At 41.2% G+C, this 260295-nt stretch overlaps 26 protein-coding genes and 1 long non-coding RNA gene across 53 annotated transcripts; 13 read left to right on the top strand and 14 right to left on the bottom strand.

The window, feature by feature from the left end:
• Window positions 1-15662: 15662 nt before the first annotated feature.
• On the bottom strand, window positions 15663-28115 carry LOC113144165 (cingulin-like). Of its 6 annotated transcripts, none has more exons than XM_026329962.1 (18): window positions 27723-28115; window positions 26583-26782; window positions 26153-26294; window positions 24752-25624; window positions 23709-24197; window positions 22259-23617; window positions 22049-22153; window positions 21539-21694; window positions 21171-21287; window positions 20666-20788; window positions 20502-20558; window positions 19833-20363; window positions 18790-19026; window positions 17876-18623; window positions 17217-17347; window positions 17084-17137; window positions 16799-16974; window positions 15663-16503 (listed from the first exon to the last, which is right to left on the bottom strand). In XM_026329962.1, exons 2-17 carry the CDS (start codon window positions 26753-26755, stop codon window positions 16837-16839), a joined length of 5433 nt encoding a protein of 1810 aa, XP_026185747.1. In that variant the 5' UTR covers window positions 26756-26782; window positions 27723-28115; the 3' UTR covers window positions 15663-16503; window positions 16799-16836. The 6 variants fall into 6 exon arrangements, with proteins under 6 accessions (XP_026185747.1, XP_026185746.1, XP_026185745.1 ...); XM_026329961.1 differs by having other exon boundaries at window positions 15663-16423; XM_026329960.1 differs by having other exon boundaries at window positions 15663-16974.
• A 77-nt stretch (window positions 28116-28192) lies between these two features.
• On the bottom strand, window positions 28193-48084 carry jakmip1 (janus kinase and microtubule interacting protein 1). Its single transcript, XM_026329966.1, has 23 exons — window positions 47690-48084; window positions 41383-41674; window positions 40701-41033; window positions 39884-40045; window positions 38564-38776; window positions 38023-38136; window positions 37627-37773; window positions 37256-37426; window positions 36543-36602; window positions 35167-35295; window positions 34850-34978; window positions 34511-34594; window positions 33601-33663; window positions 32961-33059; window positions 31938-32039; window positions 31792-31845; window positions 31618-31683; window positions 31405-31473; window positions 31087-31164; window positions 29916-30125; window positions 28700-28765; window positions 28414-28490; window positions 28193-28325 (listed from the first exon to the last, which is right to left on the bottom strand). The coding sequence occupies exons 2-22, from the start codon at window positions 41536-41538 to the stop codon at window positions 28440-28442; spliced, it is 2556 nt and encodes an 851-aa protein (XP_026185751.1). The 5' UTR covers window positions 41539-41674; window positions 47690-48084; the 3' UTR covers window positions 28193-28325; window positions 28414-28439.
• A 4951-nt stretch (window positions 48085-53035) lies between these two features.
• Window positions 53036-61028, top strand: wfs1b (Wolfram syndrome 1b (wolframin)). Of its 2 annotated transcripts, none has more exons than XM_026331077.1 (10): window positions 53036-53183; window positions 54388-54753; window positions 56306-56382; window positions 56561-56705; window positions 56853-57026; window positions 57188-57268; window positions 57467-57627; window positions 57870-58106; window positions 58212-58330; window positions 58569-61028. In XM_026331077.1, exons 2-10 carry the CDS (start codon window positions 54390-54392, stop codon window positions 60109-60111), a joined length of 2901 nt encoding a protein of 966 aa, XP_026186862.1. In that variant the 5' UTR covers window positions 53036-53183; window positions 54388-54389; the 3' UTR covers window positions 60112-61028. The 2 variants fall into 2 exon arrangements, with proteins under 2 accessions (XP_026186862.1, XP_026186861.1); XM_026331076.1 differs by having other exon boundaries at window positions 53036-53189.
• A 437-nt stretch (window positions 61029-61465) lies between these two features.
• Window positions 61466-83685, bottom strand: LOC113144298 (serine/threonine-protein phosphatase 2A 55 kDa regulatory subunit B gamma isoform). 2 transcript variants are annotated; one of them, XM_026330228.1, is made up of 11 exons: window positions 83609-83685; window positions 80932-81089; window positions 80232-80552; window positions 71432-71529; window positions 70941-71106; window positions 70223-70335; window positions 69481-69658; window positions 68577-68741; window positions 66137-66306; window positions 64029-64120; window positions 61466-63355 (listed from the first exon to the last, which is right to left on the bottom strand). In XM_026330228.1, the coding sequence occupies exons 3-11, from the start codon at window positions 80305-80307 to the stop codon at window positions 63061-63063; spliced, it is 1353 nt and encodes a 450-aa protein (XP_026186013.1). In that variant the 5' UTR covers window positions 80308-80552; window positions 80932-81089; window positions 83609-83685; the 3' UTR covers window positions 61466-63060. The 2 variants fall into 2 exon arrangements, with proteins under 2 accessions (XP_026186013.1, XP_026186012.1); XM_026330227.1 differs by lacking the exons at window positions 80232-80552; window positions 80932-81089; window positions 83609-83685 and adding an exon at window positions 77105-77203.
• A 1384-nt stretch (window positions 83686-85069) lies between these two features.
• LOC113144097 (zinc finger protein 236-like) lies at window positions 85070-90056 on the bottom strand. 2 transcript variants are annotated; one of them, XM_026329809.1, is made up of 4 exons: window positions 89091-90056; window positions 88676-88794; window positions 88405-88522; window positions 85070-88253 (listed from the first exon to the last, which is right to left on the bottom strand). In XM_026329809.1, exons 1-4 carry the CDS (start codon window positions 89512-89514, stop codon window positions 87259-87261), a joined length of 1656 nt encoding a protein of 551 aa, XP_026185594.1. In that variant the 5' UTR covers window positions 89515-90056; the 3' UTR covers window positions 85070-87258. The 2 variants fall into 2 exon arrangements, with proteins under 2 accessions (XP_026185594.1, XP_026185595.1); XM_026329810.1 differs by having other exon boundaries at window positions 89100-90056.
• A 218-nt stretch (window positions 90057-90274) lies between these two features.
• Window positions 90275-94224, bottom strand: LOC113144101 (zinc finger protein 189-like). Of its 6 annotated transcripts, none has more exons than XM_026329820.1 (5): window positions 94174-94224; window positions 93210-93515; window positions 92954-93081; window positions 92698-92758; window positions 90275-92037 (listed from the first exon to the last, which is right to left on the bottom strand). In XM_026329820.1, exons 2-5 carry the CDS (start codon window positions 93484-93486, stop codon window positions 91271-91273), a joined length of 1233 nt encoding a protein of 410 aa, XP_026185605.1. In that variant the 5' UTR covers window positions 93487-93515; window positions 94174-94224; the 3' UTR covers window positions 90275-91270. The 6 variants fall into 6 exon arrangements, with proteins under 6 accessions (XP_026185605.1, XP_026185603.1, XP_026185599.1 ...); XM_026329818.1 differs by lacking the exon at window positions 94174-94224 and adding an exon at window positions 93597-94124; XM_026329814.1 differs by lacking the exon at window positions 94174-94224 and adding an exon at window positions 93928-94124 and having other exon boundaries at window positions 93210-93618.
• A 907-nt stretch (window positions 94225-95131) lies between these two features.
• mif (macrophage migration inhibitory factor) lies at window positions 95132-96640 on the bottom strand. Its single transcript, XM_026329828.2, has 3 exons — window positions 96439-96640; window positions 95567-95739; window positions 95132-95410 (listed from the first exon to the last, which is right to left on the bottom strand). The coding sequence occupies exons 1-3, from the start codon at window positions 96544-96546 to the stop codon at window positions 95344-95346; spliced, it is 348 nt and encodes a 115-aa protein (XP_026185613.1). The 5' UTR covers window positions 96547-96640; the 3' UTR covers window positions 95132-95343.
• Window positions 96641-96768: 128 nt separating this feature from the next.
• Window positions 96769-101594, top strand: LOC113144096 (zinc finger protein 250). Of its 2 annotated transcripts, XM_026329808.2 has the most exons (5): window positions 96769-97114; window positions 97563-97895; window positions 99013-99314; window positions 99848-99959; window positions 100095-101576. In XM_026329808.2, exons 2-5 carry the CDS (start codon window positions 97595-97597, stop codon window positions 101132-101134), a joined length of 1755 nt encoding a protein of 584 aa, XP_026185593.1. In that variant the 5' UTR covers window positions 96769-97114; window positions 97563-97594; the 3' UTR covers window positions 101135-101576. The 2 variants fall into 2 exon arrangements, with proteins under 2 accessions (XP_026185593.1, XP_026185592.1); XM_026329807.2 differs by lacking the exons at window positions 96769-97114; window positions 97563-97895 and having other exon boundaries at window positions 98194-99314; window positions 100095-101594.
• Window positions 101595-101707: 113 nt separating this feature from the next.
• LOC113144102 (endonuclease domain-containing 1 protein-like) lies at window positions 101708-104107 on the bottom strand. Its single transcript, XM_026329821.2, has 2 exons — window positions 103646-104107; window positions 101708-103260 (listed from the first exon to the last, which is right to left on the bottom strand). Exons 1-2 carry the CDS (start codon window positions 103952-103954, stop codon window positions 102655-102657), a joined length of 915 nt encoding a protein of 304 aa, XP_026185606.1. The 5' UTR covers window positions 103955-104107; the 3' UTR covers window positions 101708-102654.
• A 2890-nt stretch (window positions 104108-106997) lies between these two features.
• LOC113144098 (zinc-binding protein A33-like) lies at window positions 106998-111896 on the top strand. Its single transcript, XM_026329811.2, has 6 exons — window positions 106998-107655; window positions 108413-108508; window positions 109694-109927; window positions 110114-110136; window positions 110414-110529; window positions 110750-111896. Exons 1-6 carry the CDS (start codon window positions 107137-107139, stop codon window positions 111313-111315), a joined length of 1554 nt encoding a protein of 517 aa, XP_026185596.1. The 5' UTR covers window positions 106998-107136; the 3' UTR covers window positions 111316-111896.
• Window positions 111897-116852: 4956 nt separating this feature from the next.
• cabp2b (calcium binding protein 2b) lies at window positions 116853-125831 on the top strand. 3 transcript variants are annotated; one of them, XM_026329822.1, is made up of 7 exons: window positions 116853-116936; window positions 117170-117439; window positions 124519-124549; window positions 124643-124777; window positions 124986-125095; window positions 125360-125507; window positions 125619-125831. In XM_026329822.1, exons 1-7 carry the CDS (start codon window positions 116853-116855, stop codon window positions 125642-125644), a joined length of 804 nt encoding a protein of 267 aa, XP_026185607.1. In that variant the 3' UTR covers window positions 125645-125831. The 3 variants fall into 3 exon arrangements, with proteins under 3 accessions (XP_026185607.1, XP_026185608.1, XP_026185609.1); XM_026329823.1 differs by lacking the exons at window positions 116853-116936; window positions 117170-117439 and adding an exon at window positions 121440-121872; XM_026329824.1 differs by lacking the exons at window positions 116853-116936; window positions 117170-117439 and adding an exon at window positions 122385-122646.
• Window positions 125832-126741: 910 nt separating this feature from the next.
• crybb1l1 (crystallin, beta B1, like 1) lies at window positions 126742-128158 on the bottom strand. The gene is made up of 6 exons (XM_026329825.1): window positions 128037-128158; window positions 127692-127789; window positions 127482-127600; window positions 127268-127400; window positions 127011-127153; window positions 126742-126913 (listed from the first exon to the last, which is right to left on the bottom strand). The coding sequence occupies exons 2-6, from the start codon at window positions 127782-127784 to the stop codon at window positions 126742-126744; spliced, it is 660 nt and encodes a 219-aa protein (XP_026185610.1). The 5' UTR covers window positions 127785-127789; window positions 128037-128158.
• A 1499-nt stretch (window positions 128159-129657) lies between these two features.
• Window positions 129658-131151, top strand: cryba1l1 (crystallin, beta A1, like 1). Its single transcript, XM_026329827.1, has 5 exons — window positions 129658-129732; window positions 129854-129972; window positions 130277-130418; window positions 130526-130668; window positions 131004-131151. Exons 1-5 carry the CDS (start codon window positions 129658-129660, stop codon window positions 131149-131151), a joined length of 627 nt encoding a protein of 208 aa, XP_026185612.1.
• Window positions 131152-132044: 893 nt separating this feature from the next.
• LOC113144748 (uncharacterized) lies at window positions 132045-137505 on the bottom strand. Its single transcript, XM_026330972.1, has 6 exons — window positions 137113-137505; window positions 135915-136969; window positions 135665-135856; window positions 134341-135414; window positions 134105-134239; window positions 132045-133646 (listed from the first exon to the last, which is right to left on the bottom strand). The coding sequence occupies exons 1-6, from the start codon at window positions 137213-137215 to the stop codon at window positions 132747-132749; spliced, it is 3459 nt and encodes a 1152-aa protein (XP_026186757.1). The 5' UTR covers window positions 137216-137505; the 3' UTR covers window positions 132045-132746.
• A 5530-nt stretch (window positions 137506-143035) lies between these two features.
• On the bottom strand, window positions 143036-158725 carry LOC113144095 (catenin delta-1). Of its 6 annotated transcripts, XM_026329801.1 has the most exons (22): window positions 158586-158725; window positions 153805-153928; window positions 152783-152946; window positions 150615-150683; window positions 150381-150500; window positions 150007-150269; window positions 149513-149794; window positions 149092-149332; window positions 148761-148983; window positions 148441-148633; window positions 148214-148331; window positions 147945-148098; window positions 147706-147723; window positions 147297-147365; window positions 146795-146922; window positions 146460-146610; window positions 146183-146375; window positions 145817-146022; window positions 145630-145671; window positions 145465-145532; window positions 145162-145265; window positions 143036-143980 (listed from the first exon to the last, which is right to left on the bottom strand). In XM_026329801.1, the coding sequence occupies exons 3-21, from the start codon at window positions 152939-152941 to the stop codon at window positions 145206-145208; spliced, it is 2757 nt and encodes a 918-aa protein (XP_026185586.1). In that variant the 5' UTR covers window positions 152942-152946; window positions 153805-153928; window positions 158586-158725; the 3' UTR covers window positions 143036-143980; window positions 145162-145205. The 6 variants fall into 6 exon arrangements, with proteins under 6 accessions (XP_026185586.1, XP_026185589.1, XP_026185587.1 ...); XM_026329804.1 differs by lacking the exon at window positions 145162-145265; XM_026329802.1 differs by lacking the exon at window positions 147706-147723.
• A 1675-nt stretch (window positions 158726-160400) lies between these two features.
• LOC113144099 (transcription factor che-1-like) lies at window positions 160401-164394 on the bottom strand. Of its 2 annotated transcripts, none has more exons than XM_026329812.1 (4): window positions 164004-164394; window positions 162939-163030; window positions 162670-162754; window positions 160401-162072 (listed from the first exon to the last, which is right to left on the bottom strand). In XM_026329812.1, the coding sequence occupies exons 1-4, from the start codon at window positions 164296-164298 to the stop codon at window positions 161243-161245; spliced, it is 1302 nt and encodes a 433-aa protein (XP_026185597.1). In that variant the 5' UTR covers window positions 164299-164394; the 3' UTR covers window positions 160401-161242. The 2 variants fall into 2 exon arrangements, with proteins under 2 accessions (XP_026185597.1, XP_026185598.1); XM_026329813.1 differs by having other exon boundaries at window positions 162685-162754.
• Window positions 164395-165019: 625 nt separating this feature from the next.
• On the bottom strand, window positions 165020-169139 carry smtnl1 (smoothelin-like 1). Its single transcript, XM_026329690.1, has 5 exons — window positions 168807-169139; window positions 167063-167643; window positions 166842-166956; window positions 166585-166736; window positions 165020-166109 (listed from the first exon to the last, which is right to left on the bottom strand). Exons 1-5 carry the CDS (start codon window positions 168885-168887, stop codon window positions 165749-165751), a joined length of 1290 nt encoding a protein of 429 aa, XP_026185475.1. The 5' UTR covers window positions 168888-169139; the 3' UTR covers window positions 165020-165748.
• A 6406-nt stretch (window positions 169140-175545) lies between these two features.
• On the top strand, window positions 175546-183513 carry slc43a3b (solute carrier family 43 member 3b). Its single transcript, XM_026331133.1, has 13 exons — window positions 175546-175702; window positions 176062-176237; window positions 176418-176547; window positions 178511-178557; window positions 178685-178761; window positions 179456-179548; window positions 179651-179790; window positions 180107-180213; window positions 180342-180485; window positions 180744-180851; window positions 181545-181731; window positions 181990-182113; window positions 182201-183513. Exons 2-13 carry the CDS (start codon window positions 176066-176068, stop codon window positions 182288-182290), a joined length of 1419 nt encoding a protein of 472 aa, XP_026186918.1. The 5' UTR covers window positions 175546-175702; window positions 176062-176065; the 3' UTR covers window positions 182291-183513.
• A 3918-nt stretch (window positions 183514-187431) lies between these two features.
• On the top strand, window positions 187432-192372 carry rtn4rl2b (reticulon 4 receptor-like 2b). Its single transcript, XM_026330433.1, has 4 exons — window positions 187432-187575; window positions 188858-189084; window positions 189178-189411; window positions 190005-192372. Exons 1-4 carry the CDS (start codon window positions 187527-187529, stop codon window positions 190875-190877), a joined length of 1383 nt encoding a protein of 460 aa, XP_026186218.1. The 5' UTR covers window positions 187432-187526; the 3' UTR covers window positions 190878-192372.
• A 7009-nt stretch (window positions 192373-199381) lies between these two features.
• selenoh (selenoprotein H) lies at window positions 199382-201970 on the top strand. The gene is made up of 5 exons (XM_026330531.1): window positions 199382-199421; window positions 199710-199836; window positions 200240-200382; window positions 201099-201220; window positions 201724-201970. Exons 1-4 carry the CDS (start codon window positions 199406-199408, stop codon window positions 201203-201205), a joined length of 393 nt encoding a protein of 130 aa, XP_026186316.1. The 5' UTR covers window positions 199382-199405; the 3' UTR covers window positions 201206-201220; window positions 201724-201970.
• Window positions 201971-202359: 389 nt separating this feature from the next.
• clp1 (cleavage factor polyribonucleotide kinase subunit 1) lies at window positions 202360-205959 on the top strand. 3 transcript variants are annotated; one of them, XM_026329862.1, is made up of 6 exons: window positions 202360-202542; window positions 203040-203314; window positions 203509-203616; window positions 203712-203831; window positions 204017-204154; window positions 204306-205959. In XM_026329862.1, exons 2-6 carry the CDS (start codon window positions 203042-203044, stop codon window positions 204990-204992), a joined length of 1326 nt encoding a protein of 441 aa, XP_026185647.1. In that variant the 5' UTR covers window positions 202360-202542; window positions 203040-203041; the 3' UTR covers window positions 204993-205959. The 3 variants fall into 3 exon arrangements, with proteins under 3 accessions (XP_026185647.1, XP_026185645.1, XP_026185646.1); XM_026329860.1 differs by having other exon boundaries at window positions 203036-203314; XM_026329861.1 differs by having other exon boundaries at window positions 203015-203314.
• Window positions 205960-206047: 88 nt separating this feature from the next.
• Window positions 206048-215966, top strand: zdhhc5b (zinc finger DHHC-type palmitoyltransferase 5b). 2 transcript variants are annotated; one of them, XM_026329859.2, is made up of 12 exons: window positions 206048-206154; window positions 207502-208927; window positions 209323-209444; window positions 209661-209818; window positions 210406-210578; window positions 210723-210825; window positions 210924-211015; window positions 211323-211455; window positions 211975-212083; window positions 212258-212364; window positions 213468-214402; window positions 214894-215966. In XM_026329859.2, exons 2-12 carry the CDS (start codon window positions 208779-208781, stop codon window positions 214997-214999), a joined length of 2187 nt encoding a protein of 728 aa, XP_026185644.1. In that variant the 5' UTR covers window positions 206048-206154; window positions 207502-208778; the 3' UTR covers window positions 215000-215966. The 2 variants fall into 2 exon arrangements, with proteins under 2 accessions (XP_026185644.1, XP_026185642.1); XM_026329857.2 differs by having other exon boundaries at window positions 206054-206342.
• A 542-nt stretch (window positions 215967-216508) lies between these two features.
• Window positions 216509-221305, bottom strand: tmx2a (thioredoxin-related transmembrane protein 2a). Its single transcript, XM_026329863.2, has 8 exons — window positions 221051-221305; window positions 220862-220922; window positions 219649-219762; window positions 219402-219478; window positions 218528-218634; window positions 217893-217958; window positions 217634-217763; window positions 216509-217531 (listed from the first exon to the last, which is right to left on the bottom strand). The coding sequence occupies exons 1-8, from the start codon at window positions 221237-221239 to the stop codon at window positions 217367-217369; spliced, it is 909 nt and encodes a 302-aa protein (XP_026185648.1). The 5' UTR covers window positions 221240-221305; the 3' UTR covers window positions 216509-217366.
• Window positions 221306-222021: 716 nt separating this feature from the next.
• On the top strand, window positions 222022-223911 carry pmf1 (polyamine modulated factor 1). Its single transcript, XM_026330277.1, has 5 exons — window positions 222022-222387; window positions 222712-222817; window positions 222949-223049; window positions 223203-223398; window positions 223728-223911. Exons 1-5 carry the CDS (start codon window positions 222161-222163, stop codon window positions 223791-223793), a joined length of 696 nt encoding a protein of 231 aa, XP_026186062.1. The 5' UTR covers window positions 222022-222160; the 3' UTR covers window positions 223794-223911.
• Window positions 223912-223992: 81 nt separating this feature from the next.
• med19a (mediator complex subunit 19a) lies at window positions 223993-227342 on the top strand. The gene is made up of 6 exons (XM_026330276.2): window positions 223993-224360; window positions 224807-224929; window positions 225399-225532; window positions 225731-225827; window positions 225908-226002; window positions 226934-227342. Exons 1-6 carry the CDS (start codon window positions 224141-224143, stop codon window positions 226997-226999), a joined length of 735 nt encoding a protein of 244 aa, XP_026186061.1. The 5' UTR covers window positions 223993-224140; the 3' UTR covers window positions 227000-227342.
• A 113-nt stretch (window positions 227343-227455) lies between these two features.
• On the bottom strand, window positions 227456-245560 carry slc43a1a (solute carrier family 43 member 1a). 2 transcript variants are annotated; one of them, XM_026330274.1, is made up of 15 exons: window positions 245229-245560; window positions 240914-241077; window positions 240464-240656; window positions 239361-239416; window positions 238812-238888; window positions 232955-233047; window positions 232612-232745; window positions 232387-232508; window positions 232068-232214; window positions 231917-231952; window positions 231679-231814; window positions 231426-231555; window positions 231203-231276; window positions 230307-230430; window positions 229558-229752 (listed from the first exon to the last, which is right to left on the bottom strand). In XM_026330274.1, the coding sequence occupies exons 2-15, from the start codon at window positions 241065-241067 to the stop codon at window positions 229558-229560; spliced, it is 1671 nt and encodes a 556-aa protein (XP_026186059.1). In that variant the 5' UTR covers window positions 241068-241077; window positions 245229-245560. The 2 variants fall into 2 exon arrangements, with proteins under 2 accessions (XP_026186060.1, XP_026186059.1); XM_026330275.1 differs by lacking the exon at window positions 245229-245560 and having other exon boundaries at window positions 227456-229752; window positions 240914-241067.
• A 600-nt stretch (window positions 245561-246160) lies between these two features.
• On the top strand, window positions 246161-247934 carry LOC113144858 (uncharacterized). Its single transcript, XR_003297190.1, has 3 exons — window positions 246161-246328; window positions 247524-247577; window positions 247808-247934. It is a non-coding gene; the product is annotated as an uncharacterized LOC113144858 (long non-coding RNA).
• Window positions 247935-260295: the final 12361 nt, after the last annotated feature.

Here is a 260295-nt window from a genome sequence, read left to right as displayed (position 1 = left end):
AGAGAGGGGGGAAAACGGATTGAGAAAATGACGAGAAGGAAGATGAAAAAAGACAGAGACAAATTAGGACGATTCACAAACAGCAGGGGAGGCAAAGTGAAGGGGAGATGGAGAGAGGATGGAGGGGGGGGTGAAAAAGACATAGTACGATGAACAGTGTAAGAGGTGAGGAGAGATAAGGGAGGGCTAGACTGATCCACGCACCCCCTGCTCCCCTTTGCTGTTCAGCAGGCAAACCGTCTGTCTGTGGAGAGTGCATTTGCTGCTTTATCTCTACATACACAAGTCTGACAGGTGGTGTGTGTCTGTGTATGCGTGTAGATACATATGTGTTTGTGTGTGCAATTACTCTGCCAGTGGGTGGGTCACAGACAGAGCCCTGTACATGTAACACCACTACATTTGGAGAAAAGCCATCTCGGTCCATGCGTCAACATGCTGTATCAGACAAGGTTTTTGCCCCTGAATGTGTTGATGAATCCATCAGCTCTACACACATAAACACACACACCATCGACAGCGATACAACCAGAGGAATGATGCCAGTCCACCACACACACGTGTTCCTCTGTCAATCACGCTTAACCCCTGGAGATTGGCAGGCTGCGACAAAAGTATTGACTATAGCCCCTATTGAAATTCCTCACATGGTTTTAGTTAAGAAAACAATTTACAGCTGAGCCATCGCTGTGGCTGAGCTGAGGCCAATGATAAAGCCATTAGGCCACAGCCTTCATTAAAAGCTGGCTGCAGTAGCCTGCACACCCAGGATCAATGTAGAGCAAAAGCAAGAGCAAGAGAAGGTGGACGTGGGATAGACTGAGGTGTAAAGAAAAACAGAAAGAGAAGACAAGTAGAGAGAAGAAGGCAGAGAAAGTGAGAAAAAGGAGCACTGCAGGGCACACACACACAAACACACACACACCCACATCCTCTTCTTTTCTAGCTTTGCAGAAAGAGACAGATCTGACAGCAGTTTCTAATCAAAACACAGACACACACACATTTCAAACACACACATTTCACACATAAAAATGCAGTTAACACAAGCAAGGGTGGCAATATATCAACAGATAGAAACAGGCCTTTAAATACACACTAGAGCAATCACAAACACACACACACACACAAGCACACTGATTACATTCTGAAAGCTGAGCTGAATAGACGAGATGATTTGCTGTTGTGATGATGTTAACTTCACTGGAGGGGTTACGTAAACATCTAACAGTGCAGAGAAAGACTTTGGTTGAGTAAACACTTTGAAAGTCTACTGGATAAACCGAAAATCCCACAGTGGAAAAGCTGAAAAACCAGGCTGTTTTTATCAGTCTAAGCAAAGTTGACAGTTTCTAAATACTGACTTTTTCAAACAGCACTGAATGAAACAGAGTGCAGTCGGTGGAGGAACAGAATAGAACAGACAATCACCTAAACTCACAGCAACGTCCTGTCACACCTTAACACAGGAAACAGTAGTTTGTTTCCTATTTTTTATTTCTAATTAGATTTTCTAAACAGTTCTTGGAGATTCATTATTGAACTATGCTAAAACAGCATAAACTCAAGGCTCTCTAGTTTTTCTGGAGCATCTGACCATATCTTATGTCTTTTTCAGCAGAAGGAGTTTTCTAAGTGATGGACAGGGACTATCTGAAGGGAAGACTGGGGAGACAACGACATCGGCAAAAATTGGAAAACACCGTGAGTTAAGAGAGTAAATGAGCAGGGGAGGCAGATGAACTCAGCAGGTGGTAAAGACTAAAACAAGCTGTGATGTCAGTTGGGAAAGTATCAAAATGATCCATCAGGAGTCGATGGACAGGCAGAAAAATGTCAAGGTCAGCATTCACATTCAAAGTCAGAGACCAACGTTTAACAGAAACAGCATAGCTCAATGCTACTTTAAAAACTTGACACGCTTTTTTAGGAATGCTTTTTTAAAACATTTAATAATAAATGACCTGTGTAGTAATAAAAAAAAGTAATTTGATTTTAGTCTAAATTATTTATTTTTTAATGTAGAAGTCATTTTTATGGAAGTTTCTCTGAAGAAATATATGATTTGAACAGTTTCTTTTAAATTGGTTCCACTCTAGGTAGTCTTGTAGTTTTTTACTGATTTCCATTACAACTGAACAGACTTTTCCATACCCAGGTAAATAAAGGTTATTATTCAGATCTGCTGAAATGTACAGTACTGTGCTAAAGTTTTAGGCACTAAATTACACAGGAGTTGCCTGTAGTATAAATTACATAAATTGTTTATTGTTTTTGTTATTGTTTTTTTTCTTAGCATTTGGAATTAATTACTAACTCATTCTCATCTTAGTTAACACCTAATTACTGAACCTTTGATACATTTTTTTTTATATATATAAGGATCCAAATTTAATGTTAGGGGGAAGTAAAGCTCAAGTTAAGGATGCATTATTGCATATATCCTGATCTGCTATAAATCACCACCATTATGTAACCATTTTCATATTTCAGAAGTCTTTTAGACATCATGCTAATGAACACAAACGGACAAAGTAATTGAGTTTCCATTAACTTCTCAGTGTTTTAAACAAGGAAACTAAAATAGCTTTGTAGATCAGCGGTTGCAGTGCAATAACAGCAACAAGTTCACATTAGGCCGAACGCCAAACTCTTCCAGGACATTAAGCCTGACATCGTCTGTGCTGCTACTCAGGCCTGTCCAGGGTGCTGTGGATCATTCGTAGCGCCAGCCTGCCTCCTTCTCATCATTTATTAACCATTATACAGCAGACCTTTTACTAGATTAAGATGCTGCCTGGATAAATGGATGGAGGATTAGGTAAGAAAACGATGGGGTGAGATTAGGGGGTTGAGAGGTAGAAAGCACTGAAAGCATTTGACAGCAGAGAGAGAAACTGTTGACAGGCTCAGTAAATGTGGCGGGGAGGGAGTAAATAATAAATTGGCTGGTTAGTTGCTGCTCAGCCCGATCAGACAAAGGGTGGGCTGAACTGCTCGTAGTAATGACCACACAGAGGAGAGGAGATGAGGTCAGTGAGAGCAACGCATTGGGAGGACCCTACAGAGGGTGGGAAAGACTGAGCAAGTGAAAGAAATAAGATGGGTGCAATAACTGTAGGAAAGGAGGTGGAGGAGGAAGAGAAAAACACAGGAGACAAATGAGAGTGGGGAATATGGAGGGCAAGATAAATGTTACAGCGTAAAAGAGAGAAGCGAATTAGAGCAGAGAATTGGGAGGACAGAGTCAATGGAGGGGAGATAGGTGGGGCGGGAAGGAAGGATGGAGGGTCTAGATAGGACGAGGGAGTAGAAAATGACAGAAACAAGATGGTAGGACTGGGACAGAACAGATGGAGGAAGGGGGGGCGGAAGAGGGGGAGTAGTCAGAACAGAGAGAGAAATTACAAGGAGAGACTGGTGAAAACTGGACCTGTCCATTTGCTGGAGGGAGGCAGAGGCAGCTGAACAGTCCTGACAGATGTGGGCAAGACGTGTAACACCGCTGAGATCAGCCAATTCCTGCTGCAAAGAGTCAATCACATGTCTGATTCCCTCTAATGAAGTCGAAACTGTTTCAGCTGCTGCTTCACAGAACACAAACAAGAGTCCGAGCTGTGCAACAAAGCCTGACTGCAATCAATGTGCAGCAAGTGAGTAAACACTACCAAAATCATTTTCCCTATAGAATGGGTTTATGCTATGCATGCTTCTATACATCACGTCACTTCAAGGATCTTTTCACCTGAATTAGAACAAACAAACTTAAGACCCCAGTTACTATCTCACTATTTAGATGAGGTTTTGTTAGTCCTGTTCTTGAGATTTCTGCTGCAAAATCAATACAGCAAAGGTGAGTGGAAGCACTGCTGTGCTGTTAGTATGTATCATTGCCATGAGGACCAGAAACAAGATGCCATTCACCTCTGCCATACTAATGTGGAAGCAGTAACCTGAGGCACATACAGATGAGTGACAAATTCAAAGAAAAACTCAAGGGGGAGGGGGGTGATACTTCACTCCTTTGGATGCTTTACTTTTTTTTTTTTTTTTTTAATAAATAAAACCCTGTGTGACATGTCAGTCCCAATACCCCATATGTGTTAATGATTTACATTGTTTTTATTTTAATGAATCCATTCAGTGACTCCATGTGCTCTGCACTGAGGCATCTGCATTTCCTCTTCCTCTAGTTGTTAATTAGGACTTTCACTTTTGATGTGTTTTATAAAAACCTGGATTAATTAAACCAAATATGCTGTGTGCGTGTGTGTGTGTGTGTGTGTGTGTGTGTGTGGCTAAATGAAATAAGAAAATATGTTGTCCTACAATTACTTTGGTGTACTGCTTTAACCTACAAGATGACTGGGGGTGTCTAGCTGAAACAGACTGATCAGTGGTGAAGTGTTATATTTCAAAGATCAGGGGCCTGTGTAGTCGATTCTGAGGTTTCTCCCCATCACAACAGTATTTCTTCTCTCAAGGCCACAGCCTGCTGTTTTCCTGACCCACAGTGAATCTCTCAGAAGTATTTCCTACTGTATGCTGCCTATATACTTTATGTCACCTGTCAAGATGTGAAAAACTCCACTATGCAGCCACCATCTAACTGTCTCCCTCTGGTCAAAACACAGATGACACATTGCTTTTACAACGCAGTCAGCTTGATACCAACATGAAGCTGGTTTTACCCATTCATTTTTCTTTTCAGCATAAATGTTTTACAGACAGCATCCCACTGCCTGTGGGCGCTACTGTACTCAAACCCCTGTCACCTTCCGCTACAATTCCTGTACGTAGACACTCCGCACGTGACACTACAGAGTTTTTGCTTCTTAAAATGTGCAAGAAATGTAACATTTTTTTGCCAACTACAAGTCACTGGAACTTTCCTCATGGTGTGTGAAATGAATATAAACAACCCTGTTCCTCCTTCCTCAGCAGATGAGACTGAAGGAAGTGTTAATTGTATGCAGTTCGGTGATTGATTACAGCATTGGGGGGGGGGGGCATCTTCTCCCCCGAGAGCCTTTTTAATATGAATTATGATGCATTATGATTTACATTAAACATTCACTCCGTCCCCTATGGCACATTAAAAGTGATATGACAGCATTCTGGAGCTAAGCAGCAGCAGCAGTACCCCCACAGGTGTAGTGCACAGGGAAAAGCACATACTCTAATGTCTACATCAAAGTATGTCTGCACAAAAATACACATGCAGACACTTCTGTGGGTGCACACACACACACACACACACACACACTGTTACACTCTCATTTTTTATTCCTCACTGCTCTTCCCTGTTCTCATTTACTCATCCAGGTTACGTTTGCTCTTCCTCTCTTCTCTGAATACAAAAGCGCAGCCAAGTCCCCCTGACTCAAAGCGAATACCTGATGGAAACAAAGGAGCTGCTGAATATTTCATTGAACAGTTGCGAGGAACACCTCAGATCTGTGTCCGTGATGCTAATGAACCTTCAGTTTGAAAATCCCCCTCACAGTCCATCATCATACGTCAACCATCAGAGGAAGAGCTCTGTCATCAGCATGTGCACTTTGAGACGCTGAATATTTCAAGCTTCATTTGAGTCAACTTCACTGCTCTGATCTGCTCTGACCATGTGAAAAATAAGGAAGAGGAATCTGACGCCCTCTGCTGTGCAGTCAGAGAAAAACAAATCTGAAGGACAGATAAGATACAAATTTTAGAAGGGAAGAGGAAGAAATGAGAGCTTAAATTGACCATTTTTTTCAACAGTAAAGTCATTTTTTCCTTCTGTAAGCACATTTTTTTTCTCCCTTTTTGACATGAGCTCTTCCATGTGGGGCGGTAAAAAGAGTAGATTTTTCAGGAAGGAGGAGAAGGATGATTAACATTGCATGTTCCGCCTACTCCCAACAGAAGAACACTTTGAAGACTTAGAGGAGTCAGCACATTTAAAGTTTCTCTTTTTTTTCCTCCAAGAAAGTTAAACTCTTAAGGGGGTTATTTCCGATTACCATCAATCCTTTAAAGACGGATGTAAACCAGTTATGTATATTTGTAAGATTAAGTTTATTTTCTGTGTCTTCCTGAAGATTTTCAGCCAAACAGGTTTTTTTTTTTTTTTGCTGATAGCTGCCATCAGGTGCCATCACCTGTGCCCAGACCACCACAGAGCATACCCGCTGTTCTGTATTCAGGCTGACTGGATTTGGACACCAGTGGGAAACACCAGAAGGCAGCCTGCATGGAAAGGATAAGTGGCATAATGCAGGCTGTTTACAGCCTGGCATGACATGACAGGATGTTTGCAGGGTTTTCAGAGATGCCAGGAAACCAAAGAGAAGTCTAGGGCTAAGGCAGTGCAGGAAGTGACAGACAGTCAGAGCTAAACTAAGAGAAAAACCAAAGTGATGAAAGGGATTTGGTGTAATCAGCCTGGAGTTAAAAGAAGGAGCAGAGCTTGACAGAGGCTTGGAAACTCCAGCCTGAGATATCTGTGAACTCTAACCAAACAAATTCAGAAAATGGATATATTTCAAGATTATTCATTTATACATTCAGCTTTAATGCACAGTTCAGACACACATCAGGCAGGAACTGTGACAGGAAACATCAGATAAATGGCAGAAGCAACCAACAAAACATGAAGCTTCATAATTAGATTTAAGTGTCTCAGACTTCTAACCACAGCAACCATATTGAGATTAAAAAAGGAAATGTATTTTTACATTTTACATGTAAATATGTTACAAACAATTTGGATAAAAAAACAAAAGCTAAAAATTGCCACCAAATGGTGGATTGAAGCTAAAGATTATTAGATCCACCATTTTCACAATCTACACCATATCTGAGATCAAACTATACCAATGCCAACATGTTATTCAGATCATGCATTTTTATTCTTGATCATGAAATTAGTTTTTACATTTTCTAAGCATGCAGTTTGACAGCTCCATGTATCTGCATGTGATTTAGGTTTGAATGGAAAAGAAATCATTAGTGTGGATCCTGCACTGCTGTCAATTTTGGGAGTCATGTTGAGATGTGAAGGACAGATATTCAAGTTAATGCAAAAAGAAATAAAATATATTCTTATCTTAGTCCACTATCTTTCCTTTTTACTGTCCTCACTGGTTCTTCTTTTAGATGCACATTTATACTATGGATTTCAAAGAGGGGAACAGGACCAAATAAAATCAGAATAAAACACAAAACAACAACTGACAACAACCAGAGATTAATTGTTAAAATGGCAGTCAAACTGGTTAGCATGTTTTCCTTCTTGGAACCTGCAGTTTCTCAGTGTCACCAGCAGAGGTCAGTGCTGCTCAGATAGTCTTTCTTCACAAAGCTAAAGCCTTTGAGAATCTCTGCATTTGCATTACGTCTCAGTACGTTGGCCACAGAAACCTCAGGATTTTTACCAGTGGACCCTGCTATAAAGCTGGTGTTGCTACTGAGAAAGTAGCGTGTTATTCCTTCCCCACAGTTTATAGCTTCATAGCTTTTAAATCGTCCTAAAGTGCTGACTGCTGAAGATCATAAGAGCAAGAAAATGACAGCCAGGACTCTTGGCTGCAGAAATCTCTCTAATGTCAGCATTTTACAGAAGAATGATATATTGTGCAGAATAGATGGATGGATCAGTACTTTAAAATTCAAAGTATTTGAACTTACTTGCACAGTCTAATGAAAGATGCTAAAGTTGCATTATGGGAAGTGTAGGAATGAGGGATGTTTTTTTATTCTGTGTCTCACAAATTTTGGGCAATTTTTGGCAATTTCTGCCAAAATCTTTACCTGTTTATTATCTGCTTTTAAAGGATAGTTTCTGGATTTTTAAAAAATTGGTCTTAAAACAATATTGACATGTCCATGTAGCCCATGTGGGAGTAGGTCTAAGTCGGGACTTTTCCCTGTCTGTGGTGGTTGTAGTTGTGATGAGGGCAGGTTCAGGTTTGGTAATTAAGGAGAAAGAGGCCCTGACAGGGGGAAACAGAATCTGACAAGAGAGACCTGAACCGGCTTTTTACTCATGTGTTACAAACAGAGGGAAATATAGACAGTATAAAGAGAAGAGCTGCGTCAAAGGATGACTGTAATCACTGTGGGCTATTCGAAACATTACATCACACATGCATCTCCACATCACTTGGCTTTGCTTGATTAATAAATATTAATTTAAACTTACCCTCAACAGCTGTTTTAGCTCCCTTTGTGACATTTGAGCCGTGATCTACAGAGTTTCTCTCTGTCCTGCTGTGCTAATCATCCTCTGAGAAATCAGCTCCACTGAGCTCCTCTCTCAACAGTGGACGCTATTATCCACAGCTTCTCTTTGTGCCCATTGCTTGTTTCTTTTATAACACCCTGGATAAACACGGACACGAACCACCTTCTTCTTTGTGCGAGTCACAGATGATGCAGGAATAAACGGGAGGAAAAGCTGAAGGACAAACATGCACAAATATAATCAAAAGTGGACTTTAAACTGCAAAAATACTTGGCGGCGTACTTCCAAGTTTACTTCGCAGCACAACTTAAGAACTGAACACCAGCTAACAACAATATATGACGTCCGGTAAGTGCCACTAAATCCACAACTCAACAGGGAACTAACATCATGGGAAATGAATATGTGTCATAAATAGACTAAGATATTCATTGGAATTATATCAGCCCTACAGCTGAAGATTCACTTAAACCAGTCTTTGCCAAAATGAGGATGACTAAGACTATTCTCATGCACAGGAACACCTAAGTATTGTTTTAAGACTAATTTCAAAAATTCTGAACTGATCCTTTAAAGCACAACAGCAGATAAAAGGTAATTAGTTATTCCCACCCTTGGTGTTCATCAATTTAGACAAGCCCAATTAAAACACCAACATTCAAAATTGAAAAACAATGGGTAGTAAACACAATCCACAAAACTACAAAACTGTAATGGCCCTTTAAGGAGTTGGGATTTGTGTGTGTGTATTGTATTTCTTTGCAAAAGATGTTAATGTTCATATTCTCTTTTCACTATGTATGACATTTTCTTAGAAGTAATTTGTTATGCAACCTAACCTTGGCAGCATGACATTGTGTGTGTGTGTGTGTGTGTGTATGAGAGAGAGAGAGAGAGAGAGAGAGAGAGAGCACCCTTCAGGGCAATTTTACCCAATGTGGTTACATGCTTGAGCCATCCACAAACCTGCGTTGCGTGTGTATCTGTGTATGTCTTTGTTCATCAACAGTGTGTGTGGGAGTGACTTCTTTGATGATTCTCATCCCTCCAGACAAAATGTCAATTGGCTCAGAGAGTATTATACTGTAACTGTGCACGTGTGTGTGTGTGTGTGTGTGTGTGTGTATGCCTCCAGGTGGCTACTGTGCTGTTTACAGTTTCTGAAGCATGGCTTTGTGTGTATTTCCCTGTGCTGCTAAATGCATCAGAATAACACTTACTTTTTTAATATTGCTTGTCCACAGGAAGACACAGCACCAGGACACAGATGTGCACACAAACACACCAAACAACTAGTGAAGCACAGTAGGAAAACCCGCATCCTTTCAGCATCATCTGTGTACAGCTCCTCTTCCCTGTTGCCACACAGACACGTTTTATTACTCGCATTCATCACAACCACACGCACGCGTGTGCACACACACACTGCTCTATATCAACTTTATTTCTCTTCTCTATTAGCCGGTTATGCCCTTCATCTCTGTCTCCTTCACTTGTCCCTCTGGAGAACATTCTGAACAGAATGAGGTCAACTTCAGACTGAAGAGAGTAAAGAAAAAAAGAGTTTTACAAGCTGAAGTTTAAAGATGAGGCGTACTACACTTTCACTCCTGCTTCCTCACTCCTGACACTTAAATCTTAATTTGGCCTTCCCTGAAATATATCTGTTCATGAGACACTGAATGCACACACTTACTCTTAATACTTGCAAGTTACAGCATATGAATGAATGTTAAGAACTCTGCTCGCACTTGCAGCAAACCATGATCGAATTCATAAAAATACATTTGAGCCTTTACATACCTTTAATGAGAGTTCCAGTGAGCAGTTTGTGCAGGGTCAAGGCAAACTTGACAAGTCCCTGTTTGCAGCGCTTGGCACACCCTGCCATCCCGATGGTGACCCGGACACAGCAAGATGAGCAGGGCCAGACCAGGATGGGGGCTTCAAAGACAAAATAAGCAGCACCCCCAGTAGCACTCTCGAAATGGCAATCAATACAACTTCGTCAGGGCGATGTGTATGGATCCAACAGAGTGAAAAGATGCGGGGGAGAGTGTGTTCTTTGCACTGTGTCGCCTCTCGTCCCGCTGAGCTGGAGGGAGGAGAAAAAAAAACAGTGATCTCCCTCTGTTTCCCCTGTTTTCCCTCCCCCACTCCTCTTCTGCCTTCTCCATCCTACCTCTGAATGTGTCCAAATTAGTGTCTGCTTAAGAGTGAGATGTGCATGTTGAGAGAGCGGGTGAGAGAAAGAAAAGAGAGAGAGAAAGAAAAGAGACAGAGAGAGGGAGAGAGGGAGAGGGAGAGAGAGAGAGAGAGAGAGAGAGAGAGAGAGAGAGAGAGAGAGAGTTAAAGATATAAACTCTCAGTGTCCAAATAAAACAACCACAGCTTGTTAGAGGTGCCAAGTTTCCCTAAACCTTCCTTTCTATGGGCTGTCAACCTCTGGGGCTGCAGTAATGAAATAATCTCATATCTCATGAACTCTTGGTCTTCTTCTTCTTCTCTTCCCTGCTGCTTATCAAATTCACCCCCTCCCTTTTAAGTGAAAAAGCTCTAATCCACTTTCAGCACCAGTGACATTGGACAGCTCCCTATTGTACAATGCAGTGCAGATGTTCAGTTTCTCTCCGTAGACAAACACACAGACACACACGCACGCACGCACACACACACGCACAGAGTAAGTAATATTTTAACATTGTTGGTCAATGGTGCTAATTATGACTGGTTTATATTCCTTTGGCATGTTTAATATTAAACTGCATTGTATTTTATCCAATGTCAGTTTGTTTGAAATGTAAAATTTAGACCCACAAAGTAACAACAACTGCAGCTCTAAGGCATTTACCTACTTATAGTTACATGTAGGGGAGTGAAACCCACAGAATTTTCTCATTTAGTATCTTGAAGTGCAGTTATAAGGTAGCACAAAATGCATCTAAGCAACCCCCAAACTATACTAAAGTGCATCTCACTACTAAATATTAACATATTTATTATTCATATCAAGGCCCTCAATTTTATTGGCTTTACTAATTTTTAAACCTGATCTCAACTCATCAGTATAGCACCAAAAAGACAGCAGAAATCAATTCATTTGTCCAAACCTGTTATGAATCAGATACTCTTGACCTTTACCATGCCCATGATCCGTCCTGACCAAGCTTTATGTCACACTATCATCTCCATCTGAAAGTGGCACATAACTCAGGAGAGATGGTAACACTAAAAGAGATAAGAAAAGATGGAAATGGAAAGAGGAGCACAAGAGTGAGAAGGAATGAGAACGAGGTTGCAGGGAGATAATCTTATAATGTTCTTCTGGGTTATATTTAGTTCTGAATCGTGTATGGCTACTGGACTGAAGACTAAAATGCAAAGTACAGGGAAAAAACAGCAATAATGGCAAAATTAGAAGGAGGAGAAATGAAGAAATAGATGTAAACGGACACTATGGGGGGAAAGTGAGTGAGGCAAGCAATGAAACAATAAAAATGCAAATGAAAGGCATATAAAACAGAAGAAATACAGAGAAGTGATGGAGGAGAAGATGAGATTGTGCTGGGGAGTTTGCCAAGAGGAGGAGGAGGAGAAGTGTTAGATGGAGGTGGGATAGAAAACTCAAGAGTCCCATGCAGTCTCAGGGTCTGTTATCAAACTTAAAGATTTACCATCGATCAATGGGATCAATACTTTTCTTCAAACTGTGGATGTTCTGGTTCACACTTCATGATGGGAGAAAAAGGTGAAATAAAAAAACAAAAAAAAAACAAAAGAGCAGGTCAAATAGCGATAGAAGAGAGGAGAGGTGGGGAAAATAAAAGCAAGTCAAGCGGCTGAGTGAAGAAAAAGAAGGGGGAGGATTGTTTTCTGTGGCGCCACCACTGTTTTGGCTGTTAAGCATGAAGGAGATTACTGTGTGGGGGAATTTGCATAAACACGTTTCTCTATTACGCCCCCATTGTTCATGATTAATGAGATTACAGTTGCCTTTGCGCACAGCTTCAAGGATGTAATAGCAGCTAATTGCTTGTCTCTTCCCAAATTAGAAGCTGCGTTGTTTGATGTTTGTTCCAATATGGATTTGCTCAAAGTGATGAAGCTCTCATTTCTCTGCCTGGTGGAAGAGAGGGTACCTGATAGGCCCCATGGCTGATAAATGTGGAGAAAATTAAGAGAATTGGGGTGGAGGAGAGAAGAAACAAGAGGAGCTTTATGATGCAAAATAAAGCACTTCAAATTAAACTGAAAAAGGATCAAACTGGCAAAGAAAAATCTGAAAGACAGAGAGAAGAGGCAGTATTATAAACAATTGGGGTGAGAAAATGGACAAAGAAATGAAAAAAATCAAGATAGTATGAAAGGAGAAGATATAGAGAAAATAGGGCATATGAAGAAGCAATAGAAACAATAAAGAAAAGGGTGAAAAAAAAGAACCGAGAGTGACTTGAAGTATGAAGGCAAAAATAAAATTGAGAGGAAAGAGAAGAAGAAGGGATAGAATGAGTGGGGTAAAGACAAAAGTGAGGGTGAGGAGAGAAACAAATGAGAGATGCTGGATGTGGTAATAAGACAAAAAGAGAGGGGATCGCTTTGAATGCTGCAGATCTGTCAGGACTGAATCACAGGCGGCCAGCTGTAAGCGCTGATAGTGCTTTGCCTCTAAATATAACAGGCTCTGAGATGGACTGATATGGCCACAGCGACAGACACAGTGGTGGGGAGAATAAAGGAGGCTTCACAGCATATGAGGACAGTAAGACAGGATGCACAAGGCCAGATCTGTACACATACAGAAAGAATTACTTCTCACCAGTTGGTAATTTTCTTGTGGTGACATTTTTATGTATGAAGGTGTTTGCATAATACAATAATATCTATGCAAGTTCCAGGATCTACTCCACATAAACACGCCTGCAGCAACAACCACACACAGACACACACTCAGCAGGGACAGTATCAGAACCACAACACTGCTGCGTGATAACTCAACCAACAACCTTCCAGCATCATGGCCCATCTGCGCAGACACAGCAGCAGGAGGAATCCACTTTTAGAGCCTAACTGTGGGTGTGAGCAGTAAGCCTTGCCCTGGAGGTCTGGAAGTCGTCTCCAAACCACCACCCCACTTGAGCTCTGGATGCTCGTCATGTGATGGAGTGACAAGGTCTCCTCTGGGTGAAATTAAAACCTCAAGACCCCTTCCATCCTCTGCTTTATGTTTTTTTTTTTTTTTAATTTGCCACTCCTTTTCCTGCAAACCCGCCCTCTAGGCACTCCACTGATAACTGTCACTGTTTTGTATCACTGGACCTACATATGCACAAAAGCACACACACATTTACTACACCCTCAGACACATATGCTGAGCACACACCCACTGAGAGAACGCTCCAGAGGTGTCTTTAAGAGTCACAACAGACTAATCTTGCAGGGGGCTTTGAGCCCAGCTGTCGTTGTTATTGGCACCCCAGTGACAAGTCATGCTTATACACCCTCCTTTATCTGGAGATCCTGTTTTCCCTGCATATTGTCCCTCTCCTGTCTCTAACTCCCATGTCGGCCTACATGGGAAGAGTTAGAGCTGAGCTTGGCATCATTAGCATCAAGCACAGAAAATTAATTAACACAGAGGTCATTAACTCATGTAAACAAGACATTAAGCACACACTACTGTACTGAGGCATGTGCATCATGCATGTTGGCGTGCACTAATAATGAAGGCGAGTCTCCATGGAGAGCATAATGAGAGCGATCCAGCTGAGTTGCTTTAGGTGGATTCAGAGGCGAGATGCAAAAAAAGCAGCTGCACTGCAGTTTCTGTTAAAGCTTTAGTTGGTGTGCTGCAGGACTAATGCAATACATGTAGAACCTGAGTCAGGAACAGGATGGTGACAGGGATAAAAGATCCAGTGCAGCATTAAAAGAGCCAACTAAACCTGTTCAGTTCCTGTAGGTATTATGCACTATGCGTCTGCAGGGCTTGGACACAAAATCTTGAGTTTATTATATTAGTGATGCATTAAAGGATACTTTTTTTATTGGTGGAGTTGGTCTATGTCACATTTGTAAAAGTGCAGTACTTGATTAAATGTATTTTGTAGTAGAGGAGCAAAAGAAGTGGTAAGGTGTATTGAACCTGTTCTTCTTGAGCTCATACACTTACGGTCCGGTGCACAAGCTCTCCCTCCTCCACCCGGTACACTTTGTGCTGAGCCTGAGCAACGACATTCTCCAAGGAGCTCCCAAAGCTGCCGAGCACAGCAGGTGATTATTAAGCTCCTTTAGTTGCTGATGCTTCTTCCTCTTCTTTCACTTGCCTTTTTGGTGTTGTGCCTGGTTCGTATCGAATGGGAGTAAGATGTTTCAGGCTACCTGGGCACATCTTTATATGAACGTCAGCATCATCAAACTCCACTCAGATGTAGTTACAAAAACACACATACACACACAGACACACACCTACACATACATACTCAGTAAACAACTAAAAGAAATTCATTGGACTATGATTTTTCAATCCAAAAATGGCTCACATTGTTTATCTCAGATATAAAGGTAAACATCTTTAGAAAAACACGAGTTGAGCTAAAATTTCATAACTCTGTATTTACACCTCAAGCTTGCTCAGACAAATTTCGGTCACAGTTTTGGGAAAACTATGAATCTCTACAATGCCCTACAGAACGCTGCTTTGTGAAAACACTGTTTTTAATTGTTTTTAAATAAATAATGAGTTTTTAAATGGTTTATGAAGCTTTTGAAACCAACGATGGAACACCAAATATTTTTTTAAAAACTGAAAAATCTTTAAAATATCTAAATAATAAATCTGAATGTTTTGTTTGGACAGCAACACATTATCCAATCTAATCTCAGCATCAATTTTAACATGGACTTGTAACTGTTTTAACCTCTTACATTAATAAAGACAAACACTGTAATCCACCCATCCACTATCTATACCCACTTATTCCTATTTAGGGTCATAGGGATCTGCTGGAGCCTATCCCAGCTCTCTTTGGGTGAAAGGCAGGGGTACACCCTGGACAGGTCACCAGTCCATCACAGGGTCACATAGAGACAAACACTGTAATGATAGGTATTATTATATAAACATTTATTCTCTGTACAGTTGTAAGGAATTAATGAGAAATCAATATTATCAATTAGTGATAGAAAAATACTTTTGCTGCACCATGATCACTCCACATCCATACTGTACATACAATAAGTAGCAAAAAAAACATCATACTGTGGGTTGTGAGCATTGTATAAATCAAAAAACAATATGACAGTGTAAACGTGACATCAATTAGGTATGAAAAAAAGTGAGATGCATGTGTGGTATAATTTTGTATATACCATTGGCATATTTCTATAATAATCTTTACAAAAAATATCAGTGGTTTTCACTTTTTTAGATTAGTGAATGTGTGCAAATTTCAGTGATTTTAAATAAACCTGTAGATCTATGAGGAGAAGGAGAACAGACAGTCTTTGGAGTGAATCTTTTCTCATATTTGGCTTCATGTGTAACAATCAAGTAAGATGACCTTGGGCTATTTTCCACACATTATACAGTATGTGTTTATATTTAAAAAAGGCTTTTCATACAGTATCTGTCCCTTTAGCCAGCTGGTCACGTCACATAGTCCAGAGAGGCAACAGAAGGGATCTTCGGTGAAGCAATATCACACACAGTTTACCACAGTGTAAAAAATCTGCACCAGATGCAACTGTCCCTCCAACGTTTTCTGTCTTGGCAGAACAGTGTTAGGAAATGATGGCGTCACAGGCAGCTTTTGACAATGACTAAGCTTGGCTTTTCAAACACTTGTTTTGAGGAGTTCTTTCAGGTCTTGCTGGACTGGCAGCTACTATGGCCTTTCGCAATGTAGTCCGAATGTCCTACCCGTTCAGGTAGTGAATCCAGTGGGCGGGACTCTGAGACAGGAAGTTCAACCAACAACAATCTGACTGTATTTTGTTTGACATCTTCAGTTAATCATTTTGAGGTTTCATGGCTGCTAACAGGTCACTGTATGTTCATCATTAATAAACTGTGTGAGATGACGTTTTTTTGACTGGTTGACCTGAGCTTCACATGGTAGGAGCATCCCAGAAACGTGATGGCGTCTCAGCTGACGCAGACATTAAGATGGTCTCTCAGAAGGTTGCAGCTATATATGGCTGTGCATCGAAGGGCGGGCACACACACAGAGGGAAAAATAGATTGTCACTGTACGGTCTCAACCTTCACAGGGTTGGATCTATTTTTTTTTTAGTTGAAGGTTGGTGGAACGCACATGAAATCACAGAAAGAAAATACCGCCAGGGAAAATTATATCTAAGCCTTTTTTATAATACCAAACAGATTATGTTATAATGGATGAGAGTGAGACATATTTTCTTGAAATTGGTCTCAAGGCAACGACAGTTTCACACAGATAATACATGAGAAAAGAACATTCAACCAGACAACAAAACAACATTAGAGAAGTGCAGCTGTAGCACAATCTATCTGTCAGTAATAAAAGTGCATACAATTGATAATACTGGACTTACTTGTTGGTCTAAGTGACATTTTGAGGTGTTGCACTTTTTCACAGGCCACTCTGTTGTTCTGTTCTGACTGAAGTCCTGTACCTGGTGTGGACACGGTTTGAACACAGACCATTAGAACCCAGCGTCTGGACACTGATGTGGACTAGGACACTTAGATCGACATTCTCCAGGATACACTGCAGAGTTGGAAACAAAATATGCAGTCAATGATTTGCTGACATAAAGGTGCACAATAACAGGACACAATAACACACAGCTACTAAACACCAGGAGACTGACTGATACCTTGGTGCATGCTGAGCTCATGACAGATTTGTGGAAGTCCCCATCTATAAACACCTAAAATTAAAAATAAAACCTTTTAGAGAAGCAAATCTTTCAAAGTTCACACATCAGTGCACCTACAGCTTCTGCCTACCCTGTATCCGTACACAAACGTGCCGTTACTGCAGCCCAGCTCGTCGAGTGGCGGCCTCTCCCAGCCAATCATCAGGCTGCTCTGCCCCACTGTCTTGATGACTTCAACAGAGCGCACCTCCGCTGGAGCTTCTGCAGGTGATCATACAAAGAAAAAGCTCAAACATCCTCATCTCCTTATCTGCATCTTCAGGCTGTGGATAAATATACTTCCATTTCTTCTCTTTGTTAAATGACATGTTAATGTGTGGATTCACTTGTTACTCTGAAACTTCACAACAGAAAATAAACAAACTTATCAGGACACACTACATGCAGAACTTCATAATGAATCCAAGTGATTCAATAAAAGTTTATAGTCATGTACAGGTGTAGCATACGCAATAAACTGGCATCATCAAACTGCCAAAACTACTTTCTCCAATGCAACAGACAAAAAAAGAGAACGAGCCATGTCTAGACCAGGTATAATCAAATTGCAGCAGTATACAACAAAAAACTAATATTTTACAATGGTAAACTGCAATATTATACAGAGAAGTGTACAAAGTGTGTTCCAAATAGTGTGCAAAGAAAAAAAACAGAGTTTCTTCTTCCAGAACTTTAACACCGATGTGATTTCCATCTGTGTAGACAATCTCAGATATTAAATGTGTGCACTACCTGGTGTGGGTCTTGCTTTGTTGGTCCTTTCTGAAGCAGCAGTGGACTTTTGAGCAAATTTACTGGATCTCTCAGGAGAGCGATGAGCAGACTGAATGCAGGATGCAGCAGATGCAAAGCCATCATATGCAGGGCCAGCACCATCCATTTTAGAAGTCATGTTAAAAATATTAACCTTGGAGGCAGCTGATATGCTAGAGGCAGTTGTGTCTGAGGCAGCGGTTTTTAGATTAGTGTCAGAATACATTAGGATAGGAGAATCAAAGCTAGTGGCCCTTGGAGTTAAAGGAGTAGACACTGTATGTGTAGAATCAGATGCAGTGAGTGTCCTCGCTGGTTTGGGGGATACTGATTTGTTAGTGTCACTGTTTGAGATGGATTTGGCTTTGTTAGGTGCCAGAGTGCCAAAAGCAAAGTTAGAAGAGCTAGCATGAGCAGAAGTTGTAGTTGTAGGCACGTCTGCTTTATGGCAGGTAAATGTGTTAGGGCTGAATGTTATATGAGCAGCTCTAGAGGCAACTGCATTAAAAAGTGTCGCAGACTTATTAGTGGCAACAGGTTTAGCTGTTACTACGGGAGTGTGTTTAGCTTGGCTTGCAGCAGTGGTGACCGGGAGAGAGCTGGCATGCGCATTGTTGAAACTGAAGTTCTGCTTCTTTGTCGGAGAGGCCAGGCTCAGGTCTGCAGAAGCTGAAAGTGACAGACTCTTCCTGGGCGGCTGTCCTCTTCCTCTGCTCACTGGAGACTTGGAATGAAAACAAACTGGTTAATAAAACACAATGTATACTAACACAAAACTGACCTCAATTATATACTTAACTCTGTATTTATACATCCTCAAGCTAGTGAGGCATCTAAGATTAAAATTACCACATAAGGCAGAAAGTGTGTATTACCAAATGATAGTATACCTGATAGCTGCTCATCATTTTCTGCAGTTGCTCATGTAAACCGATGATTTTTTCAGGACTATTCAGCCTCCTGTTTGGACTAACACATGTGTTGCAGGGTGGAGGTGTAGAGGTCAGTGAGGAGTCAGTCGAATTGGTCAGATCTGGCCAGGACTTCCCTTTCATGGCTGTATGATAAAATCCACATTTCTCTGGATCACTTGCTGCTTGGCCTGGTCCACTGGGAGAAGGAGACAGCTGAGTTGGGAGTGAGAAAAGGTAACACTGCATGAATTCATGCATGAAAAATCACAAATTCATGCATTTAATACTTGATGAACTGTCAGGACAATACTGAAATTAATAGTATCTATCACATGCCTTCATGCAAGATTAACACATTAATTATTGCATTGACTAAGGTTTTTCAATCATCATGACTTATGAGTTCCAGTATTAATAATGTTCATGTCTTCCTTATAGTTAATTAAAGAGACTGACTAAAATACTCACCAGCACAACAGTGCAAATGTATTGCAAACAGTTCTAATCAAACCATGTCACATTTTTGAACATGGTATGTAAAAATGTTTCTTTGCTGAGTTTTTTAGCCAGTCCCTTGTTAAGATTAGAATTAACTGTCCCTGAGGCAACTTCAAACTAACACCATTATTACTGCTTAGTGCTAATGTTTTAAATAGGAACTGATTTTTCAGAAACCCTTTTGCTTCTTGCTGCGTAGAAACATTTCTACTGAATCAATTTAGCTTTTTCTATTCATCAGCCATGACGTGTTACTATTTGTCCTTCTTAAACACACAATAGCAAACCATGTATCAATGTGCCTTTGTACTGAGAGTCTACTATAAAGTTGAATTAATCCAGGGCTGGTTGCACAAACTTACATTATCATGCCTGTGTTTCTTATATGTGGGACATACGGTATGTCACAAAATTAATGCAGTAATGGTTTAGTGCATTAATTTTGTTTAATGCAACACCTAAAACTGTACTAAAAAGCAGTTTCATACAAAGCTCTCAAAGTGGTTATAGTGTCATCTCACCTGTGTTTTGTTTGTACTCAAGTCTGCTGTCAGAGGAGGAACAGGTGACAGCGACACCTGGACAGTACTGTGCTCTTGCTCTGGTGAGTCTGGCACAGTTGAGCTGTCATTTTTCTTTAGGGTTTCTCCTGGTATATGTGTTACTTCACTGGTGCAGTCCTGAAGATGTACTGTAGATTCACTGGTAACTAGGAAAGTGTGTTTTTCACCTTTTAAGTCTCTGCATTTCACTCCAGATCCACTTGTGAATCCATTTTGGTGTTGTACAGCAGGGAAGGACTGATCAGGTGTGAAGCCTTTGGTGTAGACATGAAATTTTGAAATAAACCCCCCACTGTAATCCCACATCTTTATGTTGCTCCCTGGTGTGAACGCAGCGGTGTAGTCCTGCAGAGCAACGTCACTGAGAAGCTGCTCGACCTGCTGTGTGAGCGTGGAGTCCACACAACCATGTGTGTGCATGGCCTTCATCATCTGCACCAACAAGCTGTTCCTCTCTTGACACTTTGCCACCAGGCATGACAGCTTAGCCTGTTATTGGACAAAACCCCTGTCAGTCAAAATCAATATCCAACAGAAGTGTTGACATGTGACAATAGTCACCTGTCAGTCTAGAGTGACACTGTAGAGCACACAGTAATGAAGGAAAAGCTGTGTGTGTTTCCTCACTTTTAAAGGAGCAATATCCAGGTCTGTCTGGCTCTTCCTTTTCAGCAGGGCATCATACTACACACCAAATCAAGTCAAAGAGGAAAACTCCATTAGAGAGATAAAACAGAACAATTTATGACCTAAAGCAAAACAGAGCTGACATAGCTGTCTGGTAGCCTCACCTTAGCTCTGATGTCATTGTAGCGTGCCCGAAGTGACATAAGAACAGAGCTCAGCTCATCCTTGTTGCCCTGGGCTTGCTTTAGAGCGATGTACTCAGAGTTCAGCTCCTCCAGAGCCACTGTCTGTGGAGTGTCACAGCCACATGAACACACATGCTATGATGACAACTGCCTTAGGATGTTGCTGTATCAATATTTTCTATATTTTGCGTAAATATGAGTTGTCTGGTCTGCTGTATCTCCATGTGCCAAGCACACTGTAACACTTCCTGTGAGTTAAACATTTGCTACTGTAGTTCACGGGTAAAGCTTGCTGGGTTGCTACTGATTATTAAACTAGTTTTTCAAATAACTTTTAATTGTACATTGCCTATGGGCCTGCTTTTTGTGCCACCCAAGTTCCCACTTCACATCTTCGTTGATCATATTCAATTAAACAGTTGAGATCAAACCTTTTTATTAATTAAAAACAAACCAAAAACTTGCATTCTGACATGATGGTTACCTTAGCTTTGAGCTGTGCTGTGAGAATGTAGTATTGCTCCTCAATCTGAGTCTTAAGTGAGAGTGTGTCAGCCTTCTCTCTGACCAGACCTGTTAGTTTGCTCTGCAGCTCCTTTACCTACAACACACCAAACTACTGGTCAGGGCAAACAAATAAACTATGTCTTTATGTGGCTCCATGTCTGGAGGGAAAGCTGCAAAATAACAATATGGAAAACAACAAGAATCAGACTTAGGGATTAATAAAGTCTTACAAGGCTAATTGATTATACAAATAAATAAGCAGACCCAATGGCATTGAAGTAGCAAATAAAAAGCTATAAAAGTTACATACTGTAAATAATTTGTTAAGTATATCTCATTAAATACCTTGGTATTGAGGCCCTCATTTTCCTTCCTGGTTTCTTCCATCTGATTGGCTACATCTGTCAGTCTCATCACATGTTCAGCTGATTGGGTTGCCTCCCTCTCTGCCTCCTCCCTCCTGACTTCTGACTGACACAAGTCACTGTGCAACTTCTTAATCTGAACATGCACGCAAGCATTAACACGAAGAGATTACATTTTTTTTAAGTTTGTAATGATATGCAATTTCCACATGCAGATAATAAAGTGCATTCTTACACACTGAATACAATACCTAATTTTGCAAATCGGTCACAGAGCTCAGGGAAATTAAAATTTCATTTCAGTAGAGGCTCTACACAGTATTAATTTACTGCAGAGACTCTATTTTGAAAAACAATTACACAGATAAAAAATACAGAAACATTTAAAGGTTTAGTGCATTAATGCCCTTATCTGTATTTACTGGGACTGTGATTCTTTAAGTGAATTTTATCTTTATGTCACGACAAATGTTTAGGAAACGAAGCTCACCTCTACTCGACTCTTGTCCAGTTCCTCTCGTGACCTCGTTATTTGTGCTCCCAAAGCTTCAACCTCCCTCATCAGCTCACTATGCTCCTGTTGTTCAGAAATATTCTGTAAAAGTTCCCAGTAATGATGAGCAATAATACAAAGCCAAAAGAGACACATGGACAAAGCCATAGATCACAGTATGTGCATTAGTTTTTTTACTCTTCAAACCTGTATAGAGTTTCCTTTGTTGTTATGAGTCTGACGTCTCTGTGCAGAACAATCTCCCGTCCCAGTGAGACTCTCCGTTTTGTTTGTCACACCAGCGCCATTCAGAGTCAACAAAAGCTGCTTCTGATTCCTCTCTTCTGTTTGTGTTTGGCTGGGATGAGCAGCTCGGAGGCTGTTGGCTTCTTCTTTTAAACCCTGAATAACAAGCAATAACTGATTCTCCTCCTGTTTTAAAGAACTGATTGAATGTTCAATACTTTCTTTTTCTTCTCTCAAACTGCTAACCGACTTGCTCAGCTTGTCAAGCTGTTCTTGTAAATTATAAGATAAGTGTTCCTGGTCTCGCTGTTCCTTCAGTAACTTTAGGGTACTGGTTAGCTCATCTTTTTCCTGGTTTAAATTGAGCACTGCCTGCCTTAACTGATCGCTCTCCCTCTGTAAACTTTGGAGTGATTGCATGATTTGATCTCTCTCTTCTTTTCCACTTGAGAGAGATTCTGTAAATGCCTCTTTTTCTCTTTCGAGACTAGATAAAGTCTTTGTTAGCTGCTCCTTCTCCTCCTCCAGGCCGCTCATAGACCTAACCAGCTGATCTCTCCCATCTTTCAGTCCACAGACTGTTCTGCTTAGCTCCTCTTTTTCTTGTTTCAGACCAGCCAGAGATTGAGAAATACTGTCTTTCTCCTCCTTCAGCCCCCAAACTGTCCGAGTTAATAGTTGTTTCTCTTCTGTCTGAGTCTGAACTGACAGAGCTACTTCTCTCTGCTGCTCTCTGAGATGCTTTATGTAGCCCGACAGCTCCTCCTCTTCCGTTTTGAGGGTCTGGATTGACTTGGTCAGCTGGTCCACTTGATCTGTCAGTGAGCTAACATGTAAAGTGTTCTGTGGGCTGCTCTGTATTGGATTGTTGTGATTATGCAGGAATAGAGGTGCTGGGGTTGTAGTTTGTTGACTGGAATGTAGCTCTTCCTCTTTTAGCACATGTTCAACCAAACCGTCCACACATTCTTTTACACTGTGCTGCTCTCCACTCTCTTCTAACTTTTGCTGCAGCTCCATGATGGTATTGAGATCATCCTCAGTCTTCCTGGTGAGTTCTGTGATCAAACACCCTTGTTCCTGGTTCTCCTGCTCCAGCCTGTCTCTGTCCTGCTCTACTCTGCAGATGTGATCCCTCCACTGTGTTTCCTCCCTCTTGATCTCCTCCTCTCTGAGCTCAATGTGAGCCAGCAGCTCCTGGATCCGATCTGCCAAGGCCCTGTTCTCCTGATTTAGGGCCTGGACAAGATCTTCCTGGGCGAGGGTGAGAATGGTGTTATGTTGGGTAGAAGAGGGCTGGTGGAGGGATGGTGGGCTAATCTGTGTATACAGAGAGGTAGGATTTGATCAGTGAACCTAAGCTGGTGATATTGAATGTATTTTTTAAAAATGATACACTCCTGTAACTTACCTTTTCTACTGATAATCTTTGCTCTGCCTCTGCTTCTCCTTCTTCCACCTGCTGCTTGAGTTGCAATTTCAGTGGAGCATTTTCCTGAGTTATCACCTGCAGCTGCTCCTGTCCAGGCTGCAGGACGGTTTCCAGGTGGCATCTTTGCTCTTCGAAAGCCTCAAGATCCTCCTGCATTCCCAAGCTCCTGTATGCCTCCCTAAGTGCATCAGATTCCTCACTAGGGCTTTCTTCCAGATTGAAGATCCCTCTGGAGCACCAGACGCCCAATTTAAACTCATCTACTGTCTCTGTAGTCAGGGTAAGTGACTGGAAGCTGGGGTTGGGTTTGGAGCCTCTGGAAGCAAAGAGGTGCATCAGGTCTGATTTGGCAGAAGAGGAGTGACTGTGAGTGTTTATCTGAGTGGTCTCTGCTGTAGCCTGGTGGTGAACAGGTGGAACTGCGGATGAATGTGACTGGTGTATTTCCTTAGTAAAAGTTAGCTCGACCTGCAGAGAGATCACAATTCAGCCGTGGTACGACACAAATAAGTTGAAAAAAGCAAGGTGAAACTAAAATAAATACGGAAGTAATGTACAACACAATACAATACAATACAATCTCATTCTCATGTACTCAAAATTGGAGAAGTGGAGAGGTACTGGCAGACTTACTATTTACATATGTAAACTAACTGGAACAGCATGTAAAAATAAAAAGTAGTTTTTCTCCTGATTGACCTTTACTGAATATACTCGAGTTGTACTTGTGAGATATCCTGCATTCTATTACTGCTCATTCTACCTTAAAACAACTTGAAAAATGCCCGAGTACTCACATCTCCAATTTAAATATGCATGTACAATTTATCAGATGCAATGTCAGGACTGGCTAACTCCAGATAATCCATAACTAAATAATGTACTTTGGAGAGCCTTTTAGAGACGCATGTGATTGTCACGTCTTCCGTGCAAAAGAGATCATGCTCTCAAAGCAACTAAACTAAAGTTTAGAATAATAATAATCCTCATCATCATCATCATCATCATCAGGTTTTACAGACCTCTCCCAGGCTTCCCACTGAGGAGCGTCCCATGGCAGGAGTGTTGGAGGACACAGGACACACAGCAGGAGGGGAGCTAGATGAACTGGTCCCAGGACTCGGGTATGTGGACTCAGGGATTGTAGATGGCTGACCGGGTGTTTGGTTTGCAGCTTCCCTGAGGATCTGCCGCAGTCTATGGTTCGTCTCTCTCAGCTGTTCAACCTCCTCCACCAAGGAGCTTTCAGACACCTTCAGCTGATGCAGCTCTGTCTTCATCTCTTCCACTTGGCAGCTAAGGAAGTGGCTGTTCTCCTGGGCCTCATGGAGCTGCTCCATCAGTCTCCTCTGCTCTGTCATCCCATCCTCCTCTCTCTCTAGCAGCACCCTGAGATCCTGCTGGAGGCTCAGGATAAAACCTTGCAGCCTGGCCTCATTTGAGCTCTGTCTTGTGCCTTCTGTTTCTTTCTCTGTCTTTCCTTCATCACCTTGGCATCCTCCTTCTCTTTCATTTCCCACACTTGGCTGCCATTGCTTCTTCCTCTCCTCCTTTTGCTCCTCTTCTCCTTCACCTTGTCCTCTCATGAAAGTCAGCCTCTCTTGTTCGTCCCAGTGTGTTGTGGTCCCAGCAGTAATTCTGACTGCACTGATCGCTGCCTTGTCAGTGGCTGCACTCACAGTCATGTCAAGTAGCTGCTTTTCCAAAGTGTAGATCCGTTTCTGTAGGCTCTGCTCTCTGTCCCGGGCCAGGCTGAGTTTGTGCTGGAGTTGGGTTTTAAAGTTCTCAAAGTACTGAGACTGGCGACTCATTTCCTCCTCTTTGGACTTTAGCTGCCTCTGACAGCGCTGCAGTCGTTCCCTCCATACCCGCTCCCCTTGCTCCTTCTCCTGAGTCTGGCAAACAAACAAAGAAAAGTGTGAAAGAAGGAAATAGTGAAAGGAAAGAAAGTAGAGAATGCAGTAAAGTTTGCAAAGCTGCAGAGTTATAGTAATCCCAACACTGTTACTCAAACTTGCTTTATATGTTTTGGCTACGCCGTCTCCTGAGCTATATTTATGTCCTCTCAGAATATGGGTTCATTTCTGCTAGTAATGATTCTGTAGCAATAGTGAGTCTTTGCTCTAGATGTCCATCTTCAATTTTACTTTTGAAGACAGTGTAAATGCTTAATAGTAAATATAAAAGTATAAACCTTACCTATTAAATTATCCTGAGCATTTTCAACAATGAACATGTACACGATGATCAATGTTTAGTGCTCTGTTAGTTAACTGAAATGGCATTTTATAATTCTATATTAAAAGTGCTGCAAGATCTCTTTCACAGCAAATTTCCAAATCCTACTTGTTCAAAACTCTGTATTATTTTTCTGGATTGTACATCAATTCCTACTAATACGTTTAGAGATCTCGAATACTCACCATGGTCCTGACCTCCTCTCTGAGCATGTGGAGCCTCTGGTCCAGTTTGTGGGAGTGTTGCATGCTGGGGAGTTGGGAGGCAGAGGCTAGTTGAGAGAGCTGTAGAAGCAGGCTCCTCTCAGACCTTTCTAACTGTCTGATCCTACCATCACACAACACAGACAAGCTCATGTTACATCATCTTATTGACTTCAGACAAATTTGGACATTTCATTTCTTCCTCTGTTAATCTGATCAAAGTCTACGCATGTGAATAGTTTACCTTCCGTGAGAAAGCGTACAAGATTTCCAGAAGAGATGTTAACAGCACTATATTCACCAGTGCAGTCAGAAGCATCTGACATGTGATATCACCTTGGCTAAAAGTGAGTACATAGTAGCAGCTGTGTGTGTGTGTGTGTCACTGGATCCACTGTCTCTAGTCTCTCACCTGCTCCTCACGTAGCTGTCAGACTGGATGGTTGAACCTGCATTCTGCTCCAGGACCTTCACTCTGTTGCACAGATCCCACAAGTCCAGGTCAGATCCCAAAGCGTCTGTTACCGTGGTAATGGAACTGCTTCCGGTACCCGTCTTCTCCGATGAGGTCATGTGATCCGCCATTGGTTATCCTGTGCCCACTGGTTATACCTGTGATGCAAGAGCTGATGGCGTCAGCCTCTTTCAACAGACAAATTTTAAAACACTGCTGTATTTTCTTTACATTCTCTAAACCTCTTGTATTTTTTTTTTACTTACATGTCCATCCCAAACACACAGACATGGATAAAGATATACGTACACAAAAAACAGTCATCAATTATTCAGAATGTCAACAGCTTGGTAGCAAGTTGCCGAACACTGGTATCTCTCAGGTTTCCCTGCCTCCTAATCCTTTCTCCTCCAGCACATTTTACTATATTTTATAAATCCTCCAATTCTGAAAACTAAAGGAAAGTGTTCATTTGTCAACTCTGCAACACTCACATGCTCACACATGCACAAAACCACTTCTTCCAAAAGCTTTTTTGGTGAAGGTGATATGAAAGTTCAACAGTGTTATCGCGCCAAATGCAAGTCCATCTCTACACAATTTATATAAGATTTCCTCTTTATGTTTCCAGTGTTTTTATCCTGAGCTGTGACGCTGTGCTAGGGATTCTAAATGCAAATGTTATTCCAAAAAGACTGTAGAGTTGGAACCCACTTGATTTGTCTGCCGAACACTAAAGCCTCACATTATCCTCAGATGAACTTTGATATTTATTTTTGCACAAAAATAGGACTGTGGGTTTTAGGAAGGGATTTCTTAATTGCCAATAGATACAGCAGGAATGATTACAACAAGCAAAACTTTCCGAGTGTTCATACAGACACCTGATTATTGTTTTAAGCATGAACCTGTTCTCTAAGCTCAGCCTAATAAGTAAGCTAGTGAGCAAGTTTGGCTAATGCATAACCTGGCATAGGCAAAAATGAGCAGAAAGTCCTTAAAGTGCAGATTTTGAGAGCTATTCTTATATGCTGAAAACAGTAAATTCATAAGACAAAAGAAAGAAGTATATTCTGGAAGGTAAACTTGAATAATAACCTGTTCTGCGTGCTCCACTGCAGCACTGAGCTTCCAGTAAGTTCAGCTTCTGCTCTGTGAACTTAGCTGCACTGTTGTTCCCTTAGAAACGCCTCAGACGCTGGACTTTGCCAGATTCCCCCATATCCAGTTGGTACTCAGCTTGATCACCCTGCTCACTCGGCTCTGCACTTTCACTCCTCTTCTCCTCCTCGCAACTCTTCTTTTCCATTGTCCGACTGGGCATTCCTTCAGCTGAGACTGTGGCTCTTCTTCTTTTTAACAGATCCTCTGATTCAGAGTTTTCTCACAGTAAATCTGTCTTTGCTTCTCACAGAGTCGGTAGGGTTTTATGTTCCAGTTCCAAGAACTACCATTCAACCACTAACATATGTTATTTATAAATAAATCTCACTTTAAATTCATATATATATATATATATATATGTATATATATATATAGTTATTAATTACATTTTCAAACATGTTTGCATTCCAGTAAGGGTCTTCTGCAAAAGTGCACATTTATCAAAAAGGCCATAGGGTTTTCGTGAGCTGTCTACAAATGCATAAAAAACAATTAGATTTTGTTTCATCCATCCTTGCCTCCGCAGCACATTGACACCTGAGAAAAAGAAAAACATTACCCCTTTAACATTATTTATATATTATTATGCTAAACACTGATATAATACAATAAATACATTTCGTACCTGATGTGGGTTCATGGTCACTTTCATTAAGGCCAAAGAATAAATGCTAAAGAGAAAAACAAAAAGAGGAACAAAAACTAAAGGAACAGAGGGGTTTGATCAGCAGGTGAAAAAAGGGAGAGGGGGGAAAAAAGGGTGTTAAAGTTTATAAAACAATTCACAGCACCAGTACACAGAAGTACTCTTGCCTATCTTTGCCAGGTCAGGTGATGGCTCACATTTCTTCTTATAGCCATATCAAAAGGCTTTATAATAAAAATAAAATATATAACACTTGAATATGTACCTTTTCCTCTATTTCCTTTATTTGTCTCTTTTGCAAGTCAATCCTGTCCTCCAACTCTCTAATTCTCTGCAAGGTAAGACAGAAGTGGTTAGGTGGTCAAAATGTTATAAAATATAAAAGTCAAAACATCTGGTCACAATCATTCCTTTATATGTGCAAAACTGTTGTTAAACAGTTACTAAAACGCCAAGACGACTATTACTGTATATACTCTTTCCCATCACCCCCCTGTCTCTATGGTAGCTGTAGGAATGAGCTGCCATGGCAACCAACGGAGTAGGGGACTGCATCTTTAAGACTTTTTAAATCTGAGCAGCTTGTTCACTATTCACTATTCACACTATTCTTTCATCCTACTAACACATTATCTTAAAACAGCTCTGCTGTTGCCTACAAAAACAATGAAACATACACATTCATATGCAAACACAATAAGACATATTATGTACACAGATTTATTCATGTGCATCTAAAACTGGCCTTTGGCTAAGGCTAAACTTGTACACTGATCAATTATTAAAATAGCAAAAGAATTACAGCAAACTGGGGAAGTGTTTAAATAAAAGCCCAACTAAATGAATGAGAAACTATTTTTAGTGGATTTTAAAGTGAGAAGATGCAGAATTTCAGAAATTTTAATTCTTAGATAAATCACGTGAGGCCTAATAAATATTAAAGTGGTTCACTTAAATCTTGATTTCTGGCATAAACAGCAGATTAGCTATACAAATACAGTCCTTTATCTTCACCATTAGTAACTTTAAATGTATCTTTGGTTAGTTTGCACTTAATGAGTAGCCGATTAATAATGTGCGGTAATAAGTGTTCTCTGGTTAGAAGTGATAGTTAGTAAGTTAGAGCTTAACTGAAGCTCAGTGAAGCTTGAGGTGCTGTGGTTGTTGATGTAGTCAATGAAAACAAGCCAAGGGTGTAAAATTACTGTGAGGGCTGCAGAGTGGAGGGATAGTCAAGGTGTGGGAGTTATTCAGATCACAGTGATATTTACACACCGACACACACGCAGCCACAAACTCATTCTCTCTCCACTTGTATATATGCACTTACAGGTTGAGCTACAGGTAACACACACAGGGATACTGCATCTTTTTCGTAACACCAGAGGTCTGGTGGGGTCAGACAATTCAGACAGGTACCAGGGGTCAGACTGAGGGTGGGCAGGATTCAGTAACCTGACTGGATTCATTATAAGCCTTACCTGCTGGGCCTGCTGTAGGAGCTCCATGCGCTCCTGTAAGATCTGACTGTCATACTGCCGGCTCTGCCGGAGAATCTGACGCCGCAGCTTGTCCACAGCTAGCCTCAGCTCCTCCCTCTGCCTGTCTGTCAGCGACTCAGCCACCGCCCGGCATGCTGGCTGCTCCTGCTGCAGAGCGCTATACAGCGTGGCCTCCAGCTCCTCGATCCTCTGCACAGCCACCCACATACACACAGAGGTACACAAACACACACAGACATGCACATGCACATGCAGAAACACACAGGCATGCACAAGCACACCCATGGAGGAACTCACACAGACAGACAAACACAACACACACACACATACACACACCACTGTGACCATGGCAGATACGGGGAACACTGTTTCACTTTATATTGGGGCTTATTTAGACTTGACTTTCACATGGTAATGTCATGCTCAGAACACAAACTGTGTTTTTGGTCTCAGTTTCTACGAGGTACGGTAGATTTCACAGCTCCCTGACTCAAGCAAAGTCACCATGTAAAAACCAGGCTTCACCAACACAATATAAAGTGGAACCATAAACATAAATCAACACTAAAAGTGAACAAATTAAAGTGTTACAATTATATCGAGTTTTCACTTCTGTTACTTGGTTATAGCCAAAGTATTTGGTGCTAACGAACTGTAAAATTGTATTAAACTCATTCTGTCTAGAATTTTTCCTCAGCTTCACTAGGTGTCCACTTCAAACAAGTTAGTGTACACAGTACATTCATAAAGGAATAATATCTTTCTATTACTTTAAGAGAAAATAATTAAGTATTTGGCCTTCTAGGAAGATAGAAAAAAAGAATCAGGGCAATAAACAAGAAGCCAAAATACCCCTGATGGTTTACACAATTTAGACTTCATTGATAAAAGATGCAGTATCCCGACACATTGTGACAAAATTTACCTTCACGGAGCATTCATGATGTTTAATGGGCTCTCAAATGTATATGTGTCATGCAGAAATGACAATGTTGCACCCCTGCATTCCTAAATCATAATATCTTGAGAAATAATGCCTGGTAGACAACCTCATCAATGGTGGAATAAATAAAAATTTAGGTGAAGTTTGTCTATTAGGGAGGCAATCTTTAATCTGAACAGGGACTGCTAGCGGCTCCAGGGGCTGTACCATGTAGGCCTGGTCCAAGGCCTGCTTCCTATAGTCCAACTCCTCCTCCAAGAATCCTTTCTGCTTACTGAACAGCTCCTGCAACAAGATGTGACATAGTGTAATATAACTGAAAGGCAGAGTACTCTGAAAACAGTGAGAGCTACATTTTACAGTCTGAATGGGGATTTCGACATGAAGGCAGCAGAAAAAATTAGCAGATGCCAAATTTGTTTTGTTTTCATAACTTTGAAAATCAATGATATCTGCATCTGATACCACTTAAGATAGTTCATATATTTGAAGACTGTGTGCACTAATAGTAAATTCATTTTTCACCTTGTCATTTTCCAGGTCAATCATCTTCTGTGTAAGAGCGGCCTCTGTGTTATTTATTTGCTTCAACCACTGTAGTATGAGGATTGGAACAAAATAGGAAAGATGAGGGATAAGTGCACTTTTAGAAAATGACAGAAATGTAGAGCTAAAGGATTTCAGTGTGCACCCACTGCATGTCAGTAAAAGTAGATATCTAAGAGGCCTTCCACTGACCTTTTCACACAGAGAGATCACCGTCCCTGCCTGGATCACAGCTACCTGCTCCTCATTTCGGAGATTCTACAGAAATTACAGCAGACAGAAAGGGTTATCAAAAATTACAAGAACCTGAGATCAAAAATGTATGTTCCAGTAGGCATTGTATTCTAACATTGTGATGTAACTCACCCCGTTATCCCCCAGGATATCCAGTTTCTTCATCAGCTCAGGAATAATTACATCCTGCACAGACATCAAAATTCTGATGTCACATTGAGTGTGTGTATGAAAGCTCCTTAAAGGAAAAATGTCTGGGTTTGTTATTGTGTTTTTACCTTGACTCCCTCCTGGTGGCAGTATATCTGCAGGGCACTGCTGCTGTTCTCAGGGAATGCTGACATGTGGAGACTGAGAGCAGGAGATCTGCGCTCCCTCTCCTAAAGGGAGAACATTTTGTTACAACTCACATACAGATATCTGAAAGCATCATCTGACATACAGTAATGTAAAAGTTTATCATCGTGTACTAGTGGTGGTGAGCACCGAGACATAAACATGAATGACAGATACTGAATGTAAATGACGTTCACACAAAGTGAGATGGGAGTAAATGGGGGATGTACTTACACGATACGGAAAACATGGGTAAGATCTGCCAAACTAATGGAGGTGGAAACCCATAGGTTTGAACAGAAAAACCAGACCAAACCAACAGGGAGAGTGAAAACGCATGCTGAAACTCAAAACTGTCCACATTTAGATCCGACTGTTAACTGAGTGATCAGAACAGTAAAATCAATGAATATCACATGACTATGAGGAACCATGATGCTATTATTTAAATTCTAAACAGTATTAGTACACAGTAACACATTTCAAACTGCATAAATGTTTTTGGATACTTTCTCCAGAATATAAAAAGCTTAAATAGTAGAGATAAAAGTAATTGAATAATAGAAATTCTCAAATTACAATATGCCATTATGCTCTCTTTAATTGTCCTTTAACCTCATGTGTCACCATACAAAACAAACAAAATGTAGGACGTGCAAGGAAAAATTGGACAAAATGAACAAACATGGGAATGAATGAACTTAAATACATTTTTATTCAATTAAAAATTATATCCATCTTAAACAGAACATTTTTCGTAAAAAAAAAAATATACCAGTTCAATGGAAGGGATTGTTCACACAGCTGCCATGCAAAACAAGGAAACACAGAGGAGGACTCAAGTGTGTATAAGTAAACAGTATGTGTGTCTGTCTGGTGAGTCACTGTATATAGGTCTTGAGTCTGGAGCTGAGATTGCTGTTGTCATTTCCTGGTGACAGTTTTATGTTGGTACACTCTCTTACTTCCAGTTCCAGCACCCTGAATTCCAGCAGCTCATTTTGGTCCCGAGCGTCCTGAACCTCAGCCTGCAGCCGTGATTCCGCCTGCTGCAATGCACATATCTACACACACATGCACGCACATGCGCACGCATACACACATTTGTTACATAAGTATAATGGTGTAGCATCATTTATGAGGCATTATGAATATAATAATGAACTCCCTGTAACAATTAGAATTTTTTATGTTTTATAGCTGGGGCAGACTTGCTCCAACTTTCACTATTTCAAATCCAGAGTAAAACCTTCCGTGTTCATACTATTTCTTACTGAACCTCCAGCACTCAGTTTTCCACCTTGCACTTATATCTTCACTGATTTTGTTACTATTTTTTAAAATTTCATTTAAACTGGCTTCTTACATCTTAAATGGAATTTGAAATGCCATACAAAGCTTATATTTAATGTTGACTACTAAAAGCACAGTGAATTGCTTTTCTGTATGAAATGTATTCTACAAATAAACAAACAGCTGTATTTAAGCAAAGTTAAGTCTAGAATGATGCTACTCTGCCTACTGTGCCATACAATATACTGATACAGTGACTGCATTGCCAATAAAGTTATGCATAAAAAGTGAGTACAGGGTAATAGAATCTACCTTCTCGTGGAGTTCCTGGTTGGCCCTGAGCAAGTACTGCTTCTCCTCTACCCACTTTGAGTCCTGCCATAACAACCAAACACAACATCAGCAGGAAACAACATTGGTAGGAACCAGAGGAAAGAGACCATCCCTGACAACATGGCCTAATGTTAAACAGCTGTCAGAAACACGATCAGCCACCACTAAACCTTCGGGTCACACATGAGGACTGTGTACTGTGTTTCCAAATGTCACATGCAAATGCAACAGACACAGACAGGAACAGAGTGGCGGTAACACAAGTTTATTGATCAGAGAAATAAGGCCGACTCCTGAGATAACAGAGGCAAAGGATCTGAATTCACAGTCATCAAGTGTTCACAGTAACAGGAGGACCAGAATGCAGTTTCAGGTGCAGGACGTCAGCCATAATTAAGAGCAGGATCGAGCCACAGGCAACATGCAGTACACATACACTAACACAAATAAATGAGGAAATTATGAGGTGCCGTTACTATGCATTGTCAGCTTTTCTTTCAATATACTTTGTTTCTTATTATCTACACATGCATTGGTTTGGCTGAGTTCTCAAACCACTTAAGTTAACATAAACTCTGTGTTTTCATATTCAGATGAGAAATTATTGGACCAATATTAATCTATCCATAGCTGAAAGTGGTTTAAGCCTCCTCTTCGAGGCTGACAACAAAGAAAGACCTGACGAGAAACACATCCAACAACAGGAAGGACAGAGGGTAAGGCAGAGCATGCAAGCACAGAGCTGTGCAGGAATGTGATGTCACAGGATTCTGCGGCAGACCTGGTCAGCAAAGCGCCAGACCAGGAGCATAGCAGCCAGACAGACATGCAGGAGGGCCAGTGAGAGCAGGACCAGAGAGTTCCTGTCCCCTTCCCTTGTCTTTGTTACCTGTCCCCTCTCAGCCAGGGCCTTCTCCAGGTCCACAATCTTTGCCTGGCAGCTGCTGAGCTCTGACTGCAGCTGCTCACGTGTCTGTGGGAGGGAGATCAGCCATCAGGGACCAGGATTAATATCAGCCAGACAATAGATGAAAACAGAGTCTGAAAACTTTACCAGGTACTACTGGTAAACAGGTGAACTGTAAACTCCAAGACTCTTAGATATGGACTTTGTCTTAATTCCTATGTTACATGTAGGTGTGGTTTGTTGCAAAGTTGTAAAGACAATAAGGTTGGGAGCTGCTGGAGCAATGATACAGGCCATATAGGGACTAAAAGTGATACAAACCCTGGCTTCCCTCTCAGCATCCAGAGAGCCTCCAGTCTGCTCTTGCAGGAGGGCGTAGGCCCGTTGAAGTGCTTGGTACTCTCTGGTGAGCTGACGGAAACGAAACTCTGACTCCTCACGGGAAACACTCTGTGATTAATGGAAGGCACACAAACCTTTAATTTATTTGTAAACCCATTTCATATTCAGTCAATTATTTCTAACAATGTGCGCTGACTGTCCTGTCAGTCATTTCACTATTCATCCAGTGCATAAATATTGGTGTTGAAGCAATATATGGTGTATCTTCTGTCACTACAGATAAGTGAATTTCTTACCTCTTCCAAATCCTCCTCTGGAGTTGCAGGTGTGCGGTCAGTGAGGTCAGTGTTATAAGAGGTGAGGGAGGAGGTCTCGGAGTCTATTGACTCCTCATCAAATCCAAAATACGTCTCCACAACATGCCTCTGCAGACAGCAGAAGCGGTAGAGACTGTTACACAGTGGTAAATCACACCCACACCCAAAATACGTCTGATGTCGCTGATTCTAAAGAAAGCCAGCTTGCATTTTTGGAACACAGTGGAACTTATATAACACCTGACTCATGGTAGAATACTTCAATTTGAATGCAACATCCCCCTAAATGCTACATGTGTGGTTACCTTTTCAAAATAGATTGTTCTTTCCATTTACCAACATTTTGTCTAAAACTTGTCAAAACTAGTCACTGTTGTTAATATCAGTTTGAGCAAATCAGATTATATCAGATCAAGTCTGTACATGTTTCTGTACTTTCATGACATTAACTTGTCCAAACCCCCACTGAGTCCTTACCATCATGTTTATAAGTCATCTCCTGGCAACCCGAGAAGTAGAGGCAGACCAGGGCACACAGGCAAATGAAGGAAGACAAGTAGAGGATAAGAAGGATGTATTCTGTCATTTTGCTACGACACCAAAAACACCCACACTAAACTAGGAAGAATCTTTCTACTCCGACTTCTGACTACATCAGCTGATCTATACAAAAGCACAACTGCTTTCTGTTGCACTCCCACACAAAATGGAAAAGGAGCCAACAAAGGTGTCTGGTAACAATCAATCTACTCCAACAGAAAAAGCAAAAGGTCTTGTCTTCTAGATTATATAATCTGTTTCTGCAATAAATCCTAAAAAAGAGACAAATTTCCAGGTGCAATCCCAGAAGTTACAGCTTTTGTGCCCAACGCTGTGTCGACCTCGCCAAGGTGACAAACTGGCTCCAGCAGGAGAACGGCGGAAAAAAATTGCATGTCTTGCATGTACAGGCTCCTCCTTCTCCTCCTAGCAACAATATAGACTCTAAAAGGTCCCCTGATGTAATAACCCAAAGATGCACACTCAAACGTGCATGTGTGTGGATGCGTACGCGTGCACACACATGCGCATTACATCAATTATTTTTTTCCAAACACAATCACGCCACCAAATTAGATAGCATCACCCCCTTCCACTATTTAATCACATAGAGATAAGCAAAGACACGTACGGCTGAGCACAAATTCAGCTTGGTTCATGCAGTGCGCTTAGCGTGATGCTCCCAGCTGTGAGGGATACTGTCATTATGGTCTCCTGAGCCCAATTAAACCCAAACACAGTACTTAAGGATCAGTCAACCACAGATAAGATAGTAGCTTGCTCTCACGCTGAGTTTTTTTTAAAAGGAATCTTACTTTTGACACTTTGAGAGGTTTCCTCCTGTTCTTTCTGCTCATCACCAATCGATCACGTTCCTAAAGACAAACACATCAGATTCACATCTCAAAACCTATTTCTAGTAATGACAACACAAAAAATGACAACACAAGAAAATGAAAATCAAGCTGTGCTGTTTACCTAGACAAAGTGGTAATAGTGGATTGCAAACAATACAATCATAGGAATAAAGCATGTAGGATGAAGCTACACATAAAAAGGGACTAACAGACTGTGATGAGCTGTGAAGGTATAACAAAGTGTGGGAGGGTAAAAACAGGCGAAGCTGAATAAACAAGATGTCACATTTTCTTAAGTCAATAATACATTCCACCATACACAACTAAGGCTCCTGCAAATATGCAGCTTATTCCTCTAATGCAGAAATACGGATGGAAATCTTATTATCACTGTAGATGTAATTTATAAAATACTGACATACTGCATATATTATATTGTGATGTAATACGTATTCTGGAAAATCTACTGAACATTCATCAAACTGTAAAATGTCTGTAGGAAAGAACTTTATATTGTCTAAACAACATGTAACATTATGTAATGTCAAGAAAAAATGTGAGGTATCATTTAAGAATCATGTCTAAAGGAAACAGTAAAAAATTAGAAGTTATTGATTTCATGACCAAATACAAAATGCATCTAACCCTGGTGGTCTGAGCAAAATCCTGACCTGCGTGAGCTCATCAATGATCCCACGCTGTTCAGCAACTTGCAGCTTGAGGAACTCCACTTCTTGCTCCTCGTGGGCGTGGCTTAGATCTGTCAGGGAGCTTGGCCGCTTCAGCTGTGGTTGAATGGATTGTTGCTGTGAGGGTGGCCGAGAGGTGGAGGCCTTTTCCTTCTGAGGGAGGCAGCGAGAGAGGAAAAACTAAGGTTGCAGAGAGAATTATTTCATGCTTTTCCTCTAATCACCAGTAGAGGTCCCGCATCCTTTTTGATGAAAGTGACAGCAAAGTAAGGTAACACAATCACTCTTCCTTTACCAGTATTTGAACTTTGAGAAGAGGCAGAAAACAGAGAGCAGAAGTAAATGCCTCTTACCATCTCGGCATTCTCTCGGCTCAGGTTCTTGAGTTTCTCCTCCATGCGCTGTAGAGTTTGCAAGAGGTCATCATTCTTCTTGGACAGCCGCTTGTTCTTCTCAAACATGGGCTTCATTTGGCTCTCTGCTTCTCGCACCCGCTTCAACTAGACAGAGGAAGGAAACAGAGAGGGACAAAAGTAACCTTAAGTCATGGCTCGCCATTTCAGCATGAAAGGCAACATCAAGGATGGAGAGGTAGAAAATAAAATGTTTTAATACACAACTCATTGGCATGTTTCATAGGCACTTATGTTAATGTTTTTTTTATGTGTATATATAGATACAATATTTGTGTGAGTATTTGCATGCCTATAATCACTGCATGTATGTACTTCTGCACGTGTGTTCCTCACTAGTTCATTCCTCTCATCAGCCAGCAGAGCATTTCTGTCCTCAAGTTTCCTGATGACTGAGTGGAGCTCCGCAATCTTCAGCTGGAACCTCCTCATGTCACGTTCCTCTACCTCCTGTTGAGCAGGGGGGACAGGAGAGGAGGAGGCAGACAAAAACTAAAAAAGGGAGAACATGCATGCAGGCAGGTAACAGAGGTGGATGGGAAAGAGGAGTTGACTGAATGAAAGATGAGATGACATTTCACATTGCTATTGTGTATACCTTGCAGTAATACACAAGATTTACCAGCAATGTATGTGCTGTATGTAAAAATATTTGACTGAATGTACTGATATGCAATACTGTTGTACCCATCCAATGTGACGTTTTCCTTGTAAAGAGGAAAAATCCTGCCAACCTTCAAAAATCGTAACAAGAAACAATCTTGGTTTGGATTCGCTTAATGAAAATGATCACATTCAACCATGTGTTAAAACATGTAACACAAAATCCAGCGATGTGGTTTAGGTTTTTTTTTATTCGTTTTGTGCCTGTGTATACCTGGTTGTTAAGCAGATCTGTGTTGTCCCCCAGCCCAGGCATAGCTTCTCTCTTTGGGCTGCCATGATTGTGTCTCTCAGCCTCTCGTACCTGGCCCAGCTGTTCATCCAAGGCTTCCTTTTGCAGCTGAAGCTTCTGGGCATAGCCGGCCTGCACCCCAAGCTCTCTCTCCAGGGCGCACACCACTCGGTCCTTTGCCTTTAACTCATCCATCTATAAGAATGATGGAAAGATGATGACTGAGTAAGACAATTATACAATATCCCAGTTACAACGCACCATAGTACTGAAATTATTTACAACAAATTATAATATTCAGTACAGGCATTCCTGAGATGTTTCATTTCTTCTGTTGGTATAATACAGTTCTCAACCTCGGGTACACCACTGATCACACCTTTAGTCTAACAAGTCACATGTGCTAATGCCAAAAAGAGAATAACACAGTGTTTTAGCTTCCAGCTCTATTTAATTCATGAACCCTCGTTCTTTCTCTGGATTCTCACAACATCTGACAAATAAAGTCAACTTCTACTTCCTTTGCTAATTTATTTTACTCCCTGGTATTTCTTGCAGCTACGCTTTATTCTCTCAACACTACCTAAAAATATTGTCTTCTTGCTCAAACATTCCTTTCCAAACAATAAATCTGTTGATCTATTATTGTAGCTTTGTTGTATGTATTAGGGTTAATGAGTAACGGTAGCAGGTATAAAAACTTTATTTTGTAGATAAGCACCACATGGTGATTTATGCTAAGGTAGTGCAGCAATTACCCTCTAACCTTCATGTCATATCAGGGTGATAAACACTGAGCTGGAAGTGAATTTGAGCAGAATGACAACAGACTCTGAAAAACAGTGGGGGATAATTCAACATGGTCAGAATAGACAAGGATTGTAAAAATAACTGCTGCTAAGGAGTCACTGAGGAATAGCAACATATGCTTAAGCTCTGTCTCTGTCGTTTCATTTTATATAATATGGACGCATGTTTTATAGTTTAACTAAGGAAAGTTTGTTTTGATGGACACTGTGTCATTGTCTCAATCAAATCTGATCAAAAGACAAATACGTGGCCCCAATGAAGCAGATTAGTTCATTTGTCAGTATTAAAGACTTATAAATAATAACTTAAGAGTGTGACTGTAGTCAAATGTTTAAAGTTTGAGAAATATCAGATGAGTAAATAAAAGACATCTCGGACCAATTGTGTCACCATTAAGAGTGTTTTTAGGCAATATTATTATTATAATATTAGTCTTTATCTTCCAATCTTATAAGATTTATTTAGTGTCTTCCCAGCAGCATGTGCTCTCACCAGTCTGCGAATGTCTTTCTCACAGTCCCGTTTGATACGGTGCACCTCATCCTGGTGCTGCTGGTAGGCTGTGCGGAGATCTGCTGCTTTCGCTTTATCGGCTTGCAGAGCATTGGCCAGTGCCTCCTCAGCCTGCTTCCTGGCTGTCTTCTGTTCCTGGATCTAAATGACCACATACACACATGACAACATTATTAAACACAAAACCAAAGCAACGAAGGCAGCAACACTCACACATTTCTACACGCATCATCCTCTCCTCATCCATCCTTTCCCATTAAACAGCTGTAATAACAGATGCCCTGTTTGCCTGAAAAGGCTACAGTGAAACAATAGCTTGGCAAGAGTCTTTTCCACCCTGCTTCCTGTTTTTCAGCAGCAAATTTACAAAGGTTTACATAGTCCCACACCAACACTCAATGCAGACACACAAACACACAGAGTGCATACACATGTGTGCTCACATAATGGTTTCAGGATGCCAACTTTCCATAAAACAACAATGTTTTTCTAACAATTACATACAGCGCTCTCAGAATATATTCAAGTCCTCAGTATTTGTCCTATTTTGTGAAGTAACAGTCTAAATACAAAGAAACAGCAAGAAAGCCACCACAATGCCAATATAGAAATGCTTTAGAAACGGTGTCCAATAGCTGTGCTGCACTCACAAGAAGTAAAGGTTTAAGGAATCTTTGGCTTAGCTCAACTTTATGAAAAACAGAGCATAACATATTCGGCATAAAAGCAATATTTGGTTTAACCCACAGGATGTAACATCAAGACATTACTGTCAACCATTTACATTACTACAAACCTCCTGCTGTAGCTTTAGCCTTTCCCCATCAAAAGCTCTCCTGGCCTCCTCCCGTGCCTCTCCAAGAAGGGCATTTTTGAGTTTGTCAGCTGCTCCATCTCTCAGTGCATTTACAAGCCCCTGCAGCCTCTGCACCTCAACATCACGGATCTTGATGGCCCGGGCCAGTTCGACTTCATGCTGCCGTGCCAGAGCCTCACGGGCAGCCGCTATCTCACGTAACTTTTCTTCATGGAGTTTGGCTCGCAGGTCAGTGAGCGCAACAGCATGTTTGTGCTGCTCAAGTTCCCGAGCCTGTCGCTGCTCCTGGAGTCGCTCACGGAGCTTACATACCTGGGAACGCAAGAGATTATGCCATTACAGTTGGACAAGTCATAATCATGCATACTACAATACAATCACCGTTATTACAGCACCTGTTATAAATATTAATTCTTTAGAAATGTGCATGCACTGAATATTAGGTGTAACTACAGATAATTTTGCAGATGTTGATGTTTGATGTAGATGTGTGTAAATGTAAACCTGCATCAATAAGTAAGTTTCTAAATTATTCTTTAAAACTAAGCACAATCTTAGTCTTATGCTTCAATTAACCTCTTTACGGTCATTGTCAACAGTTTGGTTTTTTTTGGTTTTTTTTTAAAACAAGCTCTCCATCTCTTCTTATCTTTCCCCTTACCTTGCTCCTTTCCTGCTGCATCTCAACTTGGATGTCCATGAGTTTGCCCCTCAGCTCCTCGTTGGTAGCTTGCACCGAGTCAGCCATCACCTCTGATTTCTCTGGCTTCCTTCCCTTCTTAAGGGGTGGTGCCACCGGAGGTGTGGTTGATGACATAGCACTCTGGTGCACACCTGACACACCTGAGTGCCAGGTGTGGCAAAACGGAGGAGAGAGTCAGTTGCTACTGCTCCTCCCTGAAAGGTCCTGCATCATCATGTCGTTGTCAAGTCTACATCATTGCTAGAGGAGGCTGAGACAAACATAAGGGGAAAGAAAAGATGGCAAAACTGTGAGTCAGTATTAAAACCTGGGCTACACAAAACTGTTTTGCAAAACACTCTTTTGAAACAAGCCACATAGTGCACTCCAGCCTGGAAAACAGACTATTTTGTGGCTAAAAATTATACTCCCCGCTGTCACCCTTTTCTTTATAACATAAATACACAGGCCATTTATCATCATCCTATTCTGGTCCCTAGGGTGTACTTTCAAGCTGCACAGTGCATGAAAATGTATCTGGCCACCACAGTTATGGTCCCTGGACTGTAACATCTCACTGAACCCTTCTGTCTTTGTGGAAAACAACAAATTCCTCCTTAGGTTTGATAAGTCCACCTTTTCAGAGATCCCATATTCTGTTCATGTCCTGGAAATATAAAGACAAAAAGCAGAGTCTGATTATTGTAGTTCATTTAAACCTTATCTCTTAACTGCAAATTCCCTGAAAACGAAGCCCCTGCACTAATGGAGTTTAAGAGAAGCCTCCTTGGAAAAAGTGAGCTAGAAATCTTGGCTTCACTTTTTGCTCTTCTTTGATCAGTCTCTTCTACCACCTCATTTTTGTCTTTACACCTTCTGAACATGAATTAAATTTCTGTTTCAAATAGACTGATCTGATTGATTTTGTCTTGACTCCATGGTCCAAGTGGCTGTAGACGGCAGGCATCTCGTCTGCCATGTGATCCCTGCACTTTATCCATCAATGTAGTTGAAGATTTTTCTCTCTCATGTTTCCCTTTCCATGCAGACAGAAAGTAGCTGCTCACACTTTTCCTGGTTATAAGAGTCCATGTAAAAACAATATCATTGATATGCAATGATATGAACTGAGCTAAGGAGCGACATCCAATTAAACCACACAAACCACAGCAAATACAAGAGGATTAAAATTAATGATTATTTTAATCTCTACTCCTCCTCCTTTTACTCAGGCAGGCTGCAGTTGTGTTAGTAGGTGCATCTTTTGGCATGTTGTATTGTAGATGTGTCAGAATGACACACATTCACTGATCTGAAAGTGGACTCTTCTAATCTCTTCCAAATTGTAACCCAGTAACCTCCCAGTCTATCTGCTGACTATTAAATAAATAATGCAACGATCAGGGAGCTGAAGCATTAAGACCACGGGCGCTTCCATCTTCTTCTACACACATTACCAAACAGTCATACAACATACACAGATGGCAGCGATAGTTACCAAGGCAACCCAGTTGCTCTCAAAAACTCTATTCCTCTCATAGCAAAGGATGATGGGAAGGAGGAGTCTCATGGCCAATGTGAAACACACAAAGCTATGGTTCACAAAAACACACAGTCAACTGCATAGTATAGAGGCTCCATGTTTGAAAAACACGTACATGCGCACATGATTTTGTTATCAGGCCTCCATCTCTGAGCTGAGGTTGACTGAGAGACAGAAATGCCATGATGCTTTAGGGCAAAGGCGCTTTCTTCCACATGGATTTTTACAGAGCATGCACAGTCAAATGCAGTGGGGAAGCGAGAGAAAAGGGAAGAGAGAAAGAATGAAGCATTTAAGAGAAAGGCAGAGAAGACATTCTCTAACATCCCTAACCCCCACTGGGATGGTGATGTTACTGAGCAGAGACACTCAGTGAGCTCTCACTCGTTCACAGAGGCAGAAACAGAGAGAGGGAGACAGATCATTCACACACTGACACAAGCAAACATTATCTTAAAGAGTCCTAAGCAGAACAAATAGGAACAGATACAGATGACACCCATTATTAACAAACATGCATTCATTTACAGTTAGTCAACAAAAGGAGGATGAGTACTGAATTTTGCTTATACTATTTACAGTAACACCAATGTTTTCTGTATACTCTTTTGAGCATGTTGATACATGCCTATACCATTATCAGAGACCAGGTGTAACCAAACATAAATGGCTGAGAGGCATGATGGATGGGTTCACTGGTTTTTCTTCATAGGGGAAGGAGGCGTGGATGCTCATCCTGCCAACATCTGGATGTAAAATAGTGATCTGGTGCTCATCATATTTACACATTTGCCTTCACATATTTTCAGTTAAATGTATAATAATATACATTTCACATGCAAAAAGACCCAAATTTTGCCTGAGATGAATGTGGATAGAGGAGGAAACATAATATACCATCAACTATGATCAATTCCCACAAAGACGACTGAAGCCCTATGTTCCCAAACTAATAGTCAAACGGTACTTCTGAAAGTTTATGGTTCATGGAAGGCCAGGAATGTTAAATGGGCACCGAGAACCTAACAAGCACCTTTAATGTTCAGGTAAAGCAGAACAAAAAGCAAACAAAAGCCAGCACAGGTCACAGACCTTAAATTACATCATCCACTCCAAGGGTAAACAGTGAGTCTAGCTTACAGTATATTCTGCTGGATAGTCTCAAAGGGCAAACAACTCTTTCAGCAGCCTAATTTTCACCATACCATTTTAACCATTTACTACAATACTATCCCATATTCCTATCAATCATTTCACTGTTCAAGAGATATATAAGCTGACAGAAGAAACAAGTGATGGGGAAATTCTGCAGCTACCAACAAGGTATGTACATTTAAACTAAATGTTTCTTGAGAAATAAACCCGGGACTTTGGGGTGCACTGAAAAAGTCAGGGTTGCCAATGTGCCACTGGCTGATGTTGTAATCTTAATCCTTTCAAAACAGGCTGAACAAAGTGTCACAAACATGTAGTTTCTGCCTCAGGAAATCCCTCATTCTTTACTCTGAGTGAAAGGATGGGCCTGTATAGGGTTACAACAGAACACTGGTTAGTGGCTGTTCCTGATTTTACATTTTAGTGGACATGATGAAATGTAGAGTGTGAAAAGTATATTTATTACTTTAAAAATCACTATTTTTGTCATCAAAATCAGCCATGAACTGTAAAACAGGTGCCTGAAGTGACATATTTTTACAGTAGGAGACTGCTTTGATCAGTTGAAACAAGACGCTTTTACAGAAAAATATCCACCTACCAGGTGGCAATAAAACCTATTTTCTATTACAATGTCAAGCACTTTTGGAGGCAATGTTCCTAAAACCTTCTTATTATTTGTTATGTCATTTTACAACATAATTTAGTGACCTGCCAATAGAACTGGTTTTTTCCATTTTTTTTCTAAAAGGCCAAGGATGCCGTTATTAGGCTATTGTCATTACTGATCAGCCTTATCTACAGATTGTTGTCTCTTTGTAAAACACGCACATAATGATTTCTCAGTAACCTTTTTATTCAAGAATCTAAAACACAAAGAAAGTCAGAGATATGTTCCTTACTGTAAAACGGGGGATTAATGTGTTGTCATAAATGTATTTTATTCTTGTCGATTGCTCCTTCAACTAACCATTCCAGTTCTAGCTGCTTGTATCGTCTTATGAAAACCAACTTACTTGTGACACACTTCAGTCGTTTTCTCTGCGACTATCTGATATGTCATACCTCCAAGTCTGTTAATTCAATCATCCATTTAAGTGGTGGTGAAATAAGGATTAGCATTAGTGCAACAACACTGAAAAACCAAGTCCACAGAGAAATATGTCATTGTTTTAATTGGCTGTGTTGCGGAGGCATATCTCCATCATTGTAAGCACACACAGACTTCACAAAAATCATAATGCATATTACAATTGTCACTAACTGACTACAAAAATTTTCATTGTAAAAAAAAAAACTATTTAGAAAACATTGGATTTTACATTTACTATAGTAATTTTTTACCTTTTATGTTTGCATGGATATTATATAAAAATATACAGTAATACTCTCAAATATGAATATTTCTTTAGCGGATTTACTACTGTAGGGATAAATAAAATACACAGTATTGGGTAGACAAACGTCTGCAATGAACACAAGCTTTTAACACACTTACAGATGGACCTCTTCAAGGCTAGACAGACCACACATGTAGCCTACAGTGTGTCAAACATTAACTCGTCTTATGTGAGACATGCAGGCCCAATAAATACATAAAAGACATGCAAATAAGAGCTCAAATATAGACTGCTTACTTCCCTGTCCAAGTAATGAAACAACAGGGTGTGGACACAAAGATATAATACTCCTGTTTATACTGCCCATTTGTTGCTTTATAGGATTAGATATGACCACACGCAAACAAAACGTCCCACTGTAGACAGTCAGAACAGGTTTTGGCCACACTCCAAACATCCCTGCACACGCACGCGCACACACACACACACTCAGCAGCCTCTAGATAGACTGGAGACACTGCACAGATCCCACTGAGAGGCTGTGTAACCCAGCCAAATGCAAAAGTGAAGTGTATGACCTAAAAACTACTATGACAGCAGAATGCCTACAGGTTACTGACCCCAATGACTAGTCAACCCAAACAAACAAACAAGTCTCTCTTTCACTTTGTGTCACACACACACCGTCAGTTCTGCAAATGACTAGTTGTATTGCTTAGGCTAACGGGCAACACCTAGTTTAGATACTCTAGTCATTCATTGCTGAAAGCACTTTGTGCCTTTAGTCTGTGCATGTACATCTATGCAAACACATGAATTTGGACTGATAGGTGCATCTAGGTGTGTTACCAGTCATAGACTCTGCTTAGATAACAATGTCATAGCACATCAGTCTGGTTGCTGATTATCCTTTGGCTTACACATAAAGATTAATACACAGTACAATACAGACCTTTATTATGTTTCACCACCCTGCATTCAAAATATAAGACAAACCACCTTCATAAATCATCACAGAAGGGCCATAAGGTAGTGAAGCAGAGCAACAGGGATACACTTGTGGGTGTAGCCCACACGGATTATCCTCATACCAGTCAGTCAGGCAGGGGTATGACAGGATTATGAAGGAAGAATAAGTCTGATAAATTCAGGCAAAGGAGGAGGAGGAAACTGGGGTGAGGAGGAAAACAGAGTGGCACGAAGTTTGAATGTCAGCATTAGTAAATGTTACACCAAAGAGAGCAGGCTCAGCTAAGGTAAGAAAAGGCCAAACTTTAAATTAATATTAGCTGACCCAGTGACCATGTATTTTTATCACATTTATAGTTTTGCTCCACTATGAGAACTCTCCAACACACACAGTGAGAACCAAAGCATGCATCAGTTTTTTTGCAGCATGCCATGAGCAGGCTGATCAAACACAAGTGAGTGTGTAACAGATGTTGGCTGTCCACCGGGGCAGATTTACGAGCCTCCGGAGCTGCCTGCTACAGCAGCACAGCTCTTATGACAGAGTCCCCCGCAAGCGAGCACAGCGGACGGGTTAGGGTGCACGCATGGCAGAGGTCTGCTTCGGTAAAAAGGATATGTGCTCTAGATCGGATGGCTTAATGCGATGTGGCCAGCTCTCTAATGAGCTGTCAAATGGCAGATTAAAGGGTAGAGTGCTGCCGGGGGCTGCTGCGCGCTATCACACTGGTGACAGCCTGCCTGTCCGGCTTGCCAACCACACCCCACGGCGACATCCAGAGGCTGCTGCAGCATCCTCCGGACGCAGAGGTCCGGATGCCCTTGCACTCAGGTTGCTGAACAGTCTAATGTCTTAAAGTTTCTGCATGAACCACTGTCATGTCACATTTCCACTACTCTGCAGACTAACGTGGTGGTGGCCCATATTCCACCAGTGGCCTGGTTTACCCTGTAGGACGGAAAGGAGACCTCGGTCGCGTAACGTCTCAGATAAAGGAGGAAGACACTAAAATATCGGAATATTTATCACTCCTGTTGGGTTTAACACTGTCACCAGGTTTCATACTTCCTCTGCGGTTAGAATGCAGTCGTCACAAAGATGCAGTCTGCAGCCTAAACACAAAAATTCACACAGCTCTGTGGGTCGATATGAGGCTTAATGACACTCACTAGAACCAAAAGTCGAAAACCCAGATGCGTTGAGACCACGTCGGCCGTGTGCGTGCGTTACTGCACCGCAGCCAGAAGTTGTCTATCCCGTCAGACCGAATAAACTCACCTGAAATGGAGGTCCGGTGCTGACAAGCTGCCTGGGGTTGAAGCGCCGCTGCCTTAAGTCGCTTCACATCCAGGAAGAGAGGCTGTGCGTCGGTGTGGAGGGCTGGGTAACTCACCGCCCCATGCAAACGGCGACCAGGCGCAACTTCAGTCCTCCCACAGTCTCCAGCAATTAGCCACCACAAGTTGGATTTCCACTAACGCTGAGCTCCGTAGCTGCAGACCCGGCTCAGTCCCTCCAGGCTTCTCCTCCTCGCCGCGCGCCGCACGTTGACATTTTCCTCCACGCCCACACATACACATACGCACGCACGCGCACGCACGCGAGAGAATGCACGAGCAACGTCATTCCTTCTCTTACATTTTATACACACGAGAGAGAGAAAAAAAATAATTAAATAAATAAATAGAAATGGTTTCGACGTGGGAAAAAAAATCCGTGCGGGCGTCGCCGGTAGCGTGATAGAAGCGCGACACCTGACTGCGTGTTCAAGAATGACACCGCGCGCGTTAAATGCGTGGACACGCTGACGGTGCGGGAGAAACGTGCGTCGTCAGTGCGTAAGGTGGCACAGACAGAAACGGCAACATAAGAAGACCCCTCGGTTCCTCTTATGTGTTTTTAAATGTATTTCTATTAGTGTTTGATACTGTTACAGCAAGATCACTGTGAAGTGGGTTCAACTCAAGAAAAAGAAAAAGGAAAAGACTGAACCAAAACATTCCTGTTTGTTAATTAAGATTCCTATAAATATTAACAAAATATTGTGAAGATTCTTGTCATAAATGATATCTTTCTGAGACTAAAGATGTAACATCTTGTTTTTTGCCTAATAAAGTCATTTTTTTATTATTTCTACAAACATTAGTTTGGAAATAATGAGTTTAATTTGTTTTTAAAATGGTATTAGTGTAACTTTACACTATACAGACAGAGAGAGAGATAGAAAGGGACTTATGAACATGTATTAGTTGCATTAACATTATTAAGTCAACAAATAATGTCTTTTATTTATTTGTCTTACAGCCCATGTTATTAGCATTCCAGTAGCTTGTATTGTATTGTAATCTTGTTTTTGTTTACCTGATAATGATGAGGATGATAATTACTGTTACATATTTACACAAGAGCCACTGTACGTCTTAGCCAGACATCATTGTAAAAATTGGTCGCGCTTTATTAGTGATGGTGATGCTTCAATTACACGTACTGCAGCAGGGCATCTAAATTCACTATTTCTATTTGGGGGCGATGTGACTTGTCAAATCATAAAAGTAGGTGAAATCATTTGACAACATAAAAGTGGTGTGAGACCAGCATGACCCAGATTCCAGAGGATGCATTACTTACGCACAGCTGCATGTCTCTGCCTCTCCACGCTGCCATTCACAAGCTGCACCACACGCATCATCACTGATTTCTCTCGATGTAACGTATGCCCTGCATAGCTGCAGGGCAGCGTAGGCCTGAGGACCTGGAAGAAGAGAACAGCGTCAGGATTGAGCTTCGGGTCGGCTCTATCATATCGTCACCGACATCCCATTAGGCACTTTTCAGATTAAAGGTTGTACTATTTATATGCATGGCACATTTTTGAGTGAGATAAAGCAGACAAGCCTAGGACGTGGGTTTGGAGTATTAAGCTGCAGTCCCATTCATGTTCCTGCTGAGGCCAGCAAACAGACACCCAGATGGAGTCATAAAGTGAAAAAACATTGTGGTTGCAGGCAGAGGGCGATGAGGGGAGGGAGGCATGTGTGTCCTGTTTTATTTTGCCAAAGAATCGACTCAGAGAGCAAATGTGTGTCAGAGAGCAATAATGAGTGTTTCTGTTAATTGTTTTGCCTGAGGTACTTTTACTGTTTTGGGCCATGTGGAATTTTGTGAGTCTGCTTTTGTGCAGTGCTCCCTTTTTACAGAGCAACAAGAGAACAGGAGATTTCCCAGACACAGAATAAAGGAAACTTTATCCAGTTGACGTCACAATAAACTTGTGATTACAGGATTTGTGATATCTTATGGTGATATCTCAAATTGTCATAAGATTCAGGTGATAATACTGGTGTTATCTTAAAGCGATGGTAGGCATCCTAAGTGTGTGTTTTGTTTCCAGAAAAAAATGTACTGACCAGGGTCAATGATCAAGTTATATAAGAATATTTTTTTCAGATTTCTAACACTGAGTTCAATCATTATAACAGTAGATCTAGTCAGTCAGCCTATTTCCATATCTTTGGCCAAGTTATGAGAAATACAGTAATGTGAGAAGTAACTGTTTTTATTAACTTAACCTAATCATATTAGGTTTTCGGCATATCCAAGAGAACGATCCATAATAAGCTTAGCATATTCATGACGGCTGACAGATTAAATTCATCGTAGCTTTTAGAGATGGCCTTTGGAATTCAGCAGGGACCAGAGAATCAAATGAGGCATTTATCTACCTAAACTGCCGCATACACAAGATCTTGTGGAAATACACACACACACACACACACACAAAAGGACATGTAAATCAAACATGAGACATGCAATTTCTGAAGCCAGCCACCAAACCAACCTATTTTCCACAACATAAACCCGAAAAGTCCCTTGCCTAGAGTGCTCATGGTGACGTATCATTTTCATATGAAGGTAATTAGGGTTCCCAGGCATGACTCACCCCTGTTATTCACTTAAAAAATCTGAGTCTGATGTTCCATGTCCATCCACAAAACATTCATTCATAAAAAACAGCCTTGTAAAGTAGACACATTGTCTGTGATTTTAAAAGCTTTTCAAGCACAGAACCACAGATATTCCTCTGTTTTAAACTTTATTGGTGAGATACAAGGTGTTTAATGGAAATGCTGGTGTTAAATGCTCCATTAGACAATCCGATACTTTGCTCTACAAATGCACTATTACAGCCCCACACCCAGATTCATAATACAACTTGTTTATTGTAGCCACAGCACAAGGAGTATGACTCAACCAGGAGCATTATATAGCTGTATTCCCATTAGTTCCAGTGGCTGAAAGTACAAATAAAAAATGCACCATGTAATTTTTAAATTGCTCTTCTGGCTTGATTTAACATTTAAATTTTATTTCTATTGCCTGTTAAAAATTGTGAACTACAGTCCATTGTAAAAATGTTCTCCATACCTGCTTTATGATGTTTTCAGGATACTGAACTGAAGACATTTTTGTTGTTTTGTTTTTTGTCTTAATATCTTATTGAAACAAAAAAAAATCTAAACAAATTTAAGCTCAGTCCTAAATGGCTGTGAATAAAGGCTAGTCTATATACCATTGTTCCTATTGTCCCTGTTTTATAACTTCATTTTTCCTACTTCCCTTCTTTCCACTCAGCCCTTAAAATAGCATCAGATCAATACAAAAAGGACTGGCAGCTGAAGAAGGGACATAACCCACAGGAAGGAGCTGAGTTTTCCCCTCTTGGAAAGTGTGTAGGAGGTGCCAATGGTTTCAAAACAACAGCAATTCATAATAAACTGATTTATTAAAAAATGCTTCATGCTTCAAGATGATTAGTCATTGGCATAGTTGGATTACCTGCCTATGTCAGAAATTAAGGAATTTCCTCAACGTGTAGTTGATCATACAACATGTTGCTTGTCTTTATATAAGGATCATAAAATAAACAAGTGTGATACTGACCATAGGATCAGCTGGCTACTTTCCAGCAGAGAGAAACATCAAAGGGCTGAATAGCTACTGGGCCATGTTTGTGATGAAAATACTCATCTTCACTGCAGTTAATGTCCGATCTCACATAACTCTTCAGGTTGCTATGGTTACTGACCATACCTCCTCTCCTCCTCCTCAGGTCTGTCTTTTTGTGAGAGTCATTGACAATGCTGGGGGAAACTGTGGGTGGGATCCTGTACTGCATACAGGACCCTGTTACCTACAAACACAGAGAGGAAATGAAAAGGGGGTTGAGTGTGTTTTTGGCTAATAGCCTCCATGTGTTGTGTCATACAACAGTTTTTAATCACTGCCACTGAGGGAGGGGGCTGGCCAGATATAAGATTAGAAAAGACGACAGAGAGCGTCCACCACTTGAATCTTGAGTCATTACGTCCTCGATACAGAGAGAAAACAAACAGACCGAAGTGAAAACATCAGCTTGTTTCTAATTTTAATCACCTAAGTAATGACCATGTGGCAAAAACCTGAAAGTGTGGCCTGTGACTGTCTCAGACAGGGGCAGTGTAGCCTTAACAAATCTGGAAGATTTACATAATCTAAAGATTTGGACTCGTAGCAAGCTCATTATTACAAATATCTTTCTTGAGCTGCTTTGGCCAATTTAGATGAGAACTGCGTCTGTGAGTGCATGTGCGTCTAAGCCCATTTAAAAGACAGATTGCTTAATATAGATTGAAGGTGTGCATGTGAAAGACCAAAACCAGTATGAGGGGCCTGCTTATCCTCTCAACTGGATTGCACTAATCTACTAATCGGGAGCCATTTACATAACTGCTTCAATGCAGCTGCAGTTAAGCAATTACTGCCCCCATTTCCTTCTTTGCCAACAGTGTGGTATCTGGTCTCACTGCCAGACTTGACTTCACTCTTTCCACTTCTGTTTTCAAGTCCTTTTATTGCCGGCCCTCCTTCCCTTTGTATCGGGGTCCCACTCTTTTGATCTTTAATGTGTTCCTGGTCTATTCGGCCCAGTGCTCCTGACGGCAGGTTGCTCTGTATGACAGCAAAAAGCTACTCTTCTAAACACTGTTACCAACCAGTTTGAATTTAATCAACGTTTCAAAGAATAAACTTATGCAAATTGTTGCACCACAACCACAGATTTAGAGGCAGTCTATCAGTTTTTAGCCTTTTGTTTTTCAGAATGAATAACTCCAGCAGCATTTGCCTTTGCCTAATTTCTATTATACATTTATTTGGAAAAACACAAGAATAAGCCTGTCCTTGGGAGAAACCCATATGTCATAACACTGCCATCCTCTGGTAGAAAAACAATATTACGTTATTGAGAAAAAAAATCGAAAAATGTCTTCATAAAACAAAGACGGAGTTTAAAAGAAGTCTGGGACTTAATTATTAGTGCTTGTTTGAGACAGAAGCTTAGATAAAATGCTGTTTTGCTTTATGTTATGTTTTAGTTCATATCAACAGTTTTCTCACCGACGTGTCTCTACCATGAAGTCTCTCTTCGATCGACTGTTCTTGTCTGGGAGAAACTAGTCAAACATCCCTCGGTCACAGCCAATCAAATCCCTTTTAGAAAGGCGGGTGTCGGCTTTGACCAATCACAACGCGCAGATTCCAAAGTGGGCGTGACCATGTGGCGGAACAGCTGACAGACGTGGTGTGCTGGAGTCTGATCACAGAGAGAGCGGCGGACTGGCAGAGTTGTTGGAAACGACAGAGAAGAATGACTTGGGATTGTGTTTAGAGGACACGAAGATATTTCTCGAGGCCTTTTCACTCGGAGGACTTCAAATAAACTAGAGTTTTCATGGTAAAGGTGAGCGGATGTTTTGTAAACATGCAGGTTAGCAATAGCAAAACCACCGGCGTTATATTTGTGTTATCTTCCACATCTGTTGTTGTCCCCTTACATAAAGGCTGTGTTACGTTTTATATTAAATCAGGAAATAAAGATCTGGATTCGGATTATAAATCAGGGTCACTTAAATCAGGGTCATCGGAATCCGGTTTACGCTGACCAAAAGGGGGGGGTTCCCTAAACTGCAACAGGAGTCATCCCTTTCCCACTCAGAACATTTCAAGGATGTTACCAAAGTAGCTTCCAGGGCTCAGTTGATATTGTTTAAAATAGACTGCTGATCACATGATGGGTTTGCTGCCACTAAAAAAAACAAAACAACAGCTTGTACTCAAGTGAACCAAACAACACCTCAAAACACAACCTGGATCTGATGCAGAACCTAAAAAAAAAAGCAACTGGATTGTTCAATCAGACGTGTGGCTTGGAGTCTGAAAGGTAATACTGTCCAGCCAAACACTGCTCCAGCCTGTTTTTAATGATTTATTTGGTTTCGGTTGTATTAGGGTTTGTTGAAAAAGGAGACCTGCTGGTGGGACATGGTTGATAGCCACACGCGTGTGTTAGTGCTGAAGGAAAAACTGTGAAATAAACAGTGCAAAGGTTTTATTTCAGCAGCCTGTAAGTTTTGGCGAGGCCTCAGAAGAGGGTTCAGGGTCTAGTTAGTGGACTGCAGTTGTAGTAATAGCTATGTGAATGGAGTTTTATAAATTGAAAGAGAAAGTGTATTTATATAACACAAACACTCCCGGCACACACACATACGCACTCACCTCTGACTCACTAGGGATGCACCGATTCCACTCTCTAGTTAGATACTTAGAATGACACAATTTGACACAAAAATTAAAAAAAGTTTACACTGACAAAAGTAAAACTGACTGGAAGCTCCATTCAACTGGGTTTTGAATGGAGGGCAGCTCGGAGACTCACATAGTGGACTAGATGAGGTTGTTTTACTTCACACATAAATGTTATATATATTATATATATTCTTATTCAATGTGTAATCCTTTAATCTCTATCTTGAACACATGTTCTGTTCCCCTTTGCTGCTATTAACATGCTATTACTGTATATTGTAGAAATTTGATCAGATCTGCTCTAGTGATTGAGTTTCCTTTTCAACTGATTTGTTGTCTGATGCACTTTTCAGCCATGGATCCATCACTGACTGGCAGGTCATCTACGCCCACTCCCAGCGCTACGTCTCCCACCGCACTGAGGGCCGGCTCCTCCTTGTCTAACTCATCTGCTACCACAACCACACCAACCTCAGACCGACCTAAAATCACCATACCAACACCTCCAACCACCCCTCGGACTTCTCCCGGCCTTTCTTCTTCCCGCTCCTCCTCCCTTTCCACACCTCCTTCCTCACCTCTCCGCCAGCCCATCAGGAGCCTCTCTCAGGTGGGCAGATCTCAGCTCAATGCAGCCTCTACAGAGACTCCCTTGACTAGATCGTCAGCTGCTGGATCTGCTGCCACATCTTCCCAGCCTCCTCTCACCCCTGACACAGGTGAGAGTGCAATTCCGATCATTGATCTCATACAATTTTAACCCTAAAGCAAATTTTTGTTACACTTCTTCACTTCTCTCTACTTCATCTGTCAGTGCAGCCATCACTCTGAGCTTACTGCGTGTACTACTGTGCCTCCATGACAACCACAACATGTAAAGCAGCCTCTCCCATTTTGCTGACTGGTGAAGAAAAGCCTGTCTTCTCACAGGCCATTTCCACTCTGCTTAGTTTCCATTAACCACATCCAACTTTTAAAAGTTCACACAGCAGATCTCATAGCAGCACTGCAAATAACAAGGTTTAATCTGTTGCGTAGCTTTGCAGAGTATTATTGGCAAATATGAAATGGAACACCACAGTCATTTTAATTTGTTCTATTTTTTCATTAGGCCTAACCCCAATAAAACACCCGCGCTGTACCATGTGCCTAGTTGTCTTGGATTTAACAGTTCATAATGTAGCGAATGAAAATATCACCAGATCACTGTTTTAAATCAGGGGAACCTGCAGCCACAGTAGATCTTGCTAAATAAACAGTTGTTTTAGGGTTCAGGCAGAGGGTTAGAGTATGAGCAGCTTTCCAGGCACTACTTTGGGCGTCTGGTGGAAGTTCCTGGGTTTCATCACATCTCTTTTGGCTTCATCTGACAGACAGACACAGACCAACACCCCCCCCCTTTCCCAGTATCACTTTCAGCCCGTGGGCGTTTTGAATCTTGAGAAGTGTTTCTACATTTGCTGCCAGCCGCTACTTTTCCTGTTGTACATGGTGGGAAAGATTCACTAATTCGATTTAAACACAGCAATAGTGACTTTTCAGTGTGAGAGCTCTGGCTCTGCTGGGGAACTGGAGCTTGAGAGTAGCAGAAGTCATCATCTGAAAGAAGATGATAATATAGTTATAGCGCTAAGCTTCAGAGGGACGGTGTATCGGGACAGGAGGTGTATTTGGAAGGATCTGAGTCATGCTCACACTCCGGGATCACTCATGACACATTGAACTGAATCGTTTTCAGACGCCTGTATATCTGGACTATGTTTACAAAAACCAAGGATTGTTTTTTATACTGTATAATCAGAAAACATAATCTACTGTGTATTTTAAATCACTTCTCAATATTAAGGCTGTTAGAAAGAAAAATAAGACTCAGGCTTTGATATTTCCGAGAAGTACAAATAATATACGTCTTGAGAGTTGGTTGATTTTAATTCTAAATGTCTTGGTCAGCAGTTTCAGGTTAAATTAAATCAGGTTAATTTAAATGCTTTTGTTTTTGCGATAGAGTGTTTTCTAGAGCACCCTGAGAGAGCTGGGTCAGAACACATATTCTCCAGACAAAGGACGGTTATAAAACTTCTACTTGTGCATAATCCCCATTCACAGTAGGAATGCTTCCACTGTTTTTTTTTTTTTTTTGCAATCACCACCACCAATAGTCACAAAAATTTCACAAGGGAGATTTTGTGAATCGCCGTTTTGCCAAGCTCATTTTAAAGACCTATGAAGTCCTGTACAATGTGACGTCACTGATTTTTCTGTTTCCTTCAGAGGAGCCAGAGGAAGAGGTCAGTTTTGAAGATCTGGAAGAGAGAGCAAAGTCCGGAGATGCTAAAGCACAGACCAAGGTCAGTTTCAACATACTGTAAATGCTATTGTCTTTAGTGGCCATATGGTGGACGCAGAACAAATCAGCCAACTAATGATGAACGGTTTTCTGGAGTGACATACTGATGCGAAGGACAGGTCACCAAGTCGTAGTAATGCTTGATTTGCAAGTCTAACAATCTGTGTGTGGGTGTCCAGATGGGGCGTTACTTCCTCGCACTGGCGAGGGAAAGGGATGAAGAGCTGAACAACTGCACAGCAGTCACTTGGCTGATTCAGGCTGCTAAACAGGGCCGCAAGGACGCCGTCAAACTGCTGCAGCAGTGCCTAGCCTCCAGGAAAGGTACCAGAATATCCCACTGCTTTCCCCAGTCTACATTCATTAGTAGAAGACCATTGGTTTGATGACAGGAAATAATATAGTACCCTTCAACTCATGCTGGGAATCATTTGTTATCACTTCGTTTGTTTTTTTGTTGGTTTTTTATAGGTATCACATTGGAGAACTTTGGGGAGGTGAAGAAGTTGTGTACAGAGACACGCTTTGAGAGAGGAGTCAGGAAAGCAGCTCTGCTCATGTACTGGAAGTTGAACCCGGACAGGAAGAAGTCAGTCGCTGTTTCTGAGATGCTAGAGAATGTTGAACACGTCCACACAGAGCCAGGTATCTGAGAGGATATACTTTAATTTGATATAATGACATCATCCACCTCATTTTATTATTGACTGTAGTTCAGTGTATTCATAGGATTTTAATCAAAGAAACACAGGTGTGTTGCATATTAAGGGGATTTTTTTTTAAAACCATGTTTCCTCCATATGCAGGGAAACCAGTGTCCCCAGGTCCACTTAACAGCTCTGCCAAGAAACAGAGGAGAGTCCTGGAGACTATGGTCACCAGTGAGGGTATGTGTGGTCTTTTACCTACTGTTAACACACATCATAAAAAAAAGTGGTTACTAATAATGATTGTTTGTGTGCAGTTGGTCATTTATTCATGCCTCAGATGTTCCAAGGGGAAAAAAATACAGCATCTTTATTAACTGAAATTGATGAATAGGTTCAGTAACATTAAGGAAAGATGCCTTCTGTACGTCTGTGTAGCCACTTCCCATGTGGGTCTCGACGACTTTGTTGAGATGACTAAGAAGTACGCTCAGGGCATTGCACCGTCGCCTGTCATGGCTGCAGCGGGAGGTGACGACGACGACTACGATGATAACGTGGTGGTGAAGAATCCAGACGAACTGCCCCTGCACCAAAAGGTGGGATGCTCTGAGACATGGTGGTTCGTCTGCTGCCATCATTCTAACCTCTTCATGTTTACTTTCACTGTGTCTGCTGAAAGGTCTAGTGGTGTTTGTCCATTGGATTTAGTTTTTCTACATGGGTTAATATTCATAGCATCCTGTTAGTATTTTTATTGTATTGATGGCATGCTACATCGTGCATGGTTTAGAACTGGCTATGATGCTGTTGACCCCTGACCTCCATGTGGTTCCCCCAGCTGCTGAAGTTCCCTCTGTACGCCCTGCTCGAGATCAAAGAGCATCTCATCGACTGGGCATCGCGGGCCGGCATGCAGTGGCTCAGCGCCCTGATCCCCACCCACCACGTTAATGCACTTATTTTCTTCTTCATCATCTCCAACCTCACCATCGAGTTCTTCATCTTCGTCATCCCACTGCTGGTTTTCTACCTCTCATTCTTCTCCATGGTCATCTGCACATTGCGAGTTTTTCAGGTTAGTGACCAATCATGTAGTTTTACCAGAATACTAGGATTTGGACTATAGATAGAGGATATTTATTTACTTATTTACTTACTGACTTATTTATTTATTTGACAGAATTCCAAAGCGTGGGAAAATTTCCGGGCTCTCACAGACCTGCTGGCTCACTTTGAACCTGGTCTTGATCTCGAGCAGGCTGAGACCAACTTTGGATGGACGCACTTGGAGCCTTATCTGTAAGTTTGTCTCTGTTTACTTTATGTAAACATACATAACATAAATCCTCTGCTCAGTTTACAAGGTTTAATTGTTTACTGGGTTTTGTTTGCAAAGGAGAAGTTTGATTATTATTTTGCTTTTACTGCTTCGACTACAACATTACCACTGTCATGTACATAAAATCTTTGATTAGTTTGGGCAACTAAACGTGCTCCTGTATCAAACTAAATACATCCTGTCTCTTTGCTTTCTCAGGTACTTCCTGCTCTCAGTGGTCTTTGTAGTTTTCTCCTTCCCTGTTGCGGATAAATCTTGGATTCCATGCTCAGAGCTGGCTGCCATCGCTTTCTTCTTCACCGTCACTGCCTTCCTCAGCCTTCATGCCTCTGCTCAGCTCTTTGCTCGTAAAGCCCTCCTCACAGAGGTCCTCTCGGGAGTGTGCTCGCTTACTCACTTCCTGCCGGAGTCGTTCTGGTTCCTCAGGGTCTTTGGGATGACCTTCATCACTGTGCCTCTTGGGGACATAGTTGCATTAAACCTGGGGATGCCGTGTCTGCTATATGGACACCTTTTTTATCTGCTCTTCCATATGGCTCAGCTGAGAGGCTTCAAAGGCACCTATCTGTGCCTGGTACCATACCTAGTTTGTTTCACCTGGTGTGAGCTCTGCCTGGTGTTCCTCAATAACGCTACTGCAATCGGACTCATCCGCACCTGTGTGGGCTACTTCCTCTTCTTGTTCGCTCTCCCTATACTCTCGTTGGGTCTGGCTGCAATGCTCATCATCCAATTACTGCAGTGGTTCCTTGCCCTGGAGTTGACCAAGATGGTGGTCACAGTGACAGTTTGTTTTGTGCCAGTGGTGTTGAGGCTTTGGACCCGCTTCAGCCTCAACCCCATTGCAGTTTTTAGATCTTTGTCACGGAGCAGCATTGTCAAGCTCATCCTGGTGTGGCTCAGTGCAGTGGTGCTATTCTGCTGGATGTATGTCTACAGGTCTGAAGGTATGAAGGTGTATAACTCCACCCTGACATGGCCTGAATACAGCAACCTCTGCGGTCCACTGGCCTGGAAAGAGTCCAACATGGCTCAAACTCAGATTCTCTGTTCTCATCTCGAAGGACATCGTGTCACCTGGACCGGGCGCTTCAAATACGTCCGTGTAACCGACATCGAGAATGGGCCACAGTCAGTTATCAACCTGTTGCCTGTATTTGTAGGGAACTGGATGCGGTGTCTGTATGGTGAACCTTATCCTTTGTGTGAGGAGGTGAACAACTCCACAGCTGAACCCCAGCCTCTGCCTGCCCCGGCTCCGCCTCCAGAAAACCCCCTCTGCAAACTGAAAAAACTGGCCAAGCACGAGTGTCACATCAAACGCTTTGATCGATACAAGTTCGAAGTCACAATGGGCATGCCACTGGAAAGGAAGACCAAGAACGGGACGATCATAGAGGACGAAGACGCGACTAAAGACATCGTCCTGCGGGCCAGCAATGAGTTCAAGTCTGTGCTTTTACACTTAAACACAGGAAGCCTGGTGGAGTTCAGTACCATACTGGAGGGACGTTTAGGCTCCAAATGGCCCGTGTTTGAACTGAAAGCCATTCACTGCGTGTCGTGTGGCGATGCCAGCGTTCCCAGCCGCAGGCAATACAAAATCGAGCACGACTGGAGGCGCACGGCTCAGAATGCCCTACAGTTTGGCTTTGACTTCTTCTTTAACCCCTTCCTGACCGCTCAGCTAGAGCAGCACACAGAGACTGAAACACAGACTGTGACACAGGAGGGAGGGTAGCAGACACATGACAAAAATATTTTTAGGAGAGATGCTTAATTGTAGGAGAGATGTTTAATTGATGCTGTGTGTAATAATACTTCATTTGAAGAAAATTAATAATTGTATGCCTGCGTTGCAATACTGATGACTACGTAGGAGAAAGGAGTGTGGCCTGAACTCAATCTGCATCAAGTGTGTGTTTGCATTCTTTACAGCCTTAAAGCCAAAATATATGAGAATATTTGTAATGAGATTAATTGTACCAAGGGGAGAAAGACTAAATAAGATTTTTAAAGTAGTAATTTACTGCGTAACACTAAAATAAGAATAGATGATTTGATCAAACCTCCTCAGCTGTGGTCAGTTGTGTGTTGTGGTCAATGAAGTCATTTTGATTTTGTTTGTTTGCTATACAAACACTAAGCCAGTTTAATGTAAGACATTCAGTATCATGGCACATAGTGTATAAAGTCATTAGCAATGATATTTTCAGTGATGGAACTGTGCTCTCAGAAAGAAAAAAGTTTTGTTTTTTTTGGTTTATTACACAAAAGGCATTTGAGTCTGATGATAACCGTTGTTTGTTGTCAAGCTTTAATCATGTAAAATTACACAGTACTGTACATGTTGAGTATTTAACTTCAAAGCAGTTGATATTGGAGATTATTTTCAGGTGCCTTAGAAGATGGTCTCTATAAAATAGTGATTTCATTTCTCTAGACTTTGACCTTTTAAATTGCTCACCTGCAGTTATGCTTGTATTTATTTGTGTCTTACTTTCTCTCCTCCCCTGGCTGAGTTCATTTACCTCCCTTGTTTGTTTCCATCTCTGCTGTGCAGGGTATTGATAAACTGAACATTTGCAGTCGTGAGTGATGTGTTTTAAAATTGGATGGCACTTTTCTGTACTGTAATGAATAAACATGATAAAAACATTTGCTTGTTGCTGTTTTTATTTATTATGTACCATGTATTTTAAACACAGTTTTTTTTTTTAGCTTCTAAACAGGGACAGGAATTTTAGCAAGTATTGCATTGCAGTATTAGAACCTGCAGTATTATAACCTAGGATCATCTTATCTTCATATGTAGTAAGTTGGTAATGACACTAGGTGGCACATAAGACCACATTACTTTGTTGATTTCGCAGCCTGTAATTATGACCCCTTATAGACCCATGTAAATTCAAGCTATAAAGCGCACACATTAACATGATGACAGTATTATCAGCTATATAATTACACCGCAATAAAAACCACAGCTGTACGCTCATTGGATGCAATTTTGCTGAAATCTTTATTCAAAAAAAAAAAAACATATTAACATTATTTATAAGTGTCCATTTGACAGTTTTGTCATCAAAATATATTAACACAAAAATACGTGAACATACATTAGTTTGGTCAGGATGTGGAGTAAAACATGTTTCCAAAAAAGGATAACTAAAAGAATAAACTAAAAAAAACTTCTGCACATCACCAAAGTAATCAGTGAGGAAAGCTGAAGAGATTAAAGAACCATGTCTCTGCTGTAGCTTTGGAGGCAATCATCAGATATAGATGATCAAGTCTGCAGATTTTTTATGGATGTAAAAAAAACCTCATACATGACAAAAACAGAGTTGGTATATACAGACACCATTTAGGCCCTTTGATTTTTTTTCTTTTTCTTTGAGAGTACAACAATAACCAGAAACATTCTCCATTCTTCTTGGTTCTCAGTTTCAGTCGAGTAGAAACTGATTCTTGGACGGCTTCATTCAAAATGTACATGTAGGCGTATGAACCGAACACTGGTAAACATGCTTCAGTGTCCGAAGACACAAATAAAGGTAGGAGAGCTCGGTCATCTATGTTTACTCGTGCTGCACGGGGCCCCCGGGGCCCCTGAAGCCTTTGTACAGCAGGGTCTAAATGTTTAAGAAGGCAGCCAAGTCAGTCAGTGAGTCAATTTATAAACACCTAGGCTAAATCTGTTTGACATGCAGCATTTTTTGCTTGATTGTTGAAATCATTTACTTTATTTTTTATTTTTTTAACTTAACGAGTTGTTTTTAATGGCAAAATAGCACACGACATAGCCCCAGACCAGAAGCAGAATCCACAGAGTTTCAGCACAGAACACATTAATGACTGAAACACACTGTGCGGAACAGATATGAGTGTGTGTGCTCATATTAAGCCATGGTGTAATCATCTATTAACTTCTGCTTCTATCTGCAGGACTGTGAATGTTTTAACTCACTGAACTCGCAGGTGTCTGGGTGCACTTGGGTTAAGGGGAGGGTCCCGAGTTCATCCTTGCATATCAAACGGAACGTTTTAAATTCTCCTTCTCATCCTAATTACCATCATTAACATTATTTAACAAGTTACAAAAACAGATGTGGGTTATCAGATCTGAAATTAAACAACCAGTTACATAAATGCCCCATTTTTCATCAGTGCTGCTGGTAGACAACCATGAAGGGTTTTTGTTACACAAAACAGTGGGCAAGGGATAAGAATAGGCTTTGCTCGAGCACACAAATAGAGAAAGAAGGGAAGAGGACAAGAGGAGGAGGTGCAGAAAGCAAAAGAGCTTGAAGGAAAAAAAGACAAGTGTAAATGCCTCTCCAGTCTAGGGGGATTTATTCCCCTCAGAAGCTGAACTGTAGCAATCGACCATCCATCATCCACAATCCAGAGGTGAACAATCAAGAAATCCACAATTTGGACAAACTGGAAATCCATAATCCATTGCGTAATCCAGCCTGTTCCCTTTCTAGCCCTTTCTAGGTCCTTTCAGTTCTGGGAAGCTGGGGAGGAGGTGAAGGAGTGTGTCAGAGCAGACTTAGATATGTGTATATTGTCTGATCATCTATGTGTGGATATTTGTGTGTGTGTGTGTGTGTGTAAATGCGTACATTCTGGTATAACTGCGTGTTCGGGTGTAAACTCCTTTGTATTTGCCACTGACATCCATTCATTAATGCATCTCAGAGTTGAGTTTGTCCTGGAAAATGTACAGGTTGTTAGTGGCAGCGATGGCAATGATGTTCTCAGTCGGGTGCCAGGCTGTGTGCAGGATCTTCTTGGTGAAGTCCAGGCTGTCCACACTGATGTCATCCTTCCGCCGCTTTCCTCCAGCAGCACAGACCCTGCGGGGCTTCAGGACGGCTCGGGGCTTGCTGCTCTCTCTGGATGCCTCCAGAGTCACGTCCCGTTTGGTGTTACGGTCAAACATACGGAAGAAGTTGTTGTAGGCTCCAGTCATGATCACGCTGGACAGAGGAGGAGAAGAACCTAGCTTGTATAATTCTTACTTTCAATTTGTTCTTTTCTAAATACTCAATTGAGAGTCACTGGCTCCTAACCAAGCTTTTTCACCCACAAGCTTTCTACATTTATAGTTAATTCAGCTAAATGACAAAAATGGATTTGTCTAAAGGCCCTGTGATGAACTGGTGATATGTCCAGGGTGTACCTCTGCTTTTCATCCAAAGGGAGCTTGGATAGGCTCCAGAAGATCCCTGTAACCCCGGTTAGAAATAAGCAGGTATAGATGATGGATGGATGGATGGATGGATGGATGGATGGATGGATGGATTTTTCTAAAACATGAGAGTATCTAAGAATCTAAGTATCTAAGAGAGTATTTAAGTGTTGAGACACACTTTTCATTTACCTGTACTTTTTAATTTTATGCTACTTTATACCTCTATATTTAGCTCAGTACCCTATATTCATTTAACAACTAAACTTAGCATTACTCTATAACATAGGATACAGAAGAACAACCTCTCGGGATCATTAATATCTCTCACTCAGGTGAACGGACCTTCACTTAACCTCAACATTAAAAATACATGTTGTTTTTACATGTTGTCACTTTGTGATGTTTAGTTTTCATTTAGCAATTACAGAAACACACACACATCCAGACACATCCGGTACCTGTCTGAGCCATTCCAGGCACACTCAAACTTGTCAAAGATGCAGTCGTTTTCATAAAGGGAACACAACTTGCTCCGGAGGTAATCGTGAACCTGGAGAAATAAAGACAAAGACACACACACACACACACACACTGATATGATTAAAAATTACTCTAGCACACAGCAAGACCCATTTGCTCCCAGAGTGATCAGAAAAAAGATGACACAAACACACAAAGTTCTGTACAGACAAATGCATTAAAAGTGCGCAAGTTGTACCACAAACTTCCCTAAAGGCAACACAACACAACAACAGCCCTCAGCAATACAAGGGCCTGGAGTACATTTTAATCTAAACTCCTTTTCCATATCCAATAAATCCATTAGCATCCAGCTCTCTATTATCAGACCCACCAAGGGCATGATAACAGATACACACATGAACACACACACACATGCATATTCACTGCCTAATAAATCTCTTCCCCAGTGATTTCAGTCGACCTGCCTGTGTCAGCAATGTGATGCAAGAGCCTGAAATGTACACCTTCCTCCAGCCGCCACACACAGCATTAAGCCTCCTGTTTTCTTTTTCTGCATAAAGTCAGCAGTCAACAGTCGCCTTGCAATCAATAACGGTCAAGCTGAGGTCGGCTCATGGTTGTATATCAAACCTGGTGACGTTTTTGTTTTTCCCTGAGGGTCTTTCTGCTTGGTTTGAAATGATACAGTGTCAGCTGGAGGTGAATGTACAGTCTTTTTTTGTTTTTTCTATCTGCATGATTTGTGATTTAGAGAACAGTGTCTGATCCCTCATGGATTTGTGCATATTTTTCCTGATTCGTGAGGACAAAGAGTGAAATTCATCAAAATAAGAGCAATTTAGCCCTGAAACCCTTTTTCTTCTCTCCGTTTCTGTCAATTTACTCCATTCGACCTCTGCCATCACTCTCTCATCCTCACATTTACAAATTCTCCCCTCATTCTTCTCCTCTCATCACACCATCCCAACATCACCTCCCAAACCCTCACACCCCCCCCCCCCCCCTCCACCCTCTCCGTGCTGCATTGCAGATCTAGGTGTTGGGCGCTGGGTAAGGTATCCCTTCTTCCCGCCTCACTTTACGAGTGGAGGTTCAGCAGCTTATAAATAGCTCCAGTGCGTTTTAGCCTCCCACTCCTTGCTGCCTCATAGGCTTTCACACGTCAGGCAAATACACACAATCAAACACACACACGTTCACCCACACGGCCCCATTAGGGATTCATAAACACACTAAAAAAAATTAGCTTAATGCATAAACAGAACCTGGGGTGACTTATTGTAAACACTTAAAGCTGACACTTTTGGAGGCAAACTGAGTGTAGATGTGTGAACAACAGCATATGAAAATAGAAACATTTCTATCAGTTTAGTACTGTACAGTTTTCACAGTATGTTAGGCCCACTTCATCTCTACTCCATATACATGATATCATTTATTATATAGATCACAAACGGTAACAGGAACATCCATTGGACAAAGTTAAAAGCTAAAGGCCACAGCAAGGGCCTGATAAGAAGAAGTGCATTCTTTGGCACATAATCAATCCAATTAACTTTAAAAGGTTTTGGAAAAATCTAATCATCAGTAAGTACTGATGCAACCTTCTTCTTATGATTAATTTCTGTGCCAAATTATGGACATGTTCCAGGATGACAATGCCTTCTTTCAGTAAAGGCACAATTAGTCACCGAGCAGCAGTTTAGACTATACAACTGTTATTTCAGTCACAAACACCTACGTCAGGGAAGTGAGCATGGGAGTATCAGGCAATATATGACGAAACAAGACTAAAACTCCAATGTCAGCATTCTGTCCAAACACGATGCTCTATAGTTGTGGTGTTATCAGATTACTGTCACACAGTGACTAGAAATCCCAGTTGAATTAGGTCGTAGAAAACGCACATCTGCGAGAGTGGACGCAAAAGAAAATATGTGGATGCTTCTTCAACCACTGATTAGTTCACTTTGCTCAGACTACATGTGCTAGAAGGAAACCCATGGTAGTAGCAGAGTTTGAGAGAAAATATTCATGATGGTGTTTCTTGGATCATATTTTTCATTCATGGTCACCCACCCACCTGGTATGTCTCCAGGGGCTTGCTCTCCATGTTGAGGTCCCAGACTTTGGCAGTCAGATAGTCTCTGGTGAGCAGGTAGCGACCACTGTGGCTGAACTTGACATCTGACACTGAGGAGATTATCTCAGAGAAAAAGGAGCGGGCGCTGGGGTCTTCGGGCTCCTCAAACACTGGAGTGGGTGGGAGCAAAACAGGTAGCACAGTTTAGTATATGGGCCACATGACATGCATGATCCAAAGAAATTCAAAAACATATGAGAAAGAAAGTAATTGAGATCTATCAGTCTGGAAAAGGTTATAAAGCCATTTCTAAAGCTTTGGGACTGCGGCGAACCACAGTGAGAACCATTATCTACATATGGTGAAAACAGTAGAGAACCTTCCCAGGAGTGGCCGGCCAACCAAAATTACCCCAAGAGTGCAGCGACGACTCATCCAAGAGGTCACAAAAGACCCCACAACAACATCCAAAGAACTGCAGGGCTCACCTGCCTCAGTTAAGGTCACTGTTCATGACTCCACCATAAGAAAGAGACTGGGCAAAAATAGTTTGCATGGCAGAGTTCCAAGACAAAAACTGTTGCTGAGCAAAAAGAACATAAAGGCTCGTCTCAGTTTTGCCAGAAAACATCTTGATGATCCCCAAGACTTTTGGGAAAATACTCTGTGGACTGACGAGACAAAAGTTGAACTTTTTGGAAGGTGTGTGTCCCATTACGTCTGGTGTGAAAGTAATGCTGCATTTCAGAAAAAGAACATCATACCAACAGTAAAATATGGTGGTGGTAGTGTGATGGTCTGGGGCTGTTTTGCTTCTTTAGGACCTGGAAGACTGGCTGTGAGAAATGGAACCATGAATTCTGCTGTCTACCAAAAAATCCTGAAGGAGAATGTCTGGCCATCTGTTCGAGACCTCAAGCTGAAACAAATTTGGGTTCTGCAGCAGGACAATGATCCAAAACACACCAGCAAGTCCACCTCTGAATGGCTGAAGAAAAACAAAATGAAGACTTTGGAGTAGCCTAGACAAAGTCTAGACCTGAATCCGATTGAGATGCTGTGGCATGATCTTAAAAAGGCAGTTCATGGTCAAAAACCTTCCAATGCGGCTGAATTACAACAATTCTGCAAAGATGAGTGGGCCAAAATTCCTCCACAGTGCTGTAACAGACTCATTGCAAGTTATTGCAAATGCTTGATTGCAGTTGTTGTTGCTAAGGGTGGTCCAACCAGTTATTAGGTTCAGGGGGCAAACACTGTTTCACACAGTTTTGGATTTTGTTTTCCCTTAATAATAAAAACCTTCATTTAACTGCATGATGTGAAGAAATCAGTAAGGGGCCAACATTTTTTCACACTACTGTATATCAATGAAACAATGGACCTGCAGCTGTTTTTTTGTGCTTAAAAACTGTAAGAAAATCAAACTTTTGATTTACCTTAACATTCCTGAGACATTTTGAAGTTTTTGGTTCATACACTACAAATTGAATACACAGTAAATAATGTCAAATCACGGAATACACTGCCAAAGAAGACAGTGCCTTCTCTTAGCTGCAAAATCACACATAAATATAGCAAACACTAACTAACAATAGCTAACAATTATCTTAAGCCAGGTATACTAAGTCACTGCAAGTTAATGTGAGTAGCTCATTAGCTAGGTTCCGTAAGACTAACAGTGGTGCTTCGTGCTAAATGCTAACATCAGGTTGGTAACATGCTTAGAATGGCAATGCTTTCATGCTGATGTTAAGCAGGTAGAGCCTTTACCATTCTATTTTACGGTGCTGGGTTGTTAACATAAAGCAAAGATGATACAGACAGGAATGTTATTGTTTTGCACCTATTTGGCCGTAAACCAAACAATTTTGAATTTAGAGGGGGCTTGAATGTGTGCAGCAAATTTCATGGAATTCCATACAAATTTTGAGATTTTTCATTCAGAACCAGGAATTTAAATCCTTTGGTGGCTGCAGTGGAAAAGTCAGAGGATCACCAAAGGTTTTATGGGTGCCATTGTGAACATTAAATATCTGTACAAGATTTAGCAGAAGCAAGCAGAACCACACCCAAAATCCTACAGGGCTCATCATCGGGGAACCATTAACACACAAAATTTCATTGCAGTCCATTCTACGAAATTTCAGCCTGAATGAAAATGGTGCACAGGCTGACTGACAGACATATTACTGGCAATAAAGAAAGCATGTCAATAAACCTGAAACTTGTGACTGAGAGGTAAGACAATCTAAAACACTAAGAACATAGTTTAAAAAATGTTACACAGCACAGTTAAGTTTGTAGCTCATATGCCAAAACATGCGAAACTACTACTATAAGACATTTTAAGACCTCTGAAGGACCCTCCTGGAGAAAGGCTATAGTTAAAAAGTAGCTGTCATGTATGTCTCCATTCCAGCTCAGCAGCTTTACTCACATTTGGAGTGTTTGTCACACAGCGCTGCTTCTCTCATGTCACAGAGGCGTAGGGTGCCTTTACTGCTGCTATAGACAAATAGGTTACAGTGGTGGGGGTGAAATTCAGCTGCTGTGATCACCTCTGTCAGGTCCTCCATGTTGGCGGGTTTGATGTCCACAATGTCTGAGAGAAAGAATAGCTTAGCAAAACAACAGAGTCAATTTCCCAGCCCCTGCAGTTTGTTTCAGCCTGAACCCTGCTCCCATACTGCATGTACAGATTCATTTCAGTCACTAACTGGCACACTATAAAGCCCATTGGACCCACACAGCCCCAAAATCCAAATACAAACTAAAAATGTAAGTGCATGTAAATGTATACTTATACATACACAGAACTAGCACAATGTAAATAATTTACAGCAGAAATAAAGTAAACCAATATAAATACATCCTGGGGGACTGTTTACAGAGAAGTAATTCCATGTTCAGATCAACTATAATATTATAAATCCTGTGTGCATTTGGGATGTGATTGTACTCTGTGCTACTGCACTGGATTAGAACTCAGAAAAGGGCTGAAATATTTATGCAGTCTTTGAATTATTCATTAAGCTACATTTTCACTCCTCAAGAATAATATTCCCCTCCCCCACACTGTCTCTTTGTGCATTTCTATATACAACAAAGTGGGACCTGTGTGGGAGTTTGTTATGTGTGCATGTGTGGGCAGGGATTGATTATTGAGCATGTATAAGATTTTATGTGTTGGTTCATGTGTTCATTGTGTATGGCCTTGTGCTTTAATAAACCCATTCTTGCTGTCATATCTGTTTGTGTGTTACATGTGTGTTACACTCATGCCTATATAATTTCGATCTTCTCCTCAGCATGGATGCAAACTCTATCCCACAAAAAGATACTGAAGCTGCGGTCAGTGATGTCTAGATGCCAGAGGTTGATCCTCAGGTCATCAGCTGACATGTAGGTCTCATAGTCAGAGTTGACGGAGATGGAGTTGACGTGGTATGTGTGGGCATTGGCAAACACTCGCCGGGGGCTCACCTCCACCATCAGGTCCATTGGTTTCAACACCGGCACCTTGGACAGAAGGAAAGAGAGAGAGCAGCTTAACAACCTACATAACTAATTATGAGAAGAAAAATGGTTGTGATACACAAAGCGGATTAAGTAGTAGTATGATGAGTTAATAATTAATGCATTACTTCCTTTGACAATAATAGATAATTGCTAGAAGCCAAATGTGCTTGCATGATAGCATGATCAAGAGCCATTCACTGTATAGTTTAAAGGTCTTTTCACTGCATTTTCCTATCTTTAAATTTGCATTAACATTTGTATGTGAATTGTTTGCATGTTAACATTTATATGGTAATCTTAAAACTAACCCTACAAATACAAACACTAAATCCATTTCTGGCGCTGTGTTGTTGTTCTCTATAGCTCAAAATAGAGGATTTCTCTACTCCCACACACTCCCACTTACACACATGTACCTTTGTGCCACTGACCCATTTTTGCACATGCAAACACATCTGTGCCCACTGACCTAGATATATTGCACATCCTACTGCATTTATGAATGTTTTAGTGTGTGGATTTACATGTAGACATACGGACAGAGAGAAAAACATAAATAATTACCTGCAGGGAGGTGACGGTACAGATGTCCTTGATGCGACCCTCCTCATCCTTCAGGTTGTATCCCTCCGGCCGTTTGTCTCTTTCACTCACCTTCCACAACTTAATGGTCTTATCTGGTAAACAGATAGGGCCATCAAATGATCAGCCAAGAACAGAAATAATTTGGAAGTGTGATAAATGAATAAAAAGGCTATGTTTCTTTGTGACTGAGTTTATCTTGAGATGTGACTAAAAGTATGGAATACATATAAAACCTTACCAAAGGAACTATTTTAGGATTATAGCATAAAGACTGAGTGAACCTGCGCACATGAATGTATCAGAAATTACAAAATAGATAAGATAACCCACCACAATTCAAACCATTTACTGAGAAACATTTACATTTCTTATACCTTCAATAGTAAATTATGCAACACTTAAATAAATCTATAGGAAGGCTCTCAGGGAAAATCTATAGATTATCCAATATAGCCATATAGACATAATGTAAACTGATGAAACTCAGTCCTAATGCACTACTGAAATATGATGCAACACAAGCAACTCTCCACTCTTTAGTCAAGGAAATGTTTATTTTTGGCCTAAGGAATGGCAAAGAAAGGGCTTAAAATAATGCATTTAAATGTTTCCATTTTCCACAAAAATATCAACCAAGCACAACACTACTTCCACAACTTCTGGGTTCGTCTGAGACGTGTGGGTGGGAGACACTCACCATTGGTGGAGAGGAGGAAGTGTGCAGCATTCTGCTGAGGCAGCCATCGGATCTTATTGATCTTCTCCTCGATCTCCAGACTCTTAAGGTAGTCAAACTCTGGCTCATGGCTCTGGAAGGTGCTGTAGACATTGTACTCTCCCTGAGAGAATGGCTCAGTTTTGCTCTGGAAATAAAATTGTGAAAAATGGTATGTGAAAATGTGGAGAGAAAAATGTGCACTTGTTCAGGTGTACATTCACAGTGCAATGTACCACCTCAGGCCAGATTCAGTCACCTTATCATGTGAAGAAACAGCATGGCACAGACTTTGCACAACTATAACAATACACTGACACAACAGGAGCATCGGCTATTTATCAATCAAACCAGAGTGTAGCTGGAAGGGAACTGTGTGTTCATTGCTGTTCTCACAGCTAAAATGAAAAATAGTTTATCTGTGTGTATGTGTGTATGAGTGTAAGTGTGTGTAAGTGTGTGTGTATGCTTACTTCAGGTTCCCTCTGAAAGATGACCACTCGGCCCCCCTTGTCTCCTGTGGCCAGGAGCTCTCCAGTGTGGTTGAACTCAACAGTGGAGATGATATCAGCTGGGTGAGGGCATAAGGGCAGGAATGGAGGTATAGAGAGAGGGAGAGAGAAAGAAATGGTGCATGAGAGGAAAGAATGGCAGGGAAAGAGAGGGAGAGAACCTGTTAGCTAATTGACCACAAATCATCATTCATCTATATAACCTGTTTACTTGACTTTAAATTATTAAGCCAAGTCGATAGTCAATGCATTAACATGAAAGTGGAATAAAATATTCAAATTAATATTTGGAATAAAACAATATTTGATTACTAATTGTGTGTAGTTAATTAATTACCAATTATGTGTAAAGTTCCAGAGAAAATTTTCATTACACAGTACATTTTAGCCTGTCAAAACAGAGAAAATATAGAGAGACAGTCACAGATAATTATGCAGCTGTTTCTCACTAGACACAGGTGTTATCTGTGTTACATAATGACACATACACAATGACGCGTAACGCTTGGGTTGCGTCATTTCATCTTTCATTGAGTGTATATAGAAATCATTTATAAACACAACACATAAGTGATTAATTATCATTCAAACATTGTTTCAGTACATTAATTTGCATATTTGTAGCAACGTTCCCAATACTAGTCCTGAAACACCAACACAGTCTGACTCAGTGTCATCTAAACAATATGAGGAGTAAGCACTTAACATTTACTGACTCAGTGCTTTCAGATTTCCTTCCTGCATCACACAATCCACAGACTCTGAAATAAAAGATACTCAACTGTGGCAAATAATGAAGGGCATGCATGATTTAAATTGAAGTTTATTTGGAGACAGAACTGCTTGGCCTGAAAAATAATCACCTTCACAGTAACCACTGGTTGAATGAAAAAGAGATGGGAAGAGAGACTGTAGCTAACCTTGAATGAGACCATATAAAATGAACTCATCTAACAAGTCAATTTAAAACTAGGTGTAATAGGTAGTATAATGCTGTGATTCTGAACAGATAAATAAAAAAATAATAATAAACATCATGTATATATTTTGACCTTGTTTGTCATTTGATTTGTACATTCACGTCTCTCAGCTCAAATTGTTTGCAGCAGGAAAATAAGTCCAGTCTGGTTACTGACAGCAGTGACGTTAATGTTGTCGTGAAGTTTCAAATCTGTGGCTGGAATATTCTCTGCACAATTTTCACACATGTAAATACAAAGGCTGCGTTAAGAACAGACAGTTGCTGATTATGCTGATCATGGCAATGAATTCAGTGCCGACTGAGTCATGTTCACACATCATAATCAACAATCACAACAAATGCAAATGTTTTCAAGTCTCTTTATCAAATGTTCATTCATACATTGACTGTTACAGGACACCCACCAAAATACACTGTCCAGTTTTCTGATCAGTTGTTAAGTTGCTGGTGTATCCATCAGGTGTGTCAGAAAGTTAGAAAGGAATCATTTTTGACTTCCTGCATTCTTGCAGAAATATTTTTGTTAACTGCACTCACAAACAAAACCAGGCTAGCTGATCCATCGATCCATCCATTCTTGTGACATCAGTTCACCATCATCTTATCCAAGTCTTGGCATGGGATTAAATATGCGTATTTCCCAAAACACTGACCTGTTTTTTCATAACTCCTATTCTGTTCTCTGACTTCACACTTCATAGTTTAACATATACAACTGGTTTTACGTCTATGCCACAGCAGAAATTTCCTTAAAATAATAATACAAAACACATCAGTTTCACTTAACATCTGATATGTCTTCCAGTCTGCCAAATTTCCTGCAGAAAATTTTGTCAAATGAAACATAGAAACCTGGCAGCATAGTTTTCTGATTTAAAACCACTGATTGTTCTCCAAAAGCACAAAGCCCATTGTTATTTTCGAATAATGTCCAATGTAATCAAAAAGTAGCTACACAATCCACATGCATACAAAACAATACAGTTGTAAGTGTTGAAGCCTCCAGAGCAGCCCTGCTTGAAAAAGGTTACTTTACAACAAAAGCTCAAATCTGTTTTTCATTACCAAAATATCAGGAAAGATAATGCAAAATTTTAAATTTTGACTCATTCCAGATCATGTGTCCAACCAAAAGGCATCCACTGAGCTCAGTTTTGAAAATAAAACACAAAATACTATACTATGAAATAATAAAAACTGGGTGTGGAGAGGGTATTTATTGAGAGTTCCAAAGCTGTAGCCTTGCCTATTTTGTGGTGGCCTTGAGAGAGAGAGAGAGAGAGAGAGAGAGAGAGAGAGAGAGAGATTTTATGATGAGGGGAGGCTGCCCTTCAACCTATACACCAACACAACCTTATTCACCCTGCTCCTGACACACTTCATGCATTGCTGGTTGCCTCTATTTTTCTATCATCTTCCCACTAGTCTTTGCAGTTTCTTGATCTCTGAGTCACTGCAGTAGCTTCATTTTTCCTGAGTTTCAATTTTTTCTTCTGTTACAGGTTTTCTCTCTCTGTCATGCCCTCTGCCCCCACACTTTCGCTAATCTCTTGATCCCCAATTTCTATCTTTTGCCCCATTTTACTTTTTTGTGATAGTCTATCCTCAGTCAGCTCTCTTTCTCCCTCTTCTCCTTCCCCCACAGCACTCCACTGCTGACTCTATGTTAGCATGAATCTAGTGGTGGTGATGCCGGTGGTGAAAGAATAGGAAGCATGGAAAGAGAGGTGAAGGGAAGAGGCGCTGGGGCGGAGGCGATGGAACGGTACTCCGGTGAGCTCGGGTTGCCATGGTAACAGGCTGAGCCAACCAGTAGCTTTGGCACTTGTAATGGTTTGCTGTATATGGCCGTCTGGTAAAGGAAGTGGGATTTATCAATCCAACCCTTGCAGGACGAAGGAGTGCAGTAAAATAATGATGCATCGGGTATTTTTTTCCACTAATAAACGCAGCTAAATTAATACCAGGACATACATCAGATACTACACTTGAAATTAACATATGTAGATAATTAATGCCTGAACACACATAATGGCACTCTTAAGCACACAGATCCATACAAATGCAGTTAAATTCACAGACACATATACACATGCCAGGGACTTTTGAATGTACATAATGATGCCAACATATGGGCCTGAGCAAGCATGTTTACCACTGTGTTTCACTCAAGTCCCACAGAAAAGCTAAGCTAAGCAAACCCACTGAAGTGGCACACAATATAGCAGAATAAACTATGAAGCACACACCCTCATCCTGCCTGTTTTTCAACTTCATCTCTCTGTATGTCTCTCTCTTTCCTTCTCTCACACACAGCTCACACCCATCTGTCTCTCTCACTCTTTTAGAAGAACACTAGAAAAAAATAAATGACTAAAAATGCGAACAACTGCAAATACAAGGATCATCGTGAGTACTGATATTCTCCTTCAAGAGACACTCCTGGCTACTGTTCTGTAATATGTGTATGTTGTGAAGCTGCAAGTCAGTGTCTTACAGTGTGTGTGTATTTGCGACAGTATATCAAGCTGGCTGATTCTCTCTCCCACAGACAGTCCATTAGCATCAGCAGTCCTGTCTGACTCATCGCCACACTGCAGGAGCTGGGGAAACACACAATGACTCTGCACGTACCCACAAATACAGTGCATATCAACACAAAACAACACACAAACATGAATGAACCCAGTGACTTAGATAAGCATAAAAAACATGCACAACTGATGTACACCAAACACCCAAATGCACTGTGAGGTGTTCATAAGGATACTCGCTCTGTTTTTGTAGGTAAAGATTAACTGATTCAATAATTTACAATTTAATTGTTTAAAGAATTTGTTCAGAAAAATTGCCAAATTTCTGCTGGTTCCAGCTTCCAGCTTTATCTTATGAGACAGAGGACTTTGTTTGACTTTGATCAAAACAAGTCAGTTAAAGGCCTCAGCTGGGGCTTTATGTAATTGTGAGAAGCATTTTCCACTATAGTAAAAAGCAAAAATAAATCAATTTTACAAAAAAGAAAAAGCAAATTAATTTATTACAAAAATAATCCTTAGTTCCAACCTGTGTGAGGAGAGGAGAGGAGAGGAGAGGAGAGGAGAGGAGAGGAGAGGAGAGGAGAGGAGATGAGATGAATGGGACAGATGACAGTAGTGGCATAGGTAGAGGGGGGGGGGATTTCCTGATTATTATTTTTTGGTTAAGGCTACTGTAGAGACAGAGAGGGGAACAGGCATCCTGCAGTCCTAATTATAGATCTCTTAGGTCTGGGTAAACATGGACTATTAAAGCCAAGCCAAAAACACGCACTCCTTACAAGCCACCACCCAGCAGGAGATGTGTGTGTGTGCGTATGTGTACTGCAGCTCAAGCGCCCCTCATTTCCTGTGTACGTGTGCACAAGTGTGTGTACTCAATTACCCTATAGAGAAATAAATGGGTTGGAGGGAGAGCAGGGAGGGAAGGAGATGAGGGGAGAGACTGCCGGAGGGAAATGTTAAATTGATCCCTGTCCTGCAGTTTCGAAGTTATCTGGAAAAAACTGTGTGCCTGTGTTTCTGTACAAAGCACATATGTGTGAAGAGGAATGATTTAAGCCCCGCACAGCAGGGAGTCTACCATTTCTCCAAACACACATCAGCACAATAGATCAGAGCTGGTGTGAGCCTAATGGTTATGGACATAAACAATCAGAATCACAAACCAAACCAGCTTCATCATGTGTGAAATACACCTGTAAACCTGCTTTACCAATCTGCAAAATCATCTCCTGAATGCATGATTTCCAAAATCTATCAGTGTACAATTTTTTATATCAATTTCTTTGAGACTGTAACATAAAAAAGATTAAGAGTTTAAGTGGCTTACAACCACTAACCCATCTAACCCCGGCATTATTAAAAAACAGAGATTATATGTCGTCCCTTGTAATTACTGAAATGTAATCCTTTATATTAAAAGAGCTTTTGACTGTTTTTTCAGTGTCTTTCTTACCTCTGTGTCAGTGTGTTTACAGCTGAAATGATTTGACTCGCTGATCAACAAAAAATTAATGGTTCTGGTAATCAATTCTGAATTATTTTTTTTGTTGTTGTGTTATTTTACCAAAACAAATCTGTGGAAACACATTTGGCTCCTCAGTGGTAAACTGTTTTTATTTCAATAGCAAACTAAATAACTTTGGGTTTAGGACTGTGTGCCATACAAAACTAACTCTCTCACTATTTTCTGAGATTTCATAGACTACATCATTACTCAGGAAAATTGAAAAATATCTGTGAATTAATTATTGAAAAAATATTAGCTATATTAAATAGAAGTAGTTTGAAGCAGATGGGATGTCATCTGGTCAAACTATTTTAAAATCACACACACGCACGCAATCCACACTGAAGCGGGCAAACAGACAAAAATAAAGAGGTAGGTACAAAAATAGAGACACACAAAAAAGGTGAGGCAGACAAAGACAAAGTGATGGTTAAGATATTTATAACACTCAGGCCCATGTGACTCAACTACTCAAAAAGAAACATTTAATAACACACTCACTCCATATGAACACACATAGATCCTCATATCTCACACTGGGGTCATAAGGCACAACTGTGCAACATAGATATGACCTTCAGGATAGAAGAGGATAGAGCACACACCTTCAGTGTAAGAGGCAAACGGCTCAGGCTCCAGAGAAAGAGTAGTGATGTCGGAGCACAGGACCTGGATGGGGCTCAACATCCTGGGGGAGGACTCCAGGGTGGAGAGGGGTGGACAGGATGGGCGGAGCTCTTCAGGCTATAGCCAGGAGCAGCCCTGCAAGAGGAGCAAGGATGGAGGCAAGGGAAGGGAGGAAGGAGGGCAACAGGGAGGAAGAAGGTAAGGAGGGAGGAAAGGAAGGATGACCAGGCAGGGAGGGGTAGGGACTGAGTTACTACATCACCACATTTGGCCATGAGTACTCATCAAAGAAAACTGACTGATGATATATTCATGATCATTTTGTATCTATATAACATGAACATGCTGGGGTTAGCAGGAAGGCTAGCAAGACATTAAGGATGAACCAAGACAGACCACTAATGGGACAAAGTCTTTGTATTGATAGGCCTCTTTTATAAAATTCAGTTTTCTGGTGCTCTTTCGAATTTCCCCACAGGTGGCAATGACCATAAGACCAGGCTTAGAGGTGCTGTTAAAAGCTCACTTATATACATACAGATCAGTATTAGAGCTGAACCAACAATTATTTTCATTATTGATTTGAGATATAATGAAAACTGCAGTTACCAAACAGCCCAAACACCTAAAAATATCCAATTCAAAATCACAGAAATGTAAATGTTAAAAAACAAAAGCAAATATTTTTTTTATTTTTCTTTCTACAGTTGTATATACAATTTGCATATGTGGATGTGTAGATTTGCAATGAACAATATTTTTTAAACTCTGTTAGTATAGTTTTGTATCCAGATACATGTTACTGTCAAAAATCTCAAAAATGTCCAAATGTACAAATTTATTTATTCATCCCTCAATCCAAAAAAAAAACTACTCCAGCTGGAGGTGCAGCTGTAGCAATGGGAGCTTTTGCAAATGGCAAAGGAAGTGAAACGAGGGAAGTAAGAGATGGAGGGAAGAAGGGGAAGGTAGGGACCGTAAGGTAGAGGGAGGTTAAGCATCCCTCCCCCTGAGGGAGTTAAAGGGCAGGGGAATCCCCACAGGAGGGTCTACAAACACACTATGTCTGCGCAAAACATGTGCAGACACACACTCATACATATACACAGACCTGAACAAACAAAAAGACACAGTATGGACTCAGAGACACAGACATGAATATGAATGTGAACACAGGCAAAAAAAAGGAAGAAATATGGAGGCACACAGTAGAAAACAAAATACACCCAAGCATAAAATCACATGCACCACCTCCGTCTCTACCACCCTCAGTCTTTCCTTTAAAACACATACAGAGGCACATTGTGTTTGAGCAGCCTTTACAGCACTGTTGGATAATTGTTTGGCAGATGCAGCACTTCGGCACTGGGCAATGCTGAAAGTTGCATTAGAGGACTGATGGGGGAAAAGGGAGGGAAGGAGTGGGAGTGAGGTGGATGAAAATGGGGAGTAGGATGGGGGATGGGGGTGAACATGGAAGAAAGGTGAAGGGGGTTGGAATGGACGTAGAAGAAGAGGCAGGTAATGAATCATTTTGTTTATTTGTGACAGAAAATTACCTCTGTTGGTCCTGAAAGGAATTTTTAGAAACTAGTTCATTTGTATTTCTTCTTTAGGTATCTATTTTCAGGCTGCCTATGTGTTACACAGCTCTTCAGACCGGTAATGTTCAATGATGTGTCCACCTTGGTGTGTGCTCATCACCGATTCACCCTGAATAATGTCTGTGTCTGCGTGAGATGTGTGGAATAATTAATACTTCCATTATTGGTGGGTGGAGATGACCTGTCAATCATATTGGCCAAGCATGAAAAGCAGCATGTTTATCATCACTGACTGTTGCTATGGCAATATTGGATGTCTGGTGATGGATGTTAAGACTGATTTTCTGCCAGTCACTTTTTAAAATCCTTTTTCTAAAACGGACAAAGACGCATTTTGCCAATGAAGATTCTGAATAAAATGACAGTCGCATACAGACAAACAAACAAAAGAAAAAACAGATAATCCTCAATCTTCTCAGCAATAAAGTATGTTAAATGCACACAAAAGCATTTACACAATCAACAGGCAGAACCACAGGTCTCCACAGCATGTGCCTCTGTGTAAGAAGAATGAGATTACAGTGCAGATACAGAAAGCATAATTCTCCTTTCCGTAGTAATATTAGGATCACAAATGAGTAAGAACGTTCATGACCCTAAGCTGATAAGCCACTGTTCTGCAAGTGTGAGAAACAGACTGGGGACAAACAGGCAGGCAACACTGACATGAAAGCAGATGAAATTAGTGGTGTAAGTAAGATTACTGCTGGTTATCTAACTTTATACTCCATCTTTTTTTCTGAAACAAGCCAAAGGAATTCCGTGGTTTGCACAGTTGGTGTGCTACTGGACATTTTAATATTCACCTGCCTACGTTCTGGTATAATACATATTCAATTTGACACCTGCACCTGTTACATTCAGATAGAGAGTAACAATGACTACATGTGGGTGACTGTCATGGTGTGACAGATGACGTGCTGTGCAATGTCTACAAAAGAATGTGGTAGAAATTTCTGGGTGCTTTTCTGGATATTTCTTTTGCTACAGAAAAAAGTTTTTTCTCATGATTAGTCTCTGACATACAGACACAAACAGGACCATACACACACATAGTCAAACACAAGCCATGTCAATTCTTACTCCAGTGTAACACAATAACTGTTTTTCAGGAGGTAAGTGCCGTATAAATGCAAAACAAACAAAAAACAGAAATGAAAGATGCAAGATACAAAGAGAGCAGAAAATACTATGAGAAAAGCTGCCAGCACAGGACTGGAAAACTTGCTTACGATGTTCTAATATTGTATAGCAAACAACATCTTGCTCTCTAGTTCTTGTTGCACTGTCTGCAACTCTGTCTGAATACTGATCAACGCAGAGCTTATAGAAGATCAGAAGACCATATTGAGGTTGTTTTGGCTGGCAAACATACACACACTTGTCACACAAACATACATATTCCAAAAGACCAACACATAAATACACACTCATATGGGAGCACACAAATACATACTCTGTAACATACAGACACAAGCAGCTTCCTCTGTCATCTTCTTACCTTCAGTCACATAGTTGTGGTCGGGGAGGAAGCCGTGGTGGTTGAGCGTCAGTGTGGCGTCAGTGTCTTCGCCCATCAGCAGGGCTGGGGGGAGCGCCCGTTTTGGTGGGGCAGCGTGGTGGTGGCAGATTGGTGGCGGAGGGGGTGGTGGGGATGCCGGCCAGCACAGTGCCCATACTGCTGCCCGCCGACGCCTTCTCAGCACAGGGGTGCAGAGCCAGGCATCGTATCCTTAAATGAAGATGGTAGTAAGGGAGTGGGCTCGTCCCAGAGGAGGGGTGGGTGAGTGTAGGGTCCCACAAAACTGATCCAGATGAAAACCTGCAGGAGGGGGATTATTTAAAAACAGTTCAAAAACTACCTGGGATACGCTTGATTTATATGTCACACGAGCACATATCACTTGTGAAGCAAGAAATGTCGACCCTGCAGTTGCTAAGTACAGGTGGGGCCAGACCAATCTTGCTCCCTCACAAAAACACACAACATACACAACCCTATGCTCTCAGAAATAGATAAAGTTCCTATTAGTTAATGGACACTTCAAGAGAAATAAGATGAGAGATGAAAAGGAGGAGAGTGGGGGGAGGGGAAAGAGGGATGAGCAGAGCCCTGGGTCGGTGTATCTGCAGTGCTGCTGCTTCTGCAGTGAACTCACACGCATAGATGCACATATACAGCTGGATAAACACACACTCACCTATGCACTCGACAGCTTGTGGGTCATGTACTGGTCAGTTGATCCTCCATGAAAAACGTCTCCTTCCTCCTCAGCCGGTAACTGTCTCGCTGGTTTCTCGGCTGTTCCAGTATGAGGCGGAAAATCCTACTGGCCTACGTTCTGCTGCAGTCTGCGTTCTGGCGTATGTATGAAAGGCAGAGTGAGAGGTAGAGAGAGGGGGAGGGAGAGTGAGAGAGAGGATCTGTCCTGCTGCGCTGATACATGTGTGTGATGCATCAGAGCACGTACCACCCACTCCACAGCGTAGCCAATCATAACAGAGCTGAGATCTGGGTGATCACTGACTGCAGGTGATTAAATATGATAAAGAAATAGGGAGGAATGAGGGAATGGGTGGTGGAGCGGAAGTGAGTGAGTGTCTTATAAAGATGTGATTAATGGGAGAGAAAGCAGAGAGAGCAGGAGGAGGACTGTTTGACATAGTATGAACCACAACATAGTGACTGTTAGAGGATTCACCTGGAGACGTATTCCAATTAGCACAGATGACTAACACACAAGTTGAACAGATTTTAATATACAGCAGATTCTCTTTTAATGCAATTCTGTATAGAGGGTAGGGCTGTGTGCTAATTGTAATGTATTGTTTATCCAGTATCTTAGTATAGGATCTTATCAAGTTACAGTTCTACAAATTTCTGTTCACTTTCTTAGCAGGGAGTAATATCAATTTCATTGTCTTTATGCTGAATATGAAGTCACCACCCAGTCAGTTAGTATAGCATAAAGATTAAAAACAGAGAGAGACAGTAAGCTTTCCAGTTTTAGTGCTAAGCTAGATACCTCTCAGCTTCATATTTAATGATATTAGATATCATTAATCTTCTCATATAATGTAAAATATTAGTTTTCCATTAGTGGTTCTGTAAAAGCTCTAATTAAAAATGAATGAAATTATTTAGGTCATTTGTTTTTTTTAGATTTCATTATTTGTTACTGTCAAATTGCACATTCCATTGCTTTGAAGCCAATGTATTATTTTCTCTGATGATTTTGTTGACTTGATAGTCAAGATTTAAAATAATAATGAAAAAAGGTTATCACAATTTCATAGTGCCAAAGTTAACTTGCAGGACTGATCGACTAGTGTTAAATTGATGTACCTAAAAAAATCACCAAATAGGATATATCATAATCAGAAAATATATTTACAGACAAACATTTCAAGAAACCACATATCTCAGGACCAGATTGACCACTGACTGACAAAGAAACACTCCAGTTCACACACCAACATGCACGTAGGCTTCAGTCAGTGTGGCAGAAAAGAGTAAGGGGCTGCCAGTGACAGTTGGTACCATCACTGGTGCTGGCAGTCTGCCACCAGGCTTTAAACTCCCCCACAGCAGGGAACAGGAAGAGCTGTTTATCTGACTTACTCCAAAACTGCCAGCATAACCCTCCCCCAGCTACTACTTACCAGTGATGGGCAGTACTCCACACATCATTGCCATATCTGCCCTTCTAACTGCCCCCTGCCAGTGTGACATCCACCACAAAGCTCTTCAAAGCCCACCCACTGTTTCCCATACATGCTGTCCTACCTGCACGCATCCACCTATTTACTCTAACCATATGCCACCAAATCTCTTATGGATTCATTCATATTTTGACTAAATCTTGTCCCTGGTGCTCACTGGAGTTGTAGTTCTTCAATTAACATCTAGACTGCCAATGTAGAATATATGAATTTCTCCTAACAGCGACACAAATGATATCCCTGCTACCTTCCCTACATTAAACTGTTGCGTATATTAGCTATATGTGTTTCTGGCTATTATGGAGCAAAAACAAAACGTTGAAAATCCTCCCAAAAAAAGTTACATTTAACATCGTTATTGCTAACTTATTAGCACATGCTTGCATAAAGCTACGCTGTGTGAATTAATTACGACTACTAACTTCTAGGTCAACTTATCGTTACCTGTGGCGTTAAGTCCAATATTCAATGACCTTTCAGTTCTGAATGAAAAACCCACGAGTAGAGAAATATATAGTTTGCTCGCTAAATGTTAAATTTCCTCTGCCAGCTAACGTAGCAGCGTTAGCATTAACTGCTGTGTTACCTGTGCATTAAAAGGTTGGCAACGCAAGACTGAACCAAACTGTGAATGTGGGCGCTCAAAAACAAATATACAAACAAATAAAAGCTAGAAGTTTAAAAGTAATTATATTTACATCATCAGCTAGCACAATAAGTATTTGGTATAACACCTGTCTTTGGTATAAATTGAAAGAAACACACTGAACTGTAGAAAATTTTCATTGTCATTGTAAATAACTAAAAAGCTCCTCTGTTTTTGTACCAATGAGATAAGCCAACATGGTGCAACTGCCAGGTTACTCAAGTAGCTTTCTATATATCTTTATGCTCTTTATTTTATTATACTTCATCCACCCCACTAATTTCAAAGAGAAAATTATATCTCTTACCTCACTATCAACTCCATGTGATATGTTTATTTCAATCAATCAAACCCTACATCACAAAAATAGAATCTATAGCCATTCAATAGTTTTAGCAGAAAAACAAGCACACACATAAATTATCATCCAGACTCCTTAACTGTCTACCACTCTACCAATATATAAGCCTCATAATCATCTTTTGAAAAAATCACAATACAGTCATCACCTCTTCATATGGCAAGTCCGGGTACAGTAAATCCAGTTCAATCCACCACACCTGACCCCAGACCTGGGTCTGTCTCCTTTCAGCCATGAAGCCTTGGCCTTGGACCACTCTGGTTACTGTGGTGACAGCGGAGCATGACCACCCACCATGGTGGGGATACAAGTGGGGAATCCTCATCTGGACTTTTACATGTAACCTGAAAAGATAGGATACCTCGATAGGATAGATTAGATAGGATAGATGGATAGGTAGATAGATAGAAATGTTAAAATTTCTTTTGCCAGGCTTTTGGAAAATCTTGGTGCCTCAGTTTTTGATACAGATAAATATACTCTTGCTTCTGTAGAGGAGCACAGTTCAGGGCTTCAAGCAGTCAACGTGATAGTGATCGGCATCATTCATCAGTAACGCTGATGTGTCCAATCAGACACAGCCATGCTTGTGAGTGTCTGTCTCTGTTGACCTGGTGCTTCTCTCCCTTCCCACCCCCACTCCACCATGCAGACACAAGGTTGCTTAGCAACCCAAGAGCAGCCTATTGAGAACACACACACACTTATTCTTGCAGACACTCACACACACACATTTGGGAAATTCAGGAACTCTGAAAGAAAAAGGTAGTGTACTCCCACTCCATCTCTCCATCATGCTCTGTGACCCCGAAAATATGAAGAGAAACAGTGGACTTCTGCCAGGAGATTCAACCCAGTAACTATGGCCTAGTGACTGCAATTCCCAGACTATTGCAAAAAAGCTGTTGCTCCACCTAACTACTGGTATCGCACTCTGTACATCCAAAATAAATGTGAAACAATACCATCAGAGGCCTTGACAAAAAGTCCTTGTTAGCATATCTACATTCAAATCATTCAATATTTTGTGGTTGTGGCTGATTACCAATAGCCAATACCAATATAATATTTTAAGCCTGGCAGCCATGAAATCAGCATTTTCCAGACAAAGAGAGTTAAAAGATGAAAGTTAAAAGCTCTGCAGCTTATTCCAAGTCTAACAATATTAGCACATTAAGTGAGTGCTTAAATACAGTCAGCAGACGATGGATCAACTCACTGCCTTGAGCGAGAGACAGCACTGTAATCCCCTAAAGGGGGGTTTCACAACAGTAATGGCTACCCACATGAAACCTCAGCCCCTGGGGAGTGGTGTGACTGTGTAGATTATGAACACCCTTGCGGCAATGCTAAAAATGCTAAACCCCTCAGAGTCACAACACACACACACACACACACACACACACACACACACACACACACACACACACAGAGAGAGAAAAAAGCCAGTAAATGTACACAAGTAAACATAAGCAAATATGATGACACACATAAAGATTATATATATATACGCACATATATGGTAATACATGTTTTTTTTTTTTTAATCTGTACATGTTAGGGGTGGAGGGTGCAGTAACTTGTGTCAGGGGGATAATTTTACTGGAGGATTAGGGGATGGTGGTGGAATTATTTTTTGGGCCAAGGGCAAGGATGTGACAGAAGGTTGAGAGTGTTTTTTTTTCTGGCAAATTAAAGCAGCAGCCTGAGGGGCAGGAGAAATAAACTGAAGCATAGTGACATAAAAGGTAAAGACCACATTACAGCCTGATCCCTGCTGGAAAACAAGAATGATATTATTGCCAGGTGATAAACACTGACTAGGGCATGGTTATGTGAGAGGAATATAGTTATTATTATATGTTGACAGTGAAAGCCAATTGAAAAGCTGAATTTATACCAAACAAACTCATTAGAAGACTGTGGAGTCATTAGTCTTAGGTCAAATTATTTTATCTGATTTTACCTAGTGCCAAAGGGAAAAGTGTGAGTAAAACACGTGTTTAAGAGGTTTATTGATAAAATACGCATCTATAGATTACCTTTACGCAATGTTTTTTTTTTTCACAATTCATAGTACTCATTGTGTAGTCAGTCCAGACAACTATTCATTTGTTGCCTTCCCCCCAGGGGCAAAGCTGCTTAGAGCAGAAAGGAGATTATACATAACCACATATACAAACAGCAAACACTGCAAAGCCTATGTGACCCTTCACATGAAAAAAAACACACACACACCTATTTTGAGGCCCAAATCTGCATACAGATTTGGGTTTCTATCTGACTCAAGGCTTTCAAACGCACATAAATACAGTACTTACACAGTACACGCACCTAAAATGTCTGTAAGAGCCTGCAGCTTTACTCAGTGGGGATCCAATCCTCGCACATTAACAGTATTTCAGGCACACACACTTTGCCCTTTTCAAACCTATAAATCCATAATGATAAAACTCCACAAACAAGGCATACAACTCAGCAGTCAAGACCATGCCTCAAAGTGAGAATGCAGGACAGCGTGTCTCATCAACCCCCACACAACCCAAATGCTCAAGGCATTATAGTAGGTAGGGCTTTTTGTATGTTGGGGATTAGAATCCACTTTCTTTGATGCTAATATGAGGGTTCATGAGTCTAAATTAATTGCAGTGGGTATTTTCTAATGGTACAGGATCAATGTGGAGGACCAGTGAAGGGGATGATGACCCAACATGCATAAGGACAGGTGAATATTATTTTATGAGAGACTTGAAAACAATGCAAACCAAGAAAGAAGGACTGCTGTAAAAAACATCACAGCAGTGTTACAGGTGATTGTGACGACAGGGATGCAACCACCTATAACACAAACACACACATATGATTTTGCCTTATAAGCACATGCTTGTAAGGCATAAGAGGCGGCATGATGATACATGTGCATGCATCAGGGAAAACGGGTTCGGGAAAGCATTTTGGGCAAGAGGTAAAACATGCTGAGACAAACATTTTCATCAAAAATCTATTTGTAATGCTGCTCAAAGCCATTAGCATAAGCCCTTTGTATGTTGACATTGCCCCCTAGTGTCTGTGAAATAATGGTACAACAGTGTCAGATTGCACTGTACACTGCTGAGAACCAATAGTTTGAACTTGAACATATTATTTAATTTCACATTGCCAAAACAGGATGTAATTGAAAGAGAACAGTTCTTTAACAACACAGTTATGTACTTGTTTATATTTTAAAGCAGTCAAAAGTTTGAGGAGACAGGCAGTACAATGTTGAAGGAAGAGATGTGCTACCCTACCTCTGCATGCCACGTGTCTAAATCTAATACTAACTAGACGTTCTTTAGTGATTTTATGAAAAACAATATTTTGTGGTTTCTTGTTTCATCTAAATGTACTTTGTATATTCAGTGACTTTCTAACAGGGTAACTTTCTAATACTATGGCCATTGCTGAAAGATAAAAAGATTTTTTACAATAGCCAATATTTCTTACTTATGGATGAGTATTTACAATGGGGTGAAATACAAAGTGCTCTCTTTTAGTGTGCCCAAAGTTAATATGCTAAATTAAAATTTACTTTTAACCATGTACATTAATTACATATAAACATTTCTGGTAAATAATTTTCCAGTTTCACTGTGTTTACATTGAAATAATAAAATAAAACCTTACTTTCAAATTGTTTTAAGTGTTCTGTAATAAGGTTACGGGGGACACAATATGCTATCCTGGCTCATGATCCTAGGGTTTATTTTGTTAACAAGATTAAAGTGCAGAAAATTTTTCAAGTAAACAAGTGTCCTTTCAAATAGCATTAGTGCCTATGTCAGGCTCCTGCTGATCATCCACATAGTATGGATCTCCTTGATGGACTCGGTGATTGTGCACCCTCAAGTTCCCCCTGTGAGCAAATCTTTTCCCACACTCTGTACAAGCAAAGGGCCTCTTCCCCATGTGAACATCCCGTTGATGTGCTCTTAAGTTCCCACTTCGAGCAAAACGTTTACCACATTGAGCACAACCAAAAGGTCGCTCCCCTGTATGTGTGCGAGTGTGCACCGTAAGCTCAGAGGGAGTGAGGAAGCTTTTGTCACAAAACTGACAGGGATGCAGTCTGACTCCTGTGTGCCGTAAAAGATGTCTACGCTGGTGGGAGGGGTAGGTAAAACACTTGGTACAGTATGGGCAGGTGTAAGGTCGTCCATTTCCTCCACCAGGAGCTTGAGGGTGGCTGAGAGAGTTTGTGTGACGTAGCGTGAGCGACTGCGAATTGGACTGTGTTCGGAGAGGGTCTCTGTTGGCAAACGTTGTGACCCGCCGTGTGTGATTGATGGAGCCTCTTCCACCCCTGTCGTCTCTCGGTCTCCAGGCTGATTCACCAGAGGGAGCTTGGGGTTGATCCTGCCGAGCGATCCTCTGCCCCACACCCTGAGCCTGCCTAGAGTTCTGATCAGAGTTCTCGTTCTCAGGCTCCTGGTCTAGGAAAGGGAAACAACTATCATCATCATCATTGCTGGTCTCATCAGAGGCAAAAGTAGGTCGAAAACAGGATGTGTCTGTGCCAGTGCTGCTGCTAGCTGGGCCAGAGCAGCTGGTGCCATCTGCCTGTAGGTTTTCCAGACTGGACACCGCACCTCGGGTGCTATCCAACCCCGGTAACCACTCTCCAGGTTGAGCTAGGCTTGGGTCAGGCCTTGGGGAGCAACGTCCACTCTGGGAAATGGAGAGAAAAGGGGTGGAGGTTTGATCCTGTGGAGGTCTGTGGTCTGCAGCACGACTATCCTGATCCCAATGAGATACTGCAGAGAAATTAAGAGGAAAAGAACAACTGATGCATTTTCATCTATCCAAGATGGGTAACTTGCACTCTAAAGTTTCATATGCTTATCTTGGTCTAGCATTGAAAAGGTAAATAGTCAATAGCAGGAAAATAATCTAATGACTTCTTACATTTGACCTTGGCTTGTGTGGTAGACAAAGCATCTATTTGCCTCTGGTCAGCAGTAACACCAAGGCTTCCTTCTGTGGCTTGGACTGCGACAGAGCCCGTAGATCGTGATCCTGCACGCTTTAGAGAAAAAATTAAACAAGTCTCTTAAATGCAGAGAAGGAAAAGCAAAGCATGGTCTAAATGTCAAGTTGTGCCAGCTGTTCAGAAGCCATAAAGCCTTAATCAAGTTACTGGACTTTGCAGTCATGGAGAAGTGAGACAGGGCCTGACCTCATGTTTCACTGAAGATCCATCCTGTCCTGTGACCTCCTCTTTCAGCCCACTGACACTTTGACTGATTCCTTCTACTGGGTCTGTATGAGAAGACACATCCTTTCCCAAATTCAGTCCTGTGCAAGATAAGTGTATATGGTCAGTGTATCAGTGTAGCCTCTGGTGCTAGTATAGTGATGAACATATTCTTAAATACGGCATAATAATGGACGAAAAGGTTATTCTTATTAAATGTGCAAGGGATGAGCAGGTATAGACAGACATATAACCGGATGAAGGTGAGATACACCATATCACATCCTAAACCACAGACCACACTGCATGTGCACTTTTAACTTTTTTGCTCTGTCCCAAAACCATTGTGGCCGCAGTGAATCGTCAATAAACGGAAGTCCTATCTAGAATATGTCACCTGTAATACCTGATCCCGTTAGGGTCTGCTGCCTCAGACTACCCTCTCTGTCTCCTGGTGACACCTCTCCTTCCTCGCTCCCTCCACTCTTCGCCTTCTGCCTCCTCTCGACTTTCTCCAGCTTGCAGCGGAGGATGGAGATCTCCTCCGTCTTCTGCGTCAGCTCCGCCTGCTGTTCACACAGGCTGCTTTCAAAGATCTTGGCGATTTCGCACACAGCGGCTGCCAGCAGCGAGTCCATGACGGTGGCCAATTGAGCGTGAAAAGTACTCCTCACAGACTCCATAGTCCTTTGTTTCGGTGCTGATTTTTCAACGTGAACGACCGACTGACACCGCAGTCTTGTTCTGTGGTTGGTCTCCAGCTGAGGGACGATGTAGCTACCGCTGAACTCTCCTCTGCCCTGGCATCTATGAACTGCCATGGGATGTTGCCATGCTAAGTATCTGCGCCAGTTAAAGAAAACATCTATGGCAGCAATCTGCTTTATAACCTAACCTCCTTGTGGTTGAATATCTCCTGACAGTCAATCTGTGCGGCGTTTATGTCGATCTGATTCAAGCTACGGTGACAGAGCAACCTTTATCTTCTAAACTGATGCTACTGATTTTACAGCTCTGACGAGCCAGTTTGCATAATGTAACGATATAAACATAGACACTACCTAGCTAGCTACAGCTAAAGAGGTTTTAAATAAATAATAACAGTGTTTAAATGTGTCGCTGTGCATGCTAGCTAACACTGCCTGTAGCTAACGTGTAAACAAGGGAGCCAACGAAGCGTAGCCAGTACTAGCTTTCTCAAGCTAACCGCGTAAATGCAGTGGAAACCAAAGAAGCGGGTCAGTAATAGCTCCCGACAGTTGGTGGCCAAATATCTTCACTGGCTATCAGTGGATCCATGAAAACATTTCTGTGACAAAGATGAGGGGACTCGTCCTCCACCTAAGCAGGTTGCTACGGTTGGTATCTGTGATGCGATAAATCTTGCAAGTCTCGCGATAAGAAAGCAATTCAGACCTGCAGATCAAAAAAAAAAAAGCGCCAAAATGTCTGTAAATTTAATTACACACACATTAAGAATAATCAATAATCTATTAAATGTTCAATTGACAAAGTGGTACTCACATTGCTGAAATTAGGGAAATTTCACATTTATATCACTCAATATCAGGCAAGTTTTAAAATATGGATTTTATTAAAGCAAAAACAACAGCAGGCTCATACAAGTAGATCAGTAACAAAACAATATAATCCAAACTGAATTAAATACAGTTAAACCAGTAAAAAACTGTTTACTTTTAATCTGGCTTCAGCATCAGATGTAATAACATAGCAAAACTCTGTCCAATCCAAGTATCTGGAAAGACTTTACAAATGAAAGCCTGCAGACTTAAAAGCACGAAGTGTAATTAGGGCAAACAGTAGACAAACATGTACAGATAGCTGAACATTTACTTTCAGCAAATGTTAATTTCAATGAATTCAGCAAAATTACACAATATTTTTGTTTTCTTATAATTGGTGTTGTAATTGAATTTCCTGAAATATGTGTGTCACGGTCACAATATAAGATTTCACTTATTGTGATCATTTGCTGCAATTTATCCACCACCCTCTCTTATACTAATTGTCTTACATGTATGTTATACTTTTACTAATTAAAGTCATATTTTAATATTTGACAGAGACGGAATACTGATGTCACTAATCTGATTGTTGCATGACTGCATCTCAAACTAAAGAGCTTAATCCACTGAAAACCCCATTATCAATCAGTGAAAGAAGAAATCACATTTAGTGTTTCAATGTCAACAAGCAGGAGATCCTAACTGTATGCCAATTTAGTAAAGGTATTGCCCCATGTGGTAAATGAGGCATCAATATTCAGTGAAGAAGCCTTTTCCACAAACCTTGTAGGGAGCCAGCTAGATATCTGTTATAATTAGACACATGCATGTAACAGAAATTTTATGTCCCGAGGTGCGGTGTCCTGTTCTGATTATGGATCACTATCACAGGATAACAATATTTTTTTCTGTGCATATATAGCTGTTCACTAGTATGAACATCTCACATTTTTTCAGGCCTCTCTCCTGCAAGGATGCAAAAACGTTCAATCAGCAGACTACTGGTTTTTATGGGTTTCTGACAAAATAAGCAGATGAAACCATTAAAGTTTTATACACTGTCTGGCTTTATGTCTTGACTGCATTCTGTCTGATTATTTTTATGGTTCATTGCGCGATCTGTGTCTTCTATGGGAGAAATCAAATCCTCTGGATTATCTTCAATGTCCTCTAAAGGCTTTGTCCATGCAAGGTCTCCATTTGAAGGAACCTGGTCTGCGTGTATTCTCGTCATGTGATTCTTGAATGAATGATTACTGTGGAATTTCTTTGGGCACATGCTGCAAGAATACGGCGTTTCACCAGTATGAACACGTATATGCTCCTCAAGCCTGAAGTTCGTACGAAATGTCTTGTTGCAGAAAGCACAGGAATGAGTTATGGTGAATCCATCGTTCTGGACCGAAGGTTCACCAAGGTCGCTAGCAGCAAGCGGGCTTTTCTCCTCCTGTTTTTTGCTTGGCGCTATTGGTTTTTCTTCAACAAAGTGCTCAGGTTTTGGTGAGTTAGTGAGCACTGCTTTTCTTGCCAGCAATTTTCTGAGTTTTTTACAAGTTGCTTGATGGCTCTTTAGAATACTTGGAAAAGGGAAATCTTTTCTGCAACCTTTGCACCTTTTGTGTGAACGCACATGCACGGATCGACCAAAAGGTGTATCAAATACCTTTTTACAAAACTTGCAGGTGTACATTTTTTTACTTTCAAGTTCTTGCTCTTTTCCGGTTAAATTCTTCAATCTTCTTCTAAGAACTGTATTACTTGAATCTGTCGGTAAATTTCTCTTTTGAGTGTGTTTCTGCTTCTTGTTCAATGAGGAACCTGTGACAGAAAAACACATTAAAAAAAAAAAAAGTTAACTGCCCTCCCGAAAAAACAGGTTACATAAATATATCAAACTGATTTAATAAGTTGACAAGATGTAAATGATTTCTACAAAACTGAACCTCACATATCCGATTATGAAGTCTTTATATTTAAAAATACCTAAAGCCATATTCAACCTATAACTATTACTACAAAAATGCGTCATTTAAACAGTTTAATTTTTTTATTACAATTTTTTTATGCATGTTGTCCCAGTTTTTAGACATTTTTTCAAAATATCCATTTCTAAGTGATCTGTCACCAAATCATGGAAAAAATGCAATGCTGAGATTATTGAAAAAAAAACAAACAAATAGCAGCAATGGTGGTATGTGTAAGTGAAACTAAACTAGTTAATTGCCACTGCAGGTTTACCTTCCATATCTTAAACCTTAATGATACAGTAATTGTCAAAAATGTGCCATTATGTTTAAATTGTGCAAACCGAAAAGTTTCAAAAGAAACTTCAACAATTGTTCATTTACAAAAGGAGCCTTGGAAATCAAAATATTATGTTTTGAAAAGTAAAAATTTGTGAATGTAAGTGTGGAGGTGATAAAGCAATTAAAATCCTCACGCTCAGAATAATAAATAGAGCACAAAATAAGAACTCACCTCTGCTTGATCTCCTAAAACTCTTGATTTGCTCTTGGAAGTCAACGTCACGGTCCACCACCTAAATACAGATGTTGTTGGTTATTATGCCCAACAATTAACAAAGTATAAAGAAAATTGAATTTCTGCAGAATTTTTTTTTTTAAGCCAGCCTCTCTAAACGCAAATTATCAGCAAGTCATCAGATGTTTTCTCTGTTGATGATGCTAAATTGTAAATTGCTACCACATTGACATTTTCATCTTCAGTTTCACACCTTCTCCTTCACATCTGGAATGTGCCACAGAGGAATGGACAGTGGACGCAGTCTTACACTGGGACACACGTCATCATCTTGCTTGATCAGGGTCTCGCACCCGAGGGGAGCACACCAATCATCAGGTACTGCACAAACCCATACAATAGGCACAAAGTAAACAAAGACACATGATCAAGCTGCATACAGTATGTAAACCAATCAATCTACTCAATGGTGTAATAGGTATTAACCTCATTGTGACACAACACTATACCTTCAAAATCAATCTCAGGAGTATCCAAAGTTTCTCCACAGGTGTTCAGAACATATTCAGGCTTTCTCTTTATTTCAATTATCTCAGTTTCATTTATCGCCACTCCTTTGTCATCTCCACACTCACGTTCTACCATCTTTATTTCTGCTTTTTGCAGCTTTATTTGGAGTTGAACAATCTCTTCTCCTTTCTGCACCAGTGCCATTTGATGCTCATGTAGGCTGTTCTCAAAGATCTTCATTATCTCAAACACAGCGTTTCTCAAGATTGAGTCCATGGCTTCGGACAGCTGGGTCCTGAACCCCTCTGTCAAAATGTTAGACATCTTTCAAGATGACTGGCAGCAGCTTACAATCAGAAAGCTGCAGTGCTGTTCCTTTCTCTTACCACTATCACTTAATGTTTACCCCTAAACAGAGATATGAGAGATCTGATTAGGGTCAGCTACGGAAACAGCACTTCTACAGAATCACTTTAGCAGGGTGAATGTTGAAACAGGGCTCTCAAATTCAGCAAGCCCACACAGTGGGCAATTCCTCACTCACAACAGAACCTACAATAAAAAAACTTTGGAAATAACATTAAAGAAAAACATCAGGATTTAACGCTAAGATTTAATGCTACAATGTGTAGCAACTGCAGAACTAAGATAACTACAACCATGGTTACACATAGCGGACAATTGACTATTTATGCAAAATAACGTAAGTTAGCTTACTGGCGGTAAATGCCAATAGGAGTAAGAACTGATATCTACGATGACTAACGGGCTTCAACTTTGTCTAGAACAAATACACGTTTTGCACGAAGTCAGTCGGCTCATCCACGTGTGAAACCCAATCTAAATGTTAACTCCGCTTCTACTGTTTCCTGTCATCTAATCTACAACAACAACAGTAAGATATCCATCCGCCATTTTTATTCAAGATCCCCACGAGGGAGGGAAGGAAGCTCGCGAGCTTACCACGTCATCTTTTGCTGACTGGCAATAACTTTCAATGTAATGTAAATTACGGTATATTGATGTATTCTTTCAAAACAATAAAACATGAAAAGGTAAATGTGGTTATGTCCCGTTAGTTGGAATAAACAGACGTTTCCCTTCGCGCAGGCGCTATAGCGATGTAGCTGAGCGGTTACCACAGCAACCAATCTTGTATAAAACAAAACCAGGCATTGGTATCTGCTTTAACACGACTGAGCTAACCTGCATGCTTCCAACTGCGTATGAGACCAGCTGCGTTTCTGTCAGATCCGTATGTTTTAAGTGAAGGCTAAATATGATCGTGGAGAACAACACAGGAAATACAGAAAAGTGAACATATAATTGTAATTTCCCCGCCGCGCTTTATGATGACATCACCAGAACAACGGGTGTTTCTCATGTGGGTTAGGGTTTCATTGCGTTACTACCACTATGATACTTTAAACATTTAGAGGTTACAGTGATGCATCCAACAGTTTGAAAATTTGTACTATATTCAATAATCTACAAAATTTCCTAATGAAAAGTCAGCGACCCTCTGCATTCTTTGGCAATTAGATTGAAATGATAGTCTTTTTTTATCATGCTGTTTACACATACTTTATGTATTAATATTATTTCACTCTGCATCTGCTCACTCTTCCAGCTTAAAGGTTGATATCCTGAAGAATGTTTAATATATGAAAAACATAACCCAATGAAGCAAATAATGAGCATTAGCATTAACATCACCCACTTTCAGTTATCACATTCTGTTGGGACAGAGAAGAAGTTTCAAGTATGTAGTATAGTAGATAGGTGACCGCTTTGCCTGTTTACATCAAAGAATATCTATAGAATTTCCCCCTGTGTTTTCCAAAATTGACTTAAATGGTGAACAATGGATTTGTAAAACTTAGCATCTCTGTAAGTCCAAAAAATCAAGAGAAATGCAGAATTATTTGTTTGTTTTTTTCAGTTTACTTTATTGCAATTAAATGGAAATTAATCAGTGCAAATCTAAAGGGTCGTGTTAAGTGCTTTAAGATAGTTGGACATAGCATATTGGCCATTGGATTACCATTTGTCTGCTTTTTAACTTTGTCATGTTTAAATATGCTCATACATGTAGGAAAATACTGGAATGTTTATTTCAGTGTTGACTCCATCTCAGCCAAAGGTCGTGTTGTTCCAGGCCACATTAGCTGCATCCATGTCTACAAAGTTGATATAAATCCTGAAATAGACACACACACACACACAAATTAGGTTAATAAAAATGTTAACAGTGAGCAAGATACGTGAAATACTGTATGTATGTCACTACACGATGTTACCTTTACTTAATAAATTATGTACAGTGAATGTTGTGATTGTTCTGTGTGTTTGCTACCTGTCAGGAGAAATACCCAGGTGTTTCTTGAGCAGTCCACACAGGAGTTTAGAGTACTGCTTGTTGTGGGCACCGCTGATCTTGCCGATACTATGCAGTGAGCAAAGTGCACATGGGTCTCCTTTTCCTCCAAACATCATTATTTGGTCAGGATTAATATGCACAGCAATGTACTGGTACACACAAGACAGAGACAAAATTAATGTAAGTCCCCAAATGATTGACAGATACTAGTTTTTGAGAATCTTAGTCTAACTGAGCTTGTGACATTGCAGTATGAACACTATTAAAACATACTCATGTTAAATCTATAGCAAAGGTTGCATAGTGACATTTTTTGAAACAGTAACATCATCCCCACCCCACTGTAACTCATTTCTGACTGGGTATTTGACTTTTTACGCAAAAACCATGTCAAATGTTAGTCAAAGCACAGTGAGTATTTTTGAACATGTCTTGAGGGGATCTTCAACAAATACTCAGTTACTCAGTTTGTATTACTTGAGTAGGTAGGTATATACTGTCATACTACAGATATATGTTGCCCTACTGCAGATATATATTTTCCTACTGTAGGTATGTACTGTCCTAATTTAGGTATGTATTGCCCTAGGCCCCTGATGAATCATCAGCCCATGCTAACATTGAATAACACTCTATGTTTGCATAACCTTAATTGCACAAGACGCGAGGCTTTATTCACTTCGCAGATGCAGACGTGATGGTAGTGGTGATGATCGTATCGCACCTAGCAGATAACTTTTGTCTATCAAATATCATATAAGGCCTATAGAACAGAATAACATTAATGCTAGAAAGACTGTTGTGGGTATTTCGTAGACTCCGCAGGACAAAAAGCGTTCCTGACCTACCTGTGCAGGTTTGCCCATGGCTTTGGCCAGCTCCTCAGTGGCCTCGGACAGCAGACCCGCCGGCACGTCACTTTTGGCCACGTTGGTGCTCACCATGAACATCGGCATGGTTAGTCTTTCAAAGTGCTGCCTTCCTTTCACACACTGAAGCTACTGCGAATCTCTTCACACAAGCGGAAGACTTGACTCATCTTCTTCTTTTGCGAAGTGAGACAAAATTACCATAGCGCCTCCATCCGTCCTGGAAGACATAGTTTCTGACAGACACATGCTAACACAACGCCAGCCCACTGGAAGCTGTTTTTTCTCTCATTAGTTTCTCATATTATTAAAAAAAATGATGACCACCACCACTATTGCTATTGGGACCAGGTTTAGTAGAAAGCGATGTGTGAAATCTGAGTGCTTGTTTTTTCCAGGGTGCGGCTGCTCCTCAGTGTCGGGTAATTACGGTACCGGGCATGCGCAGTGTTGCGAAGCATCATTAGGCAGCGCTTACGGAGGCGAGCAGGAAAACAGTGGTAGGGGGAGAGAGAGGGGGCAGAAGTTGGATGGTGCTTTTCTTTGTCGCCGTGTCTCTGAGCTCACCAACAAGGACCGGGCTCTTCTGTGATCCTTCAAATCATATCGTGTGCCGCAGTTTCACGTCTGAGTCACTCCTTCGGATTTCACCTCGGTGCGTATAAGGAGCTAAATTAGCCAGGCTGCTAACAGCGTCTCGGACAGGCTGCTGCTCTTCTTCTACTTTAGCATTACTGTGTCAGTCAGTGAAACAAGTTTACTAACAGGCTAACATGAATCAGGTTGTGTAGTTGTTACCTTGCAATACCACAGTTATACTTTCTTAATACACCTGGGGGGTATAGTCTTTAATGAATATGATCTTTAATAGTAACAAATGAATAACTATTATGTTACAGTGGAGTTTACTGATCTCTGTTACATTTTATGGTCAATATGTTGCATCTGCTGCCTAATGTACAGATACAGGTTATTCTCTGTCTTTGATGATTATGTGTATAGACTGGAAATATACATTGACTATATACAACAAATGGATCAGACAATGTGAAACATGTAATCTTTATCATGACAATAACAAACTGTTACTGAACCACCATCAGGTCTGCTCTCATCCGAACCTGCGGCCAAGACGATGGAGGAATCAGTGACCACATTTGAGACGCATCTGACGGCTGTCATGGACAGTCTGATCCGGGCCTCGGTCTGTGAGATCACCAAACTCTTCCAGGAGACGGTGAACGACTACCTGGTGGAGCTTTCCCTCAACAGGAAAGAGAACGAGGCTCTCAAACTGCGCCTGAGGCTCACCGAGAACAAACTGAGAACCGAGCGCAAGTATGGGATGGGCTGGGCTGCCAACCGCCGCAACGCGGGGCTGGCGGTGGTGGAGGATGGAGCAGGAGGGCGGCAGAAACGAAAAGTTGAGGTGGCCCGTAAGTATTTCTGATGGCTTTTTCTCCCAAATTCAAAGCTTACATCACCCTCAGTTTGTGTGCTGTACAGAGCTGTCATTGTAATGAAACAGCACCTTAAAGAAAATAAATGCTACATATTGCTGTATGTTTGTGAGAAACAGGCTTCTTGCTGTGCAGTCAGGGCTTATGTGAAGACGCACTTGTTTTGTTGGAAACCATCTGGCTGATCTCTCCCTCCCTCCTCCCTTCCTCCTCCGCCTCCTCTTCATGATCGCTCCCTCTGTCCTTCACCTCCCCCTCTCCTCTCTCTCTCCGCTGCATTCTGTCCCTCCCACTCTTCTGTGCCTTTGCACATTCTCTCCCTCCCTTCCTGCCCTGCTCCTCTCCCTCCCCCCACCTCCTGTCTCTCTTTAACTCTTACCTCCTCCCCTTCCCGCTCCTCTCTCCTTCACGCCCTCTCCTCCTTTCCTCTCTCCCTGCACCCACCTCCTCCTTCTCTGCTCTCTCCTTCATCACGTTGCGCATATGCTCTTACCTTCCCTCCCCCCACCTCCTCCACTCCACTCCGCTCCTGCTCCTCTCCACCACTATAATTACACACTCCACACCACTTCTCCTCTGTCTCTCTCTCTCTTTGCCTCTCTCTTACTCTTTCCCCACTTTCCACCTCTTCATCCTCCCCTTTCTCTCTCAACCTCCTCCTCTTCCTCCCCTGCCCCCAACCAACTGCACTCCTCCCTCTGTTCTGCTTTTCTTGCTCCTTTCCTCTCTGTCACGTTTTTCTCCCTTTCCTGCACTCTTTTCCGTGCTTCTGCACCCCCTCCTCACTCGTTTATCATGCTCACTCCTGTTCCCCTCCTCCCTTTCCTCTCTCCCTTCCCCCAACCTCCCTTCTACTCCTTTTGCCTTCTGCTTCTCCAATCCCCTCCTCGTCATCATCGCTCACTTCTCCACCCTCTTTTCTCCTTCATATTTCTCCTGGCCTTCCAATCATCTCCTTCCACTTATCTGTCTTTCCCTCATATATCATTCTCTCTCCTTCCTGCCTCCCTGTGCTCTACCTCTCTCCTGCTTCCTCTCCCTCTACTCTCACCTCCCTCCCACCCTTTTCCTCATCTTCCTCTCTTCTCCTCAGGAGTCAAGTCAAAGAAGGGCCCAGCAGCAGCCTATGGCAAAGGCTGGCCTGGAGGTGTGTGGGAGGAAGAAGGAGGAGGTGGCGGTGGTGGTGGTGGCAGCAGCACCAGCAGTGGAGGAGGAAGTGGAGGAGCTGTTGGGATGGTAGCTGGAGCAGGAGGAAGAGGGGGGAAGGAGGCCAGGGAGATGTACCTCGTTCAGTTCCCCAGGGATGAAGAGGATGAGGGAGGGATGGCGGAGGACGAGGAAGGGGAGGGCAGCCTCAGTGGTGAGGGGGAGGAGACGGCCAACATCAAAGAGGAGGTGAGGGAGACAGGCTTTCTCAGAGGAGGAGGAGTAGGAGGAAGAAGTGGCACAGCATCTCTGCACTGCTCAGCAGCTTCATATAGAATAAGAAAGAACACAGAAAAAGAGGAAAGATTACAAGGAGACTGAGTTTTGCCTCTGTTTTTCAGCCATCAAATACCTGCAGAGATGCAGTGGATAAAGAGAAGGCTATTGATTTGATATTTAGCTTCCAGAGGAGCCCGCTGAGTATGGCACTCCACATCTCAAGTGCAGAAAGATTTTAGGTAGAAATACCACTGGTAGAGGTGAAAAGCTGTTTGTTATTCCACCATATGGCTAAGTGGCAGGACACAGATCCACTCTTCACTTTTCTGCTGTATTTGAATACTCAAAGCATGCAAAATGTTTTAGTAGCCTCCCTGTGAAAGTGTTTAATGGCTTATAAAATGGCTTCCAAGCAATATAATCATGTAGCTTTATTCTCATGAGCTTTGAAAACATGTACAAATTAAACAATACAATGTTCATTCTAGTGTTTCTTGTTGCAGTTTTCTCAAAAAGACGGCTATCAACCCTCCTCTCTGCGGCTAATCACGGAAGCTTTAAAGATGGACCTGCCCACCCAGAACCTCCACACTGGCTCCAGAGCCCAAAGCGAAGGTAATGAGCCCAGGACACACTGACTGAGGGAGGGGAAATTAGTGATGTGTTCAGAGACCAGTGGTTTCAGATGAAGTGGAAATGATTGCTCATGGCTGCTCTTCACCTCACCTCTCCTCGTCTGTACATCCTCAGGCGACCTGTCAGATCGTCCCCCTATTCTTCATCCAGGAGAGAGAGAGGATGAGGACTGGGAAGTGGGCTCAGGAGAGCCATCACAACAAGGCATTGGCTTAGATGACCTGAGGGGTCTGGAGTCTGCACTAAGGGCTGAAAGAGGCCGTGAACAGGCTGCCATAACAGCTTCCCAGCCTGTCAGCCCGGAATCTGCAGTAGTACGAGGCGGGAAGGCCCCCAAATACATAGGCCTTGATGGAATGGAGCAGGATGGAGAGCTGGAACCTCAGCCACCCACCCTGCAGAGAGAGGACCAGGTAGGGCAAGCTAGGGTAAAGGACATTATGAGGGCTGGAGTAGTTGGGGGAGTGGAGCTGAGGTTAGGCTGGTCGAAGAAACTGAGAGAGGGTGACTCAGCTGCGGCAATGACTGAAGAGGATGTGGTGGAGCAGGGGGAGTCAGACCACCTTCCCTGCCTCTCTGCTTCAGGAAGTGTTGGGGAGAGTGGAGGGGAAGAGGAGAGTGGTGCAGACCTGCTCCATTTTTGCCCACAATGTGGAGGAGGCTTCACCTCAGAGGCCGAGCTGGAGGAGCACCCCTGTCCACTAGGAGGAGCTCATTTACAGAGCAGTGGATCAGAGGATAGTCTTTTCCCATGTGCCCACTGTGGCAACACATTCAGTCACGCATGGGCACTTAAGAACCACGAGTGTGCCTGCGCTGCTGAGAGGCCGCACTGCTGCGAGATCTGCGGAAAGCGCTTCACGCACTCGCGCTCGCTGGAACGGCATCATCTGGTGCACACAGGTGAAAGGCCCCATCGGTGCCCACAATGCGGACGCAGCTTCAGTCGTCTGGGCAACTTGGAAAGACACCAGCGGATCCACACAGGTGAACGGCCCTATGGGTGTGAAGTGTGCGGAAAACGCTTCAGTCGCGTGGAGTACTTAAAGAGACACCAACTCATACACAGCAGTGAAAAGGCAACACTCCAGTGCTCTAACTGTGGAAGGGGCTTTAGTGACGTGGAGCAACTGAAAAACCACCAATGTTTCTAGAGCCTTTCCTTCAAACCTCTGATAGACCTGGAAAGAAAGAGCTGTTTTTTAATTGAATGTGGTAGAATTTAGGCCATTAGTATGACTGGTATATTCTCATATTATTCTGAGTGAGATGGAGTTGCCTTTTTTATAAACATATGAGAAGATAAATTGACTTGAAGCATCTTGACGAAGCAGATAGACGCGTAGAAGGCAAACGGTTAAAGGTGTTTCTCTGTAGAAGGAGAAATAATCACGATCTCAGACATTTAGCCATTTTATTGCGAGTTGTACAAAGCTAATTTATGATGAACAATAATTCTACATTTTTATATTTTTATCAGCAATTCGCTCATGTTAAAGCTGACGGCCTTGTTTTTCCTTGACAGTGTAATTGACAGCCTGGTGATTTGTATGTTTCTGTTGTGGTCTTATTAAGAAATAAATATTTCAATTCATCAGAAAACTTTTCACACATTTTGGTCTTGTTTTATCAGAAAACATGTGCTTAGCAAACATGTTACAAAAAGGTTATTGATAAGAATTACATGATTATAATAATCAGAAATTGACTTTCCAACAAAACTGGACTCCGGTGAAACTGATTTATTTTGTTTGGGAGTACTCTGCCTGTGGTCAGTCACTGTTTGAACTTGATTACAGAGATGCACAGAGAATCGCAAGCTGAGAGTAAGAATTTTTACTATAGAAAAGCTTTAAAAGAACATTTGACCCCTTATTCATCCTTGGATAGACATGCAAACACATTGTCACAGCCTCAGTGAGTGTGTGACTAATCTAATTTTAAAGTTGTTCACAAAAATAATGAAAGTTGAACTTTTAGTCTCATGCTTATTTCCTCTTTGTTACCTTCTTTAGCATGCTTATTAAGTTAGCAAGACACTGCTTCTGCTTAAAAGTAACAGCAGAGGCTGAATTTAAGCAAGTGGAACATTGACCACAATGATACTTTACACTTCTGGTGGGTTTCACTTCACACCTAGCCTGAATAGGTTCACTAGGTGAACACAATGGAAGTGAGCACCGATGAGGGTTGTTAGGATCTAGTGGTTGACTCTTGCAATCCTTTTGATCCATGATCGACCATTAGATCCTAACAGCCCAGTGCTCTCCTCCATTGTTCACCTGACAAGCCTATTCATGCTAGGGGTGGAGTGAAACCAACCTGGAGAGTAAATTTGAGAACTTCCCCTTAGAATGAAGAAGCCACTTTGATGAGTAATGAAATATTTCAAGTCAACAAGAAGTCCAGTTCCACTATTTCCCTACTGCAGGGCTCAATATGTAAGCAAAATACAAAATATAGTATATGCAACAATTTTATAAGGATGAGTTTATGTTTTGTAAACACATCCAGTAATTAAAGAGAGAGTTAGGAAAGGACGAGCTAAAGTCTTATTGGCTTCTCTAATCTGGCCACATGCTGAGGTGATAAGCTGTAAGATTTGGCTACTGAAGCTCACACTTCTAGTATTTAACATACGATTGCAACAAAGAACTAAAGCTTTTGTCCTTTGTTACTGACACTGCCCGTGAAACAGACTGATGGGCATGGCCAGCCTTTGGCTCAAGATAACCTCCAGAGTCTCTAAAGACATCTGCCTCACATCATAGCCCCTCACCGATTTCTTCGCCTTGACATTGACTGGCACAATCTCTTGTCCACTGTTACGGTCATTTCTTCCCACTGCAGCATATGTGGGGAAAAATGGCTGCACAGATTCAGGAAGGCTGGTATTATATGATGGGCAGCAGTAGGCAGACCACATGTACTCAGGAACAGACACCCTATTATTGATCCAACGTGCTCCAGACTCATAAGGCATAGCCCCGGTGATCACATACATCGTCCCTTTGCAGTAGTCCTTGAATCTTCTCAATACCTTAGTCTCCAGCAGGCTCCAGGGGCCAGAGTTGAAACTAGGTCGCTGAGGGACAATGTTAGTCAGGGTGAAGGTTGCTTCTCGGTTTTCTTTTGTCTTCTGGTGCATGCTTGGATTGAGATGACCTTTGCTGTAGCTGGAGTTCTTGTAGTCCTGAGGTACAGCCTGGTTCTCAATCACATTCTGGTCGACAGATTTATTGAAAGGTTTCATCTCTGAGCTGGCACGTGAAAACACCAACTGAAAGAGAAGGGTAAAGTGAAAGGCATGTTAGTGTTTAGAAGTTAATATAAGTGTATGACAGATCCTTTAGTTAAAGGAGTAAGAGGAAAAAATCTGTACATTGTATAAATGTGTGTGACAAAAAAAAAAGTATATTAAACCTATGAAATGCAACTTCTTTATTAACGCACCAGAAAATTTTCAATTTTTGAATGTTTTGGTGTAAATATTGTATCTAACACACTTAACTTTACATTTTGTCAATAAAGCCTTGCAGAGTTAAAAAATATAAGTGAACCAGAGGAAATGATGATTTCTTAACCAAGAAAAAATATTCAAAATAGTAATTTGTCAGCATATCTAAACGTTAAATTTAACATAGTAATGCCCCACAGAGTCTTACCTGTGGTTCGTACATCCAAGTGGCATTGGGCCGTTTGCCATCCGCAGGGCTGAGCAGGTATGCAGAGTACAGCGGTGCACGATGCTGACGGTTGTACAAGCTTGCAAAGTGGTACTGGTTTTTGTAGCGCTGGCATATTGGCTGGTATCCCGTTTCCCTGACACCCTTAGGTGGAGTGTTCTGATAGAAGAAATCAAGGCAGTTGGAAAAATCTTTGCTCACCTCTCCAAGAACCAGGTCACCAAACCAGGGTAGGAGAAGAAGCAGAGCTCCCGTGGAGAACTGCAGCATTTCCGTTTGAAACATCATGGAGAACAGAGCAGAGGGTTGGCTGTACTATGTAGACAAATCTTCAGACTTAAATGAAACCTATATTTTATTTATGTCAACTAAGCGTCTGGAGTATGGGTGCTTGTGAGCCATCACTTAGGTTTCCTCTTTTATATGCGCTGACAGCAGGAACTGTGTGGGCAAAAGTTTCATCCCACCCCCAACCCCTTTGTAATCCTTCCCACACTAACCAGCACTCAGCTGGTCTTCTGGTAAAGTTTTTAACATCATATACCGCAAATATTTTGCAAATTTTGATGACAGCATTTATTTCTATTTAAAATGCCTTTGTGTTATATATTTCAGGTCTTATGGCAGAGCACTGTTTCATGTCACAACAGTCCTACAGGTCAACTGACTCACAAGACAGACTGAAACTATATGGGTCTAAAAAAAAAACTAATAAACAAGACATACAGTTGTGTAGAATTTGTCATTGTCTTCGTTAGGCTTAATTCTATCCAAGACCAAGATTTTAAAGCTGGATGGACCAAAAACCTTTGCAGCATTTCTCACGTTTGCTAAAAAATAAATAGACTGCGAATGTGGAATAAACATGAGTACTTTGCAAGATGCAGATTTCTGTGTGCTTTGCTGTGAGATGGTCAGATGCAAACTGTGCTCTTGCATTTATCTGGTAGGCTACTGTCCTAAAGCGTCTCCACAGCTGGGCAACAGTTTGCTCACTGGTATCATTAAACAAACACACTGAGTAAGACAGTTCTCTGTATTTAATTTTCTCATTCTGTTTACAGTTTGGTCATGGATTCCTGGATTCCTTCTCTCATCGAAACTTCCCCTGTCATGGAAACCACAGTACTTTTTAGAGAGCTATCAATACTCCATACTGCACATAGTACTTCCATTATTTCTCAACTGTAATTTTACAAAAATCTGATGCTTCTTTATTTCATAATGTGATTTTTCTGTTAACTGGAAGATCCTTTGCTTCAGTCAGTTTATTCTCCACTTTGTCCAGAAAGGTCATTTTACTGCATTAACGATATTTGATTATGTAAAGTACACAGATATGGGGGAGGACCACTGCTGATGAGCACCACCAATGAAAATACATAAAACATAGAAAGCAATGAGGGACTGACTATGCATTACGTCCAAGTGACAACAAATGGGTCACAGTTACGTAGCTCTGAGATCAACTCGTAAGTGAATGAGGTTCTTGTTTCCTATTGAATGAATGACGCACTTTCATCTTGGAATTCAGGATAAATGGTGATTTATACATTTTTTATAAATTCACACTTTTATAAATTCATTCAACAAAAACATCACCAACATTAAAAAAAAAACAATTAAATTGTTCATTAACACCGGTCTAAATTTGGTCTTAAATTTGTTGCCTGTGGAGGTATGTTATGTTAGGGTTTGATGAAGGATAAAGAAGCACAGACGGTATGTATTTTATCTTCATGAAGTTTATCTTTGAGCTGCTGATGTTACAGTGTACATCATGGCCCTCTAGTGAGCTTTCTGAGACGTGACTATCCAGGGCACAAAAATGAACCAGAATTGAAATGTCCTGAAGAAAAGGCAGCGTAAAAAGCTGCTGCTGCCATCACCAATGGGAAATTTGATCAGGTGGATAATAGGGATGTAGAGCACATTTCTAGATGTATGTATGTAGAAGTTGTATGATTTGTAGTAATTAATATGTTTTTTTAACAGTAATGCCCCCTATAGTGAAACTGTACAGACTCATTCAGTATCCCAATAGGGCATATAACAGGTTTGATGAAGACCGGATGAAATATGGAGAATAGGGAGTGAAAAAAGTGCCTTTATAAAAAAATTCAAAATGGTTTAAAACATAATCATATTGAAGTGGGCATTCCCAAATGCAAAAGTTTTTTTTCTTTGTGGTGTGTGAAGAGATCCACAGGGGAAACACCTACCAAGTTTGACGTCATTATTTTTTTACTATTTTTATATTATATTTTCTGATGAGAAAAAAAAAATCACAAATTCTTCACAGTTATTATGCAAAAAAAGAATAGTCTTGCAGAATAACAAGAGTCCTACTTAGCACCTTCAGTGCACAGACGTTTAGCCTAATAATAAAAAAAAACAACAACAAAAAAAAAACACTGGCTGCCATATCGGTAACATGGAGTAGCTGTTCCCAGCACTCACACAATAGTATTGCTCTCAGCAATCACGTCAATCATGGTCAGGCCAGTGAAACTGGTTGGACTGTGAGTAATAACGCAGTCACTGATAATGAGTTGTGCACTGCGGATAACCAGGAGTTACAATGTTCAGTTTCCACATAGTGAAGAACTGCTGAGTCTAAACTCTGTGTCAGCTAGTTTCTCTTCTCATATTTGTGTTCTACTGATTCAGGGGCTGCAGGCTGTGTTGTGGAACTCAGACTGAATACATGGCCTGCATACATTTGAAATAAGTTTTCCACGAAACAGAATTTATGAGCCCCGATACTGACATTCATTGATATATTTGAATGCAAAGCGATTGTGTTATTTGCCTAAAGTATCTGCTAATCAGTAAAGCTTATCGGATGCAAATAACAGGGTGTGTGAGCTGCATAAAAAACAAAAAAAAATCCCTAAAGTTTGTGTTCACACTGTCTACAGTGACTTCATAAGTAGTGAGTCATCAGGTTGTGCCATTGAAACCTAAGCAGGGTAAGTATGTTTATTTCTACCACACAAACATTTAAAGTATGCAGCACTAACAGGTCATGGCTACATCAGGTGTTATATCACTATTATATAGTCTAGACCAATAATCAGAACTACTTTGCGTTATTGTGCCAGGTTTTCTTTCGTCTTCTAATCATTTGACCTCTGATCTTTAGTCAAAGGGCTGTGGATAATCTTTATCACAATACAGTCATAATTATTAACCATATTTAGAGCTGCAAGCCCGGATTGTTTAAACAAGATCAGGTCCAACCTACTGTTCTCTATGCTTTCTATGTTTCTAGGAAAGACCGCGTCGCTCCGGGCTAATGAAGACCGTGCGCCCTGTAACGGAGTCTGTCTCGTACTCAGTCATCGCCTGTTGCTGCAAGCTCTTCGTCTGCTCTGCCGTCAGCCTCAGACCACTCCCTCTTTCAGTTTTGAACGGAAGAGCAGTCTAGATTTTACTTGCCACAGTGTTGCTTTTGGACTGATCCTCTTATGGCGGAGGCCAGCGCGCTTGAGGAACTCCAGTCGGAGCTCACCTGTCCTGTGTGTTTGGAGCTGTTCAGTGATCCGGTGATCCTCGAGTGCGGACACCACTTCTGCCATGTGTGCATCATCCAGTGCTGGGAAGCCAAGGCGGACGAGCTGTCGAGTTGTCCAAAGTGTAGAAAGTCGTGCGTACGCAAACCGCGGCCTAACTCTCTCTTGTGCAACGTTGTGGACAGTGTGCGCAGAGCACGGGCCGTGGACACGGCCGCGGGAATAACCAGATTTGACCCGGAATATGCGCTGCTGAAGCCGGAGGAACGTGAGCCTGGGTCCAGCATGAACAGCGAAGCCTCGTCTGTCGGGCACTGGCTGTGCCTGGGTATGGATATGTGCCAGGAGCATGAGGAGAAACTGAAGCTTTATTGCGAGGACGACCAGCTCCCGATCTGTCTGGTGTGCGGCATGTCCCGAGACCACAAGACCCACAACGTCATCCCAATCACCGAGGCGTTTGAAAACTACAAGGTAAGCCACTGACTTTGTGACTTCTTCCTGGTAGAGCAAGGTAATTAGGTCAGAGTCTCTAGTCATGCTCTTCTTGTTTCATCAGTCTGATTATGTGTTAGAAATACAGATTCCCGAACCTTTTTGCCTTTAAACTATATAATTAATTTCTGTTTGTTCGTTTGGGGCTATAGAATCAAATTTGGGCTTTGGTTAAGTCTTGGGGAAAACAATAACACCCCATGTTTATTTGGCATTTCCTCTTTATGAAATCACAAACAGCAAAAAGTCAAATCAACTTCAGTAAAAATGTATTTACTGAAATAACAAATACCGTCTGGTGTTAAACAATTCGTTTTTTCTTTTTTATATATCAGGCCCATGTCACTAACCAGATGCTGAGACATGGATGTTATTTTGAAAATCAGACTCCCTGTTTTCCCTAGCAGCCTCTGAGGACTCTGTGTTGTACAGGAATTCAGCAGGCCAGTGCAAGCTGTTATTCCTCCCCTACATTTTAACCTCACGCCTTACCACCATCTTTTTTTTTTTTTTTGGAAGGCTCAGTCTTAGATGCCTCAACATGATTTACTGGTGCTGAATTCCCACTTTGTGTTTGAATCTGTGGGCCAGAGTGTTCAGTTGGGAAAGGGTGGACATCGTATGACGCCTTTGTTCGGAGCGAGGCGCCAGTCGAATGAAGTAAAATCTAGTTTACTGACAGCACTTTTTGAAGCTGTTTTACATGTGATTGTCTCTTTCTGCTGTGTTCCGACAGGATAAGCTGTCTGCGACTCTAGAGAAGGTTGTGCTGCAGACAGATAAGGCCATGCTCTTCCAGAGACAGACCAATGAAAAGATCCTTTTCACTAAGGTATCAAGATGTGTGTGTGTGTGTGTGTGTGTGTGTGTGTGTGTGTGTGTGTAGGTCTGTGGGGGTGATTATTTATGAATCATTGGGAAAGAAAGAAAATATTTTTTAAAATACTTGTCTCCTTTGGATAGGAGCAGTATTTGTGATAGTTAACATCCATTTCTTCACCTGCCTGACAAACACAAGTGACAAATAACGTTTGCTCATGTGGTGACACATCAGGTTGTTGCTCAGCTGTTTGATTGGGGTCATTCTCATGTTTTGTAAATTCAGATGTTCCCCCTGACATGAAATAGGCGCTTACTTTTTGACACGCTGTGTCATGTTTGTCTTTATCACGTTCACACATTTGCCACAGGCAAATGCAACACACACACACACACACAGGTAGAAACACACACAGCTGTGAGAACACCTGCTAATGTGATGCATTCACTGGCCCCTTCAGCCATAACAACTACTTGTTTTTAAGACCAACCAGGACAAAAATTTCTTTAGTCCCTGGGTTTAACTGGTGCACACACACACACACACACATATATATATACCTGTACAGAAGGTACAGTATGAAAAAGGCAGTGTTACACACCCAGAACGAAGGAGATAGACACTAGACAGCATCATTCATCTGGATTAGACACGTGTGTGTGTGTGTGTGTGTTAAAACTGAGATATGAGCGTTTTGTGAAGCATTGCAGCAGCAGATACCTAAACATATCTGTGTCCTTGCCTGCTACAAGCTGAGTGTCTGAGCGTGTATATTTTTCCTGTATGTTTGACCCAGTTTATATGCACATTCACAGATTTTCACTTCTCGGTTTTTTCTGTCAGTGTGACAGGATGTGGGCTGAGAGGAAGTTCGTCAGTTTCTTTTCTTGTGTGAATCTATCGTTGTATGTAAAATCTGTCACAGATGGAGATCTGTCTCTCTGCCAAATCACATGCTTCATATAACACTTTGATATACACATGATAAATTTAGTAATGTCATCAGTATTGCAAACAAACCCGACTGTTCGATGTGACATTTACATTTTCCTTTTTTTAATGTTTTTAGCGAACTGGGTAAAATAAATGGTTATTGGATTAGCGAGGTATATTTCTTTCGTTTACAGTTGAGAAATCAGGAAAATTTTTTACACCGAGCTCCAGTTCTTACTGAACCTGGTCTTCCCTGTGTTTTAGGAGCGTACGGGAGATCTGGAGGTTCTGATCTCTGCAGAGTTTGGTCGTCTGAGAGAGTTCCTGCTCAGGGAGGAGGAGAGCATAAAGGAGAAACTGCAAAAGCAGAAAGAGGAGAAACTCAATAAGCTGGAGGAGGCGCTAACTCAAGCGACAGAGCAGCTCAGCCAACTGGAAAGTACGGCCGAGCAGCTTCACCTTAAAATGAGTGAAGAAGAAAACCCAGAGCAGCTTAAGGTAAGAGAGAAGAGGAAGAACTAAAGAAGGTGAAAAAAGTTGAGTTAAAAAAACAAAAAAAACACAGATGATAAATACCAAAGAATAGAAATGATGAGTCAGGGATTCTAGTTGCATGTTTCAGCAGAGACTGAAGTATTTTGTAATTAAAGGCTTGTTCTTATCTGCTTTTTTTTTTTTCACCAGGGAATCAAAGATTTCATTGGAGGGTGAGTATCATCTTGATGGCATCAGCAGCAGTGATTTCTTACTGACGTTCTAATTCATTTGCAGGAAATGTTGGGGCATGATTGTGGTTTAGTCACAACCTAAAATATAAAGGTTTTGTAAACTTAATTTACTGTTCATCTTAAATAAGTGGCATAGTTAAGAATGTAGATATGATCATAAAGCGTAAAGGCTTTGCTCTCTTTACTTTTTCTAATTAACAAACATGAATTCCAGAATTAATTTTTCTGTAATATAAGGTTTTTCCTTCTCTCTCAGGGCTGAGAGCTTGTTTGAGCACTACCCAGAGGTGAGTGTCGATCTGCAGACAGGAGAGTTTCTGGGACCCCTGCAGTACAGAATGTGGAGGAGACTGAGCTCCTTTTTACAACCAGGTATTTAAATACACACCCCTGCTAAACTTACCAACTAGAGAAATTTTGTGTTTTCTGATCTTGCATGAAGTTGGCAAACTACAAGACATAAGTTAAAAAAAAAAAAAAAAGTTTATGGAAGGTCACTGCCTGTCATTCTCAGATCATTCTCATGTCTCAACACATGTACACCGTTGTATTTCTCCATTTCTAACTATTTTTTTCCCCCTAACCCATCCAGCTGTCACAGCAGTGACCCTCGATCCAGACACAGCCTATCCCTGTCTGTGGGTTTCTCCGTGTCGCACTAGCGTCCAAGTGGGCAAAATCCAGCCCGATCTGCCCAACAACCCGGAGCGCTTCACCCGCTACAACATCATCCTGGGCTCTGAAGCTTTCTCTTCTGGCAGACACTACTGGGAGGTGGAAGTAGGCTCCAAGACGGCGTGGGGTCTGGGTGTGGCCACAGCCTCGGTCAACAGAAAGCAAGAGATCAGCCTGTGCCCAGAAGATGGTTTCTGGACCCTGGTGCTGAGGGACAATGGCAAAGGTGCCAGCGAGTACGAAGCATGCACTGACTCAGAGGACAACTTATTATATCCCTCCAAACCCCCCAGGAGGGTGGGCGTCTACCTGGACTACGGTCGTGGTGAAGTGGCGTTCTATGATGGAGGAGACATGAGCCACCTCTTCACCTTTTGTGACGCGAAATTCAAAGAGCCTGTTTTCCCGTACTTTAATCCTTGGCCCATTATCAACGGACGCAACAGGGAACCGCTCACGATAGTAGCCCCACGCTGGGGATAGATACTCTCACTCTGTGCAGAAGAAGATTCAGAGTGAAACAGCAAAAAGAGATTCAACATAAATGAACTTAGACTGGCTCATTTTTGAGCATTCGCACATGGGCCTTGTCACAAAGACTTGGCTGAAGTAATTATGCTGTACCTGCGAACATGCAGGTAGCGCCATAACATTTGTTTACAACATGAATGAAAGGGCTAAAAGATGATACAGATGACACTTTACGGGACGTGGCTGTTGATATTCTACATTTATTTTCAACACATCCCACAAAAAGACCAATATACACAATTTGTCTGAATAAAATATATTTTCAGTTATATTTTGCACCTTATTCATCTGTGTAATAGCCTTTTTTTGTATTTGTTCTGAAATTAGTAGAATATTGGGTAAGGCATATTGCTTTAAAAAAATGTATTAATCACTTTTGCTACAATATCTTACATTGTGTTTTCAGACAGTGTCTAACAATATAAAAGCATCATATATTTTTTACTGTGCTTAATTCCTGTCATGCCATTGTAATGATTTTTGTAAAACAACGATGTGTGTAACAGATTTAATACAAGACTTTATAACTTCTATATGCCATCATCATGTTTGTCCATGTTTTATATACATATATACACACACACACACACACACACACACACATATATATATATATATATATATATATATATATATATATATATATATATATATATATATATATATATAATGTGTTTCTGTGTGTCTTGTAGCCTTCAGTTTAAGCTCAAAATAGACACTGTCAGGATATCCAGATGTTGTGCATACATTGGAATCCACCAGAGGGCACTCAAGACATCACTGTCCGTCTTTATAATGCAAATGTGTGCTTTTATGAACTATATGGAGCCCACACTCCAGCAACTTCAGCCCACTCAAAGCTTTTAGGGAAGAGTTCATTTCACGAAGCACTTAAGAATTACTTTTTTCCTCTTACCAGGTTTTACAGTCAGGTCAAGTTAGTTTTAGTATTATTATATAACTCAATATCAAAAATAAAATAAATTTGCCTTGAGGTGCTTTACACCTATACACGCAATACAACTAAATTCTCTCGTCAGAGCCACAATTCTGATAAGGGAAAAACTGCAGCCAAAAAAAAAACAAACCTACCATAGGGGAAACTGGAAGAAACCTTAGGAGGAGCAACAGATGCTAAACATATATGAAGACTACGTTCCAGAATATGATCGCTTTTCCAGGAAACACAACAACAAATAAACAAGCAAAAAGAAATTAAAAACACCAGTTACTATATTAACAGAAAATGTTCAGTGAGCTCAGTCTCATCCAAAAACCTCAGAATTAATATTAAATGATAGGAACTTTTCATACATTGATAAATGAGGTGAATGAAAACTTGGCACAGCCACAGTGAAATACTACAGCGCCTCAAATTACAGGCACAAAGTAGGAACCACATATTGTTTCACACAGTAACTGAAGATTTCATTAGTCATATAGTGTTTTGTGGCTGGAAATACTCAAGATAATCACTTAGTTTGCTGTTGCTGCATTGTTTTGAGCCTGGTGTTTACCTGACACAGATACTGTTCCTTTGTTTGGTTAAAAAGGAATAATGAGCTGCTCGTGACAGGTGAGCAATTTGAGAATCGCACCACCTTTGCAAACAAATAAGGAGTGAGAAGTCTGACCTAAATAAAACTGACATGATATCCATGTCAGCTTCAGCATCTTCGAGCAGAAAGTAGAATCTGTTTATATATTAGCTTTCTACCTTGATCTGTGATTAGATATTATTGCAGGTTGATCAACATGAAGTAACAAGCCTTTACTTCTAAATTACTGCTCAGCGCCACTCCCTCTGTCATTCATCTCTTCGCTCCATTACAGGGAGTGTTGAGGTGAAATAACTCCCATAACTGATTTGTTCCCAAAAATACAGCCCTTACAATGGTGTGATAAAGTGTTGGCCACTTCCTGATTTCTTATTTTTTTGCATGTTTGTCACACTTTGTCACAAAGTTTTAGATCATTAAACAAATTTAAATATTAGTCAAAGATAACAAGTAAACACATCATGCAGTTTTTAAATGGTTTTTACTATTAAGGGAAAACAAAATCCAAAACTACATGTGTAACAGGTTTGCCCCCTGAACCTAATAACTGGTTGGACCACCCTTAGCAGAAACAACTGCAATCAATTGTCTGCAATAACTTGCAATGAGTCTGTTACGGCGCTGTGGAGGAATTTTGGCCCACTCATCTTTGCAGAATTGTTGTAATTCAGAAACATTGCAGGGCTTTCGACCATGAACTGCCTTTTTAAGGTCATGCCACAGCATCTCAATCGGATTCAGGTCTAGACTTTGTCTAGGCCACTCCAAAGTCTTCTTTTTGTTTTTCTTCAGCCATTCAGAGGTGGACTTGCTGGTGTGTTTTGGATCATTGTCCTGCTGCAGAACCCAAGTTCGCCTCAGCTTGAGGTCACGAACAGATGGCCAGACATTCTCCTTCAGGATTTTTTGGTAGACAGCAGAATTCATGGTTCCATTTCTCACAGCAAGTCTTCCAGGTCCTAAAGCAGCAAAACAGCCCCAGACCATCACACTATCACCACCATATTTTACTGTTGGTATGATGTTCTTTTTCTGAAATGCAGCATTACTTTCACACCAGACATAATGGGACACACACCTTCCAAAAAGTTCAACTTTTGTCTCGTCAGTCCACAGAGTATTTTCCCAAAAGTCTTGGGGATCATCAAGATGTTTTCTGGCAAAACTGAGACGAGCCTTTATGTTCTTTTTGCTCAGCAACAGTTTTTGTCTTGGAACTCTGCCATGCAAACCATTTTTGCCCAGTCTCTTTCTTATGGTGGAGTCATGAACAGTGACCTTAACTGAGGCAGGTGAGCCCTGCAGTTCTTTGGATGTTGTTGTGGGGTCTTTTGTGACCTCTTGGATGAGTCGTCGCTGCACTCTTGGGGTAATTTTGGTTGGCCGGCCACTCCTGGGAAGGTCCAGGAGTCGCCACTGTTTTCGCCATTTGTAGATAATGGCTCTCACTGTGGTTCGCTGCAGTCCCAAAGCTTTAGAAATGGTTTTATAACCTTTTCCAGACTGATAGATCTCAATTACTTTCTTTCGGATTTGTTTTTGAATTTCTTTGGATCTCGGCATGATGTCTAGCTTTTGAGGATCTTTTGGTCTACTTCCCTTTGTCAGGCAGGTCCTATTTAAGTGATTTCTTGATTGCAAACAGGTGTGGCAGTAATCAGGCCTGGGTGTGGCTAGAGGAATTGAACTCAGGTGTGATAAACCACGAACCATGAATTTTGTTTTCCCTTAATAATAAAAACCTTCATTTAAAAACTGCATGATGTGTTTACTTGTTATCTTTGACTACTATTTAAATTTGTTTCATGATCTGAAACAAAGTGTGACAAACATGCAAAAAAGTAAGAAATGAGGAAGGGGCCAACACTTTTTCACACCACTGTATTTTTAACCTTTTAGTGTGTGTAACTTGGCTTTTCTGTAATGGATCTGTCTTCTGCCTCCACTCCAGAATTTGTCTGTCCTCCATCAATAATCAATGAGGAGAGGGGATGGTGACCGGAGCTGGAGAAAGACAGGGAGGCGGCTGACAGATGGGCTTGATGTGAATAGTGGAAACCTCATTAGAAACTGGAGACATGTCAAGCTCTACATTATCCCTAAGTATGGAGAACATACACTGATCATCCATAACATAATGACCACCTGTTTAATTCTGGAGTCACTGCAGCGGAAAGTTGGCACTTAACTTTTGGCCGGTACTAAACACCGTAGACCAGGAACACCCAACAAGGTCTGTAGTTCGGGAGATGCTCTGACCCAGTCATCTAACCACCACACTGTGACCCTTGTCAGAGCCACCCACCTGCCTGTTTTTCCAGCTTCCGACACATCAACTTTGAGGACTTAATGTTCACCTGCTGCTTAATATACCGAACAGACTGCCAGGTGACACAGTAACAAGATAATCAGTGTTATTCACTGTCTGTCAATGGTCATAATGTTGGGGGTGAATGGTGTATTCTAATCAGGGTTTCAGTTTGATGACAGAGAAATGTGTGATGTGGATTAACAGGAGATGCAGAGAGATAAAGCAGGAAAGGCAGAGATGGAGAGAGATGTCAGGGGAGGTATAGTTAAGGGCAAAATGGGAGGTGAAATGATTTTTGAGCTCCGGCCTGACAAGGTACCTGTTTTCTACTTGAAAGAGGGAGAGGGAGGCAGTAAACAAATGAATGGATTGTTTTATTTAAAGAAAGCTGATGCTTTTACAGCAGTAGATGTAGTCACTTTACACAAAAGATACAAAGCTTGTGTACACGTGTACACGCTGGGGTGGACATTCATGCACAACTGTGTGTGTGTGTGTGTGTGCTCAGTCATGCTTAGTGGATGAGATTATGCATGCGGGAACACATCGAGGTGATGTGTTACAGCTCAGCAACAGTCTTTCATCATCACACATCACACTATACCTCCCTCTCTGCCATTCAATGAATACCTGACCTAGGCAAAAAAAAAAAAAATCTAATTTGTTTTACAACAAAGGCTCTAAATATGACAGGGGAAGGACAGGGGATTGAGGGCGGATGAAAATTTGGGAAAGACGGGGAAAAGGAGAAACATGGAAAGCAACAAGGATTAGTCAGAGGGAAACGATGGAGACGAGTCAAGCATGAGAGGAGGGCAATTCAGAGAAAATAAATAAATAAAAGGGAAAACATGAAACAACAACACAAGATTTATATTTAGAGATGAGGGCACAAAAGCACATTGCATACACACTGACAACAGAAAATGAGACAAATCAGGAGGAGTGTTAATTTGTCATGAGGGGGACGAGGTAGAAAAAGGGGAAGGAAGAGGAGGAGAGAGAGAGAGAGAGAGAGAGAGGTCGATACGTTACAGGTAGATACTGCAAGAGAGGTAAAGTTTAGGAGGTATAGGGTGTCGCCTGAAGCACCAAGAGATAGCGAGAAGGGGCAGAGATGCAGGAACTCAATCCCAGACTCAAGACAACAGCTGATGATAAAAACCTCCTCACCTGCAGACACCAAGAGAGTCTTAAGGACAGAAGCAGGGTGCAACTTTGAGGAAAACAACTGGAGGAAATCGTAGCACAGAGAGGAAGAAGGAAGAAATAAGAGAACATTTGAGCTATTTTTTCAGAAATCTCTTCACTGATTTGGTTTTTTTTTGTTCTGTTTTTTTTAAACCGGGAACAAAGAAAAGCTTCCTTTGCATCAAAAAAGTTATTTTTCACCAATTTTTGAGAGTAATTAAGATATCTAAGAAGAATACTATTTTAAGTTATTGGGGAATTTTTGCACTCAAAATACTACTTCTACTGTAGAAGAGAGGAGAGCAGGGAAGTGGAGACAGAGAAGGTGAGGGAGGGGCAGGGAAAGCGAGGGAGAGAGAGAGAGAGAGAGAGAGAGAGAGAGAGACAGAGAGAGAGAGAGAGAGTGTGTTTGAGACTGTGACATCGAGATGTTCATGATCATTCGAGAGCCGTCCGCTGGAGGAGGCGGTGCTGGAGCGATGAGCGCACCACAGGAGAGGAGTAAAAAACAGGTGTGTGTAGGAGTTTCTCTATGTAACACATATATATGTATATATATATATATATATATATATGTGTGTGTGTGTGTGTGTGTGTGTGTGTACAGTGTATAAGAAGCTGTTTTTTAATAATGTATACTTTACCATGTGCGTATGTATAACTGTGCATACATTTTCATGGTTTTAATGGTTTCGTGATGGTGTTCCACTGACTTCAGTTCACACACACACGCCTCGTCTTTCAGGTACAGGCTGCCATCAAGAAGAAGGTGGAGAAGCAGAAGAAGAGAGCTACTGAACAAGGAGGTGGTGCTGGAGACATCCAAACTATTTCTCCTTATCCTCGCCCTCAGAAATCAGGTCCGATCCCACAGATGACGACAGCAGAGGACAGAGAGTCACTGGAGGAGAAGCTGGAGGAGCTGATGGAGGGACCACAGAGGAGAGAGAAGGAGATAGACCAGGAGGTGGAGCCTGTCAACCTTCTGCCTATAGTGGACTCTGTGTTTGGACAGGTAGGAGCCACTTAGTGCAGTGTGTGAGACTCGTGAGTTCATCTCTGAGCGTCTGCACAGGAATGCGCATGCATAAGTTTTTGTACGAAAGAGCATCTGTGCATGTCAGACACGTGTGCATCCATGTGTGTGTGTGTGTGTTTCATGCGCTGATGCATCAAGTTCTCCGGCTGTTTTAATGTCCCAGCTCAGTTGAAACCCTAAGCCTCCAGCTGAAACTCAAAGCCTGGTTGTGCTCCACTTTTGGTACATGCCCATCAGTCCCACACCTTTGACCTCTTTGATTCCACCTGGCTAGAGCTAAGGTCATCAGCAGCACAAATATTTAACACTTTGCCTTCCCATTAGGCCAAAGGCCTTCGGGAAATGGTTGGATCTGCAAAGCATCAGGGCTAAAGTTAAGGATGAAGATAGAGTGTTTTTTGAGAGGATTTAAGCTCCTTTACTTTGGGAAACATTACGAAAGTGTAATCCGTAAACAGATACAGCCACAGTCAGCCAGAGATCTGATGAACACCCTATATCTCTGCAGTCATTGTACCCGCTTGGTATCACATCACATCCCGTCACTCACATGATAAACAGTGACACACAACACGACATGGTAGACTACACCATCACAGCATCTGTCACCCTGGGGTCAGACATGTCAGATCATGGTGTGAGAAAGTGGTGTGTTTGTGTGTGTATGGAAATAAAATCAAAAGGGCCTACCCATAAGTTAAAACCACACTCACTCTGTGGTGCTGACCTCAGTACGGTTCGTGAGTCACTCTAGATTTTTTTGTTCTGACATCCATAAAGAGTCACATACACCGGATCACGTCAGCAAACTCTGAAGGGGGGTGATGATGAGTGAGGCAAGAACAGGGAATCAATATGAAAAGAAAAATCTCAGTCAGTGCTGATGCAACTGATCCAAATTAAGAAAGGACGACTGAGTGAGTGGGAGAGAAGTCTGCGTTGGCAAAGTCTGGAGAGAAGAGACAATTTATCTCCTCGTGTCGCTGAGCAGTCCCCCACGGTCCCTGAAATTCATTTTGAAAGGTGGGACATTTTAGCATGAAACAAATGAAACAGGTTTATTGAGCATATGGGGTATTCACAGAGACCCTCATCCCCCTTACCCCCCTTACTCTGGGCTGAACCAGACTGGGCTCAAATGAACTTGAACACCATTATCTACTTAGTGATATTTCACTCAGTATTTTATCAGTCAAACACAATTACATACAAAACACTATAACTACACTGGTAACAGTCTGACAGGTTTGTAATTTCCTAAATATTTTCTAAGAATTTCCTGGATATAACTAATTTTGTACTTAAGCGAGAAAGTAGAGCTGTTCTTAAGCACAATACTCGTTCAATACTCGTTGTTACCTTGAGCATATGTAGGTTAAATTACTTTATGTCTTCCCTCTGGTACAAATCAGAAGGAAATGTTTTATTCCAAACTGTCAAAATTATATAAAGTTGTTTAAAATTGCTCCTGTTCAACCACCTGCAACACTGAAATGTTGCTTAAAGATGAAAACATCAATAATAGTAATCCAAAGAATTCAACATGTACTTCTGATTAGCCCAATTCATTTTTTTTGTGTGTCTTAGAAAATCATTTCAAAATGATAAACCTGTAAGTTTTGAGGTTTTAGGTCTTTCCTTCCATCCTTTCTTTCCTCCTTCCACACTCTGTCTATTATGTCTCATCTGATTGACAGCTGTCACAGGATGCCAGCTGATGCACATCTGACACCAGACCAGTATATAAGTTTACCTGCACACACACACACACACGCTCACACACAGAGCACAATGCGCATGGATAGTGCTCAGTTAGTGTTACAAGAGTGTGTGTGATCAAATCAACCTACAAGTGTCATTAAATTCTAATACTTGGAGACAAGCAATTGAAAAGTAATCAAAACAGAAGCCTCTGTGTGTGTGTGTGTGTGTGTGTGTGCGCGCGTGTGTGTGCACAGACACACAGAGAGCAACAGCATCTCATTAGGGTGATTAACTGAAACCATCCGTGAGTATCAGCCTGGTAATTAATCAGGTTTAATGGTATTAGTTGTGCAGTGGGTTATTCATGCAGTTGCTGGTGTCAGTTTGGTCTAAAACACGATCAGCAAGGTGGATCATGAAGGTGCTCACAGAAAGATACAGTTAAATTACTTGAAAAAGCTGTGTTGTGCTTAAGGAGTTGAATTGCTCTTGATTAGGTTTTAACTAATTGGATTGAGGGTAAAAGAAACTGCTGGTGACTAGTGGAGTTGTTCTGTTGGGATGAAAAATGTCGACTGGTGAGATGTAGACTTTTAAAACTATGAAGCCCCAATGATGTACGTCTTTAATATAAAAAATAGCAACATGCTGTATGAAAAACTTTGGCTGGGAATTTACATGAGCATTTTAAAAATTAGACTTTCTGGAGTGCTGTTAAGATACGTACTTGCCAACAATAAGAAAAGACAACATAACTGGGACATGTTCTATTTGCTGCTAAAATATGTGAGAATTATTCCACTCTACATGCTTTATTTTATTTTTTTTTATTTCTATGTCATTTGTTGTACTTCTGCATGGAAATTGTGCTAAAAATATAAACTGTGATTACTGTCTGATATCTGCAGTAGCAGTCAGACAAAACCCACTAAAGTGTGGTCCTGAAGTGGCCTCTAGTGGTGACTGCTGTTCAGTACAAGGAAAACACAGTGTTTACCATTAAGTTTCATCTTATGAGGATTCTTTAAGGTTGTTATGCAGTGTATCCTCAAACAACATCAAAATAAATGTAATGTATTTTATGAAAAGCACTTATGGATAATCAAGACTAGACAAGTCATAGTGAGAGAGAACAAAAGTTTCATATGGAATCACTTTTATTTCACCACACACACACACACACACACACACACACACACACACACACACACACACACACACACACACACACACACACACACACACACACACACACAAAAAGAAGCTGTGCCCTCCATATGGATGTAATGTAGTAAGCAGAATGCCAAATCTGCTTTTGGGAAGATTTACTGACAGATGCTTTGTAAAAGCTCATCTGACCACTTAGCCTTTCAACTCATGCCCACAACTTGTGATTTAATGGGTTTTTTTTTTTGTTTTTTTTTTAACCATTTTAAGCGTCCTGGTCAAACTAAGTCTTGGATGCGAGAGGTCAAATTAAGCTGGTGCTCAAACCACCTCAGGCTTTGAGGCGTTGCATCCTGCTGGGAGTGACCTGAGATGACATCTCAAGTTACAGATGCTGTGGATCTCATGGTGTCTTACATAAGCTTCATTCTGCTTATGCTAAAGCATCACAGATCACTTCCTTATTAGTCTGAGGGTTTACAGCAGTTTAGACGGTGGAACATTTCTAATTCTTCATGAAAAGCAAAAAAAAAAAAAAAAAAAAATCTAATCTCAGAAAGGAACATGAAGTAGCTGCAAAACATTTTGCAAGAGACTAAGACCTGTTTGACAATAACATGCTTGACAGTTGACAAATGAATGCATCTCTCTTCATGCTACACATATATACTTTACTGTGCACTATTCTAGTTGAATTTTTAGTAAAGGCAAGACAAAAAAAAGTGTCATTTTAGTTTCACCAGGCAAACAGGAAATTAATGTTTTGATAATACGATAACTCAGATTTTAGTCTAAATGTAGTACATAGCACTGAAGTTAGTCAGTCAGTTCCTCCCTCTTTTTGTCTCTTCGTTCCCATCACTTTACTGTATCCCTTCCTCTTTTTTCATCACGCCTTCTTCCTTTTTAATCTAAAATGCAGCGACTAATCTTTCGCCATTTATGTCCTCTTAATTCTCCCTCGACTGTAGATGAAGTCATTTGAATGTTGATGCAACATGTGAGTGAGAGAGACAGGGAGAGGGAGGGAAGAGAGAGCACAACCAAAAAAGAAAGAAGAAGGGAGGGAGGATTAAAGCCGTCGATCAGTGTGTGTGAAGAAAAAACAGATAGTGCAGCTGCAGCTGCTGCTGAGAGAACCGCTCTCAGTACAGAGTTGCATTTGGTTAACTTGGTCTTTATGCAGCTTTATTTGGTGACACTGGACTTGGGATTATACAGGAATGGGTGCAGTTATTCAGGATTGCTCATGCATTGATTAGAGCTGGTTTTTGTCTTTGTGGTATCAGACGTAATTAGCATGTGACACCCAGTGAGGTTTTCTGTAACTTCAGAGCTCGTAGCCGGACCTCTGATAGGTCCACAGAGAGAAGAGCAGAGGAAAAGGGGGGGAAAGAGATTGGAAAACACAAACAGCACAATAAAAAAAAAAAAGTATTTGTCAGGAGACGGATAGAGCAGCAGATTTTTTGTTGACCAGGGGAGATTGGGTAATGGGCAACTGCACCAAACCATCTATGAAACACAAAATTATGAAGGTAAGAGCACTTCACACTTTGGGTTTTGGCTCTCACTGTAACTATATATTTTTTTATACCACTAACATTTTGCATTTGCATTTTTGTCATCTTCTAGCTTGATAAATTCCAAGAAACAGCTAAAACATGGGTTGAAATTGCGATGATGCTTGTTTTTAACCTTACATAATCTTCTTTGGTATTGTTAGCAACAAGACTCAATACATTACTCGCATTCTTATCCAAGGATACAGTATTTAACCCCTTTCTGTAACAGTAACGTGTACTGACACAAGATTTCTTAGCAAATTACATTCGGTGAGTGAAAGACAGCAGCAGGACGGATCCATTAGGAGATCAGCTGAGATGAAGACAGTTTTTGACTCTAAGGATAACAGTTGATGTGAGTGGATTGCCTTGAAATAATATGCAGCTTATATAATCCAGGCTTACAGCCACATTCTATCTAATGTATGCATGACTAGAAACCAGAGGGTTTTAGCCTTGTTCCTTGAAAGATATGATATTGTTTTATGTGCGAAGTAGTCAGTCATACAGGGAGTTTGGGACTGACAGTTTGGTCTGCCCCTAAAGGGGGTAATGAGAGGGCCCCCCTGTGGGAAGATGAAGGCAGTGAGCCAGCGGGAACAGCGTCCGGAGGGAGAGAAGGATCAGGACGTGGAGGATACACTTTTCAAGGATTCTTTCGGTGTGCTAGTGAAGAACTGCAATATGCTGCACAGCATTGTGGGCCCAGCCTGCATCTTCCTTAAACAGGGCTTTTCTCAGACACTCGTATGTAAAAAAAAAAAGAAAAAGTTATATATCATCACACAACCCCGGTGCGGCTTTTTCCACTCATGTCAATTCATTTTCATCCTCACATCGTGACTGACCCTCCTGCTCTCCAGCACCCTGGCTGTGTCATCCCACCGCAGCACTGTTTCGGGTCAGACAGTCACATCTCTTGGCACCGCACATGCTCAAAGAGGTCGATCATTTAGTTCCATGGAAAATTATTGACTGGCTTTGTGAAGCTATACTCTAATATATATGGTACAGGTCAATATGGAAGTCAAGGCTGATTTTTCCAGCCATGCAAGGTGTTGCCAGGGCCTATAAAGTGGCAGACTCACAGCAGTTATTATTTCATCAAGCATATGTGGCACATATCACACAAATCAATTTGAGGTCAGTGAGATCAGCACAAACCAAGGGAGACACAGCAAACCAGGACACGGTACTGCACTTTTTACAGTGTAAGAGTAAACAATAGAAAAAATAATAAAGGTATGTAGTCTACATTGTGCCTGAATGGCAAACAGAGGCAACATTATACGATATATACACAATGCAAAGGCAGTGACAAAAAATGGAGAGCCAACAGTTCTTCATAGGTCCAGTTCTAAATGATAAAGTAGGTCTGTATCTTTCCATCTCACATGTGGAGTGCAGCACCATACACATGATGAGACCTTACACTACCCACATATCAGATATACTCAAATAAATTATCTCATTGCTTTTTTTTTTTAACAAACTAGAAGTTACTTATAGTTTGATTTGAACTTGCGACGTTGTCTATTTCAATTCATTTCAGTTGTGTGACCAACTGCTTTTGCATGGATGGCCTAGTCTGCAACATAATTCAATGCAAAAACCTTAATCTGTGTAGATTTAGATACTGTTTTTCATTTTAAGATGAACTGGGTCTGTAAAATACGATTTACTAAGAAACTCTCCAAACACAGCACTGAATCACCATCACTTCTCTCTTCTTTACTGAGTTTTAAACAATGTAATGTTTTTTTTATAAACAACTAAACTCAACTGTTTCCCAGACGTTATCATTTTGACTGTACTATTTGTCTTCCCACTCATTATTCATTTATTCTGTGCTGTTTTGACCGTCTGTTGTTTGTCCTTGTGTTTCATATGTTTTGTGTGGCCACGTGGTGACAAATGTGCTGGATGGTTGTTTGAGTTTTGCTGAATCTGGCTGTTAATATTAGGGCTGCACCTATCGATCATTGTTGGAGTCAAGTATTCTACCGAATATTTCAGCGATTGCTCGAGTAATCGGATCAAACAATAATATTATTGTGTAAACGACGTTACCTTGAAATGACGTTACCTCCGCTGGGTGAGTCGGTTTTCTGTTCAGATGTTGAAGCTTTGACGAAGTGCTGTTGTGGTTCGCCAGTTCTACTTTACAATACACACATTGCACTGTGTTGTCATTTTTTTTAAGTTTGAAATGATCCCAAACTTTGAACATTTTCTGCCTTTTACTGACGGTTTCGCTCTCTGATACGGAACTGCATTGTGCGACAGTCATTACGGTCCGTGTGGAACAATGATCCCTATGCAAAGCAGGTCCGATAACGCAAGTTATATTAATTAAATGAATACTCGATGCAAAGAATTTGTCGACGATTTTTTTTGTTTTTTGTAATCGACTTCATCGTTTTAGTCGATTATTTGGTGCAGCCCAATTAATATCTCTGCAAGATTTCTAAATATTGTCATCTTGAGAAAAGTGTGTGTCAGTATGAGAAAAGTGTGTGTGTGTGTGTGTGTGTGTGAGAGAGAGAGAGAGACAGAGAGAGAGAGAGAGAGAGAGGGAGAGAGAGAGAGACTAATGTGTGAAATGTCTCCCTCCAACAGGACAGAGAGCTGAGACCAGAGGAGCTTGATGGTGAGTTGACTTCTTTACAGCCAATCCTGTTTCTGCCTAGTGCAGTTTTACTATAGCAGCTGACCTACAGTTGTCACTGTGTGTATTTACCAGAGCTCCGAGAGGCGTTTGTGGAGTTTGATAAAAATAAAGACGGTTACATCAGCCATAAAGACCTGGGGGAGTGTATGAGGACTATGGGATACATGCCTACGGAGATGGAGCTCATCGAACTGAGCCAGCAGATCTGTGAGTGGAACGACAACCGGAACCATCTGAGAGAACACAAGAACAAAATAGAATAGAATGTATTTCTTTGTATTTGCTGATTTACAGTCAATTCTTGAGCTTTTACTGGAGAAATTAACTATTATCAGATAGGTGGACATCAGGAGAAGTGATTAGTGATTAGACAGCTTCATGGTAGCTTTTATAAAACTTTGTGTGCCTCCTCAAGGTGGAGGTAAAATAGACTTTGAGGACTTTGTGGAGCTGATGGGACCCAAGATGCTGGCAGAGACAGCAGACATGATCGGAGTCAAAGAGCTACGAGATGCATTCAAAGAGGTCAGGATATATTGTTACTTAAAGTGCAACTTGCAGGTTAGTGAACCCAGTGCAACTGTGTAGGGAAACCAGATTTTTGGAAAAAAAAAACAACCCAACAAAACAAAAACTTCTTTGTCTATAATGCAGCAATATTTGGAGTTGGAGGGTATTATACCCCTGAATAAGTCACTGTATTCTATTAAACAGTATCAGGACAACATGTTTAAATTTAAATGTGATGTGATCCTCAGTGTGCCTCCTTTTCCTCCTCTCTGTGTCCAGTTTGACTCTAATGGTGACGGACAGATCAGTTTGACGGAGCTGCGTGAGGCCATGAAGAAGCTGATGGGAGAACAAGTGACCAACAGAGAAATCAACGAGATCCTCCGAGATGTCGACCTCAACGGAGACGGCCTGGTGGACTTTGAGGGTACAGGACATGTTTTTTTTTTATTTTTATTTTTTTAACCTTTATAGGATTTGTCAAGTGACCATCTTCCTCAACTTATTCCCTCTTATTTTTTTTCTCTTCTTTTCTCAGAGTTTGTGCGAATGATGTCTCGTTGATCGGTCCAGCTGCCCTGGTCAGACAGACGTTACGCATCTGCTGGAAAAGGGAACTGTTACACTTGAACACAAGCAAGAGCATGCATATGAAATTATATTTTTCTATTAAACAAACAACAAACAAAAACACTGCTTTGAATGATATTCAACCTATAACTGACACGACTATCCACATCTGAACCTGAGATGCAACACAAAAATTAAGCAGCTGTAAGACATATCAGAAGCTTCATAGACAACATTTATGACTTTGTGTTTTTAAATGTATTTTTATATAATCAGCGTTTGACTATTGAGTGTAAAACCTTGTTTGTAAATTGTATTTTCAATTAAAAAATGTACAATAAATAAAGCTTTAGCTTTTTAAACCCCATTTAGCATCAGCGTAATAGGAGCTTTAGGAGTTTTGCTTATCACAACCATATTTTTCCTATGAACTATGAACACTGATATCACAAAGATACAGGTTCATAATATTTGGTGCCCAGTTAGTCCCCATAACCAGTGACGGAGAATCATAAATGCTTAACCTCACATTTTACTCATCTCATTATATTTGCTTTGTTTACTCAAATGATGTTTTCAGTAATAAGTAACAACAACACCCAACTTTGAAATCAAGATTTTCCTTTTTATTGAAAACGTGGCCAGGATTCTGTACAGCAGAGAGGGTGTGCAATGCACAGGGGGCAAGAAGACAAGGGAAGGGGGTCAGGGGACTCAAAGAAACCCAGTTACCCACGGTGCATCATACCCTGAGCTGAGAATCGTGTGTGTTAAACAGCAAGAGGCATCATGTTCCCTCTCTGGTGTCTCAGAGGACTGTGGTGGGGAATAAAGTGAGTGACTATAAAAACAGGAAAAATGGTGGCGGTGGGGGCGGGGGGCAAAGCTCAGCCCATAGGGGAGAAAGAGAAAAGTAGAGACAGAGAGGAACAGCGGGTGTTCTGCTGATTCGTGTGGTCCGGCTGGTCCTCGCCCTTTCCTTCACCGATTAAGTTACTGAGGAAAAGGCCTCAGATATCTCTCCCCCTTTCCCTCTTCCTCCGCCCCTCTCCCTCACTTCCACTCTTTCTCTTTCTCTCCTTCCCCAAGCCTCACTTGCTGGCCATGGTGTAGCAGCCCTGTTGGTGCCACTGCATGTCACGGATACGTCTCACAGACTGGAACTGAGGATGGCGGGCACCATACTCGTTGAAGTGCCTGTAGTCGCCCTTCTCCAGCAGATACTGGCTGCCACGGTATCCAGGGAACTGGTATCCCACCCAGCTGGGGAGAAAGTAGGAAGGATGAGGTATAACATTAATTTTATGTGTCTTATTAGGTCATCAATAGTACAATAAAAAAAAACAAAAAAAACACTCACGTTCCACAGCTGACAATGATGCTGCCCACTCTGTCGGTGAAGCCGTAGGAGAACAGACTGGGAACGTCATCGTCCATGATCTCCATCTTGCGGCCCTTGAACTCTCCCACCTCATACAGGCAGATCTTATGCTTCTCGGGGTCCTGTAGGAGGAAAGAACAGGAGGAAACACAAGGTTAGAGACGAGTCTAAAGCAAAGGAGAGAGGAAAACTTTAGAGAGATGGGGGGAAAGGAATGAATTTGGATGTGTTTTTACCATTCTGACAGGCCTGAAGGACAGCAGGTAGTCGTTCTTCTGGCAGTTGCTCCAGGAGTCCCAGCGGGGATACTCTCCCTTCTCCAGAATGTACATCTCACCACAGAAATTCATCTGCTCAAAGCCCACGAAGCTGCAGATGAGGCAACAATATGAAATCCCTGAAAACCCGCCCAGTTAAAATGTGAAAATTCACAATTATGTTGAGACTTACGGTCCACACTCAACACGCAGGGAGCGCACGCGGTCCATGCCCATCTCACACACATTCATGCACTCGTTGCTGATCTCGATCATGCGACCCTGAAAGTTCTCCTGGTCAAACACGTACATCTGGAGGAGACACATGCACACAGATGGGTCAGTACAACAGTAAGTTAGACTTTTATCTCTATGTAGAGCAGGACCGCAGGAGAGGCACCACCTTGTAGGACATCATTCCCATCTCAGACTTCTTGCTCTGAGCAGCCTTCCCATCAGTCTGGGAAGAAGTCTTGGATTTATCTCCACTGGACATGATTACTGGAAAGGAAAAAAAAAAACAGTGAGAGAGAGATACAGTCATGTCATCAATGTAATCTGTGTTGACTGATGTGAGGATCTTAAGAAAATGAAAGAGTGCCACAGAAAAAAGGGATTTATACATCAGAGATAAAGATTAAGGATGTAAAAATACGAATAAGTATATAATCTGTATTTTCTGTCTAACCAGCTTGCTTTGCAGCGCCACACACCGGCAGGAGTACTGTATTGTGTGTGCGTACCTTACCTGTTTGTGTGTGCGATGTCTGCGCCGAGCCTCACTCAGAGTGTGTGCGCCTCGGAGTGCGACCCTCCCTTTTATACGCTGGCGCCCACAGGAGAGGGATTACGAGGACAGAAACAAACCTGCTGAGGTCAGAGACGAGAGACAAAAGAAACCCCACATCATCAGGGAGGGACGGACAGAGGGGACGGGCGGAGGCAGAGGAGGACCGGCGGCAGCTGGAGAGCAGAGTGATTTAGTGACAAAACTAATAAAATACAACTTTATGTTCCTGAAATCAAGTAGTTAATGTAACTTACACCATAATAATTATGGTTTATCCTCCTGTGTCCATATTAAGCAGCATAGACATGTGATGACATACAGTGACATCCGGGATTTGAAAGTGACTATGGGAACGTGTGGCTTCAGATAAGGTGTAGAAAGTTTAAACATCATTTCATTAAAATGCTTCCGGCTCTGTGTTGCCAGATAATGTCAGAGGGTAAGAGATCTGATCTGCCCAAACATTAATTTTGAAGACCCCCAAACAGAGGCACACGCCCACAGACCCACATTTGAAAGCATATATGGAGGAAAATACATGTAAGGTGTTTATTTATTTATTTATTAACTATCATGATTAATGTCGTTTAGAAGTGGATGGAGTCTAAATTGGGAGGGAGATTTTTAATGGAACTGTTAACTGTGAGTGAAAACTGAAATCAAACGGCTCCTGGTTCAGGACTCTCCTTTGAAAACTATACGGGGTCCAGCTAAACCACAGGTCTGTGTATCTGCACCATTGAGCCTACAAGAGACTTTGGTCACAATCATATCCCATCATGTGAGCACAAGGAAACTTTTAGTATCCCTGTAACATTTCAACATCCAATTCATCCACAGTTATCTCCTTCTGCGCCCCTCCCCCTCACGCAATGCATCTCGGCTCCGGGGTTAATCCCCACATTCTCCAGCCGGATCCCGGCCCTTTGTGTCTGGACACACGCCGTAGTGCTGACCAGGGTGCGAACATACCGGAGTGCCTTTGTTACAGAGCCCCAGCACCACTATAGGATGTGCTGAGCTGGTCGCTGAGGGACGGCAACAGCATCCAGTAGAGACCCCGGGTGCGCGCCTCGCTGCCGCGGTTCCAAATGGACGGTGTGTGCGTGGTCCGAGTCAGAGCCGTGGACGCGCACTAGCAGGCGCGCTCCCCGGCCCTCGGTATAAAACTGAAGCGCCAGGTTCTCTCAAAACTCTACGCGAGACAGGCGGTAGGCGCGTACCACTCCCGAGCTCTTCAAATAAAGTTTCCAGTCTAGGTAAGGCTGCACCTCTGCTTTCACCTCAGCGCACGGCTCACACAGACAGGCGCTCCTCCAAAAACTGAAACCCAGAAGCACTTTCTTAAACACCTGGAAGCTGCAATGATTTCACTTTTCTTTGACTCACCTGCTTTTTGACTTCAGTTTTTAAAGAGTAAAGTTGCTTCTACCCAGACCTACCTCAGCTGTCCAGTTGAACAGTTTCGTCAATTCTGAGAAAATATTACACTTTGTTGAACATCATCATGCTTAAAACCTAATCCTTTCTTTCCTTTACATCCTTCGCTCTGCTCTCATGTGCCACCACAGAAGTAAAGATGCACAGAACTACCAGATCCCCAATGATGCAGCCGCTGGTCAACTCAGGAATGGGCATGGCTCCTTTCTTCAAGGTAAACACGCAGAGGGGCAAGTTCTTTATGTTGGATCAGATGGAGCTAAAAGTTTTTAGAATGTGCTGGTTTGTGTTCTGATTCATTATCCCTGCTCCTCCCTCGCCTGGTGCCCCCTCAGGTGACTGTGTTCGAGCAGGAGCATTTTCAGGGAAAGTGCCTGGAGTTCACCTCTGAGTGCTGCAACATCCAGGAGTGTGGACTGGACAACATCCGCTCCATCAGGGTGGAGAGCGGAGCGTAAGTATCGAAGTCACAAAACTTCTCAAATATCTGGTAAACAAGAGAAAAGATCCCAGTGACCGTGTAAAATGTCAGGACACTTTTCATCTTGATGAAATACACTGATGAGGCGAATCAAGAAAAAACTCCGGTCCCTGAGAGACATGTTTGCTTTCCAAATATTACTAATAGAAACAAAACCATATCTTCTGATACACCCAGACAGAGAGAATAGCTTAGAAATATAAACTTCTTCGGATTAGTTTGTGGATCGTCGCGTAAACAGGCCCCTCTCTTCCTCTCTCCCCCTCTGCCTGTGCAGCTGGGTGGGCTTTGAGCACCACGACTTCCAGGGCCAGCAGTTCATCCTGGAAAGAGGAGAGTACCCCCATTGGGACGCTTACAGCGGGTCCCTCTCCTACCACGTGGAGCGCCTCATGTCTCTGCGCCCCATCTATTGCGCCGTGAGTGCACCATGACTGGCATGACCTCAGTGCTCAGGTGACAGCGATTACAGAAGGAATCCAAAATTCCCCCCCAAAAAATCCAAATGTATCTCTCACCCCTGCAGTCCCACCAGAGCAGTCGCATGATCATCTTCGAGAGGGAGAACTTCATGGGCCGCAGTGTGGAGATCTGTGATGACTACCCCTCTCTGCAGGCCATGGGCTGGATGATGCCTGAGGTTGGCTCCATGCACGTGCAGTGTGGCGCGTAAGTCATTTTGAATTTTCTCAGTGTGGACAGTGTGGGATGGTCTGTGTATAACGTGTCAACTAAGTTGTATTTGTGTGGCTCTCCAAACGTTCTTGTGTTAGTTTCTGGTTTAATGCCTCCAAAATCCCCACATGGGCCATCAGCTGCCATAAAATTCAACCTACACACTTTATCTCAACACTGTATATCACTTTAATCTCACAGCAGTTTGTCTTGGATGTAGAGGAAATAACTGCTGAAAGCTCTGAGCATGTAATAAATCCCCACTATGTCACACTTCTACTCATGCGGCTCCTAAAATAGTCCCACTAACCCTCACTGTCATCCCACAGCTTTGTATGCTACCAGTACCCTGGATACAGGGGCCAGCAGTACATAATGGAGTGTGAGAGACACAGTGGAGACTACCAGCACTGGAGGAACTGGGGCTCCCACTGTCAGACTCCCCAGATCCAGTCCATCAGACGTATCCAGCACTGAGAAGAGGACAGGCTAAGGCTGAGGCCCACGATCCACGGACAGCAGCTCCCCTCCCATAATCCCTATCTCATTCTTTCTTTCCCTATTCAATCCTTTCCTTCCTCTCGACCTGAGCCACAGCAGCCGCCCCCACCCCAGTCAGCACCACTACTGATTTACAGCCGCTCCCAGAGTGTGATAAGAGACAATATCGCACTGTTAAAGCACAGGGAAACACACTCTCCACACATACACATGCTCACGTAATTGACACTCAGTGTCTTTTTATTTGGTTTAGAGGTCCCTACACACTCATACACAAACACACACCTGCTCTCACCTGAGCTGGATGATGAGTAGAGCATTTCCTCAGTGAGCTGGAACCAAACAGAGGGAGAGATGAAGCTCCAACATGGTGCCGCTACCAGGAAAACCTCCCCAGCTGCACTCTCACTCCTCAGTGCAGCAGTCTGCTGTGCTGCAGCTCACGTGTGTTTTGTTGTTGTGTGTAGCAAGTTGATCCACAGGTTGATAACGAATAAACTCATTTTCAATGGATGTACTCTTGTTTTTATTTTATGGTTTCACTAAATCCTGCAGTCCTGCAAGGTGTCTTGGATTTGAAGTTTTTCTTTTTCGCTGTGCCGTTTGGAAAAAGTTATATATCAGCTGCAATGGGTTTGAACTCACAACAGGGAAAAGTATCAAAATTCATAAAAACGTTTCTTAAATTTAACAAACACTCACTGTCTGTTGCCAGTGCTATAGGAGATGATGAGCCTGTAGGAAGGTGCATGTGCCGTTGTATCGAAAAAAAAACAGAAAAAAAAAAGAGAACTCTTTATTCCAGAAATTGCCTTTGACTGAAAAGTTGCCACGCTGGATGTTATCGAACAGAACTTGACAGTAAAACAAGGAAGACAAAGTTTTCCTGGAACTTTTCCAAACTGTGGCGAACAGAAGCTCACACTATGGATCCCATTTACAACTAATACAGGTATAGGCACATTTACAGCTACTAAAACTCTCAATTACTTCGACAGTGAATCGTCTTCTACAGGTTAGTGTTATTCTCAACACTTGGTAAAGTTTCTGCTCGTATCTGCGTAACAGTCACAATTTACTGAACTTAGCAGTAACAATCTTGTAACTACATAAAATCAAACGTGTACAAAAAAAATGAATGGTTTCAGTCCCCTCTGACAGCTTCTATTTGGTAAGTCTGTATTCTCAACTACTGAAAGTCAATACTTGCACATAAACGATACAGTCTGTGGTTTGTTGAAGAGTTAAGCAGGTTTATACATAATTTTACACGTTACCTTTCAATCCAAACAAAGAGCTAACCTGTCACTCACTCACTCTTCTGTTCCTAAATGTTGGTGAAGCAGGAAAACAGAGATCCCTCACGTGATTGTCAGATGAATAAAAAAAACTGAAGACACTTAGAACATCACTAAATGCAAACTGCTGGTGTCTTGATCTCTCACTATTATCTTCTCTATCTGCTGCTAAAATCCACAGCTAAAAGAAACTAATTTGGGAGTATTTTCAGGGAAATGTAAGAAGACAAGCAGAACATGACAGCACCTCACCTGCACCGGGCTCCGCGGACGTTAATGTAAGAGCACTGTCTGATGTTTTCCGATACCAAGCTCACCTTTACTTATAAGAGCAGAAACGCCTGGCGAAGCATAGTCTGTCTTTTCTTCGACCACATCAACATCCTCGTCTCCTTCCTCTACCTCACTTTTTGAGGACTGTGTCCAGCTGATGATCACCGGCTCAGGGATGGGACTGGACCCTCCAATCACATCGATGTCCTTGTCTTCCCAGCTTTCTGCCGACCCCGGACTGACCTCTCCTACTGAATGTGAACACGGTGAATGAAAATGGGACAGAGCTGGTGCTGTTCTGCACTGGGACCTGTATTTCTCATGGGAACTGGCTGTATCTTTCACCAGATCAACTATTCCATCCGAGTCGCCATCCACATCGATGATCTCATCACCACTGCTTTCTATCTCTTCATCCAGCAAACTTTCTGTAGTTTCTCTGAACGGGATTTCGCTGCATGGTGTGTTTCCTTCTTGTCCTTCATCTTTGTCTCCTACACTGGTCAGTGAAACAGTCTCTACATCGATTGCATCCTGCAGCTCTACAGTGGCTGCAGACTCAGAGCGAGGTTTGGACGTCTCTGTGGGTTGTTGAGCGATTTGCTCGAAGCAAATCCGCTTGACCACAGTGGCATCGTTGCTCGTTTCCTCCTCTGGCTCTGCTCCCCTCTTCTTTGCCCTCTTTGTAGGTTCCTCTGCCTCTTCCTGTGGCTGCACAGTCAAATCGTCTACTTGTCTCTTTCGGTTCTTGTCTACCACACCACAGGGATCTACGGGCAGAGGCTGAATCGATGGTGGTGAACTCTCGACGTTACACAGACTGGGAGGTTGACCACTGTTCTTGAGCCTGCCTGGTTGGTCTGTTGAAGAGGGAGGTTTATGTAGAAGTGGCTCCCCGTTCTGTAAAAAAAGGAACCTTATTCAATTATACAAAGACAAAAGTTCGGACGTGTATCAAGTATAGTGTTTCTCACGTGTTCACCATCTTAGTTTATCCTGATACAAATTGCTAATTAGTACTAAACACCAAGTACAGCGGAGAATGATGGGAATCATTAGTTTTTGGTCATAAACCAAAGTACTGCACAAAGTTTCCACTTCAGAATGAAAAGTTTGATAAACACAAAATGGATTTGTACATTTCACCTGCACCTACAACAGTCTGTATAAACTTTTTATGCAATTAACTCAATCATTGTTTCAGTCTGCAGCAAAGTGGTGGACTGATCAAGTGACACAACCTTAGTGCTCGTGTTTTTTAAAACAGTGATATAAAAACATGGTGGTGCTTCCTTTAATTCAGAAGAGTAGATGTGTGGGAGACACATTTGTCTGTTGTAATAAAGCTTACTGCTCACCATGATAGGTGTGTTTTTCAGTCTACTCCTGATTGGGTATTTCTTTAAGCTACACAACACAGGTGGATTCTTTTTGGACCAGCTGTCATGTGGGTCTTTCACTGATGTCAAACTGGTCTTTGCTTTTGCAGGATTCTGAAAAATATACACACCGATTCACATTCTTTGACTGTAACACATTATCAGTCATCAGACTTGCTTTAAAAACAGTGGAGAGACTTTAGAAGAGTTATTACATGGACTTCCTGACTCTGAAGGCACCACTGCAGTGGGCCACTTCTTTCCAGTTTCACCACAGGCATCTGCTGAAGCTGCTTGTCCTGTTGTTCTTGCTGGATTCTGGTCGTGTTACTCAGTGGCTCTGGTTTCCTCACTTTCATCTGTCCTCTTTCTAATGAGAACCTGTAGTGTTTTTTTCTCCTCTTCCTACGCTGTTTGGCTGGTGGTCTGGTTTTCCCAGAGGTCTCATTCGTGGGTTCTGGGGGAACGGTGCCGTGAGCATCAGCGTAGTATGACTGAGAACGGCTGGGCTGCATTTCAGCTTCATCCCTTTGTTGCTGTGTATGAGAGCACACACCTACATCGGGTGCATGTGTATTATGGCGATGAGGAATGTGAGTAGTTGTGGGCTGGGTCCTGGTTTTTCTGTATTTGCTCAGGACAGGCTGGCTAGCCTTTGTGGTGCTCTCACCACCCATCTGTTCTTCTTCCCTGGCACTACAGCTTTCAACGTGCTGCTCAAACGACTGGAGGAAGTGGTTCAGTATCTCGTTTAGCTCTCCCTCTCCCTGCTGCTGCAGAACTGGCACCTCACCGTTTGCAGAACTAGAGCCGCTAGATCCTCTTTCTACAGCAACAACCTGTGTGGACTGGTTTCCTGCACCTGCTTCTCTGACACCAGGGGTAAGCCTCTGTTCTTTGCTTTGGGCCAAATTATTCCCAGATAAGGTATAGGTGCAACTGCTGCTACTGGGTGGAGGAGGACACTGAGAATGCGGAGCAGCGTTGCTGTTTGGTAAAATGTCAAGGCCCATCATCACTTCCTCCAGAAGACGATCAATGTGCTCGGGCTGCTCTTCGTTAGGTGGAGGGGACGGCGGCGGGAGGGCGGTGGTGTGGAGGAGAGTCGACGCTGAAGGCACGTAGGAAGCTGCAGGTAACAGCAGGTTGGGAGATGGAGAAGGCTGGATGGACGGACCGGAGGCAGATAAGGTAGAACTGGTACAGAATTGCATGGGAATGGATGAAAAGGAAACTGAGGCAGTTGGTTTGGCTCTCGCTCTCTGAGCTCTGCAAACAGGGACACTTTCCTGTAACAGGAGAGAAAGTGTAGAAATTACAATGGGACAATAAATCCAAAATTACTGGCATCGAGGTGGAAGGGCAGTTAATGATACACATGTTAAAGAATAATGTATGTTTCCTTTGAGGTGGATCTCAAAATTGTGTTTCAATGTGAGATCAGACATTGTTTTCCTGTTAAATGTAGAAACCCTTAACAGCTGGATGACTTCCCCTGGTGTTTTGGCTGATGCCATAGAAAGAAGTCAGCACTCTCACCTGGTTAAACTGCTGCACCGTCTTTTTCCTGCCACGCTGTGTGTTACGTCCTCCTCCCTCGGTATGAGGCAGCACATCTCCGATATCACTCAACTCCCACACTTTTCCTCTCCCTCCTGTCTTCTTTGCTGGTTTCAGAAACTCTCTCGTTTCCAGGTACAGCTTCCTGCCCACAGCTCCCCCCCCCCTGACCTGTCCTGAACGCCCTCGCCCCCTGTCTCTTCAGGAGTAGCTTTGGCACCCTGCTCACCCCCACATCCTGCACATCCACCATCTGTGTTAACCCTCCTCTCCCCCTTCCTCCTGTTCTTGCTCGTGGTCTCCTGGCTCGTCTCTCACTCGTCCCGGCTCTCCTGACACCTCCCACTCCTGCTCTACGCCTCCTCCGTGCTCGTCCCCTGCGAGAGCCCTGCTCCTTGTCTGGGTTCAGGAAGTAGCTAATGAATCCTGGGATGTTGCCTTGGAACACTTCAAACCGCTCATCCCATTCTTCACCCTCCGTGACATCTCTGGCTTCTCCTTGAGGGTTAGCCCACCAGCCCTGAGGGTCTACAGCACATGAAGCCAACTGATTGGGAAAACAAAGGAGGGATGGGGGGTTAGGGGCGTATGGCTGTGCCACATCTACAGATGTGTGTCCAGCAGCTATGGAGTCTTGCACAGAGGCTGCAGGAGCAGAGGAAGGCTGGGATGTGTGGTTTTGATCTGACGTGTAGACGATGGATAAGGGCACACAGGGAATTTGAGGGGTAACAAAATGCGAGTTCGTGTCTCCCAATCCCTGGAGAGCAGTGACTTCAATGGTCTCAAAGGAGGCTGCTGGGTGAGTAGAGGGAGCTGTGTTTACCTGCAGCTCCTCTGTCTGTGTCCACATGTCTTTTTGACTTTCCGACAGTATTTCTTTCCACAGAACAGTGCTCCCATCCCTTATGTCTCGCCTCCACCTGCTCCGCTTTGGCTCAGCCTCCCTTGACATCAGAGGCTCTGTCTGAACTCCCACCTCCGTGTGCTGGCCTCCTCCTTCCTCATTCTCGCTTTTATGACCCCTTTTCTTGACCTCCACCAGCCCATGGATGCCCAACCTGGCTGCAGCCGAAATAGCCTCTTGCTTCTCCTTCTCCCCCTCCCCTGCCATCTCTCCAGAGTACAGCAGCCTGACCATGTGGAGCAGGGTGCAGGCACCGAGAGCCCGGAAGTCCAGGAGACGGCTCTGTCCTGCAGGGGGCACTGGCAAGGAGGACAGAGTGGAGGAGATGTGCGGGCTGATAGCTGACAGGATGCAGCTGTGTGCTGGCACTGAAACACCTGGAGGAGAGGTAAGAGGCCAGTAATGACAATGGTCTCCACGGCATTAGGAGATTTGAGATGTTAGGATGTGAAAACAAACGGCAAAATAACAAATTCTACTTCAGCTCTGTAATGAGTGTTTTGTGTGAGCGTGTTTATACCGTCTGCCTTGAGTAGAGTGTCACAGAACTGGCTGCGCTGTTGTTGTCTTTGCAGCTCAGCGAGGAGGAGGACCTCAAATCCTGGTTTTTGGTAGCACCACATTTCCTCACCCACTTATGTGGAGCATCAAAGAGGAGGAGTGTCGCTGATCTGAATAAAAGTAATGAAAATGCACATTTGGAGCTTGGTGTTATTATTTCCTACCACATAAAACTGGCAGCTACATAGACCTAATAATATTTCTACCTTTGTCGTTTCATAGTATGCAAAGGACAGCTTAGTAGGGTGGCCAAGGTGTCGAATATATCACACATACTGTTTAACTTTTTAAGTTTTCTAATACAAAGTAACTCTGCATTAACACGTGAAGGCTGGTTTTTTAACGCCTGTTCGCTGCTGGGCCCGTTTTTCCTCATTTTCACGTCAAAAAGCGTTTGCAACAACCTTATTTGCACGTTTACTTGCAGGACTTAAACGATCGTATTTCTTCCACTATGTTTATCCTTCTTTCTTTTTAAAAGCTTCTGATCTGAGTACTTCTGTCACCAACTATTGCAGATTTGTTAAAGTTCTGCTGGGGTTTAAAAGCAGCAGTGAAAACTTCCTCAGCCGGGACAAAGTTTATATAAACCGGGGTCCTCGTCCTCAGGTCCGCTGCTGTGAGAGCACACCTGCAGGTTAGCATCTCTGCTGACAGCTAGCCGCCAGGTAACAACACAGCTAGTCACGACTACCCAGCTGTTAACTAGCTAACTTAGCGAAGCTGTCACGTTATTGATTGTAGGAAAACTCCTGAGACACAACTTGAGCTGTTTGAACTAGTTAACTAACTTTAGTTCCTCCCGCGGAAATTAACGAACACCGGTTTCACTCACCGTCTGCCAATTAGTGTCAAAGCTCCTAATAAATCTGCTCCCACCACTGCTAAAAAATGAAACTGATTTGTTTTTTTAAAAAATATATTTTTTAAGTAAACGAAACAGGCAGGTTTTTGTGTTGTTGTTTTTAGTTGTTTTTTTCCCGTCGGTTTTGTTGAGGTCATCCACGGGTCAGCGTGGTCATCCGCGGCAACGTTGGCGTTGTAGTTTGTCGCTCCGCCACCAGGGGGCAGGAGTGTCACCATGGCGACGGACTGCCAAAGATTACAGACATTACTGTGGAAACAAGATCATTCACACAGACAACTTCCCTCTTCGTTTGTTCCTTCTCGGCAAAACGTCTAAAAAATAATCTGGGCTATGGCCACCAATCAAGTCAAGAGGCGAAAAATGTTGCTTGTTGTTAGTTCACCAGAGTTTATAGTTACATACCCGTTTGTATTTTAGGTGGAGTGTGGTGAAAGACTATAAATGGCACAAGACACTCCAGACTGAGACACAATAAAATATAATCATGTGTTAACTGCTACCACCCAACTCTGCAACTCTTATTTGGAGTAAACAATTATAATGGCCACTGAGCAATACGGATAAACAAATTAACAAGATGCTATATGATAAACTAAGAAAAAGACCTGCCCTCGCTCAAGGGTATGATCTTTCCTTTAGTTTATGGAACTGTGTTTTCCCCTTCAAGAGCACCAGTTGTGGTGGGGAATACTGCACGTCTGTTTTGAATTATATTTTTAAACAAGTTGCTATTTTTATCAACCCAGCTTCTGTGCTCCAAATATTTATGATAATTTTATGTGTCTGTCTATGAGGAGATGATCGCCTATGATGATGATGGCCTAAATAGTTTCCACATAGATTTTTATTTACTTTTTACTCTCTAAACAAAGTGTAGCCTACTTTCAGTGTGGTGTTAAAATATTTGCTGCATGTTATTTGAACTGAAGGTTTAGTTTGTCAGACACATTAGCAAACTGGATGAAAATCTGTTCCTAGGTCCCAACAGGACATACAAGCTGTATAAAGGGTGTATGTGATGTTTACATGTTACTCAATCTGTTATATAGTAGGGCTGCACTGATCTGATACACAAAATGGTATGGATGTTGATACTAAGCCTTTTAAATGGATTTATCACGGTGTTGCTGTCTGCATTAAATACAGTTTCTTCATCAACGTCAGTATAGTTACATTCGTTCAGTCAGCAAGGCACTGACTGTTTTTAGTGCCACATCATTCACTGGCTTCATGTTATGTTGTGTCAAATAATTCTAGTGAAGTTACAGTACTCACACTAACGAGTACTGGTGTTGAATTGGTTCTTCATAGAAACAGATAACCTGAGTTCAAGTATCAGCATCAGGAGAGTTGGTGTATGCCCACTATTAAATTATACTTCTGCTGATAGGAGAAATGATATAAGAGCTTTTAAAAAGGGAACAGTCATAAAGCTATGAATGATCTGCTCCATGTCACTGAGTTTCATGGTCATTTTATTATATCATTGTTTGTAAACTGTGTTTGGTGATTCATTAGTGTTTTCATATCGGGTTTTGTCTTTTTTCAATGGCCATGCAGGGACAAGCATCACAGATTAGTGTAGGCTATTAATTCTGTGGATTGTACCATTAGTTGAAACTATAGGTCCTGAACAAATGAACAGTAAGTGAATGTGTTAATTGAATTATTAGACTTTATACTGGCTTATCTATGTTATAGCTACAGAACATTCATTGTACAAAAAATGTTGTAGTATAATGTTGGGTTAATGTCCTATATGTTACAGCCATAACTGATTATTAGTAAGGTATGGCACATATAGTGTATAACACCCAAAAAGACACATTGCATTTACATTTATCAGTCTGTTGTCCATAAATAGCACTGAGAACTGGTGTAATCCCAGCGGAGTCCTGGTGCATATCCACAGAGAAAATAAACAATTTATCCGTATTTCGCAATCGAACACTTCACATAGTCTTGTTGTCTCTGTGTTGGTTAATGAGGGCTTGCTCAAAGGATGAGGAGGGGATTGGACTGAAAACCTTGGTAGATGTTGGAGAGTCCTGCCGGTTTGGAGTGGGTCGGGGCCATCGCTCATTGAACTTAACAAAGAAGAGGGGGTCTTTGAAGGGCCCCCCATAGATGATGGCCTGCAACAGGTAGACGAGGGCCACGACCATGAAGCTGATGAGGAAAAAAGGGATGAAGGGTCTCAAATGGTGCCAGGCCACCCCTAGTCCATAGCCCAGGCCACAGAACCCACTCTGCTTCCCAGTGTGGGAGGTGTGACGAGACGAATCCGGGACAGGAGTATGGTCGGGTGACTCATCGCCTGAGTTTGAAGAGGATGGACTAGGGACCCTCCGTGAATCCATGAGTTATAAAGCAAAACAAGTAGTTCCTTTGCTCCAAATCAAATCTGTTTTTACTCACGTTACTCCACAAATCAACTCCAGGGCTCATTTGAAAGGTAACAGGCCACACATATTCTCCCAGCGGTGTGGTTTCCCTGCCTTATCATGCATGGTAACAGACTTAGTGGCGTCCCTTATGTGGACTACCGCTTGCTGTAATCAATCTGGCGCTAAATTCCCCATAGCACTCATTCATCTCATGTGCTACATTCCTTTGAGTCTTCTCCTCGCAGCAGTTTTCACCCAGAGCTCTTGTTCTGGAGGGAAAAGTTGTAGCTTCTGTCTGAGCGTTAGAGACAGAAAGAGAGGAAATGAAGAACAGAAGGGGAGCCCTAAATAGAAATGACATCAAATGATAGGACACAAGTAGGGAGTGGGAATCTGCTGCATGTGGTCATCTCAAGTTTAAGGAAGTGTGTGTGCAGCAGCTGTACTGGTTACAAATGTTACACATACACTGACTAATAAAGGCACGCACACATGCTTGTCAGTCATGTTTGTAGGAATAGAGGACAAAACCATTTATGCTTTTCCGCAGTTTATCACAGCTCTGTGATAAATCTAAGCTATATATTATACATGTGATCAGCACACATCGAATTTGTTAGAACTATTATAATGAATAAATTAAATGAATATCCATCAATGCACCTGAATTTTTAAAAACCAGCATTAATGTACAGTGTATTCTCTTTTCTACTTTAGATTGTTTTCTTATACTCCATTTATTCTTTTTATATATTTTGATCATATTTGTACTTCATTGTTTTATTAATTCAAGCTTTAATTGTATTCCTTACTTACCTTGTTTTTGTGACATTAGACTGGTTGGCTGTCTGCTTATCTAGATGTCTAAGTCGGGGTTAAAAAGAAGTTGAAAAAACATTTATCAGGTTGAAATTTCCCTCTGAAACACCAAAAACATTTTTTTAGAGTTTCTATTATTCAAGTTGCTAATATTCAAACAAATTTAAATGTAGTAAAATTGAATTGGTAAAACTCACCTAAATTCAAGATTAAAACTTCTATTTCAGATCTGCATTTTTTGTTTGAGTTTGTCAGTCCTTGTCCAGGAAAGAGAAATTCAGATGAGTCACTGGCAACTGGAAATTTTCTATTTGAATTAGTGAAACTATTAGCAAAAAGTAGACAATAAGGAGATACAGTACTGACATTTATATTGAAGTATATTGTGTGATTTGGTAGGGGGGGTCACATGCTGATACTCTACACAGCTGAGCCTGACTAATATCAAACTTTCACACTTGGACATGCATTTACCCTCGTGATCCCGCAGCTGTTTCTCAATCTGTGCAGGACGCATTTCAGATGTGTTTCATACTGGAAATACCGGCACACTCTCAAATGCCCATACGAGCCTTGTGTGTTCTTTTGACATGGCTCTGGTCTGACAAATTTACACACAAGTACATGACAGCTATTCCCCGTTGGCATGTGGCTCAGTGTGTAACTGGAGACAAGAGCAAAGCTGAGAATGTCAACACTTAACAGGCTTTAGCTTTGCTATAGTGCACACAATGGTTAAAAATGAATTAACTGAGCACAGCACAAGGGTCTTAATTTAGAGGATGAATGTGTTTGTGAACTTAACATGATCTGGCAACAGCTACAACTTCAAGGATAATAAGCCTCAATAATTAAGAGAATCGAGAAAAACATAAATAATACTACAAAGCACACTGATGTTAGGGACTGACATATTAGAGAGTGTTAAGTTTGTGCATCTGTCTTTTGCTTTAACCAGAGCAAAGGGAAGGCAATTTCTTGGACTGATAGATGGCCTTTCTTGAATTAGACATTAGACACATCAGCAATTAGACAGCCGCCCTTCCCTCCCGGCACAACAATCATATCATCAAATCTTGTCTAAGAAAAGATCTTTATTTATAAAAACCAACAGTATTACCAGTTACATACTTTACTGAAAAAAAGCAATTTCTCAGAGCCAAGGCAGGTATGAATGGTACATCATAATTTTACATGGATAGGCAACAGTACAAATATACTATGTGTGTGGAGAGTAAAAAAACAAAACAAAGATGATTGGTCTCTTTTGCATTAAAAAAAAAAAAAAAAAAAAAACAACTGATAAAACTGGGACTAAAATGAGAACAAATTGCATAAAATTCACCCATCACTCATCACCTCACATACAAACCCCGAAATAAAATACAACATGGAAACAAACGGGAGAAAAAAAAAAAAAAAAGTGAAAAGTTAATGGGTCATAGACCAAAATGTTGGTTCACCTCTTAAATGAAACATCAGTATCTCTCCCCAAAATATCCATTAAACTTGAGTCTGAGTGTAAAAGTCTCCCAGATTTAAGTATTTTCATGTAAAACGGCTATAACTCAAAACAGGAAGCAGTGATGTTTTTGGAAAAATAAGACAAGAGTGTCTGTTACTTTCTAAATAATAATAAAAAAAACACTAAAGAAAAACTAAAGTAGGTAATGTCTATAGTGTGAATCTTTTACAGTAGTGCCAACATTGCTATCTGAAGCTGTATTCAGATAATGAGTGGTTTAGTAGTGTATGTTTGCAACTTCACTTTTCAGTTTGATGTCTGATGTGCTGTTTTGCTCTGGTTGGCTAATTCCACACAGGAATATCAAAAAACAAAAAAACAAGGGAAGAGGAGAAAAAAAACAAACTAAATTAAGGTATTGAACACAGGCATTGGTACATTATATATATAAAAAAAAAAAAAAAAAAAAACCTTTGTCACAGGTAAGAACACGATAAAAACAGAATGTAGATGGGTGAAAATGTCAATGTGTGGTCTGTGCGCATCCTCCCACACACGTTTAAAAGGTCCATATTCATTTTCTCACTCACACATTCACACTCTCTCTCACACACACACACACACACCTGCCCTTTCTTGTCTACACCTGTGCTCATCCCAACGAAGAGAAAATAACTAGACAGGAAAAAAACTCCTATACAAACATTCTCTACAAGACGGCCGTCAGTGTGTCTGCGTGTCTCAGCCTCCCAACAGTCCCAGTGAAGGGAATTTAAATTAATGAGCCAAAACTAATGCAGTCATCCCATTTTCTTTATATATACAGTATATACCCCACATAGAAGTCTAAGTACAAATTCACCATTAGGACGTGGGTGTTGGCGGCAACGTGTCAACTATGACAGAACTGACCAAAAAATGTTGACAACAGCATGAAAAATAAAAACCAGAACGACAACACCAGAATTAAATGATTGTCAACAAAGGTGATTGCTTTTACAGAATAATTATAATTTAAACAGAATATATTTCTGTTGCTACACTTGAATAAATTTGTAGAAAGTAGGTGTGTATGTGTGTGTTGCATGAAACATTTTGCCTGTAACAACCACTTTCTTTGGATGCTAACCCTCATCTTCTGATTCCATCTGTGTGGTCACAGAGAGACAAACAGGAAGGGGAAGGGGGAGACAAGAGGGAGAGAGTATGTGCATCTAGGTCTTCTCTCCTCAGTAGCAGTGGTAGGACGGGCAGGGCCCAGTCTGGGTAATGCACACGATCAGTTTTTCTGAAGGAACAGAGTAAAATTCATTATTTAAACAAAACAAAACAAAACAAAACAAAACAAAAGCTAAAATAAAAATACAAAAAGGACAAAACATAAAATGCAGGCAATTTGCACAATAACTAAAGAGAAAACACTTATGTGGTATAAGTATGGCACATTGCAAAGTAGAGAAGTCACAATAACCAGATTTAACTTGAATACTTTGAAATCTTTAGAAAACAGGTATTTTGTAACATATAATCACAGTACTTCATGTACTCCTTGTAAAGTACTTACGGTCCTGATAAAAATATTACAAATGAAATTCCAACCACAATCATCCTATGCTGCACTGAACTAAAATTTAATGACAACACAAAAGTATAAAGTACGTGGACTGGAGGAACCTTTCTGTATTTCTAAGAACCTTGAAGAAGTTACCCTCTTTTGTGTATCTAAAGAGCAGGAACTGAAAACTATAAATTTTTACAACACTAAGTCTGGGCTGCCCACACAGCAGAGAAAATTCTGAGATTTAGATTAATCAAAAAGAAATGTGAAAATTTTCACATCAGTGTTGAATGTCAAAAACATTTTGACCAACATGTTGAAAGACAAGTAATAAGTAATCAACAGTGTTTGTTGCTTCCCTAACGGTGTTTATAAGCATTTCTGTCCGTACCATTATTAACCATTATCATTGATTTGCTTTTTTCTGATTAACCCTAATTCTCAGAAGCGCCATAAAGTCACATGAAGTTATTTAACAGCAGGACACACAACAAAAACATCCAATGCATTAATCAGATATATAATCTAGCACATATGTTGCTGTTATGCTCTGCAGAAACACAAAACCCTAGATTGATCCTTGATGTTGTGCCACAGTGCTTATAATATTTTATATAAACAAATGTCAAGGTCCTGGTATTGTGACAGCACTACCTCACAAACAGTTTTTATTCTGAGGGTTTAAATAATCTATTATCAGCCTCAGGTTCATCTCCACATATGGATCACAATGCACAAGAGCACCTCGCAGCATACTATACCAGCACGTACACGTCACATCAAGGTGTCCTATAGAACACTGTCAGTACAATATACCTTAACCAGGTTTTACTGCAGGTTTAAAGCTATAAAAAGACAAAAGGACAGGAGCTCATAGAGTCCATGCAGGACTGGAGGTCAGTTGGACATACCATGCTGTTACATGCAGAAGGGGGGAGGAGGGGAGGGGGGAGGGCTAACCATCGTACGAGTCCAACAGAGGCAGAGAGCCCTTTCTGCCCCCATACACCCCTCGCTGAGAGACCACCAGAGAAGAAAAGAAGAGGGAGGGGAAGTGAGCGTGAGAAAAGAAAATTGTCAGTATTTGTGAGGTTTAAAACTGCCAATGGAACAGGTTAAAATCAGGAAATAATCATCCTGGTGCAGGAGATCAGGGGGTTAGTGTAGTTAGAACAGCAATAATTTGAATGCGCTTGAACATGTTAAAAAGGTACCGGTAAAGTGTCTGTGGTCTCGTCCAAAGTGTGTCTCCTCTCTCTCTGGTCCAGTGTAGAGTAGGCCTCTGAAGTTATATGAGAAGAAGGAAATAAGTTACAGAGATCGTCCTAAAAAAAAGTCTTTCTGTAAATTTGTCTTGCTCAAATGATACACATACTAACCAGGGCCAAGGTCATTTAGTGGAATCATGTCCCTCTTTTCACCTAAGATGAAGGGAAATAACATCACAAGTCAGACTTAAAGAAAATAAACCTCCCTCACGTTTTTACACAGTGTAAATATTTTATTAAATTTAGGTTTACATCTCATCAGAACCATTTTGAGCATATTTGTTTATTGCACACTGACCTCTGTCCAATAGTGGTGTGGTGCTGTCTTCATAGGTGCCATTAGCCCGGGTGTGTGGGCCATTGGTGGTGTTGCTGGGGTTAAGGTGGACCATGAAGTCCGTCTTCTTCCAGCCATCTTTCTCTAGCGGCCGGCGCAGCTCTTTATGGGCCCAGATGAGTTGCAGCACCTGGCCTGCCCCACGCACCTCACGATCTGAGCGTTTGCTGTGGTAGACAGTATGTCTGCATTAGTCTTTTTGCGTTACCTTCAGGTGCAGTTTAGCTTAGAGTTTTCACAATAATATACAATACAGATGTATATACAATAATATTCAATAGACTATTTACATACATATTCATAGCTAACCTTACACAAGACACTTACCCATCTTTGCTGATAAGCACCAGCCTCTCAATGCCCTGAGAGGTTCGGAGGGTCTTTGCTGCCTCCAGACTGTTGCCTAGCACCTCGGCCAGTGTGCTCAGTACAGACACCACAGTCTCCTCAGATAAAGCACGTCCAGACTGACTCTGGCCTCCAGGCAGGTTGGCCACAAGGTGAGGTACAGCATGCAAACCTACAGACACACACAATATAATTCAACTTTCCAAAAGCTGCACATGCACAAACTTACTAGTTTTGTACAAACTAGTATTCTTACCGAGCAATTCGCAGTTGCGGTTGTCGATGGCGAGATTCCTCAAGGCTCCTGACATTGCTCGGACCACACGATCGTTGCCATGAGCAAGTAGTTCTGCCATCATTGGAAGGCCCTTCTCTAGACGTACAGTGGCACGAATATACCGGCCATACTAAAGAACAAGCATATGAGTTTTCTTTTACATTGATAGTTTTGTTGCAGCAACTTCAGAAACTGGTTAATGAGAGATTGAATTTACTTAAATCTAAGCATTCACCTAAAAAAAACCCACTACCAATAATACATATTTTTTAAAAACATATATTTAAGTAAGAGTGTTTGGGAATGGTACTAACAGTCCATCGGCCGGCACACAGGTTCTGGATGGCACCAGCAGCGGCCTCTAGCACTGAGGGGTTCTTGCTCTCTCTGAGCAGTGATGTGTAAACACGAACCACCTCTGGTTGGAACAACAGCTCATAACCTGAAGGCAGCAGAACCAGAGGGATGTTAGTTTAGAATATGAATTTGACAAACTTCAAACTTTGTGATCAGCAGAGATGCAGCCTGAGGCAGAACAACTTAAAATTGGAAAAAGGTTTCAAAATAAAGAGTGAAGAACAGTCATACTTTTATAGTTGTGCAATGTGGAATAGAAATAATCATAAAGTCATATCAATCATAAAGCAGCAAAATAAATTTGATGAAGCTATGTCCAGTAACTAGAAATCTAAATCATATGCTGCATTTGAAGCTAATGGAATTTGGATTTTAAAATTTCGCAGAAAACCTGTTTATGTCTAGCAGTCATAACTAAACACCCTAAGAAAAGTCTGAAAGGAAATGAGACATGCTTACCTTTGGCAGGTGTTGTCCTCTTCGGAATATCAACCTGATCTCCACTTCCATCATCTCCATCCTTCTTTCCTGCAGCAAGAAAACATGGAAAAACGAGAAGAACAAGAACAAATGAGCAGCAAAAAAAGATTAAAAGGATTGAGATGAGTATTTAGCTATCCTCAGTCCTCCACTCTTTACTGTAAAGACTGTAAAATGCAACCATGCAACCAGTGGAACAAGCATTCTGAGCATGCAATCACGCTTGGGTGACATCGGGTGACCATGCCCATGTACTGCATGTGAATTCAACATGATGAGACAGGCTTATTTCACTGGTGAAGGATTTCTCCATGTTAGTAAAATGGGTGATGACAGCGTGGTCTAGAGATGCAGAGGAATACACATGAAACCAAGAGGAGAATCTTACCTTTGGAAAACCATTCATCTAAACACAGTGGAGAGAAAGGAGGAAGTGCAGGAGGGTAGGAAGAAAGAAGGGACAAAGTTGGGAGGAAGTAAGGAGAAGGGAGAGGAGGAAAAGAGGGAAATCGTGGTAGAGTGTGAAAAACAAGACCACTAGCTCAAACCCACCAAGCAGCTACACATCTTTCAACAGCAATACTCTGACAAAGCCTAACTAGGCTGTAAAAGCTGTTTGATACTGACCTTTGCCCTTTCGAGAGCCAAAGCAACCTCCTTTGTTAGCGGTGGCCGGCCCCTGGTTGAGCTGTGTGGTCTCTGCAAAGCGTTCGCAGCCAGGGACTTCGCGGTGAACCTGATAGGACAAATTCCTCAAGAGGCAGACACAGTTCTCCACCAACTATGGGAAGAAGGGATTAAAGGGGGCAAGATGATCAAATATTTGTCTCAGAAAACTGTGAAAGTACCAAAGGTAAAATCTTTTTATATGTAAGAAATGTCCAGTGCACATGTACCTTATTATCAACATCTTTGCGGTTGATCTGTGATTGGACAATGTACATGAGTGAATCCACCAATCCTGAGCATTCTCTCAGCTTTCGCCTGGCTTCGCTGCGTTCTGAGCTCACATTCCTGTTGGACAGGAGTAGAAGTTAAACACATAATTGTATGTTTTCTCCTCAAAATAAGTCCGTTAGTCCCTCAACTTTCTCTGGTTTCCATCTATTCATTCCTTGCATACCTAAGGCAGCCAGCCGTGTTGGTCAGCGCGGTCTCCCACTCCAGATGGCGTGGCTTACAGCTTTCCTCTCCTCCATTGCTCCCTCGCTCCCAGCCCGAGTGTGGAACAATTACCTCATCAGCCAGGGCGTGCAGGGCGTGGTCCACAATCTCCATCTTCACAGAATCGTGGGATGAGAGGTTCCACAAGGTTCCTGGGACATTATAACAAACTCTGTTACTAATGATGCAATAAAAATGCTGAAGTTATATTTGGAAGCCTACAACATATGACAAAAAGTACTACATCTTATATTATTCTAAACACTGTATGACTGATACCTGTGATAGTGTCAGTTAGGTCCTGGTCGTGTGTTTTCCTCAGTAACCTGACCAGAGTAGTTACACCATCACAGTTTTTGATGGCGATCTTGTTGTCTGGGTCTCGTCCATATGAAATGTTCTTCAGTGCTCCACAGGCCGAGTGGTGCACGTCCTTGCTGGGGTGGTCCAGCAGTGACACCAAGGCTGGAATACCCTTCAGGCGACGGACCTCTGACTTAACCTATAGACACGAGCACATATAATTAGTGTGATGGTCATAAAATTCAAATAAAAAGAAAGACACTATAATAATATAAATCGATGGATTTAAATTTAAACCATATTTTACCTTATCATTTTTGAATGTGAGATGCTGGAGGAAGGCGGCAGCATTGGTCTTTACAGGGTCCAGACGGTAGTTCAACATGGCGATGACCTCCGGCAGTTCCGGCTGTCTCCATGAGGCTGGAGGAGCCTTTCTCAGTGTGCTGTCCAGTGAGGCCATGCTCCCCCTCTCCATTGTCATTGGAACGCTCCAGGCATACGGCTCAACTCCTGCAATGTCTCCGTCCAAAGTATCCTCACAGCTCCTACAATATGGTCGAAGCATCCAGACCGACCAGCATTTGTTAGGTGCATCTCATGTTAACATCTCAAAGTTACAGATTAAGAGTAGAAAAAGTACACTGGACTTATATTGAATACATACATACATGCACATACAAACACACACATATAGTCAAAACAATGGCACCTTCTTTATGTTTTACCTGAGTCTTCGTCTGTCCACACCCCCCGGGCCAGGTCCCAGACGTGGCATGGTACCATAGCCCCCTGGGTGCATTGGTGGAGGCCCCATGCCGTAGTCATCATATCCCACACTGCGCTGGTCATCCTCCAGACCATAGTGGCCATGGCCATACCGCATCTCCATTGCTGAGCCCATGGCCCTCATTGCCCGGCTCACCTGAGGCTGTGCTGCATAAGGATCAAGCTGCTGGCGGCTTGGTGCTCGGTAACCAGAGTCCAGCGTCCTGTAGCCATCAACTGGCCTGTGAATAGAAGCAATTTAGAGGAATAAATAAATAAAAGACATGGATATGATACACCCATGTTTTAATGCTTACATGCCGGTTTAAACTATTAAAATGTTGACAAAACATGCATTTATGGTCCTTTTTGAAACACAAAGTTGATATACAACAATGCAATAAATGCAACACACTAATGATTCACAGTGCTCCTTCATGAACGGATCTTATACCTGTAGCGCTCATCCATGTGTGAGCCCCTGCTCAGACTAGTGTAGGCCTCTGATGGTGGGCCTCGGGGGTACTCGTCGTAACCCCCTACAGGGCCGTAGTGGTAGTTTCTGGGTACTGTGGCCGTGGGGTAGTCACCTGCTCCTGCATGTCTGTAAGGACGGTCCAGAGTGGCACTGTAGCCGCCCATACCAGACACTAACAAACCCCCGTCAATAGACATTGAGTCAGAGGGAAGAACTGTGCGGGAGATTGGTTTCTTCATCTGAGGGAGAGTGACATGAAAGTGATGCATTACAATAGGTTGTGACAATTTTGAAATTTAAGAAAATCTGATGATACCAATGAAACTGGAACATTTGTCATATCACTTTACCCCATTGTCCAGCCGTCGCGTGGTTCCCTCATCAGAAAAGACAGAGTGTACTTCCGGGGAGTCATCCTCTGGGGTGTAGCTCTCATCTAGGGCGCCATGTGCAGGGTCCACCATCCTGTACTATAGCACAAACATGTCACACAGCCATTCTTCTAAAAATCAATGGCATTTATTGTTGATATGTAAAAAAAAAAAAAAAAAATTGCACATAAGTAACTATACACTCACACATACCTGTGTGCCGTTTATGTATGAGTCAGTCAGTTTTAGCCGTTCTATGTCTGCATCCCCTAAACACCCGTTCTAGGATGAAAGAGAGAGACAACTGTAAAAATAGTGTAGAAATATCATGATGATAAGCAACAATTTTATTAAAACAGTCATACAAGTGAGGCTGAATTCCCAGTAGCCAGTGCTGTCTACTTTCTCTCAAACCATACAGATGATACTACTGCTGCTGAAGCGCATTCAGTGCTGACCAAACTGTCCCTGCAGTTTATGTCCCATTCAATTTATGATCTGTGAATCACTGCCCGACTTGTAGGAGGATATTTTGGAGCTCAGCCACTCATTCTCACACCCTACTTCCTCCTGCTCCATTCTGTTACATAATCAAGTTCTGTCACTCTGTATAGCCTCCTACCTAACGCTGGGTAATACTTATAATGCAACATAACTGCCTCAGATATGAGCAATGCACAGTGTAACAGACATGAGTGCAGTATATAACTAGGCTGTGTTGAAAGTCCTTCTCAGAAACTATTCCCACACCCAGTTACTATCAGTTTCAGGATTACTGTGAGACTAATGAGTAATATAAGACAAAACAATATTATGACTCCCATACTGCTATCAATAGTACATCATACTGTACTCTGTCCACAAGGAGGCAGGCTCGTTATTAAAAAGCAAAGGGAAATGCAGACTGTACTTCTACAAAAAAGAGAGACAGACTTCCTCCACAGACGGTCCTTCCAATAATACTGCCTCATTAACAAACAGCTCTGTCATGCATTCAGAGCAGTTCTGGCAAAAGCATACATATCTACATCAGAAATAAAACAAGGACAGTCAGCTCAAGGCCAAAAAACACAAATCTCTGCTTTCTTAGCCTTCATCATAACTCTGGATTCAAGTAAGTCGCTTCCAAGGATGAAAGAGACAAAACAAAGTCATATCTATGTCAACACGTCCTCAAGGGGAGAAAAATATTTAGGGAATGAAGTTCGAATATTCTCCACAGTCCAAGTACAAGTGCTTAAAGAAGTGCTTAAAATGTCAACCCCTGTCCTTTTGTGTTACCTCCAAGAATAAAGATAAGAGCTCTGCATTAATTGTTCTTTCAGTAGACTACAAAATGGGACAAGAAGGCAACTGTAGTAACTTGCCCAATCAAATAAAAGCAGAGTTAAGAGTCTTAACACCTTCCAGGAACAGGTAAACTCAGCTTTAGCATGGATGGGCAATCTCCTATTTAGTTCTGGCAAATTAAAAACCTCAGTTTTCTTAAACTTCTATGGTAGTAAAAACGCTCAGGTTTTAGATACTTGTTTGGATAAAATGAAGCAATAAAACCAAGAAAATTGTGATGGACATTTTCTTATTCATCAGTTGACAAAAATAACTAGCACATTATTTAACACAGCTTTGATTGTTGGTGAAACTTGTGATAGACAGACTTGCATAGTCTGACTGTAGATTATCATTATAACCCAAACACACAAGCTATACAAAAATTAATTGTAGAAGAAACAAATAAGATTCATTTCATTACATAAATTCACCCCAGAGCTTAAAATTGCATGGATGTCCATATGAGTGATGACTGCATGCAAAAGAAACAGCAGGCACAACAGAAATATTTCAATGAACAATTATCTGAAAACAAAAACAAAAAATATCATTATGATAGTAAACCCCACTCGATGCAGGGCTATGCAGCACATGCACAACAGATGACTGTATTGCAAACAGAACATGCTGAAACAGAGAGAAAAATAACAGATTCTTCAGCAGGGGATGACAAAAGATTTATGTATGTGTGTCAGAGTGCATCCGGTGGGTGACACTAAAAGCATGCGAATAGTCTGATGACCATCATCTCAGGCATGTTCTAAAGTGCAGGTATGAGCTGATATGTTTGCAGATATGGGCCACCAGATAGATGTGATAAAAACATACAGTAAATGAAGAAAGACATTCAGCAATGATGCACAAACATAAACACAGTCTGAGAAGTGGTTGAGAGGAGACAGAATGAAAGATTTTATGGATGGATGTCAAAAGGGAGAAAATGATGCATGAATTCACTGAACACACTGATGATCCATGTGGCGACGGTGAAAGATGGGAGCTGTAGACGCCTACAAGAGACTCTGGGCAGAGATGTTGGGGAATGTTACCTGTGTGTGAGGGAAGGGGCGACCCAGGGCCGAGGGGCTGGCGGCAGGGAGGCCCACTCTCCTCCTTTCCTCCTCCAGCGCCCGGGTCAGCTGTTCAAACTGCACCTCCTGCTCCCTGACCGACTCCAGCAGAGCCGCTGCGCTCTCACACTGCTCCATACACACTACACAGCCCCAAGGGGGAGAGAGGGGGGGGGCGTTACACACATTCATACAGCCTCAAACACGCTACAGCCCAGGGAGCAGGTGTTTACAAAAACAGACACGCCTCTCCATACAGTGTATAGCAAGATCCAGAGGATGCAGATTTTGAGTCTGATTAATAAGTGAGAATAGCAAACAGATTATGGTTGCTGAGAGATGCTAAGTTGCCTTCTTAAAAACTTGCAGGCAATCTCCTGATGTACCCTGGTTATTGCTTCGACCATAAATATTTTAAGCAGTATGTGTAAGTGGTCAATGCAATATTGAATTTGTCAATATCACTATCCGCTATGAACTTATTACAACTCAATGCCTGTATGGGGTAGGGCTCTGGAATTTTGACCCTTTCAGATACCACAACAGAAAATATTTCCTCAATGCAAACAGACAGATTTTGAAATAAATCCTCTGCATTGCGTAGACTGCACAGTGGCACTGATGTGCTGAAGGAACCACCACAAGCAAAATTCCTTTTAAAAGGAAACTTTTTTTTAATTATTAAGAACTGAAAATGAAACCCCCAAATTTAAACCCTAAGGTGGCTAAGAGAAAATTCTGCTATGTCTGGTTATGTCTTCATTTATTTTTTCTTTCTTTAGTATTTTGTACATTAAAAGCATAATTTATGGTCTATGAAAAACTGGCAGAGATGACGAATCCTGCTTCATACAAAGAGGCGCAACCTTTTTCATTTTGGAGGACACTTAACACCATGACACCGGACACTCAGTCCAAGAAAGCTGCACACAAAGCAGAACACAAACACCGGCACAGACACACTCTCAAAGCTCATTAAAAAAAAAGTCAAATATACACACCTTCACCTGTGGGTGTGGTTTGGTAGAAGAAGTGAGAGATCACGCCAAAGACAGAGGCAGAGTTCTAGTTGCTCATGTGTAGAAGATCACCAAACTACAGAGCCCAGACACAGAGAGAAGTGGACTGCAGAGAGAAAGACAGAGGTGGAGGGAAGACAGGGAGAAATGTTTTAGTGAAGGCACTTCTGTTTGAAAAGCAGCATCATAGTGAGAATCTAGTACAAGTGTGTCAACAGGGATGTGTTTGCTCTGTGAGCAGAAAAACATTCAAAGAGAGAGACACATTAGCTTCAGCTTTTGACACACCCTGCATTTATTCAACATTTGGTCTGCATACGGTAGCTAGCTACGGGAAGTTGACCAATGTGCAGCTCTTTCTGGGCCACAGTTTTCAAGAGGGTAACATCTTTCAAGAACCATATGTTATCTCTTATCGACCCATCTCCTCCTCCTCCTCCTGCTGCTGCTGCTGCTGCTCAACCTTGCCTTTTTGTTTTTCCTCAGCTTTTTCTTCCTAAATCAGTCTTCATCTACACCTAGCCCAACTCTGTCGGTCTGCTACTGTCAACAGAACTGCCTTTTATCCCCTCAACCCCCCCCACATCCCTTTGTTATCTTGGCCATGCTCTCAAAGAGAGACATTGTTATATCAGAGCCAAACAAGTTCAGACTCAGATCCTCTTATCTCTTGATACACCCACTGCTGCAGCAGCCCAGCTCCCTATCAAACCTGGCTTGAAAGGTGAGTAAACCCAGGCATTTCCACACACGTCTGACCAGTTAGACAAGATTGAGAAGGGACGACCAAATATCAGCTTCTCTATTTTTCTCTGTCTAGCTGACATGCACAGACACTTCTCAGAGCTGGGAGTTTGGGCAACACAGTGGGACCTGCATTAACACTTCACAGAGCAGGTGTTTGTGTGCATGACAGGTAAAGTTTTAACAAGTGCAAATAAAGAGACAAGCAAAGGTGCAGTGAGTTCAAGTGGAGCGATGGTGGGGAATGAGTCACACTTTTACCAGCATCAGACCACATGATATCACCATTTCGACAGACTATTACGACATCCTTTAGCTGTCTGCCCCTATATGTCAAATGAATGACTAATATACCTTTGCATATTAAAAAAAAAAAAAAAACAATCCCAGCTTGGGGTGTGTCCAGTGTGGGAAAAAGGGGAGGAAAGTGGGATGGCCTGATAAGAAAATAAGGAGTGGCTGAATTGAATTTCACAAGACAAAGGAATTTGTACAAACCATAACCAGGATTTGCATGCTGGCTAAGGCTGACAGACAGGAAGACATGATGTCACATACACACACTAACACACTATCCTTTGCTCAGTGACTGTGGCGCCCCACAGGCAAAACCTCCCACCTGGCCAAATCACAAACTGCTGCCCTGTAACACACATGCCTATATATGGACATAGTGAGGACAGGGCCGATATTATGCCCTACAGAGAGGCAGACATGGGCAGAGAGCTGTAAACAGAAGTTTAAAATGGGCACTGAAAAAGACAGAAGGGGAACAAGAGGGTGAGAAGGATTCAAAGAGGGAGGAGGGGTAGAGATAAGCAAAGACCTGCTGAATAAAAGATAAAAGCTAAACATTCCTAGCATTGTCTCCTGCCAATTCAGTAGAGAAGCCCACCCACTCATTCACTGTAAAATGACCTCAGCGGCACACAGGTCATTCAGAGACTTGTTGCTGCGCTTCAAGTTAAGTTTACAGGTCACAAGGACCCAAACGCAGCAAAACAAAAACTAATCAAACCTCTTCCTGTCTGGCAGCTTTCCATAATTTGATTCCACATATAAACACTGTCTCACCCCTTATCTCCGGCACAGCAAATAACTATTAGCACACGACACACTATCTTATTTCACTAATGAGCGCAACTGTCATTCAGACAAGATGAATTATAAACTGCAACTGATATTTCTTGGCAAGTGTACTTGGGAATGTGATCCTGTCTGTGTGCTTTAACCACAGCCAGGAGGGAATCTGCAGCTGTCAGTCTGGGAGGCTGTAGAACAATGAGAAATTTGTGCAGCTGAGAACATTAACACAAGTGTGACAAGACTTGGATAGTGAGGAGGACATGGCTGGGTGCTTTTGATTGTGCGTGCATCTGTGTTGGTGTGTGTCGGCTACACGCTCCTGACTTCTGTCCCCTGCCTGTCTATCTCTCTCACAGCTGTTAGTTTTAGCCTTGAAAGTCAGCAGTGAGTTTCGCTGAACAATGAAAACAATCAGTGCTGTCCCATTGCCACTCCCCTCCCCTTTCCCCTCTTATCAACTTCCTGAGAAACAGGATCTTATGGATCCAATATTAGAGGTGAGTAAAGCGGTGCAAAATCTATTTTGGCTTACCAAAAACCATTTTCCTCTTTGTACACAAAACCATGCAAGTCTACCCAATTTACACATCAATACCTGATGGTAGAAGGAAGCAAACCATCAGGGTTCCGATAAAAATCCCCCATGGTCAAGTCGATCACACGACCACAAACCACTTCCCATTTTTCTAATATTATTCTCAGTCCACAGGGTACAGTTCTGCTTTCACAAGCTTTCGGAAGTTAATGCTGAAAATGGATGGCCGAAGGATTGTTTATTTTTATAAAAAGTATATTTTTTTATTCATGTTTGTTTAAGAAATTTCAGTACATAAACAAAAACCGTTTATATATTAAGGATGAGCCAGTTTTGTCATATATGCTGATCCTACAATTTTGCGTTCAAAGCACTGCATTAACTTTGTTGAAATACTCACATACTGTACCACAAAAAAACCCCACTATTTCTACCATCTACCAAAGGTGAGAACAAGAACACAGAAAAAGGGAAAAAAAAGGAAAAAGTCATGTTTCACTATGATGGCAGAAAACTGCCAAAATGTCGAGCACAGTGTGTTGAGGTCAGCAACACACACATTTCTTAAACATATGATCAAGCCCTGACACACCACGAGTCACATATCTCTATCTATCTGATTCTGGAGCCATCAATCAGCATGACTCATTCAACCCTGTCAAAAGACCTCCGTGATGCTACACATATGTAGCCAACAATACGGCCTTTGTCAGTTTAATGAAACTGGTTTCGGCAATAAGCGTCTACACCTGCCATCAGCAGAAAAATTCAAAACTAAAACAAGACGTTCTCTGTCAAAATTGCACATCTGTTCATGCATCTCAAGATATCCAATGCTGCAGCTTGCTCAAAAGTCAGTCTGACGCCACTGGCGCTAGTTTAAGATGAGCGCGGCTTGTAATGGGATTGAAGCTTTAGCTCACTAATCCACTTAGCTCTTAACACATGCACACACAGACATAGTCACACATGTTAGGCCCTTTGTGGATTAACCTGCACACCTCCAGAGGGCAGACAGAACTGTGGTCGGCTTTGGGGGCATGCATCAACAATCAAACAATGACTTGGGTATAAGTATGTAGGAGTCACAAAAGGCTGATACATGGGTGTTCACAAGACCCATATGGTGTTATTAGTGGTGGCACCTGCAGCACATTAAATCAACTACAGACCAGACCCAGCAATATCCAAACACCTACTGTGTAAATATAAACCAGGATAACCCTAAAAGCAACAGGGAAGGCACTCACCTATGCAATATGACCCTTAATGAAACCAGTATTTACAAGGAAAGAGCCACTAGTTCACTCACACTAAGGCTGACAGTTATCCCCACCCTGCCATTTCCCGACTAAAAACAAGTTCACACAAGACCCACCCAACAGGTTCACAGGCTGACAAAGTTAACACCATAAACCCGTGTGACACACTACAACTACAGGACCACCACCCTCTAAACAGCCTCAATCTACACAAGAATGCCTATTTAAACAACTAATGGAGGTTTCCGATAACCTTAAACTATACTGTCCTCTCTGGAGTCAGCGTGGTGAAATGTACTTATCTGCTCCGATCCGCCAAAACCACGTTAACTAGGTCAAACCACAGTGTATGTGAAGGGGTAGGGAACCAAAGCCAGACCTGAATCAGTGCTGCACACCAGGCTGACCGTCACGTTATGTCAGCTTGTGTTTCCTCATGATCTCCAAAACCTCTAACAGACCTTGCTGTGAACCATCTGGAGTCGCTAGCACTTAGTTAGCATCCCCCTGCTATAACGATACTTAAATAGCAAAATCCCACAGTCCTGAACTGATTTGCTGTCGTCAATCTGGGGCAGAAAGGAAGCAGAGCTGGTAGCACCAACAAAAACACGCTGGTTTAAAAAAAAAGGACTCACACGAACAAAAGGCTCACGCGTTTGAGCATTAAGTTACTCGGTGGTTTTGCAAACGCTACAACGCAGATAAATGACAATGCTGGTGATCAAATCAGCCCTGTTGGCTAAAACGCTCGCTCAGCAGCCGTGTGACCTGGTTTGGCTGTCTTGCCCCGTTAGCATCACAATAACCCACATAGCCAACAAGTAGGCTAGCGTTAGCATAGCAAAGCCCGATTAGCCACAGGAGCTGGAGTTGGCGAAACGACCCTCTCAGCTAATTTAGACAGCACTGAGTGTTTTTGTACCGCGATTATTAAAGTGTGCGCTGCATGCAGGTGTACATTGACATTATGAACTTTGAGTTAGCATTGTTAGCTAACATTAGCCTCGGAGAGTCGTGTTGCTGGTCTGTCGATGATGTGACCACTCCTTGCCAACGCTGCAGTGCACCTACTATCTGTGAGGGGGGAAACGCGGACCTCGTTATATTATCCAACATTTATGAAATTTACCCACCTTCTTGCAGAAAGCCTGTCTCGTCTCCTCCCAGACTACTCCGTTTTTCGGTGTTTTCTCCCGTGTTCCCCTGCGTCCCCCGGTTCTGGGTCAAGCTCGTTTAAGACGAAGCGACATCACCGAGTTTTCTATCAAAGAGAGGGCGGGGCCAGCGAGCGGCGTTACCGTAAAGACTGCGCACACTGAATTCCTCTTCTCATACAGGTGTTTGTCATAGGTTTATAGACGGGCCAGTCATTCAGCAGTCAGCAGCCGGAATAAAGTCTTGGACTTTCTGTCAGTGTGTAACCATGATACAGTGCAGTTTCATTATGTCACCCATAAAACCACCGCTACTGATAGGAAATGATTACCTGATTGAATGATCAGTCCAATAAACTGTTGTGGACTAATTGTGTAATCTGATACCTGTTTAAGGCTTTCTTCAGCAAAAATGCCAACAATGTACTTGTACCAGCATCACTGTTTTCCAGCTTGTAAACTCAAAATCTTGGGGGTTTTCACAGTTGGACAAACAAATAAAATTTGAATATGCTCATGGGATAATGACGAACCATTTCCCACTATTTTGTAACACTTTATTGACTAAATAAATTAGTTACTTAAAAAAAAACCACTCAGACAAATCAACAAGGAAAGTTGTAGTACTTCTGGAACAAAGTGGAAGATCTGCCATAGTTGCTGTTTCCAACAAATTTGTGATTAATGACATCATGTAGAAAACCTGTTTACTGTGATGCCTTGTCTAAAACATACACTGATGTGACCATGTCAATGATTATACAATGGGAGTAAGTTGGTTTTTAAATGCTGGTGGAGTGGAATTAATAGTATATCTACCACCCCCTCCCATTTTCCATCAGTCACTCCCACTCCCTCACATATACACAGACTGAGGTCATTGTGATTGCCCAAGAACAATAGCCTGAGAGGAAGCAGCATTTCTTGGGGAAGTTCAGCAGCAGCATTCCACACCATCGTGACAAAACTACTGCCACATAACACCACTACTAGTGACCATCACATCCTCCACTTATAAATAAATTAACCATGACTACAGAACAAATTTCAGTATCACTGCATGACTGTAACACCAAGGCATCATTTAAGTATCATATTTCATGTTTTCTCCTATTGTTGCTTTTACAGTAATTATTATACCTTTAGCCTTTTGACGCATTTGTGAATTCACAGATATTAGGGTGAAATCAATTTCAAGAAAGTAGAAGCCTGAGAAACAATATTTTGGCTGAGTGGAAAAGAGAAACAATGCAAGGAATTTCCCCCAGTTTCCTCACCCCCCCCCCCGCTACAGTATGAGAAAACCTCTCACAATATTAACTGTGAACAAAAGCAATGCTGCGCTCTAGAGGTGCAAAATGAGACTTGTCAAGACAGACATTTAACAATTAAAAAAATTTCTATATTTAGCTGTTGCACATCCAGACCTACAAACCCAAGGCAGACCCCACACTAATTATTTTTTCCAAATCTGGGAAGTACAAAACGAGGAACAAAAAGGAGCTTCAACAGAGAAAAAAAAAGGAGGTAGTTTGCTTTTAAATGAAACAGAAAAATCAAGAAGAGGAAACATACACCCTCCTTGTACTAAGTATAGAACTCACTATAAAAGAAGTAGTGAGCTTAAATTCCTAATTAGTAACAATATTAAAATTGATAAATCCAAGTCTGAAGTTTAGTCAATATATCTGTGAGTTTATGTCAACAATGCAAAAGAGAGATGCTATTACATTGGTTGTAGCTCCGAATACTTTACATCAGAACTCTAACATTTTTTTATTGTAAATAGGGCTGGGTTATAATGACATTATTTGCCATCACATAATATACATGTGTTGACCATTTCACAGAACTGGTTTATTGCAGTATGTGACTGACAGGACTGCATCAAAGTAAATACCTCAATTTGTCAAGCATTTAATTCATGGGTTTAGTCAAAAACTGACATTCCCGTTTGGTTATTTCATCAATTGTTATAGATGAACTCCCTTTCATGAGTTTACGGAAAATTTCCGATATCACAGTATATAAAAATTAGAATATAAAACTATATGGATCAACAGAAATTCTGTCCATTCATACACCCAAAGCTGTACCACATTGTCTTTTACATCAATGTCATGTCCATGTTTCTAATCAACATCCTAATCAGCAATTCAGGTTGCAGTCTAGTGCTATACTACAGCTATAAAATGTAGAATTAGTAAAGTCATACTAAAAAATAGCAAGTAGTTTCCCATATAGCATGAAGTCACCTTAAATTATGTACTTGAGCTGCTGGAAAGCACATCACTTTCAAGTCTGCCTACTTTTCAAACAATATAAAAATCCATTAAAACACCTCTCTGTAGCCAGAATGGAAAATAAAAAAGGCATTTTAAATTTCATAGTTGCCTATCATTTATTGGTTTTCAAAGAATTACAAAAATGCAAGTCTCATAATACTGAACAGAGATCATGCATGCTCGTGTCCTTATTCTGAACCACAACCATGTTTGTCAAGGTATAGACTTCACTTTTAGGTTATTAAGTGCATTAAGTACACTTGACCTATGACAAATACATTTCCCTCACATATACACTGCGGCAGTAACGTAACACACTAAAAAAAGTCTTTTAAACCTGTTCAGTTATGGTCAGAGTGTCTCGTTCAAGCTGTGAGTGATCATGTGCCTGCGCAGGTTGCTGGGGTTGTTGAAGCTGGCACTGCACTGATTGCAGCTGTAAGGCTTTTCTCCAGAGTGAGTCCTCAGGTGGATCTTCAGACTGCCGTTTTGCGTAAAGCGTTTCCCACACTGTGGACAAGCGTACGGCTTCTCCCCAGTGTGAATGCGCATGTGGATGCTTAACGTGGTTTTGTTGACAAATGGCTTGCCACACAAGGAACAAGGAACTGGCGACTCCCCGGTGTGACTGGCCCGGTGAACAATCAAATCTTCACGGCTAAGGAAGCGTTCGCCACAAAAGCTGCAATCCAGGGATTTGTTGACAGTGTGGACAAAGACGTTTTGCTGCTGGGGGAACTGGCTGATGTGACTGGGGTGCCCCACTTGACCATCAGGTCCTGCTATTGTTGTTTTTATAGCGGAATTCAGTGCTGTCGAGGACATTTGAGTTGAATGATTTCTTTCCAGCTGGCTGTTTCTCACCATTCCAACACTGTTATCCTGCACTGCTCTTGCAGGTGCACGAGGATGAGAGGCGTCATTTGCAGCAGAGGGGAAACTCAGAAGACTGTCATGGGTCATACTGTGGTTGGGAGACAGAGAGCTGAAAGCCTGGATTTCGGAAGCAGTGAAGAGGGTGTCGCTCTCCCCCTGCAGAGGCCCTTCTCCACGGCCGTGAACACTCACTATTCTCAGCTCCCCATTGTCACCTGTCCGGCATGAGGAATTGGAAGCATCTAAATTCTGAGTCCCTGCAGCAACAGCACCCTGTGTGCTGTGGTTTCCAAAGTCATTTTGACCTGAAAAGCCAAAGCCACAAAATGTCAATGTAACTCAAGGTTTAATAATTACTAAGAGTTGTAAAAATAATTACTGTGATGTTTACCCAAAATGTGCAGATAAAGCTGGGCTTGGTCAAAGCTGAATGAGTTTAATGCACATTGTCCAATAGATGTCCAACATAATATATGATTCGGTATACTGAAGCATGCAAGATGAAAGATGACATAATAAGTTATATGTACTTATAAAAATAACACCAGATACACAATTTGGGATATTAATTCTCTTAGTCTTGTTAAAGGTTCAAGGTTACAGTATATATATGGGAAAAAACAAAATTATTTCTCATTCTTCATTCAAAATGTTAAAATGCTTTCTTTAAATCAGCTAACATAGGAAAAACTGCATCTAATGACATATTCCTTAATTCCAAAAACATGGCCAGCTACTCAACTGAAGTCACCAGCTTTTGATTCAAGTATTGCTTAATTCATATTTTGGAATCAGTCTAACCTAATTAACAAGGATCTGAAGAAGGCGGAGAAAACCCATCAGCTGCTGTTGCTCTTTAACTCAAAATCAGATGTTATATTTTTAAGTCACAGCCTACTAACCTTCCACGGGCTCACCTTCAACTGGTCCTGCAATGTCGTCTTCATCTTTGATCAGGATGACATCTGGACTCTCCACATCTGCACACTAACAAATAAGAACAAATATGCATGAGTAAACCAACTATCCAGACAAACTCATCACTTACAATCCAGCTTCCTCTCACAGTCCAAACAACATGTAGTTTGGAGTTTGGTTAACTGGCCACTAAATTGCTCGTAGTTAGAAATACGAGCATGAGGGTTAGTCTGTAAGTTCGCATTGTATTTACCTCCACTTGAGCGGCAGAAGAGGAAGTGTTGCTCTCTGGTTGCAGAGAAATTGAAGCAGTTTCCCCAACAGTCTTGTGAGCCACTGGTGAGCCTGGAGGAAATAAAATTATGGTCAGGACCACTGCTGGAGTCTTGACAGATGAAGAGTAGTGCTGTACTGGTGAGGAGGTGTGTACGTCCATGCTATACAACATCTCCAGCTTGGGCCCTAACAAGTACCTTCAGTTCATACTTTCACAAAAGACGCCTAGATTATATTATTATTGCTCATGATTTTAACTGAGTTCTATTCATTGAATAACCTCAGTTTTGCAACCCTGGAGCTTTAAATGAGCATTTTTTATGAGTGATCATGAGACTCTAATTTGGCTCAGGGGCTCCTGATCTTCACCAGCAAAAATATCTCAGACACACACAAATACACCTTCAAAATGCAAAGCAAAACCAGCACAAAGGCATGCAAAATTATTACCAAGAGATGTAAAAAAAACTCCTTAGAGACACACAAACCATCTTCAAATAGATGTGAAACGATGAAAAACCACCTCAAAGTGATGCAAAAGGACTACAAACACATGCAAAACATCTCATTACGGAGACACAAAGAAACCACAAGGACGCAGAGACACAGAAAGACCACAGATGACACAGCTGTGTGGTTTGTTATTGTTTTGTGGCTCCTTCAGTCTCTGTGTAAAAGGAGAGGGGTCTTTTCCTTTGACTGCTGCACATTTGAGACCGGATTTTTAAAATTGCATTTTAAAAAATTATTCCAATAAAAATGAAACAATATAAATTAAATCAAGTTCATATACTAAATTTGATAAACTTATTGATCACCTGAGCAGCACGTGGTGTCACGTGGTAGGGGGCAGCTGTAATTAATTAGCGCTTTACTGACTATTCAGCTAATTTCCTTTTATTAAAAACCATTACAGCTACATTTATGCCAGGTATGAAACGAACCGGAAAGCAGGTAGCTGGAGTGTGAATTTAACAAACTTTGTCTTTAATTGTTTACCTTCAGCTGAGTAGACTATTTACAAAGTAAAAGTTCTGGTTACCTTGTGGTTTAGCCCGGGGTTTGGGGACAGCTCCTCTGATCGGAGAAAAGCGGCTCGCCGGTCGGGTGGTCCTGGTCTGCAGTCTGAGGGAGAAGAGCTCGCTCCTCATCACCTTCATCCTCATCCTCAGGGTTTCGTTTTCCTTCAGGCTCTGGGTTAAATGCAGGCGAAGAGACCCCGAGCTCTCCGAAAACAACTGGCTGATTTCCGCCACCGCCGCTTTCACCAGCACGTCCATTATGGACAGAAGCTGTGACTCCAGGTTCAGGCTTCCTGTGGGCATGTTTGTAGACATGATTTATTCGGTTATCGCCTAGATTTTACGTTGGAAACAAGCGCGACACAATGAGCGGGTTAGCTTAGTAAAGAGACAACACAATGGCTTTTCCGGTAGCATGACGCCGACTACCGTAATCCCTAGAAATGAGAACCATTGGTGGTTTACTGTACAGTAAACGGAGGTTAATTTGATTAATTAGCTACAGATTTGTTAGAAATTTGCACCACAGCAGTACAATATCAGCTATGATGGGTTCTTATGGTGCTGATTTGGGAGGGACTGTCAAAATCAACTATTTTAGGTTATTTTGTGGTCATTATTGTAACATTTCTTCTTGCCAAATAGTTATAGTTTTATTTTTGTGTCAAGGTAATGTACACAAAACCTAAGGCAAGGTAATTTTAATCCATCATAATTACCAATAGATCTTATTTTTAAATAATTTAATCACTCAGTATATAAAATATTAGACTGTCAATCATCCTAGTTAGCATATTTATGAATAATTTTTGTTTGACCCTCAGCCAGATGAGTTTATGATCACAGAAAATTTAAACTTAGTACCAGTGATACTTAACAGTTTTGCATAAAAATGTATGAACTATTAATCAATTGTTTGTCTATTTTTGGATGCCTGGGGAAAGATGAAAGTACAGTACTTGAAATTTGCAAGTATCGTGACAGTAAATGTACATATTTTTATTCTGGTGGGTTGATATTTGAGGAGTATAGCCAGTTATCCATTGTTGTTTTATTGTTAGGTAGACCCTTTTCTCTAAGGACCTCAGACTGTCCCATAAATATAGTACAATATGAGATTTACTATAGACTTGGTATAAAAAAATCAGTAGTAACTGTCTTATTGGTTCAAACCTTACAATGGGTTTACAGGCTTTGATGATGTTTACCTTTCGGGGAAAAATAATTTTGTATTTTTTTTAAGATGGTCAAAAACATTTCAAGCACAAGATCTCACAGATTCCAGAAATCATGACATTATATGTTTGATTTCTCATATACTTTCATTGTCTTATACTTTATATTTTTCCATGGTGTATATATTAATTTGTACTTTGAAAATTCTACAGTGTCTGAAGAGAAAGAGAAACCTGCTACTGTGCATGCATCATTGTCACAGTACTTTACATTCAGGCTGGCTGGGCATGACAACACAAAGATGTTCTTGTTACAAAAATAACAATTCACCAGTTCATTTTTTTACTTAACACACAGCTAATGGAGCATTGAGCATTTCTGCTTTATGTGCTCATACAAATATAGCAACATGGCAGTGAATGGGGAAAAAAAACAGCACAGTACACTTTCAAACATACAGCAAACTGTTACATCACATTGACAGCAATTCTGTTGAGAGTCAGTCTTATCTGCAACTATCAGCATCCATGTGTGAGCAGCCTTTATGGTCTTTTCAGTCTTTTTGTTTGCTGTCAGTAATTTTCTAGGACTAGGCCTCGAGTAACCCTTCTCCACCTTCTTCCATCTCACAACACTTTGGTGCATCTTCACCAGCTCCCTCTGGCACTAGACTGTCTCCCTCTTTCTCCTCATGGCTATGCATTGTCCCATTTTCAGCAGACTCATCCTTCTCTGTTGTTGGGTCTCCTGCATTCTCCTCCCCCTTCTCTTCTTTTGCATTTCCAGCCTTTTCTTTTTCCTCCTTTTCTTTGTCCTTCCTCTCTTTCTCTATTTTGGACAGACTGTGGCAGAGTGACTGGACATATGTGAACACACACATGGGGTCCGGGTTGTTACCCATCATCATCATGTCGGACACTTCCAGCAGAGGGCAGCAGTCAGCCAGGGACCTGGCAGAGACAGAGGTGATGAGAGCAAAGAAGACTAGACACAGATTGAAGGACTACAAGATAGGCAAAATAGGCATCTATCCCTAATATCAATGACATAAAACTCCTAAGTTTGATACATGTCAGTGGGTTTTACTGTAGTGCATAATATGCAAAGTAAAGGATGAATTTACACCACTTATCACCATCTGTTGTCTAATTATTTAAGAAAACTCTCACCCCAAACTCCATTTAATTTGAGGTATCACATAACCACAGACTACCTCATAGTGTTATTTCTAGGCCTCTCAAATGACTCATTGGTACAGTAGGTTCGATACATACATAATAAGGTCATGAGCTTGGGGCCTGAGGTGGTTTGGTGTTTAATGTTGGCACCAAGAGCAAAATTCTGTCCTGGACTTCCTATTTGGTTAAACAATTTCTAAACATGCAGAGACCAAAAGAAACAAGGAAACAGTTAAATGCTTCATACTCTGCAGTCTGGAAAGCCAGAGTGAAGTTTTTCTCCCTCTCCTCTGACTTCAGGGAGCTGTAGTCGAACGCATCTGGAAAGAAACGGTGGATCAGAGCACAGAACGCCATCCCATCACACCAGGACGATGAGAAGTTTTCGATATTCACACCCTAAAAAAGTCAACACACAAGAGCTTCATCTACACATCTTTTTTTTTCTTAAATCTATGAAACACATCTGGAAGTCAGACTTGTATAAAGACTTGTTTTGATCACCTCATATCTGCGAGTCTTATTGTGACACCAGTGAAGTATCTTCTGTTTGATTGAAGCTCCTGTAGCCGCGGCTGCAGCTGACTTCTGGATTTTGAAGTTGCGAGGTATTGGTGTCCTAAAAATGCAATACCATTATTAGACCTTCATCAACCGTATTCATCAGACCATATTTTACTGTCACTCTGTAAATTTGTGGTATTGGGTATCATACAATGACTTACTCTGGTGCACCTTGCTGGAACTTGGCAATAATGTCATTTTTAGCAGATGCTCTAATAGAACGTGCAGAGGGTCTTGGTCGGGAGAGAGAAGAGGGGGGCGGACCACTCTTTCTTTTGGACTTCCCTTGTTTTTCTGGTTCTTTTGTTGTTTCTTTGTCTTTCATTGCTACATCAACTTCTTTGACTTGTTTTTTCTTCTCTGCCCCTTTTGCTGCTTTTCCACTCACATCTTTCTTTTCTTCCATTGTCTTTTCCTCAGTTTTACTATTCTCGTCATCTTTATTTACCTCCTCTTTGTCTTTCCCAGATTCAACCTCTTCCACCTGCCCACCTTTCAGTTCAGGATCCTTAGTATTAGTAGGAGCTTTGACTTTATCTTGTCCAGCCTCTTCAGAGTCACCTTCGGTGGATTCCAGTGCCGTTAGGGGCTTATCTGTATCTTCAGCTTTGGCCCTTTCTTCTCCTTCCTGCTCTGGTACTGTCGCCTGTTCCCCCTTCTCCCCAACCTGACCTTCTGCTGTCTCTCCCTCTGAGTGCTCTGCCCCTTGGTCTTTGTTGTCCTCCAGCCCTGGCTCCTCTGCCTGGAATACAAGAAACATAAAACTGTGTTTTGATATGTATTTGTGTCAGTTGCATATTTTAGAGCTTTGTTATTTGTAATATTTCAATATAAGTGAGGGCTTTTGTTCAGTGTGATTATTGTTATTCCTTTCTCATGGACAGAGATGTCTGCTTCTGGTTTCAAACGTGAACAGATCAGCCTAAGGGAAGATTAAACCTTTTTTTTTGGATTTGTGCAAGTTTTCCAACAGTTGTGTGAATGATGCATCTTGTTCATTAATAGGGGACATCTGTTTTTCTGCCTGGTACGAAAGAGCCATGTCACTGGTCAGAGATATTGACCAAATACTGAAGATAAATATTTTAAAATAATAGATATCCATATAAATGAAAGTATGAATGGAAGCCTAATATATTGTGGTCTTATTCTGCTTCTGGCCTGCTCGATTTTCACTGCAGAGATAAATGGGAAGATACGTAAAGTTTTAGTTTAACTGATTTTAAAATAAAAATTAAAAGGATTAAATTTATCTTGTAAAAATCTTGTTAAGAACACAACTTCTGTTTGAAAAGAATCATTATGTAAGATGGACTAAAATTAGCATCCACAGGCTACTCTAGGGATAACATGGTCCTCGTAACGTGAGACTTGGGATTTGTTGAGTAGCTCACTTATTTAGATCCAGCAGAGCTTGAACTTTCGATTGTTTAATGAGCTTTTTATATTTGCACTTATATTAAAAACAAGTTGACTTGTCTTTCCGATATAAACAAATCATAAAATAAATTTGTAGCTTTAAATTATTGTTTTTTTAAATTTAGCATTAAGCCCATGTGGTCTTTTTATTAGTGACCTGAGCTACTTCAGGTCACTCCTTGTATTGGTGACTCATCAGAGGGTATAGGAAACTCTGGTGTGTGTGCATGTACATTATTTTGCATGCTGTGTGTGTGTGTGTGTGTATATGTGTGAGATTTTCAGCCATGAGTAAGAACAGGTGTAGCACAACACATGTAGCCAAAACCACTCATCCTACCCTGCTGTCCTCACTACAAACACAACACCTGCCATGGCCACATATACTCTTACTGTCTATTTCTGGTTCAAATTGTAACGTGAGTGGTTGTGGGTTATATAAATGTGAAAACATATATTTTAATATTAGCATGCAAAGACACTAACCTGGTTGTTGTTGTTGGTGTCAGTCTGATTAGTCACGTTTGTAGACTCAGACATCTCCTGGCAGGGTGATTCTCCATCCATGATCTTTAGAAAGTCTAGTCTATTTAATCCACTGGATCAAAGGTCAAATTGGACTTTCTCTTAAACTAATGCTCCAGCCCTTTCAAATGATCCCAACTACCTTCCCTAGAAAGTTTTCATTCAGTCAAAGGTGAATCCTCTTCACAGGAGCCCTGCTGAATCTCTTCCTCTCTGCTTCTCCACTCTCCTTCTCTGTCCCTCTCCCTCTGTCAGCACTGCCCTGTGTTTGTGATGTGTGTGTTTGTGGATGTCCGCCTTTGCCCTGCTTCACCCGACACCCCCACCCTCCGCTTTGTGAGGATTCCTGTGCTTCTTTATCTGACCTTTTGAACAACATGGGGTCCTGAAATAGAGTCACAGTGACATAGATGTGGTGCATTGGGCCAAATAGCTGCATCTGCTGTGGAAACTGTGGCTGTACACATACATATACTACACACATGAGTGTCCAGACACAGTCTGATAAACTTGTGCTGTTTGTGCCCACAAGTGTGTAGGCTTCTTTTTTTGCTCTTGACATAAAATGTTGATTTGGATGCAGTTTTGTAGTGCTGTATACTACTATCTTCTAAATAAGAAAGTAGTATATACTACATATGTGGTTAAAATAATAATATTCCACCTTCCTCTTCCTTGGTTGTCCCAGCTAAATACTGTATCTACTCAATCAACACGAAACAGATGGTTTTAAAAATAAATGTGCCTTTATTCCCACTACGTCTGTCATTAACTTCTCCTAGCCTCCACATCCTTCTCTGCTCCTCCCTTCCTTCTAACTCCTAGGGGCTATAAACATGTCAGTGCCTTCTTATGTGTCTCTTCCACTCCCTCCTGTTCCTGGCCCAGTCACCACAACACAGCTATGCAACTGTTTTAAATCACAAGTGATTAAATGAGGAGAACAAAGAACATACTGACAGATTTATATGTTGCCTCCCATAAAGAAAATTCTAGTGGATGACAAAAACAGTGGGTCTGTTTATGAGTTGCAGAGCGTTTGTGTGTTCATTATGTTCGTGAGTCAAAAGATTGCACTTGTTCTTGCCAGAGTTCAGGAATCATCTCAGAGTGAGTGACGTGAAGCATGCCAATCCATATTATCCATGTGTGCGTTCACAGCATGCTTTATAGTGAGCTGTGGTGAACCACTCTTCCTGTTGTCTCCTACAGTACCTTTAGGATCCATGAAAATAGCATCACTGTGCTGTGTCCTGATTATTTATTACATATTTATTATCACATAGCAAAGCACATAGTAGAAACCTTTGTGGACAGGCCAAAGTGTTTATAACTGTGAACTCATCAATCTAATGTGCTCATCACAGTGCCCAGCAATGTCATCTCTCAGTGGTGTTGAGTTTAGTTGATATCTGGTGACTGCCATGGCTAAAATGCTTCAGGTTCTGTGAGGCTGTTGTCAGGGGCAAGACCATCATCATCAATATCAAAACATCAGTCGCTGGAGGGAGCTACAGAAAGTTAGAGCTGTTTGACCCTTACTCGATTTGAACAGGCCGCAGCCAGATGCACTATCTTTGAGCCACAATCTCCACAGTCATATATGGTGAAGGCACTGAGGAGGAATGCAGTACAAGTGTGTAAAAGCTATCACCGCAGCAGAACCCAAGACTGAGCCAATGTTTGGTTGTTTTCTTTGCAAAGAAGACATTTTGCTAATATCGTATTTTGATAACAATAACAAAAAGCGCAGTTCAGCCTTCTGTTGAGAGCTGCTGGCTGCATAAACCAAAATGTGGTTTTTCCTCATTTCCAGGCTCACAAGAGACTTGAGTGACCACTGACAAGAGCTGAACACAACTTCCCCACAAGGCCAGTCCTTATCAGTTGTAAGTGCACTGAAGAGAATCCAAAACAAAACTGGGTCAAAGAGGTTATCTGGACCTGCTGAGCATTTTGTTGTCTCCTGCTGCTACTGCTACAAGTCTAAAGCAGCAGCAGTAGAAATCTAATATCTAATAATCGAATATCTCATGTAAGCCTGCTTTATGTTTTAATGCTATTTAATTAAACGACCACTTGATGGCGCTAACAGACTAAACAGCACAAATACATTATATATTATTATAATGTTTTTTTTTTCTCTCGCCTGAAGTCTGCCACTTTCTGATGCTGTAGTTACCAGTGATAGTGTTGCTCATCTGACTTTAAAAACACAGAGTGACACAGCAGAATGAAAGTAGCCGTACCCAGCCTCGGCTGCTCAGCAGCCACTGCGGTGTCTATGGACAGTGAGGACTGTGGATAAACGACCGGAGACCATAACAACACGTAAGTGTGCATCATGCAGGAAAAGAGACCAGGCAGCTGCAGCAAAATAGATCCGAAGCTCTCCTCATGTACGACCTCTCCATACAGCTGTATGACACAGCACTTAATGAGGGGTAGAGCTGAGTGGGGGCAGCAGGGGACAGAATAGCACGACGGGGCTCTAGCATCATGCAGCATTTAGATTATTTATCAGCTGCATGAAGTCAGTAAGAAGGCTTCTATAGGTGTAAGCTTTTGTGATACCCAATGTAACACTTTAAATTACTTTTTTTTTTTTTGTGAGTGAGGCTACAGGATAGGATGATTTGAAGAGGAGTTTATGCATGGACATTATGCATGGATTATAAGGCAATGGGCCCCCAGGCACAGAAGGCCCCTCATCCATGTAGGTGTTAGAATCAGGCTTTGAGCAACCACATGATTTGTAATCAGCTTGTGTCATTCCATAGATCGTTTGCATCTGTTTTTAGCCAGTTTGTGTCACTTTTGCATCATTTTGCATTCATTTAGCACCTTTTGTTTCTTTTGTAGCCACTTTGCATCTTTTTGTCTATCTTTGGCTTTTCACAGATGTTTTGCAATAATTTAACTTCCAGATGAAGAGTTAGCAGTCTCTACATAATTCTCTAGTCTAGGGGCTCCTTGACGTCCTGGGGCCCTGGCCTTCAGTCCAGTAGGCCTGTTTAGTAGTCCATTCATGAGCCTGTGTGCTGTAGTGCTTCATGTCAGCACTGTTTACCAACTTTTATTGCTGGTGCACCCTTTAATACACAACCATGTGTAAGCTGTGGGTTACTCAGATAAAATTACTTTTTTTTTCCTTTTGATATAATTTCATTTGAATAATAAAACTGAAAACTGTTAATATCTTATCTTATGTTAGACGTCTTTTAACAACCTTAGGTTCATTTAACAGTTTACGGTGGTGGTGCTTGACAGTCACATTGGAAATCTCTGATATAGAGTTTAAAGGAAAGAGGTACTGGAGACTGAAATTAGAGGTGGGCAGCATTGAAATAAAAGGCTCTGTGTGTACAGCATCAAGCGATTTCGCTGATGTACATGTCTTTAACCAGACACAAGGAGGTGCAAAATAAATTATATTTTCAAAAGGATCTCATTCGCACATTCGGATCACACATGGGTTCATTAATGTAGAGATATGACAGAGAATTTTAATGACGGATTTGTTCAAATGTAAAAATAATCCAAGTTCCTGGATTTTATGCAAACATTTTAGAGCTCTCTGCATTAATGAAAGCAGAATACAAACTAACATGATTTATATTTGCATAACAATCCTACGTCTCTTAACTGATGGGAACATAAAGAGAGATTTGACTCTGCAGGTGAGTCATTCCAGAGTCCAAGAGGCTCAGTCAGCTTTCAGTACAGAGCTTGAAAAAAAAAGAAAAGGTTTAATTTGATGAGTTTAGACACGGTAAACTAGCTACCTTTGATCAGTTTGAGGGTGTATGCATTCGTGGGAGATGAACTTCATAACTTTGTAGGTTTCATCATCCTCCAAAGCTGGGGGCCCCAATTACATTCAAATTAATGTCAAATGCCAGAGTCCTTTTTCATAGTTGATTGCAAATCCTCTGCAGGCAGTTGCCCCCCAGCCAGTTTTCTGTTGTTGTCGTGCCAAGCCTGAACTGCAGGCAAGACTTCTTGCTTCTGGCCGGTTCTCATTTGGGCTGTAGTCAGATGACCAGTCTTACCAGTGAAGATTATTACAACATTCAGCCATAAATAAATACTTGGTTGTTGCTTAGTCTATATTTTTGGGAGCAATGCCCCTCAGTACTGTCCTAAAACAATGAGATTGTTATGAGGTGAGGTGAGTGAAGGATGAAGAGGTGCTGGACACATCAGGACTCAAGCACAAACAAACACTCTCTGTCCAGAGACAAACCACCACTCGGCGTGGACATTGGGGCCGCCGCTCGGCGTGCAAACCAGCTTCGCCACACAGCGTAGAACAAAACGTAATTCTCCTCCCACGAAGGCGTGATACAAAAAAACACAACTGTAATAACAATGCTCCAACCAAGAACAAAGGAAATGAGGAGGTATATATGCACTAGGAACCAAAGACTAATATAACATAGGTGAAAAATAAAGCTACCTATGATCAAGATAGGAGACAAACAGGCACTCAGCCACCAAAATAAAAGTCTATAACCAGAAACAGAAAACCAACTCCATGACAGAGATAGTGTATAAAATGATTTTAGTGCTCTATTTCTTATCAAATGCACACAATCAAACAGTAGAAAAGTGGGGACTGGAGTACAGAGCCAGAACGACGTACAATGTGCTATGCATGGTTTATATAAATATTGTCAATGAATTTCATCGATCGAGGTTTTTGGAGTTTAAATATGCTGTTTTAAATGTTGAAACTTTAACCAGTGTGTGATTCTAGCTGTGTGTTTAACCGTGATCGTGCCCAGTCTAACTGATTTTTTTCATACCCCACTGGTGGACGTAATTTAATCACTACTGACTTTAGTCTTGTTCAGTTTCCTGCAGTTTGGTACATTTTACATTGACTTAGTTACTCACTGAAACTGCATGATGTAATATTAGCGCAACATACTCAAGACAGACTTACCAAGACACAATAGGTAGTAAAGTAAAACAGCATAGTATTTTAGGATTTTGTCGTTAGATGATCTTATTTGTCATGTGTGTGGTCATTACCTCTCGCGATAGCCACATTTTTAGAAAGAAGAACTAGTGACTGAGATGGAGAAACAGCGGCTCAAGGATCAGTTAACTACCAGAATGATCATGACATCTATATGATATTTGCTGATGTCGACTTTTTTTTTGACACCACTGCATGATGTGTTTAACTAATGCAAACACACACACACACGCACACACACACACACACACACACACACACACACACACATTCAGACTTGTACATTTACGAGGAATCTTACCCATGGCTAACCAATGCCTGCACTTTAACATTAACCTAAACCTAAAACACGACTATCACTCAGGCAAAGTGAGCAGCTACAAGGATCCCCTCAAAACTGACTTTTAACCCTAAAACCAAATTTTAATCTACAAGCCCTTTGACCTGAGCATGTTCAGAGTTTTCTGTTTTTATATTATTCGATACTTTCGACATCCATTGATAAATTTACAGTTCTTACAGTAACTAACTAGATGAAACAATCTCCACTCATCATCTGCTTATTTGCTCATTGTCTGGTTTTAGTCTTTTAATTGAATTTCTTGATATTAATAAGAAGTTGAACTGATGCCAGCAATATCTTTCAAACTATAGGGTCTGCCCTGTCATGTGTCTGAAGACTGATCCTGATCTTTTTTTGGAGTGTGTATCTCTATGTTAAAAAGGAACTACACATCCACACAGACATATACATGGTGAGGCACGATGCTTGAGTGCCACTCAGACATTGATTTTAGGAAGTGCATACACATATGTTTGTGTGTGCAAAGAGAACTGAGTCTTGTGGTGAAGTGCTGATAGCAATAAAATCATATATCCTGTGGTCTCATGATTGATGTTATAATAAGACTGACGGCCAAATCAATGATTATCTTGTAATTCAACAAAACAGTATTAGGATTCTCAGTGTAGTTTGCCTTGGTGGCTCTTCATGATTTACTTGCTTAAGGGAAACACTAATAACTCAGGAATTTGAAGAATGGAGTTCCCAGTTCTCTGCAGACTCCATTACATTATACAGGTTTTCATTCATTTATACAATCATGCATTAACATTTTTTGTGAAGATAAAACGTAATGTACAAATACCGTGTACAGGTAAGTTCAGTGTGAAAGTAATGCTTGTTTTGGTAGATCAGCAAAAACTGAAAACATGATACTAATTTAAAGAACATTTTCAGCAGCACAGACCACACTGTGCAGATTTATAGGTCAAACTAAAAAAAACTGGATCCTACATTTCCCATAAAGGAACTTGCCAAGTTTTTTTCATTAAACCTTCCCTGCTTGTTATTGCACACACCAACTCTTCACTCCTTATTTGTAAGACAAACTTTCTGACAAATATTTACATTCCAGTAACAAAATCTCATGTCGTGTCTCACAGCAACTCACCTTAGCAAATTCAAACATTGACTCAGGTGTTGACTTGCATTATATTTTTAGGGAGACAAAGATAAAGACATATCATGGATCCTTTATTTATATGGGCCAGTTTTCATATGGTTGCTTTGCTGCGTGAGTGACATGACCATATTATGAGCCAGCATCTACATCTGGAGTACATCTCATAACCCCAGTGGCATTACACTCTGCAGCAGTGTTTATTTTCCATAGCCAGCAGCAAAGCTGTTTTTTCTGCTGCAGTGTCAGGAGAATGATTGAGAAAGAGAAAAAGCCTGGGAAGAGTGGACACAGAGGGCACTGGTGAGAAGAGGAAGCACAAGCTGGTCTCTATAAAGAAAGAGAGCAGGGAAAGGAGGGAAGGCGTGTGGTTTAGGAGAGCATTTGTGGACACTCTCTGTGGCTGAGCTGTGAGTACTAAAGAGCAGTAAGCTGACGAATATTACAGCTTATAACTGATGCATTTGTTTTTGCAGGATGTCTTCACAACTTGACCAGAAGTAATCTTTGTCAAAAATGTCACTATTTGCACACTTGAGTTGTTTCCTTCTGTATTTAAAATGTTTTATGACTTTCCGGGACATTACAACACACACTTTTCCTTCTGTTACTCAACTGTCTGACTCAAGTTGGACATTTTGTACCCAAATGTTTTAGATTATATCTTGCTTGTGCAACATTTTCTATTTAACTGCTTTAGGCATTCCTTTTTTCATTGCTTTAAACGTTAAACTGTAAATGCTACTGAACTGTCTGCCCGTGTGTGCAGGACCATGCCTGACTCTGTTCGACGCTGCCTCACCTTTGCTACTGGTCTGGTGGAGTGTCTGTGTTTCGCTGGAGCTGTGTTCGGATGGGCTTCGCTTGTTTTTGTCCTGAAGACAGACAGCTACTTCAGCTCTCTGTGCGTCAATGCCACAGGAGCCAATGCAACACAGTTCTTAGGTCAGTTTGATCCCCTAACAATCACTGCTTTAAATCCTGAATGTCTGTAGACATCACCCAATAAATTTATGCTCCCAAAAGCTGCTGAAAACATCTAGCATGAAGAGTTTCCACACTGACCTCTCGCACTCTTAACCTTGATTGCATATTTCTCAACCTTGTATTTTCATGTGTCTGTAGATTGTAGCGGACAAGATGAACAGTTTTCTCTGGTTTTCACCATCGCCTCCTTTATGAACAATTTCCTGACACTGCCTAATGGTTTCCTGTTTGACCGATTTGGCACTACAGTGGCCAGAATCTTTGGAATGTGAGTCCAATAACCTGTGGATTTAAAATGTTGCTTATGTAATTTCTCATCAAAACATTGCCCATTAGAAGAACAGAAACCGACCTGTTAGATAAGAGGCAGGAAATGAAACAATAATGTAAAGAGATTATTCATTAGTGGGATTATTGAACAGTAAATTGTTGTTTTTTTTAAGTGGTTGTGCACTACTGAGGAGTTTTATTGTGTGGTTCAAACTGATTAGAATCATCAGCAGCACAGTGAATTTATGTAACATTTTAATTTAGGTAAGAATACTTGTCATTTTTAGATCTGCAGAGAAATTTAATCAGTAAATTTCAAGCTGAGGTCAGATAAGAGGCTTGACAGAAAGATTTTAAAAACACAACTAAGGTTGAGGGTTCAAGCAGGCATCTGTCTTCATCCTAAAACAACATACACATAAATTAATAGTCCAAGAACTTAGGATATTTACTACACGTTATTTCTAATAAACAAAACACCAGATATTAAACTTAGGACAGGCAGGGTAAGGTTTATCCAAAAAGACACTGATAACGAGTAGCGGGCAGGTGTCAGGCCAGGAAACAGAACCGAGTACCATTCATCCTCAGGGCAGGCAGAAAATCAAAATCCTAGTCTTATTTCAGGTCAGGTTGCCAAGAAACAATTCAGGCATTCAAAACATCAAGGTGGGGTATCCTTTAAAAATCCAATTAGGCATTCAGGAATCAAGTTACCTTCAAAGGTCAGATCAGCTGACTGAGCTGTCAAATCCATATGATGCAGGGCTGTATTGTGAGCACCATAAGGTAACATCATAGTCTGGCAAAGGTATGCGGTTGCAGCTCTGCTTTTATGCAGCAGCCACAGGTACGACAGATGCTGGTAATTACGTGGCACAGGTCAGGCACAGGTGAAAACATTCAAAGCTAAGCAAATCAAGTTGCCAAAACTAACTAAAGAGGAATACAGGAAGTGAATTAAAAATCTGAGGCCAAAAACCAGGATCCTGACAGCTAGTGCTGAAATATGACACTGATCTTAAAATCAACTGACCCCAAATGACCCCAAAATAACATCTGCATTCTATGTGCTTGATAAATAAATAATTAGAAAGAGCAAGATAAACACGTCGAATTTTCAATTTCTTCTTTTCCTCTAAACCAAACACATTTTGGTAAATACAGCTGGGCTTCAGTCCCCATCACCATCTCCCTACATGGCTATGACCTGTGCTTTTGTAAGCTAATGATGTGTGCAAAGAGGCCATTTGCTATCATTTCAACCTGTCTCTGGTATTTCTCACCGAAGGATTCCCAAATCTGTTTGATTACAATAAGAGCTGTTTTCTCACATGGAGGGCGAGCGTGGCAGGTCATGGAGAGAGCGGAGGAGTTGGTGTGCTTGTATTTATGTGTATGTGTATACTGCACAAAAAAGGGAGGACAGTTAGTAAAGAGAGAACGCGAAAAGAAGCAAGAAGAAAGAAGAAGAAAGAAATGTTTCTTACAAAACAGCAAAGGTTTCCAGCAGCTGATACACAAAAAAAAAAGCTGTGAAAAGGGAGCAGTCAGGAAATGCAATAGAACACAAGAGAATGATTAATAAATTAAAGGTCAAGGCCATTAATCACTACAGGAAGGGCGTCAGAGTTCATTTCAATCACATATGACACCACATATATATATATATATATATATATATATATATATATATATATATATATATATATATATACATCACCTGACCTGTTTATTGTCTTAGATACTTCAATTAGGCAATAACAACACGTACGTTTCCACATTTTCCTTTTAATTGTTGACATTATTTTCATTTTTATTTTTAAGATAATTATTTATGTCTAATTTTGGGATATCTGGCCCTTGAAAGGCATCAACATCATATGTTTACAGACAGTACTGTGAAGGCCCCAATGTGCCAATAAAAAGACTTGATAACTGGACTTTCTTTTTCCCACCAGAGTTCTTTACACCATGGGCACCTTAATGATGGCTTTTTCAACTTCAGGTGAAAAACATTTAGCTTGATTCATAATCTTTCAGGATCTTGATGTCTAAACAAATATTACCACATAAAGCCTGAGATGTTACTGCTAACAGGTGTGGATCCTCATGTTTTTTTTTTTTTCCACCAGCTCTTTCCAACCTGCTTTTCCCAGCCCTGTCTCTCATGGCAATCGGTGGCATCTTGTTTCTTATGACCAACATGCAGGTACTGAGAAAGTCACTGACAACGACACACACCTACATTCACATTTATGATGTATTCACATTCCTCAAAATCAGTGGTGGATATTTTGATGTTGTCATAAAAAGGAAAATTCTTTAAATTCAATGAAAAATAAATTTGGATCTCTAGAGCTATGCTATTTAACCTCTTAAGAATCTAACACTGAATCTACCAACAATGCTAACATCTAAAATGTTACATTATATTGGTACAATTTCAACAAAATAATATGTTCTCCCTAACCAAGAAACCCTGCCATTTTAACAGTGGTGATATACTGATTGAGCTATTTCTGGTGACCTGCATGTGTGGTCTATTGGTGCAGTGTCACCCAAAGGTACAGCAGAAATAAAGCAGAGTTTTGCTTTTATGTTGTTCAAGTTGGTCAAGTTAAGTCAAGTCTCGGGTCAAAACGTTCAGGTCGGTCCTCAGGCCATCACTAAATGGGGGACACAGAAGAACAATAGAAATGTTTGTGGACTCTTTCTGGCTGTAGGGGCTTTTCTTAGACTGAGTCTGGTCTCTCTGGTCCTGTGAGGAGAAAAATAAAAGGCCTCATATATATATATATATATATATATATATAGCCACATCCTCATATCCAGCCAGACAATCAAACTCAGCAAAAATGCAAGGGACATATCTGTTTTAATCATTTCCAATTTCTCTCCTAAAGGTAGGGAACCTGTTCGGATCACATCGCTCCACTGTGATCACTCTTTATAACGGAGCCTTCGACTCTTCCTCTGCTCTCTTTCTTGTCATCAAGGTGACAAACATTCACTCATCAATCTCACTACTGAAATATACAGGATATCTTGATGCGATGCCACTAATCCTGATCTCCACACTGTCTCATCTTCTCCTGCAGCTGCTATATGAGTCTGGCATCTCTCTTCATGCGTCCTTCCTCTTTCTGTCCTGTTGCAGCATCATTCATCTGCTCAGGACTTTCTTCCTACTGCCCAGAAAGTTTATTCCCTACCCACTGCCTGACAGTTACACCTACGGGTACGTATCCTCAACAAACCACATCGGCATCCACGCCTCATTCAGGGATACATCAGGTGTGAACAGGGCTTGCTATTTTTGGCTTTTATTATTTTTAATAGAGACTAGTTCATCTGCATATATTTAAAATATTATAAAAATGTTTGAAAGTGTAATTTAAAAAACAATAACACAAAAACAATCTGCATTGATTTTGTAAATGCCAGTGCAATAATGGACTTACTTAGAGAGACTTCATTTATGAGATTTAAAGAAATCCTACAGTCTGTCCTCAGTCTTGCAGACATAGTCTTCCTCAGTCTTCCCAATCTTCCAGGATGACCTGTTGTAAATCGAACACTCTGAGCTCGGAGGTGCCGGCGCACGGTAACACAAAGAAGACAGAGGATGTGCCACGTGACAGCGACGCCCCCGTGAAAGATGGTTTGTGTGTGCAAGTTTGGGCAGTTTACTGTATGAATCAATACATAATAAGGAATAACATTATTTGTAGTGTTTCTCCACCATAACCTTCATTTTCTTTTTCTGTAATTTTCCCTCGTCTCTCTCAGAGAGGAGTTTCCAGGAGTGTTTGCTGTCCAGGTTCTTTGTGTGGCACCTGCTTTGGTTATCAGTGATGCAGCTTAGACATTACATGTTCATTGGCACCCTCAACCCCATGCTGGACAGGCTGACAGCAGGAGAGCCTTCACTGGGTAAAAACACACAAACACTACATTGCCTCAGTGTCTTCCAAAAATTGAGTCATTTGCAAACCTTTCTTATCAGATAAATCATCTTCCCCTTTAGCAAGACAAGCTCCAAGAACATTAAGATGTCATCATGTCTTTACTTACACAGTCTGAACATTAGTGATAACACAGTTTTATCCAAACCTCAGTTCTGATTCCCACGACTACAACGGTAATTTTCAATTTTCAAACCACCTCATCCTTATTTGTGTGTTCCTGCAGTGAGCCAGTACATCAATGCCTTTGCTATAACCCAGCTGTGTGGTGTGCTGTGTGCTCCCTGGAACGGCCTCCTCATGGACAGACACAAGGGTAAACCCCGTGCTCCAGGTAACATTGCCAGGCCTATATGTGTCCCGGGTGTATCAGTGGAGCCCTGAATAAGTGAACAAAGAAAGAGAAAAGCAAATGAAATGACAGCAAGGAAGCACGAACACCCAATGCTTGTTTCTTTTGTAGTTATACCAAACAAAACAACAAAAAACAACAACAAAAAAAAAAAAAAACTGGGAGAGCTGTGACTTATAAAATGCAAATGAGGGTAAGGCAATAGTAGTAATTTATGTCTTTAGTAAAGGTTATATGGTTTAATAAGTTATTTGGTAGGCTTTTGAGTTGTGAAACAATTCATATGGAGGACTACTCCCCATGAGCAGCATGGTGGATTTGTGGTTGGCACTGTTGCCTCACAGCAAGAAGGTTCCTGGTTTGAAACCCAGCAGGTACCTTTCTGTGTGGAGTTTGCATGTTCTCCCTGTGCTTGTGTGGGTTTTCTCCAGGTACTCTGGTTTCCTCCCACAGTCCAGAAACATGTATGTCAGGTTGATGAGTTGGTGAGCTGGGATAGGCTCCAGCAGATCCCTGTGACCCTAAACAGGAATAAGTGGGTATAGACGATGGAGGGATGGACTACTCCTCATGTGGTCTTGAGATCTCACTTCCATATGTGCAGACACATAATTATTAATTATAGGAGCATGTGTTTGTGTTCATTGAAATATTTGTGTGTGTGTTTGCGTGTAGGAGTGAGTGAACAGGAGGCAGACCTGCAAGCTTTGGTGCTTTCTCTCTTCCTGACAGCGCTGCAGTGTGTGCTGTTCTCAGTGTGCGCCTCCACCCCATACCTGCCTCTTCAGTACCTCACTTTCATCCTGCAGGTCCTCAACCGCTCCTTCCTCTATGGTGGCAATGCAGCCTTCCTCAGTGTGGCGTGAGTACCAAAACACGCACACACCACCACAACTAAATGCCTAACGCCAACATTTAAGATAACCTAAACCTGTGAAATGTGATGTGATGTGAGAAAGTAAGGACTGGTCAAAATGTGCTCAGTCCCACAGTATACACACACTCACATGTATATTATTTGTGTTTATTTGTGGAGACTCATACATGAAATTGCCCATGCTGTCACCACATTTTATAACTATATCCATTTACCATGTTACGTCTGTTTGTGTGTGTGTAGTTTCCCATTGTGCCACTTTGGAAAGCTGTTTGGTGTGGTCATGGCCTTGTCTGCAGTGTTTTCTCTGCTGCAGTACCCCTGCTTTGCTCTGGTGAAAGGGGTTCTGGGTGGAGACCCTTTATATGTGAGTCCATGCCATATAATGGATACAACTGTGAATCCTACCTTCTTGCTTACTCTCTGTGCCTTTCTCTCCTTCATGTGTCTGCAGATGAACGTTGGTCTGACACTGCTCAGCCTGGCTGCCTTCATCCATCCCTTCTCTGTCTACATGCACTGTCGCAGACGTGCCTCCCAGTGATCCAAGAGCAAAGCCATCGCTGCCTCCTCATAATAACTGTAAAATGAGACTAATGATAACCTTAAACCTGTCCAGGGTGTACCCCTGCCTTTCACCCAAAGAGAGCTGGGATAGGCTCCAGGAGATCCCTGTGAACTTAAATAGGAATAAGCAGATATAGATAAGGGATAGATGGATGGACTTAACCTTAGATTTTCCTTAATGTTACTGGTGCCACTGCTGTCTTCACCATGTTGCCATACATTTTCCATTTAGGTTAAAACATCAAGTAATTGCTATTTTTTTCTTATTTAAGTGGGGTGTTGTTTTGAGAAGCATCATAGTGCATATGCCACACTCTTGGTGCATGTTCAAAGCATAATTGAATATATCCATAATAATGAAGAGCTTCTGGTGTGCAGCCTGCTCTGGCTGACCCTCTGCAGAACCTCGAGTTCTTGTGAATTTTCCAGGATACATCATTTTATTTTCATCGAGTGAGCAGATTCATTCAAATCCTTTACACTCCTCTACAACTGCGTGTAGTGTTTCATCCGATGCTGGGTTTTTTCTTTAAAGCATCTCAACACTATCAAGCAAGTAATGTTATTTTGTTTTCTTCACACTGGGCATTCAAATTTAACCTCTTTTTCTTTGTTTTTGCAGTTAAAAATCTCTATATTGGTTGCACAAATTCTAGTCTTCCATGTTTGACTTTTTGTTGTTTGTGAGGTCTTTTTTTTCTTTCCAGTAATAATAGCGACTATCCACACCATAAATATGAAGGGTTCAGAGTGCCAAAAGGCACATAATTAAGTGCCACTGATAATAATATTACAGATAATGCTATTATCAGTGTGGACCAGGTTGTCAGGTATCGTTCTCTCTCTATAGATTTATATTAATTTTAAAAAAGGGTGCAAGGTTGAGATGAGTGATGACATATAGGGGAGATTTGGTAGCCAAAGTCACAAATATCAGCCTTTGTGTAATGAGGAATCGTGTTTTATTTTTTTGTTTTTTTGAAAATGTGCCGTAACTATATTGATATGTAAACTATTATAAAGGGACATATGTTATATATTATCTTTTTACCCGTATGTTTTTTTTAGGATGGCTGTGAAAGTTCCTGAAGGGCCATGAATCAAACGCTATATATCACTTTATTTCACCAAATGAAATGTGTTTTTTGATATTAAGTTTTTAAAAAAAAAAAAAAAGCATATGTAAAAAAAGTTTTTGTTTTCAGAAACCACAGGAAAAACAATGTACTTGCCGGAAACTGCTTATTACAGCAGAAATATAGAAAATGCAAACGTTAGCTATAAAGCAAGCGATTACTAGAAATAATACACTCCAAGAAGTGGGGCATTTTACACCCTGACATACTAATATTCACTTGTGCTAAAATAAACATTACAGTGCTAAACCCAGAATCCCAGGAATGTTCTTCCACAGTGGGTTACACGGCATGTTGTTACACTGTCTCCATGTTTTCTGTTGATTTAGTAGTTTCGACTGATGCAGTGCATCAGTTGCTAAAGGCCAAAATTCCTTTGTGGCTCTGGAAGGAGTTTTCTCAAGTTGGAAAGGAAAAACCTGCACAGATTCATAAAGACTGTGCTGAAAGTAGACATGAGTGTTTGCAAAGCAAGGAGGCTCTAATGAAAGATGCTTCTGAGTTGGATAACTGCACTACACCTATACTGGTCACTCTGTGTCTCATAAATCCCCCTTTGTTCTTTGATTGTGGAGCAGTCATCCAATGAGAATTAGAAATGTTCTCTCGGAAGAGCTGGGACAACAGCTGACAGAAAGATAAAAGCTGAATGGAGCTCCACTGGACAAATTGAAAAGATGTGCATTAGAACAGAACACAACTCATTCAAAAAACCCTTTAACATGGAACTGGTGTGGAGAAGTTCCACACGGGGCAGAATCATGTGGAGGGGGGGAACTCTGGCAGGTTTCAAACCTGAAATAACAGGGACACTCCCCCACAACAGGCTCTTTCAAGTTTTCTGCTGTGACATAACACAGTGAGTCCAGATAAACTTGATGCAACACCACGAAGTCTGTCACATCTATGCACATGCACATGTTCCTGTGTAAGGAACATCATGGTGACAGGTTCTTTTTTCGCATCTGCGTCATCGATGATCACAACCTCTCAGAGATGTAAAAATACAGACTTGCCTAACGAAATGTATGACAGAAATAGGAGAGAAGGCGGGCGGAGTGGATGGTAAAAATAACCCAGTCTGCTAATGAGGTGGTTTGTTATTTGTTTTGGTTTTTTTTAATTGCACTGCATCTGTCACAGGGACTGAGGATGTCTTTATGACACACAGCATTTACAGGATTACTCAAAATGGGCCATCTAACTTGTGTCTGTTCCCTTTTGATGTGTGCAGCAGCAGAAATACATCAAATGGCCTGCTGTTTTCCATCTGCTGTGGGGAGCAGATTATGGGTTTCAAACAAACACTGAGCTCCCAAACTGGGCAAGACTAATGAACATGGTGACATTTATGTTTCTCACTTTACACTCATGTTTTGTTCTGCTTATAAATAATAAAATAATATATATAATAAAAAATAAAAAAATTCTAGGAGGCAATTCTAACACCCACATCAGAGACCCTTATATCAAACCTATATTTAAATTGGTTGCAAAGAGGAACTTTACATATCGAAGCTTCTTTTCTAACTGCATCTAAATACCAAATGATTCATTATCTTGTTAACAAAGTCTTGTAGACCTTTTATGTCCTAAATGACACCCACACATTTAGTCTGAATCACATTTCTGCACTTAGCAACCTCACACTGCACTTAATAACTTGGATTTAAACAAAGCGAGAAACTTTGGAATTTAATCTTTGGCTTACATTCAGCTTGTGTTATTTAACAGCCACTGATTGTTTTACGATGATGTCACATTTCAAGTAAAATAAATGTGTTTAATGTTTATTTGCATAGTCCTGTATAATATCAATTTCCAACCCAGCCCAAGCTGTAAGGAAAGAAAAAAGAAATTATGACACATAAAGAAAATTGGTGAAGCTTTGACAGAGGTTTTTTCAAACTAGAGCTTCGGTGTGTGAAAAGAAACTCAACACTCACTTTGTATGGTTTTATTTATGGTCAGCTTCTTGAGTTTTCTTACCTCTTGACCCTCTTGCACCAGTGGGCAGAAGCACACACGCTGTCCAAGGTCTTTGGGACTGTGTTTGTGTGTGTGAGTGGGGGATATGGGCAGAGTCATCACCATTTTTTTTTTTAGGACCGGGACAGATCCTCTGAACATGCTGTGTTTACACCAGTTCAAATGCCAGAGTGCCATGATTCACTTTGACACAACAGGCTACTGAGAGAACGTATAAGGGAGGGGATCTGGGAGATATGTATGTGTATGTTGGCTAGTACATGTGTGTATTTATAAGTTGAGATGGGTCATAGAATGTAGCATCATATAAAGTTTATATAACATGCATTTCTCAATCAGTGTAGCACACACACACACACACACACACACACACACACACACACACACAGGTAACACGCATGCACTGTGCAGTCTCAATCTGGATACGAGAAAAATATTGTTAAAAGGGGCACCGAGAATTTCCCACATTCACATACACACATCACACACACACTCCCACAGCCTCCCCGAAGACGAAGTCTGCTCGGTGAGCTGGCTGCCTCCTCCATTTACCCTGCAGCCAAAAACAGTGTGAATGCATTATGTGTGCGCGCACACACCCGGGACCTTATCTGTCCCACAGACCCCCGCGGAGGCTACTAATGCCTGCCTGGTGAGCTGTCTGCCTCCCCCAACCATCACCGCAGCCAAGAAACTGTGTGTTTCCAGACGCGCAACGTACGCGCAGCGCTGCGCTCACAGCTTGGAGCTGCAGATGACCTTCCACAGAGCAGGTTTTGGTGAGTGTGTGTTCGCTTGGGAACAGATGATGTGCATCATGATGGACCTGGCCTTGACCCGTGTCATGAAGGGAGGACTCAGTAGTGAGTCTACCTCTGCCCTGGTACGGTTTATTCCACATGCACGAGACCTCCCGTCCCGTCCCACGTTCCCGCCCGCATGTGCTGCATCTCTCCAATCCGTTTGCAATGTGGTCCAACGATAATTAGGCCAAAATCTGTGACTTAATCAGATATTTATATAGTGTACTAGTTCACTGAGACAGTTCACAGCGTCCTCGGTTAAATCCTCCATGCAAAGGAATGTTAATTACGTATTTACAATAGAATCATTTTGAATTACACTACCATAACAAACATGACATTTTAAAACAACAACAGCAAATGTTTATGTACAGTATGTGCTGTCCCACTCAAATCTGTAAGTGGTATGTCATCTCTCCTGATGAAAAAAAAACTGTAACCAGTCCATATGTTGTGTTAAAATCACTTCTCTCCACCGCTGGGTTTTTCCTTTCATCTACATCTGTTGGTCTAAATTGTAGGCGGCTGCTCTTGGCTTCCATCCAAAATGGCCTACAGTAAATGAGGCTGATGATGTTTTTGGCTTTGATGCCAAATGAGTTTTCCTCCTCTCCTGTCCTCCTCCAAGCCCCCTGCGAGTGTACATGTGCCACAGTGGAACCGCACAAACACAAACAATCTCCTTAATAAGAAAGTAGTCATGCAATCAATATTCTTACTGTTTCACATTGTTAGTTTGCTCATCCCACCTCCGCCCTTCGTTAGCAGTCAGCTTCCTCCCACACTCTCTTGTCTTAAATCAGAGGAGTTTCTACACTGAGGAAAATAGGCCATTAATCTTTAAACAGTGGCAAAATTGAAACTTTCTTGACAGGAACCAAAATCAAACACGTCTAAAAACGTAATAAATTGTGGTTTGTGGTGCCATTAAATACCTAAACATAACAAGTGGTCGGCTAAAGCGCTTCTGAGAGTCAGAGCTGCGTTATGTTTTTTAGTTGAACAATGACAAAACCCTGTCACTGCCTTTCTTGTCGCTTCCTCCGGTGACTCCCCTCCTCCCTCCTCCTTCCTCCTCCTCCCGGGCTGACGTAGAAAGGATCCTCCGCTGCCTGCGGGGGTGGGCGAAGACTTGGCGCAGGTATAAACTGCCTGCCGGGGACTCCTGCACGTCACTGCCTGAAGCCGCAGCGACTCGGTCACCAGAGCTGAGCCTCAGCAGAGATAGCAGCAAGCAGGCACCTCCACGCCGCGCAGGCTAACTCGCTTTCAGCTTTGGTTCGAGATGCAGACTCGTTGGACCGTGAGGGGCTCCAGCGCCCGCAACTTTAAGAGTGAGTTGATCTTCTTCGTGCATATGCAGTTTGGGTGCGCAGAGGGCTTTTCGTTTTGCAAATGCATTTCTGTGATTTTTGTTTCCTTGTGCATTGCTGAAGATTTCTTGTGTTTTCACATTTAATCTTTATATATCCATGATATTCGTGGTAGCAGCGTTTTATTCTTGCGCAAACATGTTGAATTTATAGGCTTTTATTGTGCTTTTACTAATGAGCACCCAGTTAAATCTATATAGTGCTCTTCAGTTAGCGGTCTCACACACAGAGAGATGTTCCCTATAGAGAGAGAGAGAGAGAGACAGAAGTGTGCGCTCTGGGGAGAGTTTTGGGCATTGAGGTCTGGCAAGTCCAAAGTCTTTAGGAAATCCAAGGTGTCCTATTTATATGTGACTTCTTTTGCACCTCATCGCCTTGTATTTGCTTTGACTCTCCTCTAAAGTTTACCAAAACCCGTTTATCCAATCTCTTCATATCTCCTATAAGAGGTCCAGGCCTGAGAATTGCTTATATCTATATTAATCTGAAGGTTGCTCCTCATTGACATCGAGCGAGTCTGGAGTAAATAAGACTCTAGAAAGGTGTCCTGTTCTAGTCTCAGGTCCAGCGGTCCCTCAGCGTGCAGCGCAACTAATAGTCGGACTTGTTAAGAGGTCAGGAGGTGAGCCGCTGGAAAATCTTGCGCGTTGCAGATGAATGGGAACCTCATTATTATTTTATGTTTGTACTTTTCCCGCGGCAGCTACTTTTGTGCGCCGTCATCGGAGCCGTGCCAAGAAGCTGTGGCATTATTGATGAGAACAGAAAAAGATCCGGGTCTAGTTACTTGTTTAACGTGTGTCCGCTACGTGGCAAAGCTTTCAGCCCTTGCGTGTAGATGGTCAGACAACTAGGAAAGCAGGTTCATTTATTATTTTTTTATCTCTTAAAGGGCTGTGCTGTAGATTTTTGCTCCTATTCTAAATAGCTGAAATCCTATATGTAACTGTGCAACACCATCCACTGATAACTATGTAAAGTGATCAGGAGGACATGAATGGGTGAATGATTTGTGTAATGTAATCTGGCCGATTATATATTAACCTCTGGGGGAGTTCTGGGGACCATCAACAAGACATGGGTGACATGGGTGCTAGAAAGAATCACTGGCAACAGCTGCAGGTTTGACAGAGAGAAAGGCTGGTGCCAAAAGCTGAAATCAGCATCTCTGTCTTTTTTTTTTTTTTTTTTTTTTTGTGGTGTTTTTCTTCTCATGAGAACAAACCTCCTCTGTCTCCTCTAGGTGGACTGTCCCTGTGGCTGATTCTGTGGCTGGTGGTGATGAAGCCAGCTGGGGTAGCTCCATGCCCCAGGCTGTGTGTGTGTTACCCCACGCCCATGACAGTCAGCTGCCAGTCGCAGAACCTCACCATAGTGCCGGCCGGTGTGCCCTATGACTCTCAACGTGTTTTTCTGCAGAACAACCGCATTACAGAGCTTCGCGCAGACTCTTTTGGCTTTGAGACACAGGTGGGAATGATAAATGAATGTGCCATCAGTATTTTGAAATGCTCAGTGTTTGATTTGTCTTTAGCAACTCAATTTTTTTAACATTCTGTGTAGGTGCTTTGGCTGTATGGGAACAACATCACATGGATTGAAGCTGGAGCCTTCAGTAACCTCAGGGTGCTGGAGGAGCTGGATCTGGGTGACAACCCCTCGCTGCGGCACCTGGAAGGTGGAGCCTTCAGGGGCTTAGAGAAGCTGCAGAGCCTGCACATGCATCGCTGCAAGCTGGCTGCTCTCCCCCATGACCTCTTCCACAAGCTGTACAGTCTGCAGTTCCTCTACTTGCAGGTAAAGACAGCACGCACACACACACGCACACACACACACACACACACACACACACACACACACAGCTAAACACACTGCGTTCACAGATACATGTTTTGCAGTTATGCATAAGCTTGTACATGGTGCTAAACACACTTTTTTACTTTATTAGTTTGTACTTTAGTACAATATGAAAATTAGCTTGCAGATATTTTCCAGATATTGCCTGTATTTTAATTTTTTTGGTGAAAATTGTTGTCAGCTTTTTGGCAGCTCATAGTGAGAGCTCAGCCGTTGAAGTGTCCTCACATCCAGTCAGACAATAAGTGCATGCCAAGATGCCTTTTCAGGGAATGAAAAAATTCCACCCACACTCACTGTGACAAATAGGATGGTCCCCAAAGGCACATATATGGTAACTTCAGAGGAAGCGAGGGACTTTTTTTCTTCATATCACAGCAGAACATAATCACTGACTGAAACAGACATTTTGGACTCCACTGATTTCTACAATGGAAATTACAATAACACACACAGCCACACAACCTTAATTTCCCCCCACCCTTTTCTCCAGCACTAAATGTTTTGTTTTTTTTATTTTGACTTTGCTCCAGGAGAACCAGCTCCACTTTCTGCAGGACGACCTGTTCTCAGATCTGGTCAACCTCACTCATCTCTTCTTGCATGGAAACCGCATCCGTGCTCTCTCTGAGAATGTGTTCAGAGGCCTGGTCAACCTGGACCGCCTCCTTCTCCATGACAACCGCATCAGGCAGGTCAACCGTCGTGCTTTTCGTGACCTAGGCCGTCTGACCATCCTTTATCTGTTCAACAACTCCTTGGCCGAGCTGCCGGGCCAGACCATGAAAGATGTCCAGGGCATCCAGTTTCTCCGCCTCAATGGTAACCCCTGGTCCTGTGGGTGCGAGGCCCGTCCCCTCTGGGAATGGTTCCGCGAGGCCCGTATCTCCTCCTCTGAGCTTGTGTGCACCTCCCCATCCCAGCGCAGAGGCCAGGACCTCAGATTCCTCCGGGAGCTGGACTTCGCCCTCTGCCCTCTGCCTGATCCAGGTTCCCTGACTGGAACTACCACCACCACCTTTAGTACCAAGACCCGCTGGTGGTTCTCCAAAAACAAGCCTGCATCTTCATCCAAGGCCTTGTACCAGAAGAACACTGAGACGGTGAAAGCCTTCCCCTTTGCTGCCATCAAGCCCCAGTTCCTCCCCAAGACACCGGCAGAATCCTTCCCCTCCAAGTATGAACTCTCGGAGGATGAGGCTGCACTCCCCAAGCTGGACCCAGAAGAGTACTGGGCTAACTATGGCAATGAAGACTCTTCCATCCGCTGTTTTGATCTGGAGTGCCCTCCAGGCTATGACAACCCAGCTTTTTCCTCATCTTCCTCCTTACCCATCACCCCATCCATCCCCCACCTCCTCTCCCTCCTCATAGTCGCCTTCTCCCTCCAATTTCTTTTCAGGTGAACCCTCCTCTGCCCCACACCCTTTTTCTTCTCTGACTTCTCTCCCTGCTTTTTCCTACTCAAACAAAAACCTGGATCTTGATTCCTTTCAGTTACCTCCTCAAGGTGGGGGATGGGTACCACACTGATGCAGGAGACAGGTGAGGCAGCAGGGAGCAGGTTTAAAGACCAGATATATGTTGGGCTGATGTAGAGCAGGACAGGATTTCATTGTTGAAATAGCTGCTGCTTACCAGTAGAAGCTTTATAAAGAAGCGACCAACAGCTCAAAGGTGGAAACGTACGGCTCCATTATGAAAAGACTGAGACAGAAAACACAGACAGCTAGTGGGACCTCCAGATGTTTTTAGGTATCACAGCTGTAAACAACGCAGGCGTTGTGATTCACCAAAAGCTATTTTCTATTACAACTAGTGCTCACCATCTAATCACTGCAAACATTATCCCTTTCTAAGATATTTTTCATCTATAAAGTGGTGATTAATAAATGATATGGCACTGCCAGAAGTAGAAGAAAGAGGCAGATTAACAGATAATGGGAGGCTTGGGAGTGAACAGAAGAAAAAGAAAGAATTAAAGGGAAAAAGGTTTAGATATTCATTTAAAGGCAGAAAGGGATGAGAGCATCATTAGATCTGCAGCCAAGAGCAACTTTCCTTCACATTCAGAGTCTCACGTGATACTGGAGATGCCAGCAAACCACCACCACCACCCACACTTGTACATACCACACATCATCACTGTACATACACATATCACACTGCTCTGTATTTAAGACCAGCTTGATTTGTACTTTACTTTAAACACCACTTATTAAACAGTTTATGGTGTCAGAGGACAGAAAATTAGATTGCAAGTGAAAGGATCCTAACGTTTTCCAGTTTTGTCTCCTTTTCTCTTAGACAACCTAAAACATATTTCCAATTCCTCAATGAGATCAAACCTATCAGAGCTCACTTACAACATAAACCGAGAAATACATGCCCATTACCAAAAAAAAGACTTCTTTACACTCCAGATTCTATTTGTTTTAGTTTTTGTTGTGGTTGTGTGTGAAAGTGATTTGATGTTCAGAGGAGACCAGTTTGATCAGATCTCTTATTAAAACGAGTGCCTCTTTATGTGCGTGTTTAATCCCAAGTATGTGTCCACTGTCGGTCTGTCTGTCTAGATGTCTGAAATGACACTGAACATGGAGAAAACACTGGGGTTGAGTGTGACAGAACCTTTCATGCTGTTTGAAGCCACAGCTCCCAGTCCTGCTGACTCCAGTTACATTACACTTTGACTTTGCCTTTGTGTTGTTGCGTTGCGTTGCGTTGCAGTGTGTGTGTGTCTGTGTATGACTGAATGTTGAAAAAAAAACCCACTTTTTTTTTGCACTTCTCTTTCCCAAATAGACCGAACTGCATATTTTCATGGGAATGTGAATGAGTTTATCATTTTAAAACTCTTTGTGATTGGCTGCATTTATTTACTAAACACTTTTGGTAAATCCAAGGGCTTTGTCTGATTTCAGTGATAACTTTATGGTCTTGCAGACCATAAACTCACCACAATCAAACCCGTTTTACCTAAACTATCTGTCCTGTATCAAAGCTTTACTTTATGATGGATTCTGTCTGAATCCAGTGCTTGTTTTTCAGCAATGCCAATTCAACCTGATTGTGATCTGCATAAATCACACAGGCCTTGTCATCACCATATGTTAAATCTAAACCAACTTGTATCATGACTGTGAGTTTCTGCATAGAACATTAAAGATACTGTGACACTGTTAGACTCTGTATTTTTCAGTGGAGAAATGTATTAGGAAAGTGTTTTGCTTTATTAAAAAAATAAAGAAACAATCAAACAGAAGTAAGTGGGCGTTTCTTTGCTGTTGCACTGTCGTCTTTGTTCACTGGGGATTTAAAGGTAAACAGAAAATGGGCAAAAGTCAGCTGGCACACACACAAGAACAGATAGGAGACGTTTGCTTGGTGAAAATTTGTTTTTGAATATCAAAGCATGAAGTTGACTATTCTAGTGTTGCAACAATTAAGTTTGGATCAATAGACTGGCAAAAACTTGAGCAACAGTGTTTTCACTTTTCATACTAAGGCAAAATAAGGGACTTGAATGAATGCAGGCAGCAAAAATATCATTTTGACAATCTGATAAGAGGTGCTGGTCAGTTTGTGAAGAACAGTGTGAACAACAGTGTGAACAACAGTGTGAACAACAGTGTGAACAACAGTGTGCAAAGTGTGTGCAATCCATGTCACCGTATGAGTGTGTGGTGAAGGTCATAAATCTCAGCGTTCCCTTCATACCCCAGTCACTTTTTCTCACCATGTACAGAAGGCATCTATATCAGGGCCTGTTATACCGAGAGGTGGGCGAATGAGCTGTCAAGGCTTGTGTGTGTGTGTGTGTGTGTGTGTCCTGGTTCAAGATGTAGAGAGGGGAGGGCACTGGGGCATGATTCAGGGTTGGGGCAGAAATGGGAAGGTGCCAGGATGAAAATGTGACTCTGTGTCCCGGAATCAGCACACACCCCCTCAACAGATTAACTCTCACCATGATGATGATGATGATGATGATGCACACATGCATGTGTTTGCTAGTGCAAACACACATGCACTTAGATGTCCATGTGCAAATACACACACACACACACACACATACAGTAAAATTCCCAATTAAGTTTTTTTTTCACAAATTCTTCTTCACTCAGTTTTCTTTCTTCCTCAGTTCGTTTTTATTCTTCAAAAAACAAAACTGCCTCAGTCATAGTTTACAGTAGATAAAAAAATTAAAAAATTAGTTGTTATTTGATTTTCGTTTTAAAATGCTTTTTCGTGGGTCTAAAAGGGATAACCGATATAAAACATTGGTTTGATTTTCTCTCTCTGTGTAGGACAACAAAACACACACACAAAAAACAAAGAGGCAAAAACGAAAAAAAGCCAATTTTCAAATCCACAGACCGGGTGTTATCATTTCTTCTTCTTCTTCTTGTTCTTCTTGTTCTTCTTCTTCTTTCCGGTCGGAGAATTATCGCCACCGGCTGTTCTTTAATTATAATGATTCTTGCTTATGGGACGTCTTGGTAGAGCGAAGAAAGAGCATCTGCTTTTTAACTATATTCACTATCTTAGTTTAAAGTGACTGCATGCTAAGACTTACTAACCAAACAGAAAGAACTACTGAGCTTAATGAGAACATCATTAGAGTTGCAAGTATTTATTGAGAAAGTAGATGTTATACAGATACAGTATTTGGGCGACAGCCTAATAACATATCTATATATAACATATGTTGTAGGGGTGTGTTGTTGTTGTTGTTGTTGTTTTGTGTTCCTGCAGATTCAAACAAAACACTGGGCTGTGATTTTGTGATTTTATGTCAACAAACATACAGTGGAAATTAGAGCCACAGGAACCTACAGTGGTTGCACTGTCATGACCAATGCCTGTCCTTCACTGAGGTAGAAGAGGTAAAAGATAACAAATCTCCATCAAGAGCAAATATCTACTGCTGTCACAACCTATGTTTGAGGAAAGAGCTCAACATGTTTTATTCTCATCTAACATTGCCTTTTATTTTTGTCCCCAACTTGTTACTGCTACTATTCACAGAGCTCCCTCTTTTCACCCCAAAATAACTTAATCACTGTACCGAGTTTATATCTGATCACTAGGACTTAGAAGCAGAAGCAGATGAGTGTTTAAAGGAAACAAGGATAAACCAAAGACAAATCAAAGCCAAAAATACTGTATTACTGTTTTTACTCTTTAAAAATACTTTCAACCATGAGACACATATCAGTAGGTTTAGTATTTGTTGTTCTTCTTCTTTTCCTTTTGGCTGCTCCCTTCAGGGGTCACCACAGTGAATCATCTACCTCCAGTTAACCCTATCCTCTGTATCCTCCTCACCCACACCAACTATCCTCATGTCCTTCTTTACTACATCCAAGAACCTCCTCTTTGGTCTTCCTCTAGGCCTCCTTCCTGGCAGCTCTAACCTCAGCATCCTTTTACCAATGTATTCACTGTCCCTCCTCTGAACATGTCCAAACCATCTCAATCTGGCTTCCCTGGCTTTTTCTCCAAACCATCTAACATGAGCTGTCCCTCTGATCTACTCATTCCTGATCCTATCCATCCTCGTCACTCTCAGAGAGAACCTCAACATCTTCAGCTCTGCTACCTCCAGCTCTGCCTCCTGTCTTTGTCTCAGTGCCACTGTCTCTAAACCAGACAACATTGCTGGTCTCGCCAATGTCTTGTCCACCTTTCCTTTCATTCTTGCTGACACTCTTTTGTCACACATCACACCTGACACTTTCCTCCACCCGTTCCAACCTGCTTGCACACGTCTCTTCACTTCTTTTCCACACTCTCCGTTGCTCTGGACTGTTGACCCTAGGTACTTAAAATCCTCCACCTTCTTCACCTCTACTCCCTGTAACCTCACCGTTCTACTTGAGTCCCTCTCATTTACACACATGTACTCTGTTTTACTGCGGCTAACCTTCATTCCTCTCCTTTCCAGAGCAAACCTCCACCACTCTAGATTTTCCTCCACCTGCTCCCTGCTCTCACTACAGATGACAATGTCATCTGCAAACATCATGGTCCACGGAGATTCCTGTCTAACCTCATCTGTCAGCCTGTCCAGGTTTAGTATTTGTTCTGTTGTCCTTAATTTTGAAATGACATTTACCTATAACTTTTACATTACATGACATTTACACCTATATCAACATAATGAACAGATACATGCAGACAGTAATAATCATATTTCAAATTATATTTTCTAACATAGTAAAAATCTTATTTGAAAAGCCTGTGACAGTTCTGAGCTCGTGCTATGTAAAATAACTGTATGTACTGTTACTTTAACTTCCATTTTCACCGAATTGTGACGTTGGCAGTAGTGGCTAACTATGGATGTCCTCTCTCAGCTTTTCCTGCCTAGAGAAACTTACATCAAAGACTTGATGACCAATGTGATTACCCTGCCCATATTTTCACATTGTTCACTTATGGCAGAAGAGTAGGCGTACAGTATGCCTGACAGCAGCTGGGTGGTCATGGAATATGCTGATTTTCTGGTGCAGGAATGCAACCAGGCCATTAGCAAAAATAATTTCTCTCAAGTCCTCAGACTTTGATGATGTGTGCTTATCACACACTGTGCCCACTCATTCTCCCCCAACTATCTATCCTATTTTCTTGCCTCCGCCTTTCTTCCTCTCTTTTGTGTGCTTGTGTGCCTTTCATGTGCTGTCACTCAGTCTTTGTCTGAACCCCTATCACTCCGGTTCCTCTCTCTCCCTGTCACACAGTCTCCCCCACATGGTTATGCTTGTCTTGGCCAAATATGTGTTGGCTCGTACGTATTAGTTTGGGTGTCATCGCTGACGTTCACCTTCACACGTCTTATTTGCAGAGGACAAACCGAGACACCCTGACGTCAGGGGACCCGGGAAGAAAAGGAAGAGGAAGAGAGAGAGGGATGAAATGAACTCATTCACTGCTGCTGTTCAACCTCAGAAAAAAATAAACAGAATATAAAACTTGTCTTTTCTTGAAATTATAGAAAGAACAACTATAGCCTGACAAGGTACAGCAGTCAGTGTGACAACTGACCTATCACATTCATAATTGATGAGCATAATTTTCAGCACTATTGCACTGACCAGCTCCCTTTGTCCAACACATGGAAACATGAGCCTCTAGAGCAGTGAACCCCTGCTGTGGAAAACAAAAAACTGTGAGCCCCCAGGAGCCCTTTGCTTGTGTGTGTTACTGGGTAAACTGCTCCATAAAAGGCAAAAAGGACATCAGTGGAAAATCTTTAAACAAGGACTTTAGAAGAAGAAACTGAGATTGCTTTTCCTTGCTTTTGCTTTTACTTCAGAAGCAAAGTAGGGGATTCTGGCTCAACTTCATCTAATACCAATGTGAATGTGTCAGGTTGAAAACCCCAGCAACGCGTAAAAGTACAACTGACCAGTAAAATTTTTCTTTATACTGTAAGCACTGCTGGGGTTTTTTAATCTTTATTGCTTTCATCTAATACAATTGTATTTCATGCAACGGCATTTGAATTGGATTCTGTAGGCTGATGCATGATGGCCACTGTAGTGAACACATTTGTGTAATTTCGTTGGCTCTCACAAGAACAATCTTGGACACTGGAGTGTTTGGCTGCACAGATACTTGGTTGGCATGAGGTGACTGCCTATGGTATTTAGAAGATCTGTTTGTTAATCCATTGTAAACCACAAATATACAGCAAATTGCCTTTGAATAGCTGTCCACTTCAGTGACCACTATGCACTGAAAAAGCAAGTCACCTTAAAATTTCTACTATATGTTTTTAGAATCATTTAAAGACTTATAAACATGAGTTGCTCTGACTTGAAGTACAATCAAGATTGTGAGTATGATTTGAGTATAGTTGTTGCTTGAACTTAATATCAACACTGGTTAAGTCAGTTGGTTTTACATTACAATAAGTGACATGACTTTAAGCAACTTTTTCACATTTAGTACAGTTTAGTTAGATGTTCAAGGCAGCAAGGGAACTGATCAGTCAGGTTGACTGGCTTTCAATGTTTCATAGTGTAAAGTAACAAAGTGTGTGATAGATTTGCAGCAGGATTATCAAAGAATTAAAAACATCAAGACACACACACTTTTCAGCCGGAGAGCAAATCAAGAATAAACTGCAGTATCTGAGCAATGACCTAATTCTATGAATGAAAAATCTGTTGTTGCTCCTCTGCTTGCTCACACAGAAATATCTGCGTGCATGCATGAATGTTTGTGCAGTAATCTCTGATCTTTGGATTACACATTATGAAGTAAAGAGGCAGCCAGGAGCTCTGAGCATCCTGTCTTGAGTCAGTTTGAAGTAAAAGAGGAGAGTAGGGTGAAGACAGGGCACATCTGTTCAACGGTCTGTCCGCTCCTCTGATGGTTTACGCACACAGCTAATAATACATTGCAACAGACTGCAAAGACAGATTGGGATATAAAGAGATTTGATGTGTCTTTGTGTCTGGACTATTTCAGAAAGAGAGACACAGTGACTGAAAGGTTTAATCATATGGCAATGTCAATGAAAGTTAAAGAGACTGCACGGCCTAGTTGAAGTGTGGGACTTTTTTGTTAACAAGAGAACAAAAGGACAGCTATTAGATGGATGCTAGTGAGTCAGTCACACCGCCTCGCTCTGGGAGGTTGTATATTCCTTATTTGTTGGCACAGACGCAATTTGTGACGTCCCTTGTTTGAGTGCCCAAAAATGTGACTGCCACATCCACTGTGAAAGACACATGGACTCTGTGTTGCTATTCCGGTAACACCATATTTGCTCTTGATTTTGGAATATTCAAACACATCCGTCTGTTGCTCTGCAGGGTTTTCTCTCACTTTCATTTTGTTTGTTTTGGATGCTGTCTTTCAGCTATCCCTCAGGAGCCTACATTTGGGATTATACAAACAATTAGAGAATGTGGGAACACAACTTTGGAACATGCATTCATCTATCCCACTATTTATAAAGGATATTGCACAGAGTTTTTGTAGGAAATGCCAGAAGGGGAGTTGATCTCAAAGTGTATTTAAGTTTTAACTGGATGTGGTGATGCAAACAGGAGACCAGAAAAAGTCTGTCACACATATCTTTTATATCTAAATTTGTTTAAAAAAAAGCCTAAAATGTGTTACTTTGCATGTGACGTTTTATGTCAGTAAATAAATTATGATACCATTACTGCAAACAAAATAAAAAACATACACAAAGCAATTGTTGGCCTTTATCTCAAGCTCCTTTGTCACACTTATCCTACACTTCAACCTGCAGATGCATCATCAGCTGATTGTGTTGGCATCATGATGGAACAGCAACTGGTGATTTGCCAACTGTGGACCAAGAAAGACTTCTTTTAAATCTGCCCTGGCTGTAAAAGTAGATGCAGATTCTCTGGTGAAGTACACAAAATGGTTCTAACAAGTTACAAAATTTTGAAGTAGCCTATGAGAGGTATTATATAGTATTTTACAAAAATATAGTTAGAGACAATGACCAAATTAGTTTTCTAAAGCTGTGAAAGTTGTGGTTACATTGCGCAAGCCCAGTCTAGGATTTTATTATCCTTTTGATGCCAATTGGCCTGATTGACACGACAATACAGGACAAAACAAAACAGAATACACTGTAATCTAAGAATAAGATTTCTGGAAACTCTAGAAAACACGTTAATGACCTGTTTTTGAGTTTTATTGCTTTGTCTTCTCTTATGTTTTTATTGCTTTGTCAAGTGTTGTTGTGCTTTACTTCTCAGGGGTACCGCAGTTCGTGATAAATATATAGCATAGTCAGATTTTTAATATATCTTTTAAGTACTACCAAAAATGTCCTTCATGAAGTGTTGACATAATGGTTTCGTCTGTCTCACTGAAACCCCCCTTCAACCCAAAATAATGGTACACTCGACGACGTTCGCGCGAAATATTTATAACTGCAATGGCGTCCAAAGCAGGTGAGTGTTTATCTGTGTATTTACTGTGACCTGTGCAATTTAGCTACACCACAGAGACATTATATAACATATAAAATGTTTTAACACTAATGACAAAGAACGGCCATCACTTAGTTTATGGTTATATGTATAACAACTGATAGATAGCTTAACGTTTGGTCCATAGGGCCTAACGCTACGTTTGTTGGTGTTACAGCTTCTGACTTCTGATTAACTAACAGCTAATTGGTCATTGATGAAAACTTAGTTTGTGTTAACATGATACAAACAAACGCAACGTGTCCTCAGGTCGTCGAGGGACGAAGCGCAAAGCAGAGGTTCAAGCAGAAGAGGAGAAACCATCTGTGAAAGAGAAAAAGCAGCGAGGAGAGGAGGAAAACAAACAGGAAGGCCAAAGGGTGGTCATTGAACACTGGTGAGTAAGTTACTTCTATCACACTATAATCATTGGAAAATACTCCAGTATGTACAGCTAACTATTATCACAAGTAATGGTCTCGCATTAAAAGTTTAATGTTACTAAGATGTGCTTAACATAAAGTTGAATTGGAATGAAAGACCTGTTTTATTGATTTATTATAACTAGTTATACTGTAAACAAATATCTAAAAAGCAGTTAACTTTAAGTACTATCATACATTTTACAAATATTCCCCTGCAATATTAATAAGTGTAAAAATGAAATACTGGTAAGTGTAAGTAATCCCAAGTTACGCTTGAATAAATAAAAGTTGAGTAAATGTTTGTAGTTATCTTTATATATCCGTACTGCTGGATGCCTTGGTTTCTGCAGATGGTTGATCTGTTGTTTCTGGCAGTAAAAGCTGACGAGTGTACGGGCGTAATGCCGAGGAGGTGAAATCTGCCCTCCTGGCTGCCCATCCTGAACTGACTGTGGTCCTCAATCCTGAGAAGCCTCGCCGGAACAGCTTCGAGATCACCCTGCTGGATGGAGACAAAGGTGAGAAGGATGAAAAGGGGAAATCCAAAAATAACTCTGCCATTTGGCATCCCCAGGGGACCTGCCACATTCTCAGCAAAAGTTATTTTCTCAGTTTTGGACTTCATTTACAGTGGCTATTAAAATAGTCCTATCATTCCACTCCAACTAGATTTCATCAATGGTGCATATATTCGTGTTTTGAATTTGTGTTTAGGGATACCCCAACATAAGTTAAACAATTCTTTGCTAATCTTTGACTAAAGCCAGCACAAGATTTCATTCGACCCTCAATTTTAATAGGTTTCATGTCAGCTGAGGGTCTGAAGAATTGTTTTTAAGGAGGCAAAGAGAGTAAACATCTTGCGTTCTTGTAGATTGATGATCTCTTCTGCCTCATTAAACCCTCTTTGCAAAGGAGTCTATCAAGAGTCATCCACAGAAAAGAACGTGCTAACACATGGTATCCTCTTGTTTAATTGGACATGTATATTGTGTTAATATGTAACTGTTAATATGTGTGATTTCTAATATGTATAATAATAATTTTGCTCTAAAATAAAGAGGTTGATTCACCAGTTTATCTGTACTTTATAAAAATCCTAATATTCATTTGAGATCAGAGTCAACATATCTTAAAATGTCTTGATAGCATTTAATTGTAAGTTGTGAGGTTTATTGCTTATTCTCTGTATTGTTCCTGTGCAAATGACACTGTCCTTGTCTCGTCTCTTAAGAAACATCTCTGTGGACTGGAATAAAGAAGGGTCCGCCCCGTAAACTGAAGTTTCCTCAGCCTGACATAGTAGTTGCTGCTCTACAGAAGGCTCTGAAGGTTCAATAGACACATAGAGTGAAGGTTTGTAATTTCAAAGCGTTTTAGTAATAAAATATGTTCACTAATCGCTCATGTACATTTCCTTTTTTTTCCCTTCCTAGAGCCATGTGTCATAACCTAAACTTAGATCTCATGTGATAACAGTTACAGTCAGCAGCCTGTATGTTGGTCAAGCTTATGAGACACTGTCAACATCCAGCATTTACACTTTCACTGGCAGACAGATTGGTGTAGACCTCTCTATATAATGCAGTTCTATTTCTGAAATAGAAATATGTGGTATTTATGCTTTTTGTGTATGTATAAATCCATAGTTTAGTTTTGTCATTGAATTCAAATTGTGCAATTGCGGAATTAGCTTTTAATAAACCACATGCCAATAGTTATGTCAAATGTACTTTAGCATTGTAATTTTCACAAGTGTCTGTGCTGCTGCTGGTTGGCCTCATAGGTGTTTGCGAGTGGATTTTTTTTTTTTTATATATATTTTTGAGTTTCACCATCAATTCTTGTCTTACATGTAGCCACAAGCTCAGCAGATATGGCCTGTGGAAGCAGAATGATGAGGAGTGATGAAGGAGATGTTCTCAGTCCCTCTTCTGATGAGCCCAGCTTCAGCAGTTCCTGTCTTCTGGGTACATGGTGACACCTAGTGGAGAGTATCAGAGCCAACGCATTTCATTTCAGTCTTGCTTTTCCTTTTTTTGTATATCTCTGATCATTGTGCTTTTATACATTTTTCTGTTTAATAAAGTTTTTCTCGTTCCTTAATTGTGTGGGTCTCAATCCTTTATAGACATCTTAATTTTTGTAACTACATTAACCAAATCAGTATTAAAATTTTGGCGACATCACAATTTGGGGTAATCATATAAGCAAGTGAGAAAAGCTAAACTCTTGGGTATGTCCTGGTTTAAACATTGTATCTAACATGAGCAAAGCAATAACTACAATTATCATGGTCCATAATGGTTTTTCTAATCGAGTGACAAGTGACAGACACAAATATATTTTTTTATTGAGGTTGAAAATGTAACTAAGTAAAAAAGTCTTTTTGTACTAAAATATATTCACGTCCAATGTTTTCGCTCAGGCTCAGACTTTTTCCACCTAACTGAATGTAGTTGCTACGGATGTGACCTCATCATTCCGCGACTAGCTGCAGTGTCGGTTCCTCATGAGCTGATCATCTTTGATTCAAAAAGAAGCCTTGAATCTAGTCCAGTACTATGTATTAAGAATAATAAACCCGTATAGATTTACACCGAAGAGTGGGAGTAGTTTTCTTGCATTTGGGACCATTGTAGACAGACAATCCGACTTCGATCCGTAAAAAAGTCCTGGTAAGTTATCTTCGGCTTGCTAACTGTTAGCTGCTTGTTGTTTGGCTGCAATTGACTGTTAGCTGCTTGTTGTTTGGCTGCAATTGACTGGTGATCTCATTTATTTCGTTATTTCTTCTGAAACTTGAGTAGTCTCTAGGATTCATGGTACTTGGCAGTGGTAATGAATTAATGCTTTCATATTTCTAGCTGTGTGGGTCTTGTAGTCCGTTTTCGTTTTTATATATATTATTTTCAAATACCAAATTAAAAAATGAGGAGTCCAGGAACTACAGCGTCTCTCTCAATTTGTGGCCTTCAGCCAGAATTAGTTGATAGATCAATGTCCAGTTTATGCAAAAGATTGGGTGAATTTTATATATATATATATATATATATATATATAAATATAAATAAAATGAACAGTTATCGTAAGTTGATTTACCTAAACTTTTATATACAACTATATGTATCTAGCCCTTCTTTATTCCAGTCTAACCCTTAACTTCTCCAGTCAGTCATGGCAACAGAGGGTGTGGAGAAGCTAAGCGAGGATGCTCCAGCAGCTGGAAAGGTCAGCACCAGGTTTGACCTGGAGAAGGAGACAGAACTTCGTTTTGAGGTGGAGGCAGGGGAGGCAGCAGAGCAGGTTGAAATGGAGCTCCTCACAGGAATGGCTGAGGTGTTTGGCTCAGAGCTGAATCGCAACAAGAAGTACACATTTGGACCAGGATCCAAGATTGCAGTTTTCACCTGGCAAGGCTGTAGTGTGAATCTTTATGGGAAGCCAGAGGTAAGCAACTGGAGGACAGTCTATGCAAATGTAAAATGAGTTTTTGTTCGAGTTGTGCTCTGAATCCCATAATGTTTTAATTTACTGGCAGGATATAGTTTGATAGTTGACTCTTTGTGGTGTTGTGAGCTTATTAAGTGACATTTAATGAATAAGAGGTCAAATAATCTCCATTTCTCCTTCACGCCCCACAGGTGGCTTATGTGTCCAAGGACACTCCCATGCTGCTCTACCTGAACACACATGCTGCCCTGGAACAGATGAGAAAACAAGCAGAGCGGGACAATGAGAGGGGCCCGAGGGTAAGTTTGGATAAAGAACTCAGAGGTTTTTATATCATTGTCAAATCCCTGTAAATGTATTTTGCATTGATACTGAATAATGAATCGTGCCTCAGGTGATGGTGGTGGGACCCACAGATGTGGGGAAGTCAACAGTGTGCCGTCTGCTTTTGAGCTACGCTGTAAGAGTCGGCAGGAGGCCAACACTGGTAGAACTGGATGTCGGACAGAGTGGGGTGAGATCAACATGAGTCATCATAAAAAAACATCTGTTTTAAACATTCATAAAGCTTCTCCTCTTTACTACAGAGTGTTAGAGTTTTATCTTTTGCTTTCTGTTCTCAGGTTAACAGGCTTTAATTGAACATTTATTATACAGTTCCTGTCAGAATCCAGTGTAAAGAACAGTTTGCTCCCTCAGGTGTCTGTACCTGGGACAGTGTCAGCACTGTGCATTGAGCGTCCAGCAGATGTGGAGGAGGGTTTCTCAGTCCAGGCTCCTTTAGTCTACCACTTTGGATCTACCACTCCAGGAACTAATATCAAACTTTACAACAAGGTGAGAAGGCAGATGGTTGACAATTTGTAACATAACAGTATGAAAAAAAAAACAAAAACCCCACAGCAGAACGACAAATGCATTCTGTGTTATCCTCAGTTATTTGCTTTTCTCTGCCCACTTTAATCTGTTCTTGTTTCATAATGTGTAGCTGACGTCATGCCTGGCCGAGGTGTTTTCTCAGCGCTGTGAAGTTAACAGGAAGGCCAGTGTGGGAGGCTGCATCATCAACACCTGTGGCTGGGTGAAAGGCTCTGGGTACCAGGCACTGGTCCATTGCGCCTCTGCCTTCCAGGTGGATGTGGTCCTGGTGCTGGACCATGAGAGGCTTTATAATGAACTCAAACGAGATCTCCCTCACTTTGTGCGTGTTGTCCTCCTACCCAAGTCAGGTGGGGTGGTGGAACGCTCCAAGGAGTGCCGGCGGGAGGCCAGGGATGAGAAGATCCGCGAATATTTTTATGGTTTCCGTGGACTGTCCTTCTATCCTTTTTCTTTTGAAGTGCGTTTCTCAGAGGTCCGCATTTACAAGATCGGGGCACCATCCATCCCAGACTCTTGCTTGCCACTGGGAATGTCTCAGGATGACACACAGCTAAAACTGGTGCCTGTGACACCAGGGCGAGATCTCACGTATCACGTGTTGAGTGTCAGCAGTGCTGAAGATGGAGATGAAGGTGCTAGAAAGGGTATAGTCGAGAGCCCTGTGTGTGGCTTTATTGTTGTGACATTTGTGGACACGCAAGCACAGGTGATGAAAGTGCTGTCCCCAGCACCTAGACCACTACCCAGACACACTCTGCTTATCATGGACATCCGCTTCATGGACATGAAATAAAGTAGTGCTTTTGGGGGAGAGGACTTGGTCATAAAGGAAGTGGGGATTTTATGGGGATAAGTTCTTTTTGTAAGAATTTTATACACAAGGAGATTGATTTTGTTTTCTAGAATTCTTTTATGAGCTTTCTAAGGACTACCATGAGCTAAATCTTAGTTTAGATATTGGTACTGAAAATTATACCCCATTTAATAGACTGTACTAATGTTTGGGCAGTTTCTGGAAAGGTTGTCTTATCAGAGAAGGAATTCTTGATAATCTGTTTTATAAATGTTTTTTTCTCTTGGATAATAAATTTTTTAATGTAAAACATTCTGTGTTTGGTTATGCTAAATTCCATGGTTGGGATATTTTTCTATTATTTGTGTGCACTATGCATCAGTTCACATTTATTTGCATATGTCCATTTTCACTAATTCACCAGTACAGTGATACAAATTTAGTCTTTTTCTACATATTTTTCTTTTGAGCAATTATAATTGTTTTTACTAATGTCTGTTTCATTGAAAAATCATAAACAGGTATTTCTGTCCACATTTTCATACTTTGCTATCGCTCCAAATATTTTCTTTAACTCAGCAGGACGTGGCATTGACGTAGGTGGGTATGTTGTGGGGGGTTTAAACTGACCATCTGTGAATCTGTGAAGAAAATGTCTTAAAGAAATAGAAGTTTAACCAAACAGTAACTTTTATTCATGTCATTAATGTTACATGGTAATGAATTTTGTGTTTAAACAGACAAAAATTAATGTAAATCATCTTTTCAGAAACCTTTAAAAGACATGCTGGAGGAAGAATCTGATTTAATGCCAGCTCTTAGTCTAAGATATATTTTTTATTTTTTTAATGTTTAAATTGTATTGCATAGTTGTATTGTTTTTTTTCATTTGTGAGCTATAAATAAAAATTATTTCTGTATTACTTTAAGACGACAATTGATTTAGTAATAAAAATGTTAAAAACTATCATTGCATGGTGATCGTTGAGCCACGCCCCCTCTGGCTCTGATTGGCTGCTCAGCCCACCTGAGGACGGGGGACCAGTTCCGGGATTCCGATGTCGGCCTAGCCAGCAAGCTAACTAGTTTGCTAGCGGCTAAACAAGGAGGACCGAAACGACCCACACCCTTCAGGCAAGACAGCTCACGCGGTCGACATTAGGTGCTTGTTTTACCTGCTCTTCGCGGTCTCTGTTCAGTTGAACGTGTCGACAGTTTTCTTGTCAGTCGTCAGTGAAATGTAGCTACTCGAGTGCGACTGTGAAGCTCCCATGCTAGCAGGTGACGCTAGCTAACTCTCGTAGCTGTGGTAAAGGACTGAGTGGTGTCGCAAAAAACTTTGGAGGCTAGGTAAGAGCTAGCTCATTACTAAGTGTGTGTCGCGTTTAAACCTCTCGTTATCATTCGTCTGCGTTAAAACATTGTGTCGTTTGTTTTCCAGTTGGATAAAAAAAGTGTGCTGTTTAATGAGGTACATTCTGATAGTTGTCTTGATTGAGTCCTAGCTCTGCCATGGCCTGGTGTTAAACGCTTGGTCTTTTTCTGTGATTCAAAGATGAAGTGATGGCGTGATCAAACGTTATAGATGTCTTCAAAACAACATGTAACCGTCACCGTGTCGCTGGTGCTCAGAAATTTTACTAAATTTTCTCGACCGGCCACTTAACGACGTGGCTTGTGTGCTACGGATTGTTGCGGTGACATGACAGACAGGACTCGACGCGGAGATTTTGGGATTAACATCCTTTATAGTGGAGGGGGATTTGTTGTTGAGAAGATGAGATGATTAACAACACACACCGACACTCTGCTCCGGCCTCTGCTCTGTGTTTGTTAGTGCTGGTGATTGTTGAGAAGAGGGGTGTGTCCAAACTATCAGATTACACTGTTACTTGGTTCACACGCACAGACTAGTTTTTCACCTGGAGATGGGGGTTTATTCGCGCGATGTGTGCGTGTTTTTAATTACCAGTACAGTTTTTTCCGTGTTACTTAACCACCTGAAGGCACTGAGGTGACAGCTGGCTGTGTAACAGCAGCAGGCTGGTGAACGACTGGTTATGAGTAATGGTGGGAAGTGCGTACTCCCTCAAGCTTTTGAGGACACTAAGATGTTGATTAGTCAGCCTGATCGTTGTGAAACTAGAGTGAAACCTGTAAATAACTCTGCCCTGTAATATAACAAGGAAATTAACCTTTCAAGTATGGAAATATTGATTATATGCTCAATATTATCAATTTATCCTGCCATGTTCTTTCATTATTAATTGCTTGGTCTGTATCATAAAACAGTGAAAAAAAAATCACAATTTTTCTAGTTTTCAAACTGTGTTTTTTTTAATCCAACCAAGAGTTTGGATTTACCATCATGTAGCAAAAGGAAAGTGGTGCATTCTTAAACTGGAGAAGTGGAAACTAGTTACTGTTATAGCTGTAATTATTTGCAACATTTGTTTTTGTTTTCTTAGATTTTTCCTATTGACAAGTTGTGTAATTTGTCTTTTTATAGGGGTGTCCAATAGCTTCCCTCAAATCCAGTGCAGTGAAGAAAGGTGGACAAAGAGAAACAAGGACTAAAATGCTTCAGACCACGTAACACCTTTGCTGCATATGGCTCTGTTTAAGAGATGCAAAATGGCAAGGGAGGTCTATCTGCAGAGAATCTGGAGGTGGGAGATGTTCCTACACCCAGACCTGGCCGAGTGTGGTGACAATGTGGTGACATACATGGGGTTTCTTTTTGGAATGAGTTGATTTTGCCCCAATATTGACACAAAGACTTAAAGCAGGGGTCTCAAAAATCTAGGAGACGTTACTTGGACTTTTGGGTTATTTTACTTGTAAGACAAGACTGGATATATTTTTATTTTTTTTTATTTTTGTTTGCAGCTTTTTAAAAATCAGTTCCAGTTGGACTTTTGTTTGATGCTATGCAGCTTCCTGCAACTGTTTTAAGAGTGAACTTGTTTATTTAGTTTTTTTCCCCCCTGCTGACTTAGTTTGATCCTCATTCTCAGTTTCTTCCGCCCACCCAGTGCCTAAATAAGCCCTCTCGGGACAATCACAGAAGTCATCAGCAGCTGCTGCGCTCAATCCTCTGCCTGTTCTCGTCCATGTGCTTCTGCTCTGGGCCTGCTGACTCTCCACCCACTACCTCTTTAATTTTCTGTTCTTTTTTTTTTTTTTTGTTTGTTTTTTACATTCATTTTCTCTGAGGGGCGCAATCAGAACTTGAGCACAGTGATGAGCATAAATGAAAACATGACCTTTCGCGAGTGGAGCGAAACCTAGGTTGCTTCAGTTCTAGTTGTGTTCAAGTGTCTGTGCTTTTCTGCACATGCACAGCAGTGTTACGGTTGCACTGGTGCCAGGAAGCAGCTTCATTATAGAATTATTTATACTATTGCACCAAATACATTAAAGCCATACAGAAATATTTATGAATTACCTGCACATATTTTTGTATCATACTGTTCACATATAGCTTTTCTTTTGTAAGTTTCTATTTGGATAATGCACACAAATTAAATACAGCGGTCTCTACACACCCAAGTTAAATTGTATATTATTTTAGTGACTGAGATATTTGGTGTCTGGATGCAGAGAGTCCCTCATGTTTCCTCTGAGTCACTGCTTTGCATAGCTTTTCTTTTCTAATCTTGTAGTCATGGCCTCTCTTCCCAGACACCACATTAGCCATTGTGACCTGTAAAGATCCCTTTACAGTAGGTAGACAGTAGATATCTACCTTTTTCTCTGTCTTCCTCCCCTCTCTCCCGCTCTCTGATGCCGGGCTTCAGTGGTGGGGGAGTAGGGGGAGGAGTAGGAGGCCCTGCTTCTGCTTCTCCCCGCCCGTTTCGTCCCAGCCGATATGTTCCGGTGTCTGCAGCCACCACTTTCCTTGTTGGAGCCACCACCCTCTTCTTCTGCTTCACGTAAGTGTCTTTTGATCCATTTTCCTAGATACACAAATACTTGCAGGTAATGCAAACATGGTGCCAAAGGCCTAAGTTTGTGAACACAGAGTTGCACCACTACCTGATAAAAATTTGTACATACTTGTGCTAAATGCATCTGTTAATATCCTATTATCTTTATTTGAACATTTTCTTTTTGTTGTTTGCTTAACCTTTATTTATTCAGAGCTGATAAGTAAGCATGCTTGCACACAGTTCTTCACTATCACGCCTGTGCCAGTCCTATTTACAAACACAGTAAATGCTATTATGTCTTGAATCAACAATGAAAATGTATAAGACTTCGAATGGCTATTAGTTATGGCAGTAATTTGTCATGATTGCTTTATTGCATCCTATTTTGTGCTGTCCAGGTGCCCATGGCTATCAGAATATTTCTCCTCTGTCATTCCCATCTACAATGCTGTGATCTTCCTCTTCACCCTCGCCAACTTCTGCATGGCCACTTTCATGGACCCTGGAGTCTTCCCCAGAGGTAAACACACTGGTGTGCAAGTCTTTGCCGTAGAAAGTTAGTTAATTGTGTTTTTGCAATGCTTTTAAATGTAGGAGAAAAAAATAAGACTGAAACGAAACATAATCCACAATAAATAATTTGATGAGTATGGCATAATGTTTGGGGACCATATGATCATGTAATATGATGTGAGTACACTATCACTGTGTCTGTGTGTGTGTCTGCTGTCTGTAGCGGAGGAGGACGAGGATAAAGAGGATGATTTCCGCGCTCCGCTCTATAAGACAGTGGAGATCAAAGGCATCCAGGTCCGCATGAAGTGGTGCTCAACCTGCCGCTTCTACCGCCCGCCACGCTGCTCACACTGCTCAGTCTGCGACAACTGTGTCGAGGTACATACACACATATATGTACATTTAGCGTCATAGAACATACAGAAAACTAGGTGTAACAGGGTCATGGTATCCGATTGCATTGATTCATTGTTGCCTTTTTGAGTTTTGGTAATCTTATTATTACTGGTCCTGTATATTTTACAAATTGCTTGAATGTTAGTGTTTGTAGTTTACAACATATCCTTTGTCTTGTTATTATTAGGATATATATTTGAATATTTTTTTCACTACAAAGTATCAAAGAAGCTAACAGTCTGAAAATGCTACTTACATTGACTTTCATTATGTGTGTGTGTGTGTGCGCGCCTGCCTTTCAGTTTTAATAGCAAGTCCTAATTTCTTTGTGAGCATTTATAAACTCCTTTGTGACCCCAATGCTCAGCCTAGATCAGTCCTATTCTTAGTTTTCAATGTGTGAGTGTGGGAGGTAGAAATTGTGTGGACATCTGTTTTGATCTTGTTACAGTCGTGTCTTATCATGATTACTTCTTGCTTTCTGTTTCTCTCTCTTGTACTTTTATGTACAATATGTATGTACTGGTACTCCTCTCACCTTCTTGTCCTTTGATGCTGTTCTCTCTCAGGAGTTTGACCACCACTGTCCTTGGGTGAACAACTGTATTGGTCGGAGGAATTATCGTTATTTCTTCCTCTTCCTGCTGTCGCTCACCACCCACATCATGGACGTATTTGGCTTTGGCTTGGTTTATGTCCTGCACCACCGCCAGCAGCTGGACACTCCACATGCTGCTGTTACGTATCCTTCCCCTGGCATATTGCAGTCATAAAAAAGCAGAGCTCATTATGAGAGTATTTTCTTTTTCTATTTTACTTTCGTCCTATATAATTTTGTGTTTTCCACCAAACCTTTGTGTAATCTCCCTAACCGTTGTCCCATCAGTATGGCAGTAATGTGTGTGGCTGGTCTGTTTTTTGTCCCAGTTGCTGGTCTGACTGGGTTCCACATAGTGTTGGTGGCCCGCGGCAGGACCACAAATGAACAGGTACATACAAGAACTGACTGCATCAGTTCAGACAGATTTTCTATTTTGTCAGTATCCGTGAGTTGGAAAGTTGCGTGGTTGTTTTTCTCTCCCTGTAGGTGACAGGGAAGTTTCGGGGAGGCGTTAACCCTTTCACCAACGGCTGCTTGAGGAATATTTCACATGTGCTGTGCAGCTCCCAGGCCCCCAGGTCAGCCTTCCTATCTCATTTGTTTACTCCCGTTTTTAACACTCCACCATTATTACACAATAATTTTTTTCCACTGCCTCTTTTTTTTTTTTTTTTTTTTTTTTTCCAATACTCTCTCTCCCCTTACACTTTTCCACCCTCCTCCTCTATTGTTCTCACTTAATGGAATATATGAGTACAAGTCTTCAGTGCGACTGGCTTCTGGTGTTAGATTGTGTTTGACTGTAGAACAACATGTTGCTGAGCATGTTTACTGCTTGTATTAATGTTATTAGGAAGTGAATGCATCTGTGTGTCCCTCTTACAGATATATAGGCCGGTGGAGAAGCCCTCAGTCAGTGGAAGTACAACCACCGTTTCTTAGACCACCTCTCACTGAGGCCCAGCTAGAAGCCAAGGTCCTGGACAATGGCATCCAGAACGATAGACACAGTACCAGGGTGAGCAGTCCTAAATACAACAAACACTCCTCAGTACAAGCAGTCTACATTTGGTTGTGTGGATTCAGAACTACACAAAATCTCATGCGGTGAAAACGCCCTTTTTATCAGTTAAAAAGTAAGATTTATTTATTTATTTTTTTTTTTTTTTTTGAGTGTTTCACAGGTTAACAGATGTTCTGATTAACACTTACTATGCGATACAGAAAACAGCCTATCATACATAGTGTCCTGTGTGGGCACTGAGACTGGAAAGTAGCTTGAGTAGATAAATGAATTTGAAGTTTTAAACTATTCCCGAACCATCAACAGCGGTTAATGAAACAGGATTTTATAACTCATACTAGGTAAACAGTAGAACTACACAGCTCAAGTTACAAGTAAGTCATTTGCTCTTTTTTTGTGTATTTTTCTGGGTTTATTCTGCAACTCTCCTGTGCCAGGCAGGCTCCTTAGTTCTCTGTTAATGAGTTTTTGTTTGTTTTGGAATGATTTTCATGACTTCTCTCTCTTTTCCAGTCCAAGAGCAGTCTAGATCAGTTGGAGAGCCAGTCAGCTGATGTAGAGCCCCCACCTCCTCCAAAGCCAGAACTTCGCTACCCAGGCCTCCCCCGTGCTGACACAGAGGGTGAGACACACACAAATGAACTGCTGAATGGGAAGGTGCAGGTACCTTGCCCGCGTGTTGGCCATCAAGTGCAATCCAGGAACCTCAAATATTTTACTACTTATGTAAACAGATGAATGTTTTCTCATCACAAACAGCTCATTCAAATGTCACTCTTGGTTTCTTGTCACACAGAGAGCAGCTTGTTGACTGAAGCTCCACCTACACCATCAATGTATAAGTACCGGCCAGCCTACAGCAGCCCAGGAAGAAACCACACTGCCCTCACGCATCCAAACAAGGTACATCTCAGTTTCTGCTTGCGCAGGTTTTTCAGTTTTGGTTTTGAACTGTTCACATAACATAATGTAGATACTGAACATTTAGGACATTAAAGGAACATTCTACTGAGCGTGAAGTCAACCACGTCATATTATTTTAACTACATGCAGCCTTGTTGAGTATTGCATAGCAAGCTTGTTGCAGCCGTTGTAAAACATAATCTTTTCTTATTGTAGTGAAGAGAACAAAAATAAATGTTATCTAGTGGATTATCTTAACAGATGGTCTGTCAGCTGCTATGCACTCCCCCTTCTAATTTCCTTTGTGGTTTTAATGCCATGCTTCGTCTTTTGTTTTGTTTTGTTTTTGTTTTTACTTTAAATCGATCATTCAGTGGCCATCGGTTGATCAGTAAGTCTCAGCTAGTGGAATCTGTGTGTTGGCTGTCTCTGTGTGTTTGAGTGACTCTATCCTTTCCCCTGAAACTGCATTGACTGGAATGTGTACTTCATGTACTGTATGTATTTATATTTTCATATATGTGTTCATACACACGGTCTTTAACATTCGGTGTTGTTCAAGCCACTCAGTGTTTCCAATCCAGTAGTGTGATGATGGAGTAGAGCACTGGTCAAGCATCCAGTTTTGATATGCTGTTATATGTTGTTTGAATTTCTTCTATTTAGCAGTTATGAGCAGTATGTAAACAGCTGGATTAAAGCACACCATAGTGTAGTTTTTAAGCAGAAATCTGTGTTTCTTGATGTAACTCTGAAAACTGGAGCCTGGTGTATAGATACTGGCTGACCATATCGTAAAATACAGCTACAATAATAATAAAAAATATGTTTATAACATAAATTGTAATTGCTGACAAATACTACACATTGGCGAATGCAAAAGTCTTATACCTGCTTATAGCTACATTGTAGTGTGTTATAAACATTTGTTAAATGTTATTTACGGCTCATAAATGCAAAGGGAGACACAGTTAAGTGTTACCAAAAATGTTATCTATTCCTAAGGTAACATGTAGATTTTCATGTTTCTTCCTCTCGTCTTCACTGCTGTCAACTTCATCACATCACATTTTTCTTACCCCCCTGTTCTTCTCTCTCCCCAGATGATCCGTGGGGAGAGTCTCGACTCTCCATCTCCCTCCATCCTTCAGTCCAGCCGCCAGCCCAGCTACCGCTCGGAGCCGAGCAGCCTGGACGGGGCCACAGTGGTGGGTGGTGGTGTAGGGGCGCGCAGGGGGGGAGGGGAGAGGGGTGAGGGCCCCGGAGGCCCTGGTGGAACTACTGTGGGGGTGTCAGGGGGCATGTCGGGTTACTCCCTGACTGGGCGCTCCTACACGTCCTACCCATCCTCTCTGGTTCTGTCCACCGGCGGCTCACGCTCCTCCAGCCTGCGCTCAGCGCACACAGCTCATAACCCGCTGGCCACGCTCCAATCAGAAGGCACCACAGACACCAGCTACAAAAGCCTGGCCAATCAGACGCCTCGGAATGGTAGCTTGTCTTATGACAGCCTACTGACGCCATCCGAGAGCCCAGAGTTTGAGTCAGCAGCTCATGAACTGTCACCGCAGAAGTCTCATGCTCCCTTTCCCTCAGCAACTATAACAGGCCAGGCTGAGGTGGTGTCACCCAGTACTCCCATGCAGGGCTATACGTCGCCCTTCCTCTCAGCTCAGATCGCCCAGCAGAGGGAGGGGCAACTGCTCCAGGGCTCTGCCACTTTCTCCTCCCCCCACAGGGCGTACCTGCGTGCCGTCAGTCCACCCCCATTCTCCTCCTCTGGGCCTCCGGAGACCCAACACCTGCTCCAGCATAACCAAGATTTATCTTCCCGAGCCCCTCGCAACCCTTCCTCCTCATCCTCTTCTCCCGGAGCTCGCTCACTAGAGCCCCCTGTCTCCCCACCACCTCGCGGCCTCTCCCTCGGCAAGTCCCAGTCTTACACTGGGGAGGCAGGGCCTCAGCACAAGCCTCGACACATAGGAGGAGGCACTGTGCTGGGAGGGGGAGGAGCCGGAGGAGGGCAACAGGCTCCACAGTGAGTAGAGATCCATCACCAGATGTGTCAGCCTGCTACTCTTCCTCCTTTTTCTCCTTTTCCTCCTAGTCCTCCTCTTCTTCCTCCCTGGTTTGTGTCAACCTTCCTCTTCCTCCCTGATCTGTGTGAGTCTTCCTTTTCCTCCTCCACAGTTTATAATCGTTGCTTGTTTAGCGTGTAGCAGTTGGATGTTTGTTTGTTTGTTGGTATGTGTGGATTTGTGTTAAAAGCATGCCAGTATGTGTTTACATCTGTGAAAGCATGCCTTTACCACGTTAGCTTTTTCTGTCCATGTCCTTTTCTTACTCACTCTGTAGTTACCAAAGGCGTTACAAGAGCATTGGCAGAGAAATGTTTTGCTGTTTGTCGTTGTTTATTGTTATATTCTTGAAGTAGAACCACTCACCTCCACATCCCTTTCTCCTCTGTCCTCCCCCAATCTGCCCACTACCCCATTCCTCCCTTCCCCTTCCTGATGGCTGTCCAATCAGATCCACCTCTCGCACAGTCTTGGCCAATCACACCACACCCAAACCAGGGGGCGGAGTGAAAAAGGTGACAGGCGTCGGAGGGACCACTTACGAGATATCGGTTTGAGTGACAGACATCCTTAACGGTCTTTCGCAAGGAGGGGGGAAAATCCACTGGACTGCTTCCACTTGTCTCTTTCCTGGGCTGGATATTATTCACGACGGCAGGCTCCTGAAAAATGACTGTTTTCTGTTGCAGGGGATTAAAGGAGCAGGTCGGTCTGGTACTCACTTTATCTTTGTAACTCCACTGGCCATTCTTCTCTACCAGCCTTTTGGATCTGAACAGAGGAACTGGGGACACCGGTTTGTTTTTCACATGATCAGTTTGTCTCCATTTAGCCACTTTTTGAGCCATAGACTGATGTGACTGAATCATCACGGCTGGGTACAGATATGTCTATAGAACACAGTTATTCAATGATTTGCTGTTTAACTTTGGTACCTTAGCACAGTACAGAGTATTGACAATGGTGTTTGACACTTAAGAAAAGGATAGCATTTATCCATTTATGGAGGTAAACTAAAGAGGGAGGGTTTAGGACTGTTGACCAATAGAAACGTCATCTTTCCCAGTGTCTGAATGGACCACACAGCCTGTCATGGAGAGAAGTGTCCAATGTATAAACACAGTATAATTTTAGTTTTATAAATCTTTTTTTAAATATTGTTTTATATAAATATGTAAAATCTTACAGATTGTTATAGGGTCAAATCGTCAGGTATTGAGGATGACTATCAATGAGGGTTGCAGATGTACTGTGTGTAATTATTCATGAAAGCGATTTCAAATCAGTTGCCTGTTTTATATTTGATGGCTGCATCAGCCACTCATGAGCTCTTGCTGGAATTTTCATCGTCCAAAGAGAATGATGATCCTTAGGTGGACAGCTGAAGCAGCAAAAAAAAAAAAAAAAAAAAAATTGAGCTTAATTTTTGAAAGCCACAAAGAAATTTCTGAATCATGATTTGCAGCACAAGCATCTTTGTGGAATGTACGCTTGTAATGTTTGTGCTAGAGACATTATGCAAAATCTGTTTGTAGCTTTAAGATCATTGTATGTCTTTTTGGTGTTTATTTTTCTTCTTTTCTGTAATGTTTTGTCTGTCAAGATGCTAGCAGAACCTTATACCTTTAATGAATGGCCAGCCAAATAGGGGCAGTGAGGGAAGGGCTTATTTATTTCACCTGACAAGACAACTTTGTAGGTCTGGACAAAGTTTCAAGGCAGCCTCTACAATTTCTTTGTTCTGAAGAGGAATTATGAATGTTTTATATAAAGAAGATTATAAATTTAAATTGCCATTGAATACATTTTTAAGGAGGGACTGGCTTGCTATTGGAGAGTGTTGATTTGTTTTGTTTGTTTTTTGTTTTTTTTGCCTTGAGACCACTCATACTGAGCAAGCGTTTTTTTTTTGTTTTGTTTTTTTTTTTACACTTTTCTGAAAAAAAAAAGTAAAAGCAAAAAGTAAAGCAGGTGAGAACTTTTAAAATTAATTTACTCTTTTTTAAAAAAAAAAAAAAACTCAAAGCCCGCAGCATTGTTTAGAGTAGAATGTCAAAGCTGGCTGAATGTGGCACATCACCCGGGGGGGGGGGCAGACAAGTATCATCATTCAACCCAAACAACTGTGTTATGAGTTTTGAACCCTCAAAGGCTTTGTCTTCAGTGTGCATGTGATTTTTCGTTCGTCGTGCTGAATGCTTCACTTGTGCGCATACTTGAGGATCTTGTCAAATGCACACTCTGTTCGTGCGTGGGTGGTAACAAGAAAAGAAGCATCATTAACAGCACAAGCAGCCATCATATGGAGATAAAGAGAACCTGTGTTAATTATCTTCCTGCTTTGGCCAAGGATTGTGGCCACTGAACATTTGAAACTATGAGTATAGTAAGTAAACCTCTATGTGAGACAAAATATTGCTATTGTGGGCTGTGATGAATGGAACAAGTTTCACAAATATCTGTAACAAGTACATTAAAGACATTTCCAAAATGGCCTTACAAAGAGTTTTTAAAAAGATGTCTTCTCAGAATAAAAAAAGGTCAAACTGATTTAAAAAATGAATGTGTCATGAATTCTAATGGTGCATGCAGTCTTTGGTTTAACCTGTCACTTTATGTCTGGAAATATGAGACATCAGTAAACACACCAGTTTGAAAATACAGGCATCAAAAGTTCACAACGGAGTGTTGTTGCTAAAAGTAGCCAAGATCTGTCTTTACAAAAAAAGGCATTTGTTGTCAATAATATCTGAAATAAAATGTCCCTAATCATTACTAGATCATCTGCATGTTTGTATTCAAACCAGACGGCATCATACCCAGACAGACCACAGGAATGTGGACTTTCTTTTAAAGTACAGTAAATAACAGCTAGTTCTTGTTGAAGCCTTCATGCAGCCCCTCTCTGAATCATCCTCTTCACATCACTGGTCTTTCTTGCTCTCTGTGGGCTGCTCAGGGTTGTCAGTGTCAGGATGGAGCTCGTTGTCGTCGTCCACTGGCTCCTCTCCTTTCAAACCACGACCTTTGTTCAGCTTTTTGGATTTCTGGAAGAGCTCGTTGAGGTTGAACTCTCTGATGATGCTCTCCTAGGGATGACATAAACCACATTACTGTCATGACTGCAGGCATGAATAAGCAAGTGACATCCATTCAGTATTCGCTCCATGTGTTTGTCAGAACAGACACACCTCATTAAAGGTCCAAGATACAGCTCTCCCTTTATTGTCCACCATAGGACGTCTCATAATTTCCCTCCCTCCTTGAAAAAGCACCAGTGAGGGCAGCTGTTTAGCCAGGGGAGACGTACTGACTTTGTACCTGTTTGGAAACAAATAATGGGACTGTCAATATGTCTACTCATAGAATCTGTTCAAATAAGGAATTTGTGAAAGGCATAATCAATATCGAGGCATTAAAACTACTGCTGCATCATTAAAGAAGACTGACCTCTGTGAAACCTCCCCATAGCGCCCAATGTCCACCTTCCCAAACCTGAGTCCAGCACAGTTGTACCTGCAGCAGATGCGTGAGACATTTAGGCTTTAAGTCAGAACTGCAGCCAACATGCTTAGTCTTAGATTTCTCATGCAGCACTGAAACACCTCAGTCATTGGATAATGCAGTTATGACTGAAGAGAGAAACATTAAATACATCTCAGCTACATTGAATTTTCAAAATGTAAAATCGGGACAGAAATTTGGCATGAACCATGAAAGGAAGTTTTAAGCCAATCTTTCATGATGATCAAATGAAACCCCACTATTACAAATATGTCAAAAGCCAGAAGCCTGAAGCTAGTACTAAGTAAATGTAATTATTTTACATTTAAGATGCTAAGTACATTGAATTATTCTGCATGAAATGTATATTTATAAAAAAATATCGTCAAATATGTTTACTAAATACAGCTGTGAATTTGAAGATGACCAACAAATGAGAGTGACTACAGCAGAGAAACCCGGACTGAGCTGTAGTAAGCATCAGTACTTTGATTACTAGGATACATGTTAGTCCCAGAACAGAGAAGGCAAATTTTAGTCTGTTACACAAATGTGAGAGTAAGAATGAGGTGATGTCTCACTTCAGGGAAAGGTCAGCAAAGACAGGGGCGAAGGACTGGCAGTCAGAGGACCAGTTGGCGTAGAATTCAACAATCCAGGTGACACGACTGTCCCTCTCCAGCTCCTCCTAATGTTTCAATGACACAAATTGATTTAAACCTAAATGGTGGCCTGTCCAGGTGGTTTGGCAGCTTTTTTGGCAGCTGTAGTTACCAGATTGTTTTTTCAGATAAGATTTATTTCAAGATTAAATAAGTTGCTTTTAACCATGTTGATTCTGACAAAAAGCCTCTGATGGTTTCATTTAAATGATTGTTCGGAGAGGTCAAATTATCTATTTCACAATAAAAGCACAAAAACTTTGAATCAAGTCCAAAAAAGTGAATATATTGTAAATATGTGGGGACTGTTTTCTTTTCTACTCAATTATTTTGAGGCCTACAACTGGTGACCACTTATGACTGTTGGGAGGGGCCCAACCACAGGTTTAAAACCACTCAGGTATAATATGAAGTAGTTAAAGCTACTTCAATTTCAACCAGAATCATCATTAAATTGCTTCTCCTTTAAATCATACATTTTCCTGATACTTTCGTATTTTATCTTCAGTAAGGTTTTGAAGTAGGAGGTATTTGGAAACTTTGGTACTTTTTCTTAAGTAATGAATCCATCACTTGGACTTTCTATGTTCGAAGTCCACAAGGCAAACACTACCAACTAAAAGAAAACCATCCAAGAAGCTCACGTCTTTATGTTCTTATTATTTTGCATATGAATAATTGATTAACAGTCAGTCCCAACAGACTGAACAGAGAGCGAGTGAGAGATCGAGAGTAGTACAATATAGCCTAAAGACCAACTACAATTCAAAATAGTTATTTGAGTAACACTCACATCTATGGTCTTGTCACTGAAGTACTTGATGTACTCTGGGCCCATGTAGAGAGGAGGCTTACAGGTCATGACGAATGCTGGAGAAGATCACAGTAGATAAAGTACTAAAGTTTACACTAAAGAGAATCTCAGTGGATGAAAACAAAAGCTAAATGTAAATCTTTCACATTTTCGGATGCTATGAATTTTTTTATTTTTTTTTATTCTGAGTGGCAGAACTGTTTCGAAGATGATGAAAGGCACTAACCAAGACACAGCGCGAGGTAAAAGATGCCGAGCCGAATGTCCAGCCTGAAGAAAAGGATGACGTTTGCCACTTTACTGAACATGAACAAGTTGCCTATGTGCTGTTCCAGTGTTACTGAGAAAAGAAAGGAGGAAACACAAATAAAGTACATAAATAACCTTCAGCCATTTGGATACAAGGTCAGAGGAAGGCAGGATTACACAGCAAGCGTAGTGTTTACACAACAAAGCAGGGTTTTTATTAAGGCATTTCCTGGATGTGGCAGAGCTTCGCACCTGGCTTCAGGAGAAAGAGTTGGTTAAAGTTCAACAGCCACACATCAAACCACACTAATACCTAATGTCCATATTGTTAGGTACACTGTGGTGTCGAGTGAAGTCACATGAATTTAGGTTAAAGGTGAGGTTTCATTAGAAGAACATTTTCTTGTATGGTTCACTTCCTCACAAACTGAACACCACTGAAACAGGCCACATGCAGGTTTAGTCCACTTTTGATAAGACTGTTTTTGGTGTAAACGATCACTTGCTATGTTATGGCGAAGTCGGTTTACATATATACACCAATGTGTGTGTATTTGTGTCCGGAAGTGGGGTAGAGGCATGGCAGGATTAACACACTAACCCACCTAAGGCCTCAGGGACACATTTGTTGTTGGGCTCAGACTGATCAAGACATTACATTACTTTATTTCTACTGGCACCAGGACTCAATCAGTATCCTACACTCTAATCAGATTACTTGACTAACACAAAACATATTAATTACCAATAATGTTAATAATTCATTATTCTTTAAGATCAGTTTTGATTACACAAATAAGATATCTGAGTGTCTTTCCTTAGACTTCAGGGAATAATGATGGGTTTTTATTTTTAAACCAGTTGATACATTGAACAATAACTGATTGGTAAAGAAAGTAACTATAAGACCTATTAATGATGGCAGTAACTGTTGATAACATTTCTCAGTATTAAGTACTTGCTACACAGTACTGGTTATTTGACTAAAATACAACTTTCCATCAAACAAGCTGAACATAAACTGAAACAAGATCTTAAAAAGTTTTGATTTTGACAAGTCAAATGCCACAAACGGATGATGCAGGACTTAATATTTATACAGAGGTGAGAAGCGACAACAATTTAATGATTGATACGCTGAGAAATACTAGAGAGCGTCTGAATAATGGGTGGGGGAATTTACTACTTACTAGCTCTCCTGTTCTTCATCATCACTATTGCGCTGAGAAACATGAGGATCTCCAGTTCTCTCTGTGAAACAAAAACATTTCAGCGTGAAAACAACTTTGTGACAAGTGAGGAAATTAGCTCAGTCTTCTTTACACCCATTTTTAGCAGCAGGCAGCGCTGCGGCGCAACATTATCCCCACCGGGCTCACCCAGTCAAAGTCGCAGGAGTTGCCGTCCTCCCGCTGGGTCGCCAGGTGCTCGCACAGACCGGGAGTCTTTCGAACAACCAGGAAGGCGACGGTCATGAAGAACGAGGTGATATAATAGGGTTTCAGCAGCCATTCGTAAATCTGAGGTAGGTGATACAAGAAGGTGCAGATCCCTGTTATTAGCCCCATGCTGCCAGACACGACAGTCAGACACAAGGAGGAAAAGTGACAGCTGACCCCACTGGGTTGGACTGCGCAGGCGCCGAAAAGGAGAACTTTTGTATGTTTATGGGCACAGGCTTTTGCCTTAGATATATTACTAAAAATAATGTCGTTACACCTGTCAGTCGATTAAAGTATTTAAACGCGATTAACCACATGACTATTTATAGTTAACGCAATTAATCGCACAATTTTTATCACGTCTAAATAAAACCTTATAGTAATATTTTTATATTTAATACTCTTCTCAACACGAGAGTGGACAGATGTGCTTACTTTATAATAACATAATTATCTCTATATAAATACTCTCAGTGTTTTAAAAGCCCAAGAAGAACGAAAATAAATATTTGACACGTCTTAGTTTAAAGTTCAGTTGCTCTTTGCTGAAGAGGTCTTCTACCTTCTCCTTTAAAATACTCAAGATGCGTCCTTAAACACACCTGCTCAGGTCATTTCATCTTTAGAAATAAATTGTGTCTGGGATTATTGTCACGTTTGGGAAATTCCTTTCCTCCCACAGTCCAAAAACATGTATGTCAGGTTGATTAGTGACTCTAAAGTGTCCATAGGAGTGAATGTGAGTGTGTGAGGTTGTTTGTCTCTATGTGGCCCTGTGATGGACTGGTGACCTGTCCAGGGTGTACCCCTGCCTTTCACCCAAAGAGAGCTGGGATAGGCTCCAACAGATCCCTGTGACCCTAAATAGGAATAAGTGGGTATAGATAATGAATGGATGGATGGATGGATAATAATAATATCCCGAGCCACACTCCAGACCAGTAGGGGGCGTTAGTGCACCGTGTCGTTGTTTTCAACCCCCGCAGTGAATCTCAAAAAGAAGAAGATTTGGCGGTTATTGCGAAACGTAAACAAAGGAAGGTGAAGATGGAGGAGAGCGAAATAGCAACACAAAAAGAGATTGTGGATAATAAACGTGACAGAGACTCCACTGAAACTAAGACTAATGAAGCAAAAGGAGAAGTTTCCTCACAGATGTCAGACCCTGAATCGGTTTGTAAGCCGCCCGGGGAGACGGAAGTTCGGTTTAACAGGATGAAATTGTTCGAAAAAGTGATGCAGAAGAGCCTGGAGAGGTTTATCCACGATGCCAGGTACAGTGCTATAACCTCACTATATATTTTTGTATATAATTTGCACCTCCCCCAGAAACGTTATTAGAAGCTTTGTATGTAAAGTTAACTTAGCTAAGTTAGATTAGGGTGTGGAGACATAAAGACACATACTATAACCAATTATTATTTTTTACTATGGTTGAAAATGGAGTATAACTATTGGTTTCCTAGCCCTCAAAATAAGTCATTTTTGACTTTAAAGCAGCAACTAATGACTTTCATTATCAGCTCATTTCGTTTTGATTAATCAATAAACGGTCTAGTCAGTAAATGTCACTCTTGGTTGACATTGCTTTCTTTCAGTTTTAACAGATTCGCCAGTATCTTTCGTCCACTGTACAAGAAGAACCCCCAGAGAATGGAGAGCATTTACAAGCAGTTCAAAGACGAGCTGCAGAAAGCTATACAGGTGCACAATGCTTTATTATATGTATGAAAAAATAACAAATGGAAGGTTCACTGCTTTGTTTGTATTATACATGTAGGCATTGGTCTACCATCCTTTTTTTTACATGACTACTTGTGTCTCTACACGTGAAGGAGGACATCAACAGATTAATTGAAGAAGGCCAATTAGAACGGAAATTCAATGAGTTGGACAAACTGGAGAGGGCTGCCAAGAACAATCCAGACCCTGCATGGTCAGTAAACAGAGCTAAAAGCTCTAATATTGTATGGAAAGATTGACAAACAGGCCTTTAGCCCTCTCACCATTACACCTATAATTTAGATGCATTCTCAATTGCACTGTGTACAGTATCACAACTATACAATTTAAACCTTCTTTGTGTTAGGCGTCCAAGTGGGGTTCCTGAGCAGGACTTTTGCAGCTTTTTGATACCGTACTATCAAAAGCAGGATGCCTATATGCGTCTGGAGCTGAAAAAGATCCAAGCAGAGAATGCTGATCTAGCACAAAAGGTTCAGGCCGGCAGAGAGAGTATTGCTGAGACGGAAAACCGCATTTTAGCAACTGTTGATGAGTGGAAGGTGAGAGGAAAATTTTATTTTGTATTTTAATTTACAATGAAACCTTTTAGCAGTGGGATTCATATTTCCACTAAATCAAATAAGGTGCCCCAAACTATAGTTTAATTTGTAATTTTCTTAAACTTCTGGTATACAATTTTAATTTTAATCTTTCATGCATGGATGTTTTATATATTGTTTAAGAATTCAGCTTTATTATTTCTAGACCACGATTTGGTACATTTTGAAGGACACTGTCAGCTGAGGGCACTATACACTATGTAGGAATATGCAAATATTTGTCCCGAGTGTTAACAGATTTGCTTTTGTGTATTTTCTCTCATTTTCAGGCATCAGTCACAGAATTTGAAAGACTGGCATCTTCTCTCTGCCCTGCTAAAGTCTTTGATGTGTGATTTTTTTTTTTTTTCAAATTATTTGACAAGTCAGCTAACTTAACTGTACATATAGAATTTATGTACTATTTGTCTGAAAATACACGTTCAAATCTTGGAAATAAAATTTGTTTGGTGACCTCAGTGCCTAAATCTGTGTCAACCTACACTGATCATTACGGTATTGTGCGTGTTTATGACAGATTTTACGGTACGCGGGCCCAGAAAGTAAAGACACAAAGAAGTGAAGACCCGAGTAGTTGACACTCGGATGGATTCGCGGTGAACATCATCGTGATAGACACAAGACTAGGCTTGAAAAGAAATCACCGCTGTCCTTTATTGTAAATATATTATTCGTAATAGATATGACGGAAATGTTTTCATCTCTGTTTGGGCAAAACGAAGCTCAGGGACCGCCCGGCTCGTCGTCTCTGGGTTTCGGACCGGGGAAACCTCCGCCGCCTCTGCCGCAAAATCAAGTCTCCATGGCGGGGCAGATGCCACCACAGCTCGGGGATGAAGGGCCTGCTTTGCGGAAGCCCGGAGCCATGAATGAACCTTTCTACTTACTGCGAGAGCTGCCTGGTACTACAGAGTTATCTTAACAACTGCGTGTTTCGAGTGTAAAATTTCAAGAGTTGAACTCTTACAGAGGGTTGCTAAGCACTTTGTAAACAATGCTAACCAAGCTATCTAGCTAACAAGATAGCTATGTGTTCAAATGTTGAGTGTGCTGGTATTTGCCCACCTGCTTTTCATTGATTGGCTTTAGTCTTGTATGTGACACAAGAAAACATTTTATGAGACAGTTTCCTATGTTTTAATCCTTGCGTTTTAAAGTGAAACGTTGTGTAACGCTAACAGCTGTGAATGAGCTGTCCTGAAGTAACATTAGCCTCAGTTGCAAATTGCCACCAAGAGTTTCAGATGAGCTATCTGGATGACAACCTGTAGCAATTAGTTACACATGACACGGCTTGTCTGTCTGTAATGTTTTCCTGGATTGTATTGATACGAGCCTGTGTGTTTAGTGGGAAACGAGTTAACGGGAAATACCAACCTCATCACGCACTACAACCTTGAACACGCCTACAACAAATTCTGCGGGAAGAAGGTGAAGGAGAAGCTCAGCAACTTTCTGCCAGAGCTACCAGGTGGGTTGTACAGGAGCTAATGTGATCTGACAGCCAAATGTTAATGAGGGCTGCACATACTTCTTTAGTGTCATCAAAAGCATTTTCCCAGCTCTTGACACAGACAAGTCCAACAAACCAAAATTGTTTTCACTCAGTGTTGTTTCTAATACTTCGTGTTGTTGGAGTTTCCCATCTCCAGACCCCCATTCTACTGCAGGATACTGAACTATCCAAAAAACCACACCACAGCAAACTCCTATAGATATATATAGAGAAAAGGACAGTCTGTGAATCTGTTATTGTGGTGCAGATATCTAATACCAAACAGTGTAAATGATACAAGCTCAATGAAACACCAAGACATGTCACTGTTTTTCTTTAAAAACTTGCTCACCATTCAAATGCCTCCTGATTAATTGTTTATTAAGTTGTGTGTTAGCTTTCCACCAGTGTTCCAACTTGTCTTTTTTTTCCATGTGTGATGCAGGTATGATAGACTGTCCAGGCACTCAGGACGGCAGCTCATTGCGCTCTCTAATTGATAAGCCTCCAGTGTGTGGGAACTCCTTCAGCCCGCTGACTGGTGCTCTGCTTACTGGCTTCCGACTACACACAGGACCGGTACTAAATAAATACAATGCACACAGACTACACATTTGTAGTATGTAGACACTGATTTCTATTATAACAAATTATCTTTATTTGGAATATTCTGAAAGGGGTGTTTTTAATCACATTTTTAATTTAGCTTTTTAATTTGTTAATTACTGTTCTGTTCAGCACGTAACTCACTAGCATGTTTTTGTTTGTTTTTCCCAGCTGCCAGAACAGTACAGATTGATGCACATACAGCCTCCAAAGAAGAAAAGCAAACACAAGCACAAACATCATCGACCACAAGACCCATTGCCTCAAGGTATGGCATAAACTATACCTACACACAAGGGAATGTGACATGTTTACAGGCCACTGACATGCTTAATTTTGATATCTCAGAAACGCCATCAGACTCTGATCCTAAGAAGAAGAAGAAAAAGAGGGATGATGATCCTGACCGCAAGAAAAAGAAGAAAGACAAGAAAAAGAAAAAGGTAAGAAAAGTTGTTAAGACCCCAGTATTTTAGAAAGCATCCCTTATTATGCCAGTGTAGTCATGGAGAAAAATAGAAATCCATCCAAAACTCCTGTCCAGAACTTAACTGCACCAAACCCATGCCTAAATCTAATTAGCTAAAAATATATACTGGATTCCTATTAGTAACAGATATGGAACACTTTCCCAGTTTTAAGACAATTCATAAACTTAAAAGTGTTGTTTGGTCACTATAGCATAAAAGAACTCTGAACAAGTTTGCAGACAAGACTCTTTGCTTTTTACCTATTAAAAATATCCCAGGAGAACATCCCCATCAGGATCATTTTCTTGCTTACGTAACTCTGTAAAGCCCAAGCCATTAAATAATTGACAAAAAATTCTAATTCTTTGAAACTGGAGCCTTTATTGGTCATTCTGAACAAAAAAAAAAATCAAATATTAATTTCTGTACATGAGTTTCAATTTGTATCATATGCGATTCAATGCAATTTTTTAGTAATTTTGAGGGCTCAAAAACTCATGTATCATATATGATACATTTGGCATTATATTAACAAACAAAAAAACAGGCATCTATGTCTTGTAGCTTGTGGTTTTCACTGTTATTTAAATCAACAACTTCTCAGGTAGTAATCCTGTAACCCTGTAGGTTCAGTAATCATGTGCTTTATCTGTTGAATATCACCCACCACTTTGATTCAGAAAGTGTATTTGGCTCAGGTAGTATCTCGCATGTGTTCTGTTAAGTGTGTTCTCTGAATGAGACTACAGTGTGAGTATTACAACTATTGATTTCTATCCCTTTCCTCCATCCATCAAAGTCCTACACACGTTGCCAAGTCCCCTCTCTTATTATGAACATTAATTATATTCACCAGGAATGAATATTATTAATTGTGCTTTGCTGATGCTCTCTGCCCACCCAGAACCGCCACAGTCCTGACCACCCCGGCCTCGCTGGATCACAGCCCAACAGTAATAGCCTCAGATAGGCAGGAGCCCACTGTGTGCATGCCTGTGTTTGGATGTGTGCGCGACTGTGCATTTTGTACTAGGATGTGTGCATGTGTTTTACAGATAATTGTATTATTGAGAGTATGTTTAAAGAGAGAGGGGGGGGGGGGGTTGAGTCAAATAATGCAAATAATTATATGGTGTGCTTGTGTATGAATGAAAAGAAGTAATTTCACAGAACAATGTAAAGGAGAAAAAGCCACTCATGAGCTGTGTGGTCTTATGAATGATTGAGCAGGCACTGTGTGTATGACCCTCTTTGATTTTGTTGTGATATCTTTTGACCATAATGCCAAAATCAAATAAACTTTGGTTATTACATTTGTTTGTGTGTCCCTGTAAGACCTCCTGTGACAAGTTGATACTGACAACTGGAACACAAGTCCAAGTTAAACAGTAATATAACGTTTATTTTTTCAAATATGTTTATATGTTTATTGACAGTTGGAAAGAAAAGTGTACATTCAGAGATAAGGAGAGAAGATTAGATAAGCTGCGGTTGATACAGTGTTAAACAGTCATCAATGCAGTAACAACTCTAACTCTCAAATACAAAGTAACTTGAATTTAACCTGAATGTCAGTTGTCAGTATTTATCAGCTTTATGCAGACTATGTCTGCGTGTGAACTCGATGGCTTAAATCATTTGTTGAGATGGAGTTTTTAGGCGACTTACAGAAGTGGTTGAAGGTCCGACAGATGTCGCTGGCACAGAGGTTTTAAACATTAAATACTGTACCGCAGGAAGAAGGAAAGATGCAGATCTGTGAAGGTTGCCATCACTGGTTGAAATGTTCTGAACAGTATTAACAATAAGCAAACCAGATATTAAATTGAATCAAAACCTTAACGAACCTAACAAACTAAAGAAATATAACCAAGCTGGTGTTCCCGCAGGACTAAGGCACTGTTTTAAAGCATTTCTGTTGTTTTGCCTCTATATGGTCTCCTGAGAAAAGCGAGTAGAAAAACTGTTGACTATTTTTATATTGAAGTCATGGCTTTGGTTTTTTAGAGAAATACATTTGGCAGAGGCAAAAATCTTACACTTAACTTTTTTGCAAAACTAAAACGCACAGAACTGGAACAAAATAAGGCATCTTTTTCTCCTCGGTGTGAAAGAGAAAGCATTGAGAACTGCACCAAACAGTCCAGGAAATATTGTACTAAAGCTGAAACAGTGAAAAAAATAAAAATTCTACATTACAAATGATTAAATACATCTACAGCAGTGTCGCTCTGCACAGAATCAATAACATTTTGTTATCTCTTTGACTGAAACAAGGGGATCAAAGGCTGCAGCTCTGTCTTCCTTAATGTGACTGAACATCGAAGCAGAAAAATCACATAAAAAAAAAAAACACATTTAACCCCAGCCACTGTTCCACTAGCAATTTGTTAATGTATTATAACATACTATACACACCTATATATAGTAAAGCAAGCAGAATATATAATAAAATCCTAAATATACCTAAGTTAATCATCTGAGCTTCAATTACACTTGACACTACAAAATAATATTTGCTTATACTGCATCAAATGCTTCCCTTTTTACTTCTACTGCAGCTAGAGTATAAAAAGGCACTTCAATACACATTTTATACACACACTAGTTCATTTCTGTGCATAAAGATGACCAAAGTATGATAACACACATATCAACATTTTAAAAATTGGTGATTTAAAAAAAAAAAAAAATCCATAAATAATGTTATTCTTACATATAAAATTTTTTAAAAATGCAATGGCTGCATCAGTATTAGCTCTACTGAACATTAATGCATAAGGGAAAAATTCTGCACTGACTGCATTAGTCATTTTAGGGGTTTCACATTTAAAGAGTTCAAATTTCCTAATGTGAAACAAACAATACTGAACAGGCAGGGAAATTGGTTGTCAAGTACCATTGGGTACAAAAAAAAAAAAAAAAAAAAAATCGAGGAGGTAGATATGGTCTCTACAACCTGTGCTTTAACGTGAAATGCACAGCTTGATTTTTTCAAATCAAGCCATATATGTTTGTTTGTGTGTCTTGTTTTTGTTGAGGGGGTTACAATAGTAATTGTATAATATACTAAAAGGTTGTTTCAAGCTGAAGCAATACTGAAGACAAAAGTTTATCTCTTAATATCATTAGGCTGTTCTTTGGTCTCCCTGAAAACTATCTAACAGTGCTTCAAGTACCATGACCCCTGACATGCTGATGCCATACCAGGTTGTCTGCATGTGAACTCTATGGCTTTAAATCACACGAACTTGGCTCTTTGATATAAACCATAATAAACAGACAGCAACAAATAATAACGGCACGTAATCCCAGAATCACTAAGAACTTAGTCTGAGTCACACCAAAGCCCAGTGAATCTTATTTGTTCTGTGATATGGTTTGTGGTGAGCCAAATCCGCACTGTAATGTCTTAAAATACACTGAAGATGTGAAACAAAATATGTGAGTCTTTGCTGGTGCCCATTTTGAAGGAACCTACAAAAATAAATCCTTCAGTTTCCCCAGTCCTCAGCACTTTAGTGTTGTCTAAGCCTCCACAGCAGCCAGGCTGTTGTTGGATTTGTACCCGTTGGCGTCCCTGTGGTTGAGCGCTACCATCTCCGAACCCAGGCCCCGCATGTCTTTGTCCTCCTTTTCCCTCAGCAGCAGTCTGCGGTAGTAGAACAGGTAACCTGGCAACAGGAAGCCAGCCAGGGAAATGATCAGGAGGCTGAGGTTGATCTGAAGGGAAAGGTGAGTGGAAACTTAGTCACACAGTTGTTGGTAGATGCCAGAGTTTATTCTGTCAGTGAGAACGGTGAGGACCAAACTAAATGTTTGCATTTCACATTACAGCAACGGCTGGATCGGAACAATTCTTCTGTTAATTATCGTTTACCGTTAAAACCAAGTATTTTTAACTAAAATTGTTCAGAAACTTGTATTTGCAGTAAATGCTAATATCAACGTGCATACACACAATTATTGTATTTATATGTAAATAAGTAACATGAAGACTAATATGTACAGGCATGTAAGTCTATAATTATTATTATTATAGACTTATGTGGATAATAGTGCACATTAGCTTAGTGATTTTGTTTAAACTTGTTTTTGTGGCAGTAATTCATCTACACCATGTTATTATAAGGTATTCACAAACTGTTTTACTATGATCAAAATGTCTTATTGAGACTGAGACATGAATATAACATGTACAATGGACAGGGCTTGTTTATATCTGTGTGTGGCATTACAAATTGTTCAGGCATGCAAAGAAAAGTGTGTATCCTCACCCAGTATGGATCTCCTTTCAGTGGTCCAACCATGGCGAGGAAGAGCGGCTGCTGCAGCAGAGCAAACACGGCGCTGATCATGGACTGGAGGCCTGTCAGGGTGCCAAAATGGTTGGACGGGTAGCTGCCAGAGAGGTAGTGGGTGGTTATCAAGAGTGAAACACCAAATGCAACTAGATTAATCAGGGAATAGCTAGTTGTTTCTGCTATTGACATTAAAGTTATGTTGAAAAATGGTAATTGACAGAGCACACAGGAATTAATCGAGGAAACAGTGACGATGGGCATTTCTCAGCTTGTAATACATATGACATCTGAGAGGTTGAGTTAAACAGACATTTTGACTGTATACAGGCCTATTTATGGACTAATACAGACTAAAGAATGATAAGAACTACAGAAACAACAAAGGGTTTAACACTACACTGTATCGTATCAGGTAAGATTACACTGCATCCTTCAAGACTAGATTCTAGATTCGATATTTTCAAAAGTGGCTTGAACAGTTCATCAATTCTGTTAAAAGAATATGTCAAATGAGTGTAGTGGTGTGGCCCATAAAACATCCCTGACTTTGTCTTTACATCTGGTTGCTTTTATCACACTGTAAAATGCTGCTTTACGTTTGGTGTTTACATGTTGCTGGAAAACAACTTTAAATGAGTCAGAAAAGAGTATTTTCTCAACATGAGGTCTTAAATAATGTAGGTCAAGCAGATGGTAGGGTTTAGGTTGAATAGGAATTATTTTAACTGCAAACTGATTTTCATTACTCTATTTTTTCAAAAAAATATTCAAAGAGTCCCTCATTGGGAATTTTGGGAAACTTTACACCCCTTAGGTAACATATCCAATTTGCTGTTAGACGTTGTGGTTGATGAATCAGCAGCACTCACACAGCAGCATAAAGGCCTCCGCAGCAGGAGTGGATGAAGCCTCGGACCATAGTGTGGAGGATGAAGGTCAAAATCTGAAGAAGAAAGAGGGAAAAGAGAAAATAAACCATATGATCTGCTGATCAGCCATTATTTATATTGGGACTATTAACAGTAATATTAATAATATCCTGGTTGACTTGTTTTTCAACTAACATATTATTTGTGTTTGTGTGTGTACTACCTGCAGGGGCAGGTTGTCTATGAGGGAGAAGACTCCAAAAAGGAGCAGCAGCATGTTGGTGAAGATGAAGGCTTTCATGGCATTGGTCAGTTTTTGGATCTTACGGTCTCTCCTGGGCCCATTGGTCTGTCTGATGGGGGCACAAGACAGAGGAGGTTTCACATTACAGGTATACCAGACCACTCCAATTACAATGACACCATCCAACATATATTTGACACAGTATGACTGTAGAGACAAAGACTGCACGTACCTCTGCTCTGTGCCTTCGAGGACAGTCTTCTCCTCTTCACACTCCTTCATCTTCCAGTCCATAATGTATCCGATCACAGGGCATGTGACCAGACAGAGCAGCTGCAGTGTGCCGAAGATGGACGAGTAGAAATCCACTGAGGGACAACACGTTAAATCAAATCAGCAAAAGCCTTAAAGAGATTTCCCAGACAACTTTAAGTATACAAATTGAAGTGCCACAGTAGTACTTTACTCACCACTCTTTTTTGCCTCGGTTTCCAGCTGTTTAGATGCTGAAACATATTAAAATAAACCCCATTAACAATTAGACATCTTAGGTTGGGAACAATGTATGAAAAAAAAACAAAACAGTAACTGTTGCTAAGGCTCTAAAGGTTGGACACTCACGATGCTCTTCACCATGGGTCACCAGAAACTCCAGCATTTTGTTCATCGCCCCCATGAAGAAGATGATCCTTAACTGTGTTATTCCCATTGTAACCAGACTCCACAGGAAGATGGGAGAGAATACTGACCGACGGAAAGGAACAGCATCTGAGAGAAAAGGAGACTTCTATCTTATATAATGCAAAGTTGCAGTTATTTGTTTTTATATACAGTGCTGTTTGTGCAAGTTCCGCAAAGGTGGTTATAGTTTCTTCATTGTCAGAGTTTTGAGTTACTCTCCCTAATTTCTTTTCAGCTGCCGCAGGGTTTAATGACTCACTGGGTGCAATTTCAGGTCCATTGGGTATTTTCTCTGTGGAGTGTCGAACGTCTCCATTTTTGTGGTTCAGTCCCTTTTCAACCTTCAGCTTTGATGAAGGCGGCTCTTGTAGAGTGATCTTACTGTTACAAACACACACACACACACGTTAGGGTTGGAGCGTAGGTTCTCATAACCATGCTTGTGCCTTGTTGTCATTGAGATCAGGTGGAGCAACAGACTGACCTGTAATCCACTTCGTCAGGTGTTGGGAAGCCTTCTGCAGGCCAGTTGATGAAACAGTTGAGAAAGACAGATCCAGCAAGACCCGCCCATACGAACATGATCACCTTGAAGGACACGCCTGCATCGAAGATCAGCTGGAAAAAATGCAAGCAAAAGGTAATGCGTGTTATTTTTTTCTTCTCTTATGTAAGACAAACATTCATACTCTCTAATTTTACTCATTATGTTGGTTTTGTCACACCCAAACAGAGGTTTATTGTAAAAAAAAAAAAAAAAAAAAAAAAATTTCTGTAGAGTGTGTCGCTATTACAGTCTATTTGTTAATGTAACCTCTTAGGTTTACCTTGACTCCAGGGAAGGTGACAGCAGAGGAGGCGTAGGAGCCGATCATCAGAGACATGATGGTGGAGCTCAGGGCACCAAACATGTTGGGGAGCTGCAAGGGAAGAGGAGGGAGGAAAGATGAACAAAATTATATCAGTAAACACAACATATGTCATTTCACTGACTAACTGAACAGGTTCAGACTTAATGTGTATTGCGTTAAGCCTGTGTGTTGTCTACATGTATAATCCTGAATCAAAAATGTAGTATCGCAGTATCTTATCCTGACCACCAGAGAGCAGCCTACTGTTTTTTCTAAGCAGGATGAGCCAGACTGGGAAAGTTCCTCTTAAACGGGACACTGAGAGCTGCTGATTTTTTTTTAGAGTAAGGTAGACTTTGAGACACACTCATAGTTTTTATTCTTGTACTTTCAACAAAATTCTAGTTAGAGTTAGGATTAAAATATTGTCGCCAAAACCAACCAGACAAAGTTTAGTGGGCTCAGTGGACAAAGTGCCGGGGGGCATGCACGACTCAGGGTAAAGTGGACAAGGTGTTGTGCACCAGGCGCTAACACATCATATATCAGGTCGACCTATTTACAGTAATAAGTAGCTTAGTGTACATAACAATGACCTATTGTGCTGGCAGAACACTTAGTGTCCTTCAATTAGATTTTCAATTGGGTCAATCACGATTATAAAAATCACATGTGGGATTGTGTGCTGCACGACAAGCTCACTATTCCTCCTCAGCGCTGACCACCTGACTGGTTGTCCAAACTGCTGGCGTCACCTGATCTACCTGCTGGATCATAGCTTCTTTTCTCTTTTCTTTACTTTACTTCTCTGGACCATTTGAATTATTCTAAACAGTTGTCTATTTACACATTCAACAACATGAGAATTCATTTATGTTACTGCAAGCAGCCCCTCTCACATATAGATAATGATTAATATCAATTGTATTTTAAATGTTATATGGGTGTGCTCTTTAACGTTTTTTGAAAATAGTCCCATACACGTGAATTCACGTTTTTCCTCTAAAAGTTGGGTGCTGTCTGATCAGGCAGTTGTGACACTAAGCGACTGGCAGAGTAAGGGCTGTGAGTTGCAGGGGTAAGCCGTTTTGAGAACTGACACAATGAGCTTGGCAAATGAACAGGAAGAGTCTTCCCCCGAATATATTTGAGAGAGAGTCTGACTGTCTGCTCGAGAAGAGAGAAAAAAAAAATCCCCAAGAACACTCATCCTCATTCAGGACTTCTGAGAATCAAAAAACTTCACAGTTCATCTGTGACTATAAACTGTGCAGTGGTGGACTCTGACTGCAGAGGTTTGTAGAATGTAGGCAAGAGGGCCCTTTGGAAACACTGGGGAGTTTGCATCTTTTACAAATGTTAAAGCAAAGATGTTCCAGCAATGTGAAATGCCAGCTAACTGATGAAAGGGAAATGCGTGCATGTGCAGGTGCCAGCAGCAGGCGTCATTCCCACCACTGTGCTCTGGCAGTTCTCATTAAATTCATATTTTACACAGGACCACGTGTCCTGCAAGCTGATTCTGCCAGACCCCGACAGACACACATGACCGTATACAAAGGGCAACTGGAGTCGGAAAGTCAAACACAAATGGAGCTTTGGCCATTCGCATGTCACAACTAATCAGTCCAGCCTCTATTCCTGCTGTGCTCACTCAACTTGGGTGTTGTAAGTTTAATTAAGATCTTAATCACCAAGAGAAAAGGCCAAAAAGTAGCAGAATGAGCACTGAAGTTCTGATGCAATGCTGAACGTGTTGAAGTTAGATGCAGGGTGAGAAAGTGGACCATAAGGGGACAGAGAAAGGACAGGGGCTGGTAAATAATAAGCAAGGACAGAAATGATGAAAACAAGAGATAGTGGGAGGAACATTTGTTTAGTTTGACTGATCTCCCTCAAACGACAGCTGCAGCCCCTCTCTCTGTGGAGCTCCCAGCAGGAAACACCAAACCACAGCTGATTAGCACTGGCTTCTTTTCCCCACCTCAACACTGCCTCCCTTTCTCCCATTGCAGGGTCAAACCCTTATCCCTCAGTGTTGGCACAGGGCTCTCGTCCAGCTGCAGTGGACTTACATGACATGAAAAGTGGTCAAATGTAAAGATGGTGTTTGATCTGCCCTGAGTCGAATCCTCAAGCCTCAACATGTGACTCCTGTTTTATCGTTTCTTTGCTTTGCATGTGTAAGACTGACAGATCACCAAACTCCCAACAGTTGAAGGAATTTTTCTCATTGGGGAATGACCAAACAGGCTGCTGCATACAGCCAATAATTAAGGGCATACTTATGTCTTACAACAAATGCAAGAGAACCTTCCTCATACCTTCAACGCCATTGTGTTACACAAGCTGACAGACATGTCATACTTGACTGACATCCATATTGGCAGTTAAGAATGTGAGAAACAGGATTTCCTGAAAGTGGTGTGTAACCGGAAATGATATGGCCCACAGCAAACAGAGGCAGAAGAGAATCTATTCTATGTTTTCCACCCATACCTCCAAAAACTCCAAACATCAAAATGCAATGCAAGGGAAGAAAGGAGAGACAGCTGCAATTAGCTGCAGGGTAAACCTCAAACCTTTAACTGTGCTGTTCCTGATTTATAGAACCTTTCTGTCTGCATCACAGGCTCTCATTATGGTTTTCATTCAGGTACAGGGAAATTCTGTGTTAATTTATCACTATGAAAGGGACATCTTTTAAAAATGAACTAAAAAAATGTTTTTACAAGTCTCCTCTGTTTTCTTATTTTTATGCCCTTTCAAAACATACAATGTTATCAGCTGTAGTGTATCTATGTACACACACACACACACACACACACACACACACACACACACACACACACACATCAGGTACTAAAACAATTGTTTTTTTTTTACTAAGTGATTCATTCATTTACATTTAATCTCTGTTTACAGAGACTCCTGTTTTTGTGTACAATGTGACAAAGTAGCTATTATTACTATACACAGAAAATACACACACAATGCAAATACAAATAGTGTCTGTAGCCAAAGGAGAGAGCACTTCCTTGATCAAGGTCATAAGATTATTTCATCAGGAATTTCATAAGTGTTGGTGATAACATTTTAAAGCATTTTGTGCTGACAGATTACTGTTTGGAATACTGTAATTTGTGCACTACATGTATTTTGTTATTGTCTATTATGAATTGTCTAATGCAATTTCATTTAATCACATGACAGACCTTGTATATCAGGGGCTTATGTCCCTCATTACAGGCTGGACATGTGATCTATACTGACAACAACTGAAAGGTCTATAATAGCCTATTGTAATCCATTTGCAGCTATTACCCTCGAGCGTATTTTAGATGATGACAGGATCTGTGGGTATGACCCTCAGGCTTTGTTCTCTGCTGACATTCGCTCGTCAGAACAATGACAACGTAGAGGTCAATCAGTGCCGGTACCAAACAGGTTAGAGTCACAGAGGGAAGGAGAGATACACAGGTCAGACAATGAGGAGGTGGGACTGAACATTACTTCACTGTGTGTGCGTGTGAAAGTGTTGTTTGAACATTAATCTGATTACACAGTCACATTTTGTTCCTTTCTGAGGACAACATGTAAGTTTCCATGATCGAAATCATGATGCAGCATTGCTGGTTAGGGTTAGACTGGGGGTTATTACCACTGGGGTCTACAGAAAATGAATGTAAGTCAATTAAATGGCTTCTGAAGTGAAAACTGTGTACCTAATAAATTATCTTCTTGTTTTTGAGTGTGATTAATAGTATAGAATAGAAAGAGCACAATCCCTCACTGTGTGCGGGTTAAATAATTGTGTTAGTGGACAGAAATAAAAGAAGTTTCCATGTTGTTATGTAAACAGCCTCCCTTGTCAGATACAAGATGCCCCACTGATAATTTGAGGTGTCAAAAAGATGTGTATCTTCATCCTGACTCATGTAAAACTGAGGCTCCATGAGTGGGATGCATTTTCCCACAAATGCCCTGTGATTTTACAGAGAATGCAAAAAGACAGCTTGTATTATAATTTGTACTGTGTGATGAACTCCATTTTGTTTTTAGTTCTGGATTAGAAAAGCACAACTTTCTACTTTTAATAACGGCTTTCCATTGTGTGGAAAAACGCACTACTGGACTTGGGTTGTATGAAATGTATATTACACAAAGTGTCCTTGAACAAGACACTGCACCCCAAATTGCTCCTGATGGTTAAACCAGCAACGCGTGGCCCTGTGTTCCATCTAAAGATTTAATGACTGACCAGCACGAGGTAGTTGCATAATACAGGGATTCAAAGCATCTGCTGTCATTAAAATTAAAGAAGGATTGTGCGATATTAACAAAAAGGCATCATAATGCCATTTGGCATCCCTGTCAGCAGTTGTCATGGTGACAAACAGGCACAGATGATTATAAAATGTGTTTTTAACCTGTGTAGTGGACAGAGACACAGAGAGAAAGGTGTTTTAGTTCCTTTCTACAAATCCAGCCTACAGGGAGCATGCAGAGGAGGGTGTCATCTGTTCACACACACTCACAGCTTGGACTCTTATTATCTAAGCATCTGTTTCATGTTCATCTCCCTGTGTGTATATAAGCATGCAAACACATTTGTACATCCACATGTGTGCACAGTCATGCAGAGTTGAAATGGTTGTGCTGTGCAAGAGAGAGAGTAGGAAGATGAGAAGAAAGGGAGGAAGTGAAAAGCAGAATAGAAAAGCAGCATGGCCTTGGCTGTTTTGATAGAGGTTAGTGGGCTGAGCTTTGGGTTGGGGGGGGGCGTGTAGTCAACTGTAGACTGTTATTGGTGGAAACACAAGTGAGAGACTTTCCATCTGCGACAGGTCATGTGCAGCTCTGACGGAAACAAACGCACACGCTGTACCAACACATGGCACAAACCTAAATACTCGGCAGGACACAGGGTAGAGAGCCGCCGGCAACATTGTAACACGCTTAGTAATGCAGGTACCAGCTGACACATCACACGCAGCTACACATGCCTGATGTGAAGACAAACAAACATAGCCCCCAGTCTCAACACACACTGTTTCCTCAGCTGAGACAAATAGAGGCCCCGACCATGCTGAGACTCTCTGCTACTAAAACTCCTCTGCTCATCTGTTCCAGAAAGTCAACACAACATTAGTACTTTTTCAGAATATCGGTTATGTAAGCACAGAGACGTTTTGCAATTTCAGCTCTATAATGCAGAACAGACTGAACAGCACCGTCAGAAATAAAAAAGGCATACTCTGCATTGGTTCCAAACTGAGACTAATGTCGTTATGAATGATGGAAGAGATAAGGTGAGAGAAGACAGAGCTTCTGCAGGCTTATTTTAACTTCTCATGTTTTCTGGTTTGAATGTTTAACAAGTGAAACACCGAAACGGAAGGAAAAAGAGAGACTGGTCTATTTCGTTTGGATCCATACGAACATGTGTCATTTAAAATGGTTAATAACTGTACCTTGAATGACTGGTCCTGCTCGTAATAAACACTATATTATGTTCTGGGTGTCCTGATCCGCCAGACAGCTTTAAATAAACTGTTAATGTAGTACATAGACAGTATTTTTGGAACATGATCCACCCTGTCATCAAAGTAAAGGTCCCACTCATCATGTGGACTGTGTGTCTGCAGATTTATGAACTTTAACACTATGCAATGTTCATCTGCAGTTCACTGAAGATGTACGTTTGTGCTAATGACCTCCAAATTGTCACAACATGACATTACCAAGGGCTGTGTAAATACAGACATATCTGTCGAGATTAAACAGTCAGAATCTCTGTCTTTTGCTACTTTCTAGTCGTCATGTGCCTCACCGTGAGGGAGGTGAAGGTCAGGCAGATGCCTCCAAAGCCGTTCAGGGAGAGAGCCAAGAAAATGAGCGCTGACAGAACTGCAGGAAAGACACAGAAGAAGAGTTAAAACCTAAATCCACCTTGTATGGAGATAGATGAGTTGATCTGACAGGGGCTTTGGCATTTAATACAAGATATAACCACTGTGATTTCAATATGTGGCGTGAAGGCCACTGCTCCACATGAAATAGTCACACGATTCCCCTTTGAAAGTATGCAACTGCCATTTCTAACTGCACCTTCATACTTAGCCATGAGCCCAACAAGTAGTTGCTTTTCCAGACGCTCATTTAGCCATGTAATCTTAAAGTCATGACCTCAGGCTGTGGGCTTCTAGCTGTCAATTCACATTAAATTGAACAATAACTGTAAGAGCATGACTTCCTGCAAGGTGGATTTTTTTTTATGCTACACAGCAAGCAGATACTTTTACAGCAACATCTATATGCCACATTTTTCAGTTAAACTGATATCCAGCACATGTATTAGAGCATTTATATTCGTACTCACCAAGAGGTTTGTAGGCAGACACCGCCATCATAATACACGACAGGCCGAAACATAAACTGCAAAGAAAGAACGCAACAGGGAAATCACACGTCGGACCTTGATGAACAAATCATAAAGCCTGAATAGAATCAGTCAGGAAAGATAAGGACAGAGCTCCACAATTTAAACCACTCTTCCTGCTTCTGCATCTCTGTTTCACCTTTTGTCAAGTCAATGTCCATCAGAGCAGGTAAAACCGATTCACAATCACTTGTGACACATTGGTATCTCTGGCGTTTAACTGACTTGGTGTTATACTGTGCTGATTAAGTGTTCCCTTAATTTGTTCTATCTAACTATATCTTAGGATGCTGAAAGTCAGACATTCAAATTTGTGTTTGCACATATAAACACAGAAACTCCCAAGAGGAGTTAGAAATACCACAGGGCTTCTTTGTTTGAAGATGTGTGAGTCATACGATTCCCACATTATTAAGTGCATGTGAGTTTAGTATGACCTGCCCATGTGCACGAAAGGTAATACGTAGATAATTTGCACAAGTCACAAATCAGCTAAGTTGCTGGTTAAATGCAAAATGCTTTGATATCTATCTCTACGTTTTTAAACTTTCATTTCACTAACAAAGCATCTGATACAACGATTGAATTTGCCTTAAACACTCAGAGAGAGAAAATGCATGTGCATGTTTTTCTGTGGGTGTGAAGTGGGTTTTAAAATTTGATTGTGTCTATTAGCGTGTCTTGTGAAGATACTACTGGCAGTCCATCTATCAACTGAAATTGCATTCACGCTTCCCCATTCAGTGTAAAGGAATTTCACTACTATAAACATTGACACAATGTGTACACTCACACATGCTCACAGAATAGTGCCCCACCTACACTGACTGATTTGCAGTCGAAAGGCAAATCTTTCTCCTCTCACTTTGGGAATGTTGTCTGTCGGACTTGACCATCATATTATTAATAAATGAAAATAAAATTGCACAGGGGCCGCTGGTGGTGTAGCGATAGTGCTAAAAAAGACACCATAACCTGCCAAAACCCCCAGTCACACAGCACATGGATTTACAAACATGACGGAAGTATTTTACAACCGGTACCTTCCCATGAGGCGAATTGGGCGTGGCCCAAACTTGTCCATCAGGATACCGAGTGGCAGGGTGGTAGCGCTGAGCAAGAAGGAACCAATGGTGAAGCCCAGATTCAACATTTCTTCCTGCTCTACACAGCTGGGCCACTCTTTCCCCTCACCATCAGAGGAGTTGCCCAGAGGCACAACCACTGAGTCATTCTCTGTGGGAACCAGCGAGTCAGACCAATGAGAGGTGGGGAGGGGTAACACAATGTGTACACAGACGGCATACAGAATTTATGGTCCCTTTTCTACAATCAATTCAAAACCCTGCTTATGTTATAGTTTACATGCTGAAGACACTTGGAAAAAATAACAATCAAGATGGTACAAGTATGGTTATTATGTTTTTAGTCCTTCTGAAGAGCAACTGTGTCTTCAGGAATAAAACATTAAGATTCACTGACACTGAATTTACCTAAGCACAGGTAGGAGTAGAAGCCCTCCTTTTTCAGCATGATGAGCAGAGAGGCCCAGCCCAGAAGAACAGCTGAACATAGCAGGTTTTCAAACACTGCTGTCACAGCCATCCACCAGCGCCTCTTGTAGGCTTGGATGAGAGAAGGTGCCATCGCTGCTCCTCTGTGATGGTGGAGAGAAGAAAAGGGAGGAAGAATGAGGACAGGAACATTTATAGTACCTAAAAAATTGTTAGTCGAATGACAACAGACAAAAAGTTTGATCATTGATTATCATGCAAAAAAAAAAACAAACAAAAAAAAAAAAACATTTTGCAGGATCTAGCTTTTCAAACATGAAGATTTCTTGCTTTATCACTGAAATCAGGAAATGCTATGGTTTTGTATCAGTGGTGAGACAAAACAAGCCATTTTCAGATATTTTAGTGGACAAACAATAGAACAGAAATTTTATTTATGAATAATATTAATTCTTTTAGAGCTGGGATAGGCTCCAGCGGATCCCCGTGACCCTGAACAGGAAAAGCGGGTATAGAAGATGGATGGATGGATGGATGGATTAATTCTTTTAGACGTACAGTGCTATCATTCCATCATGAAACAGCTTACAAGATGTTTCAACTAGAGTTTAAAAGAATCCCATTACAGGTATCAGTAAGTCCAAACTATTGATCCCTGTATAAACATGTCTGTCCCTAGAAAGGTCATCCTCTTTTTTTGTTCTGTTGAGAGTTCCACTATATGAAAAAAAAAAACTACAATATTTCATTACACCCACTTCACTGGGGAGATCTGATGGGAGTCCCTTGACACAGTACATTTTTCTCTCTGTTTACCTAAAGCATGCTCTGGTGACCAGTCTTTTATTTTGTAAATCCCATTTGACTACCTGACACCTTGTGGGGCATTGTCCTCAGCAATCCCCCCACTGTGCTGTCTGTAGAGCAGCTATTTCACTCCTGGTTTGACCACTTCAAGTCTTTTGTCCTAGAAATAGGGGCAGCAGCCAAATAGGCTGACGTTTCCATCTGAAAGCAGCACAGGATTTTTAACGGCATGTAACCACAGTTTAGTTTTATCTCACTGGGTCAAAAGTAAGTGGTGATGCGGCTTTTGCACAAACAGTAACACCCAAACAGAAGAGAAGACTCTTGATGTGACTGATCAAATAAAGTCAGTTGTGACCACCTTTAAGGCGTGCGTGCGTGCACACACACACACACACACACACACACACACACACACACACACACACACACACACAACAGTCACTGTAACCTGTAAAGGACCAAAACACAAAAATATAATCAGCTATTTGATTTGGCAGTGAACCAGGGTAGTATGTCACAGGAAACATTACTCTCTTAACATAATGTGTATGTAGATGTGTGTGTGTGCTAGAGAAAGCGAGAGGATCTAATGGGACAAATTTGTCTCTGCGTGTGCCTGTGAGTCTGTGCATGTGCTCATGAGGGGCGCGCGTAATGCGATTATCCATAGCCCAGCGAACTGCCTTTGTGCTTGACGGAGAGTTTGAAAGGAGGGATTTCTTTGTAACTGACACCCTACACCGAAAACCACTTAGTGTACAAATACATGAGAAAGGGCTCATTCGCTCTGCCCATATGTAGCCTAGAGAGCACAGGACACCAGTAAATGGTGAAAGATTAGCTCATTGTGACTTCATCAAGTGTCTTATATAGTCTGACTAACAATAAAAAAAACAAACATTCAACTTGCTTTAATTTAAGTACAAGAAAAGCAGCATATTTACACATGAGCTGTGTCATTATAGCCTGCCTTTGTTTGCTGAATTTCGGTTAGTCACTGTGTCACTTAATGGTTCATTAATTCCCTATGTTTACTCTGTGTACACGTTGCGAACACACACACACAGAAACATGCAGAACTAGTCCCAGAGCTGTCCACTGTGTGGAAACCAGAATAAAAAATTAAATATTTGTATTTTCTTATGCGTGGACAGACAGAACAGTCTTTCACACATGAACAGACAGTCCATTAAAACCTAAGTATAGAGGCTGCTGTCACGCGGGTTGGATTTAGGGTGCTTTTAGTGCACCATGTACATCAACACACACACACACACACACACACACACACACACGCACACGCACACGCACACGCACAATGCATACTAAACATTGCAGTCACCACTCCAGAGACAACGCTGTAAATGTAACTCATGACTGCTCTATGTCATGGAAACAGTGTGTATTTGAGCTCAGGCTATTAAACCACCTGGCTCCATGTGAGACCCAAACACACGCATGTTCAACACAACGAGCTGATCTGCTGTCTCCACCTCTGCTGTCTCCACCTCTGCTTATCATCAGTCTTCCTCTTTTTTCCCGCCTTTTGTGTAGTATAACAACACTGTAATAACGTCTCTTTTTTTTTTGGCACGACAAAGACCATTTTGACAACTTCTAACTAAATGTTACACGTAATAAGGGCGTAGTGATGCGGGAATGTCAATGCACAACAAATATTTGCAAACAAGTTACAGCAAGAAGACGCAGAATGTATTAAGAGTTGGCAAGTAGTTGTAAATGCTTGTCATAACACTGTGAAAGTGTGTGTGCGCATGAATGGGTGTGTGAGAGCAGGTGAGGTCTGAGACCAAATAAGGAGGCCGGATCTTGAAATACCTGAGCTCTGAGCTTAATGATGCAATGTTGCCACAGTCTTGGCTATGGAGGAAGTTTGTATTAGTATAATAAAGTTTAACATTTTCTACAACTTCTGTATTAAACTGTGTTGACCACGTTTTATTTAACTCGTCACGTGCCCTGTTTTGTTTCCCAGTCTTAACGCAGCTGCTGCTCCCAAACCAGCCAAGTCCAGCCGCATCCTACTCTTAGTTGCTTGACCTTGACCAGCTATGTTTATCAACCTCCGCAGGACACAAAGGACCACAGGACAAACTCTTTATCCTCACAAGTTTCCAAGAACATAAACCAGACACTGTAGGAGCCTCTGTTCCCCAAGGAGTCCAAGAACCCCTGAAGGTGCCTGCGCGGCAAACAGCTGTCTCTCCATAGCCTTGACCTCAGCTCAGGGTCTGATTACCTACACAGGGAGGCCGCTGCTGAAAATGCCTGTCCCCAAGCAAGTCTGTTGCTGCATTCATGTGCTGTCAGAAATGTCGGCATTCTGACTCCAACACTAACTATGGCCAAACAGTAGCAGATAACTAGAGCCCCTAGTTTCCTGTGATACCTGCAGATTGGTGACAGTGAAGGCTTAAAAGACTTGATTGAATAATTATTTAAGGACTCTGTAAAGAAATAAATACTATACAATTAGGTGATTAATAATTTAGTCGACTTACATAAAATTAATCAGCAACTATTTTCCTGCTTTTCCTACTTTAATCTTTTCAAATCCGATTGTTTGTTGTTAATTGTCTCACATTGGAGTGAATGAATAATCCTACGGTTCCTCACACTGTTACACAGTATGAACAAAATGATGATGAATGATCACCCCTAGGGGTCTGAGAGAGAATTTGATGATCACAATAAAGCAACATTAGTGACAGGTCAGTTATTACACATTACTCTGAATCGAGCCATTCAGCATGTGGACTTCTATTTTTGTTACTTTAAGCAAGTTTTTCTGATGATATTTCTTCACTTTTATTGAAGTAACATTTTGAAGGCACGAATTTGACCTCTAACAGAGTATTTCTGTACCGTGATACTACCTGCCTTTTTAAAAGTCGGATAATTAAACGTTTCTATAAAATCTGACTTTAATGGGTACACGTGAAGGCAACATGGAGAATGTCTTTAAATCCTGAAACGAAGTCTCTGACTTCTAGTTCAGTGAAAACCAGAGAACAATAAACCAGTCTAACTACAGCACTGTAGATCTACGAGACGACACATGAGCACTGAAGCTGACCTGAGTAACGTAAAACCAAGGATGGAGCCTGGAGCTGGAACAACGTGGGGACTCACCTCAAGTCACTTCCGAAACAGGACGCTGCTCTCACGGCGACGTCTCACTCATCATTCTTTTGTTTTTTACCTCTCACCCCAAAACGTCCATCCTTTTCGTGTTAAACCCACACAGGAGCTGCTCGTAGCGCACAACGAATAAATATACCTTTTAAATAAGTCAGCCCCTGTATCATCAATGTTTCCTATGAGCCGTAAAAAGTTATCTCTGTCTCGTGCCACGTGTATCTGCAGCCGGTCGGTCCTGTATATCACCCTCAACACTGTCGGGACTATTAACACACGACACCAAACATATGGGTTATTGAAGGAGGGAGACTCGGTGACTTACCTGTTTGGCTCCTCAGACTTGGAGAACAAAGCCTTTAAAAGTCTTCTGTCGCTCACCCAGGGCCAACAATGCTGATGCAAGATTAGCTTTCACCGCGTGTTGCTTTTTCCGTGATGGTCTGTCCGAGAGCCTGACAGCTAAGTTTCTCTGTTTCTCTGCTCAGCTTCCTCCCTTCCTTTTACTTCCTTCTCTTTTCTTTCTTTCTTTTTCTTTCTTCCTTTCTTTCTTTTTCTTTCTTTCTTTCAGGTTAGGTTTCGTGTGAGACGCTTTTGTCTCCCTAGGTTTCATCAGCAGCTCCCCCTCTTTTCCTACTTCGCTTATATTTCCCTCCCTCTTGCGTTCTGCCGTCGAGGGTGGAGAAAAGTCACTATACTATAGTGTAGAACTGGAAGGAGCCTGCAGCCAGATTAAGCTAATCACTTTCTGACACTTACACAATATTAATTGGGTTTTATGACAACAATCTTTTTTTTCTTTTCTTGTGATCTGATGATGGAAACTTATACAAAAAGTCATGGAGGCAAGTGGAAAGTACTTAAACCAGAGTAAAGATTGTATGTAGTGTGTATGCTGGGGCCTTAGGGATCTGCTTATAAACTCTGAGACAACTGGAGTTTGAAGAGGTTATGGCAGATGCTCAGCTGGAGACAGACACACAGATACACTCCTGCACAGTCAGTGTGTTTATTGCAGGAAGGCTGGAACCACCACACTGTTGGCTGTGTGGGTCCATCCATCCATTATCCACCTCTTATCTTGGTACATCGGGGAGGGGACGGGGGCTGCAGACAGTTCCAGCTGACATCTGGTGAGAGGTGGGGTACACCCTGGACTGATCGGCGGTTTATCACAGGGCTGACACACACAGGCACACAAACACTCACATTCACACCTAAGGGTAATTAGTCTAATCCCAAACTGCATGTGTTTGGACTGAGGGAGGAAGCTGGAGTACCTGGAGAAAACCCATCTACTTATTGGAAGAGCATGCAAACTCTACACAGACACATCAACAGGATTTGAAGCCAGAGCCATCTAACACAGTGAGGCAACTGTGCCGACCACCGCCCCACCACCCCCCTCGAATTCCAGCACATAAAGTGAGTTAAAAAATTCTATTCCTTTCTGTCTGTTTTTGGTACAAGCTATAAGACTTTTGCTTAAATTGTGAACCACATGTTCAAATTACATTGACTGATGAGAATACTGCCCTACTGGAAATCCACTGGGTGGGTATTCTAAGCAAAGACCTTCAGATTTATTAGGTCTCTAAAGAGGATCCTTTGACCCTCAAGTTCCATTTCAAACACAGATGGCCAGCCATTTAAAAACACAAGGTATGTTAGAGTGGTAATTATATTCTACAAAGGTGTTAATCATTTTATACATAGTATAGATCATCTGCTTATATCAGCTTAACCTTCCTATGTGCACTGAGCCTCCATCTTTATTACTTTCTGAGATTGACGGCTGAGCTCCAGCAATTCTCTATAATCTGGTAATTCTCTAGTAATTCTGGTTTCCATATAAAGGTGTTGGTCCTGCTTATTCATGAGTGCAACAGGTCAAATCCCCACCACAAAAGAAAATCTGCACGCTGCTGGGCTCTACAGGGAAGAGTCGACTTTTTCATTTCAAACCTGAGGCGATTTGCCATATAGTGTGACTGGTCACAGCTTCACACTTGGTCATGAAACGGGGCCAAATCCAAGAACTCTGGGCCCCCAATTTCTTAATAAGGTAATCCTGTTGGAATTCGTGTGAGCTGTCTCTGGCTGTGAGCACCTGGAAATGTGACCTTTAACCCCACCTGCAAATCCATGAGAACACCTCATGTTGACAGTGCCATAATGCACTTTCTTCGTAGTGGTGAAGGACACAGAGAGAGTAGACCCACACAGTATCTCAGTAAGGAAGCTTTGCGATAATTAAAACTTTGGTGAAATGTATAATGTGTGACCATGATGAAAGGCTAAAGACAAGAGTAGACGTAGGATTATTACAACTCAATAAACTAGTGTAAAATAAAATGAAGTTGAGGAGGGTCAGTTGTGAGAAGTGTAAGTGCAGTATTTTACAGTTTTGAAGTATGTTTTGAGCAAATTAAATGACCATGTCTGAATCTTTGCAGACGTGTCAATATAATATATTCATTTTAACCTTTAATCCCATCATCTCCAGGGAAATGAAACTTCTCTTCTGAAATAAAAAGTGAAATACAGTTTTCTACAATTTATTGCTATAGCAGCATATGTTATGCACATTATTCTTACGTCTGTCTTTGTGTCAACTTAGGGCAACCATGTGTGTCTGGATCCAAAAACTCTCAGATCATCACACTCATCCATGGTAACTGCAGTTTTCCTGTCACTCCACAGCTTCACTCATTCTCACATTTTTACCCAAATTTAGTCAATTTACTAAAAATCGGGGCTTCGAAATACCAGTTCAGATTCATGCATGTCAGATTTGTCATGTTAATGTTATTTCTACAGTTAGTGCCATATTGTTTACATGTAAACAATAATTGTCATTGTTTGTTTTTGTTTTTTTGTTTTTTCCATTTTACTATTTGACAGAATTTTTTGAGAGATGTGGATGCAAATTCTGCAGCCTGCTCCATCTTGGACTCCTGATAGAGAGCTCCACCTGCTGGACAGACAGCATTACTAGCGTTCAGAGAAAATATGTTATTTCCCTTCACCCCTTTAATAACAATTACAGCTTCTTTACAATGCAATGAGTTGTGTGTATTCTTCCGCTATGGGAGCCACTCAGTGGAAACAATATGATGTTTCCATTATCATAATGGAGATTTTTTTTTTATTATTATTTTCAGCACCAGGGAAGTTAAAGGCCAAAGCAAGATTCATAGCGCCATCTGGTATTAAGTGTTTTCAACAGCCTGCAGTCTCCCCATTCACTGTGCTGCCCTACTGCCCAAAGCTGCAATTGAAATGAAATTTGTATGAATTCACTGATGGGTGACACATTTGTCAAATCAGCCACAACATACCTCAAACATTTGATTTGCCTGATAGTAAGAAGGTTTCAGGTTCAGTCCCTGGTCTTTCAGTGTGGAGCTTGCATGTGTACTCTGACTTCTTCCCAGAGTTCAAATGTATGCAGGCTGGGGTTAGGTTAATTGGTGACTCTAAATTGCCCAAAGGTGTGAATGTGTGTGTGCCTGTGTGTTAACACCGCCCTGCCCCCAGTGCCAGCCGGAATTGGCTCTGTTCTGTTTAAACTATGACTTTAACTTAGCGGTTCACACTCATGTGGTCACATGAAATTTACAAGACTACAAAATAAAGACGTGCACTCGAAAAAGAAAGTTTAAAAAAGAAAACATCTGGTAAATCAAATTTGCACATTTGAGAAACACATTTCATTGCTCAGAAGGGCAGAAATTATGATAATAAGTGCCAGCTCTAACAGGAATTATTTCAATATGGAAAACAAAGCAAGGATCAAAACCCAGACCACATTTTAATATCTGATCATAATAAACAATTTACACAGTGTAACCAAACCTTTGGTTCCCTTTCCTCCACTGGGATGTCTTGCATTTAGCTATTTTTCAAAGTCCCTGCTATTCTCATCAGGCTATTTCAAATATTTTGTATGAACCATGAGCCCGTGAGAAAAGAAACTGCTTCACACAAAGCTTTACAGTGAGTTATGGTTGAATAGTAAGTTGAAAAAAAACAGGGTTTTCATCATGTGTGGACTTGATGAAAGATGTGAAGATGTGTCTATTTGATGGTGGAGTGCAGAAAAACATCTGAAACCCAGGCAGACAGTGAAAGGGCTGCAAAGAAGGCAAAACAGAAAATGTTGCTCCTATCCCAAAGCGGTCAGCACACGTTATTCGTATTTCATGCTAACTTTGCCACAAAGTATCCCCATCACAAACAAGACTTGGCACTGTCAACTGTGTTTTTTGTTTAGGGGACTCATGTTTGTAGAAATATATATATCCTTATATGCACATGCTTCTAAATTATGGGAAGTGGTGTTTGTCTTTGCTTTAATGTGCAACACTGAAGTGAAAAAATCAAGCATTTGAAATGAGACAAATTACACACTGCTATGTTCCTCTGCAATACTCACTTCAAAATACCACTTTTCTTTTGAATGTTAAACTTTGCTGACATCAGTAGAAAGCCCATCACATGAATGGAGAACAGTTAGAAACAGATCCTTCTCCACAGTGTGCATTCCTCTCACTGACCTACTGTTAAAGTCAGAACTGATTCAACCCAAGAGACGTTTGTGGTTCTCGAGCATGAAGTGCTTGTTTTATTTTCCAGCCTTTCAGCAAATATAATCGGTCTTTTTCACAACAGGCGTTTTGACTTGTTGTATCAGGAAAAGCTCAAGTGAAACGGATTTTGCAGCAATGCTTCATATCCGTCAAGTATCCTATAAACCCCTAACAGTGAGCCAGTGTGCACAAGACCAGGACACTGAAACTAGATGCTACGCCATGTTCAGGACTTGATTAAGATGGTTGTATGATTACAGAGTGGGTCATGTGAAAACAAAATACTATACTGTGACAGTTATCCATTTTTGTTTGGTTTTCTGGCACTGTCTTGTATATTGGAGCTTGTAGAAAACTCTGAGGTTCTAAAATTGACATTGACATTGGCATTTTCCTGCTCTGATGTGCCAAAACGTCCTGAGTGAAAATGGCACATTGTGCACGCTGGCTCACTGTCACACTGTCGTGGTTTGCTAGGAAACTTGAATAGACCACAGCCATTGTTCGTTTTATTAGTAACACCTGTGTTTTTCCTACATTGACAAGTCAAATTGTTTGCTATGTCTAAGGACTATTAGCTCAGCAACCGTGGTAGTTTTCTACTGTAGCAAGCTAAATGATTGCAGACACTTTTTGGATTTGCTCGAATAAAAAACAAAAGTTCTGATAAGAATGAAAAACAAACAAACCGAGCTAATCAGTTATTAGGAGCCATTCCAACTATTCTGGCTTCGATAAGGTAATTTTCAGATTTTCTGATTGATGGCGAGAAAAGTTTAATTAAAACCTGATGCATCCAGATTAACTGTCAATGCCACATCTTTTGTTTTTCCACCATGCACAATAGGGATTTTTGATATGCCGCCTACTGTATGTACATTTGCCAAAATGTTTCACTCTTGAGGATCACCTGGGTGCTTTCTGGCAAACGTCAGACAAGCAGTCATTTTTCTTCCTAGTGAGCAATGGTTTCTATCTTGGTAACCTGCCATGAATCTCATTTTTCTCCAGTTTCTTTTTGATGGTGGACTCATGAATGCTGACCAAAGCCAAGGACGAAGAAGGCTACAGACTGCTGGATGTTGAAATGGGGGTTCTTTTAACTTCCTGTATGATTTTTTATACTTTGTTCATGAAGAGATTTTGGCAGGGCGACCACTTCTTGGAAGATTCACTTCTGTCCCACAGTTTCCTCACTTGTACGGCATGTAGTTGGCTGGGATGCAGCGGCGCCCCAGAGCTTTTGGAATGACTTTGGAAGCATTTCCAGACTGACAGGCGTCAACATCATCCCCCCGGAGATGTGGATGGATTGTGTTTGATCGTGATGCGACATGGTTCTCTGAAACCTGTGTGTCGACAGCTACACTCTCATGATAAAGACCACTTTTTGTGTAACAGTCTGATCTGGTCCAAAATCAGATAGCATAGCTGCCTCTTTTGTGAAAGAATTGAGAAATAAGACTACTGCTGAACAATCCTAACAAAGAGACACCAAATAATTGAACACTTGCACTCACTACCACCCAGACGTGATACAAATTGGGGAGAGATTACAGTCAAAGGACCAGTTTGACATATTGGAAAGTGCACGTATTTGCATTCTTGCTGAGACTTAGAAAAAATCTAGTCCGGCTTGAATATATCTAAATCTCACTGATGAATACATTCCCAGTCTAATCTATACAAAAACAAAGTTTGAAAACAGAAATTCACAGTTTTAGGAAGGACTATTTAATCTTTTGGTGACTGAGCAATGACTTCAGATAGATAGACTCCGGTTGTCACATCTAGAAGTAGCTGATGCATAAAACCCATTGATTTTAGTTCCTAGTAAGCAGTGGGTTTTGTTTTGGTATCCTGCCATGAATCTCATTTTTCTTTTTGAATGTTGACTGAAGCCAAGGTCAAAGACGCCTACAGACTGCTGGATAGTTAAACAGGGCTTTTTAAAAAATGTTCCTGTATGATGCTTATACTTTACTTATGGAAAGATTTTGGCAAGAGAACCAGTTTTTAGATAAAACATCTAATAAGATGTTAATGAATGAAATGAACTAGAGCTTCAGTTTTACCCAACAAACATTGTGATATTACTTTAATCAAGCAACTCAAATAAATGCATTTTCCCAAATGTTGAATTGTTTTAAATCCACAGCTACAGGTGGTTAGTATAATTTAGCATAAAGAAAGGAAACTGGGTAAACAACTATACTGGCTTTGTCCAGACATAACAAAATTCACTTAGTAACATTTCATGACATTACCAGTTCATACATTATATCTTATTTCTTTATTTTGTACAAAACCAAAAACTAAAAATAAGTTCAGTGGGGGTTCTGTGCCACATTATTTTTTGGACAGACACAGTAACTTCCTGAGGTGCTAGCAGGGAACTTTGTTAACGTTACATAGAGCCAGACTAGCTGTCTGCTCTTGTTTCCAGTCACTGGGCTATGCTAAGCTGCTGGTCATAGTTTTATATTTAACAGATACACTTGAGAGTAGTATTGATATTCTCATTTTCATCACTCTTTTGGCAAGAATGTGAAGAAGCATATTTTCCCAGAATGAATTGCTGCTTTAATTTCACATTCACCATGCATGAAATGTTTTGCAGGATCCATATTATTTGTAAATTCCAAAACATTTTTATTTCACAAATATTAGCAGAAAGAATTATTATAGGCCTTACATTACCTTGTGTGTGTGTGTGTGTGTGTGTGTGTGTGTGTGTGTGTGTGTGTGTGTGTACAAGTGTGTGGTTCCAATTGACCTGAAATCCCTTTGAAAAGAGCCCTGTGATGCGGCTGCTGTTTGACATAGTTAGGGAAATTCCATCTTATTAGGCCTAATTATCATTCTTCAATCTGTTTCTACTTAAATAAAGTCCAGACAGCAATCAGTGAACGCGCGCGCACACACACACACACATACAAACTCAATGTGGTCTTAATTTTCATTAATGTGAAGACGGTTGGTGTGTTGGCAAGGGAGCGGGCGGGTCTCACGGTACCTGAAACATAAAACATATCTAATCCCATGATTCCATTAGCAGAAGACCATGAGACATCATTCTTGTCAGCTCAAAACTACACACAGGTGGTCAAACACACTCACAGCTCCTGAGAAGCCATGAGCAGCTAATAGTAACACTCACCGCTCGCCACAGGAGGGCAACACAGGCCTATAAAGACAGCACGGTGCGACATTTTACGATTGAGGTCTATTTAACCTCTTTAACTACTGGCCAATCATTTAGGAAACAGTACTGTGGACTGAAACAAAACAGTTACCAGTGGGGCTTATTTACCCCCTGGCAAGATTTGGAAAGGGGTTTTTGTCTTAATGTAATCCAGCCCTTCTCACACAAAAAAAGAAATCATGAATTCATCTTTCTGACACGTCTCCTTGGCTCATGGCTCATCCTCCCTCCAGTAACTTGGATTCTTTTCTGTTGCTTTTCAAGTCATAAAGCCTTAAAACTTTTGCCTTGTCCAACTTGGAATGTACTTTGCCATTATTCCTCATTACATCAGGTCTGCCCAGTATCTCATCAGTTGTTTCACTTAATACATCTTCCTTATGTGGGTGCGGTCCAGAGATCAACGCCAGAATCACCCAAAACATGTGCCTCTCAACGAGCCATGTCGTATATCATATGAGACAATTATGAACGAGGTAACAATAAAATTCTATGAGAAAAAGCTGAGTGGAGGTGAAAATGACTGTCAGTGTATATCAATCGTTGGTGGTTGTTTTGAATTGTGCATTTATTTGGTCAAATGGAAGACTAACAGTGTACATGCTGTGAGCTGCCTGTTGCAAAGTCTGTGTGGGTGGACCCTAGAATGGTTGTCACTTAAATCTGTTGAGCACTCTGAGCACTCCCTACATTACTCTGTGCGTTTCTCTGATACGGCTGGATTCACAGGATAATGTACAGATTTGTGAGGACAAGACTACACATTGTTGTGAATCCCTATTAAAAAAGATCCAACCTAAATTATTGTCATTAACAGCGTTTGTGACACAAGTTGCTTGTAATTATATGATATTTATATGATATGATAAAGATGATATGACATGCACATGGTCATGGTCACGAAATGTATGTAGAGCTAATGTGAGCTGGGCTGCCTCCTATGTCATGTCTAGAAATTACATAAACAAAAAGTAAAACCTAGTGGGAGGCAGTGCTGCTTTTAGAAAGCTAGTGTCTTTGCTACTACGTTTTTTAGTGAAACTTAACAGCACAATGGGTCTTCCCTTCCTTGTTTGTTTCTCCGCTCTAATTATAAGAGAGAACCATGCAAGTAATCCATTGTTCTTGTGCTGTGTACCCGAAGAAATGCCAAATAACATGACAATTATTTGAAGTTGATACATGTAGTTTACATGTATCTCATAAATCACTACATACAAATGATACGTAACTAATGCTATGTGGGCTTGTATCATTAAACATCTTGTATCAATGTTCGGGAACAATACAGGGCTATGATGCATGCTGATTAGCAGTACATCAAAGACTCCTTGCAGTGATAGCCATAAAATGTCCGTCAGCTGCTGCAGAGTCTAAATCCTAGAAGCTATTTACAGATATGACCATAACTGGATTTATTTTCTCATGAAAAATGAAAAAAATGTGAACAATAGCTGGTTTATGGTTTATATTTCCTTACAGAAGAAGTGAAGAAAATTGAAATTTCAGTTTGACAGTAAACCTTTTTGAGATAATAATCATTACAGATGGAAACTTTTGAGGTTGTTTTTTTCGAACGAGGAGCCAGGCATGCTGGCAAGAAAGATATCCACGAGATGAGATTTATTGTAACCAAACTTGACTTTGGTTAGAATTAAAAGAACATGTGTAAATGAAGTCCATTTTAAGATGAACGTGGCTTGAGTTATGTTGTACAGTTGAGGGACATTTGGTCCTTTGGGGCAGTGAGTGTAGGCAGTGATTACCCTCCCTGCTGTTCCTCTGCACACTCCGACCCTGAAGCTCAGTGGGCAGAGCATGGTACCAGCCGTGCTGTGGTTAGGGGTTGGACTCCCGCTGCGGCTCCTCAAATTGAAACTGTATGTTTTTGCAGTGCTGAAAGACCAATAATAAAAAGTATCCTCCAAGTTGCTTATGGTGCATTTGTACCCTGTGAGGTGAGGAGGTGCCTAAAAGTAATTAGCACATTAACATTTTTTTTTCCATGGGGACTCCTGCTGTCTGAAAATGACAGCCACTACTGAGAGTGGTGTAAAATCAAAGAGACCCCACTGTGCCGCCGGGCCTGCGGGCCAATCACATGTCTCCCTCTGGCTTGAATTATGACAAGAAGCTCTTTAAGCCAGGGGCATGGAGTCAAGAGAAACCCTGAGTGTGCATAAAACCGATGCAGCACTAGTACAGGACAAGCATAGTCGCATAAATATGAGATAATTACACGACAGCGTCACAACCGCCGGCGACAGCACATGATGGATGAGCCAGGGAAAGAAAACATGAACAAGGTGAGTGGAGAAAGAGACAGGGCTACTGGTGTAACACTAACTCTGGATGGAGGGATGGGAGTGAAAGGCAAAACAAAAGATGGATTGAAGGGGAAGCAGGGAACTGGTGAAGGTCTTAGTGTCTCAGGCCTCAAGTATTACCTCTCCTCTTGCCCTTCTTCTATTTCTGCCTTTTAAGGAACTCCATAACTTCAAGTAGATAATGAGTGCCTTGAAGCAGGCTAAGTAAATCAGTGAGCAGACAACGGAGGGAGAGAGAAAAGGTGTGTGGGTGGGGAGGGGGGGCTGACAGTGGCTTGAGAAGAAGTGGGAGACAGTGGAAGAAAGAAGAAGATTAGAAGTGATAACAAGTGAAGCAGGAGAGGCCCAGAGAGGAGCTGAGCTGAGTGGAGATGCTTGATAAGATCATGCATTAACTTAAAAGCATACTTTAATGAAACTCCACTAAGAGTTTAGGGGAGGGAGAAGCAGATATGGGTTCCATGTAGGTCAGGAAAATACATGCTCGCGGGAAATGTTTTTCAGTTCTTCATTTTGCATTTAACACCAAATCCCTCTTCTCACTATTCTGTACACTCATCACAGCTTCACATCTCTCTACAAACAGTCTAAACAGCCACAGTTGGATTCCTGCTTTTCTTTGCTGCTCTTTTCAAAATGTGCAGCAGAGGGGGAAAAAAAATCTTCAGCTTTTCAGCTTCTTTGTAGAAATGTTGTGACTTCAAGGGATCTTGAGAGGTCACGGAGAATTTAGGAACCTCCTCGTTGGGATCAAATCAACAGCGGTTGAGTCAACGTTAAACTTTGACCCTTATTGGAATCACATGTGTCAAAGTATGGGCCTCAGTGTGCTTCAAACACAGCGCTTGTCAGGTTGTCTTTTTTCCCTTCTTTATGCAAATACTTCACTTCAAGTCAGTTCAACTTCATTTTACACAGGCCAAAATCACAAATTACAAATCTGCCCTGTAAAAGGCAGAACCAAACCTCAGGAAGAGTAACAGAGAGAGCTCTCTCTTCAACAACAAGCACAGGGAGACACATCAGCATAACTCAACATAAGTGCTGTATGTATTCATGTCACATTTCATGTGTACGATACAATGAACGTCTTCGAGGCAAGGTGGTGCTAAAATGTGTCCTGTTAACTCCGCTTGTATTATTCACCGTTCCAGAGTCATGGAGCGTTTTTGGAGAGAGATCAGGGCAATGATGTGATGCGGCCAGGAGGAAGTCACTTTTGTCTTTTGGATGCAGCTGAAAAACACATTTTATAACCAAGTATATCAAACCATAGCGAACCCTTAAAGATGCTCTGATCAATATTTTTACATTACCAATGACTGTTGTAATGTGAAAGTGTATTGATGAACCCACAGTCCAACTCTGCACTGCAGCTCTAGAGGGCACTTTAGGATTTTCCAGCTCATTGTTTAGCTTTTTGTGGCCTGCAACTTCTCATTGTAGCTGCTCTCATAATGTCATTTTCAGCCACAGCAGACAGCTGTTTTTAGTGAAAATGCTTCAGAGAGAAGCACTGTAGTCTACCTGCCCAGCACCAAACAGCAAACAGACAGTTACTAAACTAAATAGTGAACACAGTGAGGCGTTTAAAGACCGGACGTTTCCCTCGGGAGAGCGAATATTGCGCTTAACATTCATCAGGACATGACTCCAAATGGATGCCTGTGTTGTGTGTCTGCTGGACATGTTCACCTAATAAATTTTATAAGGTGATAATATGTCTGTGTTGTGTTTACAGCCTGTTGCACTGCCCCCGAGTAGCTCAGGCAACATTTATGTTAAACCAAAGAGAAAATAGGCACCATAATAAAGTGACTTGCTTGCCAGCAAACCCTAGCTGCTCTAGTCTATAAAACAACTGTATCAGAGCATCTCTGTGGTACACTTCAATTTCCTACTTTTCAGTCACTCTTTCCAGTCAAAAATGACAACAGGGATCTTAATAGAAAACAAATAGCACCCCAGCTCCAAATAATAATCCCATGTGATGTCGAGGAAAAACGAAGTCCCTTTGTTTACCCTTATTTCAAGCTCTGTCTCTGTTTTGCTGTGTTTCTCAGTATTTTGCCTTCCCATTTCGTTCAGTTCTCTGTCCCTAAACCACAACAGTTGTGGGAAATCGGCCCCAGCTGTCAGCACTTTGATTTGATTGTAGAACGTGTCAATCAAGCTGGGACACGTTGCCTAAAATCTAATTCTAGTCACTTGTTATTTCAGCTCCCACTGAGCTCTTTGCCGAGGGATTGACTTTGCCTGTCACACAGAACCAAAGAACCCAGGGCAAAACTGACCAGCGCATCTGATCTTTGTTCCCTCTACCAAGCAAACTGAACATGAAAGCACAATTTATTCAAAACAACTTGTTCTGGATCCCTTTGAATGTTCTTGCTCCTAGCAGTAAATATTTGCATGGCACGGTTGCATGGCAGCTGTGAGATTATTCTTTTATGTATTTATTTATTTCATGTTTAAGATGTAAAACATTTCTGGATTAAAACTGCCACCATGAAGAGAAACAGAAAGTCAACCTTTTTACAGGCTGTGGGAATCTATCCTCTGGATATTTGTGCCGATGTGGTGGTTCTTCAGGTTTGACATGAAGAGTTCAGATCTCAGTCAAAAATCAAACTGGTGTCACAAACAGGACGTGAATCAAAACCACCCAAACTCATTCATCCATCTGGTCGAGTCTTCCTCTCCTTCACTAAACCTTTCATTCTGGTTCATCCCTGGCCGTCCTTCCAGGCAGATTCAAGCACACATTGACTTTGTTTTGGTCCAGTCTTGTCTTAATGTGCTGAAAATGGTGAAAGACCAAAGAGGAATTAAAGAAAAGAAAACTCAGACAGCGTGACGGAATGAAGAAATAGCATCATATTACCATGGGGTTTCTAAGAAGACCGTAAAAAGATATGCCCTGTGTACTTTCCAGGGCTGGAACAGGAAAATGTTTGGTTCTGCTTTTTGAAATGGTACACTGTGTGAGAAGAAAAAAAAAATGGAGTGTTTGTGAGAATTTAGGGAAGGAAAGGAAGAAACCGTGAACAACTGGGTTGTTTTTTGAGGAAATGTATTTTTGTTTGTGCAGGTGTATATAAGACTGCCAAAAGATAAAGTGGACTGTATTCATAAATATAGCTTTGTGTACTTTTAATACACAAGAATGCTGTTTTTTATGGTCACACTATGGAGAATGGCTTCAGATTTGAGCAGTGATCCCCCCACAAGATAAACCATGACATTTTAGGGCTCCAGTTTCTGGTCAAAAACTAAAGTTTGCAATATGCTGTTATGTTGCAGTCTTCAAAAGAAAAAAGTCAAATAATGAATTAGTCTAGGCCTCAAAACGTTTTGACTCCCCATCTGTTGGTTCCTTAAGGTTCTAAATCTTTTAAAACATGTCTCAAATGTATAATTTGATTCTTTTAAAATGCGTAAATTAATATAAAAACTGGACAGTGTAGTTTTTAGGAACCCTTATTTAAACATTACAATATTATTGGTTTTAGTAGTTTTATGAGATTAGCTGACAATAAGGAAAACAATGAACTAGAGGACATTATTTTAAGGTTGAGGTGGTTATGGTTTTAGGTCTTCAGGGAATAAGTGTATGTCAATGTAACGTAATGTATGTGTGAGGGAGTCTGTATTTCTTCCATAATCTCCTGTCTTTGTGTGTTCCGCAGACAGTTTAAAAGCTTTCTATTTACCTTTCGCACCATTCACCCATTTTCAGGTCGGAGGGTGAGATGGAAGTGTGTGTGAGAGACAGAGATAGAGAGAGAGAGAGAGAGTACTGTACATCCTCCTAGTGTGGGTGGACAGCTGGTCCAAAACAGGCATTTTAGTCTCTAACAAACCGTGACACGTCAAACATGTAACGTAGACCGCAACACAGCAACATGTAAAACGCCTCATTGACTCCTACCCAAGGCCTTAGGGTACAAAGAGAAAAAAAATATCTTTTTGCTCAGACACTCCAACTGTAGCCATTAATCATAAACCAAATTTTACGAGGGATGGGGAGGAATATGATTGTCATATAATGTGCAAAACAAATGCGTGGATTGAAGTTCCTGGCGATAGCTGCTGGAATCACCTCAGAACGGCTTGGCTCAGGGAACAAAGGTGCTGAGATATACCCTGTGTTTGGATGCACACGTTTACCTCACCCTGCTTTGCTATCCCCAACCCGCCCTGGCTGCTTCCCCCTCTGTTTTGAATTTGCACATCTGTGCGTTTGCCAGGATGCATGTCAGTTATCAGACTTATTAGATGCCGTCAAACGTCTGTCATCTGTCTGTTATCTGGCTCTCATTTCTCTCTGTCTTTCTCTTGAAAGTAGCACTTGGTTGTTTTCTCTTTTCATCACGTTCTCACCACATACACATACAAACATTTATTAAATGCAAACCGTGGTGAGACAAACCAGTGAAAGGAAGGAAAAACACACAGAAAGAAAAAGATCACAAACACAGTAAATACACAAAACTGCAAAAAAAAAAAAAAAGCAGATAATATTTCTCAGAAGCCGAAGCACCTGATTTTCAAGATTACTTAAAGTCTGAACAGATCTTCTAAAAACAGGGTTGGCCATTATAAACACTCAGCAGAATTAGTTTCCTAGTATGTGAAGATTTAAAATTTTTGTCTTTTGCTTCCAAACCAACCGTCGGTTCTTAGCCAAGCCTTCACAATTTCATCAGTGTTTACTGTACTGGAAGCTGAACAAATCTGAACATGTTATTCTAGTTTGAGGTAATTAAAGATGGGTTTCTGCACTCACTGTAATTGCTCTTGACTGTAATTTGGAAAAGTGGGTTGTCAGTTCTATTATCACTGTGACATTACAACATTAGAATACATGTTTCTGATTGTTGCTGCTGCTCCAGCTCACCTTGAAATTATGAAAAGATTATGTAAAGGAGTGGCAGAGAGAGTTACCGCAGCTTTACATCATCTCTTATATTTCTGTGGATTTCACAGATGAAAGTAAGGTAAACACTTAATGTGTTATTGCGCTATGAGAGCATCCACTTATTCAATTTCTACACACATCGTTCTCTGTCTGTTAAAACCCCCTCTTGCCCACAAAACTGATGTTTATTTCTCCCCAAAATGAAGCTTTTGCAACATGGACTCCAAAGTGTGTAAATCTAGTGTTTCAGTGGGTAAACTGAGCTCTTGCAAAACAATGATGTGTTCTAAGTCAAGAAGACAATATCTGTGTGACCTGTCATTTTAAAGGTCTGTATAATCAAAGTG

This window comes from Mastacembelus armatus, chromosome 10 (genome assembly GCF_900324485.2).
Source record: "Mastacembelus armatus chromosome 10, fMasArm1.2, whole genome shotgun sequence".
In the NCBI taxonomy this organism is placed as follows: domain Eukaryota; kingdom Metazoa; phylum Chordata; class Actinopteri; order Synbranchiformes; family Mastacembelidae; genus Mastacembelus; species Mastacembelus armatus.
Note: the sequence above shows the minus strand (reverse complement) of the source record. Positions and strands in the feature narration are given on the sequence as shown.

Excerpts from the sequence above, each read along its gene's own strand:
- cryba1l1 (XM_026329827.1), top strand. The coding sequence starts at position 129,658 with ATGCACAGAACTACCAGATCCCCAATGATGCAGCCGCTGGTCAACTCA. Across the intron at positions 130,419-130,525 it reads TGCGCCCCATCTATTGCGCC|TCCCACCAGAGCAGTCGCAT; the intron begins GTGAGTGCACCA and ends TCACCCCTGCAG. Across the intron at positions 130,669-131,003 it reads ATGCACGTGCAGTGTGGCGC|CTTTGTATGCTACCAGTACC; the intron begins GTAAGTCATTTT and ends GTCATCCCACAG.
- rtn4rl2b (XM_026330433.1), top strand. The coding sequence starts at position 187,527 with ATGCAGACTCGTTGGACCGTGAGGGGCTCCAGCGCCCGCAACTTTAAG. Across the intron at positions 187,576-188,857 it reads CAGCGCCCGCAACTTTAAGA|GTGGACTGTCCCTGTGGCTG; the intron begins GTGAGTTGATCT and ends TGTCTCCTCTAG. Across the intron at positions 189,085-189,177 it reads CTTTTGGCTTTGAGACACAG|GTGCTTTGGCTGTATGGGAA; the intron begins GTGGGAATGATA and ends CATTCTGTGTAG.
- cabp2b (XM_026329822.1), top strand. The coding sequence starts at position 116,853 with ATGTTCATGATCATTCGAGAGCCGTCCGCTGGAGGAGGCGGTGCTGGA. Across the intron at positions 117,440-124,518 it reads TGGACTCTGTGTTTGGACAG|GACAGAGAGCTGAGACCAGA; the intron begins GTAGGAGCCACT and ends TCCCTCCAACAG. Across the intron at positions 124,778-124,985 it reads CGAACTGAGCCAGCAGATCT|GTGGAGGTAAAATAGACTTT; the intron begins GTGAGTGGAACG and ends TGCCTCCTCAAG.
- LOC113144298 (XM_026330227.1), bottom strand. The coding sequence starts at position 77,186 with ATGTTGAGCCCCATCCAGGTCCTGTGCTCCGACATCACTACTCTTTCT. Across the intron at positions 71,530-77,104 it reads GTTTGCCTCTTACACTGAAG|CTGATATCATCTCCACTGTT; the intron begins GTGTGTGCTCTA and ends GCCCTCACCCAG. Across the intron at positions 70,336-70,940 it reads CTTCCTCCTCTCCACCAATG|ATAAGACCATTAAGTTGTGG; the intron begins GTGAGTGTCTCC and ends TCTGTTTACCAG.
- LOC113144096 (XM_026329807.2), top strand. The coding sequence starts at position 98,403 with ATGCTCTTACCTTCCCTCCCCCCACCTCCTCCACTCCACTCCGCTCCT. Across the intron at positions 99,315-99,847 it reads CGGCCAACATCAAAGAGGAG|TTTTCTCAAAAAGACGGCTA; the intron begins GTGAGGGAGACA and ends TTCTTGTTGCAG. Across the intron at positions 99,960-100,094 it reads CTCCAGAGCCCAAAGCGAAG|GCGACCTGTCAGATCGTCCC; the intron begins GTAATGAGCCCA and ends GTACATCCTCAG.
- LOC113144165 (XM_026329960.1), bottom strand. The coding sequence starts at position 26,755 with ATGGCGGATCACATGACCTCATCGGAGAAGACGGGTACCGGAAGCAGT. Across the intron at positions 21,695-22,048 it reads TGGACAAGAGTCGAGTAGAG|ATTAAGAAGTTGCACAGTGA; the intron begins GTGAGCTTCGTT and ends GTGCATGTTCAG. Across the intron at positions 18,624-18,789 it reads AAATGATGAGCAGCTATCAG|TCTCCAGTGAGCAGAGGAAG; the intron begins GTATACTATCAT and ends TTTCATTCCAAG.
- clp1 (XM_026329862.1), top strand. The coding sequence starts at position 203,042 with ATGGCAACAGAGGGTGTGGAGAAGCTAAGCGAGGATGCTCCAGCAGCT. Across the intron at positions 203,315-203,508 it reads ATCTTTATGGGAAGCCAGAG|GTGGCTTATGTGTCCAAGGA; the intron begins GTAAGCAACTGG and ends CACGCCCCACAG. Across the intron at positions 203,617-203,711 it reads ACAATGAGAGGGGCCCGAGG|GTGATGGTGGTGGGACCCAC; the intron begins GTAAGTTTGGAT and ends ATCGTGCCTCAG.
- mif (XM_026329828.2), bottom strand. The coding sequence starts at position 96,546 with ATGCCGATGTTCATGGTGAGCACCAACGTGGCCAAAAGTGACGTGCCG. Across the intron at positions 95,740-96,438 it reads CCATGGGCAAACCTGCACAG|TACATTGCTGTGCATATTAA; the intron begins GTAGGTCAGGAA and ends TGTGTGTACCAG. Across the intron at positions 95,411-95,566 it reads CTGGGTATTTCTCCTGACAG|GATTTATATCAACTTTGTAG; the intron begins GTAGCAAACACA and ends TGTCTATTTCAG.
- med19a (XM_026330276.2), top strand. The coding sequence starts at position 224,141 with ATGACGGAAATGTTTTCATCTCTGTTTGGGCAAAACGAAGCTCAGGGA. Across the intron at positions 225,533-225,730 it reads TCCGACTACACACAGGACCG|CTGCCAGAACAGTACAGATT; the intron begins GTACTAAATAAA and ends TGTTTTTCCCAG. Across the intron at positions 226,003-226,933 it reads AAGACAAGAAAAAGAAAAAG|AACCGCCACAGTCCTGACCA; the intron begins GTAAGAAAAGTT and ends CTGCCCACCCAG.
- tmx2a (XM_026329863.2), bottom strand. The coding sequence starts at position 221,239 with ATGGGGCTAATAACAGGGATCTGCACCTTCTTGTATCACCTACCTCAG. Across the intron at positions 219,763-220,861 it reads GATGAAGAACAGGAGAGCTA|TAACACTGGAACAGCACATA; the intron begins GTAAGTAGTAAA and ends TTCTTTTCTCAG. Across the intron at positions 217,532-217,633 it reads TATCTTGGACCTTTAATGAG|GAGAGCATCATCAGAGAGTT; the intron begins GTGTGTCTGTTC and ends TGTCATCCCTAG.
- LOC113144748 (XM_026330972.1), bottom strand. The coding sequence starts at position 137,215 with ATGTGGTGCTACCAAAAACCAGGATTTGAGGTCCTCCTCCTCGCTGAG. Across the intron at positions 135,415-135,664 it reads CGGTGCAGCAGTTTAACCAG|GAAAGTGTCCCTGTTTGCAG; the intron begins GTGAGAGTGCTG and ends CTCCTGTTACAG. Across the intron at positions 133,647-134,104 it reads TGAAAAACACACCTATCATG|AACGGGGAGCCACTTCTACA; the intron begins GTGAGCAGTAAG and ends CTTTTTTTACAG.
- crybb1l1 (XM_026329825.1), bottom strand. The coding sequence starts at position 127,784 with ATGTCCAGTGGAGATAAATCCAAGACTTCTTCCCAGACTGATGGGAAG. Across the intron at positions 127,401-127,481 it reads CTGCGTGTTGAGTGTGGACC|CTTCGTGGGCTTTGAGCAGA; the intron begins GTAAGTCTCAAC and ends CCTCATCTGCAG. Across the intron at positions 126,914-127,010 it reads ATCATTGTCAGCTGTGGAAC|CTGGGTGGGATACCAGTTCC; the intron begins GTGAGTGTTTTT and ends CTTTCTCCCCAG.
- zdhhc5b (XM_026329859.2), top strand. The coding sequence starts at position 208,779 with ATGCCGGGCTTCAGTGGTGGGGGAGTAGGGGGAGGAGTAGGAGGCCCT. Across the intron at positions 209,445-209,660 it reads CCCTGGAGTCTTCCCCAGAG|CGGAGGAGGACGAGGATAAA; the intron begins GTAAACACACTG and ends TGCTGTCTGTAG. Across the intron at positions 211,456-211,974 it reads ACGATAGACACAGTACCAGG|TCCAAGAGCAGTCTAGATCA; the intron begins GTGAGCAGTCCT and ends TCTCTTTTCCAG.
- LOC113144098 (XM_026329811.2), top strand. The coding sequence starts at position 107,137 with ATGGCGGAGGCCAGCGCGCTTGAGGAACTCCAGTCGGAGCTCACCTGT. Across the intron at positions 107,656-108,412 it reads AGGCGTTTGAAAACTACAAG|GATAAGCTGTCTGCGACTCT; the intron begins GTAAGCCACTGA and ends GTGTTCCGACAG. Across the intron at positions 110,137-110,413 it reads ATCAAAGATTTCATTGGAGG|GGCTGAGAGCTTGTTTGAGC; the intron begins GTGAGTATCATC and ends CTTCTCTCTCAG.
- LOC113144099 (XM_026329812.1), bottom strand. The coding sequence starts at position 164,298 with ATGTCTACAAACATGCCCACAGGAAGCCTGAACCTGGAGTCACAGCTT. Across the intron at positions 162,755-162,938 it reads CTTCTGCCGCTCAAGTGGAG|TGTGCAGATGTGGAGAGTCC; the intron begins GTAAATACAATG and ends CTTATTTGTTAG. Across the intron at positions 162,073-162,669 it reads TGAAGGTGAGCCCGTGGAAG|GTCAAAATGACTTTGGAAAC; the intron begins GTTAGTAGGCTG and ends TTGGCTTTTCAG.
- LOC113144102 (XM_026329821.2), bottom strand. The coding sequence starts at position 103,954 with ATGATGTTTCAAACGGAAATGCTGCAGTTCTCCACGGGAGCTCTGCTT. Across the intron at positions 103,261-103,645 it reads CTTGGATGTACGAACCACAG|TTGGTGTTTTCACGTGCCAG; the intron begins GTAAGACTCTGT and ends CTTCTCTTTCAG.
- pmf1 (XM_026330277.1), top strand. The coding sequence starts at position 222,161 with ATGGAGGAGAGCGAAATAGCAACACAAAAAGAGATTGTGGATAATAAA. Across the intron at positions 222,818-222,948 it reads AGCTGCAGAAAGCTATACAG|GAGGACATCAACAGATTAAT; the intron begins GTGCACAATGCT and ends CTACACGTGAAG. Across the intron at positions 223,050-223,202 it reads AACAATCCAGACCCTGCATG|GCGTCCAAGTGGGGTTCCTG; the intron begins GTCAGTAAACAG and ends TCTTTGTGTTAG.
- wfs1b (XM_026331077.1), top strand. The coding sequence starts at position 54,390 with ATGGATCCATCACTGACTGGCAGGTCATCTACGCCCACTCCCAGCGCT. Across the intron at positions 54,754-56,305 it reads TCCTCTCACCCCTGACACAG|AGGAGCCAGAGGAAGAGGTC; the intron begins GTGAGAGTGCAA and ends TGTTTCCTTCAG. Across the intron at positions 56,706-56,852 it reads GTGCCTAGCCTCCAGGAAAG|GTATCACATTGGAGAACTTT; the intron begins GTACCAGAATAT and ends GGTTTTTTATAG.
- LOC113144101 (XM_026329815.1), bottom strand. The coding sequence starts at position 93,534 with ATGTCTAACATTTTGACAGAGGGGTTCAGGACCCAGCTGTCCGAAGCC. Across the intron at positions 92,759-92,953 it reads TTCCAGATGTGAAGGAGAAG|GTGGTGGACCGTGACGTTGA; the intron begins GTGTGAAACTGA and ends ATCTGTATTTAG. Across the intron at positions 92,038-92,697 it reads TTTTAGGAGATCAAGCAGAG|GTTCCTCATTGAACAAGAAG; the intron begins GTGAGTTCTTAT and ends TTTCTGTCACAG.
- smtnl1 (XM_026329690.1), bottom strand. The coding sequence starts at position 168,887 with ATGGATGGAGAATCACCCTGCCAGGAGATGTCTGAGTCTACAAACGTG. Across the intron at positions 166,957-167,062 it reads TTCCAGCAAGGTGCACCAGA|GACACCAATACCTCGCAACT; the intron begins GTAAGTCATTGT and ends TTGCATTTTTAG. Across the intron at positions 166,110-166,584 it reads CTGGCTTTCCAGACTGCAGA|GTCCCTGGCTGACTGCTGCC; the intron begins GTATGAAGCATT and ends TGTCTCTGCCAG.
- LOC113144097 (XM_026329809.1), bottom strand. The coding sequence starts at position 89,514 with ATGGCAGTTCATAGATGCCAGGGCAGAGGAGAGTTCAGCGGTAGCTAC. Across the intron at positions 88,523-88,675 it reads GATCTTCAGTGAAACATGAG|CGTGCAGGATCACGATCTAC; the intron begins GTCAGGCCCTGT and ends TTTTCTCTAAAG. Across the intron at positions 88,254-88,404 it reads CACACAAGCCAAGGTCAAAT|TATCTCATTGGGATCAGGAT; the intron begins GTAAGAAGTCAT and ends ATTTCTCTGCAG.
- slc43a3b (XM_026331133.1), top strand. The coding sequence starts at position 176,066 with ATGCCTGACTCTGTTCGACGCTGCCTCACCTTTGCTACTGGTCTGGTG. Across the intron at positions 179,549-179,650 it reads CTCTCTTTCTTGTCATCAAG|CTGCTATATGAGTCTGGCAT; the intron begins GTGACAAACATT and ends CTTCTCCTGCAG. Across the intron at positions 180,852-181,544 it reads GGGTAAACCCCGTGCTCCAG|GAGTGAGTGAACAGGAGGCA; the intron begins GTAACATTGCCA and ends GTTTGCGTGTAG.
- slc43a1a (XM_026330274.1), bottom strand. The coding sequence starts at position 241,067 with ATGGCACCTTCTCTCATCCAAGCCTACAAGAGGCGCTGGTGGATGGCT. Across the intron at positions 240,657-240,913 it reads CTACTCCTACCTGTGCTTAG|AGAATGACTCAGTGGTTGTG; the intron begins GTAAATTCAGTG and ends TGGTTCCCACAG. Across the intron at positions 239,417-240,463 it reads CCAATTCGCCTCATGGGAAG|TTTATGTTTCGGCCTGTCGT; the intron begins GTACCGGTTGTA and ends CTTTCTTTGCAG.
- LOC113144095 (XM_026329800.1), bottom strand. The coding sequence starts at position 152,995 with ATGAATGTGTGTAACGCCCCCCCCCTCTCTCCCCCTTGGGGCTGTGTA. Across the intron at positions 150,684-152,782 it reads GCCCCTTCCCTCACACACAG|AACGGGTGTTTAGGGGATGC; the intron begins GTAACATTCCCC and ends CTTTCATCCTAG. Across the intron at positions 150,270-150,380 it reads CGCGACGGCTGGACAATGGG|ATGAAGAAACCAATCTCCCG; the intron begins GTAAAGTGATAT and ends ACTCTCCCTCAG.
- jakmip1 (XM_026329966.1), bottom strand. The coding sequence starts at position 41,538 with ATGTCATCAACCACACCTCCGGTGGCACCACCCCTTAAGAAGGGAAGG. Across the intron at positions 33,060-33,600 it reads ACCAGGAACTCCACGAGAAG|ATATGTGCATTGCAGCAGGC; the intron begins GTAGATTCTATT and ends ATGTGTGTGTAG. Across the intron at positions 31,684-31,791 it reads ATATCCTGGGGGATAACGGG|AATCTCCGAAATGAGGAGCA; the intron begins GTGAGTTACATC and ends TAATTTCTGTAG.